Source organism: Corvus moneduloides, chromosome 16 (genome assembly GCF_009650955.1).
Source record: "Corvus moneduloides isolate bCorMon1 chromosome 16, bCorMon1.pri, whole genome shotgun sequence".
Taxonomy (NCBI): Eukaryota; Metazoa; Chordata; class Aves; order Passeriformes; family Corvidae; genus Corvus; species Corvus moneduloides.
In genome coordinates, this window is record NC_045491.1 from 16192732 (window position 1) to 16465920 (window position 273189).

Consider the following 273189-nt stretch of genomic DNA (forward strand, 5'->3'; position numbering starts at 1 on the left):
GAGGGGTTGCTTCTATTGTAGCTGCTGCTGCTGCAGGGCTGACTCGGTTCTACTGCTGGAATTGTCACTTCCACACCTGCCACAGTCCTGGGCTGTCCTTCTCCATTTGCAAGCCCTGACCCAGGCCCTGGAAGGGCAGGAAGGAAACTCCTGCAGCTCCAGCTGTCTCCTGCAGAAAGCTGGAGCAAGGCCTGAGGCTGGTGTGTGCCCAGACCCTGCAGCCCTTCCCTGGCATTAAGCTCTGGGCTTCTTCTAAAGCCTCTTTCTGCCAAGGGCTAATATTTTTTCCAGCTCAATCTTCTTTCCTTTCCTGGACATCTCCAGAGCACGGGGGTGAAAAGATTTTCCTAAGGTCATCTTGCCTCCTTCCCTAGTGCTGAGTCACCACTGCATTCACCACGAGAACAGATTTTCATCTGCAGAGACTCAAAAGGATCTTGAGACACACAAATAATCGGGGCCCTTCCACTGACAGCATCAAGGATAGGCTGGCAGCCACTGACAAATGTTCCTGTAACTTTCACGGAGGTTTCCCAAAGCTCTGGGCTTGGGATGTGAAGGAATGACTCACTTGTCCAGGTGTTTTGTTCTTGCCCTTGTCAGAGAGGTGCTGGCCAAATTCCTGCCACATGTCTAGGGAGAGCAGTGTGGTGGTCACCCCATGGCTGCAGCACTCACTCAGAGGAGAAGTGACAGAGTGCACCTCACGTGTAACACACCGACCAAAGCTCAGGTGAGCCAGGAGAGCCCGAGCTCCTCACCCTCTTCACCCCTTCTAGCGCCGGTGTCACCAAAGGCACTTGGTGAGAGCAGCAGGGCAGAGCTGGAGTCACCATCCCTGGGAGTGGTCAAAAAACCACACACAGTGGATATGGCACTTCCCTATATGGCTTAGTGGGCACGGGGGTGTTTGGACAAAGGTTGGACTTGATCTTGGAGGTTTTTTCCAACCTTAAAGATTCTCTGAAAGCACATGGGTTGGACACATCCCTGGGCGGGATGACGCCGGGCTGGGCCGGCAGGGGAGGGAGGCGGGATGGCAGCGGAGGGAGAGGGGCCGGCAGCGGAGGGAGAGGGGCCGGCAGGGGAGGGAGAGGGGCCGGCAGGGGAGGGACCTGGGCCGGCAGGGGAGGGACCTGGGCCGGCAGCGGAGGGAGAGGGGCCGGCAGCGGAGGGACCGGGGCCGGCAGCGGAGGGAGAGGGGCCGGCAGGGGAGGGAGAGGGGCCGGCAGCGGAGGGACCGGGGCCGGCAGCGGAGGGAGAGGGGCCGGCAGGGGAGGGACCTGGGCCGGCAGCGGAGGGAGAGGGGCCGGCAGGGGAGGGACCTGGGCCGGCAGCGGAGGGAGAGGGGCCGGCAGCGGAGGGAGAGGGGCCGGCAGCGGAGGGAGAGGGGCCGGCAGGGGAGGGACCTGGGCCGGCAGCGGAGGGAGAGGGGCCGGCAGCGGAGGGACCGGGGCCGGCAGCGGAGGGACCTGGGCCGGCAGGGGAGGGAAAGGGGCCGGCAGCGGAGGGAGAGGGGCCGGCAGCGGAGGGACCTGGGCCGGCAGCGGAGGGAGAGGGGCCGGCAGGGGAGGGACCGGGGCCGGCAGGGGAGGGAGAGGGGCCGGCAGCGGAGGGACCTGGGCCGGCAGCGGAGGGAGAGGGGCCGGCAGCGGAGGGACCTGGGCCGGCAGCGGAGGGACCTGGGCCGGCAGCGGAGGGAGCCGGGCTGCCCAGAGCTGCGGCTCTGTTTACTCAGCTCCACCAAAGCTGCTCATCCTTCTTAACTCCCCGTAAGCCACAAGTCCTAACCCCCTTTGGGGGCACATTCTGGCAGGGCAGGAATTTAGCTCAAGGGATATCAAGGCAGGGTTTAGATGGTGTTTGACCTACTTTGTGACTGCCGTGGCATCACAAGGAGCGCTGCTGGGGGGACACAGGCCCTGCATGGCAGGCAACTGAGGGAGAACCAACAGCCCCTTTCACAGCTGGGCAGCTGGTGGTGCAGTTGGGGAGGGGGGGTTGCATTCAGGCCCCTCCGAACCAGGGTCTTAAGAACAAGGGGCTCCAAATAGTGCCTCAAAGTTTGCAGTCCCTCCTCCATCCCACTGCCAGCCGGGGTGAAGGTGTAAACCTGATCCAAGCCAGCCACCACCTCCCTGGCAAAGCATTCCTTCACAGAACTCACACACATGGGACTTTGCCATCAGCTCAACTCAAGTGACAGAAAACTTCAAGGACTGTAAGTTTTACCTCCAGTGTCTCCTCGTGAGGCACAGGAAGCTTCCTGGGAGCTGGGGCTCTGCATTCCCAGGTTCAGGGGCTGCTCCCTGCCTTGCTCTGGGCACAGGGCTCATGCAGGAGCCCCACACACTCACACCCCAGGGCTCCTGTCCATAAAGAGGAAAGGTCAGGCTTAGTCCCACATCTGCCACCTCTGATCTGACTCAGAGCTGGAGATAAAGGTGTGCAGCAGCTCCCCTGTGAGTGAGAGGAGACCCCAAACCAGGGTGAGAGCCAATGGCTGCCTCTGCTGGCAGAACTCCACAGGCCGCAGCTGAGTTTTCATACAAAAAAATTTATCCTCACAGACTTAAGTGAGAAGGAGCTGAGGAGGTGGTAAGACAGGGGCTGTCCCCGAGAAGTCATCCCTGATGCTCCAAGGGCTGGAGCCCCTCTGCTCTGGAGCCAGGCTGGGAGAGCTGGGGGTGCTCACCTGGAGAACAGAAGGCTCCAGGGACACCTCAGAGCCCCTTGCAGGGCCTAAAGGGGCTCCAGGAGAGCTGCAGAGGGACTGGGGACAAGGGCTGGAGGGACAGGACACAGGGAATGGCTTCCCACTGCCAGGGGGCAGGGCTGGATGGGATATTGGGAAGGAATTGTTCCCTGGGAGGGTGGGCAGGCCCTGGCACAGGGTGCCCAGAGCAGCTGTGACTGCCCCTGGATCCCTGGAAGTGTCCAAGGCCAGGTTGGACATTGGGGCTTGGAGCAGGCTGGGACAGTGGAAGGTGTCCCTGCCATGGCAGGGGTGGAATGGGATGAGCTTTAAGGTTCCTTCCAACCCAAACCATTCTGGGATTCTGTGAAATACTCCAGACAGAACAGGACAGACCAAGCTACCATAGCTGCATCTGTGCAGGAATTTTGGACATGATCCCACCATCAGCACAGAGGAGACTCCTTTGCTGTGCACCTAGAAGGACAGGAAGGACCCAGGACTGGGAGCAGCACACGAGTGACACACTCAGGGCACAAGACAAGGGCTCCAGGCCCTGCACATCTCTCAGGGCACTGAACAGCAGCCAAAGCCCTCCTGGCTCACCTCCAGAGCATCAGCACCCATCTCACAGGCACTGCCAATTCCAGCCTGTCCTTCTCTGGTCTTGGATGGAACTGGATGGACTGGGATGGGCTCGGACCAGCGTTGCAGGAGCTGTTATTAGTTTATCAGTCTCACATCCAGAGTTGAGACAAAGTTGGTACAGAGCTCACGCTGCCACAGAGACATCCCCCAATTTCCTGGTTGCAAAGCATTCTTAAAAGCTTTTTGGCCAATAGTGTGCTTCTAAAAGTTACAGACATCTGTCTTAACCAATCCTTAATAAAGCACCTACATCTATTGTACACAATAGTCACTTGTTATGCCTTATATAATAACATACAACATCCCATTATTAAGCTTAAACTTATCTCTCTAACTAAATATACTTTTTGCAACTTCAACATCTATCTAGGTCAAGCCTAAGAACTAACCATTGTCTTTTAATGTCCTTGCTGCTTATAACTGTATCTTCTTCTAATTTTCCCAGGAAAAGCTGAATTCTAAATCCCTTGCTTTATTTCCTGAGGCCTGCTTCTATTTCTCACACCAAAAATCCTTTCCACTTTTTGTGATTCCCCACAGGGAATTTCTCAGGGAAGAAGCACAGGCTGCTCAGACAGGCATAAATAAAATGCTGTAGCACTGCACAGAAGTGAGAACTAACACAAACCTCTGCTTCAAAATGCAAGCGTTTCCCTGGGCTGTGTACTCAGAATGTTTCTTTCAAGGAAATCTTTTATGGACTCCATGAGAATGGAAAAGCCAAATGCAAGGAAAGGCAAGTCTGGCCTGGGCAGTTCCCTCTGAGGAAACAGCACCTGGCCTAGGGTTAAAGGGGTATCCCTGGAGACCTCCTGCTGTACTCATACAGCTACTCCCAGTTTCCAGAGCACCCCTCTCTGTATCAGAGCTTTGTTCCAGGATGGAGCAATGGCAGTTTTGAATGGATCCTCTCGTCCGTTCCATGTTCACTTGGAAAGTGACCCTGCTGTAGAGCACTTTGTGGAGCTCTGGCTCTGACATCTGTATCCCCTGGGTCCAGCAAAAGGTGCTTAAGGAAATCTTCTGGCTCTCCCAACCCCTCTTTATCCTAAAAGGTGAAATATTTGCAGCAGGATCAGTGGTGCAGTATGAAAGTAGACAGGTCTACACCTGTGCAGAGCCCACACTGTAAGAGGCACCAACACTCCAGGCTGTGTCAATGCTACGCTGGTGAAAGACCAGGGCTGAACTGAAAGGTGAAAATCCTCCCCAAACAAGCAAGAAGGTGCAAAAGGAGCCTGAGAAGGAAGGCAGTGCCAACCACAGGACTTACTAAGTGTGATGAAAGGAGACAAACAGCCTCTGTCTGCACTGCACAGTGCTGGATGGCCACGTTATCTGCACCTACATGCTCTGGAGTCTCTTACATAACCACAGTATCTGCAATGTTCTATCCAGCAAGAGCAGAAATAGAGTTCTGCCTCCGCCTGAAATTCCTGCAGTGGGGGCGAGCACGGGAACAGCCCCCCCCAGCCTCCCCTGCCACGCTGGGATCCTTCCACGCTGAACTTTCCACTGAAACGAGAAGATATTTGGGGCCAGAAGGTACCTGGCCTTTCAGGTTCCCAGTGAGGGGTTTAAAAAGCGATCACAGGGCTTTCCAAACGAGGCAGCAAATTTGTTCAGCCTCTTCCAGATGTGCAGCTGTTGCCTGTGGCACCATTCTGTGCACACATCTGGGCTGGGAATGCTGAGCACCCAAGTGACACCTCTGTAGGGAGGATTTGTGATCCCATTCTTGCTTGCTGCAGCTTCCTGGGCTCACCCTCAATACACATCTGCCTAAAACTGTGCATAAAAGACACTGGCTCAGGAACAATCTGCCTGGGAATCAGACCCAGCTCCATTTCCCAAGCTACCTGGTCACCAGCAATCTGCATTTCTGGGGCTCCTAGAGGGAAGTCAAAGCTCTCTCCCCACAGCACATCATGCCAGAGAAGATGAGAAGGACTCACCCAAGTGAAGAGTGTTTGGCATGTTTCTCCTCCAAGTTCTGCTGCAGGGAACTGCCTGAGGCTCAAAAGAACGTTTACAGTCCAAGGAAATGAAAACCTTCACCCAAGTGCCTGCATTGGGATCTTTGAGGAGACTTGTGGAGAACGACAGAATAACCCTGGTATGAGAAAAAGAGGTGTTTCATCAGCATTAATAAACAACAAAAATAAAACAAGTGTGAAATGAGGGATTCTGCCTGTGTGGAAGTCTGGTTGCCTGCAGCACACACAGGTGCTGGCTGGGTTGGGGACTGAGTTGTTGACTTCATTACTGACACCTCTGCAGGCAGCCTGAAAAGTGTCCTAGAATAAATCTTATGAAATTGACAGAAACATCATTATTTTTGAAATAGCTCTCCGTGAAGGAAGACTGAGATCAGCCATCAGGCTGGAGTTAGGAAGCTGGGTTTCACCACCTGCCACGCTCCCCTCAGCCCCACTCCCTTCACCCCTGTGCACACCAGGCTGGACACACACAGATGTCACCGGGAGCACATGGAGAATGCGCTCTTAATTAGCGGCTCTGTGAGTAGCTAATGAGAGCTGACACCATCTATTGGGCACCTTCCTCAGAGCACTCTGCAACCTTTCCAAACCGCGTGAGGGCTGTTTCCTTTCACAGACACCCGCTCCAGACGGGATTTGTTTGACATGTTCCAACAAAATCGCCCGGCTGTCCCTAAGAACACAAGGGAAGGGCTGACAACACGCTGCTTGTCCACCTTAAAATTCCAGCATTGTTTTAGGGAAGCGTCGCCCGCGGGAGTGCCCGGGACGGGATGGACTTTGGGATGCCGAGGGCTGGCTGAAGGCTGGGAGCTCCTCCGCGCTGCCTGCGCTCCCTCTGCCGGCACCGGCGCTCCCGGGAACAGCAGGGAAAAGCCTCTGGCACCGCCCTCAGCTCCCGAGCCGTGCCCACCACTCCACAACGGGCAGTGCTCATCCTACAAAGACTTTTCCGCCGGCGGAATAATAACCACCACAGCACGGCTGTGCTGGAGCAAACAGGGACAGCTTTCCTCAGGCAAAGCCATGCTCCGGACCTCCAGGATACAACCGCTGATTATTTACTCGTACAAACGCGGGAATAATTTACTCAAAACTATGTTGGATAAAGCAGCTGGGTCCCTGCTCTTTGGAGACAGATCCCTGCTTGTCCCAGCCAAGGTCTGAACAGAGGAAAGCGAGCAGAACACTGTCTCTGAACAGGAGAAGCAGGTTGGGAGCAGACCCAGCACTCCATGAGGCACCTGGAACAGCTCTGGCAGCAAATCCAGCCCTCCACAGGGCACCTGGAGAAGGTATTTCATGTGCTGGTATTTCCAGAGGCTAATCTTGAAGGGAGCTGAACCAAGAGGTGAGTTCTTGAGAGCAGGAAATGGAGCCCTGGAGTTCCAGAGCAGGTTAACAGCCGGGATCCTACACCCTAAAGTTAAATCAGCAACACGTGCTCTGTACAGAGGAGCTCCCTCAGCTCTGCGGGGCTGCAGCTCTGCCCTTCTGCTCCTGCAGCACGGCCCGGGGGCGCTCAGCTCTTCCAGAGGTGCCAGCCTGGGCCTGCCCGAGATAGAGAGGCTGCTCAGGTACCACCGGACTAGTCTAACCACGACTCGTGTGCGGTCACTGTTAAGAGTGCTTAACAAAAGGGCGATACACTCTTAGTTTAATAAATGAAATTTATTAATGATTAGGCAAGTAGAATGTGAGCAAAAGCAGCGCTGGGTGACAGGGGAGTCTCCGCTCCACCAACTGCCACGCTAATACTTCAAACCATTGTCCTTTTATACTCTCATACTTCCGCTTTCTTGTTCCTGTATTGCTCTTCTGCTTGTAGCTTGTGGTTCCCTCTGCGCATGTGCGTCTTGTTGCTAGGGGGTCTTTTTCTGCCTCCCGGTGGTCGTTGAGGCCGAAGTAAGAAGTCCTCCTCTTTTGTCCTTTTCATGACCCTCATCTTTTTCTTCCATATTTGGTATAATATCTTTTTACTTACATAACTCATAAGCGGAAGCGATACATATTTGGCAACACATATTTCACAAACTGCAAAGGCACATCTTTGGCAATTCATATGGTTCCGGTTATATGGGCGTGATTCTGCAAGCGTATTCTCCCTCAACCACAGAGGAGAACTCATCTACCTCCATAGTTTAATAAACAGTTGCAGCTTTTAACAACTCCCCCCTTTTTCTTCTGAACTTTTATTGTTTATTAAACTATGTCGGTTTCCTCCTCCTTTATCTTCTTCCAACACCACTCACATCTACTATAACAATCACAAAATCTTATTCCATTTTTTGCACAGCAACAATCGTATACTGGTGATTTGGAATCACATTCGCAGTACTCATTTTCACCTTTTTCAGACACAGCTTGGTGTCTCGCATTAGTTGTTAAAATTAGCAATTTGGTTATATCAAATCTTTCGTTTATGAACCTCAACACATACCGAATAATACATGGTCCAAACATAAGTCCTAAAATAATTATTATCAGGGGCCCCGCTAAGGCAGACAACAGAGTCGTTAACCAAGGGGTGGCACTAAACCATCCTTCATACCATGATTTATTCATTTCCCGATCTTTTTTCCGTTGGTCTAATCGTTTTCGGAGTTCGGCCATAGAGTCTTTTACGACTCCGGTATGGTCTGCGAAGGAACAACATTCTTCTCTCAGCGCAACACATAATCCTCCTTCCTTAAGGAATAATAAGTCTAATCCCCTTCGATTTTGTAACACTACTTCTGAAAGTGATTTAACTGAAGTAGCCAGGTTTTCAATGGACTGTTCTATTCGCCCCAGATCTTCGTCTACAGCTGTAATTTTTGAATTTCAGTACTTTTGACTATAGAGGCAACACCTGTGCCTGCCCCCACTCCTCCTGCGATCAGTAACGTCGCCAATGTTATCGCAGTCAGAGGTTCTCTCTTTTGTCTGCTTAGGTCCCCTTCAAAATGATACATTATCTCTTCATAGGTATGGTACATTAACCTCGGAACTATCATAACTTGCACACAAAATTGCTGTGATGCATTCAGTGCTCTGATTGATAAACAAGGTGTTACTCCTATGTCTGAGCACACCCACTTTGCCCCGGAAGTGGGTATTATCCACTTGTTAGATTCACTTTTCTTCGTTTCGATTTTATGTCTAGTAATGGTACTATTACACAAAAATTTGTATTGTTCGGGTACTGCTCCTAAGCATTTTCCTTTTCCAGTTATACTTTGTATTGTGATTCCTTGGGTGTAATTTTTCTGCTCATTCCAAGAGCACTCTCTTGGGTTTGTTCCATTGGACCACTGGACTTTATTAATTTTCCCTATAGCTTCATAATAGGGTGGCTTTACGCTAAAACATAACCAGCAATCTTCGGTTAAGTTTGGTCTGGATCTGTTTAAGGCCTGGTATGATGCCTGCATCAAATTCCAAAGGGGGTCTGAGTCCCCTTCCCTGGTCACACTAATTGTTGGGTTAGGTTCAATAATTTTTTTTTTAATTACTTGATGTGGGAGCAACGGTTGTAGTTTCCTTTTGTTTAGATGGTTTGATCTTTGGTGAGAGCTCGGTATTTGGGCCTATAGGGATTGGATCATGAGGTAGTTGTGTCTTTCGTATCAGGAATAGGCCTCCTCTATCTGTGCCAGATTCCCATAACCTAGCTCCCCAGATTTTTCCGACATCCCATCCATCTGCTAAGGGGTTTGTAACATTGATCTGTATTCCATCACAGTTCCCTGCGTTCGTTATTCCTGAGCTAAAGTCCATTTGTGGAGGTTGGCATCCACTGGGCCTCCATCCAACCTTAATGTTCGGATCTGCTCCTCCTCCAGGGGGGAATCCAAAGGCCACGGTTTCACAACCCCAATATGCACAATAATAGTGTCCGGGCCAATTACAATAAGCCTTCCCCGGGTTTGATGCTGGGCAAAAATAAAATCCCTTTTTATTTAAACAGGGTTGTACTACTATAAGATCACAAAGCTGGCAATTAAAGCTAGGAATTCCTGGCCCTATTGCTGTGGATATTTCTTTTTGATCTTCCCACCGTATCAAGGACCATTTGAATGGTTGGTGTGGATTTCCAGCATTTGTCAGCAATATTAGGTTTAACAGTGGAAACAGTGACCGAAACATAAGGCTACCTCCTCTGCCTCGCCCGTCAACTGGGTTGCTGCCAGTTACAGGGTGTTTCATCTTCTCAGCAGCAGGGGTTTGCCTATCGTTTTCGTGTCTTCCTGTTTATTGCCTATGCACTGAATGCTGACAATGTGGGATTCCAACTGAGCAGTTATTGCTTCGACCCACTCATTTAGGTCCCGATGAGGGGAACTTGTACCTTCAATTGCTCAAGGTCTGGTCTGATTTATTTCTTCCCTTTTCTGTATCCTCTGCACTGGCTTTTTATAATATGTGATTCTAGTTGGGCGGTGATAGCTGCTACCCACACTTCCAAATCCCAATGCAGGATTGCTAATTGAAATTGTTCAGCTGATTCAAAGAGTTTATGTTCTACTATTCGCCTCCCTTCTTCTTGATATATTATTTGCCGCCTGAATCTCCGTTCACAATAAAAACACCACCAATTATAAAGGGACGCCCTGCGGACCTTTATCACTTTTGAGCAGCCTCCACAATAAAAAATTATATAGGCTTTGCACTGATTTCGATAGCAAAATGGACAAGGCTCGTATGCTGGCCCTTGGTCGCGTGAGTGTCTCAATCTATTGATTAATGTTCGAACCTTAATAAAGGTGTATGGGGTGGAGGAATTTGGGATGTTATCTCTTTTGGCAGTCTCTCGATTATAGGTGTAAATATCAAACGTGTCTTTTGACTTAGCCTTCTAATATCTATTGGTAGGTTCCATATTTCGGTTTGTTCCCTATTATTCATACACACAGATTCCTTTTCCACATTTAACAATTTTCCATAAAAAGTATAAAATTATTGATAATGCTAAAGCAATCACAAATCCTATCACACACTGTACAGCAAACGGCAACTTGATAAATGGTTCAATTATAGTTTCTATCACTTGGTATTTGTACTTATCGTCCTTCTTAATACAAGCTTGTTCTCTCCCGGAGGGCTGGTGATCTTCCACTGCGGAGGTGGTACTGGTCCCTTGATTCTGCTTGCATGTGTCCAGCCGCGTTCAGCTGTTCTGACGGCAGTTTCTGTGGTCAGCAAAACAAGATAAGGACCCTCCCATTTGGGTTTCAAAGTCTCTTCCCTCCACACCCGGATTAATACCCATTCTCCAGGTTCAATTTTGTGAATTTTCAAGTCTAGTGGAGGTCTTTGTACCACTAGTCCTCGTTTCCACAATTCTTCTCGGTATTTCGCCAGTTGTGAAACATATTCGCTTATAGCATGGTCTCGAATTAAAAAGTTAGTCTGGGGTTTTTCGATACGATAAGGCATACCATACACCATTTCATAAGCATCAGATCCAAGATAATTTGGTTTCTATCATTAGTTTTGTCAAAATTATTTTGATTTCTCCATTTATTCTTTCAACCTTACCTGAACTCTGGGGATGCCATGGTGTATGGTAATCCCATCTGATTCCTATGTTTTCCACTATTTCTTTAATGATTTTAGATGTGAAATGAGGTCCGCGATCCGAGTCAATTACTTCAGTTACCCCGTATCGAGGTATTATTTGCTCGAGCAGCACTTTTGCTACCTGATTGGCAGTTGCCTTACCGGTAGGAAAAGCTTCAACATAGTGGGTCAGGTGATCTATTATTACAAGGAGGTATTTATATCTCCCCGTTTTTGGTAGTTCTGTAAAATCGACCTGTATATGCGAGAAGGGTCGATATGCTGGGGGTCGTCCTCCTGATTGTTTCTGCTTACTCCTACTTCGGTTTACCCTCTGGCAAATCTCACAAGACCAAGTTACTGATTTCGCAATGTTATAGACCCCTATACAGGCATATAGCTGTTCAAAATGATCTACTAAGGCTCGAGTACCCCAATGTGTTTTTTTTTTTTTTGGTGGATCTTCGTAATGATATCTATAGCTATTCCTTTGGGCAATATTTCACGACCATCTGGTAACATATATTTCTTATTTTGTTCTTTAGCTCCCAGGTCTCGCAATTTCTCTCTTTCTTTTTGGTCAAAACTAAGGTTTTCATCTTTTTGTGGTATCTCCTTCATTGTAAGAAGAATACTGAGATTCCCTGCAACCCGCTTGGCTTCTTCATCTGCTGCATTGTTTCCTCTAATTTGATAACTGGTACCACGCTGATGGCCTCTAATATGTACTACTGCTATCCTAGAAGGGCCTCTTAATGATTTTAAAACTCGTCGTATTAATTCTGGATGGATTAGTTTCTTCCCTTGGGAGTTTATAAATCCTCGTTCTTCCCAAATCTTTCCAAAGGTGTGCACTATACCATAGGCATACTTGGAGTCAGTATATATTGAACCTGTTTTCCCTTTCAGTAATTTCAAAGCTTTCCAAAGAGCATATAATTCACATGCTTGGGCGGACCAGGTTGCACTCAAAGGTCCAGATTCCATTATTTTAAACTCTCCTTTATCAAATTTCACAACAGCATACCCTGAGATGCGCCTTCCTTCTACTACTCTCGAGGATCCATCTATGAACAAGACCTCACCTTCCTCAAGTTCTTCTTCTTCTAAATCTGGTCTTATTCGACTTTGGTGTTCTATAGTCCGAAAGCAATCATGTATTATTTCACTACTTTCTCCTGAATATAAAAATTCTGCTGGATTCATGGCTCCGGTTGTTCTAAGTGATAGTTTAGGTGATTCAATTAATATTCCTTTGTATTTGAGCAATCGACTATCTGTGAGCCACTTCTCCGCCTTTTGCTGTAATACCCCTCTAATATTATGGGGTGCGTAGAGAATTATATCTCCATTAAAAGTGATTTTGTTCGTTTCTTCTACTAACAAGGCAGCCGCCACAATGATCTGGATACAAACTGGCCATCCCCTACTTACAGGGTCTAGTAATTTAGATAAATAAGCTACTGGTTTCTTCTTTCCTGCCCATTCTTGAGTTAATATTCCAAAGGTGCTTGGCTTAATTCTTTTTTTAACTTAACAAAATCTTCTTGACCTTGAGGGGTCCATTTGGGCAGCTTGTCTCTTGCTAGTTGTTCATATAAAAATTTAACTTTTGAGCTATAATTTTCTATCCATTGTCTACAGTATCCAAATAGACCTAACGCTTGTCTAATCTGTCTTTTGGTATTTGGTATAGGTAATTCTAGTATTCCTTTAATGCGTTCTGGGTCAATTATTTTCTGTCCTCCAAATAAATAATGTCCTAAATACTTGACTTTTTCTTCTACAAATTGTAATTTCTCTTCAGAAACCCGTAATCCTTTTAGTGCTAAAAAGTTTAGTAGTTTGATACTTTCTATCCTAACCTTTTCCCTCTCACTTCCTGCTATCAATAGGTCGTCTACATATTGCAAAAGTACGTTCCCTGATTGTACTTGGTACTCAGTTAATAATTCTTCTAAGGCTTGCCCGAATAGGTTCGGTGATTCGGTAAATCCTTGGGGAAGTACTGTCCACCTTAGTTGTTGTTTGCGTCCCGTTTCTGGGTCTTCCCATTCAAAGGCAAAATAATCCCTACACTCTTCTGCTAGTGGGCATGCCCAGAATGCATCTTTCAGATCTATTACACTATACCACGTCTTGTGTGGTCCTAACCGGCTTAATAATGTATATGGGTTAGCTACCACGGGAAATCGGGTGACTGTTCGTTTATTTATTTCACTTAAATCATGAACTAGTCGATATTTTCCATTAGGTTTCTTTACAGGCAAGATGGGAGTATTAAAGGAAGACATACAAGGTTCTAGGATTCCTTGTTTTAATTATCTGTCGATTTCTGGCTTTAGTCCTTTCCGTCCCTCCAAAGAAATAAGATATTGTTTTACCCTCACCGGTATCTGGGGGTCCGTTATTCGTATCTTGATTGGTGGGATATTTAGCTTGCCTATTGTATCTGGAGAGTACCATATGTTGGGATTAATATCTTTTCTGTCTGTCACTGTGAGGGGATATGCTCTGATGGCTAATTTTTCGTTTTCAACTTTGATTTCTAATTGTAACTCAATGATCAAGTCCCGTCCCAATAAATTGTAGTCCGCTTCTGGGACTAGTAGGAGTTCACCTATTCCATATTTATTTTCAGACTCGAATATGACATTTTTAATTTTGTTCACTTTCAATGGTTCTCCTTTTGCTCCTATAACTTGAACTTTTTCATGTGAAAGGGTGCATCCCTCTGGTAATTGTCTAATTGTGGATCGCTCTGCCCCTGTGTCTACTAAAAAGGTGAACTCCTGGTGTTGAGGACCTATTCTTAATTTTATCAAGGGCTCCTGATGACTCCGGTCCCCTAATATATAGAGCCCCTGACTATCCTATTCAGCCTTTAATATTCCCTCGTCTCTGATTCGTTCTCTGCAGTTCTTTTTTTTATATGCCCTCTCTTTCCACAATAAAAGCAGTTCCCTTGTTCCTTCTTTTCTACTACATTCGGCCTCCTCCGGAATCCATCGGGTCGTCCTTTTCTATCTTCCCTAACTGCTGCTACCATCATTCTTATCTGCCGTTTACTGCTCTCCTCCTCTCTCCGCACGTACACTTTCTGGGCTTCTCTCAATAGTTCTTCTAAGCCTCTATCCTGCCAATCTTCCAGCTTTTCAAGTTTTCTCCTAATATCATCCCAGGACTTCGCTACAAAGTGAGTTTTTAGGACAGATCACATTCTTTTGTATTTTCTTTCCTCCACATATTTTAGTACAGAATTCTATCATTTTGCCTTTGTGTTTCCTGGGTGAACTGGAAAGGTGTTTCCAATTATTCAACATAAATGCTAGGGGAGTGTTTTGGGGTACCACTGGGGCCCTCCCTACTGGGGCCCTCCCCATGGGGACCGAAGGCTTGCTGCCCTTCGCCCCCATCTTCTGAGATATCTGCACACACGCACACACTCGCTCCCCTTATTCCTAGCCCGGTCCCTCGCGGGAGTCGGGAAACGTAGTACTAAAGGGTCCGCACTTGCTTGGTTCAATATTTCGAACCTCTCAATCGTTATATCTCAGGAATCCAATCCCGCCCGAACGGTATCTCAATACTCACGCGTCCCTGCGTCTTCGTCCGGACTTTAGTGCACTAAACTTTATGGGATTTGACCGGTTCTCAGTTGCTCATCATTCTAGAATTTAGGTTCGTCGGCGTGGGGGTAAGCGCACCACCAGTCCCTGGGCCGAGGAATACCTCGGGGCGCCTCCCTGAGGGACGGTAGATCGCTATCTTCCCATCCGAGTCACGGCACCAAAATTGTTATAAGTGTGGCAGCTAAGAACACACTTTGATTTTCTTAGATGCAATTTATTAATAATTTAGCAAGTAGAATGTGAGCAAAAGCAGCGCTGGGTGACAGGGGAGTCTCCGCTCCACCAACTGCCACGCTTATACTTCAAACCATTGTCCTTTTATACTCTCATACTTCCGCTTTCTTGTTCCTGTATTGCTCTTCTGCTTGTAGCTTGTGGTTCCCTCTGCGCATGTGCGTCTTGTTGCTAGGGAGTCTTTTTCTGCCTCCTGGTGGTCGTCGAGGCTGAAGTAAGAAGTCCTCCTCTTTTGTCCTTTTGATGACCCTCATCTTTTTCTTCCATATTCGGTATAATATCTCTTTACTTACATAACTTATAAGCGGAAGCAGCACATATTTGGCAATACATATTTCACAAACTGCAAAGGCACATCTTTGGCAATTCATATGGTTCCGGTTATATGGGCGTAATTCTGCAAGCGTATTCTCCTTCAACCACAGAGGAGAACTCATCTACCTTCATAGTTTAATAAACATTTGCAGCTTTTAACACGGGGGTGTTTGGACAAAGGTTGGACTTGATCTTGGAGGTTTTTTCCAACCTTAAAGATTCTCTGAAAGCACATGGGTTGGACACATCCCTGGGCGGGATGACGCCGGGCTGGGCCGGCAGGGGAGGGAGGCGGGATGGCAGCGGAGGGAGAGGGGCCGGCAGCGGAGGGAGAGGGGCCGGCAGGGGAGGGACCTGGGCCGGCAGCGGAGGGAGAGGGGCCGGCAGGGGAGGGAGAGGGGCCGGCAGCGGAGGGACCGGGGCCGGCAGCGGAGGGAGAGGGGCCGGCAGGGGAGGGAGAGGGGCCGGCAGGGGAGGGACCGGGGCCGGCAGCGGAGGGACCGGGGCCGGCAGCGGAGGGAGAGGGGCCGGCAGGGGAGGGAGAGGGGCCGGCAGGGGAGGGACCGGGGCCGGCAGCGGAGGGAGAGGGGCCGGCAGGGGAGGGAGAGGGGCCGGCAGGGGAGGGACCGGGGCCGGCAGCGGAGGGACCGGGGCCGGCAGCGGAGGGAGAGGGGCCGGCAGCGGAGGGACCGGGGCCGGCAGCGGAGGGACCTGGGCCGGCAGCGGAGGGAGAGGGGCCGGCAGCGGAGGGAGAGGGGCCGGCAGGGGAGGGACCTGGGCCGGCAGCGGAGGGACCGGGGCCGGCAGCGGAGGGAGAGGGGCCGGCAGCGGAGGGACCGGGGCCGGCAGCGGAGGGAGCCGGGGCCGGCAGCGGAGGGAGCCGGGCTGCCCAGAGCTGCGGCTCTGTTTACTCAGCTCCACCAAAGCTGCTCATCCTTCTTAACTCCCCGTAAGCCACAAGTCCTAACCCCCTTTGGGGGCACATTCTGGCAGGGCAGGAATTTAGCTCAAGGGATATCAAGGCAGGGTTTAGATGGTGTTTGACCTACTTTGTGACTGCCGTGGCATCACAAGGAGCGCTGCTGGGGGGACACAGGCCCTGCATGGCAGGCAACTGAGGGAGAACCAACAGCCCCTTTCACAGCTGGGCAGCTGGTGGTGCAGTTGGGGAGGGGGGGTTGCATTCAGGCCCCTCCGAACCAGGGTCTTAAGAACAAGGGGCTCCAAATAGTGCCTCAAAGTTTGCAGTCCCTCCTCCATCCCACTGCCAGCCGGGGTGAAGGTGTAAACCTGATCCAAGCCAGCCACCACCTCCCTGGCAAAGCATTCCTTCACAGAACTCACCCACATGGGACTTTGCCATCAGCTCAACTCAAGTGACAGAAAACTTCAAGGACTGTAAGTTTTACCTCCAGTGTCTCCTCGTGAGGCACAGGAAGCTTCCTGGGAGCTGGGGCTCTGCATTCCCAGGTTCAGGGGCTGCTCCCTGCCCTGCTCTGGGCACAGGGCTCATGCAGGAGCCCCACACACTCACACCCCAGGGCTCCTGTCCATAAAGAGGAAAGGTCAGGCTTAGTCCCACATCTGCCACCTCTGATCTGACTCAGAGCTGGAGATAAAGGTGTGCAGCAGCTCCCCTGTGAGTGAGAGGAGACCCCAAACCAGGGTGAGAGCCAATGGCTGCCTCTGCTGGCAGAACTCCACAGGCCACAGCTGGGTTTTCATACAAAAAAATTTATCCTCACAGACTTAAGTGAGAAGGAGCTGAGGAGGTGGTAAGACAGGGGCTGTCCCCGAGAAGTCATCCCTGATGCTCCAAGGGCTGGAGCCCCTCTGCTCTGGAGCCAGGCTGGGAGAGCTGGGGGTGCTCACCTGGAGGAGGGAAGGCTCCAGGGACACCTCAGAGCCCCTTGCAGGGCCTAAAGGGGCTCCAGGAGAGCTGCAGAGGGACTGGGGACAAGGGCTGGAGGGACAGGACACAGGGAATGGCTTCCCAGTGCCAGAGGGCAGGGCTGGATGGGATATTGGGAAGGAATTGTTCCCTGGGAGGGTGGGCAGGCCCTGGCACAGGGTGCCCAGAGCAGCTGGGGCTGCCCCTGGATCCCTGGCAGTGTCCAAGGCCAGGTTGGACATTGGGGCTTGGAGCAGGCTGGGACAGTGGAAGGTGTCCCTGCCATGGCAGGGGTGGAATGGGATGAGCTTTAAGGTTCCTTCCAACCCAAACCATTCTGGGATTCTGTGAAATACTCCAGACAGAACAGGACAGACCAAGCTACCATAGCTGCATCTGTGCAGGAATTTTGGACATGATCCCACCATCAGCACAGAGGAGACTCCTTTGCTGTGCACCTAGAAGGACAGGAAGGACCCAGGACTGGGAGCAGCACACGAGTGACACACTCAGGGCACAAGACAAGGGCTCCAGGCCCTGCACATCTCTCAGGGCACTGAACAGCAGCCAAAGCCCTCCTGGCTCACCTCCAGAGCATCAGCACCCATCTCACAGGCACTGCCAATTCCAGCCTGTCCTTCTCTGGTCTTGGATGGAACTGGATGGACTGGGATGGGCTCGGACCAGCGTTGCAGGAGCTGTTATTAGTTTATCAGTCTCACATCCAGAGTTGAGACAAAGTTGGTACAGAGCTCACGCTGCCACAGAGACATCCCCCAATTTCCTGGTTGCAAAGCATTCTTAAAAGCTTTTTGGCCAATAGTGTGCTTCTAAAAGTTACAGACATCTGTCTTAACCAATCCTTAATAAAGCACCTACATCTATTGTACACAATAGTCACTTGTTATGCCTTATATAATAACATACAACATCCCATTATTAAGCTTAAACTTATCTCTCTAACTAAATATACTTTTTGCAACTTCAACATCTATCTAGGTCAAGCCTAAGAACTAACCATTGTCTTTTAATGTCCTTGCTGCTTATAACTGTATCTTCTTCTAATTTTCCCAGGAAAAGCTGAATTCTAAATCCCTTGCTTTATTTCCTGAGGCCTGCTTCTATTTCTCACACCAAAAATCCTTTCCACTTTTTGTGGTTCCCCACAGGGAATTTCTCAGGGAAGAAGCACAGGCTGCTCAGACAGGCATAAATAAAATGCTGTAGCACTGCACAGAAGTGAGAACTAACACAAACCTCTGCTTCAAAATGCAAGCGTTTCCCTGGGCTGTGTACTCAGAATGTTTCTTTCAAGGAAATCTTTTATGGACTCCATGAGAATGGAAAAGCCAAATGCAAGGAAAGGCAAGTCTGGCCTGGGCAGTTCCCTCTGAGGAAACAGCACCTGGCCTAGGGTTAAAGGGGTATCCCTGGAGACCTCCTGCTGTACTCATACAGCTACTCCCAGTTTCCAGAGCACCCCTCTCTGTATCAGAGCTTTGTTCCAGGATGGAGCAATGGCAGTTTTGAATGGATCCTCTCGTCCGTTCCATGTTCACTTGGAAAGTGACCCTGCTGTAGAGCACTTTGTGGAGCTCTGGCTCTGACATCTGTATCCCCTGGGTCCAGCAAAAGGTGCTTAAGGAAATCTTCTGGCTCTCCCAACCCCTCTTTATCCTAAAAGGTGAAATATTTGCAGCAGGATCAGTGGTGCAGTATGAAAGTAGACAGGTCTACACCTGTGCAGAGCCCACACTGTAAGAGGCACCAACACTCCAGGCTGTGTCAATGCTACGCTGGTGAAAGACCAGGGCTGAACTGAAAGGTGAAAATCCTCCCCAAACAAGCAAGAAGGTGCAAAAGGAGCCTGAGAAGGAAGGCAGTGCCAACCACAGGACTTACTAAGTGTGATGAAAGGAGACAAACAGCCTCTGTCTGCACTGCACAGTGCTGGATGGCCACGTTATCTGCACCTACATGCTCTGGAGTCTCTTACATAACCACAGTATCTGCAATGTTCTATCCAGCAAGAGCAGAAATAGAGTTCTGCCTCCGCCTGAAATTCCTGCAGTGGGGGCGAGCACGGGAACAGCCCCCCCCAGCCTCCCCTGCCACGCTGGGATCCTTCCACGCTGAACTTTCCACTGAAACGAGAAGATATTTGGGGCCAGAAGGTACCTGGCCTTTCAGGTTCCCAGTGAGGGGTTTAAAAAGCGATCACAGGGCTTTCCAAACGAGGCAGCAAATTTGTTCAGCCTCTTCCAGATGTGCAGCTGTTGCCTGTGGCACCATTCTGTGCACACATCTGGGCTGGGAATGCTGAGCACCCAAGTGACACCTCTGTAGGGAGGATTTGTGATCCCATTCTTGCTTGCTGCAGCTTCCTGGGCTCACCCTCAATACACATCTGCCTAAAACTGTGCATAAAAGACACTGGCTCAGGAACAATCTGCCTGGGAATCAGACCCAGCTCCATTTCCCAAGCTACCTGGTCACCAGCAATCTGCATTTCTGGGGCTCCTAGAGGGAAGTCAAAGCTCTCTCCCCACAGCACATCATGCCAGAGAAGATGAGAAGGACTCACCCAAGTGAAGAGTGTTTGGCATGTTTCTCCTCCAAGTTCTGCTGCAGGGAACTGCCTGAGGCTCAAAAGAACGTTTACAGTCCAAGGAAATGAAAACCTTCACCCAAGTGCCTGCATTGGGATCTTTGAGGAGACTTGTGGAGAACGACAGAATAACCCTGGTATGAGAAAAAGAGGTGTTTCATCAGCATTAATAAACAACAAAAATAAAACAAGTGTGAAATGAGGGATTCTGCCTGTGTGGAAGTCTGGTTGCCTGCAGCACACACAGGTGCTGGCTGGGTTGGGGACTGAGTTGTTGACTTCATTACTGACACCTCTGCAGGCAGCCTGAAAAGTGTCCTAGAATAAATCTTATGAAATTGACAGAAACATCATTATTTTTGAAATAGCTCTCCGTGAAGGAAGACTGAGATCAGCCATCAGGCTGGAGTTAGGAAGCTGGGTTTCACCACCTGCCACGCTCCCCTCAGCCCCACTCCCTTCACCCCTGTGCACACCAGGCTGGACACACACAGATGTCACCGGGAGCACATGGAGAATGCGCTCTTAATTAGCGGCTCTGTGAGTAGCTAATGAGAGCTGACACCATCTATTGGGCACCTTCCTCAGAGCACTCTGCAACCTTTCCAAACCGCGTGAGGGCTGTTTCCTTTCACAGACACCCGCTCCAGACGGGATTTGTTTGACATGTTCCAACAAAATCGCCCGGCTGTCCCTAAGAACACAAGGGAAGGGCCGACAACACGCTGCTTGTCCACCTTAAAATTCCAGCATTGTTTTAGGGAAGCGTCGCCCGCGGGAGTGCCCGGGACGGGATGGACTTTGGGGATGCCGAGGGCTGGCTGAAGGCTGGGAGCTCCTCCGCGCTGCCTGCGCTCCCTCTGCCGGCACCGGCGCTCCCGGGAACAGCAGGGAAAAGCCTCTGGCACCGCCCTCAGCTCCCGAGCCGTGCCCACCACTCCACAACGGGCAGTGCTCATCCTACAAAGACTTTTCCGCCGGCGGAATAATAACCACCACAGCACGGCTGTGCTGGAGCAAACAGGGACAGCTTTCCTCAGGCAAAGCCATGCTCCGGACCTCCAGGATACAACCGCTGATTATTTACTCGTACAAACGCGGGAATAATTTACTCAAAACTATGTTGGATAAAGCAGCTGGGTCCCTGCTCTTTGGAGACAGATCCCTGCTTGTCCCAGCCAAGGTCTGAACAGAGGAAAGCGAGCAGAACACTGTCTCTGAACAGGAGAAGCAGGTTGGGAGCAGACCCAGCACTCCATGAGGCACCTGGAACAGCTCTGGCAGCAAATCCAGCCCTCCACAGGGCACCTGGAGAAGGTATTTCATGTGCTGGTATTTCCAGAGGCTAATCTTGAAGGGAGCTGAACCAAGAGGTGAGTTCTTGAGAGCAGGAAATGGAGCCCTGGAGTTCCAGAGCAGGTTAACAGCCGGGATCCTACACCCCAAAATTAAATCAGCAACACGTGCTCTGTACAGAGGAGCTCCCTCAGCTCTGCGGGGCTGCAGCTCTGCCCTTCTGCTCCTGCAGCACGGCCCGGGGGCGCTCAGCTCTTCCAGAGGTGCCAGCCTGGGCCTGCCCGAGATAGAGAGGCTGCTCAGGTACCACCGGACTAGTCTAACCACGACTCGTGTGCGGTCACGACCGCAACGACAGAGACAGCCAAGGCAAAACAGTCTCATGAACACCCGGGACGCTGTGGCCGGGCCAGCGGCACAGGGGAGCTCAGGGGCGGCAGCAAGGACGCCGCGGCTGGGACAGCCCGCACAGGGGGAGCCTGGTCCCACCGCTCCCACCCCCGCCGCCATCGCTCCCCCGGGGCCCCCCGACCCCGGCGGGCACCAGGCCCCGCCCGTTGCCATGGGAACGTGCTGTTCCCGGTCTCTCGGCCCCGCCGCTCCGCGGCCCCGGCTCGATGGTTCCGCGGGGGGCGGTGACAGCGCGGGGGGAGCTCGGCCCCTTTAAGAGCGCTGCCGCCATGATCTGCCTGGTGCTGGGGCTCTTCGCCGGCCTCTTCCACAGTGGTACGGAACGGAACGGAACGGGACCCCCGGCCCTGTGCCTGAGGACCAGGGACCCCCATTCCCCTGGTGCCTGAGGGCCAGGGACCTCCCTTCCCCGGGAGAGGCTCCGCGGCTGAGGGCCCAGGCCAGGCCTCCCCCCATCTCCGTGCCCTCCGCGCCCTGCCCTCTGCGGGATCCTGGGAACCCCCCCCGTGTCCCCACGGCTGAGGGCCTGGGACGCCCCTGTGCCCGCTTGGCTGAAAGCCCGGAGGCGTCTCATCCCCCCCCCCCCCCCCTCAGACCTCTGCCCTCTCCCTGCAGCCTTCGGCGGGGTCAGTGAACGAACCTTCGTGGCCATCAAACCGGACGGGGTCCAGCGGCACCTGGTCGGGGAGATCATCCGGCGCTTCGAGAGGAAGGGGCTGCAGTTGGTGGGGATGAAGCTGCTGCAGGTGAGCGGCCGGGCCCACCCAGGCTGGGGGTCCCGGGAGCTGAGGAGCCCCTGCAGCTCCTCAGGCTGTGCTGGTAATTGCTGGGGGTTCTGCCTGTCCTCTGGCCTGTGCAGCCTGCCGGTGTCATTCCAGCTCCAAATCCTCACAGCTCAGAGGAGTGTTGGTACCAGGAGGGCTGATTCCAGCTTTGGGGAGCATGTGTGCCCTTGGCTGTGCCCGTGCTCCAGGGCTGTCACTGTAAGCTGGCAGGTGTTGCTGCTCTGACCTGGAAGCTCCAGTCTGTGTCAGGCTACTCCTGGAACTGAGCATCTGTGCAAGAGCTTAATTCTCTTAATTCCCTGCATCCCTGAGGTGCAGCCCTTGCCCAGATCGCCGTGTGTGGGAGCAGACTAAGCTCTGTGCTCTGTGCAGGCCTCGGAGGAGCTGCTGAAGGAACACTACATCGCCCTGCGGGACCGTCCCTTCTACGGCCGTCTGGTGAAGTACATGAGCTCCGGGCCCATCGTGGCCATGGTGAGTGCTGGCCAGGGCCCCTGGACCGAGGAACAGGGATGAAGTGCAAGGTCTGAGCAGCAGTGGCTGTTGGCACAGTGGAAGCAAGGTGGTGTCTCCCCTCAGAGGGTCTCTTGAAGCTGTACTGAACTTCAGGGATGTTTTCCATTGTAAATTAAATCATGGAATGGTTTGGGTTGGAAGGGACCTTGAAAGTCTTATTCCACCCCCTGCCATGGGCAGGGACACCTTCCACTACCCCAGGTTGCTCCAAGCCCCGTGCAGCCTGGCCTTGAGTGCTTCCAGGGATAGGGAGAAATCCACACACAATTTGGATTATTTTCCAAAATCAACTTCGGAGGAATAATTTGGAGAGACCTGTTCCTGTCTCTCTCCCAGGATCCAGTGGGGAATTCAGAGGACAGATGTGACCTGCTGGGGCAGTTGTGGAAGCTGATCCTGGTTTTGCTCTCCCGTAGGTCTGGCAGGGCCTGGATGTGGTGAAGACAGTTCGCACCATGATCGGGGAGACCAATCCAGCTGAATCCAGGCCTGGCACCATCCGAGGGGACTTCTGTGTTGAAGTCAGCAAGTGAGAGCTTTGACTTTTTCTTCCCTCAGTGCTTCAGGGCATCCTGTCCAGGCATTCCTGTGCCAGGCCTGCTTGAGCCATATGAGTCTGCATTCCCAGAGCAGAAGTTGTCCCTTCTATGCTCAGACCAGAGCTGAGCTCTGCTTCCCGGGGTTGGCTTTAGTAGGAGGAAGAGCCTGGGTTGTGTCTTTCCTTCCTCGTGAGTCCTCTGTTGAAAGCAGGTGGAGTTTGCCTGTTTTCCTGTGGTAATTGGGACTGTGAGGCTGTGAAGAGGGAGGTGCCCACTCAGTCCTTTCGTGAGAGTAGGTGAAGATCCATGGGTGGTGACCTTGGGTGGCCCCAGCCTGGCTTGTGGTAGACAAGGCTTTTACTGATCCTGCCTTAGATCTCTGTTCCCTGGTGTCTGATACCAAACCTGCTTTGCTGGAATGGGGAAAATCTGGAGGCACAGCTGGAATCACTGACATAAAAACTGCAAATCCCAGACCTACAGCCACTTGCAGCTCCTCCTGTAGCAAACAAATGGCTCCTCAGCATGGGAGGAAGGAGTGCTGGGAACTGGCACTTCTGGAAGGATGAGGGGTGTGTGACAGGAAGGGATGTCATGAGGTAGGACTGGCTCCATCAGTTTAAGTAAATTGGTCAAGGGGGAATTTTCCAGCATCCCTCTCCCACCTTTCTCAGCTTGGTGCCAGCTGCTCCCTTTCTCCTTGCCCACAGGAATGTGATCCACGGCAGTGACTCAGTGGAGAGCGCCCAGCAGGAGATCTCGCTCTGGTTCCGCCCGGAGGAGCTGCCGTGCTGGGAGGACACAGCTGCACACTGGATCTACGAGTGAGGAGGAATTCCAAGGGAAGTACATCTTCCTGCTGGGACACAGGACATGTCCATCCATTTCATGGCAGCTGCTGGGGCTGGCTGCAGATCCTGCTGTGGGATTCCTGTTCTGCCTGTGGGATCCTGGGAGCTGGGCTGTGTGTGGAACTCTGTGGGTCAGCTCCTGCCAAGGGGAGCTGTTTCTTTTTTTCTCTCTTTCTGTTCTAGTAAGTAGTTGGTATTGTTGCTCTGTTTGCTGCAGCATCTTAAATCCCAAGTAGCTCAAGCTGATTCACTGAAGTAAAACTTGGGCTCTTGGCCCATTCCTGGGTGTTCTCATCCCTGCCTGGAGCAGGAGAATGCATTTTCCCTGCTGCTGGGAGAGGTGCTGGTCACAAGGTGACAGGCTTGACAATTTACCTGCATTTCTAGAAGGCTTTTCACCAAAGGCTTTTAAAGAATTGGGCTGCTGTAGGATAAGGGGGCAAATTCTCATTTTAGAGCTCATTCCGAGACAAGGAATGAAGGATGGGACAATCCTCTCTCCCTTGGTGGGAGCTCGGCATGCTGGAGCTGGCACAAGCTCACCCAGTTTCAGACATGATGAGTGAGTCCATGGTAGGAAGATTCTCTGAATGCTGTTAAACGCACAATTCCTCGGGCTCTGGTTCCTGGGCTGTGGGAAGCAGCTCCTCCAGGTGTGCTCGGGTTCTCTGGGGCTGCACAGCCCTGACCCAGCCTGACACCACACTGTCCCTCCGTGGTGAGTGACGAGAAGCAGCAGCACTGGGGCAGCCACAGGAATAGAAGGGGGAGAGGGAGGCAGAGGATTTGTGGATCTGGGGCTCAGGAAGGATGAGTGAGGAGAGTGGCACTGAGCTCTGGGAGATCCCAAGATCTTCCTTGTCCCCCTCAGAGCTTGCAGTGGAGCTTTCCTGCTGGGAGGGTATCTAGAAACCAGTTTGTAATAGGCTGGACACTACCTGTGAGCTGTCCCTGGGCCACCCAGCTCCTCAGAGCTGTGTCCGAGCTCCCTGTGCAGCCTCACCAGAGCATAAGGACAGGGACAGTGACAGTGACATGGAATCCTGCCATGACAGGGACACGGTTAAACCGAGGGAACAAACCAGGGCTTTCCTGTGTGCAGGATGAGTTTGGCCTGTGCCCTAAAAGCCTGTCCCTCTGGGTCCTCAGCTTTGTGGGTGCTGGGGAATGAGGGCACCTCTTGGGGGGCAGAGTAAAGTCACCCCCAGTGCTGCTCTGTGCTGGCCCCAGGGTGGTGGGGCTGAGTGGGACAGGGCTGGGGGTCTCCCTTCAGTGAGTGCCAGCTGCCCAGCTGCCTCAGCCAAGGCTCCTCGTGCCTCAGGGCCTTCTCCAGGCACCTGTGTCCAGCTCTAAATACCTGACAGATCCCGTTTGTTCCTGGAACTTGTCCACTTGGCTGAACTCAGTCTGGCTGCAGCAAGGCTGCACAAGAAGACGCTGGTGAAGACCGAGGCGTGAAGCGAGTGGGAGGAAGGTCACATTTGTTGTTTAATAGATGCATTGAGAAGAGCTGTTGGTGCCAAAAAGCTGCCAGCTCTGACACAGGAAGCTCAGAAATACCTGAGCTTCATCTCCTGCCATTGCCTCTTCCTGAAGGGATTCCTCTTCTCCCTGTCTACCCAGACGAGATTTAATTTGCCCTCCCAGTTTCAAAGCTCAATGAACTCCAGTCAGACAACGGACCTGACTCATTGAGACACAATCCCAGGCCAGTCCTCTCCTCTCTGTGTGTGTAGGTTTGGTGTCTGCCATGACCTCGTCCCGCTCTGGGGCACAACAGAGCAGCAGCTGGAGGGAAAGGGCCCCCAGAGACACTGCTGGGAGCAGGTACAGGAGCTGAGCTGTGGGTGGTCTTCCTCGAGCCCCCGGGGACTTTGAATTGCTTTGCATGTTGGTTCCTGCTGCTTCTCCTCTGTCCACGACTGTGTTAAACTGTAATAATAAAAGTAGAAGCTGTCTGTTGTTCCTCTTGGGGCCCTTGAAGGCAGGAAGCTGCAGGTGCTTGTCAAAAACAGCTTGGGCAGCAGCATGGAGGGGAGGTTTTGGCTGCAGCAGTTGTGTGTCAGAGCTGGAGGAGGTGAAGGCAGCAGAGATGCCCTTGTCTCTGTGCAGGGCTCTTGTGCTTCCCACTGAACCAGAAGTCTGGCTGGGGTGATGTTCAGTGGAGTCAGGCTGCTGCTGTAGCCCCACACGCTCATGGCAGCAGAATGAGCAGGGTCTGTGCTCCTGCAGGACTCAAAAAATCCCAGAACAGCCAGGGTTGGAAAGGATCCCTGGAGATCATCCAGTTGCCTGTCACAGCACGGTCACCTGGAGCAGCTGTCACAGAAATGTGTCCAGGTGGGTTTGGAATGTCTCCAGAGCTCCATGCCCTCCCTGGGCACCTGCTCCCATGCTTTGCCACCCTTAGTGTAAAGAAATTCTTCCTCATGTTGAGGTGGGACTTCTTGTGTTTTAGTTTCTGGCTGTTGTTCCTCACCCTGTTGCTGGGCACCACTGGAAAGAGCCCTGCACCATCCTCTTGGCTGGATGCCAACCCCATGCCAGACCCTGGTTTCTGCTCCTGGGGCTTTGCCCTGGATTTTGAGCAGTGCATTTGCTGAGGAGTTAGGTCTGAGCTGGTAGTGTCAGCCAAACACAGAGTATTTGAAAATGGAAGAGGGTTAAAATTTTTATGGGGTGGGAAATGGCTTTTGGCCTGTTCTCTCCACAGTTTTGCTCCCAGCACTGTTAGTGGGAACACAGAGCTCCAGCCCCAGTGCAGAGCAGGACAATCCCCTCCCTCAGCCCAGCTGTACCCCAGCATACAGATGGCCCTTTTGGCCACCACTGATGGCTCCTATTGAACTTGCCATCAACCCCCAGGTCTGTTTGCTGCTCTCATCCCCCAAACTGTGCATCCAACCCCGTCCCAGGTGCAGAACCCAGCACTTGCTGCTGTTGAATTTCACACGGGTTGTGACTGCCCAGCTCCCTGTCAGGGCCCTCCAGGGACTCCACAGCCCCTCCCAGTTCACTGTTGTTGGCAAACCTACTTAATGCATGTTAAATTCCTGAATCTGGATGATTTATAAAAACACTAAGAGCACCAGCCCTTGAATAACCCCACTAGTGGCTGCCCTGATGTGGCCCCATTTACTGTAACCCTTTGAGCTTGACCTGTCACCAGCTGCTCACCATGTGCAGGGGTACTCGTGGAGCTGTGTGAGGGACAGTGTATCCAAGAGAGTGTGAGAGATGGTATCAAAAGCTGCTGAAACCCCAAACTACCACATCGGCTGTCCTCCCTTGGTCACACAAAGATGACTGACACAGAGCTGGGAAGAGCGGCTGATACTTCAGAGGGTTGTGTGGCCCTTCAGAGGAGCCTTGACAATGGGAGAGGGGCAGAGAGGAACCTTCTGAAATTCAACACAGGCCAGAGCAGGGTCCTGCATGTGGGGAGGAACAACCCCAGGCAGCAGCCCGGACTGGGGCTGCCCTGCTGGGCAGCGGCTCTGTGGAGAAGAGGGTGACACCAACTGTTCCTGACCAGCTGTACGCCCTGGGGCCAAGGTGGGGGTTCCTGGCGGGTGTGAGGGGAGGGGATCGTGCCCCTCTGCTCAGCTTGTGAGGCACATCTGGAATGCTGTGTCCAGTTCTGGGCTTCTCAGGACAGGAGGGATATGGAGCTCTTGGAGCAGGTCCAGTGGAGGCTGAAGGGCCTGGAGCATCTCCATGCCCAGGACAGGCTGAGGGAGCTGGGGCTGCTCAGCCTCGAGAGAAGCCCCAGCTGAGAGGAGCCCTCAGCCCTGGGTGTCCCTGGCTGCAGGGAGGGCTCAGGGCAGGGCCCAGGCTCTGCTCCGTGGGATTCAGCGATGGCACCAGAGCCACAGGCAGGGACTGAGCCCAGGGAGGTCCAAATGAACATGATGAAAAACTTTCTTGTGCACTGAACAGGCTGCCCAGAGAGGGAGTGGGGTGTCTGTTACTGGAGATATTCCAGAACTGTCTGGACACAGCCCTGTGCCCTGTGCTCTGGGATGACCCTGCCTGAGCAGGGAGGTGGCACCAGATGAGCCACTGTGGTCCCTTCCAGCCTGAACCATTCTGTGACTCTGTGGAATCGATGCCTGAGCTTGTCACAAATGGGGATTAAGCAGATTAAGCAGGACCTTCCCCCTGTGAACCCTCACTGGCTGTGACTGATGACTGCGTTGTCTCTCAAGGGTTTTTCAGCAACTCCCTAAATCACCTTCTCCAGGATTTTAACAGACACTGGAGTGGGACTGACAGGCCTGTAGGTTGCAGGGTCTTCCTCCTTAGTCTGCTTGAGAACTGGGACACTGATCACCTTCCACTCAACAGAGACCTCTCCAGACTCCCCAAACCGCTGAAAAATAATGGAGAGAGGTCCCACGATGACATCTGCCAGCTCTGTCAGTACCCTGGGATGGATCCCACCGTGTCCCATCCAGCTGCAGCAGCCAGTCCTGAACAGCTTCAGGGGCTGCTGGGAGTTTGTCATCTCCAGTCAAGGTCTTCCAGCACAGGCCTGCAGCCTCACCCACAACAGCCATTGTTTAGATATATTATAGTACTCCGTTGCCGCTTATCGTTACACATACATTATCTAAGTTGCATTTCATTCAATGGAAGAAACTTCAGCTTGTTTAAGGGACACGAGGGGCAGGACGAACGCAGCTTCCCGGAGGCTTCACGCCACTGATTCCTACGAGGCTCCACCAAACGCTGCTCGGTGAATGAAGAGTACGTGGGCAGCCTCTCCGAGAGCACCGACACCCGCCGCTGCCGCCGTCCCGCACGCGTCCCAGGCTATCTCCACAGCGCAGGCCGCGGCTCCCCGGCGGCGCCCCGCCGCTCCCTCAGGGGCCGCCGCCATCTTGCCACCCCTCCCGCCGCCGCGCGCGGGCCGCCGGGACGGGGCGGTGCCGGCGGCGGTGTTGGCCCGCCGCTGTCACGTGGTCAGATGCAGCCGTTCCCGAGGGGTGTGGCCGCGGCGGCGGCCGCTGATTGGCCGCGGTGCGAGGCGTGACCGTTGGGCCGGTCGCTGATTGGCTGCGGCGCGCGCGGCCCGGCGCGAGGGCAGCACCGCCCACGTGACGCGGGCGCGGGGCCGGAGCGGGCCCGGAGCGGCGGCGGCGGCCGCGTCCCGCCGGCGGTGAGTGAGGGCGGGCGGGGCCCGGCCGGCCCCGGCACCACGGCCTCGGCCCTCCCCTCAGCCCCGCGGGCCGCGCTCCCTCCGGAGGCGCTGCCACCCCGGGCCCCGCTCAGCCCTGGGCCCCGCTCAGCCCCCGAGTCCCGCTCGGCTCTGGGCCCCGCTCAGCCCCCGCCGGGGCCGCTGTTCCAGGGACGGTGGTGGCCGGGCCTCCGTGCAGCGGGACATCAGGCGGCCGGAGCGAAGCCCCGGCCCCGAGAGGTGCAGCCCCGGCCCGGGAGGTGCAGCCCAGCCCGGTGTTTGTGCCCAGGGCTCCTGGGTCGCGTCAAAGCGAGACTGGCGGGGTCGTTTTGTTTCCCCGGCAGCTGGATTTCCTTCAGCCCTTACAAATGGAGCGGTGTGATGTGAGGAGAGAGACCTGCGGTGGACTGGAGGGATAACGGGGAACTGCCAGTGTTGGAGGAAAGTCTGGTACAAGGATTGACTTCTTTCTTTCTTTCTCTCTAATGATTGCAGCAAGCGCTCACAGGACCGCCCTTTGTCATTTCCCGAGAAAACTCCAAAAGCAAAGCACTTGTTCTACTGCCAGCGTCCTCCATTATCATTGGTGAAATCCATCAGTGCAGCCCGACAGACCTTTCCTAATGCCATGGGAACGATGCCGTGAGGCCTGGTAAGACTTGGCCATAGCCATGACAGAGCCCCACAGGGTTTCGTTCACCACTCTGCATGGGCCACTGAGCAGCAGCTTCCTGAAAAGGTCTCGGAAGGACGATGGAGAGCAGCCCCCGGAGCCTGAGCCGGCAGCCACGGCCGTTCGGATCACTCTGACCCTCTTTGAGCCGGACCACAAACGCTGCCCAGAGTTCTTCTACCCAGATCTCCTCAAGAGCTGTCGAGGGAAAGTAAAAGGGGGTTCTTCAGGTGACAAGGTGAGTGTCCCTGGGGGCCTGTGGGAACCTGTGTTGTAGCTGAAGGTCTCAAAGGCTGTCTCAGCATTGCTGTTTTGAGAATTGGGTCTGTGTTTGCTGTGAGGTGCTGCAAGGTGGGAGGAGGGTGTTGAACATCCTGCAGGCAGGAGAACTGACCCTCAGGCTGGGGTTCTTGTTGTCAGGCCACGCTGTGTCACTCCTTTGCTTTGGCTGGAATGTCGTGTTGGGAAGGTGTTGTGCTGGTGGCAGGTGTGGGATGTGGTGCTCGTTTAGTTTGGAATGGCTGGATCTAAAGTGAGTTTTGGTACCTGGGCAGCTGGCAGTGATAAGGAGTTGTTTTCCAAAGAGCACCAAAGGAGACATGAATGAAAACTCCTGTAGCATCTAAACTTGGAGTAAGGAGGGTTTGTCTATGAAAAGAAACATACTGGATTCTATTCCTTTTACTGTTTGCCTTCAGAACTGTTGGTAGTCAGTTGATGTTTTATGCTGCTTAATTTTGGGGTTTTTTTTTTTTGAAAGTTGGGAGAGGCAGAGGCAGGTACAAAATTAGCTGGGAGGGCACCCAAACTGCAGTGACACTCTCAGAATCCCATCCAATTTGGCTTGGAAAGGGTCTTAAAGCTCATCCTGTTCACCCCCTGCCATGGGCAGGGACACCTTCCACTGTCCCAGGCTGCTCCAAGCCCCAATGTCCAACCTGGCCTTGGACACTGCCAGGGATCCAGGGGCAGCCACAGCTGCTCTGGGCACCCTGTGCCAGGGCCTGCCCACCCTCCCCGGGAACAATTCCTTCCCAATATCCCATCCATTCCCTGCCCTCTGGCAGTGGGAAGCCATTCCCTGTGTCCTGTCCCTCCATCCCTTGTCCCCAGTCCCTCTCCAGCTCTTCTGGAGCCCCTTTAGGCCCTGCAAGGGCCTCTGAGCTCTCCCTGGATCCTTGTCCAGGTGAACACCCCCAGCTCTCCCAGCCTGGCTCCAGAGCAGAGGGGCTCCAGCCCTTGGGACATCTCTGTGGCTTTCTCTGGATTCACTCCAGCAGCTCCACGTCCTTCCTGTGCTGGGCCCCAGGGCTGGGGCAGCTCTGCAGGTGGGGTCTCACCTGAGGGGGCAGAGGGGCAGAATCCCCCCCTCCCCTGCTGCCCACGCTGGGGCTCAGCCCAGGGCACAGAGGGGGTTTCTGGGTGCTCACAGCTGGGACAAGTCCAGCTGTCACCCACCAACACCCCGAATCCTCCCAGGGCAGCTCTCAATCCCTTCATCCCTCAGCCTGGATTGATCCCGTGGGTTCCCTGGCCCAGGTGCAGCACCAGCACTTGGCTTTGTTGAACCTCGTGAGGTTCCCATGGTCCCACCTCTCCAGCCTGTCCAGGTCCCTCTGGATTTGCTCCCATCCCTCAGATGTGTTAACCACACCACACAGCTGGGTGTCATCCCCAGACATGAGTCTGAGAGTGCCCTGATCCCACTGTCCATGTCACTGATGAAGATATTGATCAGCACTGTCCCAAAGGCTGAGTTATCTGATCTCCTGCCAGTCAGGATGGGTTTCATTCAGGGGGTTTTGGTGGCAGTGTGACAGGATTGACTGTCATGGTTTCACCCCTTCTGTTTCTACAGAAGAAAGACGTGGCTGATCCCTTCAATGATGAGGAAAAGGAAAGGCATAAAGTGGAGGCTCTTGCTAGGAAGTTTGAAGAAAAATATGTAAGTGTTTCTTCTTTAAGTGATGTTATTCCTTGGGCTGGGCAGTGCTGTTCAGCTCTCAGGCAGGGCTTTTAATGCTCTCTGGCTCTTGGGTTCCTGTTCTCCCCCAGTCCTTTATTCTGGCTGCCACATGCTGGTTTTTAATGTTCTTTTTCTGTCTCGGGGCTGCAAAAATAGTTCAGATTCATTCTTAAATCAGACGAGTCTGATTAAAGTGAATGACATGAACTAAAGTGAGCGGCAAATCACTTACTGTGATTGATAAAATTGAATTTCCTTAAGCAAAAATTAATTTCCAGGCCTTGTTGCTGCGGCAGGATGGAATCTGCCAAGTCTCTGAGCATGGGGCTGTGATGAGTCCCCTCCCCTCAGGACACTGCTGCATGGATCTGCCTTACCTGTTCCTTTCTGTTCTTCCTTTTGCATTATTTCTGTAGTTGGCAGTAAAACCACACTGTGTTTTATCTCTGGCACTTTGGGGTAGCAAGCTGTGTGTTGTTTTCTGATCCCGTGGGTCACCCTGACACAGTCTCTGTGTGTTCAATGTCTGTAGTGCTGAGTCTGTACCCACCGGAGTACTTAGGGAGGAGCAAGCCCTGTGGAAGAGATGTTGAAGGGGTGCAGACCCAGCTCAGTGTGGAGTCTGGCTGGCAGTTTTTCATTTGTCTGCAGTGTTTTGTTTCTGTATGACAAGGCTTAAAACTGGATTTACCACAGCCTGGGAGTACAGTGTGATGGGAGCCAACCCTGGTTTGGTTCTGCTGTAGTTCTTCTGTCCTGGAGCCACTGTTGCTCTCCTGTATCAGGGTATCTCTGTGGTGCTGGAAGAGAAAAGTGATCACAGTGTCCATGTTTCCTTGTTCAGGGTGGCAAGAGGCGCAGGAAGGACCGGATTCAGGATCTGATTGATATGGGGTATGGCTATGACGAGTCCGACTCCTTCATCGACAACTCGGAAGCTGTGAGTGCTGGGGGATCTGAGAGTGGCTGGGGGGCTGAACCTGGACTGGGGGGGCTGAACCTGGACTGGGAGTGAGCCAGGAGGGTACCAGGGCCAGGGAATGAGAGCTCCTGCAGCAGCTGCATGGCAGGAGATGCTGGTAGGCATTCCAGGCTGTTCTTGGGGGAGCACACTCTCCTCATTCTTGTGACCAGTGACAGGACTCGAGGCAATGGCTGGTGCTGAGTCAGGGAGGTTTAGGTGGGATATCAGGAAAAGGTTCTTCCCCAAGAGGGTTGTAAGGCACTGGAACAGCTTTCTCAGGGAAGTAGTCACAACACCAAGCCTGTGTGAGCTCCAGGAGCATTTGGACAACAGGCGCAGGTTGGGATTGTTGGGGTGTCTGTGCAGGGCCATGAGCTGGACTCAATCCTGATGGATCCCTTCCAACTCAGCATATTTTGTGATTCTGTGAACCCCACTGCATTTTCCAAGCAGCTGAGCTATGGGATGAAGTAACCAAGCTCCCAGTGCCAATAAACTCTTCTCTGTTACTTCCAGTACGATGAGCTGGTTCCTGCTTCTCTCACTACAAAGTACGGAGGGTTTTACATCAACTCGGGAACACTGCAGTTCCGGCAGGCCTCTGAGTCTGAGGATGATTATGTCAAAGAGAAGAAGAAGAAGTGTCCCAAGGTCAGCAAGGCAGCTTTCTCAATTATCCTGTCTGTTACAGCTCAGAGCTTGCCGCATGAAAGTGTGTTGGCATCCAGAGTGGGAGAGATTCGTGACTTGGTGTGGGCAGAACAGGGATGAGCACTTGAAATCCCATTGTGTCCTGAAATTTCTTAGTGAAATGAAGCCTGTCTGGCATGGATCAGACTCTGGCAGGGTTACTTGGTTCCTGGAGCAGAGGTGACAGCAGCTCCCTGTCACCCTGGAAGTCACAGCATTATGGGGGTGCTGTCAAATGCTGAAGGCAACACATGCCAGAACCGTGGTGAAGGATGTAGTGGGGCTGGGTTAATGAGTCCTGCATTTTCACAGTGTTGGGAGAGGTCCCAAAGTGGCTCTGGGAGTGCTGGTGATGTTGTGGGAAACTCTCTGATTGTGACTCGTTTTTAACCCTCTGCAGAAGCGGAAGTTGAAAGATGGGGGTGAAAAAATAAAGAAGAAGAAGAAGGATGATTCTTACGACAAGGAAAAGAAATCGAAGAAGTCCAAGTTTCCAAAAGCTGGGTAAGGAGGGGAGGAGGGAATTCTTGCTGCTCAGCACCTTGTTTCAGGGTTCCAGGTGGCTGCAGTAGGAACCTGTTGCAGTGTGAGGCGGCTCCAATGCACATTGCAAACACCAGCAGGAAAAGCCCCGTTGCTTCCAAAGTGGGACAGAAAGGCAGGGGATGATCAGGGAAGGAGCACAGCTCCCCAACAGCAGTGTCTGAGCAAAGGGGGGGCACAGCTGGCTGCAGGAGTGGTGTTTTTGGAGCTCTGTTTAGGCACTGAGTAGGAACAGATATGGGGAGTAGAGAGAAAGGTAACAACTGTTGAGACAAAGCTGTGGGAGGAAAGGCAGGTGGGAAGGGCTTGGACTCGGGGCTGTACGAGTGTCGGGCTGGCAGGGAGGGAGAGGTGACAAGGCAGGCTGTGTTACTGCTCTCTCTGGGCAATCCTTTGTACTCCTGCCCAAAGTATTTCTTGGATGAGTGCTCAGCTCTTTTGTAGCTTTTGGGCTGTAAAATGGAATGGTTTTTCTTTTTGTTCTGAGTCATCTTGTGCTGTAGCTCTGTCCTTGCTTTGGTCTGCATGGCCTGTCTCTTTCAGTATCTATATCTGTTGCTTTTCACTCTTTTCCTATATTTGCCTCCTAAGTTTTTTCCTTCTTCCTTTAACTATTCTTTGTAATTTATTTTTTCCTGTGTGGATCTGCTTTTGGGCAGCAGCAAACCATGTGTCTGACGTGGTATCATCAGTGTGTGATCCCTTCCAAGCGAGCAAGGAAAAGAATTTGCTCTCCTGGTTTCAACACAACAGAAAGCTTCACACTAACTCTGTCCTGCCTCAGTTCCTCTGTACTAATTGTGCATTTCCCATCCTTCCTTGCTGGAATAACAATAATATCATGAAGCTAAATGAAAGCAGAGCTCTGTGGAGGTGGTTTAAGCCCCGGCACCTCTCTGCAGTGAGTCAGGACAGCCTTCTCTGAGCTGAGAGGAACAGGCAGAACCTTAAGACTTTCAGAAGCTGTAAAATACTTTTTCTGGTGTACTTGGTTAAGGGGCTAAGGCTTGCCAGGGAATTGTGCCTGAAGTGAACTGGGGGGAAGGGACCCTCTTTGCCCCTTGATCTTGTATTCAGTTCCCTTTCCCCCTCCATGCTTTGTTTGCAGCTTCACAGCGTTAAATGCAAGTAAGGAGAAAAAGAAGAAGAAATACTCTGGAGCTCTCAGTGTCAAGGAGATGCTGAAGAAGTTTCAGAAGGAGAAGGATGCTCAGAAGAAAAAAGATGAAGAGCAGAAAGTGGTGACTCCTTCCCCAGCAGACCCTGCGGCCCCAAGGGAGGCAGAGGCCATGGCCGACCCTCTGCTCTCGCTTTTTGGCCACGCCAGTGACAGTGACCTGCTCCAGGCAGCCACAGCCATGGACTCCCTGAGTGACCTGGACCTGGAGCGGCTCCTCAGCGAGTCCCCGGAGGGCAGCCCCTTCCCTGAGGCCGAGGATGGCAGCGACCCTGGTGGCACGGGCTTGGAGCAGGAGTTCAAGCAGCCACCTTCCCTCCCAGAAGGGCTGCCAGCCCCCCTGGAGAAACGGATCAAGGAACTGGCTCAGGTACAGCAGCTGCTGGGTGCAGTGGGGCTGGTGGTCACTGGAGGGGGCACAGCTCTGCTGGGTGTGTGTGGCAGCACCCAGGCACAGAGCACATTCCGGTGGGGGAGTTCCTCAGTGCCACTGGGATCACACCTTGGTGTCACCTGGTTTCCTCTGAGTCATTTCCTTGAAGGCCCAGATGTCAAGTGATGTCCAAGTCCAGGACCTTGCTACCCACTGAATGTAACACTCAAGATCACACCTGATCAGGATTCCTCCTTTACCCCTCTTGGCAAAGTATGGAGCTGATGCAAGAAGTAATTTCCAATGTCAGCTTGACATGAATGAACTGAAATGTGAATTACTGAGGCTGATTTGGGCTGGGATGGAGTTAATTTTCCCCACAGTGGCTGGTATCAGGCTGTTTTGGGATTGTGCTGTAAAGGGAGCTCATAACCCAGGGATGTTTTTGTTATTGCTGAGCAGAGAGTGCTCACCCAGTGCCAAGGCCTTTGCTGCTCCTCACCCCATGCTGCCAGCAAGGGGCTGGGGGGCATGAGGAGCTGGGAGGGGACACAGCCAGCACAGCTGATCCCAACAGGGATATCCCAGACCATGGGGGGTGATGCTCAGTATATAAAGCTGGGGGAAGAAGAAGGAAGAGGGGGATGTTTGGAGTGATGGCTTTTGTCTTCCCAAGGAACTGTTACGTGTGATGGAGCCCTGGTGGTGTTCTGGGGATGTCTGAACACCTGCCTGTCCATGGGAAGTGGGGAATGAATTCCTTGTTTTGCTTTTCTTGTATGGCTTTTGCTTTCCCTGTTACACTGCGTTTATCTCAGCCCAGGAGTTTTCTCCCTTTCACCCTTGTGATTTCCTGCCCCATCCCACCTGGATGAGGGAGCAAGCAATTGTGTGGGGCTGAGTTGCAGGCTGGGGTTAAACCATGACAAGGACAAATCCCACCATAATACTTTTAACATGCTGTGCTGCTCAGGACAGGGAAGGGGTACACAGTGTTCTGTGTGTAAAATCAGAGGCTGCAGCTGGAAAGCATTGCCACAGTTCCACGGTGTGAGAAGGCCTGGAAAGCCCTGTAGATGGGGCTTGAGGATTTGCTAGAACCATTTCCATGTCATACACAGGCAGATCCTTCACTGAAGCTTGGGTACCACTCTGAAGCTGCACCAGTTGGAGTCCTTTCCCCATTTTTAACATCTCGTTGTCGGGGTACCATTTAGGGAGTGGAATAGATTAATGTCTAGAAGGATGGTCCTGTGTGTTTTCACCAGTAGCTCCTCCTGCAGCTGGACTCCTGCTGTGGGACTTGCCCATCTTCTCCAAAATGTGGTGTGTGTGGGAAGCTCCAGTCTGTTTTGGGAGAAGGAAAACATCGGGTGCTGGTCAGGGATGCCTTCCTGGCATGTCAAAGTGTGCTTTCAGCCTTGTGGTGTGAAGGCTGTCACCATCAGCCTGTCAACAAGTGCTGGGAGGTTTTGTTCCTGCTGCTGGTATGGTTTTAAACATTGATTTTAAGTCATAAACATGGCCTTGGAGCTCTGTGGTGGTTCTGCCTCCTGGGGCACTTCAGTTGAGAGCACCTCTTAGTTAAGTAAGAGATGCTGAGTAACTCCTGTTACTAAAGATAAGCTGCTCTTAGAGAGCTGTTCTGCTGAGTTGTGCAGTGGGGGTGAGCAGATGGGAGGGGAGGAGGAATTGAAGAAAGTATTGCCACAGCTGATAAAAATAATGGGCTCTTGGTGGATGTTCCTGCTTCAGAAAGCACCAAAATAGTTGTTTTTGACTCTATCTGAGTTAAAGGAGAATATTTTGGAAGTTCCACGATATCAGGTTAATTGTTATGGTGTTGTGAAGCAGTTAAATAGCAGAGTCCCCACTGATTTTGCTGCTTAGATCTTCCTGCTGCTGTGTCTCTTGTTGCTGGATTGTGGATGTTAAAGAAAGAAACAAACTGAAGCCTCTGGGTCAGTTAGGATTTTGGGACATGCACTCAGGTGGGAATGAAGAGGTGCTGTACCTCTGCCTGAGAGCCAAGTCTCTTCATCCCAGAGGTGGGAGCATCTCCTGAGTTAAATGGAGCCTCCAGGCATTTCCTCTTCTACTTGAACTGCTTTGACTTTAACCCTCTCCTTCCTAAATAATTTTCCCATTGAGGATTCTCCTTAGCATTGAGCCTTCTCCTTTGGTATCACCAGCTGCCTGTGACCTGCTGCTGGCAGGGAGGAATGTTCACCTTCTGAGCATAAATTAATTGCATGCCTGCCTCAACTTTGGAGTGGTAAATCATGGGATTTCAAAATCCTCTCCTGGTCTCCCTTCCTGTGCAAGGAATCACTAACTCACTGTGGTGCCTTGTGCCAAATCCCAATTTTGTTTATATCCCCACTCAGAAAAAACTGAAAGCTCTTGGCAGTTTGCTACTATCTCATTCATCTCTCGGAATTATTCTCTTGTTGGACATATTTTTCATGGGTGTGATGTTTTTGGGCAGCACTTTGTGAGCTGCAGTCATAGCTCAGGAAGCTTCCTGAACAGGACTTTTTTGTTGTTGTTTCCATGGTGTTGACTGGGAATAACGCATCCCCTGTGGCTGTGACTCTTCTCTGTTGGTTTCTTGGCTTAGTTTCCAGATTGATCTAGAAAACTTGGTGATAAGTCTCCTCAACCTTTCTTAGTTGGGATTAGGATGAGCTTTCCTGGTCCAGGGACAAGCTCTGTGCTCATATTCCTCAATGTATTGTGAAGTTAAAACCATGCCCTGAAGCTGTTGTTCTTCCCATGGCAAGTTTGCCAAAGAAGCCACCAAGCCATCTCCTTTGTCCCATTAAAGAGAGGAATCTTCACTCCAGAGTGGTCACTCCAGTGCATCTGGAGGGGAGAATCCAGACTGGGAAGGTCACAGGGTGTGCAGGACATGGTGTTACCAGGTCAGGCAGGGCTGGACTTGAACTGGGGAGGTGTGAGAGGACAGGGCACGATCTCACCTCTGCTGTGACAGAGTTTGTGTAATAAAACTGTGCCTTTTTTTGCAGTAATTCTGTGCTGGTTTAGAAGACACGTGGTTGCTTGTGCCAGCTGTGAACTGCTGCTGATGATCTGTGTTATTTCCTGACTTGCAGGCTGCCAGAGCTGCCGAGGGAGAAGGCAAGCAGAGGTTCTTCACTCAGGACATCAACAACATCATACTGGAGTAAGTGCTGCCAGCAGAGAGGTGTGGGAAAGGAGAGCATTAGGCAGAGCATTTTTGGTAAATTCAGGAGCAGGTTCAGCAGGAGTTGTGGGGTTGTCCTTGTGCAGGTCTTCCAGGCCAGAATAACATGAAAGTCTCCTAGAAATGGCTTTCAGTTGAAATATGATGTGGTAGGAGAACATTGGAGGGGATGTATCCAGGCCTCCTGTTCTCAAGATAATTATTTGCCTAAATTTGGTCACTTGACCTGTGAGTTCAGCTTGATGCAAGACCAGTCTCTCCCTGTGAGAGATGTCAGGCAGGTTTTTGCTATTTAACTTACATGCTATATAGAATTGTTTAGAACTGGGATAAGGCTGCTGTGTTCAACTGGTTCTCTGGGAAAACTGGAGGAATTCCATTCCTGCTCTGTGTTTTCGAGGCTGCAAATTACACAGTGCCAGTGTTGCTCAGGCAGCTGCAGATAATGGCTTCATTCTTCTGCCAGTGCCTGGAGAGGGCTGGTGAGTGCACAGGGCTTTGTGATCAGTGCAATAATATTGACACCCAGGCTTTAATTTCATTGAGGTTTATCCAGGCACTTGCAGGCAACTGCCAAGGGGAGGTTTGGGACTCTGTTTCCCTCTCATTTCCAGGGCTGATTACCACCTTCCAGCATTCCAGTGCTGGCTGCACAAACAGTCCTTGTCTGGTGTCACACTGATCACTTCAGCCTCATTCAGAGGAGATTTAGACAGATTTGTACGACTTTGCTGTACAGTTTGGATTGGGGCAATCCCAGACAAAAGGAACTCACTGAGAGCAGCCCTGGGAGAAAAGGACTTGGGGTGTTGGTGGGTGAGAGGCTGGACATGTCCCCTGTGAGCTCCCAGAGCCCCCCTGTGCCCTGGGCTGAGCCCCCAGCGTGGGCAGCAGGGGATGGGGGGATTCTGCCCCCTCAGGTGAGACCCCACCTGCAGAGCTGCCCCAGCCCTGGGGCCAACAGCAGAGGGACGTGGAGCTGCTGGAGAGAGTCCAGGGGAGGCCACGGAGATGCCCCAAGGGCTGGAGCCCCCTCTGCTCTGGAGCCAGGCTGGAAGAGCTGGGGGTGCTCACCTGGACAAGGGAAGGATCCCGGGAGAGCTCAGAGCCCCTTGCAGGGCCTAAAGGGGCTCCAGGAGAGCTGCAGAGGGACTGGGGACAAGGCATGGAGGGACAGGACACAGGGAATGGCTTCCCAGTGCCAGAGGGCAGGGCTGGATGGGATATTGGGAAGGAATTGTTCCCTGGGAGGGTGGGCAGGCCCTGGCACAGGGTGCCCAGAGCAGCTGTGGCTGCCCCTGGATCCCTGGCAGTGTCCAAGGCCAGGCTGGACAGGGCTTGGAGCAGGCTGGGACAGTGGAAGGTGTCCCTGCCCATGGCAGGGGGTGGAACAAGATGGTCCCTTCCAACCCAAAGCGTTCTGTGACTTTGATGATGGTGTTGATGAATCACTTGGCATTTTACACTTTTTGATACCAAGAGGTGGCTTAAAAAGCCAGGCTCCTAAGTTCTGTTTAACTGTGTAGATGGGTTTGGCACACTCTGATCTCTCTCATCTGCTCACTTGGAAGTTGAAACCCAAGGGATGAAGTTTGATTTTTTATTGTCCTGAATTCCTCTGCCATAACCACTGTGCACTTCCCATCTCAGTACCTGACCCTCCTGCATTCAGCTGCCAGGGAGAGCTGCAGAACAGATGAGACTGTTGACTTCCATTTGTTCCTTCTCCAGCTCCTCCCAGACCAGATTCAAAGCATAGCTTGGGATAAAATCCGTTGATCCTGGAACCCAAAGAACCTTCAACACAGCGTGCCTTGTCCTTTGTCCCTCTCTCCCTGCCTCCAGCTGCCCTCAGAGTTGCCCTGCTTGCTCAGAGGATCGCTGTCAGGCCCTGCTAACGCTGTGTTTGTGTCCCCAGCATCGAGCTGCAGACGCGGGAGCTGAGCAGCCAGGTGCGCTCGGGGGTCTACGCTCACCTGGCCGCCTTCTTCCCCTGCAGCAAGGACACCCTGCTCAAGCGAGCCCGCAGGCTCTACCTCTACGAGCAGGTGAGGGAGCTTGCCAGCACAGCCCCTTGTGTGTGTGGTGCCCCTGACGTGCCCAGCGTGGCTGGTGGCCCCAAACAGCCTCCATGGGGCACCGTCCTGGCACGGCGGCTTCTGAACTGGCTGGGTTTTGGTGTCCCAGCCACGTGGAGCTTCAGGGTGCTCTGTGCTTGCTCCAGGGTGGCCGACTGAAGGAGCCGCTGCAGAAGCTGAAGGAAGCCATTGGAAGGGCCATGCCAGAGCAGGTGGCCAAGTACCAGGAGGAATGCCAAGCCCATACTCAGGCCAAGTTCGCCAAGTAAGCTCCTCGTTTGCTGATTCCCCAGCAGGCTCTCTGTGGCCTGGAGGCTGCTCTCCTGAAGTTTACCACCTCTTTTTGTTCTGTAGGCCAAATTTACTGATGGGCATTGATTGGCCCAGTTGAGCTGTGTGTGTTCTTTGTGCTGTCTGTGGCAATGCCAGCTACAGCAGCACTGATGGCACCAGAGCTGGGCTGAGGGGTTTTGCCTGTGCAGGCGTGTCCTTAGGAACATGGCAGCCTGGGAACAGTCAGGCTGGCTTAGTCCCATGATCTCTTATTACAAAATATTGGGAGATTTCTTAACCTTGAGCCCATAGCTCAGCTTGCACCCTAAGCCAGAGATTGATTGCTGGTATTGAGACCTCTGACCAGTGCTGTTCAGAGATACTTAATCCTCCACTTGAACGTGCAGGACAATCACTTCCACATTTTCTGTCTCTGTTTTAGGATGCTGGAAGAGGAAAAGGACAAAGAGCAGCGAGTTTGTTCTGATGATGATGAGGATGAGGAAAAGGGAGGGAAGCGCGTCGCGGGCCCACGGAAGAAATTCCAGTGGAATGATGAAATCAGGTTTGAATAACTGAGATATTAACCAACCCACGACCTGTGTCATTCTTTGCCGTTGGCAGTGAAGCATTTTGGTGCCTGTGTCTTGTTTTCAGAGCAGTGCTGATCACCTGTAGGAACAGTCAGCTTGGAGGCTCGTGGCACATGGTGCTGTTTATGGAAGCCATTACTGCATTTATTACATCTCACCCTGAAGCTGCTTTCAGGCCCAGGCTAGCTCTGAGAGAAGTGCTGAGAAGCCTCTGTGCAGAGTCCAAAAGAGAGAGTCTGATCTTTGGGAACAGAAGGGATTCAGCTGAATTGCTGACATCCTACAGCCCAGACTCTTAACACACCCAGGCTCTGGTTGTGGAAGCAGTTGAAGCTGTTGGGTTTTGCTGCCCCTGGCACTTGGGGGATTGACGGAGAAGGGAGTGCTGAGAACAGGGGAGAGTGACAAAGGGTCAAAGGAAAATCAGTCTTGCTGTCTTTTTCTTCTTATTCTGGAACAAATCAATTTGTGCTGTTGATTCATTTAGGACACAGCCAGCTTTGCTTCCTGCCTTCTCCTTGCTGAGAGGTTCGGTTCTGTGGTTGTTACTAGTGCCTGTGGCTCTGGCACTGGTTTGCTACCTCAGCTGTTTCAGGAGATGACACTGGGAAGGGGTAACAAGACTTTTCTCCCTGGTGCATCCACGTGTGTGCACACACAGAGCACGGAATGTGCCTTTCCCTTCCCCATTCTTGGGGAGGCAGTGCAGGGTTGTATTAGCAAGGGCCAGGTGTGTCTTGCTGTGTTTATCCAGCCTGGATAAAGAGAATGATCTCCAAGTGGGAAAGGTCAATCTGCGTAACCGTATCTGAAATCTTCCTGTTCCTCAGGGAGCTGCTTTGCCACTTGGTGAAGATTAAGTTGGATGGTTATGACCTTGACAAGAATAAGGCTCAGTCTCTAGAGGATTATGTGAAGACCTTCCTAGAAGGAGAGGTGAAGCCCCTTTGGCCAAAAGGCTGGATGCAGGCCAGGTGAGCAAGAATCAAGGGATTCCTTGTCCCAAGGGACCTGGGAAGGTCGTTAGTCCTGCCCTTGCTCAGGGAATGGCTGGCTTCAGAGTTAGATCAGAGTGCTCAGGGCTTTGGCATGTGGAATTTTGGAAATTCCCAAGGATGGAGATTACCACAGCATCTCTGGGCTCCTGTTCTGGTACTTGATCACTCTTCATGAAATCTTTCCTCCTTATTTCCAGTAAGAATTCCCTTGCTGCACTGAACTGAATATTCCCTGCTTTTGTTTTTCACTGTGCGCCTTTGAGAAAGGTCTGGCTCCCATCTTGGTCATGTCTCCCTGTCCCCACCACTCTTTAGGTAGTGGAAAACTGCCATCAGACTCCTCCTGGGGCTTCTCCTTTTCCAGGCTGAGCAAACCCAGTTCCCTCCACCTCTCCTTGGCTGTCACATGTCCCTGTTCCTCGGGCTGTCTCCAGTTTGTTGGCATCTCTCTTGTATTGTGGGGACCCTGAAACTGGATCTGTGTCCAGATGTGCCCTCCCAGGTGCTGAACAGGGGATAGTTTGCTCTCAGCAGGACACCTTTGCAGCAGTGGCTCCCCTTCAGCTTGCCCCCCAGGACCCCCAGGTCCTTTCCTGCAGGGCAGCTGCCCAGGGTTTTTCCATCCCAGCTGCAGGACTTGGTGCTCTCGGATTTCATTGAGCTTCGCAAGGTTTGTGTTGGTCCCTTTCTCCAGCCTGGGAAGGGCCCTGTGAATGGCAGCCCTGCCCTCCAGCATATTCTCCCCACTCCCTCTGTCCCTTTTCACCTCACAAACGTCCTGAGTGCAGTCAGGACTGTAAATAGCAGTGCTGAGTAGCCTTGGTCCTGTGCTGATGTCAGGCGTGCCACTGGCAGGTAGAACTGGCACTGAGGTCAGGCCCACGGGCCAGTCTGTGCTTTCTTGGCTCTGTATTACAAAGGATCACTTTATAATCACAAAGGATACATTTTCCAGACACTTTGGGAAGTCTTCTCTGGAGTCTTCCCAAAAGAAAGCAAAGCAGAAAAGTTTTAGGGGCTTATTAGAGTCAGTAGAATTTGGTGTGGTTTCTGCACCCTCACTGCTGTTTCCTGCTCTTTCCTACTCTCCATCATCCCTGCCCTTGAGCTGGCAGTGGCAGAGAGCCACACAAATGGCAGAGTCCTCCTGCTGGGACTGTCATCATCTTCTGGCCTGCTTTGTTTTGCTCAGTACTTTTAAAGAAAGGACAACTCTGCAGTCTTCCTTCTGGAATCTTTAAGGTTCCTTCCAAGCCAAGCTGTTCCTGTCTCTTTGCATTTCACGAGCTGGGCAGTGCTGTCTTCTCTCTGCTGAATTTGCTTTCTGTGTGTTGGGGGGATAAAGGAAGATGCAGGTGGCAGTTCCTAAGAGCAGCACATCACAGACCCACTTGGAAAGGTCCATGGCTGTTTGTTGCAGTTGCATGTGCACAGGAAGCTCAGTGCTGAGCATGGTTGTAGCATGGTGGTGCAGGAGCTGAAAGATGGCATTAGGAGGTGGGGGAAGATTCCTCCTTAGTTAATGAAGATATACCCAGCCTGAGGATCTTGGCTTGCCAAGTTTTAAAAACTTTTATTTGAGTAAAAGGAAATTAAAATCTTTAACTCCGAGTTTGATGGTGAAACTGTTGTTGGGCATTCAGGTGCTCACCCAAGACTCAGTGTAGGAGGCACTTCCAGTGGAGTTAAGTACAGAATGACTCAATAAAAGTGGGTTTCCTGATTGCTTTCCAGGGGCTCAAGGATAATGGTTTCTCCTGCTGGGACTTGGAGTTGGGCTTGATCTTTCTGGGTCCCATCCAACTCAAGATATTCTCTGACTTGGTGGTTTAAAGGCAGAGGGTAGAGTGACAACCACAGGGAGGGATTGGTGGCTCTAGGGAAACTGTAACAATTTTATGGATAAGTCAGCTTGATTTGCTGTCATCATGATCTCAGAAGTTCATCTGTAAGAGGAACTTGAAGGTGGACAGAGCAGCAATTTCATGTATGAGTTGAGAGAGGCCCTCCCATGAGTCTGTTTCCTCCATTAACACTAAGAGATGATTAACAGACTATTGGGCTAACATCAGCTTGCTTTTTAAGAGAAAAAGGATAACAAAAGTCTGTTAACACCAGCCAGGAATCACATTCCATGTGCCAGTACTGAAGGAATGTTTCTGACTCCTCCCTGACATGTAAGAAGGCAGCTGAGTGGCAGCTGGTTTGGGTCAGAGAGTGTTTGTGGGAGACTCTGGTTTACCCTGAGTAGTGCAGGGCTTTGGATGAAGCTCAGTCTGTGCTTGGTCAGCCCTTCCAGAAAGGGTTGTGCTGTACAGAGTCACCTCAGCTCTTGGCTGGGGACACAAAGGCAACACAGACCCTTCTCTCCTTCATTGCTGTGTGAGAGGAAGGGAAGGGAACCTTTCTCCCTGGAAGCTGAAGAGCTCTTGGATGATCTCTGGCAGCAGGAACGCCCTGAGTGATGATCCTGCCTCTCCAGTCGGCTTTTTAAGCTGGCAGAGCTTTTTCCTTAGGTATTGTCCAACCACTGCCTTAATGGCTTTTCCAGTGCCTACCAGCATTGCTCCCCAGAGAGAGAATTGTGTGGGGCAGCTCAGGAGAATCTTCCTGGAAAAGGGCTGAATATTTGTTTGCTCTCTGTGGTTTCAATTTCACTGAGTCCCCTGCTGTACTGTGCAGCTCTGTCTCCAGTGATCCCAGCTGCTCTACTGGGTCTTGCTGGATATCACTTCTCATTGCTCTCTTCCCTTCTTAGGACACTGTTTAAGGAGAGCAGGCGTGTACACGGACACCTCACATCAGTCCTGTGAGTATCACAGCATTCCTTTGGAGTGAAAACTGGTGATCTCCATTCCCTGGGGCCTGGGGGGATCGTGCAGGAGCACCTGAGCTTGCTTGGCTCCCCCCGCATAGATCGGCGCTGCTTCCTTTGGGGAGGTCTAGGGAGAGCAGTTGTTTGTGTGTGACATCTCCCAACACTTTCCTGAGGTGCTTTAGCCTTCAGTAAGCTCAAAAAGAAGAACTTTGAAGCCAGGTTGCCCCCTGGTTCAACAGCCTGGAGCCAGGCCTGTGTGCTGGGCCTGGCAGGCACAGCGAGGTAAAGTGGAGTTGTGACTATTGCAGCCTGTTCAGTTGGTCCTTACTGGATTCTGGATTCCCTCTTTCTTGTTGCCTGGTTCAAGGAGGGGCACAACGAGCTCAGACTGGTGAAGGAGGGTGCAACAGGCTGGCGGGTGGCAAACCAAGAGCCATCAGAATCCAGCTGGGCAGGGGCTTTAATCCAAAGGCTCTCATGGATCTTGCTGGTGGTTGAGAATAGATGAGGACATGGATTCAGGCTGGTGTCTGTTTGGCAGACAGTCCTGTTCTTGGCACGGGATGAGTGAGGGGAAGTGTGAGAAACACTGTGGAGTAGGGTGTAGAGTCATCCTTCCTTCAGCCACACCACCCAGCAGCTCAGGGATGTCTTGTACCAGAGATTGCTTGCATCTGACCAGATCTATTCTCGGGGAATTTGGCAGATGCTTTTGCATCCTTGGCTTCTTCTGGGAACCCAAAAGGAAGGTGTAACTTCTGCAGAACAGTCTCTGTGCCAGTTTCTCTCTGGGCATTGCTGTAGGAGGGCAGCAGTGGGGTCCTGCAGTTGATGCAGGATGTTTGTGTGTGGGTGTTTGCTGCTCTGCTGCCATTCCAAGACTCTGCTCTGCTCCCTAATCCGCTCCCTGTGTGCGAGTTGGGGCTTTCAAGAGCAGCAACCAAATGTCATGTGGTTTTGAATCCTAGCAACCTGAGATGCTGCCTCTGTTCCCTGCAAAGACTCTCTGGATCATCTCTGACAGGGCCTGGGTGTGCTCCCTAACTGGCTCCTTCCCTGAGGGCATTCACTGAGCCACATTTCTCTTGTCTTCCTCCAAACAGGGCGAAGAAGAAAGTTATAGCTCCTACTAAGGTGAAAGTGAAGGTGAGTTCTGTTTTCTGGTTCTCATGGTTGGTATGTGCCAAAAGCCAAGTGACTGCCATCCTGAATCCCGTGTTTGAGTTTTGTGTCCGTACGTCAGCTACTGTGAAATGGCTCTGCTCAGTATTTGGCTTGGAAAAAACAACTGGAACAGCAGCTAAAATGGATGGCAGTGGCAGCTGGGAGGGAAGTGGGGGCTCACGGGCACAGAATGTGTGTAACCTGCCTTTTATCCCCAAACTGTGAACCCTGTCTCTCTTCTGACTGTGCCTTCTCCTGTGATGTTCCAGGACTCTTCCTGCAAGCCAGACAAGAAGCTGTCGGTGTCCGTCCCTTCCCTGCACTCGAGCACCACCTTGGCCATGTCCTCAGAGCCCCAGGGAGGAGCCCTGGGCATCAGTGCCCAAAACAGGGAATTCTTGTCCCTTGGCACGGCCCAAGCTGCCAGCAGCACCGCCACTCCTGCCACCTTCAAGGATGACTCCTTGGATGAGGACTTGATTCACAACCCCACCTCCTCCCTGGAAGCAGTGTCCAAGGAACTGGCTGTGCTGAACAGCAGGGCGGGAGGGAGCCCTGACTTTACTCTTCCTGCAGCTCCAAAAGCTCCACCAGAGAAGATCCCAACTCTTGCATCCTCAGAGGAGAAGAGGACATTTCCAAAGCCCAACCCTGCCCCTACATCATCCTCTGGTTCCCTCCAGTCTCCTCTAAACTTCCTAGCTGAACAGGCCCTGGCGTTGGGCCAGTCTTCTCAAGACAAGAAGACAGAGAACTCTAATTACAAAGAGCATTCCTGCCAAGCTTCCCCCAGCAAAATCCTTCCTGATGCCCACCAGGCTAAGCAGAAGCACCACAGCCTGGTCAGGCCAGGCCACGGACCCCCAGCCTCGGTGCCAGTGCCGGGCTCTCAGGTGAAGGTCTTCCACCCTGGTGCTCAGCTCCAGAAAACCTTCACCTCCCCAGCTCCCTTTGTCAAACTGCAGAACCCCAAGTCCTCCACCCCTCTGCCCCAACGCTCCCTCCTCCAGCAGGTCAAGTCATCAACCAAAGCTCAGAGCTTCCATTCCTCCACGTCCCCAAGCAGCGCCCAAAACTCCAGCAGCTCCCACAAGAGCCAAGGCTCGTCCTCATCGTCTCTCAGCTATGCCGGGAAGCATTCGAGCGGCTCCGGCTCTTCAGGACAATCTTACAAATCGCCTTTCGTCGCTGGGTCCCTCTCCAAGCACGGGGCCTCCTCCAGCAGCTCCTCCTCTGGAGCTTCTGCAAACCAGGGCAGCTCCTCTGTGACTTTGCTTCCCAGCGTTCCGGCCCCTTCCCCGGGCTCGGCCTCCAGCCGCCCGGCCTCCGGCTCCTCCGTGAAGAAAACTCCCGTTTCCCAGAAGCTGACCCTGGTGGCACCTCCCGGCGGCTCCAACGGAGATTCCAGCGGCGGCACGCAGGGCGTGGCCAAGTTGCTGACCTCGTCCCTAAAGCCAGCTGTGGTCAGCAGCACCGCAGCCTCTACCTCTGTGCCGGTAAGGGGGCAGTGCTGTGAGCTCCTGCCTTGTTCCCAGCTGCCCTAAAGGGGGCACTTCAAAAGCAGTTTCTGAAATTCTCAAATGACTCACTGAATTTTGGCTGCTTTAGGCTAGAAAGTTGTGGCCTTTGCCCTGGGCTTGTCCTCCAGAATTCCAGCTTTCATTTTCAGCTTAAAGTAGCCACTAAGCTGAATACTTTGCTGCCTTCCAAAGGGCAGTTTTTGCCCAGGCTGTGTCATGGTCCTGCCTTGGCTCTGTGAGTTATGGGGACAGTAGGGCTCCCATTTGGATTAAGAGAAAGTGCAGTAAGGTAATTCATCACAAGAGGTAAAATTAATTGCATAAACTAAAAGTATAATGATGAATTTGTTATTAATTGGATCTACAAACTTAGCCTTCTTTAAATTACTGCAAGTCATTTTAGTATTATTGCCACTTCTGTCACGACTGGCCCATAGAATAAATGAGCTGTGGTCATAGAACCATGGAATCATTCAGGTTGGAAAAGCCCTCTAAGATCATCGAGTCCAACCATTCCCCCAGCACTGCCAAGGCCACCTCTAACCCATGACCCAAGTGCCACATCCACGTGGCTTTTAAGTCTTCCAGATGTGGTGACTCCACCACAGACCTGGGCAGCTGTGCCAGTGCCGGACCACCCTTCCCATGAAGAAATTTTCCCAATATTTGTTGGGATAGAACATTTCAGGAAAGACTCCTGGGTTGTCAGAACAGACTTGTGTTGTTATAATATTGTATTACTTAATGATATAAGGGGCTTAATTTTTATCTATAGCAAAAAAGTAATGGCTCCTAATGTCGTTGTATTCATTTGGTTTTGGCTGCTTGTCCCTGCCTTCCTTTGTGGCCCATGGAAAGAGCTGGGAAATTCAATGAGTATATTCAAATGGAAACCATGTACTTCTCAGCTTATGTGCCTTGTCTTTTACTGAGCTAGAGAGCTGGGAAGCATTCCCCAGTGGTGCCATGAGAATGTCCATGAGAGGGATCCTAAATAACATCCCGGGGTGCCTTGGGTGCCAAACCTCGGTGCCTGGAGTTGTCAGCAGTGTGTGCTGCCAGAAGTGAGTAGGAAGCATCCCCCTTGGAACTCGCAGGCAGTATGGAAACTTTTCCTCTGCCTAATGGAGGCACAATTCCAGAGCAAGGGAGTCATGGAGGCAAATCCAGCGTGGCCACATTCAGAAGAGCTAGCTTGCCCATGTCCATCTGCAGATGGCCTCGAGTGTTGGCATCTCTTGGGCCCTGGCTGGGAGGGTGCTTTTTCCAAAGGGGAATTCTTGAGCATTCCATGTTTTGCAGATGTGTAAGTATGAATGATGCTGTGCCTTGGTTTTCCCTCTCCTGACTGACCTTTTCCGTTGCTTTGCAGAAAGGAACTAGTGGAGCTGTGCTGCTAACGAGTTCTTCCTCCTTAAGTGTACTGGCTCCATCCTACAAGTCCAACAACCCAAAGCTGCCAGCTGCCCTGAGCTCCACCCCGTTAGGTATTATCTCTCCTATTCATTCTTTCCCTCTCCATGTCATCTCCTTCAGTTCCGACTCCTCCCCAAAAGCAGGAGTTTCCAAGGATGCAATAGTTACGGGACCTGCTCCGGGGACTTTCCACCACGGCCTTGGGCACAGTGAGTATCCTGCTGGTCATGTGTGTGTCCCTTGTGCCTGTGCTGTCACATCAGTGCTCTGCTGGGCTGGCCCATTGCACACCAGCCCATCTCTCTGGCTGTTGCTTCATGCTGTGGTCCCTGCTTTTGTATCTCCAGCAGTTGCATTTGGAGAACCTTGGCCACATCCCTAGAGCTCACCCAGAAGTGCCAATAGCTGGAACCCGAGCTCTGAGCTAACTGCTGCAGCTCCTCTGCTCATTTCTGTCTTGGATGTGTATTTGTTCCTTTTTTCCCTCTCCTCTCTTTGTTTTTCTCTCTAGGTCTTCTGGCTGGTTTGCACTCCAGCCCCCACCATGCAGCGCCACTCCCACACTCTGCCCTGTCCACTCATTTACCACAGAGTTTGCCAGGTAACTTGTCAGACACTCGTGTTTGTCTTCCACCTCGTGAGTCTCCCTCTATCTCAGCAGATGCTTCCTTCAGGGCTGGAACCAAAGGGGTTGTCCATGTTTTCCAGCTGTGTGGTTGTCACTAAAGCCTCTCCAAGGTGCAGAATGAGGGGCTGGGAGCAACCTGGTCTGGTGGAAGGTGTCCCTGCCCATGGCAGGGGGTGGAATAGGCTTTAAGGTCCCTTCCAACTCAAACCATTCCATGATTAGGAAGGAATTCTTGGCTGTGAGGGTGGTGAGGCCCTGGCACAGGGTGCCCAGAGCAGCTGTGGCTGCCCCTGGATCCCTGGCAGTGCCCAAGGCCAGGTTGGATGGGGTTTGGAGCAAGCTGGGCTAGTGGAAGGTGTCCCTGCCCATGGCAGGGGGTGGAATGGGATGGGCTTTAGGGTCCTTTCCAATCAAACCATTCTGGGATTCTGTGAATACTGGAATGATGAATCCTCAGTGCTTACAGCAAGTGTTGGTTCCTGGAGATATTCAGAATTATGGTGCCAGGATGAAAGCTGTGCCTGTTAGTGCACAGCCTGCCAGGACTGCCCTGGAATGAATGTTCCAGCTCTGTGGAGTTTTGTTCCTGGTGACCTACATAAAATGTGTCAGACCAGACTGTCTTATGTCTGTGCACTGAGTTAATTGCCAGCATCTCCTTCACAACAAGTTTGTAGTGTAAATGCAGATTGCTCCACTTGCTGCTCACAACGTGAGCATTTGGCAGTTAAGCCTGTTCCTGCCCCAGTTTGATGCCTGCAGAAGTGATGCATAAAACAAGAGTTTTCCAAAGGAGGAGAGAAGTAAGGAAAATTGAAATTCAGCACCAGCAGATTGGGCTTACCTGTTTCAGGGAGCTGCTTATTCCCCTGGTAACTCGAATTTCTGCTTTCTCAGGAGTGTTCTTCAGCACTTGGGTGCAGTTCAGTGCCACTGTCTTAGTACCTGCTCCTGTTGGGATGGTCTTCCTGAGCAATATGAGCCTGATTTAGGAGTGCTAGCCCAATCCTGTGGCTGTGTGCATGGATAACCATGTAGCCTCCTGGAGGAGTCATGAAATAAAACGCCCTTGAGTGCTGAGCACGGTGCTTGCTTGCTGAAGAAAGAAGAGTGCGTTGTGCACTCGTGCAAATGCAAAGCATTGGTTGGCTTTGCTTCCTTTGCTGAAGAGTGAGGTGGGTTGTGCCACGCTGGTGGGGTAGAGCTGAAGGAGGTTCTAGCAGTGAGCCCTGCTGTGACAGACCCTTCCTTCCTGTTTGTGAGCCACCCTTCCTGGAGACTGAGATCAGGGATCGCACTTTGAACGTGGCTTGTGGAATGGATTCCACATCACTGAGGAGCAGCTCTTTGTGTCTTTAGTTGAGGGGATTCAGAGTGGTTGCTTCACTGTTGTTCATAGGGCTTATAACAGAAGAATTTTTTGATGGACTCTTCAGTGGGATGTAGTGCCAGAAGACAAAAGATCGCTGGGAATAAGTGAAGGAAAACTGACCATGGATACAGCTCCAGCAAGGACCTGCTTTCTCACTTGGTGTTTTCACTTAAAGATCCGAGATGGAGCCGAGTGCTGCCATCTCTTGGAACATTCCCACTTTTGGTGTTTTGTAGAAGAACACAGGGGACAGTTAAGTGACCCCCATTACCTGAAAGTGAATTCCTGTGTTCTGTGGCACAAGCTGTGTTTGGCTGTGCCAACATCTGCCCACAGCTGCACTGCTGTGTGAACGCTGCGAGGTGCGTGGGAGGTTGCTGCAAATGCAAGGGAATGTCGATGCCTTAAATAAAAGTGCTTTTGTATCCATGTTCATCCAAAAGCCTCTGAGCAAAGAGCATCCGGTGCTTGCCTGTGTGTGTGGTCGGTGCTGCCATTGCTGGTGGAGGTGCCTTGTGCTGGGGCTGGGAATGTGGTGCTGGTTCTGTGGAAATGGGATGTGCTGGGCTGGGCTCTTGCATGCAATGAGCTGTTCTTGGCCTGGAGGAGAAGCTGCTGCTGCTGCTGCACTGCTCGGTGCCACTGCTGCTTAGCTGCACATCTCAGGACTCCCATTTGTTCTTCACAGTCTGAAGTAGTTTTAATTGCTCCTGGAAAACTTTTGCTTCCTTAAACTTCCTTCCTTCTTCTCTCTTCAGTGTATTTTCTCTTTTCCTCCACATCCATTCCTTTCTGTTCCATCAGTGGTGAGATTCCTATAGTTCCTGTTGCTATCAGTGGGCACCTAAGGCCTTTGTTTAAAAAGCACCTAATGAAATAATTTAAAAAAATCAATAATAAAGCACCTAAAGCCCTACCTGAAAGGAGTTTGTAGGTGAGGGGTTGGCCTCTTCTCCCACACAACCAGTGACAGGACAAGAGGAAACAGCCTCAAGCTGTGCCAGGGGAGGTTCAGGTTGGACATCAGGAGGAATTTCTCCATGGAAAGGGTGCTCAGGCCTTGGCAGGGGCTGCCCAGGGAGGTTTAGAGTCCCCATCTCTAGAGGTGTCCAGGGAAGGGCTGGAGGTGGCACTCAGTGCTCTGGGCTGGGGACAAGGTGGGAATGGGGCACAAACTGGACTCCATGGTCTTGGAAGTCTTTTCCAACCTCCATGATTCTGTGATTACAACAGCAAAAATGTACAACAGGTTCCTTCCAACCACCTGTAGGTGCAAGGCAGCCATACCACGTGTTTCGGGTGTCCTGGAGGGGCAGATGTGGCAGGGTGGATTTAGAGAAGGGCACAGGCTGCGGTGTCCCCTGGCAGCTGGAATTGTGCCATGGGGTTCCTGCTGGGAGCCCACAGGGGACCCTCAGCGCTTCCCTTGTCCCTTCCTCAGAGGCTGGGCTGCTCCCTGTGGGGAGATGGCTCCAAGCACATCCTCTTCTTCCTGATTCCTTGGTGCTGGGAAGGAAAAGCAGGTCTTTCCCTCTGTGCTGAGAGGCCTGGCTCTCCCAGCTGCCCACCCTCCATGGGCTGGTGCTGAACCCCCTTCCCAGCTGGTTTTATTTTCTTTCAGATGCTTCTCAGCTTCATGGCAAAGGGTCCAATGCACAGCAGCGCAAGTTGTGACACCTGCGAGGAGGGGAGCTCCAGCACCCATAGGATAAAACCCAGAGGAACAGGACTTTGGATACCAGCTGTGTCTTTTGATTTCTTTTTTTTTCTTTTTTCTTTTTTTTTTTTTACGACAACTGGAGAGACTGAACTGCAACGAGGAACTCATTGGGGCGTCTGCTCAGAGGCTTTCAGAGCTGAGCCCCACACACGGGGCCACCTCGAGCCATGCCCTGATGAGAGGAGCCTTTTGTAGCACTGTTTTATTGCTGCTGCCCTTCCTGCATTCCCTGGCACTGGCAGGAGCTGGAACTGGCAGGGAGGCTCGGGTGGTCCTGCCGTGGATTCCCACCCACCCGTGTCTGTAGCTGCCAAGTACCTCCAAGTCCAGTTACCTCCTTGGTCTCCCCGTGGAGGGTATGCAAGGTGCTTCTTTCTTCTGCTTTGGATTTACTTGGATAATTCTAGCACTGCCAGTGCTTTCTTGAAGACATTTGAGTAACTTTCCAATTGTACTATAAAACTGTGCTACACTTAATTGGAGGATTTAACATTTCCTGTGTGGTGAATCTGAGGAACCACCTGATGCTCCCCTCTGGAGGAGAAGGAAGACTCTTTAGAGAGACGTTTTTAGATGCAGTCATCGACTTTTAGAATTCTACTTCTTTTGAGTTTTTGGATTTTTTTTCCCCTCCAAAGGGATGCTTTTTTCCTGCTCAGTTTTATCCTCATTGCCATTGAATGCATTGGATTGAATGGGACACTTCTTAGCATGTCACATGGATCAGAAGACATAATTCCAGTGCCTTTTATGGTGGAGCAAGAATGGACTAGTGACACACATTTCAGCCCTATTTTGTGTGCTCCTCAACCCTTTTTTAACCATTCTGTATTTAAAATGTATTCTGGTTTATTTAATAGAGCTTTTTATGGTTGCACATCACAAAAAAAAAAAAAAAAAGGAAAAGAAAAAAAAAAAAAAGCTGCACTGTCTGGACTTCAGTGGTGACCTGGTGACTGAGCACAGTCCCAAATCCAGCAGGAGCACCAGTTCTCGTCCCAGTATGTGCAGGCGGGTTCCAGGCCCTCCCCTAAAGCCATTCTTTCCTAGGGTTGTGAGTTAGGATCAATTTGGTGGGCAGAGGGAATGAGCGAGACGAACCAAGGTCACTACCTGTCGAATGAATTCCAGAGAGAAGCACTGCTCTCCTCAGTGATACCTGCACCAGGATCGTGTGCTCAGCACAGCTGCAGGAACAGGGACCATCCACCACTGGGGGCTGTCTTTTCTTGTTCGTTTTCCTAACTTTTACACCTAAATACTCTCCCTGAGCACCCCCTTTCAGGCTAAGGGCAGGCTGAGGCTCCACCTGAGCTTCCTGAGGTTTGGTTTCCTGCTCTGCCCAGTCTGTCTTCTCTCAGGCCCCCACAGCCACGTCCCAGTTGTGCAGTGGTAGCGCTGATCCATGTAGAATTTACTGGTATTCCAAGGAAAAGCTTGTAGCTTCCTCCTTGAGCTTTGGGGAAGGACGCTGACCGCAGGATAGCAGCAAATGTCTGCTTTAGTTTCCCCTGGTTTTTGTTAAGATCCGAAGAAGACTGTTTCCAATTGGAGCTGATACGTAACTGCCCGAGATCAGTGAGTTGATTGTATTTCAAATCAATGGATACAGCTCAGATTTCAAGTCTGTTTACAGAAAATACCTAGGTTGTAGCAAAAGAGCCAAAGACAGAACTCGCGTGGGTAAAATGAAGCACAGCATTTCTCGGTGGACTCTGAGCAGTGGATGTCGCGTGGTTCCTGTTGAAGGCCTCATCCTGAGGGGTGCTTGGCACCTTCACCTTCCCCGGGGAGCTGAAAGCTTGGGACACCTGGCAGGATAGGGGCTCTCAGCGAGTGACTCGAGGTACTGGTTCTCCTCCCTCTCTTTGCTTTCACTTGAATGCTTCTGCTGGGAAGCCCCCGTGTGCGCGGCCGGAGCAGAATGCCCTCCTTCTAGGAATTTAGCGAAGCCTCTTGCCTCAGGGAAATGTTTATGTGGTGGAAGTTCTGTGGGATATTTTTTCTTTACATGCGATAATGAATGAGTGAGTGGTGTGGAGCAGCGTGGCAGCAAGGCAGGCCCACGCAGAGCAGCTGATGGGGAGCCAGGCTGGCACCTCTGCCTTGGTGAGGCAACTTGCAGCGCTTCCAGGATGGAACGGGGAGGGAAGGCTCCCATGGCACTTGGGGATGGCAGTTCCTTTTGGGTGTAAGAGCTGCAGTTTACTATTCTATTTTTTTTCTGTGTGTGTTGGGACTGTCTTGCTGACGATGGTGGGGGTGGTATGAAAACTGTTAATCTTGTACAGAACAACTGAATAAATTGTTTCAAACTTTCCAAAACGCTTTTTTTTCCCCCCACCCATCTCCTTACCTCTAGTTCCCTGACTTTGATTCCATGAATTTCTGTTGCAGCTTGGATGCTCATCTGTGGCTTGAGTGAGTAATGAATTATTGACTGTTTTAAAGTCTCCTATGTGGTGAGTGAATGGCAGCTCTGTTACAGCTGCTGTAGGGGTAGGAATGTTTCTTCTCATTCCCTGTGCTCCTGCTGGTGCTTGAAGTTGGCCTCTGCTGGAAAGGACGTGTGGGGCTCAGATCCCAGAGCACCAGAGTGATTCTCCCTGACCCTTTCATTCGCAGAGGTAAAACAGTGCTGTTAATCCCCAGAGCCAGGAGGGATAAGCAGGGAATGCTTATGGCTGCTTTCATGGATATCAGAGCTCACTGGGGTTTGGGTATTAGCTGAAATTTGGGAAAAAGGAAGTGAATGGGCTCTGGTACCATCTCAGTGTAATCCACTGTTCTCCTGCACCTGCAGTCCCTCTCTTTCGTGCACTTCACTCCCATCTAATGCTGCTAATTAGTCCCAGCTCCAATGCTGCTCCAGGAAGTTCCCCCTTGGAAAAGAGCCAACAGCTAAGATGATAATCTTAGTGTTTTAATTCTGACTCCAAAATGGCAACTTCTTGTGCAGCCAAAGATCAAGAGGCTGCCGTAATTAATAAAGACCAGCCACTTTCTGATTGGAACCACTGCATTTTTATTTTGTACTATAAATAGAATTCCCCTCTATTCCCCATTCCCTTACACAAGTAAATGAAACGTAGCTGCATGTAACTCCATCCAGGAAAACACCAGCACAAACAGCTTTTAACCACGAGGGAAGGAGCTGTCTGTGGGAGGCCCTCTGCGTTGGGTTCCCTTGCATGCTGTGCACAACCCCTTGTGTCTGGTGGTTCTGCCATCCCTTCGTGCCCTTTTCCTTGACCTCTGTGGTGTGTGAGTGCTCCTCCTGGATCACTGGCTGGTGCCATCGAAGTACACCTTCACTCTTCCCCAGCAGCACAGGCACAGAGGTGAACAAAAGGTGGTGGTGGGTCTTGACGTGGTGATGCTGGACTGAAACCTTGGTTTCCACAGAGGCTGGTTTTCTCAGAGGACGAGCCCATCATTGAGTCAGTTGTCCACGGTGGGACTGTCTGGCTTATCAACATGCAGCTGATGTAACCAGCACCTGCTGGTCACCTCGGAGTCACCTGGACCTTCAGTCTCTCTCCTGACACGGCTTTGTACCCGACTATGTGAGTAGAAGTTGAGGAAACTGCAGGTTCTACCGAGTCTTTGGACTTGAGGCACTTCACTGTCCTAAGGCTTTCTGTTGTTTTCTGGTAGGCAGGAAGGAAGAGGGGGAGAAGGTTTGGCAGATGTTTTGCACTACTGGTGGTGTCTTCTGCAGTGTGTGACAGCAAGCGGCGTGGCTGCGTAGCATGGCCGGGGCAGAGGCTGTAGCAGTTTGGAAGACGCGAAGGAGGGCGAGGCTTTGCAGTGATCTGGGTGTCTACGAGGCGCTGCAGCTCTGACTGGCTGCTCTTGAAGTAAAGTTTCTAAAGTGGAGCGAGCGCTGTGTAATTGCTTCCGGACACCAAGACTGCCAGCTCCTGGATAGACATCTCCTTGTTGAGGTAACTGTTGTACTGGGCCATGGTGAGCCTGCCGCTCTTCAGGGCGTCCTCGATGGAGAACTCCCTGCCAGACTTCCTGTCGAGGATCACGGATGATTCCCCGTTGGGACCCTTTATTGAGATCTCCTCCCAGTCACATTCCTGGCTCTTCAGTTTGACAAACAGGCTCCATTCAATGAGGCCGAACACGTGAGCTTCCTCTGGAGACATCTCTTTTCCTGTGTCGGGGTCAATGACCACGATGGAGCGCCTCAGGTGGTTCTCTCTTTGCTCCCTCTTGATAGCCACCGTCTTGAGGCGGTTCTGGAGTTGCTCAATCTCTGCATCTTTTTCTCTGGACAACTGCTTCAGGTCCTCTAACTCTCTTTCCAAAGCTTGGAACCTGGAGTCCAGGTTTATTCCACTGTCCACGTGGGTCATGTTTCTCAAATCCTGAGCTTCTGTTGCGGTGAGTTCAATCTCTGACTGCAGTCTCCTTGTTTCCATCAGCAAATTCTGTTTCTCGAGGTGTAGCTTGTGGTTTTCCTCTCTTAACAAGTCTAGCTCCTTTGATGACTTGGAGTTGTTGAATTCCACCTCAGACAGCCTGGTTTCCAGGCGGTTGATATCTGCATCCAGCTCCCTCTTGCGCCTACTTTCTTCCTCCAGGTTGCTCTTCAGCTTTTGAATCTCGTACTCTGTGTCTCCTTTGTCCACTTGGACACTCTCTGAAAAGACCACTTTCTCCTTGACTTCCATCTTCTCCAAAGAAAAGAGCTTCTTTCTCAGGGCTTCCAGCTCGGTTTGTAGGACTTGTCTGCGGTGCTTCTCTTCTTCTAACTCCAGCTTGAGGAGGGAGTGCTCCTTCTCCTGCTGGGGATCTTGCTGAAGGATCACTTTCTGTTTCACAGTCACTCGTTCTGTCGTTTCTCTTTCCTGTTCTTCCAGCTCGTTCAGCCGGATCCTGAGCCTCTGCACCTCCAGCTCAGCCTCCCTGCGGGCCTGTCTCTCCTTCTCCAGCTCCTCAAGCTGCCGCTCCAGCTCGGAGCGTCTCCTCTGCAGCTTGCGCAGCTCCTCGCGGAGGCCGTCGATCTGCTTCAGCTCGCTCTCGATGCTCTGGGAGAAGGAGTTCACCTCAGCTTTCAAGGCAGGATCCTGCTCATACTTCACTACTTCCTGCTGGACCACTTTCTCCTTCACCTGAGAAAGTTCTTCCTCCTTCTGTCTTACTTTTTCTTCTTGGAGAAGCCGCTCCCTCTCCAGGTCAATGTGCTTCATCTGTTCGTCTGCCAGCTGCACTCGCAGCGACTCTACCTCCTCTCTAGTCTTGGGGTCTTCCCGAAACTGGAGGATTTCTTGAACAACTTCCTTCATTTGCACTTGAGGTTTGGTGTCTTTCAAAGCTTGTATCTCTTGTTTCAGCTGGTAGATCTCCAGGTCAGCTCTTTCGATGGCTCCGGTTCTCTCTATGATTTCCTCCCGGAGTCGCTGTAGCTCCTTTTCGGTTTCTGGATCATTCTTGTACTTAATGACCTCCTTAATGACTTCTTTGACTTCTACGAGGGGCCCTCTGTTCTTCAGAGCAGCCAGCTCATTCTGGCAGCTCTTCAGCTGTTCATCCCCACCACGGTACCTCCTCTCCTGCTCTACCAGCTCCAAGCGAAGGTTGGCAACTTCATTCTCAGCCTTGGGGTCTGGGCGCACAATCTCACGCACTTTCTCCTGAACAACCACCTTGGAGTTCTCCTCCTCCAGCAGCTGGATTTTCCTGAGCAGCTCAGCCTTTTCCCGCTCGTTGGAGCGGCCCTTGGACTTCTCATCTTCGTACTGGCGCCGGAGCTCGTTCACCTCCCTCTCAATGACCAAGTCCTTCTCCACCTTCAGCACCTCCTTGACGGTGATTTTGCCCTCAGCCATGGCCCGTTCCTTCTCCAGACGCTTGAGCTTGTCCTGGAGGAAGTTGAGCTCTTCCTCGTGCTTCTGCCGAAGGGCGCTCTCCCTCTCCTTGGTCTCCTGCAACATCCGGAATTCCATCTCCAGCTGGGGATCGTTCTGCAGCTTCAGCACCTCCTTCTCCGTTACCTTCTCCTGCTCTTTGTTCTTCTCGCTGGACAGCACAGCAATTTGTTGGCGTAAGAGGATGACTTCACTCTCCCTGGTCCCTTCCTGCCTCCTGAGCTCTTCCAGTTCCTCTTTGAGCTTCAGGATTTCATCAGCTTGAGCCTTATCTTGTTCAATCCTCAGCACCTCTTTCACTATGTACTCCTGCCCTCCTTCCCTCTTCTCATGCTCCAGGACATGCAGCCGGATTTTAAGAGCCTCCAGCTCATCCTGGAGCACCTGGTTCTTGCGCTGCTCCTCTGCCAGGTTTTGCTGCAGTCTTTGGAAGCTCTCCTCCAGCTGGGGGTCAGGCACCTTCTTCACCAGTTCTTTCTTCACCACGGTTTCTTGGGGCTTCTGGTTTTGCAGGTGGACAATGTTGTTCTGAATGGCTTTGATCTCCGCTTCCAGCTGTTGCCGACGCTGAGTCTCATCCTCGAGCTCTTTCTTCAACTTCCAAACTTCTTCCACAGGCCTTACAGACTTTTTGGTCTGGGCAAATTCTTGTGTCACCTGAATCTCTGGCTGCTGTTGTTGGAAAAAGGATCAAAAAAGATTAGTCCAAAAAATCCAGTTAATCACACTTTCGGTGCTTACCATCATAGAATCACAGAATCATTTAGGTTGGAAAAGCCCTCCAAGATCATCGAGTCCAACCTGTGACTGATCCCCACCTTGGCACCCAGCCCAGAGCACTGAGTGCCACATCCAGGAATGGTGGAACACATCCACCACCTCCCTGGGCAGCCCCTTCCAGGGCCTGAGCACCCTTTCCATTGGGAAATTCCTGCTGATGTCCAACCTAAACCTCCCCTGGCCCAGCCTGAGGCCATTCCCTCTCCTCCTGTCCCTGTTCCCTGGCAGCAGAGCCCGACCCCCCCGGCTGCCCCCTCCTGTCAGGGACTTGTGCAGAGCCACAAGGTCCCCCCTGAGCCTCCTTTGCTCCAGCCTGAGCCCCTTTCCCAGCTCCCTCAGCCACTCCTGGGGCTCCAGCCCCTTCCCAGCTCCGTTCCCTTCCCTGGACATGCTCCAGCCCTTCAATGTCTCGTCTTGAGGGACCCAGAACTGGACACAGCCCTCAGGGTGCCTCAGCAGTGCCAGCACAGAGGGACAATCACTGCCCTGGTCCTGCCACGCTGTTCCTGACCCAGGCCAGGATATCGGTGCCTCCAACAAAACAACAGGAGGGAGCTGAGCTATGGCAAGCTCTGAGCGGGGAGTACCTGCAAACAGACTTCTCTGTGGGTTCCCAGCCTAAGAAATCCTTTCTGCAATGCCTGCTGCTGTCAGAACAAAGCTTTAAGCCACAAGGGACACTAATTCTGCTGCAGAATGGCAAGAAGAGTGTTAAAAATTACATGGAGCTTCCTAGGATGAGTGGGAAATGAGACCGGGGGGTGGTCTGTCCCATTTAAGTGTCTGCTGATTAATGATTTAGGGGGACAAAACACCAGCTAGACTTGTCTCCAGTTCAGCTTGTATTGGCAGAGCCCCACGTGTGTGTCATTCACAGGTCCAACACGTGTGTCCCTCCATCACCACCTCGCTCCTGTGGTCACTCACCTGCCGCAGGAGGCTCTGGGCAAACTCCAGGTTCTGCAGCCTCTGCTTGTTCACAGCGTTCACTTCTGTGTATTTGGCTGCCAGAACAGCTTCCTGCCGAACAAAAACGTGTTGGGAAGAGCTCCAGAAGGCCAGAAACAACAGGCCCTAAAGACGTAGCTCTGGGTGCCCCTCTAAAAACCTACAGCGACGAACTGCTGAGTTTTCGGGGAGGGAGAGGGATTCTCATGCACAGACACACTCATGGTCATACTGTGGTTTTCCTACTCAGGAGAAGCAAAAAGAGGTGCAGGAAGAACCAGGTGAGGAAGCTGAGGAAGAACGAGGTGGACACTTCTGCCTGCCCCCGTAGGCAGGAGGAGTTTGAGGCAGGTAGCAAACAGATCCTGCATCAATAAATAGCTTGTGACCTCATCTCGCTGTAAGTATTTCTATCTTTGGTGGCGAAATCTCTCTGAAAGTCTAGAGAAGGGAAAAACTTCCAGGTTTTTGGCTTTTCTCCTCCTTTTTCCCTTCCACAAGTGTTAAATCCAGTATTTTCCCCCTCCCTCATTCTGGCCAGTCCAAAAAATGATAAAAAATCCCTTCCTCCTGATTCTCTGCCCTTCCCTGCCAAGGTCCCCCACAGCAAATGGAGGTGTTTGCAAACCCCCAGTGCTCCCGTGAGCTGCCCTCTGCTTTAGCTCTGCTCTGGCTGCCCCTTGCTTACCTCCTCTTTCACTTTGGCAGCTGGGGACTGCAGCCTGGGTTTCTTGCTCGTGTAGCCATTCCGGCCATTCTCCAGGTCCAGGATGGACCGCAGCTTCTCAGCTTCCAACTCGTAGTCCTGTGGGAGGACATTCCCAGGAGAAACAGGGAATTACTGGGTCCCCTTCGTGCACAGGGTCCTCCTAAGCTGCCCTGGCTTTAACAACTTCACCTGTTTTTTGGGAAGGCCACAAAACGCCCCCCTCTGCTCTGGAGCCAGGCTGGGAGAGCTGGGGGTGCTCACCTAGACAAGTGAAGGATCCCGGGAGAGCTCAGAGCCCCTTGCAGGGCCTAAAGGGGCTCCAGGAGAGCTGCAGAGGGACTGGGGACAAGGCATGGAGGGACAGGACACAGGGAATGGCTTCCCAGTGCCAGAGGGCAGGGCTGGATGGGATATGGGGAAGGAATTGTTCCCTGGGAGGGTGGGCAGGCCCTGGCACAGGGTGCCCAGAGCAGCTGGGGCTGCCCCTGGATCCCTGGCAGTGTCCAAGCCCAGGCTGGACAGGGCTTGGAGCAGGCTGGGACAGTGGAAGGTGTCCCTGCCATGGCAGGGGGTGGAATGAGGGTCCCTTCTAATCCAAATACTCGGTTTCTCTGTTCTCTCACAGGCAGAATTTCAGTCCTTACCTTCACTGCCTGCTGGTACTGCTGAGCTGTGGCAGAGACCTTCTGCACCTCCTGTTCCTTGCTTGCAATGTCACTGAGCAGGGCCTGGGTGCACAGAGATAGATACAGGTCAGAGGGAACACAACACCCAAATGCATCCTTCAGCCTTTCTGGGGGTTACCATTAAAATCACAACCCTGAGAATTCCAACCTCCTCGAGCAGCCCTGCTATGTGTAACCAAGGCACAGGGGGACAGCGGGACCTTAGAGCACAAGAATAAATCTAATAAATATTTAAATTTTGTTATTTGATGTTCAGGAGCTCTTGAAGTTCTGTTTCTTTTAGCATTGTTCCCTCTCCTCTCCCTGGGGAGCCCAGGCTGCTCTGGGAATTACCGCTTGGCTCTTCAGCTTCATCTCCACTTGCTGGATGTTGTCAGTCTCCTGGGGCTCGTAGCTGGGGATGCTGCACAGGAACTGGTTCACCTTGTCGTAGTTGGTGCGGTAGTTGGAGTAGGCACTTTTTGCTTTCTGCAGCGTCTGCGTTCTGTGGGGGAAATAATTGCCAGAGATCTGCCGGGATGAACCATGCTTCTCACAGAGATATGATGGAACTCTGTTTATTCTGTTGTCAGACCCATAGTTATGCCCTAATTCCCCAAGCACACCATAAGCAAGCTCCATACTATTGGGTTACAGCTACTGTTCACACGGCCTTTAATAGCAAGCGATTGGTTACAGATTAATATGCACACAACTAACTAACATAAGTCTTTCTATGGTCAGCATCCCCCTCCCCAACATCCTGTTGGCTTGCCACATCAGCATTGCTCCTCTCTTTTTTCCCTAGTCAAGGACAGCTCACTAATATAATTTGGATTGTGCACGTGTACATGTCCCTATTCACTCAGCCATTTCTCTACAGGAAATCAGCTCAGCTTCAGTCCCGTCACATCTCCTGTGCCTGCTGCAGACACCTCTTAACCCATCCCACTTCCCCTGCTCCCTAAAGACATGGATTTGAGCCAGAGTTGTTCTCTTGGTACTGCTGTTGCAAGAGAACTTCATCTGAAAGTTTTCCCAGCTCTACCTAGCCAGCACATGCCAGCAACCTCTCCCTCTTCCTCCTCAGACCTCCCTGGAAGCCCTTCTGCAACTCCTCCTTCCCAGGATGCTGTTGTGCCTCCTGCAATTCCAGCGTGCTTCCAACTCCACAGCCAATATCCTGGCTCTCCAGGCTGATCCTGCCCTGCAGTCTCACCTGTGGTCGATCTGCTTGCTGAGGTTGTTGAAGCGCTGGTTGAGCTTGTAGAGCTCTGCCTCCTGGCGCTCGATGTCGGGGCAGTGCTCCTGGAACTTGCTGGCCAGGGTGTTGGAGCACGTCTTGGTCCTCTGCAGGTTCTGCTCGGCTTCTCTCAGCAGGAACTTCTTGGACTGGAGCTCGGTGCCCATGGCCTGTGGAAAAAAAGCAGGAAATGGGAATTCTCCGGGGGTTCACACAAGCCAGGCTCTTGCCACTGTTGTCACCTGCATCAACTCCAGCAACTGCACTGGAGCTGGAGGGCTGAGCGGCAGCAGTGCCAGCAGCTGTGGAAAAAACCAAGTTCAAGGCTTGCATGCTAAGCAGAACCACCTGGTAAACCTGACAGGGACAAAAGCCACCTCTTGCTCCCTCCTCAACCTGCTGACCTTTAAAAGTAACCGTACGATGTGCAAAATAGCTGCTGCTCCTCATGCAAGGCTTGGATCCTGTTCTTGCCAGTGCAGCAACTCTGGAAGGAGCAGTGAAAGCTCTTCCATGTTAGTCTGAACCTGGGATTTCATGGAAAAGAGCACAGAAAATTCTGGCCTAGCCAGTTCTTGGTCTTTCTACAGCACAAGAATTGCCAGTTCGGGTAGTTTTCCTAGCAAGAACTGTTCTCAAAGCCCTGCCAGGTCCATCTTTCCAATATCAGGCCACTGTGTTGCATTTCCCAGACCCTTTTACCCTTCACTTCTCTAAGAATCACAGAAGGTTTTCATTTGGAAAAAGCTTAAAGCTCATCTCATCCCACCCCCTGCCATGGCAGGGACACCTTCCACTAGCCCAGCTTGCTCCAAGCCCCGTCCAACCTGGCCTTGGACACTTCCAGGGATCCAGGGGCAGCCACAGCTTCTCTGGGCACCCTGTGCCAGGGCCTCCCCACCCTCACAGAGCAGCATTTCTTCCTCATATCTCATTTAAATCTTTTCTCTTTTAGTTTAAAACCATTCCTCTTGTCCTGTCAGTATCTGCCTGTGTAAAAAGTCTCTCTCCCTCTTTTTTATAATATTCCTTTAGGCCCTGCAAGGGGCTCTGAGGTGTCCCTGGAGCCTTCACTTGTCCAGGTGAGCACCCCCAGCTCTCCCAGCCTGGCTCCAGAGCAGAGGGCGGCTCCAGCCCTTGGAGCATCTTCTCTGGACCTGCTCCAACAGGTCCATGTGTTCCTTGTGCTGAGGACTCCAGACCTGGACACAGCACTGCTGTGGGAGGGTCTCACAAGGGCAGAGTAGAGAGGGAATCGATCTGCATTAGTCCTTTTGTCAAATCACAGGACTTCAAGTGGGATTTGATTTGATTTGCTTTGATTTGCTTTGATTTGATTTGGGGATGGGAGGTGTTTGTGTTTGAAGCAGGTGGGGATCACTGAGGTCAAGGTGAGCTCTCACCCCCAGCTGGGGGAGGCCACCCTGTCACCAACAGACCCAAGCTTGTGAGTTGAGCAGGAGTCACCACAGTTTTTGGGAAGTGGTTTTGCACGTGCAGCATGCGAACAGGGCAGGAAACTCACCAGCAGCTCTTCCTTCTTCCTGTCCACCACTTTCAAGTCCTCTGGTACCGTGTCATCTATGACCAGCTTGTTCTCATAGGCTGACAGCAGGTCTCGGCCTTGCTGGAGGCTCCTCTCCAAGTTTGTGGCCACCTCAACCCTGGAGGGACACGAGAGGAAGGTGTTTAAGCACACCTGCACCCTCCTCCTGCAGGATCCTGTGTTAGGCCGGGCTCGAGCCAGGATTTAAGCCATGACTTACTTCTCCTGGGCAGCGCTGAGCAGCTGCACCACACGCTCGTACTTCTTGTTGGTGTTCTCCACCTTGTTCCTCACCAGGGTCGCGCTGCCCGTGTTGGGCACGGATTCGATGAAGGCCTCGCACTCCTGGATCTTCCTCATTTTCTCAGGCTCAATCCGACGGACCTCATTGGTGATGTTCTGCAGGAGGAACAAAGCCTTTAGAGCAGCTGAGCCACGACCTGGTGGCTACAAAGGAGGCACCCTTGGCTGTCCAGGGTGAGGAAGGGGGTCAGGTCTGAGGATTTGTGTTGGGTGGAAGGTGCCTTTCAGCCCTGCAGGGCACAGAGGGATATTTTTGGCTGATTTTCTTTTGACCTGTCCCTCCTTAGCAAGGAAACTCCAGCTGGGGAGTGGTTCCCAGCAGCTCTAGCTCTGTCAGGGACATGCTGGATTCATCTGGGCCGTTGGGCTCTGACGGATGAGTCCTTGCCTGGACATCAAAGCGCTGCAGGCAGTTGGGGCAATTTGCTTTCACTTGTGGTGGCACCTGGATTTTGACACAGCCCTGGGCAAGTGCTGTAACCAGGACCTCAACTTCCTCCTAAACCAAGGGAGGTTTGTGGCACGGAGCCTGGCTTAATTAGGGGTCTGAAGGAGAGGAAAGGAGCTGGATGCTACTGGCACTGGAGCCTGGAGGAGCAGGTCCACAAGGAGAAACTGCCTCGGACCACAAAGGTTTTCCTGTTCCTCTCTGAGCTGGTGAGAGTGGTGGCAAAGTTAACGTCCCTGCTGTGCTCAGATTACAGGCAGGATCAAAAGCTGAGGGCTCCCCTCTCATCCTCACAGCCACCACCTGCAGCCAGCACCTTTTTCCCATTCAACTGAGCGGGGCCAGAAGCAGGGCAAAGGTTTTGGGCTTCTGAGGCTGCTCATAGGGCTGCTCCCCATCTCTACTGGAGGAAGCTGTGAGCATCACTCCATCCCCCATCTCCCGGGCTCAGGGAGCACTTTAAGCACCCCTGGTTATTGAGAACCACACTGGAGACCCTTTGGGAGCACAGTCCCTGTAAGGCACCATCCCCCAGCTCCACAGCCCCTGCCTTGAGGTCCTTGGAGCGCTCGGTGCTGTCCTGCACTGCCCGGCTCTGCTCCAGCGGCGGCCGGAGGTTTGCTGTGATGGCTTTCTCCTGCTTGTCCAGGTCACTGTTGACTTTCTCCAGCCCTGCCAGGAGCTGGCGTCCCCGAACTGATGCAGCATCTGGAAAACAAGAGGAGACCAGATTAAAGCTGGATGGAACTGGGTGTGGGCTCAGTCCCACCAGTGAATGCCAAACCCTCATCCCGAGACCAGCCTGCTGTGACCACAGCCTGGCTGCTCTGCCCCTGCACCCGTCCAGCAGTGTTGTCCCCAGGACCCTCAGGAGATGGGAACATCTCCATAAGGTGCTCCACCACCTCAGTTCAAGCCTTTCTGTGCCCCAGGCTGCCCTCCCGCTGTCCCACACCTCCGATGCTGTCTGCCTTCAGCCCCTCATAGCGCTGCTGGAGGACGTTCTTGCAGTTGTTGGTCTTCTCCTTCACAGTCACATAGTGCTTGGCAATTCTGCAAAACGGGACAGCAGGAGGTCAGTCAGACCCTCAGCCTCTCCATCACCCCGTCACCATCCCTGCACTGCTCCAGGAAGCAGCTCCAGCTCGGGAGGGGTTGTGGGGGCTGCTCCCTCGAGGCAGCCATGAAGCAGGTGGGGGAAAAAGCACCTTCACCCCACGCTGGGGTAGAGCAGTGTCTTCATTAGAACAGGGGAGACGCAGCCAGGCAGGGACCTGCCTGCTGAGGGAGGGGTGGGCAGCTCCCCTGCCATAATGGCCCTCCAGAGCAGGGGGGACCTGGATGGCTCTGAGCTGGCCCCCCTTTGCTTGTGGGCAAGCAGGAAGGGGCAGGAATTCCTTCTGGAGGAAGCCTGAGGCTTCCAGAAAGCAGAGCTTCGCTGTGGGAAGCGGGGCAGGAGCCCTGGGGTGCCAGGCGGGGCTGCAGCGCTGGAGGCAGGGCCTGGGGCTGGGGAAGGCAAAGGCCGGAGGGGCAGTGGGATGGTCCTGCCCGAGGCTGGGGGCACGTACTGCTCTGCCAGGGCTATTGCTTCGGGGTCGGGCGGGGGGATCATGAAGCAGACCCCGGGGGCGCTGATCGTGTCTCCTGCGCTGTCGGCCACTTCCCAAACGTCTCCGCTGTTCCTCTGCAGGGTGTAGTGGGCTCCGCGGCTGATCTGGCCCTGGGGACACGAACCGGTCACAGCAGCACGGCAGGAACGGCGGGGAGGCAGCACCGGCACACCCCGATCCCTTCTGCCGGCTTCTCCGAGAGTCTGCCCCTTGCCAGAAACTCATGTGCCCGCTCCTCCCTGCCCGCAGCCTCCAGGCACCGAGCCCTGCCTCTTGCGACAGCCGCGGCGAGCGCATTCCCACTCGGGCAGAGAGGAGGAGGCGTTTCCAGGGCTGTGCTCCGGCTTTCCTTTTCGGAGAAGCCGGCAGCTGAGTCAGCTGGAGCTGCTGACTCCTGTCCCACCCCTGCCACCGGTGGCTGGCTGTCCCATCCCTTTGGCCAGCTACTCAGCCCTGCAAAGACTGGCACGGTGCTGGCGGGGATGAGGGGATGTGGCCTGGGAATGGCCGGTGGTGGGGCGGTGTTCCTTTGGTCAGGAACACGCCGGGACATCAGCACAGGGAGCGTGGGAATGTGACAGAGCTGTGCTGTCGCAACGTCCCGAGGGTGTGTCCGAGGCAGGGAGGCCGCGTTTCCCCCAGACCCCTCCTGCTCCTCCGCTGCAAAACCTGCTCTTCCCACTGGGGCGAGGGCGACCTTTGCCTCGCTCCCACTGCAGGAACCACCACGGCTTGGAAAAAACCTGCTCCTTCCCCCAGAGCCACTTCCACCCCCTGAGGAGGCGGTGCCGGCAGCAGCGCTGCTCGCCCCTGGGCCAGGGATGGTGGTACCTGCTCGCCCTCGTACTCGCAGAGAGCCTCCACGGGGATGGGCTGCGGCGGCGGCTCCCGGCGGTAGCGCAGGGGCAGGACCTGCTGGCTGCGCTCCTGCAGCGACTTCACCACGGCCTCGTACTTGTCCAAGGCCTTCTCCTGGTCCTGGCACGGGGCAACAACAAGAAACAGGGGAAGAACGAACTCCTGGGATCTCGCAGCCAGGGAGGAGCTGGGACACGCAGCCGGGACAGAGACTGCGGCTTCTCCTGTGTTTGTGCTACTGAAGGCACCTCCTGCAGCCCCGTGTCCCTGCTCCTGGTGCTTCTGCACTCTCCTCCCTCTTTCTGCAGCCAGGCTGAGGACCGGGACTGTGCCCAGGGGTTGCCGTGCCAGCGGGCAGTGCCAGGGTTCCCTGGTGCATGGCCTATACCTGCGTGGCTGTGTGTCACTGCACAGCCCCACTCCCAGCTCTGAGTCCAGCCCTGAGTCCAGCCCTGCCACAAGGCTCTCCAGCAGCTGCTCTATTTCTAGCCCTGAAGGTGGAGATCCCGAGATGTTGAGTGGGATGGAGCACGCAGGAGGAGAGGGGACAGCTCCTGGGAAGAGCTATCAGCTGTCCCGGGCCACCTGCATCAGCTGGGCCTGCTGCAGCATGCTTGGGCTTGAGCTTGGATTTAGGTTTAGGCTTAGGCTCGAGCTCCGGCTCAGCACGGCCCATTCCAAGTGGGCGATCTCCAGCCCAGCTCACTGCAGCTCAGCGAGTTCCACAACCTCCTCTGGCAGCAGGTCTAATTATGCTCCCACCCTTAACGAGCGCTAACTCAATGAGAGAACAAATAAAAACCAGCCCAGTGAGCAATTACGTTGCTAGGGGAGAGGCAATCTCTAGCCAGGGGGGAAGGAAGAGCGGGGAGAAGGCCGGGCACAGGGAGGCAGCAGCAGGAGAAAGCTGGGCCAGGTGCCCACATGGGTGGGGACGTCCCTCTGCCAGTGCCATGGGGACAGTGGTTCCTGCTGCTGCCTCCCCTGCAGTCCTGCCTGCAGACACTCACATCCAGCTCCCGGAGGAGAGACTCCAGCTGGTATCTGTCCTTGAACTCCGGGCTGAATTTTTGGTCCAGGTCTGTATCCACCTTCTTCAAAAGCTCCTGAGCATCCTTAGTGTCCTTCTGAAACTGCAGAAAGGGAAAGTCTCTTGTGAGAGAGGGTCCTGCTGAAACATGGAGCAGACCCTCCATGGTCTTCACACAGCCACCAGGACCTGCTCTGGACATGCAGAATATGTGGAGAAAGGCAAGGGATCACTATTTCCCTTGCTCAGGACATCAGATCGAAGGAAACAACAACCAGGAGCCACTTATTCCGTGCAGAGCTGTTAAGTCTCACCTTTCCCTGCCCTCAGTTCTGTTTCACTGGGACAGCATCACCACGGTGTGTGGTGCCTCCACTGCCAGCGCCAGGAGAAGGCAGAGCCAAGCCCTTCCACGCACAAACCATCCCCTGGGGCAGCTGTTCTGGCAGATCCCCACGACAGGCACCGCCTGGGCTGGGCACCACGGCTCAGCTTTGGCAAGAGACTCATCGGGTGGCGAACACGCCCAGGCTGTGGGAGAGGAATCCAGCCCGACCTGCTCCCCTGCAGAGCCTCCCTGGCTGTCGGATGCCATTTATCCAGCAGACATCTGTCTGCCCCGCTCCGCTCCGCTGGGACACTCAGCCCTTGTGCCGGGCTCCCCCGGGGGCAGCTCTGCTGGTGGCAGCTGGGATTTCCTACGTGGTCCTGTTCTGCTTCCCAGTGGAGCACTCAAGGTCTCCCCATGCCGTGTTTGGGGCTGAGGGATCTCTGCCGTCCTGGGGGCAAGGATGCTGACACCAACTGTGGCTCACGAAAGTCAGTGTGGGAGCAGAAGCTTTCTGCAAGTCACGCTTTGGCCAAGCACTCACTGACCTTTGGTGCCTGAGCAATTGTGACTCGTGTTCTATCAGCTCAAGGTGTTCTCCTAGCCATAAAAATCCTGGGTTTAGAGCACTCCAGTCCTGGTTTTAGGACCTCTTCTACCCAATTTCCAGAACAGCAGGAATTTTTGTATTCTAGGATCTCCTGCAACCCAGCACCTGCTCTCTAGGCTCCAACAACTCGCTGCCCCCGGGGATGTGGTACCTTGTGGAAGTCCTCCATGAACTTCAGGTGGCTCTCCTCGCAGATCAGCAGGTTCAGATACTCCTTCCAGTCGGCGTGCACGGCCTCGATGTGAGCCTGCAACGCAGGGGTGGGAGGGGGACATCAGCAGGACCCCCGTGGCAGGGGCAGTCCTGAACTGGTCACCAGGAAGTCCCAGTTGCCATCCTGAGTGAGCAGCTCTTTGGCTGCCTCTGGAGCCACCCAGATGCTCTCAAGGGGAATCTAGGATGGGAATACCCAAGGCTGGGATGATCCCATGGGAACATAGGCTGTGTGGAGGTGGCAAATCCTTGTGGCCATCCTCCCAACCAAACAGGGAAGGGTTCCACCATAATTCATCCTCTCTAGGTGGGCACAGGGTAATTGCCACAGGAATGAGGAAGATGGGAAGAGCTCCTTAGGTTTATCTTCGCTCCTCCAGTGGTGTTTACACATCTGCAGGTGAAGGAGGCTTTTTCCCCCTTGGCATCTCAGGAACTAAAGTCACGAGTGGTGTTGGCAGCGGGTCCCACTCTGGAGAATGGCTGGGTGAGTCCCCCAAGCTCCAGGATGGGTGGGGAGCTGGGACCCATCCCTGGTGCTCACCTCGATGGCGTTCTTCCCGGGGTGGTTCTGGGCCAGCAGCTGATCCCCATCGGCATGCAGCTTGTTGATCGCCTCCTCCTTCTCCTCCAGCTTCCGGTGGATGAAGTTCTGGATGGGGAGAGGTGAGATATTGATCCCCACGCAAAGGGAGGAGACCCTGGCTGCAGTCTGAGGCTGAGCAGCTCTACAAGACAAAGTGTGGTGCTCCCCCACTGCAGCTTTCACTTTTCCTTCCCTTGCAGATGTTGCTAAAGATGTGACTCCTGCTGAGCCAGCGCTGAGATAAGGGACAGGAGGCTGAGGGCGCCGTCACGCCTCGTTATCTTTGGCAGAAGTAAGAATTAACCTCACTATCCCTGTGCTATCAGCTGGACATCTCAAAGCCCTTCATGATGGGCTGGGAGAGACTGAGGCATGGGGGAAGGAACATTTCCTGCCCTCATCCAGCTCCCCTGGCCCCGTGCCCAGCTCCCTTTTGCCTGGCACCAGCCGGAGCGGGGCCAGGCTGCCAGGAGCGCACGGACCTCGTACTGGCGGCGCCGGCTGGGGTAGTCCAGGTTGTGGTCGCTCCAGTCATAATGGGTCCTGTCCTTGGCCTGCTGATCCAGCCAGTAGAGCTTGTTGGTGCAGCGCTGCATGTAGTCCTGCAGCGAGTTCAGGTCCTGCTGCCGCTGCTGGGAGCCGGCCTGCACAGGGGCACAGGGAGAGCTCAGCCCAAAGCTCCTCTCTGTGGGTCCCCCAGGGGTGCCCAGCCACCCAGGACCCCTCCAGGGAGGTTCTTCCCCCAGGACCCCAGAGGCTCTTACCAGCAGCTTCTGGTATCTGGCTTGGAAGTCGCTCATGGTTTCCTGGAGGAGAAGCAAGGCAAGGATTAGGAGCGGTGTCTGGAGAGCAGTGGTCTGACAGGGGCTTGAGGGTGCAGAGGGATGTGGGTTTAGGCTGGAAGGGGATGTGGGTTTATGGGATTTGCCTCATTGTAAAGCCAGAGCCGGTGTGCGATGGTGAGCTCTGAGGCTGGATCTGGGCACCCACCCAAACCTGCTCCGGGCTGCAGCAGCCTGGATGGTGTGACACCCTCCCCTTCATCCACAGCTCGGGGCAGGGCTGACCCTGCAGGGCAGCAGGAGCGGGGCAGGAGAGCTGACCTTGCTGCCTTCCTTGACGATGTGTGGCCCGATGGCCATGACCTCGTTGTGGAAGATGTTGTGCTCTTCTACTTGGCTGTTGACCAGCGGCAGGTCAGTCCCAAAGCCTTTGCTGCTCAACGCGTCCTGGGGCACACAGGAGTTGGGGTTAGCACTGGGGGAATGGGGGGGAGGCTGCTGACCCCTAGGAAACTCCTCTTGGAGGCGGCTGTGGAGCTGGGCTGGGATGGGCTCTGGGATCTGCGGTGTACGGATGCCCCAGGAGCACGTAGGTGAAATCGGCTGTGCTGGAGGGCAGCCATGGGAAAAACAGTTTGGGGGGTTTAACCCTTCTCTGGCTGGAAGTGGGAGTGGGATAAAATAAAAAATAAGGGCTGTGGAGTAGAGCCTAAAGCAGGTGGTGACTGGGGATGCTGAGGCCAGGACCGGTGCCACCTTGAGCACTGACTCCTGGTGCCACAGCCCCTGGCCTTGTCCCGTCACCTCTGCCCCTCCCCTGCCACGCCGCTGTTTGCTGCTCCCACCCAGTACGGAGCTGCCCAGAAGTTTCCCAAGAGCCAGTTTCTCCACAGGAGCTGCAGGAGTTCCCACCCAGCTGGTGCTACTGGCCAGGCAGTGACACTGGTGGCCCCCTTGGTACCTGTTTCTCCTCGATCACTGTTGACCAGTTGACCTGGGGCTCGATGTGCTGCAGGGGGAAGTTGTAGATCTGGTCGTGTTTCACACGCAGGTTTGCCACTCGCTCCTTCAGCTGCCGGATGCTGCAGGAAGGGAAAGGTGAGGGTGGGATGCAGGATGTGGGCATGGGCTGGCATTAGCGTTGGTGGGTGTAGGTGATCCTCTGCCAGGCCCCCATGGATGGTGGGCTGTCCTTAGGCTGGCAGCAGCTGGGCTGTGCAGTGGCTGGGCAGGGAGAGGGCAGAGGATCCTGTGCTCTGTCCTCTGCCAGGGGCTGTTCCATGGCTGTGAGCCCAGGGCAGGACCTGGGGCAGAGCGTGGGGCTCAGCGGGCAGGTGCCACCCTGCCACGCTGCCATCATCTCGCACTCTGTGTGCCCAGGACGGTGGGGGTCACACACCCTAATGGGAGTTGGGATGCAGAGGAGCCCGTGGTGACCCCCCCACTGCAGGCAGCAGCTGAGCAAGGCCCCTGGAGGGGCCTCCCCCTCGTCCAAGGGCTCTGGGGACAGGTGGGTGGCACTCACTCTTCTGTGATCATGTCCCCCTGGGGGTGCTTCATGTGCCGGGCCACGGCCGCGTCCCCATCCAGCACGTAGAGCAGCTTGTCGGACTCGGAGAGTTTCTGTGCCGTCAGCTCCTTGTACTGCGCCAGCTGGCACGCCTTGATCTTGTGCAGGTCCTGCGCCACGGGGACACGAGGAAGGGTCACACAAGTGGTGTCCAAGAGGTCATCCCACCCCGCTCTCCCTTGGCACTGCAGATGGGCAGGAGCTCTGCTGTCTCCCATCCCCCTGGGATGTATTTGGCTTTCCCCTCTCCTATCTCAGGATCCTGGAATGGCTTGGGTTGGAAGGGACCTTAAAGACCATCCAGCTCCAACTCCCTCGCCACAGGCAGGGACACCTTCCACTCGATGAGGTTGCTCCCAGTCCCATCCGAGCTGGCCTGCTGAGGAAGGGCTGGGGAGCTGCATCACCCTGGCATGCATCCTTTGGGAAGGGGAGATGGTTCAGGCCTCTCCTCCTCCATCCCAGCTCCCTTCTGGGATGCACATCCCCACTCTGCACAGTACTACCCCCCTGCGTAGGGGCGAGTTTTGCGGCCCTGTTACACCCTCCCACCCTCTTCCCACGAGCGGGGGGACCCCACCATCCCACCTTGCACCCATCACAGGGCTGGGCAGCCACCCACACGGGCATAGGAGAGGAGGGGAGGCCCGAGAAGTGCCAAGGGCTGCGGCAGGAGGCAGAGGGGAGACAGGGCTGCTGGGAGGAGCCTGCGAATGCAGGACCGTGCCTCGCTTACATTTTGCATTCGGGAGTCGGTCTCCACGATGTTTTTCTCCACCTGGTCAGCATTTTTCTGCAGGCGCTCGATGAGCTCGGTCAGCTCTTTGCTGGAGATGCTGGGGAGAGAAAGGGGGGCTCGTCACCCCCCAAAGCCGGCCACAGCTCCCGGGGTGCCCGCGGGGTGCCGTGACCCCGGGGGCGGCCGGGGGCCAGCCGAGCCTGCCAGGCACTGCAGCTGCGGGTGACTCACTGCTGCCTTCCCAACACTTTCCAAAATACTCGGCCGCTGGCCCAGGACGGGGTGGGGGGTGAGGGACGTGGTATCTCCCACGGGTGGAAATGGGAGTGATGCCCGAGCCTCCCTCGGCTTCGGAGCAAGGAAGAGAAGAGCTGTTTGCAGGGACAGGGAGAGAATCGCAGAATGTGCTCAGCTGGAAGGGACTCACAAGGATCAGCAACTCCTGGCCCTGCACAGACACCCCAACAACCCCACCCTGGGCCTGAGAAGGGGGGTCCAGTGTGGAAAGAGAGGAGCTGGAGCAGCAGAGAGGCCCTGGCCCCCCATGCCCACAGGGCAGGTGGCCCCTTTGAGGCTGTTGCCCGCGGGCAGCCCCTGCCTGCAGCCCTGCTGTGCCCCTCCGTGCCGTGCTCGGGGCTTCCTCCTCTGCAAGGACTTATTCACGCTTTAAACCCAGGACAGGGCTGGGATCACACACGTTGCATCTCTTTCAGTGCTTTCTCCCATGCTGGGCACTGGTTTTGCTCCCAGGCTGACACTGGCCAGGCTGGCAGGGTGCAGGGCCAACCCAAATATTCCCATCCAAGTGCAGGGACGACGGAGCTGGAGCAGAGGCAGAACAACCCGTGACACGGCTTCTGCATTGCTGGGCTTATTTTAAACATTTCATCTCCTTGCTGTCCCTTTGGCTGCAAGGAGAGGCTGCAGCATGCCAGGGCCAGCTCCAGGGGCCGTGTGCCAGGCAGTGCCCACAGCTCTCCCACCTCTGACCAGAGGCAGGAGCAGGGTGTGCTCCCCAAATCCCTGCAGCCGGAGGGAGCTGAGGCTGCTGGCGAGGCTGGGGTGTCCCAGCTGTGCTGCTTTGCCATCTGGGCTTAAACCAAGGGCTGGCTCAGTCCAGTCCCAACCACCTCAATATGAGCCTTAATGACCTCGTTATGTGGTGGCAGAATGAATCTTTATATAGCACTTGGAAGTGTCACCTGCTGCTGGAGCAGCTGGAGAGGAGGAGCGGGGCTGGCTGGGGACAGCAGGGCTGCCTGGGGGAGCACCAGCATCCCAGCAGTGCTGGCTCGTGGCACAGAGAGTTCCTGCACCCACAGGTGGAACCATGGAATTGTAAGGGTTGGAAAAGCCCTCTGAGTTTATCGAATCCAACCATTCCCCAGCACTGCCAAGGCCACCACTGACCCCAAGTGCCACATCCACACGGCTTTTAAATCCCCCCAGGGATGGTGACCCCAGCACTGCCCTGGGCAGCTGTGCCAGTGCCTGACCACCCTTCCCATGAAGGAATTTCCCCAATATCCAACCTAAACCTCCCCTGGCCCAGCCTGAGGCCGTTCCCTCTCCTCCTGTCCCTGTTCCCTGGCAGCAGAGCCCGACCCCCCCCGGCTGCCCCCTCCTGTCAGGGACTTGTGCAGAGCCACAAGGTCCCCCCTGAGCCTCCTTTGCTCCAGCCTGAGCCCCTTTCCCAGCTCCCTCAGCCGCTCCTGGGGCTCCAGCCCCTTCCCCAGCTCTGTTCCCTTCTCTGGACATGCTCCAGCCCCTCAGTGTTGTGAGTAGCCCAGAACTGACCCCAGGATTGGAGCTGCAGCTCCCCCAGGACTCTGGTGCTGAGTTTCAGGAGCTGTTCCTGCCTGTCCCATGTGCTGCCGCTTCAGTGCAGCAGAACAAACCAAACCCCAGCTCTGGGCTTGTTCCTCCCTACCTCAAACCTGCCCCAGGCTACAGGAGCCTTGTGGCATCCAACAGCTCCAGGAAAGTTCACACTTCCCTGGGAAGTTCTGGTATGAGCATGGTTTACACTGATTTTTTTCTTTTTATAGAAGCTGCATCATCAGGATGGTACTCGGAGGTTTGTGCCCGTCACTGTGCCTGCTGCTTGCCTGGCACCTCCTGCATCAGCAGCAATGAACCCGGTGGGCATTCCTGGGCAGAGGAGCCAAGGAAGGGGTCGTTGGGAGTCGTGGTTGCAAGAATTCCAAGGATGATTCTCATTCTGTGTTCAGTAATCACGGCTGGAGGGTGCAGGGTGCACCGGGAGATGGGATGTGGGTGGCTGGGTCCTGCTCCAACAGTAGAAGCAGCTCCTCAAAATCCACTTTGGGGTTTCTTCCAACCTTCATCATCCCACAGAAACCAGGGCAAATGTCAGATGGAATCAGTGGTTTGGAGCGGGTGACTGAAACGTGCTGCGCGTGTTTGGGTGGCTTCGGGTGATGGTTGCTCAGAGCTGGCATCTCCTGCATCCTGGCAGAGCTTGCAGCCACCAAGGAGCCTTCCTCGCCTCCCACCTGGGAACTGGAGGCCACCTGAGCTCCAGGAGGAGGGTGGGAGAGGCTCATTATCCAGGTGGGAGCTTGGGATGCTTCGCTGTGAGAGGTGGGAGCTGGACTGGCACCGAACTGGGCAAGAGCTGGAAGCTCTAGCTGGCTTCTCTCCTTGTGCCATACCTTGGTCTCAGTGACTCCAGCAAGTCCAAGAATGGATCTTCAGGGTTTCAGTGGATCTACAGCATGGATGGAAAACCCATCCCAAAACTCAGAAGAAGTCTGGGGTGTTTCTAGTTCTAGATTTGACTGAAACCTCTAAATTGTAGGGAGGAAATGAAGCTAAGCCAGGAATTTTTTAAATCTGTGGCTGTGGTTCAGCCATGGCTTCCTGAGCTGTTACTGGTGACCTGGTCTGGCAGAGCGGAGCCTGGAGCTTCGGCCGAGCCTTTGTGCTCACTTTGCATCAGCAGCACTGATCTCAGGTGCTGGGAGCAGCGAGTGCAACAGCCCAGCCCTGACCCCTCCCTCAGGTACCGGCTGTGCCGGGCCGCTGTGGGATGGGGATGTTGTGTCCAGGCAAGGAGGAGCCCCTCATGCCCTTCTCCCTGCTCCTCTCTGAGGCTGGAGCCACAAGCTCTCCTCAGCCCTGTCATCACCTGTGCCCTTCCCAAGGCGAGGATGCTGCCCCTGGACGCCCCTCCCCACCTCCCGCCCTCAATGACTCCGGGAACCCAGGGCCAGGGCAGAGCCACCCCCCAGCCCCGTGGCACCCAGAGACAGTGACATCCCTTCTCCATCACTGCAGGGGCTGGGAGCAGGTGAGGGGGATGGGAGGGCAGAGAATGGCAGTTCCCTGTGTTGGTTTGCCCGGTAAGCCAGAAACTGCTGCTCCCGTGTGCGGTATCTGGGTGACCAGGGAGAAGAAACGCAGCCTCGCTCAGAGCAAGCAAGGACATGCTGGGGTGTGATCTGGGCATGGCTCGGCCCTCCTGACGCACACCAGAGAAGCTGTTTGCTCTCTCCACCTCTGTGGTTTATGTGAGAGTCACCAGCCGAGGCTTTGGGACAGGGAACTCTCATAAAAACTCCCCATGGGAGCTGCATCTCAAACCTGCAGTGTCAGGGAGCTGCTCCCGTGCACCCCATCCTGCCCTGAGCAGGGAGCGTGGTGTGTGCTCTGCTCATCCCACTGCTGCTGGGAATGCAGGGATAACAGGTGTGCAGGAATAAAGAGACAAAGCAGAGAGAATGGGAACCTCTCGTGTGAGCTCTCTCTCATTTGTGTATCTATTTCTCCACACTCGTCACTTTGGTGCCACTTCATCAACCAGCTTGGACATCCCTGACGTGAGAACGTCAGCCCTGTTAATCACCCACCTGTCCCCTCCACAGCTGGGTCTGTGTGGATAAACCGGAGGAGGAGCACAGTCCCTGCATCCAGCTGGATGTCACACAGGGAACGCTGAAACCTGGCTGAAATCTCCATGCCAGGGGATGGAGGAGTTTGGCTTCCCTGTGCCCTTCATCTGTTGTGAGGGGGAAGATGCTGAGTGCCAGGCCAAGGGGGAATGGCTTCCCACTGCCAGAGGGCAGGGTTAGATGGGAGATTGGGAAGGAATTGTTCCCTGGGAGGGTGGGCAGGCCCTGGCACAGGGTGCCCAGAGCAGCTGTGGCTGCCCCTGGATCCCTGGCAGTGCCCAAGGCCAGGTTGGACATTGGGGCTTGGAGCAGCCTGGGACAGTGGAAGGTGTCCCTGCCATGGCAGGGGGTGGGATGAGATGAGCTTGAAGCTCCCTTCCAACCCAACCCATTCCATGACTCTGTGCAGGAGAAGCACAAATGGATGGGCAGAGCAGTCAGGAAGCCTTGGCTGTCCCAGGAAAGGCGTGTGGATGGGATTGATGGGACGTGGCTCTTTTGGGAAGCTGCTGGGAAGAGCCATGGATGCATCCAGGCTTTGGAGCAGAGCTGCTGGCAGGGTAAGACAAAGGGAAACCAGGGCCAAAAAACAGGCTGGGGGGGATGGCTGGAGCATGGAGCAGAGCCGGGGAGGGAGAAGGGCAGGATTTGGCCAGAGCCCAGCTGGGATGGGCAGCACACACGAGGCTGAGCAGAGCCAGGAGCGAAGGTGCCCAGGGCACGGCCCCTGCGAGGCTGCAGCAGAGGGGAGAAATGCAGAGCTGCTCTGCTGGAATAGATAAGGCTTTGTTTGAGAGATGAAAAAAAAAAAAAAAAATTAATAAAAGCCTGGAAAAACTGGCTTTGCCATTTCTGGAGAAGTTTAACATTCTCTGGTCAGGAAGGAAAAAATGATCTCTCTCATGGAAAGCCGTGCTCGGCAGATGAGTTGTTTTTTGTCAATGCCATTGCCTGGCTGGGGTGAAGGACCCCAGGTCATTCCCATGGGGAATGGGAGGGGTTTTTGGGGTTTCTCCCAGCTGGGGGGCCAGGAGGAAGCAGCTGCTCCGCGGCAGACAGCACTTCATCCATGTACCCCAATTCTGACCTCAGGACCTTTGTTTCAGAGGGGTTCGGGTATTTCTTAAGGCTTAGGGGGGTTTTTTAGGGTTCAGGTTTTTCTTTCTTAGGGTTTTGTTTTCTTAGGGTTTTGGTGATTTTTCTTAGTACTTTAGTTGTGATTTGTTGGGGTTTTTTTATTAAGAGAGGTTCTCAACAGGCAAATATGATGATAATTATTGTGACATGAAAACTTTGCTGCTGAAAACCAGATTTTTTTTCCTCTATTCCTTTCTCTTTTCCCATTAGGCTGCACCCTCACTGGTAAGAGCAGTTTTTGGAGCAAACCTCCCCAAGATCAGTATCTCCAGGATGTCCAAAGGTCTTGTGCTTGCTGGCAAGTGGTAGAAAATGCCTTTGATTTCTCAAGTTTCCTTTTTCCAGACCAGGAGGCTGTTTCCTTAATCCCTCCAAGGGAGGATGTTCAGACACTCCTGAAGTTTTGACTGCTCCAGCTGACCGAGGCCCCTGGGAAGGCTCCTGCTGGGAGCTTGTGCCATGAACCCAATCCTTGCTGGGAGGATAATGGCAAGGGCTCTGTCCTGCTCAGGGATGCTCCTCTCCTGTCAGGAAGCCTTCCCATCCCAGAGGCTTCTCCTGGTGGGATGGCTTGGCCAGGGACAGGGGAGTTGGTTGAGGATGGGATCTGAGCACGGATCCTGGTCCTGCTCACTGCATGCCACCACTGGGATGGACAATCAGCACACCAGGCAGTGGCCACCCACTGCTGCTCTCAATTCCATCCCCATTCAATGTCCATTTATACAGATTGCATTAAAAAACTCTCCCATGTCAACCCTGCTGCTGGAGGCCAGACTTTAGGAGGGATTAATCCTCCAGAAGGCCCCAGAAGAGAGCTATAAACATCCTTAAAGCTCCCCAAGCCACAGCTCCCCCTGCATGAAATTCTCTCATGCTGCTTTTCCACTGGAGTGGAACTGTGGCAGGATAGAGGGCACAAGGGCTGGGCTCTGGCTACAGTAATTCAGGTGTGGGAGAGATTAGGATCTGGCTGAAAACTCAGGGCAGAGTTCTGTCAGGCTGCCCACGTCAGGGTGTAGCTGGACAGCAGGCTTGCTGTGCTGAGCCCAGCCTGTTCCAGCTGCATTTATCTTCCCTCAGAGGGATGGTGATATTTTATTGTAATGTGCATGGAAATGAGAGCAGAAGTCGGGCGAGCGATGGGAGGCTCGCTCCGCCCTCAGCACAGAGCAGCTCCTGACTCACCTGCTGTCTGGGCCTCCTGCTGACTCCAGCCCTCTCAAACAGCCTCTGGAAATGGGTGCCAGCCCTGCAGGCAGAGCTGGCCCAGCTGCCTGCACCCCTCTTACATGGGCAGTGACACCGGTAAGGGTCTCTGGGGCTGGGAGCACTCCTGGGTGGGTGCTCTCACCCCGAGGACCCTGAGGATGAACAGCTTTCCTGCTGGCAGGAGGGAGAGTTTCAGCAGCAGCTGTGAAGGCTGGACTGGTTTTTATAATGAAATTATCAAATGGTTTGAATTAGATAGGCAGGGACACCTTCCACTGGCCCAGGCTGCTCCAAGCCCCGTCCAGCCTGGCCTTGGACACTGCCAGGGATCCAGGGGCAGCCACAGCTGCTCTGGGCACCCTGTGCCAGAGCCTTACCACCCTCACTGTTTTCTACCTGCCAAACCTGGACTATCCAAAGAAGAAGCCCACCTCCTGTTTTCTAAGCATGGCAAGTGTTTGAGGAAGATGATGTGGAAGGAGGCTGATGATTTTCCCCCACACTGTGGCTCTGTTCAAGGCTCGTGCCTTCCCTTGCAGGGACACACATCCATGTAACAGCTCCGTGGGCAGGGCTGAACTCCCAGGGCCTTATGGCACTGGGGTGAGAGCAGAATAAAGCAACCAAGTGCATGAGACAGAAGAAATGTCACCATCATCCTCCAGGATCCCCAGCCAAGGCAGGGAGTGCCCAGGGCTGGATGGGGATGGCTACTGAGCCTGAAGCCCACGAGCCCAGGCAGACCACAGAGCTGCAGCAGATACTCCTAAGGAGAGACTTGGAGCCTGGTGCTGCTGGATGGGAGGTTGAGGGTCCCTTTGGGTTGGGACAGGGTGGCTGTCACATCCAGGGGGACAAAGAGTTGTTCATGGGGAGATTGCAGCACCTGGCTTGGGTGCCAGTGCTGCTCATCGAGCTGTTCCCATCCTGGGCAGGCTTTGTCCGAGGCTGAGGAAGCCACCAAGGCTCCCATGGCTCCTTTCCAGGCACTGTCCTGCTGCCGGCTGATGTTCCCCGGGCAGCCCCTGCCTCACTCAGCTGAGCTCGTGGCCCTGGCTCCTGGGGCTGGCAGGACACGCTCCAGTGCCCCTCGCTCTTGCCAAACCAGTGCTGGGTTCTTGCCCTGTCCCTCGGTGCTCTGGAAGCTCCGTCACGGGCAGCGCCCTGGCACCGAGCCCTGCCCAAGGTGCAGCCCCTGCAGCCCCGCGGGGCGCAGGATGAGGCCGGGCTCACGCGGTGTCGAAATCTCGGTCCCTGCTGACGGCGGGGGCGGGAGGTTGATTTTAGGAGTGTTGCTCTGTTTTCCTGGTAGCAGAGCTGGGCGGGAGCCGCCTGGGAGCCTGGCAGTGCCTGGAGCAGGGGACGGGGCAGGAGCTCCTCGCTTCTTCGCAATCCTCCTCCGGCAAGTTGCTCAACCGGTCGGGCACCGGCTTCCCCATCTTGATGGTGGGGCTGTTTCCACACGGTGGGGGAGTGTTCCCTGGATTCACAGATGTTTGTAAACTCCAAGGCAGGAATTAACAAATTGGGGCTAATAAGCACAGCTCTCCCCGAGGTGTGCACGGACAGCCGGGGCGCGGGGAGGGAGGGAGGGAGGCCCCGGGCACAGCCCTGCGCGGCTTCCTCAGCCATCACCAGCCAGAAAAACAGAGGTTTCAGCCTGGCCCGCAGCCTCCGGAGGTGCTTTGGCACCTGCCCAGGGCCGCTGGGCTCCAGGCAGGGCGGCGGAGGGAAGCTTCTTCCTTCCTGAGCCCGTCCGCCGGCGGGTGGCGAGAGCACGGGGCACGCAGGGCTGGCAGCGCTCGGAGCGCAGCGTGGGGACCCCGGCCACAGCCCCAGGGTGGGCACCCCGCACACAGCAGGTCTGTCTCCTCCTGCTTCACAGCATCCTGATGCTCTCGGAGTCCTGCGCTGCCAGCCCAGGTGCGGGGTTTGTCACTTCGAGCCGCCCACCAACACCCCTGAAGCTCAGAAATGCGCCTGAGTATTGGCACCATCCTTCACCCAAGGGAACGCCGGGGCCATCAGGGAGGTGCGGAGCCTCAGAGGGCTCCGTGCCACCCCCGTCTCCTCCTGCCTGCCCTGCCCGGGGCAGGATCTGGCAGCAGAGCGTGCCCCGGGCTTTGGGAGCCGGAGCCTGGGCGGCCCTGCCGAGCCAGCCGGGCTGCCGGGGGAACCTTGCCCAGGGCTGGAGCTGGAGCCTCAGCCCCAACAGAGGGAGCTCAGCAAATCCCCTGTGCCAGGGCAGCAGCGGGCAGAGCCTCCCCTGGCGGGGAGCACCCTCCCACCGCCACAGCCCCGCTCCCGTGGGCAGGGAGCAGCCCCGGGCTCCCTGCTTCGAAAATGTCGGCGCCTTCTGGGCTGACCGGTCCCTTTCTGGGTCCTCGGAGGCGCCTCAGTCCCGCACCAGCTCCCCAGTTTCCTTCCCAAAGGAGCATTTTTGGGAGTAGGGCGGCTGCTCAGAGTGCACCAGCCAGGAGTGGTGCGATGGGGAGGAATGGAAGGGGATGAACAAGCCACATGCTTGGATCTTGAATCCTTGAATTACTCAGAATCCTGGAGCACTCCACATGCTCCAGAGCCCCTGCAGCTCCTCTGGGAAACACAGCACACGCTTCTGAATCCCAACAACCACCTCTTTGGAAAAACATCCCAGTGCAGGCAGGGGCTGAGGACTGTCCACCGTCCAGCCCCGAGAGGCTGAGCCTTCCTGGGGAGGGATTTTTACTTCGTTTCCCTTTTATCAGTGACCTTTCACGGGGCACATTCAACGCGCTGCTTCTTTTTTTTTTTTTTCCCCAACAACCAGTACAACCGAAACGCGTCCCCCCCCCCATCAGAGAGAGCCGAGGAAACGACGATGGACCAAATCCTTGGTCCTGAGGGAACAGGGGCGAAGGAGGAGAACAACCAGACTATTTTTCCCTAAGATCTAACCCAGCACACACCTGGGAAGCGAAGGAACCTGCTCGCTGGAGCTGCTGCTACTGCGATGGGAGGGGAACGGGGAGAAACAACCTCTGTGCCCGCACCCAGCGCAGGAGATGCGGACCCAGCTCGTGGAGGAGCTGACACTTCGGGTGGGCAAACATCCGAGTTCCCACATGTCAGGGGCTTTACCACCACTCAGAGGGTGCCCACACCTCGAGGATGTCACACGTCAGGGCTCCTCATCTCGGGAATGCCCACTCCTCGGGGGGGTGCCCACTCCTCGGGGGGTGCCCACGCCTCAGCTGATGCCCACACCTCCAGGGGTACCCACTCCTTGGGAGGCGCCGACAATTCGGGGTTCCACACCTCGGGGGGTTCTCACACTTCGAGGATTCCCACACCTCGGGAGATTCCCACTCCTCGGGCGGGATCAGCTCCGCCAAGCCCGGCGAGGAGTGAGGGGGATGCTGCGGGACGGGATCCCCGGGATGGCGGCTCCGCTCGTCCCGGGAGGATCGGGACTGCCCGGGGCCGGGTCACTCACCTCTTCTTCTGCACGGAGGGGCTGTATTTCCCTTTGTTGCGTTTCCTGAAGAGTGAGTGCATCGCGTCCCCGCACGGCGCCCGCCGCGCTCCTCCTGCCCGTCCCCGTCCCCGCCGCCGCCCGCAGCCTCTGCGCCGCCACCGGGCCGGGCCCCGCCGGGAGGCGGGACGGGGCTGCACCGCCTCTGCCTCCTCCTGCCTCCTCCTGCCTCCTCCTCCTGCCTCCTGCCCGCTGCTGCCCCGCCCGCCCCTCCCCACTCCGCAGCATCCTCCCCCGGCCTTGGTGCAGCCCCGCGCTCCCGGCTCCAGCCCTGCCTGAAAGGGGCCCCCGGCAGGGTTGGACCCCCCTCCCAGATGTGCAGGGTCAACCTGACACCCCCCAGGAGTCAGGGCACGGGTGGGGAGCGGCTCGAGGGGTCCCTGGGCTCAGCGGGGCTGCGCTGGGCACAGAGGGGCAATCACGGGGGTGGCTGCGGCTCCTCCCGGGTGGTCTCGGGTGAGCGGTGCTCGGCGCATCGCTGCTCCTTCCAGGTGCATCGGCACTGCTGGGACACCTCCAGTCCTTGGGACAGTTCTGGGCCCCTCACAAGACAGACCCTGAGGGGCTGGAGCATGTCCAGGGAAGGGAACAGAGCTGGGGAAGGGGCTGGAGCCCCAGGAGCGGCTGAGGGAGCTGGAAAAGGGGCTCAGGCTGGAGCAAAGGAGGCTCAGGGGGGACCTTGTGGCTCTGCACAAGTCCCTGACAGGAGGGGGCAGCCGGGGGGGGTCGGCCTCTGCTGCCAGGGAACAGGGACAGGAGGAGAGGGAACAGCCTCAGGCTGGGCCAGGGGAGGTTTAGGTTGGATATTGGGGAAATTCCTTCATGGGAAGGGTGGTCAGGCACTGGCACAGCTGCCCAGGGCAGTGCTGGGGTCACCATCCCTTGGGGGGATTCAAAAGCTGTGTGGATGTGGCACTTGGGGACAGGGGTCAGTGGCAAATATGATGGTGCTGAGGGAGTGGCTGGACTTGATCTTACAGACCTAAACCTAAATTTAGGTTGCAGATCTAAACCTAAGTTTAGATCTTACAGAACTAAACCTGACCTAAAGGACCCCATAAGGCACTGAGACGCCTCCCCCAGGCCCCCCGCAGCCTAAGAGGTTTTGCTCACACATGCACACAGCAGTCAGCAATTAGGACCAGCTCTGGCCTTTTTATCCTGGGATTTTGTGCCCATGCAGGATTAAAGCCCTGATTGTAGCTTCCCCACTAGCCCCAAATCCTCTGCTGATTTTCGTTCCGTGGGCAAGTCAGTGCAGGCTGTGACCTATTGATCCCGATCCCGTGCGTGTGCCGGATCTCCTGTGCGCTGGGGCGCCCTTAAAGAGCGCAGAGCCCTCCGGCCGGCCGGACACTCCTGCCTGGGTCCGGCTGCGCCTGCCTGGGGCACGGGGAGGCTGCGGGTCCCGGCAGCGACAGCGCAAGGCAAGTGTGTGTGTGTGTGTGTGTCTGTCTGTCTGTCTGTGTGCGTCTGTCTGCGTGTTCCTGTGTGTCTTTCTCTGTGTGTGTTTGTTGGGCCTCCTCCTCCATCCCGGTTGCCGTGGTTTGTCCTCCTGGCTACCTCCAGGGGGTGAGAGGCAGTTTCCCTGCAGGAGCTGAGCCTGCTGAAGGCTCTGTGGCACTGGCCACGCTGCCTGGCTTTGCCATTCCCTTCTGGGTGATCAGGAGCCAGCTGAGCCGTGAGGCTGGAACCCACAGGCAGTGCCCCACAGAGCCTTGAACCCACTCAGGGCCAGGCTGTCAACCCCCCAAAACAGCAGCACTTTGTGTGCCCATGGCCTCATCCAGCCAAGCACCTTGGAGCCTTTGGCGAGCGGGGATGGATTTAAAACACTCTCAGGAGGGCAAGGTTGTGCTGAAGGTGGATCTGGGCAGGGTCCTGCTGGGATTGAGTCCCATGGGGTGTAACTCGGACCCTGTTGGTGGCTGGGGCTGCTGGTGTGAGGCTGGAGCAGCCCATCAGTGGCAGAGCTCCCACAGCAGCCCCAAACAGCCAGAACCAGGGCTGGGGCCCGACCCCGCTCTGGCTGGGGCCGTTCCTGGGCTCTCCCTGTTACCAGCTGTGGTACCAGCTCCATTTTAGCTATAACTCAGGGTGTGGCTTTGTCTTCATGGTGCCCAGCTTCCATTCTTACTTCCAAATCGATTGTGAGAATCCCCAGGTAGGAACCGTTCTCCTGATCCCCAAGAGCCGTGGATCCCTGTGGGCTGGCAGTGCCTGCAGCCTGGCACGCTCCCTGCTGTGGCCACACATCAGTGCCAGGCTCCTGCCCATGCTGAGGAGCAGACCAACGCTCCCATACTTTTTTTGGGAGGAGGATTTTGCAGATGCTGTGGTTCCTTCGGAGGCTGGGAGCATCCCCATGCAACCTGCCCAGGCAGCACCTGCATCCCCATCCTCCCTCTGATCCTGGGGGGGTTGAGGAGGGAGAAACTCAGCCTGACTGCTTTTATTTCTTTATTCAGCACTAGAAGCACTTTCTGGTTTTTTGAATCCCCCCTAGTCTCTTGCAGCAACATGTTCTGGATGCTCAAAGGACCGGTTGCTCCTCTTCCAGCTTCCAGAACCATCCCAGAGCCGCCCTCCTTAAACCCTGTGTGGAGGTGAGCAGAGGTTTAGGGATGAAATGCCTCTGCCTACCAGAGGGGTTTGCTTTCCATCTCCTCCTGCGCCAGTTCTGCAGCCTTAATCCTCCTATCTCCCCGCATCTCTGGCGTGGCTCATTTTTGTGTGCAAATGCCCTTGAGAGCAGCAAAATTGCAGCTGCTGGGTGAAACACCAGGCGGAGAGAAACTGCGGCATAGTGGAAAACTCTGTCTTATGTAAACTGCCCAGGTATTCTGCCTTTACCTTGGCTCGGGATCAGAGGCACTGCACAAAGCCTCTGTACACAGGGTGCTTTTGGGGACCTGGGGGCCTGTGGTTTGGGGGTGCTGGCAGCTCTCGTTGAGGCTCTGGTGCCTGCCCAAAGCACCACACAACCCGTGCTGAGGTTCCCTCCTTGGCTGGGGTCTGCCAGGGTTGGGTTTGTGGCATTTATTTTGCAAATGAGCCTTTTGGTGGCTTTACTGATGCAGCTGGTCCCTGCTGTGCTCCGTGCCCTCCCATCTCCTGCTGCTGCCAGGCCTGGCGCACCCTGTGCCGGTATCCAGACCCGGTGCCACCAGCTCCTTGGAGCCTCTTGAGCGTGGAGCAGTAGAGCTGTGCTGCCAGCCAGGAGCCCCCCGTGCCCAGGGAGCTGCCAGGCAGGTGTGGGCCCCACTGCGGGGCAGCAGGGGGCTCGTGGGAGGATGCCGAGCCCCAGGGTGCTGCACTGCACCAGGACCCCCACCCAGATGTGTTCTCTTGGCTCCTTTCCAGCCCTCAAAACACCCACAGAGCTCCTTCCATGGGGCCGAGCACCTCGACAGAGGCAGCAATGTGGCAATATTGACTTAACCTGGGTGAGAATCTCTTGAGCTGCTGCTGCTGCAGGAGTGGAGCAGGAGAGGAGCACGTTTTATGCAACGAGATGACATTTTCCTGGCAAGCCCTTCTGTGGCATCCCACACCCTGCTCCACCCTGCGCCAGCCCCAGCACCCCGGCTGAGGCTGACCCTGCTGCTCCGGGGGTCTCGTTCCCTGCTGACACCTGTGCCGTGGGCTTGGCCATCCCCCTGTGTCCCACCATCCCACCCCACGCAGCCCATTCTGATTCGGGATGGCACCAGGGCTGGGTGGGTGAAGCCAGCAGTGGGGTGGTGGCATCTCCTTCCCCGCGAGCCCCAAAAGGCACCGTGGCAGTGCCGAGGGGTTGTGGGGACCCATTGGAACAGAGAAGCCAGGCATGGAGATGATCAGCCCTGGCAGCTGTTCAGCAATGTTCCTCAATGAAGAATTCTTGGATTTGACTTCTGATGGAGGGGGGTTGAGGCAAAACAACTCGAAAATCTCTTCCAAAAGCTCGATGGAACACAAACAGCAGCAGATGAGCCAAAACCTCATTTATTTTCTGGGTGGGACTTTCTGACAGCCCCTGGAGGGCCCAGCTGAGCTGCTCGCCCCCATGGCAGGGGTTTGGGGTGGGAAAGGGAGTTCCTGCTCGCAAGGCAGGAAAGCAGGGCACTGAAACACCTCCGTGCCGCCGCTTCCTCCCGGCGGCTCCCACGTGCGCAGGAATGCGGCCGTGCTCGTTCCTAACTGGTCCTGTGCCGGGCGAAACCTCCCCCAGCTCCGTTTAGGGCTCGTTTTGCTCTGAAATCAGCAGTCAGCCCACAGCCCCTGCCAGCCCCGATGGCTTTAGATGGGTCTGGTGGGATGTGGTGGCTCAAAGGACCGAGCTCAGGGTTCCTCGAACTGTAAGAAGTAAATAGAATAAAACAAGTGCATCGCTCCTGATGCTGAAGGATGGGAAAGCTCCTGTCCCAGCAGGGAAGTGGCTTTTTCTGCTGCACTTGCTGCTTTGAGCCCAAGTGCCATGAAGGGAGTTAATATTGAACAAACACCAAGCGAAAGCGGGTGCAGGCAGCCAAGCAAAACAAAGGCTGAGAGAGGCCGGTGCTCTGACTCATTTGGCATGAAAATGCAGCATGGAATAAATTGGGTTTGGCTCTTCCTCATCCTCCCGGCACAGTGCGGAGCAGAAGAGCTGTGGGTGGCTTTGGGGTGCTGGTGCACACAGCAGGCACTGGGGAGGCATGGGGACATCTGCACCAAGCTGAGGGGTGGCCAGGGGGGACACATCCATCCTGGCAGGTCCCTGTCCTGTGTCCCCAGTCATGACTCTTGGAATGGCACTGAACACCGTACAGCTGGGCTGGATTTTGAGATCATGATGTGCATCCGAGACAGCGGCATCTTCTCTTGGTCCTTATTCTCCTGTCTCATGAAGGGATGGGGTCCCAGATCCCCAGTGGGGACACACTGGTGTCATCATCATCATAGAATCATCACAGGGTGGTTTGGGTTGGAAGGGACTTAAAGTTCATCTAATTCCCCCCTGCCAAGGGCAGGGACATCTCCCACTAGACCAGGTTGCCCCAAGACCCGTCCAGCCTGGCCCTGGACATTTCCAGGGGTATCCAGCTCCTCTGGTGTCCCCTCTGCCCCTCAGCGGCATGATGCTGCAGCCCTGAGCACCCATGGTCCTGACTGGGACGTCCCACGGCTGGGACCTCTCTGTCACAGTCCCCCAGAACACATCGAGAGGAAGAAAAAGGTCAGGGCTTCACTGCAGGCTTTGGCCTGTGATGTAAAGACTGGGAATTTCCGGGGTGTAATGTTTGCATCTCTATAAATATGCAGCTGGAGCGCACCCAGGGGCAGCTGCCTGTGATGGGCGAGGGAGATAATGCCCCGCTTCCGCCAGCGCGGAAACTCGCGGGGGGAAAGGGCACGCCTGGCCCCGCAGCACGTCGCCGTGATTCACCGCAGAGCCCGCCTCGGGGGATGCTGTGACCCCCAGGGCTGTGGGCAAGAGCGGGACACATCCACGGGGTGAGCCGGCAGGCTCCCGGCAGCTGCAGGGAGGGCGGTGGAAATGATGCCCCGGTGCCCCGGCTGCCTCAGCAGAGCTGGACCAGGGGCACCGGGGCTGGCTCCGGGCGGCCCCGCCGTCCCCGCGGCTGCTGGGTGCTGTCCTGCCCCAGAGCGGGGTGACACTGCCTTAGACAATCCCGACTGGTGAGACTGGGAGAGGCCGGCCCAGCCCTGAGCCGGCCGCGGCTCCCGGCACCCCGCGCCCGCCCGCTCCCCGCGGTTTCGGCAAACCCAGCGCCCGTCCTCTCCCGGCGGCACAAACCAGTCCCGGGGCTCACACCCAGCACCGCCCGGGCCCGCGTTGCGACAGCCCTGGGAGCGGGCGGCTCTCCCCACACCAGCACCCCTCGGGATCGCTGGGCTGGGAAGGGCGTGCACCCCAAAAGCACCCCAAAAGCACATGGTGTGCCCCGATGGATGGGGGTCCTGGGCTGGGGTGCTTTGAAGGGCTGGCCCCTAAAGCAGAGCTGCACCCTAAAGGGGGATCGGGACAAGGTGCTGGCGGCTGTTCTGGGCGGAGGGCTGTGCCTCCTCAGGGGACCTGTCACCAGGCTGGGAGGCGACAGGTGAAAAGGGTTTTGGCACCGGCACATCCTGCACAGTCACTCGCAAAGGATGCCGAGAGGGACCAGCCTTAATTCCCCCCCTCCTCCCGGCAGCAGCGCCTTGGGGCAGCACCCCGGGCACGGCCCGGCCTCCGGGGCGGCTGCCCGGGCCCTCCCTGCTCTCCGTCACAGCGCGAGTGACAGGGGCTGGGGCGGCTGCGCTCACCCCAGGCATCGAGGTGTCCCGATTCCTGCCACATGGGTGCTCTGGCTGGACATGCCACCAGCCGCCACTGAGTTCCCAACCCTGCCAGGCCCAACACCCGTGGAGTGCCCCGGCTCAGGGCTGGGGAGCAGTGGCTGGACAGACAGGTCACCACCGCCTCTGCTGTTCAGTGTTTTCCTCAGCCGGTCCCCAAGTGTCCCATCCTGAAGGAATGACATGAAGCTGTGCCAGGGAAGGTTTAGGTTGGATATCAGGGAAAGGTTCTTCCCCCAGAGGGTGCTGGGCACTGCCCAGGCTCCCCAGGGAATGGGCACGGCCCCAAGGCTGCCAGAGCTCCAGGAGTGTTTGGACAGCGCTGCCAGGGATGCCCAGGGTGGGGTTGTTGGGGTGTCTGTGCAGGGCTGGGAGTTGGACTGGATAATCCCAATGGACCCTTCCCACTCAGGATATTCCATGATTTTATGTGCCAGCATTACCTGGGGCTGGGGGGAGCGATGAACACAGGAGCTGGCCCTGCTGAGGCTGGTGGCTTTCCCAGGCCATGCCGGACACAGACAGATGCATTTCATAATCCCCAGGTCTCACCTAATCCCCAGGTCCCGGCCAGCCCCGGCTGCTGCCCTGGGTTCATGGCTGATGGGGAGAGGGAGAAATCAAGCACACAAAATGCGGTGGGTTGGTGCTCATTTGGGACTTTTCCGTTGCCCCAAGTCAGGGACCTGTCTGTCCATCCTGCTGTCCGTCCATCCCACCGACAGCTGGATGTGGGCAAACATGACTGGGCCGGCTGTGGCCTCCTTGCTCTGGGATAATTCACATTCCAGGATAATACCCCACTCCAAACAGTTTCCATCGGCCCACCAGCGCTCACTCCCAGGGCTTTCCTAACAGACTAAAGGATAATTTGGTTGCTGGGGTAGGATCAGAAAACCTTAAAGAGGGGGGGAAAATACCCAAATGCAAGAATTGTGCCCCATATTAAATAATATATTTATCTATAATATAAATTATATATGTATATAAATAATATATATATATAGATATATAAATAATATTTTAAAAAATGATCCTGCAGTGGCCAGGAAAGAGAGGAGCTCTGAGTGCTGCCACAGCCCAGGCTTAGTGCAGGTCAGAGACGCCAACAATTGTCTTTAAAGTGGCAGGTTAACCATGGATTATAACCACCATTAGTGATTATAACCATCATTAGCAGCCACTGCAAGTGCAGGGTGAAGGGGGAGCTCTCTGGTAGGAGGGCGAAGGGGTCCTTATGCCAAAATAAATGCTCAGTTTACTGAATGGGGCCGTGGTGGATAGGGAGAGCGGTGGCACACGGCGATGGGACGCTTTGCTGGCTGCCGTGGGGGTCCCGTGGTGGCCGTGGCTCCCAGCCCAGGGGTGGCTCGGCCCCGCTGGTTGGAATCAGGCGCACCGCAGGGTCCGCGGCCCCTAAACCCGGCAGGGTTTAGCTGGGGGGCCGGCAGAGGGGCGATCACATGCTTGCCCGCCCGGGATTAGCTGCAGCCGCTGCGGCGGGGAGCCGTGCCAGGGAGCCGTGCAGGGCAGCCCTGCCAGCCGCTGGCACCCCGAGCCCATGGCCCCGGGCAGCAGGCAGCCCTGAGGGGGGACCGGCGGTCCCAGATGATGTCCTACCTGCAGCCCCCTGGCCGAGCCCTGGAGCGCTTCGATGGGCTTTCCCTCATTTACTGGTAAGCGGGCCGGGATGCCGCCGCACCGGGAGGGACACGGGCATCCCTCGGAGCCTGGGATCCGTTCTCCAGGGATGGATGGCGTTCGGGAGGATGCGCTCGATGACCCCGCGGCTTTTGGCGGGGTTTGATTCGGTTCATTTTGGGGCAGGGTCTGGTGGGGGTCCCACAGCACCTCCAGGAGCAGCGCATAGGTGAGGCCGGTATCGGCCAGGGGTGGGAAAGGGGATTTATTTTCCAGGCAGCAACTGGGGAAGCACCTACAGCCTCTGCGAGCAGTTGTGGGTGTTCCTGCTGCAGTTCTGGTGCTTTGTCTCCCCTTTGACAAAACCTCCCCGGAAGGCCCCGTCCCACCGTGCCGCTGCCCGGGGAGCGGGGCGGGTGCGGAGCAGGGCCCCGGTGGGTGCGGGGAGGGCGGCGGAGGGGACGGGAGGTGACGGCGGAGGGGACGGGAGGTGACGGCGGGCGCTGCAGATGTCTATGTAGGGCAGAGAGGGCCGGCGGGAGCGCGGCTCTGCCCGGGGCCAGGGTTCAGAGCGTGCGGCTTTAGCCGATTAACTGGGGGTCAGTGGGCCGGAGCCAGAGCCGGCGTGGGCCCCGGGGGGGTCTCCGGGCCACTTCGGGGTGTGGCGGAGGCTTTCTTGGGCTGGCAAGACCTGAGTTTCTCCGCAGCCGAGACCAAGAGCCCAGGGCACCCTGAAGCCAGCAGGGCCCGTGATCCTGCCGCTGCTGGGACATGATCCGTCTCCGGCTGAAGTAGGTCATTGGAGCGAGGGCTGGGGGTGTGCAGGCAGGGTGGCGAGGGCAGCACCCCGGGGTGACTGCGACCGAGAGGGTGCCTTGAGTTGCTGTGTTGATGCTGCCCTGCTGCTTTTGGGTGCAGAAAAGGCAGAATCAGTAGCCGGTCGGAAGGAGGTGGTGCAGGACAGGCGTGACCGCGTGGGGTGGGTGCTGCTGTTGTGGGGCCGTGGCGTGTGTGTGGGAGCAGCGCCGTGCCCTCACTGGGGTCCCCTGGGCATCCCTGGCTCCACGGGGCTGCTAAGCCCTGCTGCCCTGCCTCTGCGAGGCAAAAATGCTCAAACCCCGTTTTCTACCTCCCAAATGTGCTCATATGCTGGAATTCTGGGTCGAAGCCTCCCTCAGCTTTGTCCACGAGGCTGTGTTTGGTTGGGAAGGAGAGGAGTGGTCAGGGGGACTGTCCCCCACGTGTGACGGCTGCCAGATGTGCTGGCTGGTGTCCGGCTGTCTGCCGGCTCCGTCGGGACGCGGCGGAGAGTGGCGAGCAGATGGCGGGGAGATAACACCTCCCCGGCACTCCGATAAGGATGACCCCGCCCTGCCGCTGATTAAAAGATTAATTTTGGAGTTTGAAATAGGAATTTAATAAATAAACACGAGCCGTCAGCAGAGCCTCAGCCGGCAGCATCAGGGCGGGGGTGGTGACTGCCGCGGCTGGAGCAGCGGCTCATCCCTCATTCCCGGTTTCTCCCGATGGTGATGCCGGTGTGACCCCACGGGGCTCTCTCGGAGAGCGGCTGCTGGAAGCTCCAGGCAAGTTCTGCAGCGGTGGATTCTGCACAGGAGCTTTGCCAGAGCCAGCAGGAAATAAAACGGCACCGGTGGCACCTTCGTGCCAGGTCTCGTGGCTGGACCACGCTCTGTGTGCTCCGGGTGGGTTTGGATCCGCTGCCAGTGCCTCACCAGGCGTGGCCGCGTGCAAGACTGGCCTGGCACTTCCACCAATCCTCTTGGAATTGTTATTGCTGCCTGTTTGTGGCTTGTGCCAGGGTCTGGGTTGGAGTACGGGGATGTTCGCAGCTCAAAGCTCTTCCCAAGAGCTGCGCTCCTGGTTCAGCAGCATGTTCTGACATCTTTCCCAAAATATGTGGTTTTCCCATCTTTCCCTACCCAGCCATTTCCCTCACCTCTCTCTTTCCATCTCTGTTTTTATGGATTCACTTGGGCGAATTTCCTGCCATGGTTCTCAGGTTTTCTCCCGTCAGTGCGCGGTGGACAGAGGGTGGCCAGGCCGGCAGAGCAGGTCCTGCAGCCCCCACCAGCCCTTGTTAATAAGTTTATAACCAGCCCAATCCCACAGCCCAGGGGATTTAGGCAGGCAGGGAGATTTATAATCCTGTTAACCCTTCACAGTAGTTGACACCCAAACTGGGGCCACAGGACCAGGCCCCAAGCAGGCCTCACCCACCCTATGGGAAGGTGAGGAGGTGGAGGAAGGAGAAAGGCTTCCCTGTGGGACACGTGCTACCACACCTTGGAGCTGCTGGGGTGCAAATGAAGGTGCCTGTTTGAGCTTTCCCATGTGACTGTGTTTGTGTAAATCCCCATCTCAGTGGGTACATCCAAGGGTTGGGCTGGAGCAGATGTTGATGGATGTTCAGCTTGGCTGGGCTCTCACATAAACGCCTTTCCTAAAAACTTCTGGCAGACCAAGCCTAACCTCCCTTCTACCTTAAACAGTCTCTCCTAATTACTGCAAGACAGGCTAATTGAAGAGGTTCTTTCTGCCTTTTCCCCAATCAAAACCTTCTGGAACAGCATGGGAAGAGCTGTGTGTTGATGTCCGTGGGAAAAGGCCTGTAACCCCTTGTTGTGGTTTAACCTCTCCAAGCCCCAGCAGTCTCCAGGAGCAGCTCTTCCAGGCAGGTGCCCATGGACTGACCATCTTCTCCCTGAGCAAGAAGAACCTCCAGAAAATGCTCCACCATTGTTGACTTGATGCATAATTGTCAGGCGGCATCGGCTTCCTTCTGCCAGCCCCTCTCTGCCTGGGGGTGAAGGTGATGGGCAGCAGAAATCTGACTTTCAGAGACCAAAGGTTCATTGGGATGAATCCCTCATGCTGAAGAAATCCACTGGCTGAGAAGGATGTTGGAAAATAGGGATGAAGTTCAGAGGAGGGCAATAAAAGCGGTTGAAGAACAGAAAAGCCTGGCCAGCAGTGAGGGGTGGCACCTCCACCTGCCCGAGGTCTTGGTGGCAGATGTCCTGGGAGAAGGGACCTTCCTCCCTGAGGAGTGAGAATATGCATCAGCCTCAGGTGCACACACCTTCCTCCAGCAGAAGGAGGGAACAAGCATCAGAAAACTGCCCTGGCACCAAATACTCCTCACCTCTCCATCTGCAGCCTGGCTCAGGTGGGAGTGAGAGGTGACCCACCAGCAGAAGGAGTGGGGAGGGGGAAGCACTGCCCAGGAGCCACCCTGTGACCTCTGCAGCTGCAGGGGGTGAGAGGAAGGGATTGAAGGAGTACTGGGGTCCACATGGTCCTGGGGAGGAGGAAAGTGCCCGTAGGGTGTGGGCACAGGGATGTGGCATGGTTGGCAGCCCTGCTCATGGGGACGAGGACCATGGGCTTGGAGGAGCAGTGTCACCCAGCCAGGGCTGGCTTCACCTGCTGCCACCCTCTGCCCACCTGCAGGTGGGTTCCAGGGGAGATGCTGAGCCCAGGGCTGGGATGGCAGCGTGGGATTGCCCATCCCTGAGTGCTCCCTGTAGGACCTGCCTGCTTCCTTCACCAGGAATTTTGGCACTGTGGTTTCCTTTGGGTGCAAGTTACTCCTGGGGTGGTTCCAGCTGGACACAAGAGGAAAACTTTTCATAATGGGAGCAATCAGCCTTTGGAATCACCTCCACAGGGAAGTGGTGCATCCCCCAATGCTGGATACCCAGCTGGGCAGTGTGCTGGGCTGTCTCATCTAAGACCACGCTTCTGACAAGGAAGGTTGCACCAGGTGCTCCTTGAGGTCCCTTCCAACCTGGTATTCCATGATTGTTTGTTCCCTCTTCTGTTCAGACTTGTCTGTGAACATCTCTGATCTCCTGAGCTCATCTGAAGTGACTCCATGGGTGTTATTATGAGAACGCCGTGGGCAGCACTGGGACCGTGGGCAGCTTCTTCCCAGCTCCAGAGCAGCTGATTGATTTTTTTATTTATCCCCAACACTTTGTAGCTGATCCTGCAAGCAGCACAGTTGCATTTTTCCGTTTTCTAATCAGATGTAAAAGCCTCTGCAGCCTACGCTAATTTTGTTGTGTCATGAAATGAACTCACTCAATGATGATCCAATGTTCCTGCTGCTGCCTGGGCAGCCCGTGGCTCCCGCTGCTGCTCCCGGAGTCGGTGGGATGATGGCAGAGACCGTGACCCAGTGCCCTGCTCGGGTGAGCCCTGCCGCCTCCAACCTTCTTAATGCCACTTTCCGGGGCTGAAAGGCCTCAGACAGATCTCACTTCCATGGCAGGATCTTTCCACCTCTAATTCCCACCCACGCAAACCTACTTGGACCCTGTTCCTCCGCTCAGCCGTGCACAGAGGCTCCCTGCAGGCTCGGGGATGCTGCTGTCACCACAGCCTTCCCTTCCCTTCCCTTCCCTTCCCTTCCCTTCCCTTCCCTTCCCTTCCCTTCCCTTCCCTTCCCTTCCCTTCCCTTCCCTTCCCTTCCCTTCCCTTCCCTTCCCTTCCCTTCCCTTCCCTTCCCTTCCCTTCCCTTCCCTTCCCTTCCCTTCCCTTCCCTTCCCTTCCCTTCCCTTCCCTTCCCTTCCCTTCCCTTCCCTTCCCTTCCCTTCCCTTCCCTTCCTTCCCTTCCCTTCCCTTCCCTTCCCTTCCCTTCCCTTCCCTTCCCTTCCCTTCCCTTCCCTTCCCTTCCCTTCCCTTCCCTTCCCTTCCCTTCCCTTCCCTTCCCTTCCCTTCCCTTCCCTTCCCTTCCCTTCCCTTCCCTTCCCTTCCCTTCCCTTCCCTTCCCTTCCCTTCCCTTCCCTTCCCTTCCCTTCCCTTCGCCATGCCTGGCCTCAGCTGCTCCCCACTCCTGGTTCCTGGCTTTATCCTCGATGTTGGGGCTGGAATGACTGAGGAGACCGAGGGCTCCATTTCTTGTACAGCCTCACCATGACCTGGAGATGACCCCATGTCTTGGCTCAAGACAACAATTTTTGGGCACAGCTATGGAATACAGGAACATTTTGGGCTACCCAGGTCACCCCACCTGAGCAGCCAGGCTGGGAAGGGCTGTTTGGCTGGGGGAGCACTCACTGAGCCCTCAGTTTCAAATGGAAGCATGTTTCACAAGAGATGAGCCTTGACTGAGGTCTTCCCGTGGGATTTTTTGCATTTTCTGCTGGACATGTCAACCACGTGATGCCAACACTCCCAGTGACATTAAAGCCATCACTCCTCTCTTATCCCCAGCTCTGTTTGCTTGTTGTCCAGGTAGGAAGGACAAGGGCAGGCCTGAGTTATTTTTTCTCATAGCTTCACCATTGGTTGTACTCGTTTCAGCCATTGTCTTCCCCTCTTTTCCTTCTGAACCCCAAATCCATCACCACCACCTTCTCCACTGCTTCCTCTTGGCAGTGGTTTCTGTGCCTCTCCCCAGTGCTCCCAGTTTCACTCTCCCACACTTTCCTCTTCATGGTCTCTCAGAAAAATGTACTGGAAATGCACCTGACTTGTGCTGTCAGCATTTTGAACTCTGTGCCCCTGCTCCAAGAGTTATTTTGATTCCATTTACAGTTTCACCCATCCCTGCTTATAAATGGTAGTGTTAAGTAAAGCTGACTTACACAGTTTCACTCAACTTCTATTAAAAATATATTTTTCAAGCCAAAATAATTTTTCCATTGGAAAAAAAAATCATTTTTCAATGAGTTTTAAACTCATTTTTCTAGCAGTCGATGAAAAAGTGGACAAACAAGTGAAGCATGTGTTTATCTGCTTTCCAGCCCCGTGGGGTTACTTTGTTCTTGATTCATACTCCTTCTATTCTCTCATTTATTTAAAAATCTGAAGTCTCACCAGCAGTTCCCTGGGATAAGAATCCGGGATTAACTCGGAGTTGCTCAGCTGGGACCCAGCTCCGTGAGGATCTCGAGCACACAGCACAGGCCCTTTGCCAGTGGGATGTTTGCCTTCAACACTGGTTATACAAACTAGGCCTGGGACCCTCGGGCAGGTCCTAGGGGGCTTATAAATCCTTCCTGAATGCGATTCCAAGTTTTAAACCACTGGAAATCTTCTGAATTGTTTCTGTTGAAGCTTCCTCTGAGAAGAGAGGCGTTAATGAACAGGAGCAGCAGCAGTGTCTGATGCTTTTGCCAGGGTCGGTGTCTGTTTCAGAGGATGGAATTGAGGATCTGAGTGTTTGGAGAGAAGGTTGGAAGCTGAGTGCTGCTCCTCTTCCCTGAGGGCCTCTTGGATTTGGTTTTCATTTCTTTTACCAACTTGTGGACGAGCGTGTGGTTTATTGCAACATCCCACCCTGTGGGAAGGACCAGGAATCCCAGGGCTGGGCAGGTGAAGGACTTCATGTTGAAGGTGTTGAGCCCCAAACACATCTGTTTAACCCTTGATGCCTTTTCCTGGTCTTAAAATCAAGAGTCAAACACGGTTAGAAGGGAAAAAGGGATTTTACCTTGGTATTTAAGGATCTTTAGGTGCACACGTCCAGGTGGAATGCGCTGAAATGCACCCTGCCATGCACAGCCCCAAAAGATCTGGTATATTATTATAGGTCTCACTAATTAGCAGATCTATCAAAGATTCCCCAATGAGGAATGAGCCCCCCTCCCCAAGGAACCTCCTCCTGAATGGATCTATCTTAGTTTACAGAATGTGTTCTGGAGAGGACCTTGGGGTCTGGGGCACACTGATCCCTAACTACGAGGCTTCTAAGATGTTTACTCTCCTTAGGCTTGACAAAATAAGCCTAAGAATGTAGGCTAAAAACCACTAAGAGTACAAAAAGCTGTAAAAAGGTATATAAAAGGGGTATAAAAGAAAAGGCAAAAAATCATCATGGCATCACCCTGAGTGTGGAAATTGTTCCCTGACAGGCAGACATCAGGGTGGGTGAATTACTGAAGTGCCAGGCAGGAAAATTTCCCCATTTCCCTGCAAGTTTTGAGTTGGCCTGACTCCAGTGAGTTTTCCTGCAGCCCCTCTGAAACTGGTCAGAGAAGTGACCTTAAAGAGTCACAGAATGGCTTCGGTTGGAAGGGACCTTAAAGATCATCTCATTCCACTCCCTGTCATAGGGATGGACCCCGTCCAACCTGGCCTTGGAGATTTCCAGGGTTGGGGCAGCTACAGCTTCTCTGGAAAACCTGTGCCAGTGCTTCAGCTTTATCCCGTTGCTGTTGCCTCCGGTGCTTGTGCAATCCCTTCCCTTCAGCATCCCTGATTTATTCCAGCCAAGGCCCTGGCCCGTGAATCAAGGGGGTAATTGTGTGACAATGGATTAGCAGAGTCCCAAAGGATCTTGGAAGGTTGCACACGGTATTTTGGTGGTGGGATGGAAATGTCTCCTCCTCTGACCGGGATGGTTATTGGTGCATCAGAGGATGTGGAGTGTGATCCTGAGAGTGAGAGGCAGGAGGCTGCTGAGTGAGGGTGCCCAGAAAGGTCATCCCCAGCTGGGCGTGGTGCCAGGACTCTCCTGCCCCACGGGGAGCTGTGCCCTGGTGTGGAACAGCTCCTGCTGTAGAACAGGCACAGAGGGAGGGTTCCGCACCCCAGCATTGAATTTCTGTGCGTGTTCTGCCACAGAACCTCCTGGCTGGCCTTGAACAAGTCACTGAGAGCCAGAGCTGGTGGTCATCAGGTGTCGGAACCTCCTGCCTTAATTTTGGCTCTCCATGCCCTGGTCATTTTCTGTGGGATGGCAGGAGAAAGAGCATCTCCCTGCTGTTGGGTCGCTGAGGGGATGGGCTGATGTGAGGCTCTTGAAGGCTGCAGCATCCAACAGATTTGGAGATGGCCCCAGGTACCACCCCTCGTACTTAGACTGGTTTGGCCAAAGCCTTGACCAGGGCATGAACCAGGTGTGGGCACATCTTGCTGTGCTGGGGTGTGCACAATGTATCACCAGATGCATCTATGTTTGTCTAGCTGGCATTACTCATCCAAATTTTATTTTTTTTAGCTAGATAATTTAATTTTTAGGAAAGTTTTGGCCACCTGAAGGTGAAATTTACTCAGATTTTATATGTCATCTGAATGTCCCCAAATGAAAGCAATTAAAAAAAAAAAAAAAAAGACAAAATGCAGGAGAACTTCTCCAATCTGCCATTGTTTTGAAGCACCTTGCACTTGCCCAGCGAGGCTTCACACGCGGCCATGGGGAAAGCTCCTGCTGATAAAATCAGTTGTTCACACGTGGGAGCAGCGATATCCAACAGCACAGGGCTCAAGGAATGCTTTGGCAAGGAGCTGCAGTGCCAGGCAGGCACGTCCACAGCGGGTGCAGTCGGTGCTCCGCTAACGAGTTCAAGGGCCACTAATGGGGCCTGGCCAGGAGCCTGCGGAGATGCTGTGGGAACAGCACGAGGAGGACACCGGTGATGGAGTCAGGGCCAAGAGCTTCCCTGTGACCTTAGATGTCCCCCAGAGCTGGTTGGGATGCAGGACCCGTGTCTTCCTGCAGGTGCAGGGGAATATATTTCCCTCCTCAGAAAAGGTCACCAGATCTTTTCCCCCAAGATCGCAGCTCTGCTCCTGCCAAGCCCTGAGGTGGGTTGTTCCAGGTTCATTCCCATTCACTGGAAAACCTTGGATAATCTTTTTTCACCCCTCCATCCCCCATCCTACAAGACAGGGGTCCTGCTGCTTCTCCAGCTGGCTGATGTGCACCAAGACAGGGATGGAAGAGGCTGTTCAAAGGCAGTTCAGGCTTCTGACCTCCCAGCAGACAGGGGAACAACTAAACTCGCTCTGCACGAAGAAGGAAATACTGTGGGCTGGAAAAGATGCTAAAAGAAAACAAAAATCCACATCAGCCCTAAGCCCCCTGAGTGCTGCAGCCTGTTACTGCTTCCAAAGCTTCGCTACGGATTTTAATCCTTTAGGGACGGCGACAGCACACGTCCCACACCGAGCCCTGCCCTTCATCCCTGGAGGGGCCATTCCCAGCGATGCATCCCAGTAATTTCCGCGTTGTGCTGAGGGTGAGGGTGAGGGGCCAGCCCTGCTCGGGGCTGGCCGAGCTCCGGCCCCGCCGCTTTGGGAAGGCGCTGGGATGGGTCGCGCTGGCTCCGGCTTGCGTAAGCTTTAATCTAAAGTTGGAGCTGTTTTGAGCCGATCTGTGTTAATGTTGGGTGGAATTAACATGCATACGGGGACACCACGTGATGCCCTCCGACCTCCCCTTTTTTTTTTTCCCTTTTTTCCCCCCCCATCACTTTAACGGATTCCTGCCAAATCTGAGTGGCTGGTGCCTGGCAGGGCCGGGCTGCCAGCGCCGGCAGGATGCCCGTGGTCTCCGTCCTTTACAAGGGAGCCATCATCATCAGCAGGTAACCTCCCCCAGCTGGGGTGGGAATGGGGAGGGGGCCCTGGGGCTCCCGTGACTTCCACTTCCAGCCAGAGTCCTTCCACTGTTTTCTCCGGGAGTGGGGTTGAGAGGCAGGGGCTGCAGCAAGAGCCCAGGACGCCGTCGCTGGTTGGGTTTTCTGCGTTCGTGGCATTAGCAGAGCTCGGGGCTGCTGGGCAGCCGTGCCTCGGAGCGGGGGTGATGATAAGAGGTGATGGCAGGGGGATGATGATAAGAGTTGATCGTATCAAGGAGGCATCTGCTCCGCTGGAGCTGCATCCGTATGGCGCCTTCCAGCCTGCCCTGAGCGCCTGGGGCTCGCCCCGGGGAATTTCCTCAGTGATTTACTCAAAATACCCTGAAAATCCTGGGCGAGGGATGAAACCAGCCTGGGCCCAGGGCTGCTCTGCCTTCCTGGGATGGCTTGGAGCTCCATTTTTCAATAGCCAGATGTGGCCAGTTGTTTGTTCAGTCTTGAGTAGTGTGCAAGGATAGCGAGGAGGGACATTTTTTAACAAGGAGAAAACGCTTCAGGTCCGAATCTTAGAGGTGGAAGTTATTGGCTTTGCAGGATGGCTCGATATTTTGAGTTTCATTTTGGATTCCTGGGAAGTCCCTGTGGGTTATTCTTATCCTGCATCCTGCTGGATTTGGAGCAGCCTCTTGTTTCCCACGGTGCTGTTCCTCGTCATCTGTGTTCAGATCGGGGACCTGATATCAACTGGGAAACACCTTTTCTCTTGCAACTTAAATGCTGGGGAGTGTTTTGGGAGCTCCTCACCCCTGGTTTCCCACCTGGCACATCTGGGTTGGGGTTTCTCACGTCTGGGTTCATCCATCCTGAGGAGCCCAAGGAGAAGTGCTGGTGGTCCCAGGTTTGGAGTCTGGCATCTGTGGTTGGGGCAGGGTGTTTTTGGGGTCATTCATTTGGGACCTTGCCTAAGGGTGTTTAGGGGGAGGCTGTGGGATGTTTTGGGGAGTTACTTGGCTCGGGGGAATCTCAGCTGTGTGATGCTCTTCCACCTGCTCTGGCTTGTGATGAGAAGCTCCCACCAGACCAGGCAGGACTCAGAGCAGCTCAGCAGCTTTTGCATCCCCTTTTCCAGACCCTCTGCCTGCATTACAAACCTTGGGAGTGGATTGTGCCGGGCTGTCTTCCTTACAGGCTGCCTGTGTTTGTGAAACTGGTTTATTCCCAGAACACAGGTCCAAGCTCTGATCTCATTTCCCGGGAGCTGCACAGCTGTCCAGCCCTGATAATCTGGGGTAATGAATCACAGACAGGTCCAGCAGATTTGCTGGGTGGGGAGGACGATGTTGAGCCCTGCACATATTCTCTCATTTATCTGTGTGAACTTCGGGGGGGCTGGCTCGGGGCTGGTTTTTGCCCGCGTGGGTGCAGCAGTGGGGCTGTGCCTCAGCCTGGCTGTCTGCAGGGTCTGGTGGGCAGTGTCCGGGGTGGAGGGGACACTGTGCCTCTGTGTGTGCTGGCTGGGCACTTGTGCCTCTGTTCTTCTTTTGGCCGGTGACAGAAAGCTGCTCCTCTTGTCTCCCGCAGGACACTCATGGGACCGTACGGGATGGATCGAACCGTGCACTGCTTTGACTTCTACGACTGTGCAAACGGGCTGGGTGAGTACCAGGGACAGCAGGGTGGGCTGGGACACCTCAAAGGTCCCCTCAGTCCCCAGAGCCTGTGCCAGGATGTGCCTCCCTCTGTGAAGTCTGGTGTCTCACTGGTTCTTGTGTCTTGTACCTGCCTGTGTCAAGCGTCTTTGCACCTTTTGCAGCTGCGACATCAAAAGAATGTCAAAATCCCAACTAATTCCATGGTAATGGTGAGCAGCCAGTGCTGGGAGCTGTGCAGGAGCCCGGGGCCACAACCCCTGCCCTGAGCAGGATGAGGGGGAGGGGCCTTTCAGGGTTTTCTGAATTAAATCAACTAAAATGTTAAATAAATAAATGAATAGAATCCCCAGCACATCCCTGCCCCTCTGCAGACTTCTCCCCCGGAAAGCCATTCCAGTGGGTCAGGGAAGGTGCTTCCTGCAGCTCTCCTGGGGACTGGGCTGCATCAGCTGGGGTTTGGGAAGTTTGGCCCACGGGGAAGGGAATGAGCACTGTGTGAGTCAGGTGTCCTTCCACAGCGCTCTGAACTTCAAAGCACTGAAGAGAAGGGAAAAGACAAGGTCACATCCATCAGAACGTGAGAAATCCCAGGTTCATGACACTCAGCCCAGAGGGATCCAGCACAGCATTTCTTCTGACCTCTGTGTATCCAGTGGTGCTCTGGTGTGGACTTTATAAAAATCTGTGATCCTGCATCAGGGTTTCACAGTCTCTCCCTTAATTCCTAATTGTGAGTGCAGCCCACCCTCCCACAGGGCAGCTGGGGACCTCTTGGTGGGACCCCTGAATGACCATTTGGGACAACTCCTGAGGAGTCACCAGAGAAACAAGTTCAGGTTTCCTGAGAGCTGAGATTAATTATAGATTGATTATGGGCTGTTTCCAGCTCTGGGGTAACAGGACTTTCTGCCATGGGAGAATGGCTTTGCTGACTCTTCCTCTAGTCATGAGGTTCACGGGAGCTCAGAGAAATGTCTTTACGTGGTGAATATGATATTTTAATCTCCAGAGGTGGATTTGGTTGAGTTGATGGGATTTCAGCTGCTGGGTTAGGTTAGCTCATTAAAGGAGGAGACCCAGAAAAGCCTGATGGGGCCATCACTGATGTCTGGAAGAAGTGACAGATGTGGCAGCCCTTTGTGAGCCACTTCACTGGGTTCCAGTTCCTCTCCTTTCCCCCAGTCTGTGGCCAGAGGGCCTTTGCAGGGTCTAGCAGACCCTTTACAGTGAATTCTGATGCGCTGGAGGAAGCTACAATAATGTGGATGTTCTAATGCCATCATCAGCCTCCTTCATCCTCTCCTGTGAGGCTTGAAGCCCTCATGACAAGCAATCATCCTCCAGAAATCGTGGAATGGTTCAGGTTAGAAGGGACCTCAAAGCCCATCCCATCCCACCCCCTGCCATGGGCAGGGACACCTCCCACCATCCCAGGCTGCTCCAAGCCCCGTCCAACCTGGCCTTGGACACTGCCAGGGATCCAGGGGCAGCCACAGCTGCTCTGGGCACCCTGTGCCAGGGCCTGCCCACCCTCCCAGGGAACAATTCCTGCCCAATATCCCATCTAACCCTGCCCTCTGGCAGCTTAACCATCCCTCTCTGATGAGTGGTGCTTCCAGAAGCCCTGTGTCTGCCATAGGTGCAGCTGCTCAGAGGAGGTTTATTTGGGAAAAGAAAGTGACCTCATGAGTTTCTCAAGTTGAATTCAGGCATTATCCCAGCAGTTTCTGATGTTGGATGCAGGTGTTATCCCAGCAGTTTCTCGGGTTGGATGCAGGTGTTATCCCAGCAGTTTCCTGGGTAGGATGCAGGCGTTATCCCAGCAGTTTCTGAGGTTGGATGCAGGTGTTATCCCAGGAGTTTCTCGGGTTGGATGCAGGCGTTATCCCAGCAGTTTCCTGGGTAGGATGCAGGCGTTATCCCAGCGGTTTCTGAGGTTGGATGCAGGTGTTACCCCAGCAGTTTCCTGGGTAGGATGCAGGTGTTATCCCAGCGGTTTCCTGGGTTGGATGCAGGTGTTATCCCAGCAGTTTCTGAGGTAGGATGCAGGCGTTATCCCAGCAGTTTCTCGGGTTGGATGCAGGTGTTATCCCAGCAGTTTCTGAGGTTGGATGCAGGTGTTATCCCAGCGGTTTCCTGGGTAGGATGCAGGTGTTATCCCAGCGGTTTCTGAGGTTGGATGCAGGTGTTATCCCAGCGGTTTCCTGGGTAGGATGCAGGTGTTATCCCAGCAGTTTCCTGGGTAGGATGCAGGTGTTATCCCAGCAGTTTCTGAGGTTGGATGCAGGTGTTATCCCAGCGGTTTCCTGGGTAGGATGCAGGTGTTATCCCAGCAGTTTCCTGGGTAGGATGCAGGCGTTATCCCAGGAGTTCCTTTGGAGCAGCATCACTGCTCAGTGCCAGGTCAGCGTTTGGCCGCAGGTCTGTTGCTCTGTGGCTTTAGGTGGAAACCCACATGTGAACCTCAGCAGAAGTTCAAAGGGGTTACCTGGCAGCTCCTCACACCTGAACCTCGAATTAAAGAATAGCCATCAAAGGGAAGTGCTGATTAAGGAGCATTTCTCAGAAACACTGAGATCCCATTATCTTGACCTTCATCTGCTTAGGACAGGGCACTGAGTGATTCACCTCCAATCTGTCCCTTCCTCCAGACAGAAAAAGCTGGCAGGGGCTGCAAGATCAACAGAGGGATTAAGGGAAATGTAATTGAACATTGCCAGCTTAGGCACAGAGCAGGCGGCCCCTCTCCGTGCCCAGCATGGCAGGCGGTGGGGTCAGCATGCGCCCGGGATGATCCCAGTTGGACTAAACAACCAGATTAGCCAGGACACCCCCTGACCTGTGGAACACGGATCCAGGAGCAGGTGAGATTACAGCCTGGGAACTGCGACTCTGGCATTAGTGGGAGCGGGATTAGAGGCACCGGAGAAGTTTGAGGGTCTTGGAGAAATTTATAGGATCGCTAAGAACCTAAAGAAAACACAGACTTGATCAGTCTTACCTCTAAGTCCATCTGGAGTTTTCCTGGCAAACTTTGTTCTGCAAAAGAGAAAAAATCAGGGATATGGCCATCAGCTCCAGGACCTTTGCCAGAAAGGAAAGATTAAATAGAGGGATCCAAAATAGGCTAGATTATCTGGCCCTAAGTATGACTTAATAAGCATTATACTGGGACTTTGATGCTGTGATAATTAAAGATCCGTTATTTACCTACACTGGCTCCCAAATAGAAATTTGATTGAAGTTAATGTTTATAAAACATGTAATAAAATATCATCCCCGGAATGCTGCCACCACAGTCCTGGATGATTCAGGTTTGCTGCCATCAGTCACCTACTGTCCCCTGGCTTGGTCCAAGCCCTGGAAGGGGTGAGCCCTCCCTCCTCCTCCTCCCTGCCTCAGTGGGGACTCTCCAGTGGGTTTTGGGGGGCAGGACTGGCACCCTGAGCACCTTCTGGGTGAGGTGATGGGTGTGAGTAGTGGGCAGAGCTCAGCAGCATCCAGCTGCTTTCCCAACAAGGGAGTTAAAACTCAGGGGTTTTTCCTCCCCCCATCCAAGTTTGAGTGTGTCTGGAGCAATACTGTGAGTAATCAGCGATTTTAATAACGAGATCGGATTTTCTCATGACATCGTTGGGGATAAAGGAGGATTTGGAGATACTTCAGCTATATTAAGGCATTATTACAATTGATTTGCAGACACAAAAGGGAAATGAGTCATTATCGATTTGATACCTCGGCACAGGCGCCTGTGCCACGCTGGGCTGCTGGGGGATGCTGAGCCTCTGCAAGGTGCAGATTTTTATAGGATTTGTCTGATGTGCTTCATCATTCCTAATTCCTTTGTGTTCCAGAGTGAAGGAAGATGTGGGATGACTTCCTGAGTCATCCCCTAGGCCTGGGCTGGGCTTCCAGTCTCTCCCCCCTCCAGGGGAACCAATGGGGCTTTGCCTCTGCAGGACTCCCTCGTGCCAGGGTTTCTCAAGCCCATCCCGAGTGTGACCCTGTTCCCTGGGGTGTCTCTGCAGAGCCCAGCAGAGGGATCCCCTGGCTCCACAGGGAGCAGAGAAATTTCCAGCTGAGCATCCCTGGCCATGAGCAGGTTTTACCTTCTGCCCACGGCCACAGCATCTCCTCCCCACTTTGGTCCCCAGGTGCCTGACCTGACTCATGCCTTGGTGAGGCTCGTGCTGCTTCATAGATACCTTTTTCGGGGGCAGTATTTCCAATTTGAGCGAATTTCTTTTAAAATGCAACGGAGAGCAATATTAGTACCCATTCCTGAGGTGTTCTGCTGTGAGCTCCCTGTTCCAGCAGTAAAACAGCTCCTCACAAGTGCCTGGTTAATGCATTAAGCCCAGGGAATAAACTCCAGCACTCAGACGGGGCTGGGGTTTGGAGCTTGGGAAAAGCAGCAATTGGTGCATAGAGGAATGAACTGGAAAATTGCAAGAATCGAGTTTTAATCTAATTTAATAGAAAGGTGACCTGAGAGACAAAGTCTTTCCCTAGAGGCAAATGAAAACTGTGAGGGGCCTGAGAGCAGCACTTGGGTTACAAAGGAAGGGAAACAGGGATGGAAATAGTGCTGTGTCCTGAGTAATCCCAATCCAGGATCCGCTTCCCTCCCGCCTGTTTCAGAACTGGTTCCCAAGTTTTGGGGAAGGAGCTGTGCCCTGTTTCCCTGGAGGGAGGTGTTTCTTGCAGCCCAGGGCCTCTCCAGCGCTCAGAGCAGCCTCGCAGCAGCTGGAGGACAGAGCTGACCCCTCGGTGGCACTGCCCGTCCCCAGTGTGCCCTCCTGTCCAGAGCAGCAAAATGCCTGACCAGCGGCTCTCAGGGGAGATTTGTTAATTAAAGCCAAGCTTTTTAATCCTTCTGTCCACAGCCTGGATCTTCGAAGTAGGACTTAATGAGCCCTGGATAAATAAGTCTCTTGGACCTTTTCCTGCCAGCCAGCTTACGCTGGCCGGCAGGGCCAGGTCCCGTCGCCAGAGGGGTGGCTGTCAGGAGCAGGAGCCCTGTGCCAAGGTGCTGCAGGGCACCTGAGCCCTGCTGTGCTATGGGGGTGGTTTGGACATGAGACAGGGGTCACCTCTGTGCTCCTGCCTCAGCTGCTCCTCCCAGGCCAAACTCTGACAGAAGTGGCCACTCCTGGTGTGTGGCTGTGTCAAAGGCTGAGGTGCTGCTGGGGCCCGACAGCTGAGCGGAGACGTCCCCACCACTGTGGTGCCCCTGGGGTTTGTCCAGATGTGCACAGGGAAGGGGACCCTGGGGAAACACTTGTCACCAGGAATGTTTTGATCTGCAGCAGGAGCAGATCCCTTCCCATCAGTGATGAACTTGGACATGCTGGAGCAAGTCCAGAGGAGGCCACGGAGATGCTCCGAGGGCTGGAGCCCCTCTGCTCTGGAGCCAGGCTGGGAGAGCTGGGGGTGCTCACCTGGAGAGGAGAAGGCTCCAGGGAGAGCTCAGAGCCCCTTGCAGGGCCTAAAGGGGCTCCAGGAGAGCTGCAGAGGGACTGGGGACAAGGGATGGAGGGACAGGACACAGGGAATGGCTTCCCAGTGCCAGAGGGCAGGGCTGGATGGGATATTGGGAAGGAATTGTTCCCTGGGAGGGTGGGCAGGCCCTGGCACAGGGTGCCCAGAGCAGCTGGGGCTGCCCCTGGATCCCTGGCAGTGTCCAAGGCCAGGTTGGACACTGGGGCTTGGAGCAGCCTGGGACAGTGGAAGGTGTCCCTGCCCATGGCAGGGGGTGGGACTGGATGAGCTTTGAGGTCTTTTCCAACTCAAACCATTCCATGGTCCTGTGAATTTGTTTTGGGGCTGCATCCCTCAGAGGTGGCCTGTGCAAATGCTGACTCTCCTGCCTTTGTGTCATGGGCTGTACTTCTCCTCCAGGCATAAAGGTCATCGGTGGCATCAAGGAACTCACTGGAGAAGAATATGGAGTTTATGTCAAGAGGATCCTTCCAGGGGGTGTTGCTTATGCAGACGGTGAGTGAAACACAGGGCAGAGTGCCAGGAGGTCTGAGATCAGCCCACATCAAGGGTATTTGTTTCACACACTTGTTTCATACCTTATTAGATATTTTGGGTGGTTGCTCAGAGATTTTCCAGTGGTTGGGGGTATTTTTTGGCAGTTGTTCTGATACCTGTCAGCAGCCTTGGATCGGCTTCTCAGCATCTGTACAATTGCTTTGTGTGTGTAGAGCACGGCCCATCTCTGCCACACAAGAGCTTTCCTGTCCTTTCCCACCTCCCTGTGACCCCAAAACAACCAGAGATCCTTCTGCAAACTCAGCTCTGCTCTGGGTCACTGATTTCATTCTGAATATGTTCAGCTAAGTAGGTATTAGGGGAGCTGAGCTCACCTTTTACAGCTTCAGCTAAAAAGATGATTTTTTTCCCAGCTGTTACCTCATTTCTCCATCCAATAAAGGAAAATAAATCCAGAACAGGTGGAAGTGCCTCTCGTGGTTTTCAACCTGACCTCAAACTGAACTACTTGACCTCAAAGTGAATTAAGCAAAAGCTTTATTGCACTTTTCACTATTTACTTTTGCAACTTCCTAGAGCAGAGGAAGTGCTGGGACATTGGCACGGGGTTGTTCCGGGAGGTTGCAGAAACTTCATTTCTGGACATCTGGAAAAACAGGTCGGACGAGCATCTCCGGAACAACCAATGCATTTTTCATCCTGTTTCTGGGCACAGGGAGGAACTGCCCAGCCTCTCCCTTCAAGCTGTATTTTCCACAGTTTCTATCCATTAGTTTTCCTTTCTAGGGCGCCTGCAGCCAGGAGACCAGATCCTGGAGGTCAATGGAGATTCCCTAATTGGGGTTACAAGCGAGAGGTACCACATCCAAATGGAAATTTTCCATTCCTGTTGCTTTTGTGTGATTCTGTGAAGTGGCTTTGGCTGTGGGTTGTGTGGAGGACACCAGGGCATCACTCTGTGTGCTGTTCCCCAGAGCCAACTTGGAAATGATCAGACAGAAAGATTCAATATAACAATAGAGCAGTGAGCCCAAATTGTATCTGTGAGCTACTCAGACATTCCCCCACCCAAACGCTGGGTTTTAAACAGCTCCTGGCACCCCCACTCCATCTGCTGCAGCTTCCCAGCACGTCCTGCAGTTCCCAGCACAGGAGATCAGCTGGTGCCTGAGCCTGACAGTGCTGCTCTGTGCAGGGAATTCCTTCTGGAGCCACAATCCAGCCGCTCAGCTCCCCACCAGGAGAATAATTAACAGCTCCACAGGAGCACCAACACTTTGGGGCTCTCCTCCCCCATTGAACACGGTGCTATCCCACTGTCTGCCTTGCATTCCTGCACGGGGTGCCGAGGCTGCATGGGAAGCAGCACGAGGAGCTGGTCCTGGTCCCAAAGGCCCAGAGCAGCTGGGTTTGGTGATGTCCTTGAGAACACCTCTGTGGCTGTGGGAGGCTGTGCCTGGCTCCCAGGGGTACCTGTATTTGGCCATCCCTGAGATGGAAACTTCCCCAGGTGGGGAATTACAGATTCATGGAATGGTGGGTTGGAAGGGATGTTAAAGACCCCCTCGTTCCAGCCCCCTGCCACGGGTTGTGCAGGAGGATTTGCTCACCACCACGGGCATCTTCTGGGTTTTGTTAGCAGGGACTTCTCACCTATGGCAGAAGTGGGAAGATCAGGATATGGCTTGGCTGCCGCCGAGCCTCCCAGCCAGGGCAGGGAACAGGGCTGCTGCACTGGCATCCGGCCAAAGCCTCGGCTGCTGGCAGGGTTTGCCCAGGTCAGGGGTCTCTGCCCAGCTTTCAGGCGAGCAGGGTAAGACCAGTGGAGCACCACTGGGAGCTGGGATTGACGTGTCATGGGCCTTGTGTTCCAGGGCCGTGGACATCCTGAGGACGGCATCAGCCACCAGCCACATGCGCCTTCTGATAGCCCGCGATGACGATGCCAGGTAAGGGGGGCTGTGGCACACTGGGAAGGGGCGTTGTGGCACTCCTTGGCACCACAGCTGAAGAGTCGTGGAGCAAATCAGGCTCTAAGCCCATGGGGAAGGTGGAGTTGGCAAGGGGACTTTGATAACTGTGCACTGGTGGGAATTCAATGGAGCTGTAAGGGAAGGGAAGCAAAGCTGGGGGCTCCCAGTTCCAGCCCTGCCTGTGCTGGGTCTGTGGGACATCCCAAAGCTGGGGGCTCCCAGTTCCAGCCCTGCCTGTGCTGGGTCTGTGGGACATCCCAAAGCTGGGGGCTCCCAGTTCCAGCCCTGCCTGTGCTGGGTCTGTGGGATATCCCAAAGCTGAGGGCTCCCAGTTCCAGCCCTGCCTGTGCTGGGTCTGTGGGATATCCCAAAGCTGAGGGCTCCCAGTTCCAGCCCTGCCTGTGCTGGGTCTGTGGGATATCCCAAAGCTGGGGGCTCCCAGTTCCAGCCCTGCCTGTGCTGGGTCTGTGGGATATCCCAAAGCTGGGGGCTCCCAGTTCCAGCCCTGCCTGTGCTGGGTCTGTGGGACATTCCGGCACTGAGCAGATTTCCACAGGTGTTTCCCCAGGGAGCACCAGGGCTGCTCCAGTCCTGGCTGTAGGGTGGCACAGCTCCCTCAGCTGCACTGTGTGGTGGTTTATCACATCCTGCACAGGGCTCTGGAGGAAGATGTACGGGGACAGCAGGATCTTCCCTTTCCTTTCTGGTTGGACACATTGAGTTAAGGTCTTCCTTCCCCAGAGGTTTCCTCCGCCTCAGGGAGGATGAGAAGTTTCTCCCTGAAACCCATCCCTTTGTAGCTCCCTGGAAAACCTTGCTCTCTCTGGAGAGACTCAGAGGGTTTGGAAGGAGAAGGGAAGAGTTCAGTCTTGTCTTGACTGGATTTAAGCTGTGTGGGACAATGATGGTGCCATGAGAGAGCTGTGGGAACCAAGGTATGGATTAGTGGGGTCTTTGCTGACATCCCTTGGGAGATGCAGCACAATGTGCTGGCACATCCTCTCCCTTTTTCTCTCGGGAGAGCCGAGGTGTGGCAGGAAGCAGAGGAACGAGGGTGGGATTTGGCAGAGTGAGGCTGTGGGCAGGCAGGTTCCCGGCTCTGGGGCTCTGCTCTGCGTGTGGGTGGCTGAAGGCCAGAGTCACTTGCTCAATGCACCCACATCCCGTTAGTGTCAGAGATGATGGATTCGTTCCTGATCCATCAGCCGCTGCGCAGAGCTCCTGCCTTGGCAGAGCAGTGAGAGTGCTGTAATGACAGGGCTGAGGCTAATTCTGACACAGCAATACACTGGTGCAAGAATTATTTGCTATTAATGACGGGCTGCTTTTCAGCCACCCTCTGCCAGGGGAAGTAGCATCTCCTATTATTACATTAAGTGCAAGTCCTTCAGCAGCTGCTGAGGAAGTGCTGGGTGAAGCAAGTAGGTCACCAGAGATCCTTTGGTCCAAGTAGGGATGCTCAGGATGCAGTTGTGGATCACAGCAGTTCCCTTGGAGGGGCAAATCTCACACTCTGTCCCGGCAGGAGGGATGGGATCCCACAGCTCAGCAGCTCCCTGTGTCCGGCAGCAGCAGGACTTGCTCCGGGAAACACTTGATTTCTCAGCCAGAGCCCCCAGCGCAGGTTTTCTGCCTCCACGCTGATCTGTTTCAAGCTGTTCGTGCATGTCGATGTGGCTCCTAATATCCCAAATTGCAGCAGATGTTTCCTAAAGCACACGCACGCCCGGCTCCGCCGGCTGCGGCTCCCCCCTGCTGCCGGCAGTCCCCAGTCGCCCTGCAGGGACCTGGGGCAGGCCGGCAGGGCAATGAAACTTTAAGCAATTCATTTGGCGTCCGTTCACTGTTGGTTATCTGTTAAATCTGCAAAAGGTTAGCCAGAGGGAGAGAGGGGAAGTAATCAGTTTATTTATTATTTTTTTTTCCAAAAGATTTGCAGAGATTTCACTTACATAATCATCTCGCAAACTGTTTAATACATGAATACATATCTCCAGGATTAAGGGCTGTGGGAACAGGGGGATTTTCTGCTCTCTACTTTTTTTTCCCACTTCGTTTTATCTTTTAGGGATGCCCTGTTATCTTTTAAGTCTGTCCTTGAGCGTGGGTGAGCAGGCAGCCGGGGGGAAGCGGGGCATCATCTCTGGCGGTGATGCCTGTGAAGGTGCCATGCCATGAGCTGTGGGCAGCTTCCCACCTTCCCACTGCCCAGCAAAGCAGCTCACGAGACCTGAAAGCTGAGGAGGACACAGGGCAGAGAAAATGCAGTTTATTTTCAGATCCTTCCTCACCCCGAGCGCTCAAGGCACACTGGAGGAGGGAACGTCATGGCTCTGGGTTTGGATCCAACCCTCATGCCAATTTTCCCAATGACTCAGCTGAGTAGCATTTTGTTGTGGTTGCCCTCGGGTGAATTGGAGTCATAAACGCTATTATTTGTCCCTGGAGTTAATTATAGGCCCAAATTACCTGTGCTTTTCGTGGAACTCAGTCTCTGGCATGTATCAGATGCATGTTTTGGGCCTGTCGCATCAGCTGGGCTGCGGAGAGCAGCAGTAATGCCAGGGCTCAAAGCAGAGAATTCAGATTTAGAGCTGGACTCACCAGGTTTAGGTGATGCTTGAATCTGATTTTCGTCTGTGCTCACCTTCAGCTAATGAGGATAATTTTATTGCATAGTCATAATTATTGTTTATTCATTCTCAGCCTGAAAGTTACAATAGTTCCATGTTTCTCTGCATTGCACAGATATCAGCCTGGTCTGTCAGGTTTATCACTGGGAGAAGCCAGTTTGTGCTGCACCTCTCAGTCCTGGCAGGATAAAATACTGAATTCATTGTGTCTCCACACGGGATGCATCCCCTGCATCCCGGGAACAGGGGCTCTGGGATTAACAGGGCTCACACGGCCAGCAGGAAGGAAAGGCTGCTTCTCTGCAGCGCCCTGGCACTATGGAACAGAGTCACAGACTCACAGGATCACTGAGGTCGGAAAAGATCTTCAACATCGAGTCCCACCTCTGGCTGATCTCCCAGCCCAGAGCACTGAGTGCCACGTCCAGGCCTTCCTTGGACACCTCCAGGGGTGGGGACTCCATCACTGCCCTGGGCAGCCCACTCCAAGGCCTGACCACCCTTTAGAGGAAGAAATTCCTCCTGATGTCCAGCTTGACCCTCCCCTGGCCCAGCCTGAGGCCGTTCCCTCTCCTCCTGTCCCTGTTCCCTGGCAGCAGAGCCCGACCCCCCCCGGCTGCCCCCTCCTGTCAGGGACTTGTGCAGAGCCACAGGGTCCCCCCTGAGCCTCCTTTGCTCCAGGCTGAGCCCCTTTCCCAGCTCCCTCAGCTGCTCCTGGTGCTCCAGCCCCTTCCCCAGCTCTGTTCCCTTCCCTGGACACGCTCCAGCCCCTCAATGTCCTTCTTGTGAGGGGCCCAGAACTGGACACAGGTCCTGAGGTCCAGGGCCAAGTGAGGGGGCAGAATCACTTCCCAGCTCCTCTGCCTACGCTGTTTCTCCCAGCAGAGGGGCTGTGCCTGGAACTCACGCCTGGTCTGGAGTAGATGCAGGACAGTCCCTCCTGTCCTTCCAGCCCTGTGTGTGACAGTGACAGCTCAGCCCATGGCCTTGCTGTTCTGAGCACTTGGTGCTAAACTGGCAGGGAGGGCTGGGGCTGACTCCAGCAAGCCTGGGTGTGCCAAGGACATGGCCTTGCTCTGGTGCTTTGGGAAAAACACCCAGCATGTCACACAGCGGCTGAGATGCCCCTGTGCCAGGCACTGCTTCCATCCCACCAGGGAGAGGGGGAAAGGATGGAATGGTTGGGTTGGAGGGGACATCAACACTCACCTCATCCCACCCCCTGCCATGGGCAGGGACACCTTCCACTGTCCCAGGCTGCTCCAAGCCCCATCCAGCCTGGCCTGGGACACTGCCAGGGATCCAGGGGCAGCCACAGCTGCTCTGGGCACCCTGTGCCAGGGCCTGCCCACCCTCCCAGGGAACAATTCCTTCCCAATATCCCATCCAGCCCTGCCCTCTGGCACTGGGAAGCCATTCCCTGTGTCCTGTCTCTCCATCCCTTGTCCCCAGTCCCTCTGCAGCTCTCCTGGAGCCCCTTTAGGCCCTGCAAGGGGCTCTGAGGTGTCCCTGGAGCCTTCTGTTCTCCAGGTGAGCACCCCCAGCTCTCCCAGCCTGGCTCCAGAGCAGAGGGGCTCCAGCCCTTGGAGCACCTCCGTGGCCTCCCCTGGGCTCTCTCCAGCAGCTCCACATCCCTCTGCTGTTGGCCCCAGGGCTGGGGCAGCTCTGCAGGTGGGGTCTCACCTGAGGGGGCAGAGGGGCAGAATCCCCCCTCCCCTGCTGCCCACGCTGGGGCTCAGCCCAGGGCACAGAGGGGGTTTCTGGGTGCTCACAGCTGGGGCAAGTTCAGCCTCTCACCCACCAACACCCCAAATCCTTCCCTCAGGGCTGCTCTCGATTCCTTCTCCACCCAGTCTGGATTTGTGCTTGGAATTGCCCTGACCCAGGTGCAGCACCTGCACTTGGCCTTGGTGTGCTTTACGAATTCTGCACGGTTCCCCCTCTCCAGCCTGTCCAGGTCCCTCTGGATGCCCCATCCCTCCCCTCCAGGGTGTGACCTCTCCACACAGTTGGGTGTCAGCTCCAGCCTGGCTGTGGGTGCCCTGATTCCACTGGAGCTGTGTGTGAGAAAATCTGCCTTTGTGACGCTTTTGGAGTGCTCTGGGTTCATGGCTCCCACTCACCTGCACCTTTGTTTTTTTTTTTGAGACAAACCAGTAATTTCTGATGTCACAGGCTCCACTTTCTCTCCCAGCTGTGGTGCAGAGCTGAGGTTTCCAGACGCTGTGTAACCTTTGATGTAGGATTCACCCTTTGTTCTCCCAGGAACAAAAGGGCAGGACAAAAAGGCATTATAAGATAAAACAACAATATTCTGCAGGGAGATTGACCCCCTGCTGCAAAGTCATCCTGGAGCTGGCTGCTGCTGGCAGACCCCCCATCCCACTCTGGGGCTGGCTGAAGGCTGTCCAGGGCCAAGCTCTATTGCAAGCATCCTCCAGACCTCAAATGTTTGCATCCTAATGAAAAAAACTGGAGAAGGGCTTGTTAAAATGAACTTTCCACCTCATACAACGCCATGGTTGTTGTTTTTTAATAAAGCTGGGTATTTTAGTCCTGCAGGCACCTGACAATTCACAATGTTTTAGTAAGGGTCAAATTTTAAATATTAAAGGCATCTTCTGAAGCCTCTTGGTGTCTGAAAGCACAAAGCAGGGCCTGCTGGCATTCCTTCAGTGCACTCGTTCATTAATCTGCAATGTTTGGGCATCGTCTGCCCGCGTCAAACTCCTCCAAACACAGCACTGAGCACAAAATTAATTCCCAGGAGATTGGCACCAGAAAGTGCATTACTTTCTGCTGGGATAAGTGTGTGCCTCAAGTTAGTCATGTGTTTGTGTCCCTGGTGGAACTGGGGCTGGATTGACCAACAAAGCAGGAGCCGGGATGGTGGCGTTTGGTCACATTGTCCCTGGGCTGGATGCGGTCTCAGAGCTCATTCAGGCTCCTGAGCAAATAATGATAAACCTCCTTTGTGGATGCATTTCAGGACACTAAATAAACAACAACAAGGAATGCTGAGCCCATGCATGTCCTCCCTTATGACAGAGTTTGGCGGCCCAGATTGGTGATGGGGTTTGCAGGGTCACAGAGCTGCTGCACCAGTTGCATTTGCATTGACTAAGAGTATTTCAGCCATTGTTTGGTTTTTATAAGCTGCTCTGTGCTCTGCTGGATTATTATCTGAGGAAAATGGAACAATAGATGACCACAGAAATACCCAGCCCAAAACAAAACGCAGGTGCTGGTGGCCTGGTAACCACTGGGAATAATACGTGAGATTCCAGTGTGTGGGACCTGCCCCTGCACGGGGTCAGGGAGGGGTAAGGCTGTGGCTGTGTCAGCTGCCAGTGAAACTGGTGTGAATCAGCTGCAGAAACACAGAGGCTTTACTGGGAAATTGGAGAATTCTGCTGAGATCCACCCAAGGCTCAGCTTAGGGATCCACAGAGCAGCAAACCAGGGCCTGACTTGTCCCTTCTGCTTTCCCACTGCTTGTGGAATCATTTAGGTTGGAAAAGCCCTCTGAGACCCTCAAGTCCAACTCTTAACCCACCACTGCCAAGGCTACCACTCAAACCACATCCTCAAGTGTCACATCCACATGGTTTTTGAACACTTCTAGTGATTCCACCACTTCCCTGGGCAGCCTGTTCCAGTGCATGACATCCTTTCAGTGGAGGAATTTTCCTAATATTTTACATGATTTTGGTGCCTTACGTTATGAAACTGCCTCCCCCCTCCTTGCAGGTCACGCAGGGCTGGCCCCACACAGCCATCCCTTGGTGGGCCACCAAATGCCTGCCACTGTCTGAGGGGTAGATCCAATAAATAATTCCAGGGCTTGGAGAACGGCTTTGATGATCCTTATGTCCCCTCTACTCTTCTATCACCACAATGGCTGGGAGGCCACAGCATCTTCTGCATGTCCTGGTGGCATCTTGGCTGTTCCTGGGAAGTTTGTGCCCAAGAGTTGAAAGCCAAAAGAGCCTTGTGGGAGGTGGGGCTTCTGTGGGCTTTTTTTAAGGTCATGGGTTTGGTTGATAAAGACAATAGTATGGATGCAAATACTGGGATTCACCAAGGCATGTCACTGAGCATTGTGTGACACTTGGGGTTTAAATTAGCATTAAATGGAATGAATAAGGCATACATTTGATGGCAATATTAGATAAGGCATGCGCTGGTCTTTGAAGTTCGTTAATGAGCTGGTTGTGACTGGGAAGATGTAAATTACTGAGAGCATTTCCAGCAGGAACCTGAGGAGCTGATGATTCATTCATCAGTTAATATTGTTGACTCTAATCTAGCCAATAACACCCAACATCTGTGCTGGTGAGGAACGCAGATGACGCAGCGTCTGCGAGTGTGTCACTGCAGTCTCCTCGCTCAGAGAACTTTGCTGTGGCTGGGTTCCTACAGGTTCACCTCTTGAGCTTGTCTGACTGTCAAGCCTGAGAGGGAGCCACTCATAGCCAGGCTGTTCCTGGGGCTATGGCATCAGGAAGGCACCTTCCCATGGGGATTCCCTCCTGCCTTCAAAGAAGACATCTAATGGTGTTACTGTGGCCACTGAAACAACATTTTCAGGGTCTGTACCACTGCCTGGCTGCTTATTAATTGGCATGTGTAAGAAATTAGTCATCCTTGAGGATCTCTCTGCCAAAAGGTCAGATCCATCAAGTGGGGTTGGGTTATGAAGGGAGAGACCCCCCCCCCCCCATTGCAGAGCAAAGAGCCGACGTGGCAGGGGTGGATCAGAAGGCTGCTGAACGTGAGCATGAAGAAGAAGTCATCCCTTTCCATGCCTCCTCATCTGAAAGGAAAAGAGGGGCTCACAGCAGCTCAAAGAAAGGTTACAGAAAGGAGGCAGGAGCTGGTAAATGTGGACAGTGGTAGTTCTCAATGGAGTTCAAAAACTCAGGAGGTCACACTTGGCAAAAGGTCATGAAACAAATCACCTGTGGTGTACAGGGAGTTCCAGCTCATCAAGGGCTCAACACATGGTGGTCAAACTCAACCTGGAACAAAGCATTACTGAAGGTCCTTGGGCATGGAGATAATCTTCCAGGGGATTTTGGGGATGAGATTGCATGCAGGTCTTTGTTGAGGTGTTATGCTCCAAGAGTTTAGCTTGTGATGTTTGTGGAGAACATCATCATGGATGGATTGGGAGAGTGGGCTGCTGCTTCTGCAGGTGCTCTGAAAGCCATCTCCTTCTTTACTCCAGCGAGAGCTACAGGATCTACTTTCTGTCCAGGAAAAGAGGAGAAAAAACAGAAAATAACCTGTGTTTCACTATTCTAGAAGGAGTCACAAATAGGCTAAGAATTTCTGGGTTATGTTTGCACAGTTACAGCTCTTCTGGCAGGGTTTAATTCGTGTGGTGTGTTTGCAAAACTTTTGAGCCTTATAGCTGGGGGTGAAAACATTCCCAGGAGGGTCCATGAGGTGGGTGCAAGGCAGGATGCAAGCAGGGCTCCAGTGTTCATCTGCCCTCTCTCAGGAGTGACAATCCTCAGCACAGAGCCTGTCCATGGAATCATAGGGTCATAAAGATTGGAAAAGACCTTTAAGGATATGTCCCTTCCCAGCTCCTCTTGCCCTGAACACATTCCAGGGCAGGGAAGGAGCACTCTGGAGCTCCAGCCCATCACAGGAAAGCTGCACTGCCATGAGATTGATTATAGACCTGAAGCCTTGCACAAGCTCTTGAAACCAGGGTGCTCCCCTTGCGCATGAGGAAGCTCCGTCTGCTCCCCACAGCTGGAGGGCACCGGCCCTACAGCCTTGGTACCAAGTCCCTGCCATCAGAGGCACCACTGCCATATAATCATGTGGGGGGAGTTCTGAGCACCAGCTGACTATGCCATGGTTTTGTTTGCAGGAGAGAGTTCTCTGAGCTGCTGGAGAAGTTCGGCTCCCAGAGCAACACGGGCTCAGCACGGAGCTCGCCGATCCTGCATGGCAGCAGTGAGTAGCTCAGCAGTCTGTGTGGGGGGAACTGAAAGCCCCTCTCTCTGCAGAGAGAGTTTCCTTTATCCCAGAGTCATTCTGAAAGAGCTGTGGTTTGAGTAGGTGTTGGGGTGGAGGTTTGAAGAAAGCTCGTCCTTGTTGCAGGTCCTTGGGGCATGCCCAGCCCGTGGCCATTGGTGCCACGGGGTGATCAAGAGAGGCTTGAGTTGGGGTCGTAACCACTGCCCTGATCCCCAGACTCTGCCTAACTGATGTGCTGGCAGGTGACTCCATCGGGAGGTGCAGCTGTAGATTTTTGCTCTGGATTTCAATATGTTTCAGCAATACTTCATTCAAAGATTTTTCATTTGCAAATAGGCAATGTTTAATGAGATGCAACAAGGTTGACCTAAGCAAGGTGCCAGCACACAAAGCCATGTGTGCCTGGGGAAGGAAGCTGTCTCTCTGGCTTGGCATCCCACCAGACAGCTGCTGGCCCTTCCCCTGTGGCACAGGTGTGTAGGGTTGGCAGAGGGGTGACAGTCCCACGCTGGAATAGTGCCAAGGAGGCTGAAATGTTTCCTCTCCTTCAGCCCTATCCTGATGTCTTTATCTACCGTGTGGCTTTCCCCAAAAATCTAGGAATGTAGCATCAGCTATGAGTGGCAGAGCAGGGGGGAGGGTGATGCTGGAGTGTTTGTGTGCCCTGGACTGACTCTGACTTTGCTGTTGAGGTCGATACCTGGAGAGCACCTCCTCAGGCTCATCCTCACGCTCCCAGAGCCCACTGCTGCTGAGCCCTGCCAGCTCCCACAGCCCCTTCGTTGGGAACCCGGCGCACGCCCCTCACGCACAGTACGTACAGATCCCACCAGGGTCATCAGGAGACCACCAAATGTCACAGGGATACACCCAGTTAATAATTCCAGGGCTTGTTGAGCAGTTTTGTTCATCCTTATGTCCTCTCTACTCTTCTATTACCACAATGGCTGCGAGGCCACAGCATCTTCTGGATGTGGTGGTGGCATCTTGGCTGTTCCTGGGAAGTTTGTTCCCGAGGGGTGAAAAGCTTCCCAGTTGAGACAGTCAATAAGTCTGCACTATGGTTAACCATGCAGCAGCTCCTCTTCCTCCCCTCTGAATCCCAGGGAGAGGCCATGGTTTACAGCCAGCTGAGAGGAGCCTGCACATCACCTTAAAACCATGAGCAGAGCGTTCCTGCAAGGCTGGTGCTGCTTTCAGGAGGTGTTTTTGGAGCTTGTTTCCTATTGCCCTGCTCCTGGCATGTTGACCCCAAGCTCCAAGAGCACCAGCACCTCTCCATGTCCTTTGGTGGCCAGAGCATCTCCTGGAGTGTGTTTTCATGTGGTCATCTGCCCTTGCACATTCCGCAGGGTCAGAGGTCTGGACAGGCAGAGCTGGTTTTTCTGCAGAGTCTCATCTCCGGGGCCCTTCCCCAGAGGGACAGCTCGGAGGGTGTTCACAGTCATGGAATGGGGACCATTTGTCACCAGGGCTCACAGCTCCCCTCCTTTGCCAGTACAAACAAGACAAATCGCTGGTAAAGAGAATCAGCCCTCACTGCAGAACCAGTAAATCCTCTTGCTAAATACCAGCTTATTAGGGATTTGCAGAGGACAAATATTTGGCACCAGAGGTTTAAGCTGCTTGCATGGAGTGAGAGACCCACGCAGAGGAGAGACCAGATCATCTACTTGGCAGCTGGTTTGGAGAAGCCATCCTTACTGTGCTGTTAACTCACTCCAGGCTCATCCTTACTGTGCTGTTAACTCATTCCAGGCTGAGATGTAGAATCCAGAGTGAGTTGGGTTGGATGGGACCTCAGAGATCATCTAATTCCAACCCCCTGCTGTGGGCAGGGAAATGGGCATTTAGGCTAGAAAGGACTGTCTTGGTGGCCTCCTTGCCATGCTGTGCCTAGCTGTGCTTGTCTCCATGCTGGTGCCAGGCCCCAGTGGTCTTCCAGGCCCCTGGAATTACAGAGCACTGGTTTCAGCTGAGCACTGGTGGTCAGCTGAGAGATGTAATTTGGGCTAAGGGTCTTTTCATGCATGTGGCTGCAACCCCTTCTGCTCACCACAGGTTGTCCCTGGGCTATAACCTCTCACTGTGGCATCCCCCGAGGTCCTGCCACTCCACTGAGCAATGGGAGTTGGATACGATGCAATCTCACCACAGTCAGTGTCTGAGACTTTGGGTTGAGCAGAGAATTTAATGCTTTGTTTCATGACATCATTTCCCTAAGATCACTCACCTTAAAGCAATGTTTTTTCATAAGACTAAGGCACAGTGGGCTGTCTGACCACCAGGGATGGCACTGCTGGGAACATGTGCTGGTGGCACTGTGGGGCACAGGATGCACAGCTGCTGCTGTGTCTGAAGTTGTTACACAGGGAGCCATTGCAGACTCTCTGGGCTGCTGTGGAAATAAACTGAAAAGTGAAAAGCCAGCTGCACCCATCCCATTTGAGGAAAAGGCTTGCTAATCCTTAGACACCATCAAATCCTTCCCCAAATCCCCCCTGCTGCAGTGCTGCCCATGGGAGCTCAGTGAAATCTTGCTCCCACAGCTCTGCCACTGCCAAACCTCCCTCCTGGCACAGAGCCACCGCTGTGGCCGGGCCTTGGTGGCCCGCTGGGTCCTGTCCAGCAGCTCTTGGAGGGAAGGGTCCAGCCTGTTTGCTGCTCCTTTTCATCCTCGACTGGGCAACCCACCTGCCACAGCAGCAACTCACAGTGTGGTGGGTGCTGCTGTAAAGGATGCCCATTTCTTAGGGCATCTTGCAAGATTTTGGGTCCAAACCCCAGTTAAGACACACCCAGCTGTGTTCCCGAGCCTCACTCTGATGTTTGCTAAGAGCTGCTTGATAGCTGCTCCATCTGTAAATTGCTGTCTGGTGATTTAGCTGGATTTGAGCAACAACCGTGTTGATCCTTTGTGTGCTTTTGGCTATAAAACCAGGAATGCCAAAAATATTCTGTTAAATCTTTAGTTTCTTCTCTAAATGAGTATTCCCCTATTTGGGATTAGGGAAATCAGTCACCTTCATAACACTGAACAATGTCTGCCAGAAGAGGAGCCCTCACCTCCCCTTTCCAACAGTGGGTGGAAGAAAGGATGCAAAAAAAAAAGGTTGGGAGAAGGTAGAAGGATGCATGGAAAGAAATCCAAGCAGAGTTTGTTCAGCAATATGGGAAGATAACCCAGATGACCTTGAGTCACCTGTTGGCTTCTCTCCCTTGCAGCTACTCCATGGACTCAGGAATCCAGAGCATTTCTATAGCAAACTCCTCTGGCTTGGGGCTGACAATCAGTGGTGGATCCAACAGGCCTGATGGGCCCATGATTTATGTCCAAGAGCTTTTGCCAGACGGGGACTGTTACAAGGTAAGTCAGTGTGGAGACCCTCAGGAGCTCTGCCAAGGGGACCTTTCCTAGAGGCTGTGGCTGTTCTGAAGCAGTTTTTCTAAGAGTAGATGAATAATTGCATGGACTAATGAGGATTTGTGTTGCAAGAGAAGGCTTTGGGCAGAGATATCCCTTCCCAATGCTGTGTTTGTCTCCCTGTTTGTTTAGGATGGTCGGCTCCGACCTGGAGACCAACTCATTGCTATCAACAGAGATTCTCTGGTGGGCAGCACGCATGAAGAGGCCAGAAAAATAATTGAAAAAGCCAAATTCAGGTAGACATAGAAAGCATTTCCTGTCATCATCATGTGCTGTTGAGGCTTAGGCAGAACACTTCAGGTCATACCAAGGTTTGGCTTCAAGGGCACTGTTAGTCTTAAATGATGCTTTAAGGTGGTCACATAAGGAAATCTTGAAGGCATGGATCATCCTGAAGTGTGATCCAGACCATCCCGATGTTCTGGGTCTCATGACTATCTCCTATCACTACCCAGCAGAGCTTTGAAACAGAAGTGAAGTTTAAAAAAGGGAAAACAAGGAGACTCGGGAGAGACCTTATGGATCTGTACAGAAGGGTGGAGCCAGGTGGGGGTAGGGCTTTTCTGCCAATTAACAAGGGGCGAGACAAGAGGAAACAGCCTCAAGTAGTGCTAGGGGATGTTTAGATTGGATGTTAGGAAAAACTTCTACATGGAAAGAGTTGTAAAGCCCTTGGCACAGGCTGCCCAGGACAGTGGTGGAATCACCATTCCTTGAAGTGTTCAAAAACCATGGAGATGTGGCACTGGGGGACATGGGTCAGTGGTGGCCTTGGCAGTACCAGAGGAATGGTTGGACTCAGGGGTTTTTCCCAACCCTAATCATTCCACGATTCCATGGAACGCAGCTGGTGGAGACCCAGCTGCACTGGTGCAGGCTACTCAGGCTTAGGTGAGGTTATCCTGAAGGCAGAACCACAAGCATGGGAGCTCTGCAAATTTGTGCCTTTTGTTTTGTTAATAAGAGGTTCTGTGTTTGTTGTTTGTTGAAGACACGAGGCAAGCACAGAAGTGGCCTTTATTCCTGGGAGGGGACGGTTACATCCCGGACTGTCGGTTCACAACAACATCCCATCCCCGCCTCCGAAGGCTGTGGGAAACGGCCTGAGCTCCTGCAGGCTGAAAGTCCACGTGAGGTCCCCAGAGGTAGGTGGAAGTTCATCTCTAACAGACATCAATCCTGGGATCTTTTCTTGATCAGAGAACTCTTCTTTAGGGACTCCTTGGTAATATTTCTGGAAATCCAGTGGAAAGTCTGTACTGTTGATGTATTTACCTGCAGGCAGGTGTTTTAAATCTGAAATAATTTCTTCTCTCTTGGGTTTGAGACAGAGATGGATCTGTGGAGATAATGACAGCAGTTTCATCTCCAGGGCCTGCATTCAGACCAGTTTCAGGAGTCTCAGGTTTCAAAAAAAACAAAGCCCTTCTGTGGATAGCAACCTGCATCTGATTCAGCACCAGTCATAGGGCTGGAAGGGATCTCTGGAGTCAGTTTGATCTAGGCTCCTACCCAAAGGCAGGAGCAACTCTTTATTCTTCAAGCCCTCTGATGAGGATGAATCCCCAGCATTCCTGCACAGCCCATTCCTGCTCCTGACTACTCTAATGATAAGCCAGGCTCATTCCTCCTGCAAAGCCAAGCTCCACATTGCATTTGCAGAGAAGTGCTCGAGCTGTGAATGGCTGGACAGGGTTTATCCACACAACCCTCAGGGTCTGCGGCTCCATTCTGTGCATTTGTCACCCCCTCCTGGACTGGTGCCATGCTGGGTGTCCTTTCTGCCCCCTTCCATACAAATTCCCTCCAAGAAGGGCTGGCTGGATGTTCCTTTCACACAAGAACATTCACAAAACATCTTGCTTTCCAGCCCTGTGGGGACACAGACTTGCATGGATGTCACGTATGTGTTGCCTTTGGGTGGACCAGGCTGGAGATGTGCCCTAGAATGGCACCAGAGCCCCTGGAGCTGTGGCTGAGTGGTGTGGTTGGACCCGCAGCTCGTGTGATGCTGTGCACTTGTATGAAATCACACCATTGGCTGGACTGAAATGGCTCCTGTCCTCACTTTGCTGCTGAAAGATGGAACTTCTAATGAGATCGGGGTTTCCACACCAGGGGAAGAGTGCCCAGGCACCCATGCTGCCTGTCTGTGTGTCCTCACACCAGTCCTGTGCCCCTCTTGGCATCCAAGTCCCCAGTTGCCAGAGCTGTCTCGGTGGTGCTCACCCTCAGATTGTTTCTCCCTCTTCCTTGTGCTTTCAGCCGTGACGTAGCACATAAGACAAGGTGGGAACTGAACTCGGCTTCCTGCCCTGCTCACTGGGATAATTATGTGTTTGGGGTAAATATTACACCTGGCTGTGGTCAGACTCGGGACCTCCCCGCTGGGTTGGATGCAGAGCTTCAGGGAGAACCTCTGTGGAGAAACCAGGCAAGGTCAAATCCAGCCTCAGTGCTCAAGCACAGTCACAGTAAGGACAGAGTCGTTTGTGTGTGACCCAAGGTTTTGGGGCGGCTCAGCCTGTGCCAGGTGCTCCCAGAGAAACCCCTGGACTCTCTTTAGGCCCATCTGCACAAGAGGAGTATGTGGTGCCCTCATGACTCTTGAACTCCTCTTATCTTCTGCTCATTATTTACACCAACAGATTCTTCTTAGCGACTGTCTGTGCCATTTTGTCTTGTTTTTCTAGAATAGACGTGAAAATCCTTTTCCTGTGCCTTCTTTGTCACCAGACATTTGCCCACCAGAGCTTACGGTCTCAGGTGAGTCCTGCTCAACCATTCTCCTTGTGGGGGTTCCTTGGAGCTGAGGATCATGAAATTATAGAATCACAGAATCATGGAATGGTTTGGGTTGGAAGGGACCTTAAAGCCCATCTCATTCCACCCACTGCCATGGGCAGGGACACCTTCCACTGTCCCAGGCTGCTCCAAGCCCCGTCCAACCTGGGCTTGGACACTTCCAGGGATCCAGGGGCAGCCACAGCTGCTCTGGGCACCCTGTGCCAGGGCCTCCCCACCCTCCCAGGGAACAATTCCTTCTCAATATCCCATCTAACCCTGCCCTCTGGCAGTGTAAAGCCATTCCCCTTGTCCTATCACTACATTTTTTTATCAGTGTTTATACTGCTGGAGTGGAATTTAATGGGGTGATAATGACACTCAGCCTGCTCAGAGAGAGGGCAAAGCAGCAGCTTGGTTTACTCAACGAGTAGTAATTATGTCCATGTTTGCCCACAGCAGCAAAACTCTTTACTAAGGCATTCGAGGACTGAGCTATTCACAGGAGACAAATTCCTCCACTCTCAGCCTGTGGTTCATTTGCAGCAGGGCTTTGCCCACCTTAGACATGCAGCAGGTTCTCCACAGGCTACATTCCCTTCTGGTGGGAATGGGGGGCTCTTGGACACACAGCATAAAAGCAGGCAGGTAATGATAATTGGGATGTACACAGCAACCCTGGGCTCTGAACGGGCTTTGAGGATGCCCTCAATTGGCCAGATTGGGAAATTGCTTAGAGATGTGATTAAAACAGATTTCTCTCTACGTCCGAGCTTCAATTTTTGCTTATTTTTTCCATGCTGTGTTTCATCTCCATGCTCTGGGTCTCCTGAGCTCTTACCTGTTGTGGAGAGACCCACTCTGTTCATCCAACAGTGTGGCAGCAATGGGGGGTGAACCTGAATCACCCTGCAGCTTCCCAAATCCCTTAATAATATTGAGGAAACCTCAATAATCCCCAGAGCCCACGGAGACAACCTCCACCAAGGTACCCCATATCCCTGTGATATGAGGGTTACTCCTGCCCCAAGGGAAAGATGGACTTCCCCAACAAATCCTGAGCAAGTGCTGCCCACCATTCTTGCGGCCTCAAATCCAACAGCCCTTCCTTCCCTGGGACATTGGCTCTGCTTACAAATCCCTGTGCTTTGCTGTAATTCCCCTCTGGAAGGCTAAGAGCAAGCACTGGAGGTAAATGATGCTTAGTCCATCCCTGGGATCAGCAGGAGATGGAGCAGCTGCTCCCAGGGATGCCTGGCTCACCTTGGGCAAGCTCAGCAGCTTCAGCTCTGCCATCCATGCTCCGCTGGAAAGGCCCTGGGACAGGGACATGCTCTGTCCTCCCTGCCCTGAGCACCCTGCAGATGCCATGGAGACTCTCAGGTGGCCACCATGGACAGCCAGTCCTGGTGATGGGGACAGAGATTGCAGATTGTTGCTGCAATCCAGCAACAGCAGTGACCTGACCATGGCCTGACTTAGCTGGGGGATTTTATCCCTGCAGGATTTGAACGTGGAATGCCGAGGAGGCTTTGTGTCAGTGTTGTCACCCATACAAACAGACAACTGGCTTTGAAAGAACAGCCAGGCTGGGAGCCTGGGCCAGTCAGTGCCCCTCTCTGGGTGCCTGATGGATGCCCTGGATATGGCTGTGTCCAGAGCTGACAGCAAAGCCACATGGAGCTAATCCTGATTAGCCACGGCTCGAAGGGTAACAGCTCTGCCCTTGAACTTGGAGAGGAAAGTGGTGGTGGCCGATCCAGCAAACCCATTTGTTACCTCTTGCTGCTTCCCAGCTGCTGGCCTCAGCAGAGCAGATGGATGCTGGGATTAGGAGGATTATGCAGCACCTCTGCTGCTCCTCACTGTCTTCTCCTGGCACCTGGGCTCTGGCCCGATGGACAGGAGGGTGTGGGGAGAAGTGCTCCGGGATTCCAGAGGAGCTGTGTTACTTTGCAAAACAGGGTTTCCTGTGATGTTAACCAGATCCCAAGCAGGCAAAAGGAATTGCTCCCTGGGCGAATCCTGTGTCACTGGCATGAGAAGGAATTTTGTCACCTGGGCTGATGGTTTGAGGGTGGGCAGGGGCAGGCACAGCAACCCTGCACCCTTCTGGAGTCTGCTGGGGTTGTTCAGGAGCAGGTAATGCCTCCTGCAGCCCTTTTTCCAGGGAATATCATGGCTCCTTACAGACAAGGGTTAATCATAATGGAAAAGGTGGGGTTCCCTCCAGGGATGGAGGGGCAGGCCTTGTGCAGCAGTGCTGGCAATGCTGAGCCAGCTGTTAGCAGCTGGATCCTCCATGACAGCTTTTTACCAGCACAGCAGCTGCTGCCTCTGCCTCTCTCTGCCTCTGTGGCCGCCTCACAATACATGTGGCTCCTTCTACCCAAAAAACCTGCCTGCCCAGCTGAGGGGAAAAGGGCTCAAGGCTTTTTGCAGTCTTGGGGAGGGGAAAAAACCTTACAGTGGTGCTTTTCCACATCACTTCTAGTCTGTTTGTTCCCATGGGTGCCAGGAATTCTTTCAGTTTTGCTTAATCAGAGTAGACAAGAACCAGGCAGATTTTAATTCCTTTTTCTCACAGTTCACCATAACTCCAAGACTCCATAAAACTCTGTGATTGGAAATTTCCAAAGTGCTATTTTTGCAGTCCTTTGTCCCTGGTTGAAACATCTCATTTTAAACCGTGCAGAAGCCCAGTTTCAGAAGGATTTGCCCCAGTATCCAGTCTTTCCAAGAGTGGCCTAGCTCAGCCTTCCAGAGTTGGTTTTAGTAAATCCTGGACTTGGATTTTTGCCCTGCTGCACACACTTTATATTTCATGCAACAAGAGATCTGAATTTTGCTTTGCAGACACCTCTTCCTCTACCCAAATGCTTCTCCATTAATATTTATTTTTGATTTTTCAGCACCTGCTTCAGTTTCTAACTACAAAGCAGCTTCAGGCACCAAACCCAAAGTAGCACTGGATCCCCACATCCGGCTCAAGGATGGAAAACTCGAACTGGTAACTGCCGGGGTCCCTCTCCCCAAAGCAAGGTCTCCTCCTTGTGCACTATGCAGGAAATAGTCCATTCTCCAGCTGAGTTTGCTGGAGGCCGAGTCCAGCCTCTGAAAGTAAAGAGGGTGAAACATCCTGACTGTGTCCAAAGGGGCATTTAAATATCCCTTGGCTCAGCTTGGCTGTTCCTCAGTGCTCCATGAAGCTCCAGAAGTCTTCTCCTGGCAGCTGCACCTCCTCTGGACATCATGCCATTGGCTAAGGTTGTGCCCTCCAAACTTTTTGGTGCTGCTGTCACTGCTAGGGTGACCTCAGGCAGCCTGGCGCGGGCGAGGGAAGGCTGAGATAGGAGATAATCGCACCGAAGAGCCATCCAGAACCGCTGATTCTTCCATCATTTTATGGAAAACGCATTCTATGGGCATGGAGCATTCGCTCACCAAGACCCTGGTGAGGGGCAGGGTGCCCTGGGGGGGCCATGTCCCAGTCTGGCACCTTGGGTGGTTGTGGCGTTTGAGGGGGGGATGTGGGGACAGAGCCCTTTGTGCGGGGCCGGGGACACCCCGATGTGACGAACATCTGCTGCCACCCGACGGCAGCGCAGGGCGCCCGGGAGCTGCTCTCCTGAGCCTGCGTAATCCTCCCAAAGCGGCATCCAGGATGGAATGTGCACAGCGACCTCTGCTCCTCACGGGGACAAAGCAGCTCCTCTCGGCTGGCAGGAGCGGAACGCTTGGCTCCCCTTTTAAAAGCTGTGTTAGGCGCGGGCGGCTGCAGCCGTGACAGGGTGGGGGTGACACCGAGCGGCACAACCTGAGGTGGCTTTGGGGTGGCCAACCACGCCAACATCCTGAAGTCTGGGAGCCTGCAGCACTGCCTTGCACGGGGTGGTGGGCAGAGGAGCAGGAGGTGGGACTTGAACGGACAGCAGATGGATCCCAGGGACTTGCTGGTGCTGGAGCGGTGAGCGAGGATCCCTCCGCAGCGCCTTCCCAGGGAATTGACGGGAGGTGCTGTGAGCAGGAGCTGTGCGTGCAGCCCGGCACGGGGCAACGTTTCACTCGGGCTCTTCCCCAGAGTCCGCTGAGCTCGACTTTGTCTTTTGAAAGCTTTCAGGTGCTGCTGCCAGCAGGGAAGTGAGGCTTGCACAGGTTTATCTGCTCCTGTGTGCTGTGCTGCCCTGGGGTTGAACTGATAAGTATCAGTAGAAGTTAGGGCAGCAGCAATAATGAGAGAGTAAAACATGCAGTGGAGGAGCAAAATGTTTGAATGTCTCCTCTCTCCATGGGAAACACTCTGTCAACAGCTTTTATCTTCCTGGTCCCAAACAATTTCTGGGCAGTAAGAGAAAGGAGAGGCTGAGCTCTTGCCAGCTGAGTCTTGCTAAAACTCCTCTGGCTTTTGATAAAAGTCCTGAAAGCTCATCAGAGCTGCAAATCTGACTGCAGATAAAATGTTCTTGGAGGGATGTGAACCTGTGTTCAGGAGCAGACATTTCTGTACATGTGCAGGAAAGGACAGACTGGAAATCCAGTCCAAGCCTGCTCCTTTGGGAGATGCTGCCTGCAGAAACCACAGTGTCTTCCCAGCGCTTACCCCAAAGAGGTGCTTTTCCAGTATTTTCCTTTTTAAAGGCTCCTTGTTTCTGCTCAAGGTTCTGCAGTATCTTGGTCTGGATGTGACCGAGGAGAAGAAGAGGCAGCTCCGGCAAAACCTGACCACGGACTCGCAGGGGACGGTGGCCTACGGAGGTGAGCAGGAGCTCTGTCCATGGGGGATCTGTCATTTCTGTGAGGCTTCACTGGCAGCTAAAAAGGGAAAGCAGTGGCAGGTGAGACACCTGCCTGGCTAGTGATGGAGCCTATAAAGAGGGAAAGTCACAAGCACAAAAGAAGGCATTCTGTAGAATCGTGGAATCCTGGAATGGTTTGCATTGGAAGGGACCTCAAAATTCATCTCATTCCACTGAACACCTTCCACTACCCTGGGCTGCTCCAAGCCCTGTCCAACCTGGCCTTGGACACTTCCAGGGATGGGACAGCCACAGCTTCACTGTGAAACCTGTGCCAGGGCCTCGCTGCCCTCACAGGGAAGAATTACTTCCTAACATCTAATCTAAACCTACTCTCTGTCAGTTTAAAGCCATTCCCATTGTCCTATCACAGGTAAAATCAGATTGGTGCAAGGGCTTACTTCCCTTAAAATCCCAGCTTTCCTAGCAGGAACTGGCCAGAGGAGACACAGAAAATAAACATCAGTTCTGCTTTCTGTGGCCTTCCAGAGCATGTCCAGCCCACAGGGTCTGCTCCCCAGAAGGCTTTCAGCAAAAATCCCAAACCATCAGCAATGTCCCCACCAGAGAGAACAGTCACAAGGTATCTGGATCAATGTTTTGTGCAGAGTGAGGGATGGGAACCACGGCCCTCTCTTACGAGTGACTGGTGCTGAATTTTGTGGCGACAGAAATAAGGATGATTGGAGGTATTTAGCAAATATGCTGGCAGCAAAGATGCTGCTCCTGCTGCAGCCCAGAGACTGAGCACCATCCAGAGGGACTGGGACAGGCTTCAAGGTGGGAGCACGTGAACCTCATGAAGTTCAACAAGGCCAAGTGCATGTCCTGCTCCTGGGTCAGGGCAATCTCAAGCACAAATCCAAGCTGGGTGGAGAAGGGAAGGAGAGCAGCCCTGGGGGAAGGATTTGGGGTGTTGGAGGATGAGAGCTGGCCATGTCTCGGCTGTGAGCACCCAGAAACCCCCTCTGTGCTGGGCTGAGCCCCAGAGTGGGCAGCAGGGGAGGGGGGAGATTCTGCCCCTCTGCCCCCTCAGGTGAGACCCCACCTCCAGAGCTGCCTCCAGCTTGGGACCCCCTTCCAGTGCCTAAAGGGGCTCCAAGAGAGCTGGACTGGGACTTGGGACAAGGGCCTGGAGGGACAAGACAAGGAGGAATGGCTTCCCACAGCCAGAGGGCAGGGCTGGATGGGATATTGGGAAGGAATTGTTCCCTGGGAGGGTGGGAAGGCCCTGGCACAGGGTGCCCAGAGCAGCTGTGGCTGCCCCTGGATCCCTGGCAGTGTCCAAGGCCAGGTTGGATGGGGCTTGGAGCAGCCTGGGACAGTGGAAGGTGTCCTTGACCATGGCAGGGGACGGAATGAGATCATCTTTATGGTCTCTTTATGCCCAAATCATTCCACGTTTCTGTGATTCTGCGACTGGAAGCTCTGGGACCCTGGTGCCTCCTCCCTGATGGCTCCCACCTGTCCCACACAGCCCCTTCTGCTGTGCTTTCCTTCATGTCTGAAAGCAAAATGAATGTGGATTTCAGACTTGTCAGTTTAACACCTTTTTTAAGTGCTGAACTCACTGAGTTGTCTTTTTGTTTAAATCAGCAACATGAGAAATGGCAGCAGGTGCCTTTTGTCAGGGAGATGTGGGTTTAGCTTAAAATTTTAAAACTTGCGGAAGCACAGTCGTGAAAACTCCCCTGTGAAAATATCTGGGGTTTTCTGGGTTTTAAAAGTGTAGGTTTTTTCAGCTGGATAAGAAACAAGAGTCTGATAAAGACTGCCAACAACTCATTTAAGCTTGATGGGATTGCTGAGGAAGCCAGGATTATTAGAGAAAGCTGTCTGGCATCTCTAAACCCTACTTGGCACCAGTGGATGGCCCCAAAATCAGTGGAATTTTCTCCTAACACACAGCAATTTTCTCTTTTAGCCTGGTAAAAACTGATTGTTTCTCACAGATGTTCTCCAAGCACTCAGGGATCTATTGCAGGAGGAGCTGGACGAGGCTGGTCTGGATTCCAGCTCCGTACTCTTCACTCAGCACGAAGTGGCCAATTTGCTGGATACATCGGCTTTTCACTCCCTGGTCAGTCACCCCAAAGCTCTTCTACATTGAATCCATGGATCTTCTACATGAAATCCATGGAATTCTGAGATGGGAAAAGCTAAATTACCATTTTCTGGTTGTTCTAAAGACAAGGCAGAACTATTCATTAATCATTTTGTTTATAGGAAGTTCTATAAAAGACCTCCAACTTCTCTTTTTTAATAAGGAAATGACAGTATCGACGGGATAATATGAGGAAGCAGCCTGGCAGTTTTGCAGAAGGAAAAATAGCCATAATTAATCAATTCTAAGTAATTTCATCTGGTTCATGAAGTGAAAATTCACCATGGCTCAGCTATTTCGGCAATGATGGGGATCAGAGAGTGAAATTCTGTGGGGCAAAAAGAACCATCCTGGAGCTGAATTATTTAATGTACCTTTTGATCTGTTGCATAAAAATGCTGACTCCTTTTTGAGGCGATTTTGATTCAATGTGTGATGAGTCCATCCCTCTCCTTGCAGACCTTTGACTCTGTCAACTGCAATGGCAACGAGGACCTGGAGCAGCTGCAGCTGGAGATGACAGATCTGCGGCACGAAGTCCGAAGGCTGAAGGTGGAGCCTCCCCTTGGAGCAGATTTCTTGGCTGGGGCCTTCTGCTGTAGCTCTCCACAGGGGGAATGGAGCGGCCTGTCCCTCTGGAGAAGTCACCAGTTTGCATTCTGTGCATTCCTCATCACACAGGAGCCTCTCACCCTCCACTCTCCTTAATTGCCTCTTTCTCACTCTCAGCCTCAAAGGAAAACTTATTTGTACTCAAAGCATGCAGTCCCTTCTCAGCAGGGAGTTAATATATTTAAAGCAGGTCTCATTAAGAATTCCAGTCCGTGATTAACAGAAGCAGCACCTGTCCTCTCACCCTCACCTGGCTGTCAGCACTTCGGCTGTGTCCAGGCAGAATTCTGCAGGTCACAGCCCTAAAAGCTCTCCCTGTGGGGGGCAAAGTGCACAGAACTTCTGTAAAATAATATTCTGGTGGCTAGGGGCATTCTAGAGAATGTCCTGACATTTGTTGCTTCTAATCTGCTGAAAATGTTTCCCACAGTCTCTCCTGAAAGAAGTGGAGAACAGCAAGAAGTCAATGGAGGATGAGCTTCAGAGGCTGAACCAAGTTAGTGAAGGGATTTCAGGGGTGCTTGGGGTGGGTTTGGGGGTTGGCAGCCGAGGGGGACGTGGTGTGTTCATCAGAAGTTCTGGGTGCTTGCAGAAAGCGCTGGGGTTCCTGTCGGAGAACCGGACACTGCACAGCAAACTGCAGATGGCCGAGGTGGTGCAGAGACAGGCTCACAGCGCCGAGCAGGACTACGAGGAAGTGATCCACCTGCTGGAGGCTGAAATTGCAGAACTGAAGATGCAGCTGGCGGGGAAAAAAGCAAAACATGTCTCTGAAATAGAGGTAATGCAACCCCTCAGTCTGGGGAAAACCCACAACCCCTCAGACTTTTCTGTGGGTTCATAGAGCCATGGAATGATTTGGGCCAGAAGGGACCAGAAAGCCCATCTCATTCCAACCCCCTGCCATGGGCAGGGACACCTTCCACAATCCCAGGTTGTTCCAAGCCTCATCCAACCTGGCCTTGGACACTGCCAGGGATCCAGGGGCAGCCACAACCAAGGTTACCCTCCTTCTGTTTACACAGGAGAAAATGAAATAGCTCATAGATCACTTGCTGAGTGGGACCATCAGGCCAGCACAGTCTCTGGGTCCGTGTTATAATCTGCATGACTTCTACCATCCCTTCCCAAAGGACACTGCTCTTGCTTGTAGCAAATGTCACAAACTGTTGTTTCCAAAAGCCAAAGCTGGAGCATCACTACCACCTTTCTCCTCCTCCTGTGTCCCTGCCTCAGGAGGACATCCTGGAGCTGAAGAGGCAGCTGTCCCTGGCTGATGGCCAGCTACGAAAATCCGAAGTCTCACGGAAGCGCCTGGAGATCAGCAACAGGAAACTGCTCCTGTTTGTGCAGGTGAGGTGTGGAACTGCCCCGCTGCTGCAGCATCACCACGGCCTCTTTCCCGCAGGTTTTGCAAGTCCAATCAACTTCCTGCTCCATAAGCAAAAGGGTTTTTTTCCCTGTCTCACCCTAAAAAGTCACTCTCTTGGTTAGGAGGAAGCAGGGAATGAACTCACATCTCCTCATGTCCCTGGGAGCGATGCAAACTCCGTGGTGCAGGTTTTGCTGGTGGCTCTGCTCTCCCTGGCTCCCTTTGCTGAGGCTGCTCCAGGAGCTGTGCTGTCAAAATCATCTGTGCTCACCTTCCCTTGGTATAGCTGAGGGTTGCTTCTCTATAAATAGGAGCCTAGAGAGTGGGTTTGCTCTTCCAGTGCTTTTTCCTGCCTAGATTTCCTGCAAAATCTCACAGTTTATTCTTTCAGTTGTCTGGTTTTCCACTTCATTCCCTATATTTGGAATACCAGTATGTGTAATTAGTAAACTGGCCAGCATGGGAAGCATTAGTACTGAGTGTATCTGCTATGGCTACTGGTGGCCTGTCCCAAGAACTCTTGAAATCAAGCAGAAACAGAGGAGCAAAAGGAAACGTAGATGCTGTGTTCTCTGCTCCAGAGAAAGAAGAATTAAATGCCTCCAGAGCTTCAGCAATATGTGCTGGAGCCTGTGCAGTTTGGGGTCAGACTTTGGAAATGGATCTCACTTGACCCCAGGGTCAAACATCACAGATTTTGAGCACTGGAGCAAAATATCTTCCTTTTTTCTCCACCCCTCAGTAGTGTTGGAGAAGTCATGAACCGTGCATGGTAATGAGAGCTTACACATGCAGGTCCAACCCAGGAGCCAGGGGTTGCTGGCAGCAATGATCACTGAAATGCAGCCTGCAAAATTATTCCTTGGAAGAGGATTTTTGTGTTGCATTTCATATATTTTAGCAGTGGTATTAAAATGCAGAATTCAGTGTCTGTAGATTCACAAATGCTGCCTGAGCTGCAAAAGGCCTTGAGATATTCGCTTCAAGGGCAATGAATAAGCAGAAGCTGATTACTGTCATATTAAATCTGATCATCAGGAAAAACCCATGGGGTTTGTTCTCAGGAATTATTCATTCCTACAAGTTTGAATTTTTTTTTTTTTCTGTTGTTGCATGACAGAACGTTCACAAGGTCCTGAGCACACACAGTCATTTACCAGATGAGAAAAGGTAGGAGATGGCTTCTGGGAATGGTGAACAGCAACATGAAATGTCCTTTTCTGACCTTTCCCAGGGGAAAGTGCTTCACACGTAACCTATCCAGAGTTTCTAAACTTACTTTCACTTTGGAAGTGAAACCATGGGAGAAAGATGATCTGGAGACTGCTGGTGGGTTGGTGCTGGGGGGATTTGGTCTCTGTCCAGGCTTTTTTGGGGAGTGAGCAGCTGAAACTCTGCTCTGGTTAAATTGCTCTTGTTAGCAGAGACCCCAAGCAGGTTGCTTCAGAGCAGCAGAATTTTGACCCACCTGCTTTTCCAAACATAAACCAGGTTTTGGCTGCAGGACCACATCCTTTTTCATCAGCAGTTAGAGTAGATAGAGTGTAAGCAAAGAGCTCACAAGACTCTCAGCTGCATGAATGGCTGCAGAAATAGAGCTCAGGCTTCTGGACTCCCCTCAAACCAGAGCCTATCTCCTATCACTTGAGCATAAATGTATCACAACTCTGTGTGTGTTTTTAACTGAAAAGTCACTGTCCCATCGATAATGACCAGTCCCTTAAAAAAGTTAGTTTTTAAGAGGGATGGAAATCAGTTTTTAAGTTTCCAAGTTGGTTATTTCTAATATAATGAGGGGGAAATGCTTTTGACAAATTCTCAAGAATACTTTGCTATTTGTCTGTAACAAAGCGATGCAAGTGTGTCTAACAGATACTTGAATGCTGAGGGATGGAGATGCAACCCCTTAAACACACAGAATTTCTGTAGCACATCCTTCCTGAGAGGCTGGCCAGGATTGTCAATGACCATTCTCTGACAGAAGTATTGATGGCACTTTCCGTATTTATAAGCGTCAACCACGAAACAGAAGAGGATAAAACAGACGCAGTCTCAGACACATCTCTTCCATCTTCAGATCTTGTTGACCTTTTGCTATCAGAAGCTAAAGAACTGTTAGCGCCAATCCTCTTCAACAAGGACGGTAAGCACTAAATTAACCAGAGACACCTAAATCCCAGCAAGTCTCAGGGACCTCTGTGAGTGTTATTGACAGTTTCCAGCACCTTCCGTATTTTTCCATACCAGTTGAGTCTGCCTGATTCTCTCACGCTCACTGAGATGTAATTGCCCTCCATATCCATGTGACTCATCTTTGAATCTGCAATGCAGACTCGCAGGGTATGGAGTCAAAGACTTGTGCCCAGGGCCAGAGGAAAGGTGTTTATCCCGGCAAAAAAACCCCAACAGGCAGGAGGATGGTTTCACAGAATCATTGAAATGCTGGTTGAAAGGGACTGCTGGAGATCAGATCTTCTGCTCCAGGTGGGACCATGCCAGTAGAGGGGATCTGCAGTGGGTTTTGCCTGCCAGGATGGAGATCTGCAGCCTTTCTGGATGGTGTTCCCTCACTGCTCTGTGACAAAGATCTTCCCAGCACCCAGCCTGAGCTCCCCCAGGGGCACAGCCTGTGGCCACTGCCCCCAGTTACACTGGCTGCACTGCCAAGAACAGCTCGGCTCCAGCATCCCTTAATTGCCCCTGACGTAGCAGCGGGGGCTGTGAAGTTGCCTCTCGGCCTCCTCTTTGCAAGGCTAAACAAGTCCAGCTCCCTCAGGCCTCCCCAGCCTCTCCCTGCAGGCCTGGGGCTTCCTTTGCTGGACCCTGTCCAGTTTCCCAACAGCTTTAAACACAGGATCCAAACTTTCCTTTCACCATCCAGGTACAACTACAGCAATGCTGAGCAGAAGGGAACAGTCACCTCCCCGTTTCCTTGAAGTACAAACCAGCCATGCTCCCTTTTCCTCACATGTCTGTGAGAAAACCAGGGAACAGGCATTCAGCTCCATGGGAGTCTGGATTAACTTTCCCAGTCTGGGACTCTGAGCTGGTCCATGAGCCATAAACTTTTCTTGGCAGCAATAATATGACCCTGCTTGTCTGTTCACACACAAAATGAGTGTCTGACCTCCTCAGTGTCACGTCCAGGTGAATGCACAGCCCCAAACAGGTGCCCAGTCCTTGCTCTTCGATGCTATTCACCAACTCAGCGTGGCCACGGCCCAGCACTGGCTTTGTCTCAAAGCACAAGACACAAAGGAAATAATTGCAGCCTTTCAGGAGCACCTCTGGTTTACGAGCACTGTCAGCATACTCTGAGTTCCTGCCCCATTTAAATGTGCATTATCATAATGCAGCAGCACGGCTCGCATTGGGCACGTTCTCTTCACTAACACTTGGCTCTGTGCTTCCATCTGCAGCTCTGCCATGGGACAGGGACCAGTGCCTGCCTGCTGAAGGAATCCCAAATTACAACGAGTAGGTGTCAAAACTGCCATGGTCTGTAATTTGGACAACACACATACTAAAAATTCCTGTTTGCTTTGTTGGGGTTTTTTAACCAAAACTGTTGCTTGACAACTTTTGATCAGACAGTCTAGGAGAGGCCTCCAGATGGCCATGACAGAGAAATACTGTGAAATTCCTAGACAGCAAGAGACTTCCTGCCCTGCACGGTGTGGATTCCTGGATTTCTCTTTTGCTTTATAAAATGCTGGTTTTCCTTCAGGCCAGATGGGAATTTGTGGTTCTGTAGCTTGTCTAGCTGGCATTTTTATAGTGAGTTCTGTGTAAGGGAAAAAGCATCACTGGGTATGTTAATCTTTTATGTTGTGGTATCGAGATGCTGTGAAGCTCCAGACAAGGAGAGCAGGATGACATGGTTTTGTTTGGACCTTAAATTGTTAAATTTCTCTGAAACCTCTTAAATGGCTTTTATTTAACAGAGCCATTTCCTGAAGTTATCTGAAAGGGCACTTTGAGACCTACATGTCTCCTACCGCTTTCTTAGCTTAACTCAACCTGAAGATCTGCCAGCACAGTTTTTGTTTAGGTACAAAGTACCCATCTGCAAATGATAATTTCAAGGTTATGAAAAGCATTTTCAGACAAAACAGGCAGCCTGCACAGTCTAACCAGGCAAGATCTGTGGCTTCCTCTTCTTTCCTACATAACTGGTGCTGTCTTCACATTATCCTCCGTGTCCTTTTCCCAAACTACCTAAGGTATATTTCTCCTTTTCAGCCACCTTCATCAGAAGACCACGTGGCCCCCTCCTGCAGGCCAGACCAAGAGTGACCAACCACAGCCACCAAGCCCAACGGAACTGCCTAAGAAGCCAACATAAATATCCCCTGGCTTGGTGGTGCTCCGAACCATGGCCATCCATCCCATGGGAGATGGGAAAGACACCCCCCAGGCACCTCAGCTTCCAGGCAAAGCAGACTGAGAACAAGCTTTCTAACACAAGACTAATTCTTCCTAACCATCCAAGACTTTTTCAGCAACCTCCCCTGCGTGTCTACCTCCGAGTTATCATACAAGGCTTTTTGCTCACGGTTTTGCAGCTTTATAGGAAAAATACTCTCAAGAGGCTACAGAGGCCTGGATTTCAGTGGCAGCCTTTTAGAGCTTGTATTCTGGGTAGTATGAGTGTACCTGAGGGACTCAGGGGTCTCCAACAGACCCCTTTTGGTATTTCAGATGAAAAACCAAAGTCTATTTAGTGACTGTAATCAAAGCAGCTTAATCCGTAGTGTCCTAGCTGTCTTGGGATAGGTACTTCTCTTTTTATTCTTTTTGTATAGCTTATCCCAGCTGCAGTGCTTGAAGTGGGAAGCAGCACCTGAGGCAGTTGTTGGCCAGAGTGCAGGACAGCCAGCAGGATGCTCCAGTCACAACATGGTGCTGGACACCGAGCCCTCCCCGGAGCACGGGGCGGGACATAGTGGGCATAGTGAACATAGCTCAGTAAAGGTCCCTGGTGTCACTGGGAAAGGAGATCCACATGATGCAACACTGAGACAGCAATGAATGGGGAGCAGATCTGAGACGGGCAGAGGTCTGGAAAATAAAATGGAAACACTCCTCGCAAGGAGTTTTTGCTCTCTGGGTTCTGATTGCAGCTGCTGCGTTCAGCATCTCACAGACAAAGACACAGCCTGAGACCATTTTTCTTCCCTCTTATTTTGGCAGCTCCTAGGGAAATGCATTGAGAAGTTGCAGGGAAATGGGGTACAATCTGGCTTTTACAAATAATTTTTTAAGATTACTTCAAATCTTCTTTGTGGGGGTTCAAAGCATGTGGATCCTTTATAATCTAAATTAAAGGCTTAGGAAAAATCATGACCCTCACCAGTGTCTCCTGCACTCGAGGTATCACTGCACTGCTAAACCAGCAACTGTGTGGTGCAATATATCATATAAATAACCAGTCTGAAATTTTGGGTAGACTTAATTTCATAGCTCGGGGTAAATTAAATCTTGGGAGTGCATACCTCAGAATATAAATTAAAGGACTTCTTTTAAAAGGGAACATAATCCTTTGGACCGGACACAAGGAATATTCCCAGGAAGGAGAAAATATTCATCTTGGGATACCCTGTGTTTAATAGCTCATTCCCCAATGCTCTCTGCTGTGATGGAATGATAGCAAATCCTGGTGTTACCTGTGGGTTTGGCCCTATGGCTTTGTTCTCATCGCCTGTGTTACACAGACAGGTAAGAGGTGCACACAGCAAAATCCAGTCTCACCAGTCTGGTGTACCCTGACTCTGGAAGAACACCTCCAGTTCCTCTGGGGTTACCCAGCAGATCCCAATCTGCTCCTGGCAGGGTCTCTTCAAAAGCATTTGGCTGGAAGTGGCATCCTAGGGAGGTGTCTCCAGCCACTGCTTGTCACACTCGTCAGGAAACATCACTAACAGGATTTTGGGAAGGAGCAGGTCTTGGGCTGTGCTGTATCATTTCATATACCCAATGGCACTTGAGACACCTGGGAGAAAAAGGGCAAGTTATGGGGAAAACACTACTGCTTAGGCTGCACTTAATCAGTTGGAAAATCAACAATCTGTTGTGGAAATCAACAGAAGCTTCAATACCACCTCTGACAATCACGGAATACTTTTCTCAAAACACGAGTATTGAACTCCACCTCCTTGAGTGCTGGAAAGGCACAGACCAGTACTGTCCCAGCAGGGACCAGACACATGGTCTGAAAGAGAAATCCTTGATGCTGCTTCCATAGTCTGTATTATTCCATAGATCTGTATTTTAAGGTCCCAAGAGAGAAGATTTTGTATAAAAGCATCACAGTGGGCTTGGATGAGACAAGCATTGTGCAGTTGGTGCTAGCACCTGGCAAGGGGTGGAAATGAGGTGATGCTGCCCCAAGGCCACTGTATTTGGGGTCTCCCGAGCTGTCTGTTACCATGAGAGCTGTAAAGTTCTTAACCTTTCCAACAGTCCCAACAGCTCTGTGCTCTCAGCTTACCGGCAGCCCCTCTAGAAAGGAAATCTTCCACGTTCTCATCAGCCACTGGAGATCCTCACATCAAACAAGGATCAAGCATTGCGTGCTTCCTAAAGCTCTCATATTTCTCAGCTGGTTTCCAATATTTCCTTTGAATTTACCATATTCCTTTTGCCTTTGCTTCAAGCCCAGCAGGCTTCCCTCTCTCTATTAATCCCGTTGCTCCTAACGCCACCTCTGCAGAGCAGTGCTCAGAGCTAAGCTCTGACGAGAGCTGTGCTCCTGGAGGTGATGCTGATTTCAGTGACCCAGAATAACAAACCTGTGTCAAGCTTTACTCCCAGGCAAGGGGAATTAGGCAGAACTCAGCCAGTCACAGGGTGACATCTCACAGAACTACCAAGAGGCAAAAGGGAAAATGCACAAAGGAACAAACAGCACAGAAAGAGAAGTTATTTAAATATGTTCTTCATTCACGCAGGACCTGTCTAGCGCTCTACAAGAGAGCTGAATTCTGGATCAATTTGCAATACTTTTGGCTTGCTTCTAAGGTTGTGGAGATGTGCTGCTGTAGCAATGTGCTGTGTTTGTCTCAGAGAATCTGCCTCAGAGGGTCCCAGCATGACTGCACAGAAATGAGAAGGAGTATTTGTGATAAAAATGAGACCTGAACGGTATTAGATCTTCCCGAGTGGGCTTCCAGATCCTGAAGGGATCCTATAAGAAAGATGGAGGGGGATTTTTTACAAGAGCATATAGTGACAGGACAAAGGAGAACGGCTTCACACTGACAGAGAGTAGGTTTAGATATCAGGAAAAACTTCCCTGTGAGGGTGGGGAGGCTCTGGCACAGGGTGCCCAGAGCAGATGTGGCTGCCCCTGGATCCCTGGGACTGCCCAAAGCCAGGTTGGATGAGGCTTGGAGCAGCCCGGGACAGTGGAAGGTGTCCCTGCCCATGGCAGGGGGTGGAACTGGATGGGCTTTAAGGTCCCTTCCAACCCCAACCATTCTGTGTTTCCATGATTCTATGATAGGCTGGAAAATGGCAAATATTTTATGAGCCAAAATGCAGAGAGACCCCCATAAAGAGAACATGTCAACACACTGCAGGTGATCAACTCAAAAAGATACATTTAAAGAGCATCAGCAGGATCAGCTGTTGAGCTGGAAGCTTTGGGAGTTAAACATCACTGATGGGATTGGGTTTATTTTGTATTTCTCTTATGCAAAGCAGAAATTCAGTTCTTAGCTGCTGGTGGGTCGGGAGGGTGGGAGACCCCTCTGCCTCACAAAATAAACCAAACCAGCACTGGAGTATCTATTTTAACAGCTGCAGAAGCAGGGAAGGCAGGGCAGGGAGCCACCTCGGCATTATCTTGGAAGGTGCATGCAGCAGAGCCATTAGCACACAGTTTATCTGCAGTCCCACGGGGAAAGGAACCCAATCTAGGTCTGCTGGACTCGAGCTCATTTAGGTCTCCAGTTTCATCCCTGCCAGTGATCTCTGTCAACTTGCTGTGTGACCTTGGGCAGCACATTTCATCTCAGTTTTGCACCAAAAAACAAACAGGACTGAGAGTGGTATGGGGAAGGGAAAGCCCTAGAGATCCAAGGAATATGGTGGCAACCTCCTGGCACAAGAGGGTCTGTGAGGGCTGTGGGATTGGGTACTGCTGGTCTGTTTTCAGTGAAGAAAGCCTCAATATTTCAACTTTTCCTGGCTCTCAGAACAGCAGACCCAGCTTTTGCTCAGCTTTGGTGAAACAGAGCGAGGTGAAGTGTTTAAAAGGTGTCTTTGCAGAGGCGTAGAGGCAGCAGAGGTGAACTCCAGCCCAGAACAGTGCAGTGGAGTAGGCTGGTGTGTTTATCCCAGTGCTGGAGGCTGTGTGTGGAGCCTCTTTTCTCTCTCAGCTCCACTCAGTGACACCTGGACTGAAGCCCAGGTTTAGAGAGTGGAATACACCTCCACGCTGCTTTAAATGTGGCTCTGAAAGGCAGGTGAATTTTACTGGTGAATTTTTAAAGCAGGCCTTGAATGTTTAAACAGTGCTGAATTTCTAAGGGTTGTTGAACACGTGTGGAAGAGGGCTGGACAGCACCTCCTCAGCATGACACTGCAGAAAGGGCTGGGCTGGCGGTGTGAAGCTGCCCTTCCTTTCCTGCTTTTCCTCAGGGATCCAGGGGGATCCTTCTCCTGCTCAGGGCTGAGTCTACCCCAGCAGCTCCATGACAGACCACTGAATTTTCTGGCCTCGCTGATTGCAGCTTTGCCACAAACCTCCTTGGCAGCTCCCTTCAGCTGCTTTCATAATAAGGCAAATAGGAGTAACAATACCATGAACAATCCCTACAAGCTTTTTCCTGCACGTGATGCGCCAATGCACTTGAATTGCTGTTGAGTATTTTTAATTTAGGCCACTAGGTGAGGCATAGAAGTTGAGACAAAAGCAGAGTTTGAAGTGAAATGCCCTTGGAATGGGGGAAGTGGAGGTTGAATGATATCTCCAGTCCAAATGTCCTTCCCGGAAGACATTCTCCTTTCGAACTGCAGGAGTTCCTGGGCTGGGCTGCTGAGGGGTGAGAACTTCTTTCTGAGCAGCTCCCATGAGGAAAAACTGAGGGTCAGTGCCAGCCCTTGAGGCAAACACCCAGTCCTGGCAGGGATTGGACAGTCAGGGCCCTTGGGGATGCCCTGGGGAGTTGGCCCTGTGTCAGGGGAAAAGGCAGCCCACTGACACTGGAAAATGCCAAGGTGACCTTAGGGCAGCAGGAGAAAACAAACGTTGGAAAATGAGAATTACAGTCAGGGCTGCACAGCAGAGAAAAGGATGGGCTGGGACTCACCAAAATCTCTTCCAGCTTTTATGACCTGAACAAAAGGGAAACCACCACAGCTAGGGCACAAAGTAGTTGCAGGCTGGTGTAAATTCTGTAGCAAGAAGAGGGAAATAGTGCTTTTTTTTTCTTCTCTTTTCTCTGAGGAAATTTAATAGTAAATGAGGAACAGGAGAGAAACACAACTTCTTTGAAAAAGAAAGTTGCATTGTGATGGGAAATTCAGAATATTTATCTATAAATAAATACATTTTGGTTTTATTCTGAATATATATTTATAAAGTAGATGTTGCAGGCCTTGAATAACTTTGTGGCTTTTGATGCCAAGTTGTGCTGTAAAGGTCTTTAGGAAAAGTGCTCTGACTCTGCGGGCTGCAGCCTTGGTAGCTCTGACATTCGATGGTCTGTGGGTTGGTTGTTTTTGAGCAATGTCAGGCTAGTCTCCTCAGTCTGAGATAGCAGAACATTTCAGGAAATATTGCTGATCAGAAATAGCACTGCAGCTTCCTGAAATGCCTGCCCAGATAAGGGGACACTCCACAGCTGGAAGTGATAAGGAGGCAGGAAAAGACAAAGCAGCAGTAAATGTGATGTTACTTCAGTACCAGCAGGCAAAGGGGTAGCTGGGCCTCAGGAAGAACGTGAAAGGAGGCTGTGAAGGTGCAAAACATTCCCCAGCTGGTCTCCCATATCCCTCTCCTCCACCACTCCTTGACACCCCAAAGTCGGGCAGTGCTGGCATCATTTCCTCCACAGAGCCACGGCCTCAAGGACTGTCACTGGCTGGTGACAACTCCTCAGCACACAGCCTGACAAACAGGGGCCACTCACCCTGAGCTCCAAAGCTCCCCAAGATTCACCAAACACTGCACAGATTTTCAGAGCTAGGAGGAGAGGGGGAAGCTGAGAGGTGAGGATGCATCCCAGTGTCCTTCTCAGTGTCGCTTGGCTGGGTTATCCCCTTGTACCTCATTGGAGAGTACAGTTTGGGGAATATTTGCTCAAGGTGTGGGTTCACAGGTGTGTAATAAGCCACGTAATAAATCAAACAATACAGTGCAGTGATAGAGTTAAGGGCTGAGGTGAGCAGGTCCCTCTGCTCATGAAGGGCTGATCCACTCTGGGATGAACAGAATTAGGTTCTGTTTGGGACCTGTGGCTCTGCCTCCTCCAGCCCTGACCCGAGCAGGTTCCTCCTCCTCAAGGGCAGGTGCCAGTTTGGGGAGAATCGTAGAAACATAGAATATCCTGAGCTGAAAGGGTCCCATCAGGATCATCGGGTCCAACTCCTGGCCCTGCACAGACACCCCAACAATCCCACCCTGTGCATCCCTGAGAGCATTGTCCAAGCACTCCCTGAGCTCTGGCAGGGTTGTTGCTGTGACCACTCTGTGGGATGGGGTGAGCTCATCTCCGCAGACATCCCTCGTTATTCTCCCTTTCTGCCCTCATGAGACCCCACCTGGAGACGTGCCCGGGTCTGGAGTCCTCAGCACAGGAAGGACATGGAGCTGCTGGAGCGAGTCCAGAGAAGGCAGCAAGATGATCAGAGGCATGAAGCAGCTCTGCTGTAGGAAAAGCCTGAGAGAGCTGGGGGTCTTCACCTGGAGAGAGCTCCGCGGAGACTTTAGAGCCCCTTCCAATGCCTAAAGGGGCTTAGGAGAGCTAGAGAGGAACTTACGACAAGGGATGAAATGCCAGGCCAAGGGGGAACGGCTTCCCACTGCCAGAGGGCAGGTTTAGGTGAGATATTGGGCATGAATCTCGCGCCTCACGGCCGGGACCCACCCTCCCCTCAGCGAGATGGCGGCGGGGGGGCCGCACGTGCGCGGGGGCGGGGCCTGCCCGCGCCCCCCTCAGCACAATGGACAGCGCCCCGCGGGGGGCGGGGCCGGGGCGGGGCCGGCCGAGGGGCGGGGCCGCGGCAGCCGCGGGAGCCGCCGAGGGCGGGATGGGTCCGGCCGGGCTGCGCCGCGCCCGCGGTGAGAGGGAGCGGGACGGGCGGGAGGGGAGGAGGGAGCTGGGATATGGGATCGGGAATATGGGATCGGGAATATGGGTGTGGGATACGGGAGGCGGCCGCGGTGGACAGCTCTCTCCCGGGGTCCCTCGGGACCGCCGTGTGAGAGAGGGGCGGGGGGGGGGGCGTGAGGGGCGTGAGGATTTTCCCGCCCGGTGTGCCCGGGCCCGTCGTGAGGGGACCCAGCAGGGGCGGTGGTGGGTGTGGGGGCGCCGGCAGCCGCTATCCTTCAGCCACGGGAAGCCGAGAGGGGAATTTCAGTCATAATCCTGTGGGATCAGGGAGGGAGCCGGTGAAGACCCGGGCGGTGGGCTCGGGCTGGCCGGGGATCTCTTCAGGTCAAGGACAAAAGACAGCGGTTTTAAAGTTGTCAGGTTTGTGTCGTGCCTGGGGGGAGTAGGACGGACGCGGCCGAGGGGCGGGTGGGGCTCGTCCATGTGGGCTGAGCCGTGGAGGGGGCTGCGAGTGGGACCCCAGCATCAGCCCCAGCGGCTCCGGGAGCCGCGCACGCCGAGCTGCCCGGGGGCTTGGGGTTCAACAAATCTACCCTGAAAGCAGCCCTGAAGTATTCGAAAAACTTAAAGGATGACCTCGCTCAATGGCTGTTAAATGCATTGATGGATTTAACAGGTTGCCCAGAGAAGCTGGAAATGTACGAGGCCAGGTTGGACGGGGCTTGGAGCAAGCTGGGATTGTGGAAGGTGTCCCTTCCCATGGCAGGGGGTGGAACTGGATGGGCTTTAAGGTCCCTTCCAAACCATTCTGTAATTCCATGTTTTCAAGTCAGCTTCTAGGTGAACCAAGTATGTTGTCTGGGTCACTTGGCTTAACTCCTCCAAGCAGTAAAATTGGTCTGTAGATGGTGAGAAGGCGCTTGAGTTGATGGCACTACTTACCTGGTGGGGCTGATGACAGCCAGCCTCTGTTCAAAGAAAATACAGCTGCAAACTTCACTCAAGGCAGACTGAAACAGTTTGCTGGTGCTTTGTTGTGCTGTCGAGTGAGCTGCTGCCTGGGTGTACTCTTGATTTGCACGTTAAACTGAAGCATGGGGTCCTTGGCACAAGAAGGATATAGACTTGTTGAAGTGAGTCCAGAGGAGGCCATGGAGATGCCCCAAGGGCTGGAGCCCCTCTGCTCTGGAGCCAGGCTGGGAGAGCTGGGGGTGCTCACCTGGAGAGGAGAAGGCTCCAGGGACACCTCAGAGCCCCTTGCAGGGCCTAAAGGGGCTCCAGGAGAGCTGGAGAGGGACTGGGAACAAGGATTGTGAGTTTGATGAGGCCCTGGCACAGGGTGCCCAGAGAAGCTGTGGCTGTCCCTGGATCCATGGAAATGTTCAAGGCCAGGTTGGACATTGGGGCCAGTGGAAGGTGTCCCTGCCCATGGCAGGGGGTGAAAGAAGATAGGCTTTAAGGTCCCTTCCAATGCAAACCATTCCAGGATTCTGTGTCTCCGTTCTTAGATTGTATTTGAGAATTGAACTATTTCCTATACTGTGGATGGATAAATCGATGTGCTATGACTTCCTGTGGAGTAGGCAGGTGAGGAATGAGGGGCTTTCCTTCAGGAATGCTTATCTCCTGCTGCAGGCTGGCAAATAGCAGGGAGTTAATGTGTTGCTGTGCATAAAAGTTCCATGGTGGTTTTTTGGTGAGAAAATTACCTTATAAGATAGATGTGTGGAAATATTGTGCCTGGAGCTTGTTGTGATACACACATGGAAGAGAAACAGCTCTGAGGGCAGAGTGCTGGACACTGTTCCGTTTCCTTCTTCCCCTCAGCCAAAAAGACTCTTGTTTATTGTGTGGTCAGGAATGTGTAAATGTTGTTTGGGTGTTTGTGTTGCTTGCCTTTGGTTTTGATCCATACCAGGACTCCAGGTACCTCTGCCAGGTGTAGGAGCAGTGCCCAGGCTCCACCTCAGCACAGTGACCTGCACCCTCTGTGCTGCTTCACCTCCTCCAGAGGTGTTTCTCTGGGGGCAAGATCAAGCCCTGCCTGAGCAGGTGTCTGCTTCTAAAAGATGGTAAAGGTTTATTGTGGTGCCGTTCCACCTTGAGGCTTCCTTATATCAAGCTTCAAAAGACTTGTTCTTAAGTTCTTAGGTGAAAAAGCTCTAATAAATATCCTACAGCTTGGTACCATGTTATTAATCTGTGTGTAAAGCATCAATTACAATATCTCCTTAAGAGAAAGGCACTCCAGGCAGAGGAAATGTTGCACACCTTTCTCTCCACCTTTCTCTAGAAGGGAGGAGGAAAGAATACAGCCCCGTGGAGTCCCCCTTTTCTAACTGGAAATGTCAGCTTAGCTGGGTGCCACAGCTGGCTTTCACGTGGTGTAATGGTATTTGAGGAAGTCAAGAATCCTGCTATTTTCAGCAGTTCTGTGTCAAAAACAAACAAAAAAAAAACCTGCTCAGTTCTCTTCAAGATGAAAAGCAGCCACCACAGGTGGGAGAAGTTAATAAAGTCACTTGCTGCCAGTTCCACATCCAACAGGCAGCTCCAGTGTGGTAGGAGCTGACTGTGTTCTGTGCCTGGATGAGAAGCGGGGGGGGGGGGGGGGGTTGATTCAGGGCTTTCTGTGTATTTTATCTATACTCTCAGTTTCTGATTTCCAGCCATTTGGCTGTATTCTGTCAAGTAAGCTGCTCCTACAAATAGCAGAATAGAAGTCAAGCATGTGGAAAATCCCTCAGGTGCACTGTGGCTGATTCTAGAGGAGAAGGAAACACACAGTTAATGTCACTGCCTGTCCCTGTGCTGTGTGTAGCGATGTGTGTTCCTCACGGGAGCCCTCACAGGTCTGGCTCATGTGCTGGGGGAGCTTTGCACACTGGGGGTGCACCACTGCTTCTTCAGAATCCATTTCTCTGGAATGCTCCCAGAGTTACAGCAAGTGCTATCAGGGGTCCATATCCCTCCTCTTCCCACCTCCTTCCCTGGTACACCCAGCAGGTGGATCTTGAGCTTGTAATGAACTCTCTCTACTTGGTTCTCGGAGGAGTTGATGTGTGGGCTGGAGCAAAAGGGGTGCCCAGGGAACTGAGGCTCTCAGGGCTCTGTGCTGTTGGCACAGTGTGTCACAGGATGCTTTGAGAAATGTGGTGGCTGCTGCTGTTTTCTGTGTTCAGGTGGGTAAGAACTGAAATACTTTTAGTATCTACTTAGGATGGTTAGGGTTGTTATTCCTGGGATAGTTGTTAGTAGCCAGATGTATTGCTTCAATGCATTGGCAACTCCAACCTCTGAGCTTTTATCAACTATTCTGGGCTTGGCCAGCTGGAATTGAGCCTCTTTCCTGGTGTTTCCCCATGGTACTCCAGGTGTGCTCCACCTGTGGATTGGGGTTTCTATGTGGTCATGCTCTTCACCTGAGTTGTCTTTCCTCATATGTTTTTTTAGCCAGATGCAAATAGGAAGTCGAGCAGGGAGCCTGGGCCACTCTGGAGCTGAATGGATGTTTGAGGAGCAGAGATACTCTTTGGTTGGGTGGTTTCTTTCTGGTGGTTGAATATACCTGTTTATAATTTGAGTGGAACACGAGATGGCTTTAAAAACACATCTGTCCGTGGTGCTAAAGCCCTGGGAAGATGCACGTCTTGAGCTAATGTGGCCCAGGTGCTCCATGGTAACACCTGAGACTCTTTGTCTTTACCAGTGCTAATCATCATCTGCCGCTGGGTGGGCAAAGCAGCCACCTTTCACTGCTTTTTCTGATGTTTTTTTTCCTTTTTTTTTCACAGGAATTATAGCAGGAGTCTCTGTTGCTTTGAGAAGCACAATGACGGTCTCACAGCTCTATTTGGAGAAGAGGGTGTAGAAGGTCTGCTGCCACTGCACTCTCCCGAGGTATGAAAGGTTTCTAGGGCAGGTGTGAGTTATCAGCTGTCATTTTTCCACAGCTTCCTGTGGGTGTAATAGTCACTGGCTCTTTTTTCCAGCCTTCCCTCAGCTGGCGAAGCACAGAGGCAATAAGCCTGTGGCAGTCGGTCCAGCAGCTGCCAGTGAGCAGTGTGTCTGTCCAAGCAGCAGAGTTCAGGCTGCTAAGCTACAGCTTGTGCCATCCCACTGTTCTGTGGCTGATGACTTAATTTCTGGGCTGTGGGTGATTCTAGACTGGTCTGTCCTGAGCCTTCCTGCTGTGGAGGTTTGTGACCTCCTGCAGAGGTGCAGGAATTCCTGGTGTAGGAGGTGAGGTCAGAATAAGCAAGATCCCAGCTAAATGTGCTTGACAAGGCTTCTCCCGCTCTATTTGCGCTCACGGGGAGGGTCCCCGCCCAGCCTAATCATGTTACAGGTCGTGTTCCAAGGTGCCCTGTGCCTCTTGGCTCGGGTATCTGATACCTGATAGCAGCCCGGGCTTCCTGGGGTGTGCTTGTCCTGCTCCTTTCACTGCACTCTGGGTTGGATGCTCTGCTGGTAGGTTCTCTCTGCATTGACTGGCTTGGCGTGGACTGGCTTTTAGCACCAGTGAGACTGAGAGATCCAGCGAGTCCTGACCTTTGCTCCTGGGGTAATGTGATCCTCTGCAGAGGAACTGTCTGATCGCTGGACCCTATTTCTCCAAAAATCCCCCATTCTCAGGTACTCAAACTTTTAAAGTCCTTTTCCCCTCGCCCTTGCTTAGATTTTACAGTGTGATGGCATTTTGCAGTAATTTTTGAGGGAGAATCTATTGCCTATTCATGTTTCACCTCTGGTTTTGGGCTGAAAATGTCAGGGATAAGTTGTCTGAGTGCTCTGACTGTTGAGTTCAGCGCTACACTGCGTCATGTTGCCGAGGGCTGTGTCTGCTCAGCAGTGGAATTTGAGTGGGGTGGAATGAGCACAGTGCCTCCAACCAGCCGTCCAGCCTTTTGTGTTCCTGATATTCGTGGATGGTATTAGTAGGAGCAGTGCAAAGGAATTCCTAAAGGAATTGCAGAAAGCAACCTAATAATGCTTTTTAAAATGATTTGTGTACTTCCCTTGAGATGCTGGTTACTGATGCATGTTTGAGGGTTAAAACCCGGGTAGGAGAGTCTGAGGGAGGAATCCTGATGAGAACAGTGAGAGGTGGCTGGGAGCAGGGAAATGCTGAGGACGGGATTGTTCCTGTTGCCTGTAGTTCTTGCCTCAGTTCAGCTGGAACAGTGGGCATCCTAGCAGTGGGATGTGATTGCCAGCTTAACATCAGGCATGTTCTTTCAGCATGGTGGTTCCTTTTCCTTCCTTTCAGTGAGCTAAAACAACTGAATCCTACTTTGTGCACAAAAGCATTTAAAACACCGCGATATGGGAAGCTGTGGAAGCTTTCAATGAGAAAAATTTTGCCTAATGATTACAGATATAAGGTAAGGAAGGGGCATAGGGGGAAGAATTGCCGTGGAGCTCTGTAAGGCTCCTAAGACAGGCTCCTTCTCCAGAGTACGTTTCATTCTGGCTTTGCATCTCTGTACTGCGCTTTAATTAGCGTGAGTTTTGTTGGAGCTGCAGGTTGAATTTACTGCAGTAGTGTTGGGAAGCAGCACAGGATGCTGGACACAGCCCCGGACTGGGACTGCAGAGACTTGCCTCTGTCTCTGCCACTTACTGGGCAAGATATTCTACCTAATAAATCTCCTTCTCTCTGTTTGTAAGAAAGCTTCTAGTAAGGTCTGTAAAAATTGCCTGGAATGTATTGCGCTGCTTGGCATGGGGGATCTAAAATGTTCCAATTTCTCTCTATTACAGGTGTGTGGTAAAAATGGTGCAGAAATACCAGTCCCCAGTTCGAGTCTACAAATACCCTTTTGAGCTCGTCATGGCAGTGAGTAACACGCAGCACTTTTCCTGCTCCAGCTGCTGAGGGCCAGTGGGAGGTGGGGGACTGGGGGTTTGGCTGGATGTCTGTGACAGACCTACTGCAGGAGCAGAGCATCAGCTCTCCTCCTTCAATTTTCCAAGAAAAATAAGGATCAGTATCCCAGCATTAAGAATGGCAGTTTAGTTGTTAGAAGGGGAAAAAAACCCAAGAAAATCCAACCTTCTGTATTTATTCTTTGATGAGGAAGGAAAAAAAAAATTGACATTGTTAGGCAGGGTCAGTTTGTGGCCAGACACCTTCTTTGCCATATCACCAAATGCCACTCAGTTCACAATCTGTCCAGATGTGATCCCAATCAGCACTGTAGTATGGATATATCTACAACTGGGTTCTGAATAATACTGAGCTTTTTGATTTGGTTAGAAGCTGGAAATCTTTGGGAAAAATCTTCTGTATTGTTCTTCCCTGTCCACTCTGTGATTGAACTGTCAGGAGATCTCTCTCCAAATCTTGTGATTTCCACAAGGGGCTTGAGGGCTGTCATTGAGCTTCATTCACTGGTGATGCAGAAAGCTGCTGTTGACCATGGGAGCTGCTTTAGGCAGAGTTTCTTTGTGATATTGTGGCCTTTGTCACAATTAGGTGTGAGTCCAATACCCTTCTCAAAGGTTTGCTGTTGCATTTCAAGGGCAGCCCTGAGCATTTGGGCATTGTTAGAGGAGCTTGTTTATGAAGTCTTGCAAGATTTGTTTTGTAATCTACTGGGCATTTCAGTCAGCTGTAGGGATCCCCAGGCTTGGTATTTGCCACTTTTATCCTGCTGCTTCCTCCGTTGCCTGTTCCCAGTTTCTTTAGTTTGTGGGAGCCCAGGAGAGAAGATGGAAAGCTGCAGCCGCTGCAGGCAGCTGACATGAAACCCGTGAATGGAAGGAACTCTACTGACTTCCTCTTGACAATGTGGCCTCTTCAAGATTCCTGAGAAATACACGCCTTAAGATTTGTTTTATCCAAAAGAGTCTCCAGTCTTTTATTTTGTTAAAACTGGGGGAATCGGTTTGTGAATAAGGAACCCCAAAGGTAGCAGCAGCTTAGAGTGGTTGCTGTTCACTTTGCTCTCTGATCATCCAGATGAACACTGCTTTTGCTGACAGTTGAGCTCCCTCCCAAATCCACCCCTTTTTCTCCCAGTCTTACCCAGATTTGCCATGTTTGTTCACAGCTAAACCAGTAACGTGCCACGGAATTGCCCTGACCAGTCTGGGGCTGATATTTGTGGCAGTGAAGCTTTCCTGGCTGTGCTCGTTGCTCTCTCAGTGCATCCTGTGTGAGAATAAGACACCAGTATCTGTGATGAAGATCCCGGGAGCCTTTGCTCCATGCACACCTCTCCACGTTCCTGTTGTCTCTATTAGCAGGATAAAGCTGCCACCAGATGCTCCTCAGTCGATTCGCTGCTAATAGAGGAGGGTGGCCTTGAGACAAATCCTTTGTAAGCTTGTTAGCACATGCCTAAAGGACAGGGGCTGGTGAGCTTAATTTTGAAGTGGTTTAGTTTTATTTGCTTTCAGTTTTTCAGCATAACAGAACTTAAAATTCCCTGGGAATTGAGGGCTGGGGTTGTAAATGTCATCCTTTAGTTGTTCAGCAAATCTTAGCAAAGTTGTTAGTCCTCTTTCTTATGAACAAGTTCCTTTTCCAGGGTCACACAGCAGACTGTGCTGCAGATTAGGGAGCTGAATACAGACCCCTTACACCCCCACCCCGCCCCCCCTTGATGTCCTGTGAAAATCCTGTGTTCCCAGCAGGATCTGCCATTCCAAAGCAGCATTTCAATCTTGTGGTGGTCCATGCAGGCTGAGCTGGATGAAGACTTGGTTACCACTGTTGCTGTGTTCAGATGGAAGCTCCCATTTGTGTGGAGGCAGCGAGGATCTCATGGATCTCACAGAGCTGTCAGGTACCAGCTGTCAGTTGCTGGAAGTTTTGCAGGGAAGAGTGGGTGTGCAGTGAAGCTGTTTTGCTCCTCAGCACGTGGCATTGCTGTTAATCTCCTTCACCATAAATCTGACAGCAGCTTCCTCAGCACTGATACTCAGCTGCTTTCATCTTTTCCCCTCTAATGCTGTGTGGGAACCTTTGGAGTGCCGAGGTCTCAGGCTGTGGTAGGAAAGCAGAGGTCGCAGGGGTGACCCCAAGACACCTCCATGTTTTACAGATCCCTGCGCACCCTTCAGCCTGGTACACTTGTGTTTAATTCCTCATTGGGGAGGGTCATCCCTCACAACACAGCCTGAACAGAACACAGGAAGTAAGTTGGGAAAAGCATTTTTCCCTCAGAACCTCCAGCATTTGGACCCTACTGTAGAAAGCAGTGGGTGTGCTTTGCTCACATAGGAGAGTCTGAGAAATAGGGCTGTCACAGCCAAGTTTGGCAAGCAATTCCTTGCTTCCTGACCTGGCTCACACACATGGTGTTTCCCACCCTCAGGAGCAGGAGTTGTCCTCCCTGGACTTGTGCAGAGCCCATGTGTGTGCCTGGGACTGCGCTCCAGGGATGAGCCAGGGCTTTTCCTGGTGGTACCTTTGTTACTGTGTGTCAGGGTAATTGTCTCTGGATTTACACTCTGCCGTTTGCTAATGCTTCTGCAGCTGGGGTTGGAGCATTTGCAGGCAGGAGATTTGACGTGTGTTCCAAGTCCTTGGAAGAACATTCCCCTCCTTGCTCTCTTTGCCAGTCCTCTGCATCTGAGGAAGTAAAAAGGAATCAGCTTAACAAGTCTTTTCTTGTCATTTGGGAGTTCTGAATTTTCTTCTTTTTTCTTGTCCTTCCTTCTAAAAAAGATTTAAGGAAAGGGTGGTTTTTCCGCACCTGCCCAAGGTCACTGTAGTCATTTCCACCTGCTTTGTTCCTAACTTGGATTCACATTAATGGATCAAAAGTATTTCAAACACATATTCAGTGCCTGACACCTTTATCCCTTATACTTGAAAAGAACCTTGACTTCTGTAATGCTTTGTTATCTTGTCATGTTTTTCCTTTCTATTTTATCTTTTTTGTGTGTGTCCTCTTTTAAATGGAGCTGTTCCTCCAGTGGATTGTCCATGCCTCTCTGGGCCTCATCTTGTCTTCCCTTCAGTTAGATCAGCAGATCTGACATTGCATGTCTTCTAATTTTATCTTACAGCCAAGAAAATTCCCAAGTATAAACTTGCTTTTCATTTTCTTTCTGTTGTAGTTGTAGTTGGAAAGCTAAAAGGGATTTTTAAAAAATGTTATAATGAATGAAAAATCCAGAAGGAGAGGTACCTCTGCCACATATGAGTGATGTAAATATTTGTGAGCCTTCTCTGATGTATTGGGGGACGAGAATTTGGTTAGGGTGAGCGAGTCCAACATGCAGGAAACAGAGCTGAGAGAGATTGCATGTTTAATGTTATTTGCAATGAATTATTAGGTTAGATGAGATAGCTGTAGCTGGAGGGTTTCAGCTTTGAACGTGGTAGGGAGTTGAGTCCCTGTTATTTTTAGTAGTGCCTCAGCCCTTCACGGTCACCGTTGACACCGGCCATTTTCACACATTTTAGAGGATTTATAGGATTAGGTCCCTAAAGCTACAGGTTGGGAATAACCCCCCAGAGACCTTACAGGGTCTTCTGTATGTGATGGATAATTTCAGTTGCTGCATTAGTGGTGCAAATGAGAAATCCCTGACGACACTTGTCAATGGTTTCCTCCTCTTGCCACAGTGCACTTCATGTTCAGCTCTCCCTGCTAAGAGCAGTTTATGGTTTCTGCTGCAAGAGAGGGATCTTTCTGCACTGCTGTATAAAAATAAGTCGTGATTTTGGAAAAAAAGCACAAAGATCAGGTGTTGGGGGGTTTGCAGAAGCATCAGCTCCCATTGCCTTTGCAGCTGTATTTTGTGCTTGAGACAAAACTGCCGTGGAGCCCCACATGTGCCTGATGTGAGTCAGTGCTGCTTTCTGCTTGACCTCATTTCTTGGTGCTGCCCACGGCATGTGCTGACACCTATCTGAGCAGCTGGGAGCCCGAGCTCTTGGACACACACACACACACACACAAAGAGCCTTGGTGTGTGTTTCTGTGCTGGCTGAGTGCTGCTCATCAGGCCAGGGCAATTCTGCTCCTGCAGCGAGAATTTGGGTGGGGGTGGCTCCTCTGGCGGTGCCTGTTTGGTGTGGGAGTGTTTCTCATCTCCAGCTTCACTCAGAGTCTCTGATAGACCTGTGGGAGCTCCTGAGTTCCCTGCCTGGGTCTGCAAGTGAAAGCTGCACCATCTGAGCTCCTGGCCTGCACTTCCAAGCAGCTCCCTCACTTCTGGTTTTAGTGGCAATTCAGTGTTCATTGAATCACGGAATGGCTTGCGTTGAAGGGACCTTAAAGCCCATCCCATCCCACCCCTGCCATGGGCAGGGACACCTCCCACTAGCCCAGGCTGCTCCAAGCCCCAGTGTCCAACCTGGCCTTGGACACTGCCAGGGATCCAGGGGCAGCCACAGCTTCTCTGGGCACCCTGTGCCAGGGCCTCCCCACCCTCCCAGGGAACAATTTTTCCCCAATATCCCATCTAACTGTGCCCTATGGCAGGGTGAAATCATTCCTGTTTGTCCTGTCACTCCATGCCCAAATCCAAAGTCTGTCTCCAGATTTCTTGTAGGCCTCCAAGGTTCTTTACATTTGGTTGATCTGCAGTTTTTTATTTCATAGATAAGATAAAGTAGGAAATTAACAGTGGATGATTCTGTTTCAGCTCAGTACAGTTTGAGTGTCAGAGGTTCTAATGAGCTGAGTGACAAATTTAATTCAGGCTGCAAATGCTGCAAGTTTATTTAAAGTCATAACTTACTTCTCATGGAGCAAGCAGCAGAAATATTCCTTCTCCATCATCTTTACTCTCTCATCCTGTACACAGGGTCATACCCATGAAAAGCAAACATCTGTGGTCCCAATGTGAGATGTCTTTTTCTTGTGCCTGACCCTCAGGAGCAGTCCTGATGATTGTCACTGGATTTGGCAGTGGTCCTCACTGCTGCCCCTCAGTCGTCAGCCTTCTCTGCACTGTTTGCGCACTGGCAAAGCTTTTGCTCCTTTCCAGCAGTTGAGGATCTGGCCCAGGGTGACATGCAAGAGTCAACCATCCAGGACAACCTAAATCAAAATGCATCACTCATTTCACAGCCATCCCAACGTTCTTTTGTGTCACCAGTGTTAGGAGGTTTGTAGATGCAGGCTAATTGAAAACAGCTCATTGCTGTTTTGGCTGTTAGGCTTAGCTGCAGGAGAAGAAACTGAATGCTGGAGGCCAGGTCCTGACAGCCAGAACTGCTTTTCATACTCTTTTTTCAAACTTACTTTTCTTTTCAGCTTCAACATGCATTGTGTTCAAGTTTTTAGATTTTAAGTAGCTTTATTTAATGACTTCTTCCTGTTGCCTTTAGGAGATTGAGTGTATAAAGAGACTGCTTAAATCCTGGTATGCTGGATGTGCTCTCCTCCCTAATGCTGTGGTGTCTTAAAGGGTTTGATATTTCACTGGCTGATGCAGTGGTGCTCTTGCAACAGAACCTCTGAGCCTCCTTTTGCTACTTAACACCCAAACAGCTTGGGGTGTGCCTGTAACAGATCAATGGTGTGAGAGCTGTACCATGCACGAGCAGGCTGATGTCTAGCAAGGATCACGTCAGCTCTGTGGGTTTGTTCAGAGTGACAGTTCAATGTGTGTTCACAGCCCAGCCAGGTCTCAAAGGCTGCTGCTGTCTTGCTTCCTGAGTGCTGCAGGTTGTTTATCAGGTCACTTGTAGTGCCATGGCACTGATGCACCACAGAGGACACTTGGGGGGGGGGTTCCTGCATGCTGAGTTGTAATTACAGGCTGGAATAGCCCCATCTGGAGCTCCAAGGTGTTGTCGCTATTCTGGTATCATCACAGCCTGGATTTAGATAAAGAAAAGTAGAATCTTAACTAAAATATTTGATGCTGGCTCATAGCCTCTACTTTCAAGTGTGAGCTCTGGAGCCAGGAGAGCATTTGGTGCAGGGAAGCAGAGCAGTTCCTGGCAGCTGGAATCCTCAGAAGCAGAAGTGAAGGCACAGAGGGCTGTGTGAAGTAGCCAGAGAGGTTGGAGTGGAGCTCTCAGTGCAGCAGCTGCAGGAGTGCCAGGGGAGAGGATCCTGCTGCCCTCTGTGTCCCTGGGTAGCTGCAGGTGACACAGGGAAGCTCTGCAGTGTGTCCAGTGCTTGGAAGTTCCTTTGGAGCTGCTGGGATGCAGGTAATGGCACAGCTTTTAGGTACTGCCTGAAATGGTATTGCTGGGTGGCAGGACCCTGGAGATGGAGAGAGAACCAATGTGCAGGGGAGGAAAATGCTTCAAAACAGGTGTTCTTTGGTGATCAGTCCATGCCACACATGACATGAAATGCCTTGATAATAACCTAAGCAATAGTTAAGAAATCCCTGCAAAACAGCATCTGCTTTGTCTGTTATTGATTGTTACAGATTATAGATATCTGTTATAGATTTGCTTTTAACATATAGATTGTTGGGGATATTGAACTTGCCTCTTGACAAGTCCTCCTTGGATGTGGATGGTCTGCCTGCAGCCATGGGCTGTGCCAGGTATTTTAAAGAAGGCAGCTTCCCTTGTCCCTGCTTTTTGCCATGCTTGGAAGGTGAGTTTGCTGTGACTGCCAGAAGCTACTGGGTTAACATTTTATGCACTTAAGAGATAATCTAGTGTTGACTCAAGACATGATGCTTCAGTGTGACTTGAAGGCTTGAAACCCTGCTGTCAAGATACACTAAAAATACTCCCTCATCTTCCTGCTGAGCAGCATTTGGCACCAGGAGCCTGGGAGTGATGCTCTGTGTGTCAGCTGGGCTGGCTCTGCCCTGGGGTGCTCAGCCCCGGGCCCTGCCACCTCCTCCCTTGGCATTAAGCAGGTTGAGAGTGAGCAGTAGCTGGGAAAGAGCTGACATTTCTCCTGGGGTTGTGGTGTGGGATGTTTCCCCTCAAGCGAGTAGAAAGTGAGTGCTGTTTGTCACAGCTGCTGGATGATGGAAGAGCTGCTTTCTGGAAGGAGCTGGTGGAAGAACTGCTTATTCATTGGGAGTTCTGGAGAACTGCTGGCAACATCTGCACGTCATGCTCAGTGTGTTTTGTGGGGGTGACAAAGGTCTCTGAGAGCTTTGCTTTGCTGCTGCTGGGCAGGATGGTGCTGGCACCATGTGTGGACTGGAGAAGATTTACACTAATTCCAAGAGTCTCTACAGGTTTAATCACCTTCTCCAGCTGCAGCATGGAGGTTATTTCCTTGAAGGATGAATTGTGTCTCAAGCTAAATCTGGTGGGTGCTGGCTGGTGCAGGGATGGCTGAGCTCTGAAGGCAGCTCCAGTTCAGAGGCACAGCCCAAGAAGACACATCCAGCTCTGTTGTATCACCTTTATCTCATGTTCCAGTAGTGACTAAAAGACCCTTCTCTACTGAATGTGTAGGTGCAGAAGACAAATTATAAACTCTTCAGCAGGGACTAAAAGAGGTGGTAAAATTTAGAATCATAATTAATTCTTACATCTCAACCAGTATGGGCTTGTTTTAACTGCTAAGCACAGTGACCTGCCCAAGTCTGATCCTGAATCATGGCCAATTTGTATAAATTCTCACTTCTGGCTTCTGGCAATGACAGAGTGTCCTTCCAAGTAGCCATTAGTTTGTGAGCCAGCCTGTTTGATTTTGGGGTGAATCATCAAGCAGTAAATGTGTGATGTGACATTTGACTGCCGTGTTTTGCTCTTTCAAGCGTTAGTCACACGAGAGCTCTGCTTCCTTGCCTTCCCATTTTGGTTTCTCTCTCTCCACACTGGGCTGTGGCACACAGTGGTTCCTGGATAAGGTGTCACCTCGATAGTTTTTGGTAAAGGCCAAAGCTTTGTGCTGTTTGTGACCTCAACTGCTCCACACAGAGTTCCTTCTCCCAGCAGAGGAGAAGGCTGCAGCAGGGTAGCTTGAATGGGATATTGTTCCTCCTCAGACAGGAGGTCAGGCACGTTGGTGGCTTCCTGGGATGCCTTTGTGCAGCTGCAGTGCAAGGGCCTGGGTTTAGGAGGTTTGCTGTGGCCCTCAGTTGTGCCTGTATTGCAATAGATGCTGCTGCTCCCTGAATTGTTTCTTTCACCAAAATCTGAAGGAATGAGGCAAATTATTGGCTGTAGTCCAGGCAGAGATAACACTGGGTCAATGTTTGTAGCCAGGCTACTGTTGTCCCATGCACTTCTCGTTGGCAGATCTTTTTCCTCTTGCCAACAGAAGTGTTTCTTTTTTTCCCTTGCACCCCAAAGACTTTTACTGTGCATACTCTGCACCTCCTTGAAATGAAGTTCCCTTTTCCCTGAATCAGTGCCTTTCTGTACCCTAAATATGCATTTGGTCCCTCCCACATTGTTCCTTGTATATTTTATCTTGCTTTGTGGTTAGTGGGAAGCTGGTATCTGATCTGTTCAAAGCACGTGGATTATTGTGTCTGGTGTGTGCAGACTCTGCGGTTCCCTTCAGCACTGAGACCAAGCAGTGGGAGGGACTGCAGGATGAAATTACTTTTTCCTAGAAGGCCTGAATCTGCAGAGGAATATTTATGTATCATTAGAACTGCTCAAAAGCTGCTCCAAATGCTTCCACTTCTTACATAAAAGTGATGAGGTGTCTTTATCTTGCTTCTCATCATCTCTTTTCAAAGGGATAATGATCTGGGCATCTTCAGCTCAAAACCTGGTATTGTATCTCCTCCTCACTTCCTTTCCTCTGAACACAGAGGTTCCTTTTTCCTGGCAACCTGCACATGGCTGTAACATGACCTTGAAGAATCTCATTAATTAATACAGATTTAAACATTGTCTGATCAAGAAAACTTGAAGCGTTTTAGCACAAGGATGAAGTCTTACCCTTGTCACTTATTCAGGTAATATTGGCTATAAATTCTGTCTACATCAGGTGCATCACAATTAAGTTTCTTTGTGCTCTACACGATGTTGTTCCCCCCCCCCCCCCAGCTTTTGCACTCCTGAAGTCCCATCTAACAGAAGCTGCCTCTGGAAGCACATGGAAGCCGCTCAGGACCCAGCAGGCTGGAGGGAGCTGCCTCGAGGTGTGCAGGGGGTCTGGCTGCTGAGGTGTTTTGTTTCCTGCAGTAATTCAGTGGTTACACATCCCTGTTGTTGTGCATTCCTGAGGCCTCTGTGGTGTAATTGATTTCAAGGTCACTTCCTAGAAAACCCTGCCAAGGAGAAACAGGAGGAGCTGTTATAAAGATCCTGCCTGCTGGCCATGTCCTGTGGGTCCTGTAGGAACCAGCAGTGACACAGCTCTTAAAGTGGAGGGGCAGGAGCACTCTGGCACTGTCAGGATCTCTGACACCCTGGAACTGGGAATGTGCAGGACTTGCAGAGGGCTCCTGCTCTGCAGGGGAAGGGGCTGAGTGGGTGGAGTAGGGGGGGTGTAGAGGAGGGTAATTTCCTCTTTTCTCTGTGGCTGTGAGGCTTTAGAATGTCACTTTTGGGGTTTGACACTTGTGGTTTTGTATAATTTGTTCTTGTTTGGCATCTGGCTGACCTTTGGAGTAATCTCTTCTCACAGATGTGGCGTTTGTGTTGGTTATTGTGTATTTAACCAACAGTTTAGAACAATTTCAAGCATGGCTTCTTGTACTGTTCTCAAACTCTCTTCTCACAAGCTGATTTTCACTTACCAGTGTTGGTCCCATAATCCATTTGGGATGGATATTTACCAGATCAGGTAAAACCACTTGGACACATTTCCCAGGAGATCATGGGGCAAAACCTTGGTCAGAGCATTCTGCTGATTTCACAGTCAGCCATATCACTATTAATGATTGCTCCCTGTAATTAATCATTTGTCAGCTTCAGTGACACTAAGGGGTCTTTGCTGGGATGCAGAGGTCACTGTAACCAGTTGGAAATATCCTTATCCTAGTTTGGGCTCCCTTCAGTGTGAATGGAGAATCTGACACTACTGAACCTCTGAGATCTTTGACTTTCCTGCATGTTTTAACTTTTCAGCTAGAAATTGTTTCACTTGTAATTTTTTTTCATTTAATTTCTTCTTTGTTGAATTTTTTCATTCCAATGAACTATATCTAAATGCTTATTTCTTCTTTATATTCAGATGCACCCAAAAATAATTGGTTATAGTTCTAAGCAAAATATCTTGATGAGTTCAAACAGATTCCAAATCCCTCTGTCTTCACTCTTGTGAAATTTAATGTTTAATTTCAGTTTCAGGACTGCAGAGATTTAAATGACACTTTGAACTATTGGTCACAGTCCACTATAACAAAAGCACTGATTTTTGCCATAATTCTTTTGTCAGAAATCTGACAAATTGGATTTCGGGAAGGACACTGGTGGGCCTGAGCCAGCACCTCTTGTGAAATGGTTGGTTTGGGTGTGAGGTGTTAATCCCAGTGGGATTTAGAGGAAGGGAGGGAGTGGCTTCATGGCACCATTAATTTTATATTTTTTATATATATATATTTGATCCTGTTGGAGACTTCAGTCATCACAGTGTCTGCCTGAACTGCAGACCCACAATAGACCCACTTGAGCACCCAGTGGTGGCACAACACTGCTGTTGTTCCTTCTGGGAAGGGAGAGGCACAGAAGGGAGAGACAAATCCTAGTTGCTGTATCCTGCTCAGGGCAGAATTCCTGCAGCAAGGAGCTGAAAGAGCAAGTGCAGGCAGCCAAAGCATTAAAACAATTAATACAAAATACTCTGTGCCTTTTATTTCTCTGGGGTGTTCTGTTGTCCACCTTGGACTCTGCAAAAGCCCAGAGGAGGAGACATAACTGATGATGGCTTGAAAAAACTTAAGTATTTCTGTGTCTTTATAAGCTCCCTCAGTTTCCCTGTTGGAGCAGCAATGGACTGTTGCACAGTGATTTTGAGAAGAGGATGCTGGGCACAGAAATGGGCTGCTCTCCTGCTCAGCTCAGAGTCTGCAGGGATGGGAAGTCTGGGTGCTCCGGGAACAGCTTTGCTGTGACTGCAGCGTGGGGCTTCAGCTGTCCTTCATGTGATCTCAGGCATCTTCCCTGCTGTATTTTTAGAGCTGTTGTGCAAAGAAGATTAGCAAAGGACTTAATATCGATGTGGATATGGATTCTTTCTCAAATATGGCAATGTTCCCCCTATTTAGGCGATGTGTTTGGGCTGGTGTCACAGTTATATCACCAGGCTGTGCACTGCCATGTGCTTCTGCCCTGGCCTCTCTTCCTACTCCAGATGCTGTTTAGCTGACTGAAATAGTGGCTGCACTCTTTGTCCTGGTCTTAGTTTTGCTGGATCTAATGACAGTTTATTAGGGAGCCTGTCTCCAGCTGGATCAGGTCCATATTTAGTGGAGAAAGAAACAGCTGGGAGTTGAGATCCAGTGGTTTATCTTCAGATGGGAGCCACAGACACCTGGATTCAGTGGTGGTTTCAGACTGGCTCTTGTGGTCTCTCTGTGGTGAGGGGGCACCTACAGGTAAAGCTGTTCAAGTGAAGCCTTTGGAGGGTCCACTGGAACAGCTCTTGTTTGTTTGGAAACTCCCTCAAATGTTCCTGGCACAGCTGCACCCCTGAAAGAGCAGAATCCCAGAATGGTTTGAGTGGGAAGGGACCTTAAAGCCCATCCCATCCCACCCCCTGCCATGGGCAGGGACACCTTCCACTGGCCCAGGCTGCTCCAAGCCCCATCCAGCCTGGCCTTGGACACTTCCAGGGATCCAGGGGCAGCCCCAGCTTCTCTGGGCACCCTGTGCCAGGGCCTCCCCACCCTCACAGGGAGGAATTTCTTCCTAACATCTGATTTAAACGTGTCCTCTTTTAGTTTAAGACTCTTTCCCATTGTCCTATCAAACTGCCCACCCTTGCTGTGCAGTTAATTGGGGCAGCCTTCTCTCAGGGAAGGGCTTTCAGTGACCCTTTTTGCAGGTGTGTTAAGGGGGCGTGTATGGAGTGACATGGGACAAACAGCTCAAAAATAGTTGCTAAATATTCTGGTATCCCTGTGGCCTCAGCATGCACTGTCTGACCACTGGGACTCCAGTAACAGAGTGGGTGGCCTGGAGGGACACCTTTTGTATGGGCTGGAGCACAAGAGACCAGCAAGGTGAAGGCTTTGGCCTCAGGATAGCCCTGGATGGTGGTTTGGAGTCTGGAGGGTTGGGAGAGGACAGGTGGAAGCACAGATAGGAAGTGTTGACTCTGCCTGAGGAGATGAATGTGCTGGCAAGTGCAGGGAAGAGAGCAGGTACTGAGGGGTGCAGCCCTCCTGCCATGTGGCCCTGGAGCAAAGGGCAGGGTACCAGGAGAGGAGAGCTGGGAGTGTCCTGTGGCACTGCCTGACACAGATCCATGAACTACCATCCTAACAGATTAAGCTGCTTAAAGCAGTGAGTGTGCTCCTCTTGGCTGGAGCCAGGTGGATCTGTGCTAGAAACAGTCACTTAACAGGGGAATTTTGGATTTATCTAATCTGGTTTTGTTATTCCTGTGATGAGGAGTGAAAAGCACGGGTAGAAGAATATGGGAAGAGTTCTCTGGGAAGTGTGGCAAAGCAAGCAGAACGTTGCTGAGGGACTGGGAGAGCAGGGTTTCAAACCTGCATGCTTTGTTCTGGCCGGGACTCCAGCTGGCAGCTGCCTGCACTTCCCTCCTGATACTGGAGCAACACAATAATCTGAAATAACTTCTTTCCCGTCCAGAGGTCCGGGAGCAGGAGATATGGAATGTGTCCTTAAGTGCCTGGGCTATTTTGGGAGCAGGGGACATGAACCCGTGCAGGGGCATCCAGGCTTTGAATTGCTGTGGTAACGGGGAGCGTGGCACTGGCAGCCTGGCCCAGCTCCAGCATCAGCACATCAATGTTTGCTTTTGGGGCAGAGAACTCATGAATATTTTTATTTTTCTGTGCTTTATAAAATGGTGGTGTCTTCTGGAAGATGGGAAGATGACAGCAGTTCCTAGAGAAATTGCCTTGGAATGATGGCAGAAACACCTTATGATGAAAATGTGGAGCTCTGAGAGTGCAGTGGAGGGAGAGCACAGGTTCTCCTCCTGCAACAGCTGCAGTGGAAGTCTGGGCAGCTTGTGCAGCGGCCACATATTTACAACAGCAACACAACATGCAAGAGGTTTTTCAGAAATCCAAGGAAAAACATTGCATCCTGCAAACATCTTGGGATATAATAAGAGATGGAGAAGTTAGGCAAGGAGCAGCAACAGTAGGTTGTAAGTTACTTGTAAGTAACTTGTTGATGCAAGTTAACTTTGCTGCAAGTGCCAGGGAAGACTGGAATTCTGCTAGAGCTGATAAAGAAGCTTTGGAGAAAGGAAGGATGTGCTAATTAGAACAGGGAAGATTTCAGAGCCAGGACAGAATTGTTATAGAAATGGATAAATTGAGGCAAAGTGAGTAGCTAATAATTGGTGGTCTTACCCTTGATAGTTTAGGGCAACCAGAACTGTTTGGCACATCACGTTTTAAGGCTCAGGAATATTAAATAGTTTTTAGTATCTTCTTCAAACAGACAGTATTGACCCAGAGATTATAAAATTCAAGTCTTCAGCCAGCAGAAGTTAGCAGAGCTGTGTTTGCTTTTGCTGGTTAGGAACTTCCTGATGTTGAAGTGATGATTCCCTTCCTAGTATTCTTCAACAACGGGATTCTGTTTCTACTTCGTGTGAGAAGGAAATGTTATGTTAGGACATGCTTGGCTTGTGACTGACACAGTGCTGTCCCTGCTTGTAACTACTCTGCTTTAACTTCACCTCTGAGAAAACTGGAGCCAACTCAGGGCTTCAGGGGCCTCTTTTTTGTTGGATTTTCACTGTAAGGGAATTAATTAATTCAGAAAGAGTTAAAATTGATTTACCCAGAAGTAAATTTACTTTATTTTCACTTTTAGGCCTATGAGAAGCGCTTTCCAACGTGCCCAGAGATCCCAGTCTTCCTGGGGAGTGAAATCCTGCACGAATCCAGGAGTGAGGACGGAGCCATCCATGTCATTGAGCGGAGCTGCAAGCTGAATGTGGATGCTCCCCGGCTGCTGAAGAAGGCAGGTGGAACCTTGGGAGCAGAGAGGCCTGGATTTTGTTGGCTGGCTCAGATAGTTAAATGCTCCTCAAGTTAACTCTTTTCTCTCTGTATTTCCGTGCTCCTCTTCAGATTGCAGGGGTAGAGTATGTCTTCTTCATCCAGAAGAACACTGTGAACTGGAGAGAGAGAACGCTCCGCATCGAAGCCCACAACGAGACCTTTGCCAACCGTGTCGTGGTCAGGGAGACCTGCAGCTACTCAGTGAGAGCTCTGCTTTGGCTGTCTGTGCTGGGAGGGGTGGGAATTGTGCACTTACACACAGGGTGAAGGTGCCTGAATGGGTTTGAGCACCTCTGCAACACTGGACTGTGGCTGGAGACTCTCAGGCTGGAAAGGCTCTTGGGTCCTGGGTGTGGGCTTGTTCAGTTGCTTTGGAGAGGAACAGGAAGGGCCTGGAAGGACAGGACAAGGAGGAATGGCTTCCCAGTGGCAAACTGGATATTGGGACAGAATTGTTCCCTGGGAGGGTGGGCAGGCCCTGGCACAGGGTGCCCAGAGCAGCTGTGGCTGCCCCTGGATCCCTGGCAGTGCCCAAGGCCAGGTTGGACATTGGGGCTTGGAGCAGCCTGGGCCAGTGGAAGGTGTCCCTGCCTATGGCAGGGGGTGGAACAAGATGGGCTTTAAGGTCTTCCAAACCATTCTGTGATTTCATAGGGCTTGAGAAACTCCTTTAGATTGGTTGTGATTCTCTGCTTGGAGTGAAAGTGGAAAACAGAGTTGGTGCTCCAGAACTGCTGGTATTCTCTCAGTTTCTTTTTGATTGGCATTCAGGCTAACAAAAACATCTAGAGCTTGGGCATGTATATAAATCTGGGTATCTAGAATTAAACCCTTACTATTCATTACTATAAGGGCCTGAGTGAAGTCTGGCAATTAATTTTGCCCACAAATAAGTGAAAGTTTTAGCACCTTGTTTGTCATTATTTTCATGCTCTAAAGATTTGGAGAAAGGACTTGAGCCTGATCTGTGGCCTGGGCTGTCTCCATTTGAGGCTGTTTCTGTGCTGTTTCACTGTAATGGTGCTCTTAGGGCCCAGTCACCATGAAATAGCCTCAGCTGTTTCTGGAAGCAGTCAGATCCTGCCTGTTGTTCCTCACACAAATGTCCAGATCCTGTTACTTACCTGCCCTCTTGGCCACTGGACAGCAGCTTGGCTTCTCGGGACTAAGCAGGCTGTAAGGAGCTTCAGGCAAGAGGAGGAATGGAAAAGCTGTGAACATTTTGGATGGTGACGGTGTTCCTGAGCCAGAGATCCCTTGGTGGCTGCATGAGGCTTCCTAAAAACTGCAGTAAATCAAACTTCCATCGTCACCAAAGGCACTGACAGGTCTGAAATGCTCCCAGGTCAACTAGGAGCTTGTTACACTTGCTGATTTTGGCTGTGTTCTTAGGAAGGAAACGTCAGCATCTGGGCTTTGAGGGGAACAGGGTAGGAGCTGCTGGCTGCATCCTCAAGATGGTTCCCTGCTCTATTTTTACCAGTTCCCTTTTCCCTGCCAGAGTGCACCGGAAGCAGGTTTATTCTCATCTTTCCTTTTCTGCAGTGTTCTCTGAGGCAACTTGGAGAAATATGATCCTGCTCCTGCAGTTACTTAATATCTCCCCAAGGAATTTGTCCTTTATGGTATCCTTGTGTGGGGGCTGGAGTTGTTTTTCTTTCATGTCAGTTTATGAACAGCAGCACCTACAGAGAGAAGGCAGAGTCCCCTCAGGAAAGGGTTAAGTTTAAAGGAGGAAAAGATTTTACCATATACAGAGTAACAGAGGGGAAATAAGGGAAAGGTGTGTGCTGAGCTGACAGTGGGAAAACTCCCTGCTCTGCCATGTCCCCAGTGTTTTGGGGAGAAGGCTGATGTTAGTGGCTGAGTCTCCCATCCAAAACTAAAACGAACCCTGGTTTGCATCTTTCTTCCTTGCAGGTGTAGGAGTTTTAATTGCATGTTCCACAAGGCCATCCCTTTCCATAAAGAGACCTTGACATGATGGTTTGAAGTGGGCAGTTCCACTGCTGTTTTAGTGCAGCTTTTGCTACTACAGTTCAGGTCTGCTGGGGCAGAGATGGGTTTAAATCTTGATTTCCTTGTGCATGTGAAGAATGTTGGGTTAGCAAAAGTCTGGATGTTCAGTTCTCCATGAATTCTCACGATGGGAATGAACCTGGCTGGTCAATCCAGGTCTGGCAGTGCCTCCTCTGCCCCCTCACTCTGTAGCTGTGGAGGTTAAGCAGCCAGTGTGGTGCCAGGGCCATGAGCCACTTGGCACCATCCCAGCTGTGTGTTTCCCTGGCTGTAGGTTCACCCTGAGAACGAGGAGTGGACGTGCTTTGAGCAGTCGGCCTCTCTCGACATCAAGTCCTTTTTTGGCTTTGAAAGCACAGTGGAAAAGATTGCCATGAAGCAGTACACTTCCAACATCAAACGGGTAAGGTGGGCTTCCCTGGCTGCCAGAACACCCCAAATCCTCTATTTGCCTTTCTGTAAACAGACCCAGTGTAGTTTTGTGCCCTTGCTTATGGCTCTGAAATGCCCCAGTTGGGCAAAGGAAGAAAAAGCCGGTGTGCAAAGAGCACAGAAAGATCTGCTGGCTGGAATGTGTCTGTGCAGGGATGGAGCAGGCTGTACCAGAGGAGGGTGGCAGTGGATGCTGTGGGTGCCAGGCTCCTCGGACACTGAGGACACTGTTCTTGTGCAGGAAGGGGAAGTTCTGGGTGAAAATCAGCGCCCTGTGTCTCCAGAGCTCGGGCTTGGGTTAGTGGCCCATTCCTCTGGGCTGCAGAGGAGCAGGGCAGCTAACTGGGTTTGGGAGCAGGGGGATGGGGTAAAAGTGCTCTAAAGGCAGCTGCATCCATAGACTGGGATTTGCCTGGCCATTATTGTAATTCATCATTCATAGGGGCCTTCCACACTGGATGTTTTTTGACAGGATCGTGGGGTTTGGAAGGAGAGCTTTCCCCTGTTTATCCCTAGCAGCATTAGTCATCTCTCCTGAGGAAACTCCTGCACCTTGCTGGCTCTGGAGGAGGCTTTTTCCTAATGAGAGTTCTCCCCTTCAGGGCAAGGAGGTGATTGAGCACTACCTGAAGGAGCTGATCTCCCAAGGGATCACGTTCATCCCTCGCTGGAGCCCTCCGGCGGCGAAGGATGAGCGAGCCCCGGCTGTGGGACCGGACCCTGGTGACATCCTGCTGGATTCTGGGGCTGCTGGCACCAGCAGGGAGCAGGCTGGGAGCCCCTGCCCTCCCTCAGAGGCTGCCAGCCCTGACGGTAGGCACTGCCCAGGCAGCAGCTCTCAGTCAGTAGCACTGACCAAGGAGCTTATTTTCATTTCTCTTGGCATCAGGTTTTTCATCTGGAGTGTGGGGGAGGAGGAGGGAAAGCTATTTTCTTTTTTCAAGAAAAACAAACAATGGAACTGTTTTTTCCCTAAAACAAAAAAGCCATGCAGGCAGTATGTTTTGGTGCTTAGAAAAAAAAAATCAAGCTTGATCAGCTCTTTAAGGTATTTTATACTTTAAACTGGAGAAGGTGTCTTCATTATGGAATTAAATATTTTATCTCTTCTAAAATTAATAGTCTTGGGGACAGGTTTGGATGGCTTTTGGCCCTGTATCCGGCCAAGACAAGCTTTGTGGAATGTCTCCTCATGCCTTTTTCCCACAAAATGCCTGAATCAAACTTCATCTTTCTGTGTGTTGGTCTGATGATATCTTCTAGACTAAATAAAATACTTCTCTGGCAAAAAGAAATAGCAGGCACCTTTGAATCCAGAGCTGTTGTAATAGAAACAGTTGTTGTCATTCCTGAGAAGGAAAGGCAGCACTTGTTTTGCTGAGTGTAACTAGGGAAAAAGCTTGGAATTTGGAAATATCAGTAGTTCTGCTCTCACCTGATCTCTGGGAGTTTTCCTGGAAGAAGATGGGAATCCACAGAGAAGCTGATTAGGAGAAATGTTTGAGATTAAAGTTAACCTCAGAGTGGTGGGTCCCATCTAGCAGAAGAGGAGAGTAGCCCTTATTTTTCTGCCCATACTCCTGTTCAGGAAGGGATCGCCTTCCCTGGGCGTGCTCCCCACCTTGCTAGCTCTGGGGGTTCCATGGAGTGTCTCACTTCCAAATGCAGTTTCTGTATTCTCCTGCTCATCCTGTGGGTGTCCAGGCCTCTTTTCGCAGGTGATGGCATCTACTGAAAACCTTGTGCCTGACAAAGAGCCAGCTCTGAGGTGTCCCCAGCCCTGCTCCCTGTGTCTTCCAGCCCAGCTGCTGCCTGGGCTGCTCCCCCCAGCTGCCCTGTTCTGCTGGCTGGCAGCTGCCAGCCCTGGGTGGCACATCCCTCTGTCCCTCAGGGCTGGCACATCCCTCTGTCCCTCAGGGCTGGCAGTCGCCAACCCCTTGTCTTTTGTCTCTGAGCTGGAGGGGCCTGGAGCTGCTGGTGTGCACAGGACTTGTCCCCCTGCCAAAAGCCTCCCTTGCTGTCAGAAATGTGTTGTTGTTCTCGCTTTGTCTCTGGTGTCCCTGGGCAGAATAATGGCTTGGTGTTCCAGCGAGCCTCTTGTCACTGCAGTTGTGCATGAAATTTGGGACACATGGAGATGGAAGTGCCCTGGAAGTGGAGTGGTTGGTGAGCTGAGTGCCAGAGCTCATGATAGATCTTTTAAAGCTCCTGCTGGAGCAGTTCAGGCCTGAATGGAATACTGGTGTTCTCAGAGACAGGTGGAGTGATCCAGTTGTGATACAGCAGGTGCTGCCTGTGGCCTCGTGCCCCAATCACCGGGAGAGTGTCCCCCAATCTCTCCCTCCCTCCTTCCAGCTGCTGGAATGAGGCTTCTGAGCAATTCCCATGTAAATCATAAGGAACTTGATGTGTAGAAACAACTGCCCATCTCCCTCCTGGCTGTACCAGTCTCCTCTGAGTTGTTGTTTCCTCCCTCCAGCTGACAAACTGGACGCTGATTACATCGAGCGCTACCTGGGCCAGCTCACCCCGATGCAGGAGAGCTGCCTGATCCGCCTGCGCCAGTGGCTCCAGGAGACTCACAAGGGAAAGGTGGGTAGGGCGGGCACAGAGGGGCACCCAGGGGGGTCCCACCTGGGATGGGGCACCCTGGATGCACAAATACACTGGGGAATGAGAGGCTGGAGTGTGACACCACAGGAAGGGACCTGGGGGTCCTGGTCCATGCTGAGCTGAATGTGACTCAGCCCTGGCAGCCCAAAGGGTCACCGTGTCCTGGGAGCATTGTCCTGCTCTGCTCTGTGCCAGAGTGGCCTCACCTCAAGTCCTGGACACCACAATATCAGAAGGATCTAAAGCTGTCAGAAAGTGTCCAAAGGAGGGACATGAGGATGGGGAAGGGTCTCAAGGGGAAGCCATAGGAGGAGCAGCTGAGAGCACTTGGCTTGTTCAGCTGGAGAAGAGGAGATGAAGCACAGAGCCCACCGGAGCAGCTCTGGTCTCTGCTCTCTGTGACCAGGGACAGGACCCAGGGAATGGCTGGAGCTGTGCCAGGGCAGGGTCAGGCTGGAGATCAGGGAAAGGCTCTTCCCCAGAGGCTGCTGGGCACTGCCCAGGCTCCCCAGGGAATGGGCACGGCCCCGAGGCTGCCAGAGCTCCAGGAGCGTTTGGACAGCGCTGCCAGGGATGCCCAGGGTGGGGTTGTTGGGGGGTCTGTGCAGGGCCAGGGGCTGGATCCATGATCCTTGTGGGTCCCTTCCCACTCAGGAAATTCTGTGGTTCTCTGATTTTTCCCTGAAAAGCAGCGCAGGCACTGAGGGACAGTGAGGCACTGAGGCACTGCTGGAATGTCCAGAAGCTGCTCGAGCTCCTTTTGGTTAAAGGAAAGTCTCTGTCAGACTGACAGGGTAACTGGTATGTGGCTGGGAAAAGAAAGGGTTTAGAGCAGCTTGAATGCCTCAAGAGGGGTTTAACTCCAGATTTCCTGATGGAGAGGGGATTAGGAGGGAAGGAAAGAAGGACCAAGGATAGCACCAGAGAGAGAAGTTGGGTGGGCTGAATAGATAAAGGGTTCTTAGGAAGAGGAGCAAGTGATCCCCCTTGGAAGCAGGTAACAGCTGGGTGAGGTTTCAGCAGTAGAAGCTCCCTGGCTTAGAAGGAAACAGCTCAGTCAGTCAGGATGGGTCAGGTGAGGTACTCTGCATTCCTGGGTTTGGGAAGATTTTAATTCTTTTTCCTTTACCTGGCCTTTCCAAAAGAGACTGCTGCTTACAAGGGGCTTTGGCAGTCCTTTCTGCATGCTGTGCTGTATGTCTCAGAGCTGAGCATGTCTCATCTGAGTACAGAGAGTCTGAACATGATTTAGAATGCTGTATTTTCTTGGAAAAGTGAATGTGAATCACCCGCGTAGAAACAAAATGTAGCAAAGATTCAGTGCTATAGTTCTGCTGCTGTTGAACTCCTGAAGTTCCCCTGTGTGTGAGCAGGCAGGTGGGTTTTGTTGGTACCCAGGAATGTGGATGGAGAAACAGCTACCAGAAAACCTCAGGCTGAAGAGAACAGGAGGTGTTGGGGCAGTGTGAGAGGCTCCCAGCAGCTGATATGCACCAGACACCAACAGTGCTGAATGTTGAATTGTAAGAGCTGATAAATTCCCACCACCAAATATCTGCCAAAGCTGGCCAAGGCCACTGGTGTACAGTGGCATCAACAGCAGGTTGGATAACTTGGACCATGTCCAGAAGGGTGGTGGCTGCTGGATGCAGGTAGAAACTACAGGAATATCTGTATGATGTATAATATATATACTGAATATATATGTATATATACTGTGTATATATACACACCTGATGGAGCAAAGGGCTGTGACACCTCCCTGCCAGCTGCTCTCGTGTCACTGTGATGCTCTGCCTGTGAGTAGGGAGCTGGGGCTGGGCTCCCAGCCAGCCAGGGGGTGGTGAGTGAGCTGTGTGAGCAGCTCCCTGCTCACAGGAACAGCTTCACCAAGAAAAGGGGCTCTGCTAAACACTGCTTTTGATCTGTGTCTGCCTATGATCCAGCCTCCTGTCAGACAGGAGGCACCAGACAGGTGGGCAGGCAGGGGTCAGTCCCCAGGTGTAACTGTGCTCTGAGACAGAGGACAGGAGGCTTTTCATGGAGACCTGTCCAGTGAAATGGTGTGGGCTCTCTTGGGGTAGGAGATACCTCACCCAGTGGGTCCTGGATGGGAGCAAGACAGGGAGGCTTTATCCCTGGTGTGACCTGCAAGGATCCTGCTTTCAGCTGGAACAGGCACCACCTAAACCTTTCTTCTGTGGGTTGGTTTTCCCCCCTCCATATCAGAGGTTGAGGAATGGAAGCTGGAGAAGGAAAACGTGAGAGCACACGAGCAAAATGTGGAACAACTGCCCCTTGGGTGCTTGGAGCTGGGCAGGGAGTGGCAGCCCTTGTTCCCTGTGCTGTGCTGGGAGCCTTGGGAAGGTGCAGCTGAATCCTGAGCTCTGGGGACACTGGCAGCTGCCTCAGGCCTTTGGGTGGCCTTTGTGGGCCTTGTCCCGAGGGGAACCTGGGCACACAGGAAGGGTGGTGCTGGCTATTGAAACTTCATCCTGAACCTCCTGACTGCTCAGCTGCTTGCTTCTCCTGATTCCCTGATAGCCTGACAGAGCAGGTCAAACTCAGGAGCTTATCCTGCAAGGCTGGGGTTTTCCCTGGAGAGGCTCTTGCCTTCCTGTGGCAATCAGTTCTTTTAATTCGGAGCAGGGGTGGCCTTATTCCTCTGTCAGAAATTATCAAAAAATAGATCTGTGTCTTGGAAAATGGCCCTTCTTATTTTTGTCTTCTGTCCTGTTTCACTATCCCTTCCCTGTTCCTTCCAAAGCAGACATTACCTTTACAGTCAGATACATTGCTGCTTAAAAAATCTGAAGAGTTTAAGGAACAAATTGCAAATGGTGTTAAAATTGCAGCAGCTCAAAGCTCTGTTCATGGCTTTGCACTGTGCAGGAGAGTGCAGCACTTTCACCAGTGAATACAAAAGCAGGCTGAAATTAAACCTTCGTTTGCTTGCACGTGGGAGTTACTGCTTTGGTTGGACAAGGATAAAAGACTAATTCCACTGTGGAGTTGTGTCTCCTTGGAGCTTCCTGCCTTTGGTCCAAACAGAAGTGCTGGATTTGCCTCTTGCCTGGAGCTGTGTACAGGGGAGGCTTGGAACATGAAAAGTAGCAAACCTTCCACCAGCCATCCCCTTTCCTGCAGAGATCCTGGGGCTGCTGTGGGTGTCTGGGCTGGGTCTGATGAGTGACAGCTGCCTCTGAGCAGCAGGAACACAAACCTGAATTATCTGATGAAAACTCTGCTGGCTTTTAAACTTGCTGTGATACAGAGTTCCTCTAAATACTCCTGGGATCCTCTTTGGGATGGCTACCCTCTCCTTTCCAGGATGTACAGATGCAGTGTTAGAACCAGTATCAATCTCCCCCCTGCTCCTCAGGTGCTTTAGGCTTGGTTTAGGCTGCCTGAACTCTGCCCCTTCTTTAGGTGAGTCAGTTCTGACCATCTCTTGCTTGTGAATCCGAGATTGCTCCCTCCTGACATAGCTGCCAGCCTTGCTTTCTTCCCAGCTTTCTGATTCCCTGAGCATGGCTTTGGACAAACAAAGGAGCTTTGACTCCTGGACATGGGGGTTTGTGTCCCAGCAGGGCTGGGAGTGCTCGGGTTGTGCTAGCAGAGTATGGATGCTCTGGAGGAGAGAATCCCTGCTCCACAGAGCTGGAATTTTTAATGGAAACTTGTAGAGAATGAGGCCAAGCACTTTTGGGGAAATTAGAGTGAGGGGCTGGGAATCCAGCAGCACATGCAGCTTTAATCCAGTTGGATTTGCAGCTGACAGGCTCTTAGGCAGATTTGGCACTTCTGTGGAATCTGCCAGGGTCATTGTTAATTCCTGCTGCTTGGCATTCCTGGCAAGTTTTCTTTGATTCCTCAGCTAAAGAGGACAGGGCAGATGTGGAAGGAGGTTGGAAGAAGCCATTCTGCAGACTTGCTTTGGAAAGCTTTTGTGCCTGTGATGTTAGAATTACTGACAGTGCTGGCATGGGTGATCGGGAGAGAGTGTGTTGTAGTTTTGGTTGATTTGGACCAAGAGTTACTGTGGTGTGGTGGAGCAGGGAAGCCTTTGGAAGCACTCAGCAGCTTTCCTGTTCAAACCAGCAGCAGCAGGGCCTGCACAAGAGCTGGAATTGGTCCTGGTGGCATCATTCAGGCTGCAGAGCTGTGATTCCCCTCCAATGCCTGGTGTGGTTCACGTGTTACCTGTGTTTGTTACCTGTTGCCATCCCGTGCTGCTTTGCCCTGGGCAGGTGAACTTGCAGCTCCCTGACTTTCACACGGTATTTTGGTGCTCCTTGTGGATCACCAGCCAAGGGAAACGTCAGCCAGCCCGGGGTTTGCTGGGGCTCCTGGGAATTGCACTGGGGAAGGGCTTCCCACAGGCAGTGACTCGGTCACTTCTTTTGTGCTCCTGGCACCCTCTGCTGCTTCCAGCTGGGTTAGCGAGGGAGGCAGAGTGGGAGTTTAATGTTTGCTGTCTTAGTTTTAAGGGATTAAAAAATGGTGTAGAGTGTGCAGCCTCGTCTGCAGGCCAAATGGAACATTCCAGTCCTGATGCTGGGACTTTCTCTTCTTGCAGATCCCCAAGGATGAGCACATCCTGCGGTTCCTGCGCGCCCGTGACTTCAACATCGACAAGGCACGGGAGATGCTGTGCCAGTCGCTGTCCTGGCGCAAGCAGTACCAGGTGGATTTCATCCTGCAGTCCTGGAGACCCCCGGCCCTGCTGGAGGAGTACTACACCGGGGGGTGGCACTACCAGGACAAAGGTGAGGAGCTGCCCCTGGCACAGGCTGGTTCTGGCACCACACCAGTGAGCCGGGATGTTGAAGAGAGCTGTATGGACATTTGAAAAGTTAACAAAGCAGTTCAATGCCTGTGAGCAGCCACTCTGCTTCCCTGTAATTGTATTTCCTCTGCACACATCTGGCAGATCAGTCAGTGCAAAGCAATTTCTCTGAAAAGGTTGCTTTTGGCAGTGATTTTTATCCTTTCAAATATTTAATGTGGCTTTTGAATATGGTATGAGAGTGATGCCTGGGGGACTAAAGTGCTCCCCTCTCGAAACCCTTTGTTTTGAAGATGGGCGGCCGCTCTACATCCTCCGCCTTGGCCAGATGGACACCAAGGGTTTGGTGAAGGCCCTGGGAGAGGAGTCCCTGCTGCGACACGTGAGCTGTGCCTTCGTGTGCCACCTGTTCCCCTCGGGGTGTTTGGAAGTCTTGTCATGGGGCATCAGGAATCCTGGAATGGTTTGGGTTGGAAGAAACCTTAAAAGTAACCAAGTCCCACCCCCTGCCATGGCAGGGACACCTCCCACTGTCCCAGGCTGCTCCAAGCCCCAATGTCCAGCCTGGCCTTGGACACTGCCAGGGATCCAGGGGCAGCCCCAGCTGCTCTGGGCACCCTGTGCCAGGGCCTGCCCACCCTCCCCGGGAACAATTCCTTCCCAATATCCCATCCAGCCCTGCCCTCTGCTATCTGTATTTTTTTAAAATAAGATCTCCAGGCCATCGTGGTTCCTTGGCCATGCTCAGGCTAATCCCTGTCTGTGCTGGCTTTGATTCCAGGTTCTGTCCATTAACGAGGAAGGACAGAAGAGATGTGAGGAAAACACCAACATCTTTGGCCGCCCCATCACGTCAGTATAATTGGTTTTCCTGAATGCTTGCAGACTTTCCCTGCCACGGTGAAGGATGCTGCTGTGGTTTGGGGTGATGTCCTTGGGGTTACAGTGCAGACAGCAGTGTGTGTTACGGGCTCTGTGGGGACCACAGACATATATAAATTTATTTGTTAGACTGAAATGCAGACAAATCCTGCAGTTTCATTGGAAAGCAAGCATTGATCCTTCCTTACATCATTTTCATATCCCATCTCAGATTAATTTCATCTTCCTGTCTTGGTGATTTTAATCCACATCTTTGAAATTCAGGGTTTTTATTTAAATACAGGAGCCTGTCTGCCAGATTCCACCTTCATTTAAAATGCATTTTTACATTATTTTTAGCAATAGGCCTGCATACCTTCACCCTCTTCCAGAGTTACAGATGTTCTTGCCCTTGGGGTTGGGTGTCTGTGTTACCTGGAGCTCACCTGGATTTGGGTGTCTGCTGCCTGAGTGGAGATGTGCTTTTTATTGGAACTGCTGGTGTCCCTTGTTGGCTTCCCTGGATCCCCCCCCGACTGTGGGGTTACTGTGGATCCTAAACTGAGCAGCCACCACATTCCAAAGTTCTGACAGCTCTTTTCCTGCCTGTTTATTTTAGATCCTGGACTTGCCTGGTTGACTTGGAAGGGCTCAATATGAGGCACCTCTGGCGGCCTGGGGTGAAGGCCTTGCTCAGGATCATTGAGGTGGTGGAGGACAACTACCCCGAGACCCTGGGAAGGCTCCTGATCGTGAGAGCACCACGGGTCTTTCCTGTGCTCTGGACCCTGGTGGGTGAAACCTGGGCTCTGCAGGATCACTGGCACTTGTGCAGGTTCACAAAGAGCTACCTCAGCAGAGGCAGGGAGGGAAAAACTCCAGGCAGCTTGTGGTGAGCTCCTGAAGAGGCCAGAGCAGAGCCAGGCCATGGGGTTCCTGTAGCTCACTGGGTTCTGGTGACTGCCATCCACCAGGACAGGATGAGAAACCTGAATCCCACCCCATTCCACCCAAACTTGGTGGGTTTTCGTATAGATGGGAAAGGACAGGTATCTTTTAGTCTCAGGCTGTAGGGCACTGAAGGGTAGTAAGTAGTAAATAATAAATCTGGTTCTGCCTGGTGCCTGCTGGCTGCTCTGGCAATATGAGAAAGTGGTTGTTACATTTCTTGTGAGGTTTATAGGTGAGGCAGTGACTGTAGGCTTTCCTGTACATGAAGCAGAAAGTGCTGTGAGATGATGATACAGAGAGAGAGAACACTTTCCATTTGTTATCCCTTTCTTTGGGAAATGCCTCAGAGCTGTGAAGCTCTGCACTCTGCTGAGACCTTCCAGGCTAGAGCCCAAAGCATCGTGGTGAGATGGCTCAGACAGTGTCTCCAGCTGCCCTCAGTGACAGCCGTGTCTTCTGTGCCCTTTGTCTTTCAGGTCAGTCCCTTTATCAATGAGAACACACGGCAGAAGTTCCTCATCTACAGTGGCAATAACTACCAGGGCTCAGGAGGGCTGGTGGACTACGTGGACAAGGACGTGATCCCAGACTTCCTGGGAGGAGACTGCATGGTGAGTTTTCTTTCCTCTTGTGCAGGTGGAATCTGGAAGTGATTCCCTCTTCCTCACCACCTTGGCCTTCCACTGCCTTCTGAGAGGTGTTGAGCCTCTGTGCTGGCCAGGATCCCCCTGCTCTGGGCACGGGGCAGTTCATTTGGGCACAGGAGGCTGCCCTGCAGTGGTGGTGCTGCCCTGGCGATCCTGGAGCAGGGGCAGAGGGCAGCTCTCTACAGGGAGCTCAGACAAACCCTGGTAGTTCCAGTGAACTCAGAGCCACTGTGCAATCCTGGCTCAGCTGAGGGCTCAGCCCGTGTCTGACAGCCAGCAAGTGTTCCTGGTTCACTGCTGGGACGTCCTGACCCCTCCTGTTTGTCTGTGTGACCATTGCAGTGCACTGTCCCAGAAGGGGGGCTCGTCCCCAAGTCCCTTTATCAAACCGAGGACGAACCGGAGAACTCGGATCACATCCGGCTGTGGACAGAAACCATCTACCACTCTGCAAGTGTCCTCAAAGGAGCCCCCCACGAGGTACAGAGCAGAGCTTCCCTGGGCTGCAGGAGCTGCTGGGCTGGGACAGTGACATGTCCCCTCTGCTGGGGCTCACTGGAGCAGCCAAGGGTTCCCACAGAGGGAGCAGGAGAGGGCTCGGCAGCAGCTGCTGTTCCTGGACAGGATCAGCTGGAAGTGTGGGAGTTAAGAACAGCAGTTTGAGCAGCAGTGTCTCTTATCTCTACTATGGCCTGATCTTCTGTAAGGTCCAGTCTCTTCCTCCTCCTCCTGGGGGAAATAAAGGCCCCTCAGTTTCCCCTCTGACAGTTCAGCTCCCATTCGTAGCTGGGACAGTGATGGGGTTGATAAAGGAAGGTGTGTGCTGGGAACTGCCAGATGGGAGTCACCAGGAAACAGAATGTCCCAAAGAGGAGCAATTAAGTTGCCAGATCAGCCCTCTGGCCTCTCTGATGGGGAGTGACTGATTTAGCTCTTTGCTGTGTCCTGCTTTGTGCCTCAGTTCCACTGAGGTTTTCCTAGAACAAGTAACTCATTTACGAACAACTCTGATATGGGGAGAGAAGGTGAAAACACCTGAGTGGGTGTGGTAGGGCTGGGAATGGGAGTTGGTGTGTGTCCCCCTCAGGAATCAAGACCATCAGCCAGCTGAAGGATTGAGGGGCCAAGTGTGTTTGCCCCAGAGTGGGGAGGAACACGCTGCTGCCATCTGAGCACCTGACCCTGCAAGGGCCTTGTTCTGGTCCCTTCTTAGATACTTGTGGAGATCCTGGAAGGGGAATCTGTCATCACCTGGGACTTTGACATCCTGAAGGGAGACGTGGTTTTCAGCCTCTTTCACTCCAAACGAGCTCCTGAGCCAAGTCACAAAGAAGCTGCATCACCAAGCCCGTCTGCTGCAGGGGACAATGTGCAGCTCATCGACAAGACCTGGGTGCTGGGGGTGGATTACAGCCGGGTGGAGTCCCCTCTGGTCTGCAGGGAAGGAGAGAGCATCCAGGTCAGAGGGGTTTGGGTTCTGGCATGGGTTTAGAGTCCTGCAAACTCCAAAGTAATCGGGTGGTAGGGAGGGAACTGATGGCGTGGGAAATGAGGTACTGCTGGAAATGGGGGCTGTGCCCATTCCCAGCAGCTGGGGAGGAGGGTTCTGCCCCCTCAGGTGAGACCCCACCTACAGAGCTGCCTCCAGCCCTGGGATCCAACAGCAGAGGGACGTGGAGCTGCTGGAGAGAGTCCAGGGGAGGCCACGGAGGTGCCCCAAGGGCTGGAGCCCCTCTGCTCTGGAGCCAGGCTGGGAGAGCTGGGGGTGCTCACCTGGAGAGGAGAAGGCTCCAGGGACACCTCAGAGCCCCTTGCAGGGCCTAAAGGGGCTCCAGGAGAGCTGCAGAGGGACTGGGGACAAGGGATGGAGGGACAGGACACAGGGAATGGCTTCCCAGTGCCAGAGGGCAGGGTTAGATGGGATATTGGGAAGGAATTGTTCCCTGGGAGGGTGGGGAGGCCCTGGCACAGGGTGCCCAGAGCAGCTGTGGCTGCCCCTGGATCCCTGGCAGTGTCCAAGGCCAGGTTGGACATTGGGGCTTGGAGCAGCCTGGGACAGTGGAAGGGGGTGGGAATGGGCTGAGCTTTAAGGTCCATTCCCACCCAAACCATTCTGTGATCATTTTCTGGTTTCCCTGCGAAAGTGGGGAATCCTAATTTAGAGGGAGTCATTGGAAAGAGACTCCAAGCTAAAAATCTAATGGAAAATAAGCTAAACAAGCTTTTCTTTCCCCCCCTACTGGTACTACAGGGCTGTGTCTCAGGCAGGTGGAACAGGTGAATGACACCTGTGCTGGGCCATGCAGCCATTCCCCAAGACACCCGTGGTCACCTGCTGTCCCTCCCTCTCTGCAGGGGTCCCATGTCACACGCTGGCCTGGTTTTTACATCCTGCAGTGGAGGATGCACGGGCCCCTGCCCTGCTCCAGCTCCAGCCTCCCCCGTGTGGACGATGTCCTGGCCTCCCTGCAGGGCTCCAGCCACAGGTGCAAGCTCATCTACTACTACGAGGTGCTGGCCTCCAAGGACTTCAGGTAGGGCATTTACAAGGGGTTCACTACGAGTTGCACTGAGTGTGAGTTAAACATCTGGGTATCAGAGACCCCACAGGGGCTGTGTTTCACTGACAAGTGGATGGACACAAAACTGGTGGCATTGGTGGCATTTTTGTGCAGCCAATCTCCCCTGGTGGTGTAGATACTTAAAAGTTCCCTTGACTCTGTGTCCACCAGTGGCCTTTGTGCTTTGGGTCTTGCTTGCAGCTGCCTGAAGAGCAGGAGGTTTTTGACTCAGGAGGGTTTTTATCTTAGTTGGGAATATTTTGAGAAGCTGCTTTTGGAGTAATTTATATACCAGCTGGGCTATTTCCCAGATAATTTTGTTTGGCACTTGAGAAGGACGAGCACTTCTGAACAGGTGAAGAGTCAGGGTGTGCCTGGCCTCCTCCTTCAGTGCTGAAAGCACTTCCCAAACTCCTGTTAATCTGAACTCTCTGCAAGTCCTTGACCTTTCCCTAGAGCTGGAGGAAGCATTGGGCAGAACAGACCTGAAGGTGCTGAGCTTGAGGTGTGACCTGGCCAGGTCCTGTGGGGTCAGAGCAGCAGAAATGCCTCACTCCAGTCATGCAGATGTGTTCCTTGGGGCTCTTCCTGAGCCCAGCCTGCTTTTGGCAGGAGGAGCTGGAGCTGCTGGAGTTGGGACTGGTGTTCAGCAGCCTGGAGTCCTTGGGTTCACAAGGCTGCATTTGGAGAGCTGTGAGCTTTCCTTTCTCCTCAGGGGCAGCTCCCAGAGGCTCCAGCTGTGTCCCCTTCCCCAGAACAGTAGTCAGAGGCAAGGAATAATATCTGTAACTGGGAAAAAATGACTGATGAATATTTCATCATGACACAGAGATTCTTAGAGAGCAAGTGGGAAATGAGACAAAAATTACTCTGCAAGTGTTAGAGAGCTGATCTGTGAGAGGAACAGTTATCCCTTAATTGCTGCCTTCCTAACAGCACATCTGCTCTGTCCCATCCTAGGGGATCCATGTCGAGCCTGGAATCTTGCAACAGCGGCTTTTCCCAGCTGAGTGGAGTCACCACATCTTCCAGCCAGTCCCAGAGCAGCTCCCACCTTTCCAGATAGCAGAGCCAAGGCTACAGCAGCAGGGGGAGACCCCCCGGGGCTGCTGCAGCCCCAAACCAAAGAGCTCCAGGGCTGAGCCGTGGGGCAGTCAGTTGGACACACAGAGGCCTCTGGGAGCTGCTTCAGCCACAAAAACTGAAATTCCAAGGGCAGGTTTAGGAGGTTTGGGCCAGCTGCCTGCCTCTCAGTAGTCTCCTTCACCACCTGTGGATTTTGGGTGCCTGTGAGTTTGCAGGAATCCGTTCCACTCCGCTCCAAAGGGCTCTTCCCATCGGTCCTTTTCCCGCAGAGGAGGCTGATGTTGCCTTACCTGTTGGACCTTTAGATAATTCCTGGGTAGCAAAAGGAAGGGAATTTCCTGGGTGCCCACGGGGTACTGGTTCCACACTGGACAGTCAAGTGGGCATTCCAGGGGCAGGGAAGGAACTGCCAACACCTGGGTATGGGTAGGACGGTTCAGAAATCACTTCCAGGTCAAACCAAAAACCTCTTCTGGTCTGGCAGGATGCTCTGGGAAATGTGTTGGATTTTTTTAACCCTGCTGAGAAACAAAGTCAAAATGGTTTTTTTAGAAATTCCAGGCGTTGAATCTGCCTGCAGCAAGTGGCATCTTCCAAACTATTGTTTCTTTTTACTCAGGTTTACAGCAATAATGAGTAGGTCTGTCCCATTCCTGAGTGAATGGGAACTGAGTCCAGTTCTAAAGGGCTAAGAAAAGCAATATTTGATTTCCTGAAGGCACAAGATTTTCTGGCAGTATTACAGACTTGCTTCTTTTAAACATGAGCTCACTTGAAACCTTTCAGAGAGGCATGTATGTATGTAAGCACTTACTGAAGCCTATTTATTCTATACTAGCTTATTTTAAATTGTTTTTTAACTTATTTATAATGTCAGAAATGACTATTTATTAAAAGTCACCTTTTTTTAATGGGATGAATTTTGTTTAAGAAAGGAATAACTGCTTGTCTTCAATCCCAAGCAATCTTTCTGCTTGGGTGCCGATCTTTGGGATCGCTGATGTTCCTGCAAAAGGGCTGCACTGGGGTAAGGGCTGTGTCACCTTCCTTGCAAGGAAAGGTGACAGTCCAATGCTTTTTTTGGACTGTTTTTTAGGATTAAGAAACAGGGATTGAGTTCAGGAGTTGTCATGAAGATGCACTGTCTTCCTACACACCAAAAATGCCATGTTTGTCCCTAATCTGATTGTTCCTCTAGTCAGGTTGGGGAGCAAAGTTATCCATGTTCTTGTCCAGGTGGCAACAGAATGAGAACAGGTGTCAAATACTCACCAGGTTTTTATTCAGGAATCTGTGAAGTTGTTCCTTCCCACCCTGCTTTTTTTATCACTGGTTTTGAAGCACCAGGCTCTGCCAAAGGAGGAAAGAGCCAAAATATTTGGGACAATGGGAGGCAAAACTTGATACGGTTTTGAGTTGTTTGGTGGGGTTTTTTAAGGACTGGAGCCAAGGGAATCACTCTCCACCTTGCATCTCTCCCTGTGAACAGGTAACTTGGTTATGTAGAGCTCAGGGAAGTTCTGATTCCCAGTTCTCAGTTGTTCCATAGACTTGAATGTTTCTCCCAGACAAATGAAACTTCTGTCTCTGGCATTTCAGCGTAACTGGAGTCTGATAAAGAGGGACAAATACCACCTTTCCTCTGGAAGGTCAGGAATTCTGGAAGCAAAAGTGCATGTGTGTATCCCTCATGGAAAATCCTTGACCCAGAATAAAATCTGATTCTAGAAACAGTTTCAGACTCCCAAAGCCCCAGGAGTAAACCCAGCCCTGTCCCCCCTGTGCTGTTTCAGGATTTTACCTTCCTTTCTCTCGTGGTTGCTCACGTCCTACAGTGGCAACATTCCTGTTCCCTGGGTTTGCTCTGGGTAAGAATCTCTTCCTTTGCCTTGGACTTTTTTTTAGATTTTATTTTAAAATGTGGGACATGCTTTTTTCTGCCCATCAGAAGTTTTGGGTGTTTAACTTTTGTCAGGGAAGCACCTGGAATTTGGCCTCTGGCAGGTCTCTGAAGGGTGAGGTGAAGGGCTGCTTCCACAGAGTGTTCCTGGCTCTGGGAATATGCCAATCCCAGTTTTTCCCCTTGTTCCCTGGCAGTACCACTCCTCTGCCCATAAGAGATTGTGGCACAAGTCTGTGAAGCAGCTTGTGACCTCTCCTTGGCAGGGCTGCCTGGGTTATTCCACCTGACAATTTACTTTGAAACCAATTTAAATAATCCAATCTTTTTTCCCTTTTTCTCCTGAATGTTAACAGGAGAAAGGGAGCAACACCTTTTTAAACCTGGCCTTGTGAACTGCAGAGACCAGAGACACAGAATTCTTCTACATCACCTTTTTCCCCCTCAAATGACATCAGTGTGCTTTAGAAAACAAACCCACAGTTTTCTTCACAGTGAGCTGAGTCTGGGAGGGGTTCTGGATCCTCCAAAATCTAAGCCAGAGCCTTGGGAAATGGCCTCATTTTGGGTGCTGACAGTGATGCAGCAAAGCCCTCCCTGCTCCCTCCCCGGCAGCTGCTCTGCAGCAAGGCCAAGGAGCTCGGGCTGTGCGCAGGGAACGAGCTGCTCCTGAAGAACCGGCTCCCAGGAGCTCGGGGCTCTCCCCGTTCCAGATACTCCGTATGCAAACACAACACCTACCTCAGAGCCGGTGCCACGTCTCACGGCTGGGAGGGGAGTGCTGTGCCACAGTTCAGTTAAATGTGGCCAGACGGGAAACCTTCATTCTCAGCAAGCTCTCCAGGTTTGCCCCAGTCCCTGAGGCCCGTCCCAGGGCTGGGAAGGGCAAACACGGGGCGTGAGGATGGATGTCGGATGGCCTCAGCCGTGGTTCAGGGCACAGTCCTGAGCCATTTTTTGCTGCCTCTCCGGTGTGAAAAGGGCTTTTCCCCGCTGAAGGAGAGAGAAGGGCTGAGCCCCCGGGGCACCGGGCCGGCTGCAGCTCGGCAGGAGCAGCAGCAGCGGGGCCGGGGCCGCGCCGTGAGCCGGCACCGGGGGCTCTCCCACGAGGCTCCTCAGCAGCTCTGCCGTTCCTCAGCTCCTGGACTCGCTGTTGGGAAGAGAATTCCCGACTGGCACCAGGGAATCCTGAGTGACTGAGCTGCGGCCGTGTTCCTCTGCTCAGCCAGCTCGGTTCTGGCCGCTTCCTTTCAGGAACTTCGAGTAACAATTTCTAATTCCAGTTTGGTTTATTATCTAAAGATTTTGAAAATGCCATAATCCACTTGCAATTCCCAGGAGGAATTGGTGAGCCCAGCTCTCCACCACACTGGGCTGAGAAGCTGCTGGGGCTGAGGCCAGCCCTGCTCCATGCAGGGAATCCCTCATCTCAAAAGGCATTTTACGAGCTCACACTGCTTTAATATCCCAAATGTTTGTACTGTGAGCAATTAATGCAAGGTAGAGACTTAACTGACAGCAGCTGTCAAAGATTCCTGCATGCAATTAGCTTTAATATTCCTCCAACACCTTTGTGATGCTCCTTACATCTGATTATTTCTCTCTTGGAAGGTGAAATTGGAGTCAAGTCACGTTTGCTGGCTTTTAGTGACACCAACACCCACTTCCAAGCTTTCAGTTACACGTAAGTTAAATGGGCATTAATTAATTTTTTTAGCAAGCACTTACATTCTCTCCCTTGCAGCTGGCTTTGGTTTTACACACTGAGATCCTCATTTTTCTCAGCCAAAACCCCCAAACCTCCTGTAAGAGCCCACCACAGAGCGCTGTAACAACAACTGTCCTCCAGTGACCGTGTCTGTGGGTCCTGGTAGAGCTGTACTTTTGGGTATGTTGGAAATAAAACATCTCTGAGAACACGTGGAATTGTTTGATTCAACTGTTGAAACTGCAGGGCAATGAAAATTTAAGCCTGTGTGTTGCTCTCTTTGCCCCCAGAAGCAGAGGTAAGGCTTGTATTCACTTTTTCCTGCTTTTTAACTAAAATGTTTGAGCTGTTTTCTAGAGAACCAGCGTTTTTTGTTTACTTTCCTAGCACAGAGTGGGCTGGAACAGCACAGCCTGCAGTGTGACTGTTATAAAAAATAAAGGAGCCCCTGGGTTCCACTGGGTGGCTGAGGTTAACTGGGAAAGGATCACAGCTCCTGCTGCAGCTGGACATCAGGAATTTCAAGGTTCAGGCAGGTAGCACTAATAGACTTTATTCAAGTTTCAAATAATCTTCTGTAAATCATAGAAAAAATAGAGTCTCTTGGTTACAGGCTGATTGGATGCCAACACTGGCACAGAAATTACACATCCTTTACTTGGAGAGGTAAAAAAGGGAGTGCATAAAGATGTGTGAGGCTCAGACAGGCTCTCACCCCTCTGCAGCATCCAAGGGGCTCATGCAAGGCTCGGTTTCCCTCACAGGGAAGCAATCTCAAACACTGTTTAATGGAACTGCAAGGATGTGCTCCACGTTTCCAGACGAGCTGTTCGGGATCCTGGCTTGGCTGGGGCCCTTGCTGGTCCCTCTGAGGAGTGCCCAGCTGGGCCAGGGCAGCCCAGTCTGTGTCATGCCAGCCGTGCCAGGCTCTCCCTGTCCGTGCCCCTCCCCACAGGGAGAGCTCCGGGCTGTGTCAGGGCCGGGGTCCCTCAGCTGATGGAGCCGGGCAGGGCCCTTCAGCTCCGGGGAGCTGGAGCGATGCACAAATGGAACCTGTGACCTGACAGGGCTTTCTGTGGTGCTGTGCTGTAGGAGCTGCCCCAAAACACAGCACTCATCACCCTCTGGGGCTGCTCTGGGCTGAAGATTGGTCAGAAAACATTCCAGCCCTGCACGGGGCTGTCACAACCCTGGGTGTCACCCCTGAGCCACCACCGTGGCCAGGGGAGGAGGGCTCTGCTTGCCTGCTTCAACATTTTAGAACAAACGTTTTGTCACTTTTCTGATTAAAATCTGAGCTTAGCAAGGAAGGGCAGACATTGACTGTAATACCCTTAAGCCCAGCTTTGTACTAGAGGTGATTTATCTTGCATCTTAAAAATACTCAGCACTGCTCAGGTGAACAGGGACCTTTCTGAGGTACCGTAGCTTGCATCCTTCACCTGTTTCCCTCAAGTTTTGGAAGGAACCAGGCCTTCTCCTGCTGCAGCTGTGGAATTCCCTCACCCAGGGGATGTCCTGCATCCCCTAATGTTGCAGTCCTGAGTGCTGGAGCAGCAGGGAAAAGAAAACCATGGCCTCACAAGCAGGGGAGTTCTTGGGCTGAGGTTCCTCAGGCAGCAGTTTGAGACTCCCAGTGGGAAGAACCCCAGTCCCAGTTGGTGCTGAGGGGCTGTGCAGGGGTGCACAGTGAAATACCTCATCTCTTCCCATCCACGACTCTAAAGGAGCTCTTGGTTTGGGTCCTGAGTGTCCTCGGGTTCCCGAGTGTCCTCCGGCTCCTGAATATCCTCCCGGTCCCAGGCAGCAGAGGGCGGTCTGTGCGAGGTGTCCCCGTTGATGTCCCTCAGGGGGTGGTAGCGATAGTCCCAGTCCCGGTGCTGCCGCTGTGCCCGCACCTGCAGCACCAGCCCCACGTTCCCCAGGGCACTCAGCAGAAGCACCAGGGCCAAGGCAGAGCTCAGGGAGAGCCACGAGCCTCTGTGGGACACACAAATCACATCACCAACAGCTCACCTGTGTCACCTGTGCCCAGTGTGCAGAGGATTGTCCTCCCTTCTCTGCGTTCCCGAGCTTGTGGGCCTGCTCTCAGGCAGGACAGAATCACGGAATCTTTTAGGTTGGGAAAGCCTCTGAGGTCATCGAGTCCAACCATTCCCCAGCACTGCCAAGGCCACCACTGACCTGTGTCCCCAAGTGCCACACCCACACGGCTTTTCAATCCCTCCAGGGATGGTGACCCCAGCCCTGGGCAGCTGTGCCAGTGCCTGACCACCCTTCCCATGAAGGAAATTCCCAAATATCCAACCTAAGCCTCCCCTGGCACTACTTGAGGCCATTTCCCCTTGTCCTGTCCCTGTTCCCTGGGAGCAGAGCCCAACCACCCCCCCCCGTCAGGGAGTTGTGCAGAGCCACAAGGTCCCCCCTGATCCCCCTTTTCTGCAGACTGAACACTCCCCATGCTCTGTGACAGCCTCTGAGATGCACAGTGAGCACCACACACTTACTCTGACAGAGAGAATTTTTCTTTGCTCTTTTCCTTATTCTGGGAAGCCAAACACTGCCCAGCTGGAAAACAAAGAGGGAAGAAAGGTGGGGAAGGGTGTAAAATTCCACTAAAAAAGAGCAAGCTTAAGCAGAGCTGGTGACTAAGCAAACACCATTATGCACTAAAGCTGCTCTTCCAACTCTTTTTTAGACCCCACCCCCCTGCAGTCGGGTACCTCTGTGTAAGTGGTCCTGCAGTGCCCCGTGGTGGGTGATGTTGCAGCTGCCCGTCTCGGGGTCACAGGGACACGAGTGGTCACATGCACAGCGGCTCTGGCAGCTCGGCCCAAACCAGCCCAGGGGACACTCTGGGGATGGGATCACAAAGGGATTGGTCATTGCCAAAGCTCCAACTGCTCTGAGACCACCCAGGCTGTGGCTGCAGCTCCCCCAGCTCAGCTGAGCCTGCAGCAGCCTGGGAGCACCGTGCTGGGAGTCCCAGGCTGCTCTCTGGTGTGCCTCAGAGGGAAGTTTGTGAGGAGCTGGGATCACAGAATCATGCAATGGTTTGAGCTGGAAGGGACTTCAAAGCTCATCTTGCTCCAACCGCCTGCCACGGGCAGGGACAGCTTCCACTGTCCCAGCCTGCTCCAAGCCCCATCCAGCCTGGCCCTGGACACTGCCAGGGATCCAGGGGCAGCCACAGCTGCTCTGGGCAACATCTCTGGGATGGGATTGGCTGAGTGTTCCCAGACTGGAACAGAGCATCACTGACAGAATCAGGCACCCAGGAAGTTCACTCAGATACAGGGGGGCCTGGAGTGGTTACAGGACGGAGAACAGGGCCAGCTCCGTTAGCACTGGCACAAGGAGTGTGACGGTGGGATGGCAGTGCAGCCCTCTGGAGCATTCCACAGGCACTGACCTGGATCACCTGAGGCCTGGGCTCCAGCAGGGCCTGGTGCAACACCCTGGAGCAGAGGATGTTTTGTATTCACTCAGGGGCTCTGGGAAATGAATGCAGTTCTTTGGGGCTGAGACTAAACAGGAATCCACAATTTTCTGTTGATGAAGCAAACTCCTCTTTCCTCTCTGCTCCTTCCTCTCCTTTCTAGCCCCTTTGGGTAGGATAGGCAGGCCCCAAAGAGCTGGGAGCCACCTGGTGATGTTCAGGCCTGAGCTGCCCTGGCAGAACTGCCCCTTGCTTTGCCTACAACAGGTGGCTCAGAGGTGACACAAAACGCTGTCCCCAGCCCCGGTGGTCACTGAGAGCAGCCCTTACTGTGCTCACAGCCGGCGGGGCAGGAACAGGCTCCGTGCATGGGGTCACAGGAGCTGCCGTGCTGGCACCGGCATTTCTGGCTGCAGGACTCCCTGTAGGAACCAGGGGCACAAGCAGAGATGTCACCAGGGCCCTGGCTGCAGAGGTGAGCAATCCCAGCTCACAGCCACAGCTCAGGGTGTGGAGGGATGCCCAGCAACAAGCTGAGTGTGTGCCCTGAACAAGGAGCAAGGGCTTGAGTGTCTCACACCAAGCCAATTGTGGATGTTCCAGCTTCAACTGAACTCTAACTGCCAAAACAGAGCAGCCCACGGGGTGGCCTTTCCCTTCCCTGCTCCCTCTCAGGCAGGCAGCTGTTGGGAAGGGGTTCCCACTCCCCTCTCCCTGGCTGTGAAGAGGCAGTGGAGTAGCAGTCAGTATTTACCTTCAGTACAGTTGCTGCCAGTCCAGCCGGCGTCACACAGGCATCCAGCTATGCAAACACACAGAACAGGCATTACTGACAACAAAAAACACTTGGAAGCAGCAAGGACTCGAAATTAGGAGCCTCTGCCTCTTGAGGTGTCCTCTTACCCCTGCTAGGGAACCCCCAGAAGAGGAATCCTGTGCTCACACAAAGGGTGGGTTCACACACACCCCCTCCCCAGCTGCAGAGCAGAATCCCTGCTGATGGCATTCCCGAGGATCAGCTCTGGGTCAGCTACTGGCAACACCTGCACCCACCAAGCTCTGCTCAGCCACTGGGGCACACTTGAATGAAAGCTGAGTCAGGAGGACAGGAAGAGAGTAACGGGATTGGGCACAGAGGGGCAGAAGCTGGGGTCAGACATTCCAGCAATCCCTAGGTTCAGATTCATGGAAGAGTAGCAACTGCACACTTGTAAAAATTACGAAGTAGGAGAGGCAAGTAAAGAAGGAACAGTAAGGGGAGGGGACAGAAGCAGCTGCTGTCACACAGCGTAATACACAGCCCTGCCCATCAGCAGCCTCACAAAACACCCAGAGCACAAGCCTGGGGCAGAAAGGGAAACTGAGGCACGGAGCTGGAAGTTTCGAGCCCCGAGCCCCAGCCCAGCCCTGCTGCTGGCTCCCAAAGGCAACGTGCTCTGACCATCTGTGCCTCAGACGCCGCAGGAGAGGGGAAGCAGCCCCACCCACCCAGCTGGTGGCTGGCAGGCAGGCAGAGATTCCCCAGGGACATTCCCAGGGATGCAAGGCCAGGTCCTGCCTCCCCTGCAGCCCCTCCGTGGGCACAGCGCAGGACTCACAGGCGCTGCAGACGCCGTGCAGGCTGCAGTTGGCAGGGCCGCAGTCCAAGGTGTCACAGGCGGGACCTGCCCAGAAGTGGCCGTCGCAGTGGCAGTGCCCGGCCACGCAGAGCCCGTGGCCACTGCAGTCAGGAGGGTCGCAGCCCGGCTCGTGCACACACACCACGGTGGAGATGCTCCGGGGACACCGCCACATGCTGTCAAAGGAGCTGGGGACAGCAGAGGGGACAGCGTGAGCTGGGACAGCACTGTGCTGCCCAGCCCGACCCAACATCAGTTATGGAATCCACAGATTCCCTCCTGATCCACACTGCAAACGTGAACATTAATACTGGGAAAATATAAACATAAAACTACATTGCAGTCAATGTTTTAACTGTGTGATCAATCCCATCTGATAGGTATCATTTCAAACATGGAATTACAGAAGCAACACAGTCTCCCTTTAAGCAATCCTAGCTTCCCTAATTTTGGCACCCAATGCACCTTTTCTTGAATGTTACTTGCTTTGGTATAAATGATATCATTGCAGTTATGGCAACTGAATGTTAAATCCCTTCATGTTTATAGTCAGAACTGACTAAAAAGTTGAATTTGAAGTAAAATATTCTTTAGATTCCCTCCAATGAGGCAGGGCAGGGTCTCCCAGTCAGTGTTTCTCTTCCATTAATAATAAGCTGCTGACAGATCTCTGCTAATTCCCATGAATGTACAGCTCTGAGCCTCCCAGACTAAGAGCTGCTGCCTTATCCAATTCCCACATCAGCCACTCAGTCACAGGCACAGCTTTGCTGCCTGTCTGGAACCAGCTCAGCTTTAATCCTGGATGACTAAGTGGAAAAAACATGGAGTCACTCAATGGCTTTAAATTTGAGAGCTGCTCTCTCCCGTGGATCCTGTCACCTGCCTTTGCTGTGCCCTCCCAGCCAGGCCAGCGGGTGGGACTGGGCTCTGCACCCTGACAGGAGCAGCCCTGGGCACGAGCCAGCAGCACCTACCAGTGCTCAGAGGGGTAGTTGGCGAGGGTCCCGTTCAGGACCAGCGTGGCAGAGCCTCCACCATCCAGGTTGATAGCATTGATGACTCCCTGCTGCTTCAGGAATTCTGCCATTTCCCACAGGTTGACCCTGCAAAGCAGAGGTTGTTTGTTGATTTGCCTTCAGTGAAGCTGTTAGATCAGGAATGTGTTGCTCTCTGTGGTGGAAGGGGAAGCTCTCCCACCCCGGGCACCCTGAGGAGGGCTGTGTAAGCCTTTTCTGGCCCTCCTGAGTTCTGCAAGTCTCTGCCTTAAAACATATCCCTGGCAGCTGCAACGTCCCTCCAGTCCCAGGAGTTTAAGACCTTATCCAAGCCCTTACCCTCTGGATTCTGTCTGTCCATCCACGTGAACCAAGACCAGCCGGCCCTGACTGTCATGTCCCACGGCAGTCCTGGCTGAGATCACATTGATGAACCTGTCAAAGGTTCCTGCAGGACAGGGAACAGTTCACACTCAGCTGGGGGACACAATGGGATGTTAAGACACATCTGGTCTGCAAAACAGCTCCCAGCAAGGGGTTCATCTGAACTGAAACACAGTGAGAACACAGCCCAGGCTCCTCTTGTTCATCCAAGCCCTACAGAAGTGCTCTTGGTTAGGCTTTTGTCTGGCACAGGGACAAAGCAGGGGATTCACAAGCCCTTGGCTTTAAACTCGTGTAAGAGGCACCTGCTTCGAGTTTCTCTGGACAGGTTAGATGAGACAGGAATTCTTGGCTGTGAGGGTGGGGAGACCCTGGCACAGGGTGCCCAGAGAAGCTGGGGCTGCCCCTGGATCCCTGGCAGTGTCCAAGGTCAGGCTGGACGGAGCTTGGAGCAACCTGGGCTAGTGGAAGGTGTCCCTGCCCATGGCAGGGGGTGGAATGAGATGGTCTTTAAGGTCCTTCCATTCCAAACTACTGTAGGATTCTATGAAAGCTGACTTCTTAAGTGCCCCTCCTCCCAAGAGCCCCATGGCAAGAACAATCATGGCCAGCCTGAAGCCAGGCCCCACAGTCTTTACCTGTGGTCTGAGTGTCACCACACTCGGCCGCCCGACTCTGGTTGATGTACACCTCTCCGTTTCTCAGGAGCCAAACCACCCCACTCACAAGCTGCACAAAAGGGTTGGATTGATCCAGGACATCTTCCTCAGACAGGTAACTAGGAACAGAGCGCAGGAGGGTTACCCACAGTCACAGCATGTCATGTTAAAGCCTCTCCTGCTGCCAGCAGGCTCCTGAAGCAGGGAGAAGGGGAGAAGAAGGTGGAATGAAGGTTAGCTACATCTAAAATGAGGGGTCAAGCAGTGTGAAACATCACCTTAGCAGTCAGAGCAGCCCGTTCTCTGCTCCTCTGCACAAACCCACAGCTAATGATGGTCCCAGGCCACTGTGCCTGAAACAACTCCTGCCAGCAATGTGGCCAGTGGATCCGAGCCAGGGTAACAAGGGCAGAAAGCATCTGGCAGAACACAAGCACAGAGCCACTGCCAAACACTCAGGGATCTGTGGAAGCAGCTGGAACATCTTGCTGCCTGTCAGCTTCTATTCTCCAAAAATGTGACACCAAACAGCTTTGGAGAGCACTTGGAGCTACAGCATCCAGCCTGCCTGCAGCTGCACTGGATGCTACCTGCTCCTTCCATCTGGGAAGGCAGCTCCTCTGCTCCTGCAGAAGGACTGTTCAGCTGCCACCTCCATGCTCGGGTGTTGTGTGTCACCACAGGGTGCTTCCCAAGGGATGCTGCTCTCTCCTGAATTAGGGTGATGAGTAACACCTGCCTCATTGGAGCCTGGTGCTGGGGGATGTTTGCAACCGGGAGGAGAGGATGGGAGCAGGGGCTGGAGCAGGACGGCCATGCTCTGCCAGAGGCTTTGGGTTTAAAGGTGATTTTTTAAATGTCTTGTGGGAGCTGGATGCTCAACTTGTACTTGTTTGGTATCTGTGACTGTAGGCAAACAAAGCTTTGTGTTTCGTAGAAAAGTGTAATTGCAAATACCTGAATGGAAAACATGCAAGAAGAATTCCCTTTTCCCATGGGAAATGAACACAAAGACAACATGAACATGGCTGAAAATAGTTCAAACTACACAACAGTTTGGGGCAAGGACTGACAGCTTTTAAAGCCTGGATTCACCCACTGTCAGCCCAGGGAGAGGCAGGAGCTTTGCAGGGTGGGGCTAACTGCGCCCTGTGCTGTGTCCTGCTGGCCATGATGCAGCGTGAAAGAGTGAAGTTGTGAACGACTTTCCCCACTGTCCTGACAGCCTAAATTATTTACACCCAAACTATTTTTCTGGTCATGGTTTGGAAGGCACAAAGCCACCAAGCACCACGATAACTCCATTTGATAGGGACATCCTGCCAGAGCTGGGGAGCAGCAGGGCAGAGCTGAGGTTAAGGGCTCAACAGTGACCCTGAAATTGCTGTTGGTCCCCTCTGCAGAAGCCCCCTCACTGAAGGGACATGTCACTGACCCACCCAGCCCCTCTCTCACATAAATCAAGGCCATGGTACTCATGGCTGTCAGAATGGCTGCAGGATAAAGCCCTGGCTTGGCACACTCCGTGTGGCTTTGCAGGGACACAAAGCTCACTAAGGCCTGGGAGTGAGCTACCATAAGGGTGGAGAATGCAGCTTCCAGGCTGCTGCTGTGTCTTCTGAGACCATCAAAAGGATCCTGGGAACCCTTCTGGGACCTTTATGATCCTGCTGCTGCTGGGGAAGGACAACTCCTGGAGGCTTTTCAGTCCAAGGAGCACTACAGTCCCTCAGTCAGAGGGTGCTCAGAGCTTCTGTCTCCAGACAGAAGTCACATGGGGAGTGTCACATGGCCAGGTGGGCAAGAAGGCCAGTGACACCTGGCCTGGACCAGCCACAGTGTGGCCAGCAGGCCCAGGGCAGTGACCATCCCCTGTGCTGGGCACTGCTGAGGCACCTCCAGTCCTGGGGTCAGTTCTGGGGTTCTCACAACAAGACAGACACTGAGGGGATGGAGCCTCTCCAGAGAAGGGAACAGAGCTGGGGAAGGGGCTGGAGCACCAGGAGCAGCTGAGGGAGCTGGGAAAGGGGCTCAGCCTGGAGCAAAGGAGGCTCAGGGGGGACCCTGTGGCTCTGCACAAGTCCCTGACAGGAGGGGGCAGCCGGGGGGGTCGGGCTCTGCTGGCAGGGAACAGGGACAGGAGGAGAGGGAACGGCCTCAGGCTGGGCCAGGGGAGGTTTAGGTTGGATATTGGGGAAATTCCTTCATGGAAAGGGTGGTCAGGCACAGGCAGAACTACCCAGAGCAGTGGCGGAGTCACCATCCGTAAAGTGTTCCAAAAAAGTGTTGATATGTTCAGTCACAGGTTTGCCCAGAGAGGATAAGGAGTCTCCATCCTTGGAGATGTTCAAAATTCAACCAGATATGGCCCTGAGCAGCCTGCTCCATCCAACCTGTGCTGAGCAGGGTGCTGGATAAGGCACCTCCTGAGGTCCCTTCCAAGCCCAGCCTTTCTGTACTGCAGCCAGAGCACACGCGCTCCACTCTGCATCTCCTCTGCAGTGAACACAGAGCCCTCTCCCACTTCTACCCCTGCCCAGCGTCCCTACTGCAAGGTGGGAGAGGAGACACTGGAACCTGAGCAGCTAGAGATCATAACTTACTCAGCTTCTCTTCATCCTAGGACATGAGCCAAGGGCTACAGAGACAGCTGCACGAGGTACAGCTAAAACGTCCCTAGCTTCAGCATTTAAAGTGAGCTTCTACTCTAACTGGGGAGGCCAAAGAGGCAGTGCTGGGATGAGCTTCCTACCCAGTGATGCCTAAAAGTCTTCAGGGCAGAGAGCGCTCTCCAAACAGCCCCCAGCTCTTACCCGAACACCATGGTGCCATCTTTCCGGATGCCAAACTGAGCGTTTTGTAGGCCTCCAGAGTCTCTCACCAGCCTTCCATCACTCACAACATTCCCAAGGCACTCCCCAGTTTCCATGTTAAAGTACCCGCCGTTCTGGGCCACCAGACACTTCCTGAGCTTTGCAGTCTCCTCCACGGGGGCTCTGCGCTGAGCCAGGCAGCCGCCGGCACCGCCCGGCTCCAGCACGGAGAAGGTCCTCAGGGGGTTCCTCACGAAAGTGAAGTGGCCATAGATCACCTTGCGGTCGCTGCCCTCCGGGGGGATGTACGAGACAAACGTTCTGGTGACAGCCACCGGGCCGGCCGTGCTGTTGTCGCCGGGCCACGCTTCGTGCGTGACGTTGCCGTACTTGAGGGGCTGGCAGTCCCTGACGTGCCGGTGGCTGTGCCGAGGGCCGTGCTGCCAGGGGGGGTACGGCTGCAGCGGAGGCTCGCTGGGGGGGCTCCTGCAACGACAACACCCGGTTGCCCCAAGGCCGCAAACGCGGGGTGACGAGAGCGGCGCAGCTCGGGGTGGGCAGGGCCTCGCTGACACGCCGGGCCCGCTTCTCCCGCGTCCCCGGTGTGACCCACCGCGGCTCAAGGGCGGCTGTCCCGCTTAGCACCCGCTGCACCAGCCCGACCTCAGGGCACCGGGAGCCCCGGGAGCCGGGCATAGCCCCGCTCCGGGACACGCGGTGTCCAGACACTCACCCGGCGCCGCGGGCCACCTGCAGCGAGCCGACCACCGCCAGCGCGGCCGCCACGACCGTCCCGACCCCCGCTCGCCCCGATCCCCGTCCCGGAGCCGGGCCCGCCCCGACCCCCGCCCGGCCGGGACCCCCGCCCGCCCCACACGCCGCCATCTTGGCGGGCGCTCGGCGCGCGGGCGGCGGCAGCGCCCTCTGGCGGTTGGCGGCGCCGGGCGGGGGCCGGAGCGGGGACCGGGACAGCTCCGGCCGGGACACGGGCCGGGAATCCGGGATAGCGTTCCGGCCGGGACACGGGCCGGGAATCCGGGATAGCGTTCCGGCAGGGACACGGGCCGGGAGTGCGGGATAGCGTTCCGGCCGGGACACGGGCCGGGAATCCGGGATAGTGCTCCGGCAGAGACACGGGCCGGGAATCCGGGATAGCGTTCCGGCAGAGACACGGGCCGGGAGTGCGGGATAGCGTTCCGGCAGGGACACGGGCCGGGAGTGCGGGATAGTGCTCCGGCAGGGACACGGGCCAGGAATCCGGGATAGTGCTCCGGCCGGGACACGGGCCGGGAATCCGGGATAGCGTTCCGGCAGAGACACGGGCCGGGAGTGCGGGATAGTGCTCCGGCAGGGACACGGGCCGGGAGTGCGGGATAGCGTTCCGGCAGGGACACGGGCCGGGAGTGCGGGATAGTGCTCCGGCAGGGACACGGGCCAGGAATCCGGGATAGTGCTCCGGCCGGGACACGGGCCGGGAATCCGGGATAGCGTTCCGGCAGAGACACGGGCCGGGAGTGCGGGATAGTGCTCCGGCAGGGACACGGGCCGGGAATCCGGGATAGCGCTCCGGCAGAGACACGGGCCGGGAGTGCGGGATAGCGCTCCGGCAGGGACACGGGCCGGGAATCCGGGATAGTGCTCCGGCAGAGACACGGGCCGGGAATCGGGGATAGCGTTCCGGCCGGGACACGGGCCGGGAATCCGGGATAGTGCTCCCGCAGAGACACGGGCCGGGAATCCGGGATAGTGCTCCCGCAGGGACACGGGCCGGGAGTGCGGGATAGCGCTCAGGCAGGGACACGGGCCGGGAGTGCGGGATAGCGCTCCGGCCGGGACACGGGCCGGGAATCCGGGATAGCGCTCAGGCAGGGACACGGGCCGGGAATCCGGGATAGTGCTCCGGCAGAGACACGGGCCGGGAGTGCGGGATAGTGCTCCGGCAGGGACACGGGCCGGGAATCCGGGATAGTGCTCCGGCAGAGACACGGGCCGGGAGTGCGGGATAGCGCTCCCGCAGGGACACGGGCCAGGAATCCGGGATAGTGCTCCGGCCGGGACACGGGCCGGGAGTGCGGGATAGTGCTCCGGCAGAGACACGGGCCGGGAGTGCGGGATAGCGTTCCGGCCGGGACACGGGCCGGGAATCCGGGATAGCGCTCAGGCAGGGACACGGGCCGGGAATCCGGGATAGCGTTCCGGCCGGGACACGGGCCGGGAATCCGGGATAGTGCTCCGGCAGGGACACGGGCCGGGAATCCGGGATAGCGCTCAGGCAGGGACACGGGCCGGGAGTGCGGGATAGTGCTCCGGCAGAGACACGGGCCGGGAGTGCGGGATAGCGCTCCGGCAGGGACACGGGCCGGGAATCCGGGATAGTGCTCCGGCAGAGACACGGGCCGGGAGTGCGGGATAGCGCTCCGGCCGGGACACGGGCCGGGAATCCGGGATAGTGCTCCGGCAGAGACACGGGCCGGGAGTGCGGGATAGCGCTCCCGCAGGGACACGGGCCGGGAATCCGGGATAGCGCTCCGGCAGGGACACGGGCCGGGAGTGCGGGATAGCGCTCCCGCAGGGACACGGGCCGGGAATCCGGGATAGCGCTCCGGCAGGGACACGGGCCGGGAATCCGGGATAGTGCTCCGGCAGGGACACGGGCCGGGAGTGCGGGATAGCGCTCCCGCAGGGATACGGGCCGGGAATCCGGGATAGCGCTCCGGCAGGGACACGGGCCGGGAATCCGGGATAGCGCTCCCGCAGGGACTCTCTCCGAGGATCCGGCTGTTTCTCCACAGCACGTCTGGCACTCACGCGTGTCCCGGACAGCACAGTACATACGGCCCTACAGCCACTGCAGATCCATCATCCCCTTTCGGAGGATTAAGATTGTGTCCATTTTCCAGAAGGGAAAAATAACTACACTGAGGGAATGATGGTACATTCAGGCAACTCTGGGTTTTCCTAAATTTAACTTCAGTTGCTGGATCCTGTGGTATGCCATGGCTAACGGAGTTAGGAAGAAAATGAGCTGTAGTTTATAAATCAGTGAATTTTCTCTTTCAAGAAATGTCTAAGTCAAATACATGATTAAAAGAACTAAATCATAGAATCATGGAATGGTTTAGGTTGGAAGGGATCTTAAGAGTAACCCAGTTCCACCCCCTGCCATGGCAGGGACACCTTCCACTGTCCCAGGATTCTCCAAGCCTGGCCTTGGACACTGTCCAACCTGGCCTTGGACACTGCCAGGGATCCAGGGGCAGCCACAGCTTCTCTGGGCACCCTGTGCCAGGGCCTCCCTACCCTCGCAGGGAACAATTCCTTCCCAATACCCCATCCAGCCCTGCCCTCTGGCAGTGGGAAGCCATTCCCCTTGTCCTATGACGTTGTCAAAGTCCCTCCTCAGCTCTCTTCAGGCCTTGATTCCATAAATGATGCGGTACAAGGGCAGGTATCTCCCCTGTGCCTTGGGCAGTGGGGCTGTGGAGCCACAAACTTGAGGCTGTGTTGCAGGAGGAGAACCCCGAGTTTCCATAGCCAGTGGATTATACCTTAGCTTTCCCAGGATAAGCACACCTGGTACAGGTAAATGTGCTGCTGTACCAGGTATCTTGCAGGTGGGAAAATGCAGTTTTATGTCACAAATGAACCAGAAAACTGCCTTAGGACAAGCCAGTGCATTAAAGGATCTTAGTTAATGGCTTGTTATGCCTCCAGTTTCATTCAGCCATGGAGAACTGAAGGTGTCCTGCTTGTGTTTCCAGCTAGGAAACAAGCTGTCCAGTGGAACTCCAGGGTGGTCTAAATGTGGTTTTCATGGTCTAAACTCAGCATGAATAGAGTGCTCTGGGAGCTCACTCAGGATTGTGCTTGGTCTTTCGCTCAAACACCGTCACCTTTTCACAGGGATCATCATGTACCAAGGGTTCCACTGGGAAGATTCCATCCAGTTCCCAAACTCACCATGTCTTTTCTAAAGCCTACAAGAGAGTCTGGAATCACAACATGCAGTGTAGAATCCCTGGGCCAAAAGTCACCTTTGGAAATCCACAGGGAACAGAAACCTCTCCCAAACGGGAATGAAAAACAAAGCAGTGTTTGAAAACAGAATAGTCTGTCCTTTCCATACAGTGCATTTGCTTTGCAGTTTGCTTTCCTCTCTAAAGCAGCTCCTTCCACCTCACTAACACTGAGGATAAGTGGAGTACAAGGGACTTGTTTTTCCAGAACTGTTCAAAGAGGAAAGGGTGGCCAGAATTCCAGTGTTTGTTTTGCATCGACACATGATTTCCCCACTAATGGAGATAACTACCTGCTGTTAAAGATAACCAGTCTCCATTCCAGGCGTGTCACAAACACATTCCTGTCCCCAAAATGCAGGGTCTAAAGTACGGGTGTGTGCAGGGGCTGGGAAAACACCTTGTGACCACACTGGGCCGAATGAATCTCAGCAGCTGAGCTTTGGTATGAAGACACAACCCCAACTCTAACTTAAGTCTAAGTCAGGCTCTAAGTCAGAATATCTCTGTTTTTCCCACTCAGTGGAGGTCAGCCAGTGCGTATTTTTTTCTGTTATCATGAGAGGAATGTGCATGCTGATGTCTAGATCTAATACCAATTCCAATTATATACTGGAATATAAGACAAATATTCTTCTGTCTTGAGCCTGAAGTTCAGCCCAGCTCTAAAATTCGGGCATGAACACAATTAGGAAATATTTTATTATTTTCCTGCCATTTGCAAATTTTTTGTTGTGAAAAAAACTTGTCTAACAATTACTAATTTGAATTTGGCTGTGGTTATCAGCCATATACACTGGCTTTGCTTTTCCTGATTATCTCCCTCCTTCCTCTTCTATGCCTTGGAAGGAAATAGAAAATGTATTTCTGTAACCTAAACCTGTACCTGCCTGAAAAGTTGTCTAAGCCAATACAAACCATTCAGGAGAAATTGTCTTTGGGAAGTTGTGTAAAAATTTCCTAGGTCGCTTATTTTTCCTTCGCTCCTTCCTTAGGGATTTTTTGGGTTGGGAGAAAATGAATAAAGCAGATAAAAAGCAGCTGGTGAGGTTAAAAGGCAGCAGCTGCAAGAAGGGTGCAGAGTTTGGAGTGGTTGAGGAGAAAGGAGTATTAAAAGGGTCTTTTCATTCCGTGAGTTGGAACGAGATTATCTTTAAGGTTCTTTCCAACCCAAACTATTCCTTGATTCTGTGATCCTGTGGCATTTTCCCTTCAGAGAAGAAGGTTGGAAGACTTGGTGAAATGTTTATGGGAAACAGCTGACATTAGATGAGGTAGAGCAGGTGTACAGTTCATGCCACTGCAGGTACTAAATAACATTAAGTTCATATTTTGGAGCATGGGGGTTGTTAGAGGAACATTAGGGCCAGTCCTACCTTCAAACACCACAGGCTTTTCATCTTCAGGGCAAAGCCCAGGGGCATCCCAGCAGCACCAGACCAGGCCATGGGCTCAGTGCTGGGCCACCTGCAGTGGACTTTCAGACCACCTGGAATTGTTTCCAAATTGAGGTTATTCTGCAGCCAGCTCCTTTCATCTCTGCTGTGGCAGGGGTTGTGCTTTAGAAACTGAGCAAACAGGAGAACAAACACAAGAAGCAGGTTGCCTTGCTGTTAAAAATGGCCCTGGTTTATCCCATGATGATATAGCACAGCGCCAGTGCTCTGAGCCCTTTGGAGTCATATTGAGTTTGTGAGTGCTGTTAGCCTGTACCCCACAGTGCAGGTGTGATTGGTGCAAATACTTGTCACTGGGATATTCCATGTTATTTTTTCAGTGCAAATGCAAGTTTTAAAAGGTTTTTACTACTTCTATCATGTGATAATAAGAGGAACCAGGGTAGCAGCAGGTTGTCATGAGATTTGCTCGAGACATTTGAATTGGAGACTTCTGGGATGAGTGAAGTTCCGTTTGTGAGAGGGATTTTGGCTGCTCTGTCTCTGTTTATTGCGCTCACAGCAGTCCATCGAGGGCAGGAGGACTGGGGATGGAGCTCAGATAGACTGTTTCTAGAGTAAATGCAAACAGCATTTCCCAACTTTCTGAAATGCTCAGGAAGAAGAGACAGGAAAAGCCTTTTGTAAAACAGAACTGCTATTCAATAAATATGAAAAATTATACAGGCAGAGATCAGTAGTCTCTGAAAATGCATTTCTCTCAAGTGCATCCCTGTTTTCAGAGCCTCAGCCAGAAGTGATGACTGCACCTTATTTATCCTTCTCCAGCTAAGTGCTCTGAAGGTCAAAAGGACTTTTATTGCAACTCTGCCTTCATAAACAAAAAGTCACTGCATCCATAAAGCTGATACACTTGTAATTTTACATAGTTTGATAACCTGCCAGAAAGCACAGCTGTGAGGAGTTGGGGCGTTACGCCTGAGAGCCTGCAAGAATCCAGCAGTCCCTCATTCCACTGCAGCCAGGATATTTGCACTTTATTCAAGGAAGTAAACAGAGAAGCAATTTGCATTTTGCATTAAAATGATACACAGCAAGGAGCTGTCAGGTGAGGTAGGAGGGACTGAAATGAGGGATTCCCAAAAGATCAGACCTCCTACAGGTTGGAATGGATGCGTGTCTGCCATGGCGGGGGTGGATGTGTAAAAGCAGGACAGGGGTGTGGGACAGTGGGGCTTTTCTTGAGGAAACCTTGGCTCCCCAGGGAATGGGCACGGCCCCGAGGCTGCCAGAGCTCCAGAATTGTTTGGACACCGCTCTCAGGGATGCCCAGGGTGGGATTGTTGGGGTGTCTGTGCAGGGCCTGAAGTTGGACTGGATGATCCCTGTGGGTCACTTCCCACTCAGAATATCCTATGCTTCTATGCTTTCTCAGTAGAAAAAGATGCATTCTGAGCAGAATCTTTGAGCAAACATTCCAGGCTTTATTTTGTTGCGGAACCAGTCTGCCCACACTTGTAATTAGTTACATGTTTTAAAAGGAAACAATTGTTTCATTGTTACCACATACTTGCTGTTTGGCAGTGTGGAGAGTTAACACTGGAAATGCAACGTCTGACATCTGGCTTTGTCATAGGGGGCAAAGAAACATAACTGGAATATCAGGATACCATTCAGATGGGTGGCCACAAGGGTCTGCAGAGAGAATCATGGAATTGTGAAATGTCCTGAGTGGGAAGAGTCCCACAGGGATCATCCAGTCCCACCCTGGCCCTGCACAGACACCCCAACAACCCCACCCTGGGCATCCCTGGCAGCGCTGTCCAAACGCTCCTGGAGCTCTGGCAGCCTCGGGGCCGTGCCCATTCCCTGGGGAGCCTGGGCAGTGCCCAGCACCCTCTGGGGAAGAACCTTTCCCTGATATCCAACCTGACCCTGCCCTGGCCCAGCTCCAGCTGTTCCCTGGGTCCTGTCCCTGGTCACCAACATCCTTCATTTGTGTCTTCATCCCTGTTTGTAGTGAAGAAATACCATTTGTTTTCTGCATTGTTTGATACCACCTATTGGATTCTTGGCCAGTACAACTGACTTAGTTTTAATCTTTTGTACAACTTAATGATTTTTTTCAACGTGGTGTTCAGTCACTTCCGTGGTGCCAAGATAACGTGGCAAACGTTTCTGTCAGGAGGCTTCTGTTTGCTCCGTATTTCCACCAGAAAACAGGGATCAGCAAGCTGGAAACAGGTGGAAATTTTTTATTATGTACATGTATGAGAACCCAGTGGGATGGAAATGTTGAAGGGATTTAGTACCTGGTAGGATCGGGGATTGAGACAACAAACTGAGGGATATCACAGGAATATGTAGAGTATTAACTCAGATACAGAGAAGATCTAGTTGGGATTTAGCTGAATTCAAAATAAAGACAAGCACATGCATTGATGGTAATGGGGCTGCCCTGAAATCACCCCTGACTTCGAGATACGCTAAAATTTAGCAGGAAACACTACGGACGAGTGTCCGGTACCGCTGTAATTAATTAACCCCTCTCTAGTGCTGTAATTAACTAACCGCTTTCTCTGTAATTGCCCCGGTCCCGCCGCCTCTCCGGGGTCCCCTCAGAGCGAGGCACCTCCGCGCCGCCAGGGGGCGCGCTCTGCACGCCTTTCCCGCCTCGCCGGCGCTCAAAGATGGCGGCACCGAGGCCGTGGCCGGGGCTGTGGCCGGCGGTGACGGGCGCGGTGCTGGGCCTGCTGTTTCTGCTGCTGTGGCGGCGGCGGCGGCGGGCGGGCGGCGCGGGCCGGGTGTGCGTGGCCGTGCTGGGGGACCTGGGCCGCAGCCCGCGGATGCAGTACCACGCGTTGGCGCTGGCCCGGCACGGGCGCGAGGTCGCTCTGCTGGGCTACCTCCGTGAGTGAGGGGCGGCCGGGGGGCCGCGGGGCCGGGCGGGGCGGCCGCGCCGCTGACCGGGCTCTCCCCTCGTAGAGAACCGGCCGCACCGGGACGTGCTGCGCAGCGAGAACATCCGGCTGGTGCCCGTGGCGGAGCTGCGCGGGCTGCGAGGTGCGTGAGGGCCGCGCCGGGGAGCGGAGGGAACGGGGAGCGAGGGGTGCGTGGGACGATGAACAGCCCGCAGCGTGTGCGGGCCCAGCCCCGCCGCACGCAGAGCTCCACGCTCTTGGCTCCCTTTCTCTATTAAAAACAGGAGTCGCTGGATTAAACAGCTGCCGGTACATTGGTGCTGTTCACATGCAGAGTGAAATGTGGAAATTATTTTCATTCTGCCTCTTCCTCCCTCACCTTGTGTTTGCCCCTGTTGCCCAGAGCAGCTGTGGCTGCCCCTGGATCCCTGGCAGTGTCCAAGGCCAGGGCTCGGCAGGGCTTGGAGCAACCTGGGATAGTGGAAGGTGTCCCTGCCCATGGCAGGGGATGAAGTGAGATGAGCCTTAAGGTCCCTTCCAGCCCAAACCATTTCATGATTTTATGATTTCTTTCTGTACAAAATACAGAATGAGAATTTGTAGGGATCACAAGATGTTTATGTAGCTTTTTAGTGATCATAGAGTAGAATCACAGAATCATAAAGGTTGGAAAAGCCCTCTAAGAATTTTGAGTTCAGCCAATTCCCCAGCACTGCCAAGGCCACCACTGACCCATATCCCCAAGTGCCACATCCACTTTTAAATCCCTTCAGGGACGGTGACCCCAGCACTGCCCTGGGCAGCTGTGCCAGTGCCTGACCACCCTTCCCATGAAGGAATTTCTCCAATATCCAACCTAAACCTCCCCTGGCCCAGCCTGAGGCCGTTCCCTCTCCTCCTGTCCCTGTTTCCTGCGAGCAGAGCCCGACCCCCCCCGGCTGCCCCCTCCTGTCAGGGACTTGTGCAGAGCCACAAGGTCCCCCCTGAGCCTCCTTTGCTCCAGGCTGAGCCCCTTTCCCAGCTCCCTCAGCTGCTCCTGGTGCTCCAGACCTTTCCCAGCTTCGTTGCCTTCCCTGGACATGTTCCAGCCCCTCAAGGTCTGCCTTGGACTGATCCAGCCTGTCCAGATCCCTCTGCAGAGCCTTCCTACCCTCAAGCAGATTGTCACTCTCACCCAACTTGGTGCCATCTCCAAACTTGCTGAGGGTGCACTCAGTCACTTACCCAGGTCGTGGGTAAAGTTATTAAACAGGTTTCCATTTTCATGTTATTTTGACCCTGTCTCTGCAGAGCTGCCTGCTTCTGTTACGATGCTCACATTTCTGTGGGGAGAGCTCTAATGTTCTTACCTGCTTTTCTGTCACTTTGCAGTGGGTCCAAAGCTTTTCCAGTACGTCCTAAAGGTTCTCGTGCAGTCAGTGCAGTTACTGTACACATTGCTGAGGATAGAACAGCCATCCTATATTCTTCTTCAGGTATGTTTTGTGTTGGGACTAATTTCAATAAAAATAAGTAGTGCTACATTACAGGGCATTTTAAGCTGTTTCAGACATTGTTCTAATTATTTCAGAGCTGAACTGGCCTCATCAGTGGTGTAAACCTGTATCCAGGTATTTTTTGGCTCTAAACTTTGTCTATTAACAAGTCACGTTTTCTCTTCCCGTTAATTGTGCTTTCAAACTTCATTGGCATGGGTAGTAGTAAAGATTAAATCTTACTAGTAAAGTTGGTGTGTTTATTGGAGGGGAGTTTTGATCTTGATCCCAGGGTTAAATTTGAAGTACCTGCCAGTGTTCATAGGTGAATACAAAGTCTCTGTTTATGAAGCTCCTTTAAAGTGCTGCAATTTCAATTTGATTTTTTGTTTCTGGTAGCTGCTTTGTGCTTGTCACTTGGTTACAGTCTTATGCTATTTTTGTTTTGGTTTTTGAGCAGAATCCCCCAGGCTTACCCAGTATAGCTGTTGCCTGGGTGGCAGGACTGTTCTGGGGGAGCAAACTCATCATTGATTGGCACAACTATGGATACACCATCATGAGCCTGAGTCATGGGAGGAACCACCCGCTAGTCCTGATTGCAAAATGGTTTGTACAGTCATTCCTGCTCTTTATAAAGCACATGCCTTGGTGGAATGCAGAATGGAAACCAGTGGGGAGAATATAATTGGCACAGGGAGGGATTTCTGGGCTTTGCTGTGTAAAACTGGTTTCTTTTCTGCAGCTGCTTTTGTTGAACATGTGGGAGGGGGGTTGCAGGAAGTAGGCAGGTTGCTTTTATGTGCATATGCAAATGTTGATCTTGTTACTGGAATTTCTTTATATGTGCTGGGTTTTTTTGTTATTCTCTAATGCTGCTTTATACTCCAGCTCTTCTTTGAACAGCTCCTTGCTGAATATAATTGGTTATGTGTAGTTAAAGGCTTTAAAGGCTTTGGAGAGTAGGAGTTCATCAAAAATTGGCAATCAGATTTCAGTTCTGGGAGCAGTTGGGTTTCTTTGGGTGTTGTTTGGCTTTTATCAAGCATGGGCACTGGGGACAGTTGCTGCAATTGCCTGCCTGTGGTTTCTGACTGACATTTAATTTCTGTCAGGTATGAAAAGCTTTTTGGGCGCTTGTCTGACTATAACCTGTGTGTCACTGATGCCATGAAAAAAGATCTCTGGGTGAATTTCAAGATCAAGTAAGTCACAGATCTCAGACAATTCAGCGTGTGTGTGCTGAGTAAATGAAAGAACAGATCCCTGAGGATTCAGGATTCAGAGTAATGACAAAAGCAGCTCTCCTGAGCCCATCCATCACCGATGAAACACATCAGCTCAGTTTTGTGATGAGCCAGTGGAGTGTGAGCATTCAGGAATCTTCATTATCCTTCTAAACTAACACCCCATTGACTGGGGTGCCAACCCAGGAGCCGTGGAAGTTTGCTGCAGGCTGCCCGTGGAGTCAGAATGGGACAGATATCACTGGGATTTGAACAATTAGTCTGGCCTGCCAGCTTGTCTTTTCCAGTCAGAGGGCTTCATGATCAGAGTTGCTCAGGGCCAGTTATGGAGTAAGTTTGAAAATCAGGACAGTGATGTCTGCAGTTTTTACAGGTGCAGTTCACCCCTAGAATATGCACAGAAGAAAGGGGTTCTTTGTTACTCGTGTCCACCTTGCTGTGTTCCAGCAAATTTCAGGAGTAAGGGAAGTTGTAAGAGTCAAAAAATGAATTACTTTGCTGTATTGATTTAGTTAATTTCTTTCTGATTACACTGCTGCAGCCTGCCACTGTACCGTGTGCATGTTGTTACATCTGTATCTTATTTAAGCCACACATTTATTTCCTTGCAGGGCTGTAACTTTGTATGACAAACCAGCATCTTATTTTAAGGAAACACCACTAGACCTCCAACACAATTTGTACATGAAACTTGCCAAGGACTATGAGCCTTTCAAACCACGGTATGTGCAAGAGCAGCTGCCCTTACAGTCCTAAACCAAGGGACATGGAGTTGTGGCACTCAAGTGACCAGAAATACTTGTGGGGGAGAGGGTCACAAGTTCTGACCCCCAGCAGGCACAGGGGGCTTTGAGTTGCCTTAATTGTCACTAGGACAGGCCAGAAAAAGTGAAATGATTGAACTGTGGTGACACAAGAGGTAGAAGTGTTTTGTTTTTAAAGAAGTTGGCATAAGCAGCGAGGCAATCTGTGATGAGTATCTAGGGTGGAGCTCTGCAGCTGTCTGCTTCCCACTGACCCACACTGCAGTGGTTGGATGTTTCCTTAATAGCATCCCTTCCTTAATTCCTGTGGAGAGCCTTCAGGATCTTGGTCCAAGGGTTAAACACTCCTCTCTGGCTGTGTGCAGGATCTCACCTGTAAGAGATGTACCAGGGAGTTAACTTCACCAAATTAATGCTTGAAAATGAAGTGAAATCTGTAGTGTGTGGTGGGGGTTTTTTGGAAATGCCCAGCTCAGAATGTGTAGGTTCTGAGTTCAATTGAATAAATGTGCTGTTGGCCTCCATGCTGTGCTAAGTGTGAGACAGACTGTGGAAAGGGAGGCTGACTCTGCTCAACTTGTGAAGGAAAACATTTGGTTGGAAAGTGGAATTGTGCCTGTAGCAGCAGGAAAGAGGGAAAAATGGCCTGCCCTGTCCTGGTTTTTCTGTAATGTAATGACTGTTCCTAGACAAGTTGAGCAGCAAATCTGAAGCCAAGTGTCTGGGAATTCATGCCAGTTAAGCAGAGTGTTCCCTGCTGTTGCTGGCTGTGGATGTAGCTCATCCTCAGGAAGTTGTGTTTCCATAGTACAGAGCTGTCAATCCCAGTGCCGAGGGATCGGCCTTCACCGAGAGGGATGGGAAAAGTGGGAATGTGGTGAAGACCAGGGGCCGGCCAGCCCTTCTCATCAGCAGCACCAGCTGGACAGGTTGGGAATCAGTTTTATTTTTCATATAAAATTGGTACTTTCTCACACTTGAAGTTGTGTTTTTCCTTTGTTTTCCTGGAAGGATTTGAAGACCAGGTGTGTATGATACAACTAAACATTGTATAACTTATGTAATGCTACAAATGATTTTTTAGAAGTTACATTTTAATTATAGAGCACAGCTTTAAGAATGATTAAAAGAAGTTTACTACTTGTTTTTTTTAGCTTTCATTCTATACATACTATCTTGCATGCTGGTGTAAAACAGATTAAGAAACTCAAATATTTTCTCCTTACTGAGCACCCTGCTCTAGTGGAAGGTGTCTCTGCCCATGGAGGGGGCTGGGATGAAATGAGCTTTAAGGTCCCATCAAACCCAAACTAATTTGTGATTCCATGGTTTCTGATAATGTTTATTACATAATTATGTACATTTTTTTCCCTCTGTATGAAGAAGGGAACAGAGAGTGGAAACAAATCCATTTCTAGTGACCATGGGCAGGATTGTCTTTATCTTTGAATAATCAGGACAGTTTTTATATTTAATTCTCAGTCCTAGAAACTAGAAAATTTTAACTTGCTGACTTCGAAGATGTGCAGTTTTTGTAGCTGGTTTGTCTGTCATGTTGCCAGCAAGGGAAATAAATAAACACTGTGCGTGGTTATGGACTTTTATTTCTGAAAATAAACTAGGGGATTTTTAATAGTACATTGTAGTAAATAGTAATCTTTAAATACAGACTATATACTTAACTTTTGAGTACATGGTCTGTATTGAAATTGTGTAGGTGAAGATGAGGAAAATCTCAATTGTTATTTAAAGACAAAAATTAAATATTATAGAAATATGAATGTCACTAATAAAGCCTTCTCTTTCAGAGGATGAAGACTTCTCAGTCCTTTTGAGAGCTTTAGAAGGTTGGTATGAAGGAATTGATCTCACTTTTTCAGAGAGGTCTTCTGGACACTTAAGAAGGGTTTTGCTAAAGAGCAGTGCTTCTATATTCAGATGAAAATGCAGTTGTATTTGATTAATTAGCAGTAATTTCAGATTAGTAATTGAAATACAGCAGTGCAACATCTGAATTCAATTAGAGGAGATGTCAGGGAGAATTTAATCTCTAAGTGGCTCCTAAACTGCAGTTTTATTTTCTGAGCTATTAGACCTACTCTCCACAGGCATCTGCTAATAGGAAGGGAGGGAATACTTTGTCTTATCTTGTGGACTTTGCAGCTGCAATTCTAAATTGATCTGCTGGAGCAACTGATTGGGGAGCAGTTGCAGAAATGCTTTATGCATAGTGCATAAACAGCCTGATTTATTTCTGTAGAAGTCTGTAACTGTTAACATTGCTGAATTTACTGCTGTGTTACAGATACATGCTTGTAAGGAGATTGCTTGTAGTGGGAAGCTCAATAATTAAAGCACTGTCAGCACTCTTAAACCAAGCACCCTCATGTTCGTCAGCTCTGACCAGTGTTTTACCTTCTCCAGATTATGAGAGGTTTATCAAGGAGGGAGCCAAGCTTCCAGCTTTAGTGTGTGTGATAACAGGTAAGAATATTTGTGTTACAATTCTTTCGGTGCTAACAGAAGGTTTCATTGTCACTTTTGTTCTGTGCTGACTCTTTTGTTGCTGGTGGGGAGAGAGGAGGGACTCTCTCCTTTGTGTCTGGTTATAAGAACAGTGATTTATAGCTGAATTATTGCACCATCTACTAATGGCACATCTTTAAAAAGCCTCCGTGTCTGCTCCAGCTCTGCATGAAAAACAATTTAAGGTCAATGTTGAGATGATGCTGCAAAAGCAATGTCAGAGGAAGCAGCCTCAAGCTGTGCCAGGGGAGATTTAGATTGGACATTGGGAGAATTCCTTCATGGAAAGGGTGGTCATGGACACAGCTGCCCAGGGCAGTGGTGGAATCCCCATCCCTGGGGGAATTTAAAGCCATGTGGATGTGGCACTTGGGGCATGGGTCAGTGCTGGCCTTGGCAGTGCTGGGGAGCAGCTGGACTTGATCTGAGAGGGCTTTGCCAACCTTAAGAACTCCACAATTCTACATTGATGGAAAACTCATTGTATTACTGAGTAAGAGAAGTCCAGGTGCACATTGCTTTCAAGGGAACTTAGATTTTTCATGTCTTTTTATGGATACCACAAGTGTTGTATCCTGTTTGTGCACCTGATCCAACAGGAGCTTGTATTTCACAGACCTCACTGTTTTCAGTCATCTTGATAAAACAGTTTCTTCTGTTTTAAACAGGCAAAGGACCTCTAAAAGATTACTACAATGGACTGATCCAAAAACTGCACTTTAAGCATATCCAGATCTGTACACCATGGCTGGAAGCTGAGGATTACCCTCTTCTGCTTGGTAAACAGTGGGTGATGGAATAGGCTAGAGGATGTGTGGGAAACAACTTGGCACAGTGGCAGGGGGCTGATGCAGACTGTGCACAGAAGCTGGGAGAATATAGTCAGGAATGTTACTGGTTAGTGACAGGATATTCATGGATTTGATTCATTCCAGCAAAGTTGCTAAATTCCTCTGGCTAGCTTTTCCCTGTTTTCCCAAGAAGTAGCTGTGTTGCTGTTTCAGCCTGTTCTTTGCACTCTTTGTTTCTTCCAACTGTGCTGAAATACAGGTGTCTGTGCATGTTCTACTTTAATTTCAGGGTCACTCCAGTAAATGAAATGAAAAAGTTGTTGGCTGAGCAACCAAAAGCAGCTGAAATTCTAAATTAACGTGTCATTGGAATGTTATTCCCTCAGCATCTTCATTGTAACAGCATGAAGTGGGAGTAATAAAGTAATAAAATACATATTCAATGTGATCTTCCTTCTGCAGAGTTAGAGCCTGACAATTTATGTGGCTGTAAAACACTGTTTATTTGGTCCTTTTCAAGTAATGAACATAATGTCTGTAAAATCACACTGTAATTCCTCTGTTTTGAGCTGACCTCAACTGGGAGAGGTCAATAGTGAGCCATGCAGTGTATCCTGATTGGAGTGTGATGGGGTTTTCCTTTACTTACCCATTTTTAGCAGATTAAGAGGCAGAAAGGCTGTTTTAAGATACATAAAACTTCGAAATCCCTTTAATTTAACATGCACTCACTTATCACTTTTCTAAAACATGACTCATGTGAGTCACAAAACATCCTGTGCTTTATTTTTTCCCCTGATGGCTTGAAACTGTGTCAGTCTGCATAGTTGAAGGTTTCACTTGCACCATCCAGAGCAGCACAGAAATAAAGGTTTGCAGGGGGACAGAGGAGCTGCTTTCAGAGAGTTCAGACTCTGCTGTGTTTGTTTTTCAGGCTCAGCAGACCTGGGGGTGTGTCTCCATCAATCCTCCAGTGGTTTGGATTTGCCCATGAAAGTGGTGGATATGTTTGGCTGCTGTTTACCTGTGTGTGCAATACATTTTGAATGGTAAGAGCTTATTCTGTTACAGCTCAAGGGAATCACCTAGAGCAATATTCTTACAAAGCCAAAGTTCAGCAACTACTGCAGGAATTTAATGAGATTCCTGTATTATACCATTTTTAAAATTCAGTAAGATAGAAATCAAGGTTGTTTTAAGTTTAAAAATTAATACTAGTTTCTACAAAATTGGGAGCATTTAATGTGACCACTTGCCTTAAAAAAATCTCTGTATTCCACTGTTTCCATATATTTAATTTTTAAAAAGGCTTTCTTCTGCATAGACACATCTGTTCAGTGAAAGGCTGAGTATATGCACAGGCATTCTTGGAATTTATGGTCCTTTGAGAAAACAGTAGCTTTATAAAAGGAGATAAATTCTCTGTGAAGATTTCATGATGGATCATGGACAGATTTTCCTTGTGGGTTAGTTTTAAAGTAGATGATTGCCCTGGTTTTTAATGGATGTCCAGATGAGTGGCACAAAGACAGAATGAGGGCCCTTTGGTACAGTTGTAGATTTAATCTGACACAGAAAGGAGAAGAAGCCTTTAACTGTTTAAAACTGCCTGTTTAATTCCATTCTGTCAGGTGTGGAGCTTGTGACATCTGGAATCATAATCAGATATCCTGGTTTGGTCTCTTTGGGTGTCACTGTGCAACATTTTAAATAAAACTCGCTGCCTTTTGCCTCAGTTTTCCTTCTGTGACTTTTTTTCACAGTTTACACGAGCTGGTGAAACACAATGAGAACGGTCTGATATTCAGGGACTCGAAGGAACTTGCAGAACAACTGAAGGTAAAGGGCTCTGACTGATTTCTTTCCCCCCAGAAATAACCCCAGAGGTGCCACTGTGTGAGCAGCCTTTTCAGATCTGAGCATCACCTGTGTGTTTTGCATTCTCACAAGGTACTGCTTGGCCTGCTGAGCATTGTTTGCCTCACTTCTGTTTCAATGTGAATCTGAAGCTGGCAAAAGCATTTCAGATACTGTCCTTGGTCTCTCTTTGTGGGGCCAGACCCCAGAACTGCAGTTGTAGTTGAGGGTTAACACTGGGGAGGCTGGAATGAGCCTGAAATGGAACATGATGGTTATTTTTCTGTGGTTTTGCTTTTTAAATTACAGATGCTTTTCTTGGAATTCCCTAACCTGGAAGGGAAACTTCACAGCTTCCGAGAGAACCTGCGAGTGTCGCGGCAGCTGCGCTGGGACGAGAGCTGGGACCAGATCGTCCTTCCCTTGCTGGGGAACAAGGAATGACTGGGGGGAAGGAGGCTGTCAAATACATTCCTGCAGCTGCAGAGATTTGGGAGACAGTGAATAAACGCTTTGTATTGTCTGCACTTCCAGTTTCTAACTCTTTCATCTTGGCATGGGGTTCTCACACTCTTCCTTTACAATTTCAGCTTCCTGGGTGAGTAGGAGGTGCTGAAGGTGCTGAGGCTGTTTGTTGTGTGGGAACCTGTGCTGCTTGAAGGTCCCTTTTTGGTGAAGATCCTTGAATACAGATAGAAACTCTTACCAGCTTTACCTCCTGTACAGTCAGCACAGTAGTAGGTGATTTGGGTTATGGGTTTTTCAGCATATGGCAGATGCTTTTCATTTGAGTTGGTTCATTTCAGCGGGTCAACTCGATGGTCTTGGAGGTCTTTTCCAACCTAAATGATTCTGTGATTTACCAGTTAATTGCCCAAGCACTGAATATCCTCCTGTGTGGTTTTATTGAGACAGAACCATTTTGTTTCCAAGTTGTTTTTCCTTCTGACAGTGCATGCAGGAGTGTGGAAGCACAGCACTGGCTGTGACAGCTTTACTGGGCACTTAGAGGAAAGCAGAGCTTGCAGTGAGTGTTCTCCTTGTACTCTGAAATGAATGTGCCCATTTACCTTGGGAAAGAACATAAAATTGATCTCTTTTTGAACAGATGAACAGAAAAGGGAAAAATAAACCCAAAATATATGAGTAAAGTATGTATAACTTAATCCAAAGGCACTTTGCTTTGTGAGTGCTTGCTCGGGTACAGCCTTCAGCTTTTTATTAAGCTCAGTACCCACATGCAAGCCTAAGGCTTAGAAGATTTTTTTCATCACCTTTTTGGTGATAAAAAAGATGTCAGTCACTGAAGGAGTAAATGTGCTTGGTTTGGACTGTGTTTAGTGCTCCTCAGAGCTCCTGCTTCAGGGTGGGAGGTGAGGACAGTGGGTTCTGCACCAGCAGTTTTAAACTCTGCCTGAGCAACCATTGAATATCTGCTTTTGTCAGAAGGGAAAGGGTGAAAATAAAGAGCTAAGTTGCTTTACTGCAGGAATTTGGCAAAACCTCCAGCTTATTGATGGAAGAATGATCCACAAAGATTTATTTACCAAATTTTTTGTGGGTTTTTTTTCCTGTTTTCAGTCAAAATCCTCTCTGGGGGTTTGGCCATTCCTGTGCTCAGGGAGGTAAATCAGGCACTTCTCTAATTAAACAGTAATGCTAAAAGCTTTAGAGAGGTTTCATCTTCCTATAATAGAACTTTTTAGATCCAAAATGAGCTCTGTACAGAACCTTTGATTTGAGTTTTGTGTAAGGGGAGATAAAGGAGCTCCTGTGTGGGCTTTCAGTTTGTGTTTCCTCTAGAAATAACACCTTTGAGTTCATTCTTTTTGGGGACAGGGAGCCAAAAACCTGGGCTGGGGTTCTTCTTGCTTGATCCCAGCGGTTGTGGTCTCCTTTAGCTTGAATAAGAAGATAAGGTATCATCCATTGCTACAGAAGGAGGAGGTTGAAGGTTTTTTTCATTTCCTTTTAAGTAGCTTTTAATAGAGAAAATGAAGTCAAAAGAGGAGCATGAGCAGCACTTTGATTTTTCTGCTTCAGGACCAATGCTGCCCAAGAGGAGAATGATTAATGGATGATGGAAAGTTTCAGAGCAGGTGTTGAGCTCAGTCCTTCCTCCTTGCAGGATACCTGGAGCACTGCTGTGGAGTGTGATTCCTTTTTCACTCCCAGCAGCCACTGTGGAAGTGGCAATCCTTATGTGAGAGAAAGGGACATCAATTCTGAATTGTCACCACTGCAGAGTAAAGATGCACCTGATTTACAGCAGAGTTCTCCTGGACACAACTGCAGGTATTGGTCACTGTTTATTGGGGATTTTTAAGATAACCCAAACTGCAAGTATGTACAGACAAGTATAAAAGACCAGAGCAGACAATTAGAGCTGGTTTTAATATCAAAACCCATCGATTACTCTGAACCATTGTTTTGCTCCCTTGTCTGTGGGAGATCCTCATCCTGCAGGTTGCCCCCAACACTTAAAAATCACAACACAGCTGGGAAAAAACCCCCACTTGAATTCTGTTGTCTTCTACAGAGTCCAAGTGTGATTGGGGCTTTTTGGTTTCTGTTGCTTGGGGTTCACTCACTTCCCAGGGGCAGCAGCAGGCTTGGATCCACGCGGGGAATTACAGGAAGGAAGAACTCCACATGTCCACGTGTACAGTTGTATCCTCAGAATCTCTTGTTTCCAGAATTCAGGATAATCTTGTTACAAGGCTGACACAGCTCCTGTTGGTCTCAAAATTCCAGTTCTATTTGCCAAGCTTATATAAATAACTGTAGAATAGTTACATCTGGCTGCACATCATAGAGAAAATTACAGCTGCTGTGGGCTGCAATCATCTGCCACCTGATCCCAACTTTATCTGTGAAGAGAAACACTGGGAATCATATTTATGCTTAATAAAATGAAGAGCAAAAGTTGCATGACCAGTTCTGTAAGAAGAGATCTTTAGCATGCTGTGATCTACAGGCAAATGCTTATGAGTGTTTTTTTAAAATCCCATTAATGCCTCTGCTGAACACTCAGTGTCACTTTGTGAATTACCCAGAATTTCACAGAATACCCTGAGTTGAAGGAACCCACAAGGATCATCAGATCCAGTTGCTGAACACCAGCTGAGCAGCAAAGAGACTGCAAAAGAGGCTTTAGAAGTGTATATGAAGAAAAACCCCCAAATCCCTATTTTGTTTAATCTCTAGCTGGGGCTTTTAACCCTCAAAGAACAGGTAAGATAAGATAAAGGGTTCAGGCTGCATCTGAGGTGTTATCACTGTGACAGTGCAGCACAGATGGCTCCCTCCTTTAAGCTTAAACCTTTTTTTACTTTCCTATTGGCACCAGATTTACAAATCATCCCTCACAGATGTGAGCTGTGATAGCCAGGATCTACCTAAAGGTGAATTCCAAGCTCCTGCTCAGATCCACGTGGAAAAGCTACTGCTCTTAAATGCAGCTCTAGGATAAGATCCTCCTCTTGGACAATGCTCCTCACCAACAAATGCTCCTGCTCCTCTCTACCACAGAACAGGTAATGGCCAAAGAGGCAAAAAGGCAAAACTATTGAACACTGGATGGAACAGGCACCCACCCAGCTCAGCCTGGAAGAGCTGATACGTGGCTGGATTTCGGATTGTGAAGGCAATGAACACCTCAGGAGCTTTTGTGTCTGCTCTGGAGGTGGAGAGTTTCTGTAGCATCCCAATGAGGACTAAAATTATCTCAGGATCATACACCACATCTACAAAAAACCAAAAGAGAAACATACAATATTTATTGAGAATTGAGCAAAAACCAGAATAAAAACTGCAAAGCAGAAATACAACCTTCACAGTGCAGGAGAATATTGATGTTTTATGTGCTATGCCTTCATCACTGAAAATCAGTGCTCCTTTTTGTAAGTGGATTGGCAGATGTTTTATTTAAGCCCATCCTAAGGGAGGCAGCAGAACCACTGAGTGTTGGTGCTCCCTGTTCCCACTGCCCTTGGCAAAACAAACCTGCCCTGTTAGCAATGAGTGGTTTAGAGGCTGATGCCAAGGACTTGCAGCAGTTCTCATCTGGAGGCATTCCCTGGAGAGCAGAAACGGTGGTGAGAGGTCTGAGGGAGCACCAAGGTGGGGGAATGCTGACACTCAGAGGGGATGTTTACTACACAGCGGTGTCCAGGTGTGTGTGCCACTGCAGGTACTCGTGCTGCAACGTGGCAAGGGCACATCCTGCTGTAATGAGTAACAGCAAACAGCAGAGAGATGTCAGTCCCCCTCAGTTGTTGCCTTCAGAGTGCAGCTGGGGCTGGGCTGGGCTCTGAGCAGCGTCACTGGCATTAGGTACCCCACAGTGACCTCATTTTATACAATTCCCAGTCACTGCATCCTGTGATACCTCGGATGACAAAGTCATTTTTCCACTTGGATTCTCAGGTTTTTCTTTGCAAAGCTCCAAATCAGGGTGTAAGACCTACAGCTGAGACATTCTGGTCTCACCAGGTACCACTGCTATCATTCTACTGTCACTACATTTTCCATTATTAGAAATGGAAAACTCCCTCCAAATTTATACACAAAAAAGGTCTGTAGGTAGTTGGGGGTTTTTTATTGTTATTCCTCAAGAGGCTGCCAGGGTTGCTGAGCCCTGCCCATCCCTGCTCCCCCTGAGAGTGTGCAGTACCTGCTGCAATGACAACGTCAGCTCTGAGACCCAGCAGTTGTTTTTCTGTCACTGAGCCCCAGTCAAGCTCAGCAACAATCACTTTTGGGTTTTGGCAGTTCTCTCCTTCCACCTCCTGTCCTTGGGACTCTGTTTGGATGCTCCAGGTCCCGGCAGGCTCCGGGATGAAGCCGTTCAGCCGGATGTTTTCTCCCAGCTGTCTGAGAACACGGGGGTGGCAGTCACTAAATATGAATGTCCTGGGCTGGCAGGTCTTGCAGATGGCAATTCCAGTGAAACCAATCCCACTCCCTAATTCCAGGACTGTCCTGAAGGGTAACGGAGTAAAAAGTACTATCAGGACTCTGCATTGAGTTGGAAATCAAAGCATTCTAAATATAATTAAAGGTAAAATCAGTTCCAGATAATTACAATAATTTTTGAGTGAACCATCCACAACCTAACCTTTGTCCCAAGCAACTGGAGAGTTGGGAATAACTGAGGGTGGAATTGTCAGCACAAAATTAATTAGCTGAAATGCTGATTTCTGTAAGGCACAAAGCATTCCCACCACAGGGATGAGAGATGTTACCCCCTGGCTTTAGCCATCTGCAGCACAGTTGTTTCACCTGAGCTGGCTCTCCAGTTTTCAGTCAGTGGGGAGAAACACACTGAGCAGCACAGTTCCTTCCCCTGTAAGCTTAATTATTATTAAATTATCTTTCCTCAAAAGTCCTGTTCCTCTTGACTGCTTATAAATAAAGTGGAGATGATGTGATCAGAGCTGCACACTGATCATCTAGTGTAGATAATCCTTGGTGAATCCCAGCGTGGAGTGAAGGTCATTAGTTAAATTACTGAAAACTGAACAGGTGCCCTCACAGAGCAGGTCAGACTGCACAGTGCAAAGGTTTCATTCTAAACCATGTCTTGACAGGTCCTCTCCTGGCTTAAAGTTTGACTGCTGCAGAACAGACAAGAGCAGCAATTGCTCAGCAGCAAAAGGGTGTAATTTCAGTTATTTTGGGTGTACAGTCTGTCATTAAATATTTCTGTTATTAAATTACAGTTGTGTAGCTCACAGTATGAGAGGGCTGGAGCCCCTCTGCTCTGGAGCCAGGCTGGGAGAGCTGGGGGTGCTCACCTGGAGAGGAGAAGGCTCCAGGGACACCTCAGAGCCCCTTGCAGGGCCTAAAGGGGCTCCAGGAGAGCTGGAAAGGGACTGGGGACAAGGCATGGAGGGCCAGGACCCAGGGAATGGCTTCCCACTGCCAGAGGAAAAGACTAGATAGAATATTGGGAAAGGAATTGTTCCCTGGGAGGGTGGGCAGGCCCTGGCACAGGGTGCCCAGAGCAGCTGTGGCTGCCCCTGGATCCCTGGCAGTGTCCAAGGCCAGGTTGGACACTGGGGCTTGGAGCAGCCTGGGACAGTAGAAGGTGTCCCTGCCATGGCAGGGGTGGAATGATGTCCCTTCCAACCCAAACCATTCAGTGATCCTACATGAATGACCACATCTTTCCTCATGACTCCAGCCCTGCTGCTGCCATACCTGTCCCTGAACACGCTGGGGTTCTCCAGTGCCCACTGGGCCAGGTGCAGAGCAGCTTCCCACGTGACGAGCCCCGTGGTGCCCCCGGAGATCAGTGCTGTGCTCTCACAGAGGCTCACACAGTCCCCCGTGGGCTGCAGGACACGAGAAGGCAAAGGTGGATCAGCACAGACCATGGGTTTAGAGTTTACAATCAACAGCAGCACCTGAAAAAAGGCAGGAAGCACTCCAGGCTTCAGGGTGGGTGTTTTTAAAGCCAATTATTGCTTAGTTTTTAAAGCCAATTATTGCTTAGTTTTTAAAGCCAATTATTGCTTAGTTTGGGTGAGTAAATACGGTTTAGAACAGTGTCAGTGTTTACCAGTAAGTAGTTTTTGTAACAGTGAGTAGATTCTCCTTCTTTTAGAACATCTGCCAGTGCATCGTAGAGTTCATCCAGGGGTTCAGCTGCTGTGGATTCGTGCTGTGGGGGGGAGAACAGGGCAGCTCTGGGCATCACATTGTCAGGAATCAGAAAACAGTTGCACTCTAAGCCCCATTTTAATACATTGCATTTACACTGAATGCTGTGGTTGGTTATCACATGAGGTATTTTCAAAGGAAAAAAAGAGAAAAATTAGTGAAAAATAAGCTGAAAAGCAAGAGGTACCTTTTTGATGAGCTCGGTCAGGAAGCACCTCCTGTACTTGGCTGAAGGGGGATATTTCACACACAGAGGGTGAAGAATTGTCTAAAATGAGAACAGCCATGGAAACCAATTACCCAGGGGAAGGTTCAGGAAAGGCACTGAGGGCCAGAGAACGACCATTAATTGGCTCTGGGTGCCATGAAACGCACTGGGATTTAGTCTGTACAAGAGATGCTAAGCCAGAAATTGAAATTGGATGATTTCTGACTGGTTTGTGAGTTTACAGATCTGGGGCCACGAATTTCTTACTTTTTGTGGCAACAAAAATCTCCCTTTTCAAAAGAATAAAGAGGAAAATGGAGTGCAAATAATCCAATTTACTCTCCCTCTTCTTTTGCTCCTCTCTTCCTTCTTTCCTTGTTGCTTTGCTGCCTGATCTGTGATCTCCCATCCCCAGGGACAAGTTTAGGCACCACCATTCCCTGTATCCCCGAATATCCAGGGGCGGCTGCGCTGACTGTGCCATTCAGTGCTCTAGCACGCGGGTCTCAATTTTGATCGAAGAACACCCAAATACCAGGCAGAGAAGGAAATCGGCAGCTCTGCAGGGGCCAAGGAAACACTGCGACGCCGGGTCACCGATCCCTGTATTTGTGAGCAATCCCGGCGGTTTTTGGGACACGCGGGGGTGACTCCGAGCTGTCCCTCACCTTGTGCAGAATATCCGCGAGCAGCGCGGAGTCCGGCGCAGTCCGCAGGCTTTGTTCGAGTTCCTAAAACAAGATAAATAAATAAACAACGCCGCGGTGCCGCTTCCCCCCCGCCCGGCCCCCCCGTACCGGCCAGGGCAGCGAGCGGAGCGGCCGCGCCGCCAGGAACAGGCGCTGGAAGCGAAGCGCCAGCCCCGGCCGCGGCTCCGCCATGGCCCCGCAGCGCACGGCCGGGCAGGCCGCGAGTCCCCGGGCTCGCCTGGCGCAGTCCCCGGAGGAGGAGCCGCCCAGAAGGCGGAGCGGGAGCGCCCGACGGGGGCCCGAACCAGGGAACGTCCGAGCGGGGGCTCGAACCCGCGATCCCCGGGGACGCGCCCGGTGCTCCCCCCGAGCTGCCCTGGCCGGCAGGGGGCGCCACGGCCCCCATCGGCTGGGCCCGGGCTGGGCCTGACCCGGGCAGGGAGACGGTGGGAACATCGGGATCAGGGGACACGGGGACCACGGAATCACTGGGAGCAGGGAAACACTGGGATCACGGAACACTGGGATCGTGGAAACATGGAATCATTGCATCATGGGATCACTGGGATCATAAGAGTCATGGAATCATGGAACTATGAAATAATGGTATCATGGAAACAGTGGAATCGTGGAATCGTGGAATCATGGAATCACAGAACCACAGAATATGGGAATAATGGAATAATTGGGATCGTGGAATGGTTGGTCCGGGAGGGGTCATTACAGACCATCCCATTCCACCCCTGCCATGGCAGGGACACCTTCCACTGGCCCAGGCTGCTCCAAGCCCCAATGTCCAACCTGGCCTTGGACACTGCCAGGGATCCAGGGATCCACAGCTGCTCTGGGCACCCTGTGCCAGGGCCTGCCCACCCTCCCAGGGAACAATTCCTTCCCAATATCCCATCCAGCCCTGCCCTCTGGCACTGGGAAGCCATTCCCTGTGTCCTGACCCTCCATGCTGTTGCAAATAGACCTGCCCCATCTTTCCCGTCAGTTCCCTTCAGGCACTGGAGGAAGCCACAGTTAAGTCACCCCTGAGCTGTTTCTCCCCAGGCCGGACACTCCCGGCTCCCTCACGGCGGAGCCGCCACAGCCCCGCCACCACCTTGGCGGCCTTTGCTGGACGCGTCACAGCTGCGCGCCATGTGACGTCACTGCCGCGCGCCGCGGCGAAGGACACGGCGCCCGAGCGGGGCCGAACCGGACCGGACCGGACCGGACCGAGCGGGGCCGAACGGGACCGGACCGGACCGAGCGGGGCCGAACGGGACCGGACCGGACCGAGCGGGCCGGCGGCGCCATGAGCGGCTCCGCGGAGGATGAGAGGCTGCGGGTGCAGCAGCTCCGCGCCCTGCGGCGCCGCTGGCTGCGGGACCAGGAGCTGAGCCCGCGGGAGCCCGTCCTGCCGCCGCGGCAGCTCGGGACTGTGGGCGCTTTCTGGGAGCGCTTCCTGCAGCCCGGCGGGCTCTGGCGGCAGCAGGTGAGCGGCGGGACGCGGGCACCGTGCGGCCTTTCCTGGGCCGCTGCCCGTGCCTGACTGTCGCTGTGCCCGCAGGTGCACAAGGCCTACCAGACCGGCAGCTTCGTCATGCTGCGGGTGCTGCTCCCCGCCTGGGCCATCACCTACTTCCTGAAGTACCATCTCCAGGTGCGTGCGGGGCCCCGGGGGTTACAGGGAATGCCCGGGAAGGGGCGGGGAAACGCTGGAAAAAGCCCAAGGCCCGGTGGGGGGGATGATGCGAGGAGTGATCCCACCCCGGAGGTGTGAACGTGCTGCTTACATTCGTTGCAGATGAAGGTCATTCCCCATGGCCTGTTCACCACTTGTGTTTCCTTGCTGGGGTAGCACTTCTGTATAAATTTTTTGTGATATTTTATCACAAAGAATCACCCTTGTGAGACCCCACCTGCAGAGGTGCCTCCAGATCTGGGGTCCCACAGCAGAACGATGTGGATCTACTGGAGCAAGTCCAGAGGAGGCCATGGAGGTGCTCTGAGGGCTGGAGCCCCTCTGCTCTGGAGCCAGGCTGGGAGAGCTGGGGGTGCTCACCTGGAGAGGAGAAGGCTCCAGGGACACCTCAGAGCCCCTTGCAGGGCCTAAAGGGGCTCCAGGAGAGCTGGAGAGGGACTGGGGACAAGGGCTGGAGGGACAGGACACAGGGAATGGCTTCCCAGTGCCAGAGGGCAGGGCTGGATGGGATATTGGGAAGGAATTGTTCCCTGGGAGGGTGGGCAGGCCCTGGCACAGGGTGCCCAGAGCAGCTGTGGCTGCCCCTGGATCCCTGGCAGTGTCCAAGGCCAGGCTGGACATTGGGGCTTGGAGCAGCCTGGGCTAGTGGAAGGTGTCCCTGCCCATGGCAGGGGTGGAAGGTTTAAGGTCCCTTCCAACCAAAACCATTCCACGATTATGGCAGTGCCCAGCTTTGCCTGTGCTGTGAGCAGAAAAGTTGTGTCTGAATTGTTCCTGTCCTTCAGGAACAGCCCTGGGAATAACCAGGGCAGCTGCTGGTGTGGGGAAGGAAAAGGGCCAGCCCTGCCCTCCCAGCAGGTGTGACTGTTGTAGCCTCAGGTATTTCTCTAAGCAGTGGAAGGTTTAACAAGCCCTGTGCTTAGCACAGTTTGTATTCTGGAAGGATCAGGGTGCCCATTTTGGAAATGCTTTGTGCTTCCTCCAAGTAACACTGTTTTCTTTACCCTTTCCCTCTCTTCTCCCCCACTTGCAGAAAACACCGCACGGTGTGGTTGTGACAAATCCACGGATATTCCCTGTAAGTTTCTTAACACTTATCACAGATGGGAAGGGGTTTCTGGGGAGGTCTGTGCAGCACCTGAGGAATGTCTAGTGACAGCTTTCCTGGGTTCTGTTGGCAGCCTGGTCCTGGAGCAGCACAGGGACAGTGGGTTTGGGCACTTTCATCTTGTCCTCAGTCCCTGTTTCAGTGTTACCTCCTCTGTAGCACCTGGCTGACAGAACCTGGCTGATGCTGCTCATCCTGGGTGGAAAATACAAACATTCCCTTTGGGCATGGGCCTTCAAAGCCCCAGTGATATTACACCTGAACTCACACAGGAGTGGCTCTGCTTCTCCTCATTGTCAGCACTGAAATGTTGGTTCTGGCTTGGTCCCAGGTGGCCCTGAAGGTCCCCCACACTCAGGTATCCCCGAAGAGTTGTGTTACCTCAGCTTGGGACAAGTTTCGTGAAGCAGAGAGCATCACAATGTTTGGTCTTTTCTGTTTTCAGGCTGCTCTGAGCTGTTACTGATTGGTGCAACAAGTCAGAGGGCAAATATTCCCACAGAAGATCAGCTCTGCCCTTTCTGACTGCTGCCCATTTTTGGCATAACACCTCCTAATTGTGCTCTATCTAAAATAAAATTATAAAACAAAAGTTATAAAACATCCTGAACAACCACAAAAGCAACATGCTGAAGGTCAACCTTCAGCCTCTCTCTTCAGCCTAATTTTTCAGTTGAGTTAGGTCAGCTCAGCAGGCCAAGACTGTGCCTGGAGCTGGAACAAGCAGCACTGGGGCAGCAGGTTGATTTTTGAGGGCTCTCCATGGGCTCTGGGCTGTGGGTTTGGACTCACTGATTGCTGCTGGAGGGGGCTATGCAGTGCTATAAGGAATTTTTAAAACAAGGCAGGCTCAAAATGTGTGGCTGCTGTTCTGTAGTGAAAACAAAGGATAAAGCAAGTACAGACTTCAGGTAATTTTGCTGTGATGTTATTGCAGTGTTCTGGGAATGTTGGGTGAATGTCCTGGGTGAGCTGTGGTGAGATTCTTGCCTGGGAGTGAGGACAGCTGCAGGTTCCCTGAAGGACTGGGATGTGCAGGGGGAGGCTGGATGCCACAGGGAATGCTCACCGTGCTCTCATCCCGCAGGGGGACAGGATTTTAGAGACTGGAGAGATCATGCCACCCCTGAAAGAAGATCCCCACGGGCACCACTGATGGCCAGGAGCCGATTTCCTCCTTGGGTGAACACGGCGAGAGCTGCACCTGCCTTGTCTCTTCTATAAAAGAGTTTATTCTGTGTTGTCTCAGCTCCTCTGTCCCCTTAGTCCGTGTCATTCCGGGTGCTCCTCATGTGGGAGTTTGTTATTGCTGGATCCTGGGGATCTCCAACCCCCTTACTCGCTTAATGAGACCTGGCAGCAGGACAGTGTGGGCCTTGGGGTGACAAGAGAGACACTCTGGATCCCACGGATTTTGGAGCAGGCTGCTCCAAGGAGCAGTGGCAGGCTGAGCTCCTCACACACACACACACACACGGTTCTCCTCTCCCACTCTACCAAACCCTTTCTACCAACCAGTTCTGGCAGACTTCAGTTAAAACTTGGCTTCCACCTGTGTCACCCCACCTCTCTGCCTAGGGAGGGTGGCAGAAGAGGCACTGCTGCCAAAAATCCTTTTTACCACCCTTTCCTCTGCCTTCAGCCCTTTCTGAGGAGGAGTCTTCCAGCCCCCACATACCTGGGGCACTTTGTACTGGGAAGACTGGTCTCTTGAAGAGCAGGGAGCTGGAGGCAGTGATCCCTGTGGATCCCTTCCAACTCAACATCTTCTATGATTTGAAGTGTTTTAGTAGCTACTTTGGGGATAGGAATGGTTAAACCAGCACTCCAAAGGGTAACCTGGGGGGCTGGGACAGAATCCCCTCAGGGAGCCATGAGAGACCAGCCCAGCCCGTGTTCATGAGGAGCAGGTGACAGGGCAGAGCCCCTGTACTGTGTTTGGGGGCAGCCAGACCCCTCATAACAGCTCTGGGAGGGACTTGAACCGTCAGGGCCACGGCAAACATGGGGAAAACTGTCCAGCAGTCGAAGGAGATCAGGGAGGCCGTGGACTCCAAGCCCTTGCCAAACCCATATCCCTTTCCTTCCTTGGGTAAACTGCCTTATGGTGGGACAGCAAGTGGGGAATGAAGTGGTGGGGCAGTGGGATCCTCTGGGTCATCACTGGGGAACGTTGGGGGTCACTGGGGGGGCTGGAGAGTGAGCAGGGGCTGTTGGGAAGCACTGTGAAAGGAGAGTCAAGGGGGAGACTGGGTGTTGATGGGGCTGTTGAGGGGTGTCAGGGGCAATAGGAGTGGTGGGGTTGGTAGAGGGGCTGCAGGGGGATGAGACCTGTCCTTCCCAAGGCTCTGGGGGTCCCTGTCACTACCCCTGCCCCAAGGTGTGCCCAAGGGCCACAGTGAGCCCATCCCCCCCAGCCAGTGACCAGGGGAGGCCTCCCCTGGTGTCCCTGACACCTCCACCCCACTGATGACAGCTGGGGTACCCCAAATCTCCGAGGTCCCCCTGCACTTGTGCAGTGCTTGTGAGGAACTGGGGACTGTGACATCTCCTGGGGACACCACACACCCAGGGGGATGCCTGATATTCCCAAAGCTCCCAGATTCCCCCAAGAAGGCCCTGATACTCCCAGGACTGTCAGATTCCCCTAAGGAAATGCTGACAACTCTACTCCTCTAGTGAGAATTCCCCCAGGACTACAGGGAATTCCTAGTACCCCAGAGTGCCATGGACATTCCCACAGCTCCAGCACCCCAAGAGACACCCCAATCCCCCAAGTCCCTATGATGTGGGGCACAGGGGGCCATTCTAGGCCACAGACTCAGTCCCAAGGACAGGTGTGGGGCGCTGGCATCACCTGGGGGTTTCAGAACAGATAATCCTCCCTGAGTAGAGGGGATGGATGCCTCTCCCTCAAGCAGGGAGAGGTTTGAGTGTCACAACCACACCACAAAAGACAACAGAGCACACTGAAGACGTCCTGGCACAGCTGCAGCAGGACCATTCATCATCCCCTCGGCTGTCCCACTGCAGGTGACAGCACATGGTGCTGGGCGGGCAGGAGGAGCCACGTGCCTGGTGTCAGACTGAACTCTACAATGACCATGTGCCTCCACAAATACAGTCTGGATCTTCCCTGGGGGATTCCTGTGCCTCTCGAGTCCAATTTCCTTCATACCAAAAACGTGGGTGGTGCATTATCTTGACAATGAAAGCAAAACTCTTCTGGGTTTGTACAATATTGTTCCCTCAAGTCCCCTCAGTGTTGCACACACAGATATTAGACACAGAACTACATCATCTGCACTACCCTGAGACCCCTACCAGCTAAAAACATATCACTGATCAGTGACAGATACACACAGAGATAATCACAGAGTCATGGAATGGTTTGGGTTGAAGGGACATTAAAGCTCAGCTCATCCCACCCCCTGCCATGGGCAGGGACACCTTCCACTGTCCCAGGCTGCTCCAAGCCCCAACCTGGCCTTGGACACTTCCAGGGATCCAGGGGCAGCCACAGCTGCTCTGGGCACCCTGTGCCAGGGCCTGCCCACCCCTATACAATATATATACATTATATATTTAGTCAAGGGTTGCATTTCCTTGCACCTGCCTTGCTGCAAAAAGCCTTCTGTTGCAACAGCTCAAGGAGGATCTCCCAAATCAATGCTGGATCCTAGGACTTTCTGTCCTGCCCTCTGACAGCCATCAGGACCTCATCATTCCTCAGGCTGCAGTTGGGAGGGTTGAGGGCAGTACCAGGAAAGAGCCACTTGCCAGGGTGAAGTGGAGGTCACAGCAGAGATGAGGACAGAGGGAAGGCTCATTCAAGCTTGGTGTCCTGGGAAACGAGGACTGGAAGATCCTGGGATGTGGAACATGGAAACCTTTCCTCCCTCTCACCTGCTGTGCCTCAGGCAGGAGCTGCTGGTTCCAGCACTGCCAGAACACAACGGGAAGTCTCCCTGTGTATCCTCCAGTCCCTGCCAACCCTGGGCGTGTATCCCTGTGCTTGGCCAGCTGGGTCTGCTCCAGGCCACCTCCCATCCTCCAGGGTATCCCATGGCACAGCAGCTCGGGATCGGTGCCCAGGGGAGCTCACGGAAAGATCCAGAGCCGTGCCTGGGCTGACACACATTGATCCACGGCTGGTTGGATCCCAGCTGTGGGGAGAGCTGCCTGACGCTCTTCTCTGTCAGATTTGGGAAGTGGTGCTGGGTGGGGAAGAATCTTTGCAGCCAGAGGAAAGCAAGGTTTGTATGGTCAAAAAAAGCTCGGGATGGCCCAGGCAGCTCAGCCAGCTCCAGGAAAAACCATGGAATGGTCATTTTAGGAGGCATGGCAGGTGGAGGAGAAGCTGGGGAACAGTCAGTGTGGAGCTAGAGTGCTTGAAAATTGTTTTCTGTGATGAGGCTTGCTCAGGACACAGCAGCAGGTGACATTCTCCTCACCTTCAGCCAGGCTTTCAGCCACGGCATTCCCTCGTTCCCAGGAACTCACTGCAATATTGATGCCTCTGTTGCGCCAGCTGAATGTCTGATCCACTTTATCATCAATGACAGGAACAGGAACTTGTGTGGAGTAACTGGAGGTCTCCATCTTTCTCCACTGCTCATAGATGTGATGGCCACTGCCAGTCAAGGGCCTCAGTTTATCCAGCTAAAATTAGGGAGTGTGGATTCCAGTTCACTGAATTTCTGACAGGCTGGGAGAGCTGGGGGTGTTCACCTGGAGAAGGATCCAGGGAGGCCTCAGAGCCCCTTGCAGGGCCTAAAGGGGCTCCAGGAGAGCTGGAGAGGGACTGGGGACAAGGCATGGAGGGACAGGACATGGGGGAATGGCTTCCCAGTGCCAGAGGAAAAGACTAGATGGGATATTGGGAAGGAATTGTTCCCTGGGAGGGTGGGCAGGCCCTGGCACAGGGTGCCCAGAGCAGCTGTGGCTGCCCCTGGATCCCTGGCAGTGTCCAAGGCCAGGTTGGACATTGGGGCTTGGAGCAGCCTGGGACAGTGGAAGGTGTCCCTGCCCATGGCAGGGGGTGGAACGAGAAGAGCTTTAATGTTCCTTCCAACCCAAACCATTCCATGATTGTAATTCCTAACTGAACACACTGAAATCATCCACTGCTTGGAATCGCTTTCTGACTGGGCAAAGTGTGCTTCATACATTTATTCTCCAAATAATGAGGGCCAGCCTGGTGACATAAGTCCAGCCAGGAACTCCCTGTCACACCAGAGCTGTGCTCTCACACTGCTCACACTCATTAATAATCCTGAGCGTAACAAAAGGAGCTGAACCCAACTCCCCCACATGGGTGTGTTTCGGGTGCTTTGGGGAGCTGACTGTTATTCCATAAGGCTGAAGAGATCAGGGATGAAGGCATCCAGCAGGTCTCATGTGACCTGTGGGGCCAGGACCTGGACAGCTGAGGGTACGTCATGCTGCACCAGAGTGCAGCCACTGAATGGTGTCCAGATACGTCCCTGAGCGCCCAAACCCCCACTCCAGCTAACATTCCACAGCTGGTGACAGATCCTACAGGAAACGCCCATCATGATGGAGCCAGCGGATTCTTCTAAGCCCAAATTCCCCCTTTCACCAGTGGATCCTGAGAGGTTTTGCCCTACAATGGGCAGGGCATCCCCACTGGCCATGGCGGGATTCCTGGGGATATCCTGTGCAGAGCCAGCGGTTGGACTTGATGATCCTGGTGGGTTCCTTCCAGCTCAGGATATTCCACGATCCTGTGATTTTGGGGATACCTGCTCTGTGCTTTCCTCAGGCACTGTGGGAGCACTGAGCCCTCAATTTTCCCAGGCCAGGAATCCCATCTGTGAGTGAGGGCAGCATGGGGCCGCTTCTCCCCGGCCCACCCCACAGAACAGAGGGAGAACTGTGTTTGCAGCCTCTAGAAAAGATCTGTCTGCAAATAAATGTGTTGATATGACTGGCAGTCATCTTACAGAGAGACAAAGGGAAGCCCAAGCTCTCCACCAGCTTTTGGTCCCTGCATCATCCTACAGAAGGCCTTATGAACATCTGCCATCTCAGTACCCCTCAACTGCCCACACAGAAAGCCTGGGGTGCCCTTTGGAGACACTCCAACAGCCTAAAGAGAACATTTTCCCTGTTTAGCAACTGTCATGTTTCACTTAGCAGCCAGTAATCTCCCTCCAAGACTGGTGGCTTAAAATGATGCTGCTTTTGCTGGAACAACGACCACTGATTTCCCATAAGCGTGTGTTGGACCAGCTGGGCTGGGTCATATCTGGGACCCCCTCCCCGTTTTCACTCGTGGCTCCGGGAGGGAGCAGCCCGGTGAGTGCGGCAGGTCCTGCACGAACTGCTCCCAGCTCTCATCTCCGTGGAGTGGGAGGGCTTGAAGGTGCTTCTTAACCTGGCGAGTCCGGCCTTGGGCTGGGTCGGGACGTGGGTCTGGGCTCCGAGGCTGGGTGGGGGTGCAGGCCCCCTCTGCAGCTGCCCGAGGGCCGCGGCCCGGCCCCGCTCCCGCCGTCCCAGGACATCGCCCGCAGCGCCGAGCAGGTCCCTGCCGGCTCCACCTTCGCTTCATGTGCCGCCAGGTCATTAAGAGCTGTAATTACGAGTGGCTTCTGCTCAGGTTGGCTCAGCCGCGGGCTCCAATCCTCGCAGGGAACGCCCGGATCCTCCATCCCCTCACGGCGGCGCCTTCCAGGGGAGCGGGCGGGGACGCTCGGGGCGCACGGAGCCTCCGTGTGAGGGCTCAGGGCCACGCACCCGCCTTTCCCAAACCGCGCCGCCGGACGACGGGAGCCACGGGATCCCTGGAACACAGCGGGACTCCCCGGGACCCTCCGGGACCCTCAGCCCGGGGAGGTCCCGCCGCCCCCGAGGGCACCGCCGCCTGCGCTGCGACCCCCGCCCGAGGGGCGGCGCTCTCCCCACGGGCCGCAAGGCACGCTGGGAGTCGTAGTCCTCTCCCGCCGCACAGCGCCCGCCGTCCCTCACCGGCCCCTCCGGCCCCCGCCCTCCGCGCGCTCGCAGCTCCGCCGGCCCCTCGGTCCCGAACCACCGCCCCTGCCCGGGGCTCCGCCGGGCCTGCCCCGAACCGCCGCTGCCGGTGCCCCGCTCGGCCGCCGCCTTCCGCTTCCTGCGCGCGGCGCCCCTCGGGGCTCGTAGTCCCGCCGCGCTATTCACGACGGTCCCTGCGCTGTCTCCGCGCCGCACGCCCGCGGCCGGGACGGGGCGCTGCGCACGGCGGCGGCGTAGGGCGGGCGCGGGGCTCGGGCGGGCGGGAGGAAGGGCCGGCGGGGCGGCCGGGGCGGGTGCGAGCTGCTCCGCCCGGGGGAACGCGCGGGGCCGGGGGGACAGCGGCAGCGCGGCGCCTCTACCCCCAGGTGAGCGGCGGCGGGGGCGCGGGGGAGGGAGCGGGGACGGGCCTCCCGCCGCAGCCCCGCGGGCCGCGGCTCCCGCCCGCGCCGGGGGTCGCCTGGGGCTCTCCCGGCCGGAGGCGCCGGTTGGGCCCGGCCGCCCCCGGGCCGCCCCGCACCACCTGTTGCCGGTGGGCCCGAGTGGGGGCTGGAGGCCGGGGCGGCCCGGGGGCGGCGGGCGGTGCCGGGGTCCCGACTCCCGGCTGTACGGCGGCCGGGGTGCCTTGCCCCGGGCTTCGGGAGGACCTGGGGGCTGCGGGGGCCCCGCTCGCACCCCAGCCCGGCCGCACAGCCCGGAGGGGTTTTAATGGGCTTGAGGGTCGTGCAGCAGTCGGGGGGGACGGGGAGGCTTCGTGATTGCCCGCCTTAGGCTGCAGTGCCTGAGCCGCCTTCGTCCTGCGCCCCGTGCGGGCAGATCGCAGCTCCCGAATCCTCCCGCGGGCAGCGGAGCCCCGCTTTTGGCACCGCCGAGTGCCGGTTCCGGGCTGGAGCACGGCAGAGCCCCCAGCAGCCCGGGCTGCCTGTCCTTCAGGTCTGCACTCTCACCTCCAGCTTAGACACCCGTGGTGGGGCTGAGCAGGGTTGTGTGCGGAGTTTCTCAAGCCTCTGCGAGTTTGCCCTTTAGAATCACTTGGCTGGCTCTTATCCTTGAGTCTTGAACATCCTAAGGCTGTTGGGGTCCCAGTGTCTCATCAAGACCCCTGGATTTTGCTGCATGTCAGCTCAGCTGCAGTTGAAGCATCTCAGCCTCTGGGTCCTGGATGCAGGAGTCTTAGAGCATGGAAAAAGCTCTGTACTTGCCAGCCTCTCCATTTGCTGAGCTCTCTCTGCTCCTGGGGTACATCCCCCCAGGCACCAGAAAGCGACTGTTTTGGGCGATCATCCGTGGGCCTGCTAGAGGAGATGGGATAATGTGAACGTTGTGTTTGAAATGTCATACTGTTTCCTCCAAGCGTTTTTTCAGCTGGGAATCTCACTGAAGCTTGGCGCTCTGTAGGCCTGCAGGCCCGGGATGCGGCTGGGTGGGTTCTCATGGTCGGACAGAAGGTTATCTGGGAATTGCTCACTGCACGTGGCCTGGGGTACTGGTGCAGGACAGTGCTGCACTGCTGTGGGTCGGTCAGGAGCTGATGGAGACCAGGAGATGTGTTTGGAGGGAGCCAAGGTGGAGGCGAGGGGTGCAGATCCCAGAGTGTGGCGCTTTGTGGCTCTGAACACAGGGATCTTGCCACACTTTGTGCGTTTTCACCCGGGACTCAGAGGGACTTGTGTGCTCTTCCCTAAACTGGAGCAGACCTGCTGTGACAGACTGGCTGCCTGTGACACTGAGATTCTGCTGGTGGCTTTTGTCTGGCCATTTTTTGAGATCCTGCTGAGCAGTCTGGCTTGTGCCCCTGAGTGAACCAGAGCGGGGCTGAGCTCTGCCTGAACATAACATGTCCGAGGCATGATTCAAATTACCCTGATTTTATGTATGTGGGGATATTAACTCGTTTCAAGTTGCATCAGCTTCTATTTGTGTCCAAGGCTTTAGCAGTTGAAGGCAGAAGGCAAGACCCAACATTGCTCCCTTCCCTGGGAGGGGCTGAATGGCTGGAGAGGCCTTTGAAGGTTTGATGTGACTGGCTGGGTTTGCTGAGCCCTGTTGCTTTGGCAGGAGGGAGAGCAGCCTCCTCCAGCCTGATGACTTGGTGCATAAGGGAACTGGAGGCGTGGGCCAGGCACGGTGTCTCCTGAATCGGAATAAATCTTGGAAAACAACTCAAAAGTGCTAAAGTTGCACGTAAAAAAGGTCAGGCGTCGTGCCCAGACTCGGAGCTGTCTCATGGTGGCGGAAGGGCTGGATGACCCCATGGAGGAGCCTGCATGCCCTTGGCAGATGCACTGATTACCCCCCACTCTCCTGGCTTGCTCCCCCCTTATCTTTGCTCTGGGCTCCCTTTATCTTTACTCGGAATTCCGCTGGCTTTGCAGAGGGAAGTGGCCACGGGCCTGGTCTTCCCTCAGCCAGCTGAGTGCAGTTGGCTTTAACTTGTGGAAAACATGCTGCTCTCCTCTGTCCCAGAGGTTTTGTGGGAGCTTTCCAAGTTTGCACTGCTGGCACGTGAGATCTAGAGAGAGACTCAGCCTGTGTTGTGTGTCCATGGTCGTGCTGATCCCTGCTGGCAGGAACATCATCTGCTCCCAGGTGGAGAAATGCTTTTTTCCTCCCATCTTCCTGCTTCATCTGAATCCAGGCTTAGTTGTTTCTGGTTTCGTTCTGATCCTTGCTATGAGCAGAGGGGTCTGGGAAGGACCAGACCCCTGTGGCAGTTCTCCAAGTGAGGGTTTTTATGAAGCAAAGGGAAGCTGGAGTGAGGGCCTGTGGCTGCCTGCGGTCAGAGGAGGTGGATTTGGAAAGTGTGTGTCAGCCCAGTGTCCTGCCACCATGGCTCTCTCCCAGTGCCCAGAGCTGGGGGGAACCTTGTGAGCCCCCAGTTTGCTGGAACCTGGGGTTTTGAGCAAGGTCACAGTGCAGCTTTCAGTGGGAAAGCTGCTTATGCGGGTGGGACAGGTGAGTCAGTGGCTTCCTCCTCATTTTCCGTCATAATCCCACTCTCTGGAGCGAAGCGAGCTCCCTCCCTGCTCCCTGGAAGCCTCTGGATCTGCCTGTGTTTGCCTCAACCTTGCTGGTTGCTGTTGGAGCCTTCCTGAGAGACTCCCTCCTCTCCAGGCCGCAGTCACCGAGCTGGGCAGGGAGGAGCAGGCTGCTCCGAATTTCTGTCACATTTGCTGTTTGGAGTGTTGACACTTGCCTTGCATTTAGCAATGGCAGCTGAGGAAGCCAAGAGAGGCAGAAGAGCTGCTGCCTGCTCACAAGAGACATTTAACTCTTGCCCTCACAGCTCCCTTCCCCGTGTGCTGACAGCTCTCGGGTTGGCTGATAGGAAATGCCAGTGGTGTTCCCAAAAATTCGTTGGTGTTCTGTTGCTTAAAAGATGAGGAGGGTTTTTGTGTGCCATTTCCTCTCGCTCTGGAAGAAAAAAACGCTGGTACCCTGGTGCCCGGGCAGAAGGGAGAAGGGGGAGCCCTGGCAAGGAAATAGGATCCAGAGAAATGTGTCACCAGCAGAAAGAGCAATTGTTTTCCTGCATTTCCATGGCAGAGCCTTGTCCTGTTCAGGCAGCCCGTGTTTGACAGCCAAGATAATACATTTATATTGATGTAATTAGTGGGACGTGGAGTTTGCTGAATGGCTCGGGGGCAGCCTGCTTTTCAGGCTAACTCCAGCAAATAGATCAGGGAGGATTGGAAAACTGCCATGGGTTGCTGGAATTGGCCTGTTGGGTTTCTGGAGGTTGAATACATAACTGCTGATATTTCCTATTGTGCTGTACCCTGCCTATTTGAAAAGAAAATAACTCAAGGGAACATGGGGCTATTTTTGCCAGCTTGAGATGATCAAGTTTGATTTCTAAAAACTGAAGCCGAGTCTTTAGGCTTGCACATTAAAACCAGTGTTGGAACCATATCTCTGTTCCTCCAGAAATGCGTGCCTCCACACTTTGCCAGCAGTGTAAACTCTAATGAGTGTTCATAAAAAAAGAAAGAGCTTTTCTGTTCCTGCAGTGCAGCCCCTTTTGTAGGGAGTACAGTGGGCCTGAGCAGGCTCAGCATCAGGGACGGTGACAGTGACACCGTGTCAGGGCACTGAGCTGGTGTCCTGCCCCTTGCCAAACCTCAGGGTTATCAATGCATTCTCAATTTGGTGAAATAGAGACCAAGACCTTACAAAAAGCTGTTGTCCCCTCCAGTGATGCTGCCCAGCTGCATTTCTAATGTGGTGCTTCCTGTGACACCAACGTTTCCCCTTCAGCATCTTGTTCCCAGTCTCAGCCCAGGTGATTTCAGTTTACTGAGGGTATCACAGGCAGCTTCCCAACTTGTGTCCTTCTGCTCCTGTGACGAAAAGGTTTGCAGAGAAAGTTACTCACGGACAACTTTGCTGGGCAGCAGATCCCCTGTGTTTGTGCTGGTCCGTGGAAGTGGAAGCACAGCACCAGGGTCCGTGTGTGCTGAGCTCTGTGCTCTCCTGTGGCAGCTCTACAATCCACAGAGGCTGCAGCACTGATGTGGTCAAGGTCTTGCTCTCCAGCTCGCCCTTGTCAGTCTCCTTCCTGCAGACTCTGGCCGGCAGGCAGAGCTCGGGAAGTCCTTGGAATTCCAGCCCAGCCCAGCAGATTTTGCTGAGCTGCTGGATGCTGAGTGCTTTCCCTTCCTATCCCATGGCATGTGAACACATCTCCTGCAAGGAAAATGATGTGATGTGGCACTTGGGGGTTGCTCTGTCTGCTGGTATTGGTCTCTACTCCCTCGTTGGCTCTCCTGAATCTCCCGCCTTTCCAGTGTGGGAGCAGCTCAGTGAGTGCCTTGGAGGTGCTGTGGGCCTGGAATTCCCTGTGTAGTTGCACAGATCCTTGGTCTAAAAGGATCAGGGTGGTCCTTTTGAACCTGAAGGGTTCCTGAATCCTTATCTACTCATTACTGGTCCCCCAGTGGTGTCCCTTACCCATTCCGTACACCCTCCCTTTGCTGCTCTGGTTCCATTAGCAGCACCTGTCCAGGTGTTCACCACAGGGCGTCTTTTCCCTGCAGCCTGGAATTGTCAGTGGTGGGGAGTGCTGGAAGAGAAAAGCTCTTTGTGAGTTCACCATCACCTACCCCAAGGGTACCATGCTGCATCTGATGGTGTGGCTGTGGGGATGATGAGCAAGGTGAGGGGGCAGAATGGGGTCTCTTGCTCTGCCATGCTCCTAAAGAGGCTCAGTGATCACATGGTGCCAGCTGAATCCTTATTTTTGTGCTCCCTCCCCAACCTAAAATAGAGGAAGTAAGAACGTACTGGAGAGCCAGACACTTATGGACAAGGGTTCATATTGCCTCCATCTGCTAAAAGCCCATCCCAAAGGAGGCAGCAGTTTCCCAAAGTAGGAATTTCATTAGAACAGGTTGTTTTGAGAGTAGAGAATATGAAGGAGGAAGGGGAAGTATCTCGGAGGAGGGAGGTTTGCCGAGGCAACTACTCAAACGTCATGGCTTCTGGGGGTGGGATGGGCACGTTTGGCATAATCAGAGGAATTTGTACTTCAGAATCTCCAGGAGATGTAACTGCTAATGGTGTCCTGGCTATGCAGAGTAATTAACATCTGTTTCTGTATTTGAACATTCAGGCAGCGTGCCCCGCCAGACATCGCTGCGTTCCCATCCGGCCCCTCGGGACATCCTGGCCTGTTGCTAATTGTTGAGAGCTGTCCGGAGTCCTTCTCCACACGATCCTGCTGTGCTCCATCCCGCTGTGCTCCCGAGGTGTGGCGTTCCCTGCTCCGATGACAGCTCGCACCAGGATGCTGAGCAGCGGCCGCCGGCAGGGAGTGAGGCCTGTGGTGGGCATGGAACCATAAAGGCACGGCCAAGGGTTCTGAGAGCACGAGTGAAGAGTCTGAGCTGACCCAAAAGCTGTCTCCAGGGGGGACCAAGCCCCAGCTGGATGTCATAGGAAGTGCAGAGCCCTCCGCGAACTGGAGTTCAAGGGGATGCTGATTGAGGGACCAAAAATGTGAGGTTGGTTATCTCTGCTGGTGCCATGCTGATGGGCCTGGAGTCTCAGCAGTCATTTATTCTTATGTGCCTTTTTTCACTCTCTGTCCAGCAGCTTGGGACGGCAGCCTCTCCTTCCTGGCTTGGTGTGCTCCCAGTGCTTGGTGCAGGGACCTTCTAGCATGCTCCTCCAGCCAGGCCACTCAGTGGGTGCCAGTAGCGGCTGCTCGGGTCCAGGGACACCAGGCTGACTCTACACCGACTGGCACTGGACCTGCCAAGCAGGAATTGTGTTGGGTGAGAGGCTTTTCTGACTCAGCTGGCTCTGGGCTGGGCTGGGAGGGGCTGGAAGGAAGGAGACCTTCTCTCCTCTGGTTTGTGAGCACAGTTACCTCGCTTCGTGTCTCTCATGCCTCTCGTTCTTGTCTTTCTTCCTTGTTTGAATTCCTTCTCTGAGTGTTTCCATGCCGTCTGTGTGAAGGCTGTGTGCTCAAATGCGTGGGGATACTGATGTCCTCTGGTTTTCTTATGGTGAAGAAGAAACTGTGAGAGTGGAAGAGAAATTGTGGGGTCTTCCAGCACCTCGCAATCTTAAGTAGTGGAAACTGCATGACTGTCCCAGGGTGTGTTTGAGGCAGTGCAAGGGCAGGGCAATAAATTAAGGAACTCTGCATAGCTTTGCCTGCAGTAACCACAGAGCCGTGGCAGTTCCCAGCCCACTGGGACAGAGAGGTGACTGTGTTGTGCCTCATGTGGCTGAGCTGTGGAGGCAGAACGAGGTGGTGGGAAGCCAGTCTGAGCTTGGACCTTCAGGATACGCTTGCAGCGTGTGATGGTGTTGTCCTTGGATTCAAATGTTCCAGGTTGACGTGGCCTCATCCAGGTTGGGGCTTTGGATTAATCAGATGGACACTAGTGCTTGCTGTATGTTGGCCCATCTGGTCTGTCTGGATGTTTATGGACTAGCTGGAGTCTCTGTGTGATGTTCATGTCCAGCCACAGCAGAAGGTCTGCAGGAACCTCTCATAGCTTTGGTCAGTGAGGCTGGGCCATGAGCACTGTGGTGTTTGAGTGGTGACTGTCACCAGGCAGGTGTTGGTCAGATCTGCACCATGGCTTGTTCTCAGGGGTGAGAGGGATGAGCTGGCATTCCTGCTCTTGGATCTGTTTTGATGCAGCCTTGGAACGTCTTCCAAAAGCTACTGCCCTTGTTCCTGTTGCCTGACCTTGCCATGTCTTAGTGAGCAGATCCTGCTGGAGGGGAGGCTGGGGGTCTGCAGCACCACACAAGGCTCAGGCAGCTGGATGTGTCTTGCAAGGCATTTGGGAGTGACTCCAGTAACATGATCTCCTCTCCATCTGCCCTTTTGGTTCAGGATGCAGCCAGCAGCCCTTGGTTAAAGCCCAGCTCCCTCCCTGTGCTGGAGGTACCACAGGTGGCCTGGCTGCCTTTGCTCTACCATTACTCAAACCATCTGCATTGTGTTTCAGCCCTCTCAGAGTACAGCCTTTTCCTCATATGACCATTGTGTTTGTTCAAATGACTGTTCCCAGAAAATATTGCTTAAGGTGTGTGTAATTGAACACATCCTACAATTCCAGCTGTACTGGTGTAGCTGTAGAGGAGCCGGTTGTGATGGAGACAGTGAGCCAGTAAAACCACTCTGGTGAGGAGAGGGGAGAGTTGTGGTGGTGTCAGGCACTGTTTTGGTTGTATCACTTCATTGTACCAGGTGTTACTCCACACCTATCATTTCAATACAGTGTAGCCTCCAAACAGAAGCACTGGCAGGGCTGCCACATCAGTGTGCAGAAGGATTCATGTGTTTTTCAGGGGTCACCTGGAGGTGGAGAGGGGTAAGCAGTAATGCAGTGCTTTTGCATTAAATGATTGTGCTGAACTGTGCTTCCCTGTTGCTCTGAGAAGCTGTGGATGCCTCGTCCCTGGAAGTGTTCAAGGCCAGGTTGGATGGGACTTGGAGCAACCTGGGACAGTGGAAGGTGGCAGGGGGTGGAAGGAGATGGGCTTTAAGGTTCCTTCCAACCCAAACCACTGTGATTCTGTGATTGTAGAAGAGGAACTTCTCTCTTCCCCCCGAGTCTGTCCCACTTCCCTGTTCTCCCCTGGTTCCCTGTGCTCCTGGGGAAGGCAGGAGCCTCTTGTGCAGCTCTCAGCAATTCTTGTGCTTTTATCCCTTGGTTGTTTGTGATGGAAATGCCAAATGACACCGTTGTCTGTCAGGCTTCTCCCACCTCTGCGCTTGCCTGAGGCACAGCCAGAGATGTGTTGGCTTAAATCTAGGCCAGTTGGTTGGAAATTGGGACGTGGTGCCTGATGAAAGCCAGGGAAGGCCAAATTGCATGAAAATGGCAGAAGGAGACACCCAGGTGCTGCTGCTTGTGTGGCTTGGGTAGGGCACTGCAGTGGGGACTGGAGCTATCTCTAGGAAGGGATGTGATTGGATGTGGCTTGGGCAAATTATATATTTACTGTCTGTCTAATCTGTGTTAGCATTAAAGCTGTGGCTGGAGTGTCTGGGGACAGTGTGCTCAGGGGACATCTCCACCTCCTGCCCCTCAGACTTTGCTTTCCAAGTTTGTGCCCTGAGTTTTCACTGGCTGTGAGACCGTTTCTTGCTGCAATTCTCTTGCCCTCCCTTCTGCAGTGGCCAGCTCTTCATCTGCTTATCTGTCAGCTTAGCATGATCTGAGGATACAATCCCTGCTGTCCTTTTGGGAATGACCTCGTGTTTGTGCTGTGTCTGAGCTTCTATGAATTTGGGGTGCTGAGTGATTGGGGGGGGAAGGAACTTCATGGGTCACCAGGTCCAGTTCCGTGCTGCTGAAGATGGGCAGTCATCTCTTGCAGGTCATGAACTTGTCCAGGAACTAATTGTTGGAACTCTTGCTGTGCTTTTTTCCTCAGTGCTTCTGGAGCAGCTGGTCCAGAGATCTGCTCTTGGAAAGGTTAGAAACCCTCCTCACACTTCCAGTGTTCACTTTTCCTGGGTTGGTTTGTTGTGCCTGTGTCATTGCAGAGTGTCAGCTTGCAGATGAGATGATGACTTGCACATTTTTTTCCTTCCCTGGTTCTCTGTAACCTTTATGTCCTGCAGCAGTTGTGGCCCTGGGTGGAGATTTGTCCTGAGAAATGTGCTGAAGGCTGCTTTGTTTTCCCATTTGGGCAGGTTGGGTTGGCTGGGCCCGTTTGTTTCCTTGTTGTGCTTTTGAGTGTTTCATGTGCAGGTGGAGCTGTGAGCTGCACAGTTTGTGAATATTGGCGAGTACAGAAGAGCACTTTTTGTGCTGCTGTCATTTCTGTCTTCTTTTTTAATGTTTGTCCTTGCTACTTGTGCCATCTTGCCCCTTCAGGAGGGAGGGATGTCAGAAACGTTTGAATCAAGGGGAACCTGATAAAGCAGTGTACTGAAGAACCAGTGCCTGGCTCTTACTCGTGGCTCTTATTCATGTTTATCTCTAGCTGTGAATGTGCAATAACAACAGTTCTGTTCAGCACAGGCTGGCACAGCCTCAGACAGGAAGATCTGCTGTTTACCAAGCAACACTCTGCTATAAGTGAGAAAGAGGGGAAAAAAGTGGTTTATTGCTGCTGGGTAGCTCAGAGTGTAGTTAAACCTTTCTGAAAAAAGAGGAAACTAAGAGCACATGTGTTACTCAAGATGCATTTTTCCTGGCAAGAGTCCCATGTGTGTGCTCTTCCTGCAAAGCATCCCTGCGTATGCTCCTTCCCATTAAATCCATAGCATATTGGGAGCAGGCAGGCAAGAGCTTCCTGTTTTTATAATGCAACTGGTCTCAGCAGGCAGTCTGTCGAGGTGATTTTTCAGCCTGACATCTTTTGTAGCTGGGGCAGCCTGTGAGCTGAGTAGGATGACAGAACTCTGCTGCAAGGATTATGAACACGGGGAGGAAAAGATCTGGAAATGAGATCTGCTGGTAAAGCTTCCCGAGATTGGATGCTGTGGCTTGTGTTGTTTTGTTCCTTCTCCTGTGAGTCTCTCTGTGGCATTTCCTCGCTGCTGGTGCTGGGAGGGCCCTGCCAGCCCACCCACGCCGTGGTGACGCTCCGGAGTCACCCACAATTGGCCGGGAGTTGCGGGACGAACGCGGCTCGTTGCACTTCACTGGAGCAGAGTTAATTGACATAATAGAGCACTGGGGTTGGAGGGATTTCGTTGTGTGGGTTTTCTTAAACGTGTGTGCACTCAGACCCTTCTGCAGCAGTGCCCTGGTTGCCATTTTCATGCTTGTTCAGAAACTGCTTCGCAGTTGTCAATGGAGATGAGGTTTGAACTTAACCCTTATTTTGAAAAAACCTTCCTGCTTTTCCTCTCTTTCTCCCTGCAGCTTATGATTAAGATGTTGATTGCCCTTTCAGATCTGTGTAATCCCCTCTCTCAAAGTGACTGGGATAGATTTCCAGTAGCTCCCTGGATTATCTGTCACTGGTTTACAGCGTCCAGTGCAAGGGAGAAGAGGAAACTTTGTTCAGACTTTGATGGTAGTTGCTCTGTGGCTAAGCTGGCTCTGCAATACGTCTACTTTTCCTGTCAATCTATCACTTCAGGCTTTGGACACCTCTTCCTCTGCCTGCATACTTCTGAAGAGTCAGTGCTGGGCATTAAATGCAGCTTAGCCCAACTCAGCTGCTGTGTGTGAGTTTCTTCTGGGCTAAAGTTGGGCCAGAACCAGTTTCAAGGCAGCTGAAAGAAGGTAAAGACCCTCAAGCTTGCCTTTGCATGTTGGTGTCTGAAGCCAGAGACATGTGCTGCTGTTCTGGACTTTGTAGCATAGAGCGTGAGATCCTGTTCTGTGCTGGTCTAGGACTCCAGGTTCAATTATCTTGTTACCTCATTAAGAGCCCATCTGGAAATCTGCTTCCAGACAGTTCACTTCAGCTAATGATATCTCTGCAAGTGGTGTATCAGCCTTATTTCTCACCAGGATCTGGAAAACAGTTCACTTATAGCTTCCTGTCCCCTCAATTTCCTCCAAGGCCAGAATATCTGACTCTCTTCCCTCAGCCCTCTGCCCCAGAACAAACATTTGGGTGGGTGAGTTTCCCCCTTCTCCCTTTTGTGTGTCCTTCCATCTGCAGTGCTTGCACACTGCCTGTCACACCTGAGGACTCCTTGGCCCTGGCAGGTAAGGCAGAGGTTTCTGAGTCACAGAACCACGGGGAGCTCTGTGGTGGAGCACGTGGGCTGAAAAAGCCTCCTCCATCCCAGCTGAATGTGCCAACCACTGTCCCATCCCTCCTGTTACACCTCTGCCTCAGTCTGTCCTTGGAGGTGCCTTCCCACCCCTCCCTGCCAGAAGCTTTGCAAGGAATTGGAACTTGCTGACAAGACTGCAGCATTTGGGCTGGCTTGGCAGGTGAGGGCAGGGAGAAGGAGCAGCAAAACTTTGTCTTGTCCCCAGCTGTGTGCACGACACCTGCTCAGCACAGAGTGTTCCAGCTCGCTTGCTCTTGCTGCTCTTGAGCCGTGGAGCTCTCGTTGTGTCGGCGTTTGCAGCTTGGATTTCAGTGCTGTGTCTGCCTGATGTGGGTGTCTTGTTGCTTGTCTGCTCTTCCCCTGCTGCCTTGTGGAAAAAGAGAGGATTTTGCCCTTCCTCTCTTGGGGTTACATCTTTTCCCAGGGTCATCTCAGCCTGCTGAATTCCAGCCATGCTCTTCTTGGTGCTGGTGCCTGGTTTTGCGCATCCTCAGGTCCTGCCGCCCTGCCTGGAGCTGGGGCTGGCTGCATCACACAAATGCTTGCGCTCCTTTCCCTTCCTTGGCTGGCCTGACACCGTCAGACACTCCACTCTGCATCCTTAGCTATGCCATGCCTAACCTGCTCTGTGACTTTATAACCTTCTTAGGCTGCCATGTCTCGTGCTGTGTACCTTCCCAGCCCTGCACACCATTCCCTGCTTACCCTGGCCCCCCTGAGCACGTGCCTCCTTCAGGGAAGATCTGCTGTGCATGGAGGCAGGATTGGTGAGGGGCCAAGGGTTGGCCATTCCTTCAGGATGTCTGAAGTGGTTGTCTCCAGCTCGATGTCCCCACTCAGCCCCAGCTTCTCCAGCTGCCTCTGAGCTCCTTGGAGTTGAAGGGTGTGAGTCGCATCCTGCAGTCCCCAGAGAGGAGGTTGCTCCTCCAGGGCTGGGTGTGGGCACTGGACAATGAGAGCTCCTCAGGAGTCCTGGTTTCTCCCTGCCAGCAGCAGGTTACATGGGACTGAAGGCAGAGAGCTCCTCCTTGGCTGGTGAGGGTGGTACCAGGTCCTAGCACATCTGGCTCCCTGGGGAATGGTCATGGCCTCAAGCCAGGAGCGTTTGGACAACTCTCTCAGACATGGGGTGGGATTGTTGAGGAGTCCTGTGCAGGGCCAGGAGTTGGACTCATGATCCTTATGGGTCCCTTCCAAGTCAGGACATTCTGTGGATCTTAGTCAGCCCACAGGCAGAGGAGCTCCCACAGCAGAGGGAGGAGAAGGGCTGGTACTTCTCCTTCAATCTTAGAAGAAAGTCTCCTGCAGCTTCCTCTGGGCACAGCTTTGAGGGATGTATTTCCCTCAGGTACATGGCGTGCCTTCTCCTGGGCCAGCTGCTGGCCCACACATCAGACCAGAGCTGCCTGGAGTTCAGTACATCTGATGGTATTTTCATTCCTGGATCTTCCCTGGAGCAAGGGAGTAGCTCAGAATTGACTTGATTTATAGGTTGGGGAGTGGAGGAATTAATGAAGTGGCAAAGTCTTGTCCCTGAGTTTGCAAGGCTGAGAACCAAGAGAGGCTGGAAAATTCAAGCAGGAGCAAAGCTGGCTCGTGCCACAGGGATCAATAAATTACTAGGAAAAGGAGTGTGGGGGTATCCCATCACAAGGAGGGGCACGTGGGACCAGCTGGGGTGAGTTTGCCTCACTGTTTCCTCAGTGACTGCAGCAGCTCAAGGGACCTCTGTCTCTTCTTCCTGCTGCATGCCAAGGGCAGAGCTTGGGGCTGATGCTAGGAAAAGTTGATCCTGCAACTTCCTAGATGCATTGAAACACGTGGGCTAGTTCCCTTTTCTTTTCTTTCCTTTTTTTTCCTTTTTTTGCTCTCTTCAGAGCCAAAACCTACTTTGAAACTGGAGGGAAGGAAGGGGGGTTGGGTAGATCCCCACCCTTCCTGCCTGCTCTGCTGTGACATGAGAGCTGGGGCCTGAAGGGTCAGCACTGCTCGCTGATGTGGAGGAATAAGGTTATCTGGAAGCATCCAGGCAGCTGCTTTGCTGTCCTGGCAGCAGGAAGAGCTCCCTGGGACAGCTTTTCTGTCCTGCACACGCTGTACATGCCTGCTGCTCAGGGTCTGGTGGGGAATTTGAGGAAGGGTCTGCATCACGTACCACAGATCAGGGCAAGTGGCTGTGAGGGGCTTGGGGGTGGTGAGATCAAACCTGGATTTATTTTGGAAGCAATGTTTTGGGAGCAGTTATACAGCATCAGTTCAAACCTGGTAATTATTGCAGCTGTGAGGGGCAGAAAACCAAAATCCAACTCATCATCTTGCTACGGTGCTTAACTGGTAATTTCCATGAGTGAGATCCACCCTTCTCAAGACACTTCAATCTGTTCACATTGTTGCTTCCTCTCCAGATTAGATAGGTGGAAGCAGTGCTTTTTTAATTAGAGGAAAAATCCTGCTGCCTCCTGCCAAGACAGAGGAACTCTTGGCAGCTCCCTTTTAGTGATTGAAGCCTCCCCTGTTCAGCCAGGTGCCTGCAGGTCATCTCCTGGGGCATCTCCCTGCCCAGTGGCAGAAATTCCTCAACAGTAAGGACGAGTGCTTCCAGAGAGGCTTTCTTCTTCTTTAATTGCCCCCTTCCCTTGCTGGGGTGTAGTTGCCATTCTCACCTTGACTTCTTGGAGGCTCCTCATTTGCTTAGTGTTGGCCAAAGGCGTTTTGGGGCTCAGCATGGTGAGCACGTACGTGCTTTGCATTGGGCTGCCGCCACTCCTGTTCTCAAACTGGTTCTCCCTCTCCCCACCTTTGGTCAACGCTCCCCCTTCAATAGCATTCATTGGCTGCTCTCACCTGGCATGAGGGTGACCCTGAGGAGAAGGATTTACTGCTTTGCCTGGAGAAATCCGATTTCACGCAGCACTCACAGCCAAGCAGCCCAGTTAGACCAGACAGTCTCGGAGATCACTCCGACTTAGCTAGGTTATCCTCCACCTATTTATAGCTCCCTTCCTCTCCCAACTCCACCCACCATGGGGTTTTACTGCAGGTTTTAAAGCAGAGCTCCCAGCCTTTCCCCTCCCTGTGGAGTGGAGCTGCCTGTTTGGCTCCCTGGTGTGGAGCTGGCGGAGGAGACGGGCCGGGAGAGCAGCACCACGTTGGGAGCCGGCAGCGATGCGGGCAGCAGGCATGTCTGTCTCCTCTTGGGATGAGCTAAAACTGGCGTTCCCATGGGCAGGAGGAGGAAGCAAAGGGTTCTGCTTTACCAGCTTGAGGAAGTGGTCTTGAACCAGGCTGTGGAAGTGCTTTATGTGGCAGTTTAAGCCAGCTCAAGGGGGAAAAAGGCTGCTGACGCCTGGGCATCCTTCCTCTGTTTGGCTTAGCCTGCAGTGAGAGGCTGTTCTACCCATCTTGCCTTTATTTATCTACTTTATCATGATAGAACCCGAGTTTTGAGGTAAGACACAGTTTGTTCTTCTAGTAGGTGTCAGAGTTGCATCCCCTGTGCCTTTGCTGCTGGAGCACGTAGGGGCCCCGGGATGGGGCGGAAGAGCCAGAGACAGCACAGGTGTGGGATGACTGATGTCTCCAGATAGACTGAGATGATGATACTGGGAAGTGCTCTTCCGCTCACATCTCGTGGCTTTCGTTTAGCCAGAAAATCAGATTTGTTACAAATTAACTGCTTGAATAGCAGGAAATGAGAGGGGAAGCGCCAGGGATCCACTTTGGTTGGATCTGGGAAATCAGTGAAACCTTGCTGTTGGATAATGGGGGTGTGAGGCTGATGTACAGTAGTGAGGCAGACCAATTACAGCAAGGAGGAGGTAGGGAAGACTGTGTTCTTGTGCTTTTTTCAGATTTATTTGGTTAGTCCAGGCTTTGTAGGCTGCAGAGACTGTGACAGAGCAGTTAACATTCTCCAGTTAATGACCTAATGCAGGCACATTCTGGTATTGAGCTTGTAGCAAAATTGCACCTGCTTCTTGAGCTGCTGCTTTTGAGAGTCTATTATCTATCAAGGCCTTTCTTGATCCCTTAGATCAATCCTGGGATTGAAAAACTGTATTTTAGAACTCCTCATCTCAGCCTTTTTATGGCAAAAGTGGTTTCTTCGCAAAGGTCTTTCTGTGGTTCATTCATCTCCTTCAATCCTGGTGGGTAGTTGAATAAGCTCAGCTGTGCTAATTTTTCCATCTTCCTTGCTTCTTCTTTTTTGCTCTGTTAAATGTTACCTTGATCCATTGCTCCTGACATGCATCGAGATTGTCCTGCCTTTTCACTTGAAGGAGAGACGTGTGTGTTTAAACTTCTTTGAATACCAGAGGACATGAAATGTTTCTGGAGTTTAATTGTGGGGATGCTTGAGGAATAAATTCCAAAAAGTAGGAAAGAGAGAGGAAGAAACGGATGAGCAAAGTCCCAGACCTGCTTCTGTGGGTAAGGGCATGCTCAGGATCAGCTGAAACTTGGCTTGAGCTGAAAATAAATAGTCATAGAAAATACTTGTGCAGATCCCCAGTCTGTCCAGTTCCAGCCTTACTGGGGTGTTAGAAGGAAACAGGAAAAGAGGGATATTTTATTTTACATGTAAGCACACAAGCCATCCAGTCCTTGTAGCAGAGGTAACTAAAACTGGTGTGCCAGTCAGAGTCCAGACTAAGCTGGTGTGTGTGGTCCCCAAGGGCTGCTGGTTTGGGCTCCACGTGGGCCTGCTTGTCCCGTTTTCTGCTTCTTTCCCGTGTTGTGAAGGGCTTTGTGCTGGGCTCTGCTGTGCTTCCCTCCATCAGCTGGTGCTTCCCTGTGCCTGGGAACTCCTGGTGCTCACCTTGGGGGGAGCTTCTTCTAGAGCCCCCACACTCCCCATCTCCAGCAGCAAAAGCTGGATTCAGTGACACAGCCCTTCCCATCCCAGTGAGCTCTGGGATGGGGACCCTGATCAGAGCATGCATTGTTAGGCTTTAAAACTGGAGGGTTGTTGCTGAAATCGTACCTTATCTTTCTCTCTTTTTCTTTCCTTTTTTTTCCCCTTTCTCTGTGTTTGTTTGTTGTTTTTTTTTCCAACTCTGATCAGAACCGACCTTCCTTTCTCCAGCGTGCTGGGATCTTTGCAGCAGCCCATGCCGCAGCGCCTCGCCTGTTCCACCCGAGCTGCCCATGCCACTGGCTTGGACCTAACCTAGGCTAAATCTCAGCGTGGCCTGGGTAGGGGGGAACCATGGGGAGCTCTGCCTCATCGCTGGCCGCAGAGACGGAGTCGGACCATGGCTTCAGTAGCTCGCCCTACCCGGGGCACCCGGCCGTGGGCTGGTATAGGAGCAGTCCCGGTGGCCCCGTGTGGGAAAGTGCCCTTATAACGCGGCAGCACCAGCACTTACAGCACCGGCTGCGAAGGTAAGGAGGAGGGGAAGGAGCCTGCTCACCTGCTCACCCGCTCGCCTGCTCACCTCTCAGCTTCAGTCCGGGCGCTGCCTTTGGGACACGAGTTGCTTTGCATCCTACTGAGTGTTGGGTCCCTTCATTCAGAGGCTCAGTTCCTTGGGAAGCCAGAGCCAAATTCCCACTGATCTGAGTGATGCCAAACCCTGGCTTTACACAGGGTGGCTGATGTTTCCTGCAGAATGGACTGCAGGACTTATCCCAGCTCTTCCTCACTCACCTAAATTGTCAAGGTGGCTGCCTGGGAATGGGATCTCAGTTCCTTGTTTGCCATGTTCTTGTGGCTCCTCTTCTTTCTGGCCTCCCAACCCCACTGTAGTGTCACAGGTGGAGGATTGTGTCTCCAGGTTGGGTGGCAATAAGTTGCTGGAGTTTCTGGACTCAGAAGAGCCAGAGAAGCTGTTTTCATGCAAAAGCAGTGAAATGCTTTTGAATAACAGATCCACAAGAATGAAACACACCAAAACAGAATTACTCTTAAACAGATTAGTGTTTCCAGCCCTCAATTCCTTTCCCACCTCGATGAAATCAGCACCTCAGATGTGTCCCTGAGCTGTTACCTCTGCCCCTTCCACATCAGCCACTTGCAGTGAGGAGTTTGTCTTGTTGTTGGAGGGCTGGCTTCCTGCATTCATCCTCTGACAGGTTGAGAGATTTGTCAAAAAGCATCTAAAACCCCTCTGCCTGGGGGCTTGGCTACAGAGGCTGCCGTGTTTTGTGCTGATAACGTTTGAGCCGTTGCCTAATGCCTGCTTTGTGTGGACTCCAGCCTGGATGGGTGTCCATACCTGCTTGAGTCTGTTTGGAACTGCTGGTCATTTAGGAATAGCTGCTTGCTCTGAGTGTCCCTGAGCTGTCCTGGCTTTCCCCTGGAGGTGTTTGCTGTGATGATGGTGCAGTATCTGTGGTGCAGTCCTCGTTTTCCTGCCTTCCTGCTGCTGCAAGGCCTGGGATGTGCTTCCCAAGCTCTGTGCATGATTCTGAGAGCCTCCCAGCTATGTCAGGCTTTGCTCCCTTCTGGCCCTGTCTTGGGTCTCCTTGTTGAGCTGGGAACAGTGTGAAACCAAGAAGTTGTTTCACTAGCATAGACTTGAGTACCTTTAAAAAAGATATTTTGTGCAGTTCCCAAATTCTGTTGCTGTGTGTGCCAACCTGTGTGGCTGGTGCATGGCTCTGGTCGGTGATCTGTGCTGTGGGGTTTGTCCCCTCTAGTTTAGACAGATCCTGCAAACAGAGCTGGGTCCTTCCTGCAGGATTAGCCCTTCTGGACTGCTGGTTTTCCCTCTGCTGCCTTGAGGAGTTGGGGAAGGTGTCTCAGCTCACAGATGAACTCCCTGGTATGGCCATGCACAGCCAGAACTGAAATTTAGGAACTTCCAGTGCACACCTGGCCCTGGGCACTAAAAAAGGCGGTGTCACTGCAGCCTCGTGTGTGGCAGCTGGGGCTGCTCACAGCTCCAAGTCTGTCGCTTGGAGGAGCTTGAGGAACTAAGTGATATCTTGACATGTGGAAATAAATTTCCTGAAGAACCAGCCTTGGTGGTGGAGCGGATGTCGGGGCAAGAACAGGAACTGCCGGTCTTGGCGCAGATAACACCGGTGTCCTGTGGGGACAGGAGTGGCTTTTGTGATAATTCCTTATTTCCCCTGCTAAAGGGAGAGCAGAACTCATCCCGACTCAGTGTTGCGTGGTTCCTGGAGACAGGAAAATCACCGGCCGTGATTCACTGAGCAGCGAGTTGCGTGGGAAGAACTCGCTCCAGGCGGTGATTATGGAAGTGGGTTCAAAAGACCTGCTAAGATCAGCCAGGCTGCCAGGCATCAAAGGGCCGCCGCTCCCAGGGAATAGCAGGGCCAAGGAGCAGTGGATGATTGGTTTTCAGAGAGGAACAGATAAATATGTTCTTTTAAAAAATTAAGTAAGTCAATAGAACAAGTCAGGGTAGGTATCCTGCCTGTGCATGTCCTCGTCCCCGGAGTCATGGAGTGTAGGAAGGAAGTGGAGTATTGGGGAGCCAATTTGAGGCCGGGCAGCAGTTCTGGGATAGACTTTGCTTTTCCTGCTGATTTTCTGTCCCTGTCTGCAGCCGCCTTCAAAGCTGATAATGCTTTGGCTGCTGTGGAGCAGCACAGAGCCAAGCTGCTCCAGTCTCAGGGATGAACACAAACCTTCCTTGGCAGGAAAACAGGGACACAAATACTTAGCGAGTGACTTTGGTCCGTACTTGATGGGGGAGTTGGGGGAGTCACCCCTCGTGGTGGGGGGCGGGAATATGGGGAGAAATCAGTGCTGTTTGGCTTTCAAGATTTTAGAGGCTGGGAGGCGGCTTCACTGTCTCCTGTTGCCTGGGTGAGGCTGATGGTGTGGAATTCCCTGTCTGCTGAAGACAGGGAGACAGGAGGGAGTAGAAAAAGGGCCTTAGTGGTAGAAGCAGCAGACTTGTGACAACCAGATTTGAGTCCCTGGTCTTTTCTGGACAGGGCTGCACAGTCTTTTTCTGTGTGTCAGCCTTTAACCAGGAGCCCGTCCCTTTCCCAGCATGCCAGGAGGACACAGCTGCTGTAAGATGGGAGGTACCAGGTGTTAGGTGCATGTTACAGGGATCTGACTGCAGAAACCTCTGCTTAGGGCAAAGATGCTGGGTTTAAATTCAGCCCTGATACCTGTGTGCAGCCAGACAAATTCTGGCTCAGCTACAAGTCCCCTTGGGCTCCATCTTGCTCATGTGCTTGATAGTGCTTGGCCTGGGCTGTTGTTGGGTTGGAGCATTCAGCTGAGCTTGGGGATCCATCATGGCCAAGCTTCCCGACGTGCCAAACCCTTCCTGGAGCTGGGAGCAGGAAGGGGCAGTGCCACAAGCCTGGTGCTGGCAGCAGGACACGGCTCCATTGCTGTGGCTGCCACAGTGGAACAGTTTGGGAGCTGTGGGATCGTGGTGGTTTCTCCTGCTGCTGCTGGAAGTGGTGGTGGCACCTCTCCAGGGTGTATCCTTCCACATTGTAAGGGGTTAGGAGGGAATTGGGGCTCTGTTTCCTGAACTGTTTCCTGGTGAGATTTAAGGGAATGTTCCTGTTCACCTACTCCTCACTCCCAGCATTCATGAACAGGCTCCTGTTGAGTACTGAGAACTTCCGGATTTCACTCTGTTTAGGAGGGGCTTTCTGGAGAAAGGGTTGCAAGGTCTGTGCAGCTGATCTAAGTGTCTCTGCCCACTACTGGCTTTGGCTGAAGCTCTCTGAACTCCTTCCTCTTCCAGAGGATATTCATTTTCTGGGCTTTCCCACAGCATTCCCCAAAGGCTTTATATTTTTCTGTAAAAGCCTTTGCAGAATGAAATACTTCTGGGTTTCAATGACGGTGGAGGGAGGAACACACTCTTTTATTGTTCTTTTATTTTATTATTAGGGTATGCTAAAAATATGTAAATCTCCCTGCTTTTAGAGGGAAGTGAGGGGACCTGCTTTTGTTGTTGGCAGGTGGTGGGAGGGCACTTGCTGTGTCACCCCCTGCTCCTCAGAAGCACCACTTACTTCTGGGGAGAAACTCCAGGCAAGCCTGAGTGTCCTGGGTGTTTGTGAGCCCTTGATTTATATACATGAACAGCAGCAAGTCACAACTGCTGGGCAGCATCACACAGGCCTTTTCTGGGGGCTCTGAGTTGTTTTGAGGCTGGTGGAGATTTTAGTGACGGGACTCTGGCTTATGGAAGTGTGGCAGGGAGCTGTGTGGAGAGAGAATGTGGCTCTGTGCTGCTCCTTCCCACCCTCCTGTGCTGTGGCACTTCAGCTCTGAGTGCAGCACAAGCTGAAGTGTCTGGAGGACACCAGGACAGTGTTCAGTCTGCAGAAAAGGAGGTTCAGAGGGGACCTGCTTGCTCTCTACAACTCCCTGACAGGATGGTTCAGCTGGGTGAGGGTCAGGGTCAGCTCCCAGGGAACAAGGGACCGGACAGGGGGAAAGGGCCTCCAGTTGTGCCAGGGGAGGTTCAGGTTGGATATTGGGGAAAAATTTCCTCACAGAAAAGATGGTCAGGCTGCCCAGGGCAGTGGTGGAGTCACCATCACTGGAAGCATTCAAAAAGCATGTGGATGTGGCACTTGGGGACATGGGTCACTGGTGGTCTTGGCAGTGCTGGGGGAACAGTTGGACTCCATCTACTTGGAGGACTTTTCCCAACTAAATGATTCTGTGTGTTTCTTGTTGGGGAAACCAGGGCCCAGAGAAATGAGATTCTGGGAAGAAAAGCTCCTGGTAAAGCATCAGGTGACTGCAGGGAATCACCTGGGGATCTCCTGCTTCTGTTTGCTGTCATCAGATCTCAGGTCGGGCACTGGCCTTGGGAGGTCTGGCAGTCTCAGCAGGTACAGGTGCCCCAACAGACCTGGGATGGGGCAGGCACAGATCCCTGGGTTTTATCAGCAACCTGCATGGATTTGGATGTGCTCAGAGAGTTTATTTTGCACCTTTCGCGAATCACTGACCGGTTGAGGTTGGAAGGGATCTCTGGGGTCCAGCTGGTCCATCTCCCTTCCTAGGCCCCCATGCAGAGAACAGAGACATGGCTGTGGTGTGGCTGTGGAGCAGCTGGGGGTCACCAACACGTGCTCTGTGTATCCACAGAGGAGGGATGAGGAGGGAAAAAGGAGCCACTCTTCCAAACCACGAGGGCACCATCAGCTCTCACATTCAGGACAGGCCTGCTCATCACACGGGAGTGGAGCTTGTGTTCCCCAGGTGCTTCATTCAGTGAGGTGGATGCATCCCTGTGCGGGTTGTGCTCCCTCTGGAAGCTGCTGTGGAGTTCAGCTGGGATTTGGTTGAGTAAAGATGCTGCAGGTTGTTGTGCATACTTGTTTGATGGGAATCAAACTTGGAGCTGTTTGCTCACCAGTTCTCACCAGAGCCCGCAGTGTCTGGAGCAGTGTCTTGCTCAAGGAGGTGTTGCAGTGCCAAGGAGTTGGCAGCATGGAATGCTGTTTCATCTGCCTGAGGCTCCCAGCCCTGCCCATCCACTCTCCAGGCTGGCTGCTCCAGCGGTCACAAAGCCTATTAGTTGTTTAAATTGGGGCTATTTGTAGCTCTGGAGCCATGGATAACTTGGAGGGTGGTGCAGAGCAGCGGAGACAGGAGTTCTCCACAGATCCCCAAACAAAACCTCCCTTTGCTCCCTGTGTGCCCTCCAACCTTCCTCATTTCCATGTCCCACAAGAGCCATCCTGCCTCAAAGGAGGTCAAATCCAGGGCAGAGGCAGCTGGAGCATATCCTCGTCTTAGGCAGCAGGCTTGGCCAAATCCGAGCAGAAATGCCTGACCCTCTTGCCTCAATGTTGCTGTCACAGCATGGAGAGCACAGCAGAGCTGTCCATTCAACAGTGCCAGCCTGGAGAAGGGAAAAACCAGCACCTTTACCTGGTTTGGGGATGCTCCTGTCGGCAGGAGCTGAGCACTTTTGCTCCAGGAGCATGGGTTCAGGTCCTTCTCCAAGTGCAGGTGTTAGGGAGTTTTGCTTTGGATGCTGCATTGCATGAAGGAGTTTAGCATCCAGCTTTGGCTGTGCATGGATCCAGTCTTCATCTCTTTCAGGAAGAGACCCTGGAGATGCAGTTGTGCTGTGAAGGAAGCTGGTCTCTGGTAATCAGTGCTGTGGGAATGTGTGGGTGGAGGGCCTGGGAGAGCCCTTTGGGATTCGGTGTTTTTCCAGGTGTGTTGGGGGTGGGGAGGGAGAGGAATTGGTAGGTGGTGAATTTTTTGAGTTTGTTATATGTTTTAAGAGCAGGGAACAGTAAGAGGAGCCAGAGCAGGGATATATTTTTTTTCAGAGTAACCCTTCTGCATTGCTCCTTTGGCTTTCTTTGGCTGCCTAGGGAGGAACGTGGTCTCATGTCTCATGGCAAATCGCTTGTCCCTCTGAGAGGTGTCACACACGTAGCTTGGAGTTGTGAAATGGTCTCAGTCCTCTGGCAGGAGCTGGTGGAGGGATGTAACGACAGTGGGAAGCTTGGGAAGCTGGCGGAGCTGCTGTGAGGATCGAGGAAATGCAGGAAAATGTGTGTTTGGAGGGTTATTTCTTCTCTCGGGATCAGGATGGAAGCCGCAAACACATCCCCCTAACAGTGTGCAGCGTCTGTCCTGGAGGGAGATGGGCCTGCACTGACCTCAGGCTGTGGGCTTGTGAGAGGAGGGGTGAAGGCAGGAATATCCTCCTGCTCTCTGGGTGGGCAGGGAGCTCCCTTCCCTCTCCGCAGCCAGTGTTCCCTGGGATCACTGCAGAGCCCATTGCTTCCCTCTCAGATTACCGGCTACTGGTTGCTGTGAAAGGCACGTGCTGGATTTCTCCAACCAGTAACTTAATCCAGTTTGACACTGGTGGCTCTGGGCTGGCATCTCTGACTTAACATGAGTCAGAAACAGTGAGGTGGGGGGGGGGTATGCTCAGAGCTGCACCCACCTCCCTGCAGCCTCTTCCCCCATGATCCCTGGCCCCATGTCCCTGAAAGGCCGCCTTGATCCCAGCGCGGCTGGAGCCTGGTGCTGTGTGTGGAGGGGAGGCTGTGCTGAATGAACCCTCTGCAGGCCTTTGTTCCCTGGGATGAAACAACCCTCTGCACGGGGCTACTGCCAACAGAAGGGCACAGAGGGGAAGGGGGAGCCCTGCTTGGGTGCTGTTTGCATTTGCCAAGCTGTGCTGCATCTCTCTGTTCCTGCCCAGGGACCCACAACCCATCCAGGTGGCCGTGCCTTTTCAGCCACTCTTCTTCAAACAAACTGCCCTGGGCTTTTCTGTGACTTGGGCACCTTCCCATGTTTCTCACCCTGCCAGCATTCCCGCTCTGCCTGGCAAGGCACCAGGATCTCAGCCAGCACCCCTTGCCAGCCAGTGCAGCTCACAGCACCCCCGGGCATCACCGAGTCCCTGCGAGGGGCGGGTGCTCCAGGTCACCGTGAGGAGGTGTGGAGAACTGATCCGAAGAGAAGGAAGCTGCTCCTGCGTTACAGATGGCATTTCTGAGGCTGCAGCAGGACATCCAAAGCAGAAGGAAGCTGGAAGTGGAGTGTGAAGGCAGCCTGAAGCCCTTCTGGATGGCGGCAGGACTGGCAGCAGGAGAGCCGGAGCGGTGTGGGGGGTGAGGAGAGTTTGGGCTGCAGGTGCTTGGAGGCTGCCAAGTCAGCAGCTTGCAGGGAGCTGGAGGGGCCTCGCCTGCCCTTGCCCAGAGCAGTGCAGAGCTCAGCTGGCTCTGCAGACACTCAGGTTCCAGCCCTGCTGCTCCCAGTGCTCCCTGTGCATCGCACACTGGGGCTTGTGGTTACACAGAGCTGGGCTCTGGCATTTGGAGCGTGGCAGGTTGGTTACGGCAAAAGAGGATTTTGGGAGGCTGGCTCTTGCTGGCGTTTGGTGGGAGAGGACGGTGTCCATGCTCCTTGGCCTTCAGCAACATTCCCCAGTTGTGGAATGGGGACAAGGCAGACACAAGCAGGATATTTTGTCTTCCTTAAAACCTGATTTTAATCTCCCTACCTTGGAAAAGTGAAGCTGTAGGTAGGTAGATGGACAGATGTGTGTGTGTGTATACATACCAGTATTTTTTTCCCTTGCTTCCTTGGTACACCAAGGAGAGGGCACCTTTCATTCAGAGCCCTGGTGTTGGCTGGCATGTGCCCCATGCAGCACTGGGACATTCCATCAGACCCATGCCACCAACTGTACCTTCCCTGCCCGGGAGCTGAGGCTTCTCCTGCTGCCTTACCCACAGCTGTTGTGTCCATCTGTGGGGAGGGACAAACATGGAAACACTTGGTGCTTCTGAAATGTGGAAAGACTTTGGTTTTGCAGGAGCTTCAGGCTGCAGCCCATGGCACAGAATGAACTGATCAGTGGTGTTGCTGCTGTCTTGCCCAGCAGCCCCTGTGGCATGTGCAGTGACTGGCACTGAGCACTTTACACACGCCCTAGAGAATCTCCAGCAGAGCTTCACCCAGTGATCTGTTTTCCCTGGGTTATGTTTTCCTACAGCAAATATGTCTTCTGGGCACACTGGTGCGGGCACTGCAGCCCTGGCTTGCTCAGGGGCTGCTCTTGGTGGCAGTATGATGGGGAGGGCACAGCAGCTGACAGGGCCCCTGTGTCTGGTGCAGCATTTCAGTCTCCAGGGCACGTGTGCTCCTTCCTCCTCTGTCCCGTGCAGATAGGCAGTGATGCCCTTCAGGGTGTCCTTGAGGAGTACATGTGCTGAGCTTACCCAGGGCTGTCTCTGAGCGTGTGTGTGACTTGATGAGGTTCAGGAGCTTTAAACCACAGCAGGAGCTGCTCTCCGTGGTAGAAAACTCAGTGTTGTGCTGCAGGGAAGGGACACTGAGCTGTTGGAGCAGCCCAAGCCTGGCCTCTCTGGGGTTGCTGTGCTGGCAGGATGCTTCCCTCTGGCACTTGGGCTCAGGAGGGTTAATGGCACGTGCTCCAGCCAGGAGCATCCTCGAGATTCCAGCTGTCAAAACACTTAAGTGTGTGTCATCTTTACAAGGCAGTAAGCAGTGCTACGGTCTGAATTACCCAGCCTGGAGGCCTCCAGGGTACAGTATAACTTGGAGGGGTTTCCCTGCTAATTCCAGCCTGTCTGCCTGCTCCAGGAGTCAGCCAGATGTGTTGCTGGCTCAGTTAAGGTGGCAATAGCTCTAGAGCTTGGGGCATGAGCAGAAGGAGCAGGTTGGGGTGCTGGGTGGTCGTGTGGCTCAGTCTGCCCCAGCACAGCACTGTTCTGCTCTGTTCCTGGCCCTTCCATATAACTCACCAAATCCTCCCCTCTGTGTCCAAGAGGCTGGAGAACCCAAACAGCCCCCGTTTTGAAAGGGCACAGTGACACCAAACTGAATCTGAGGCCAAGCATGGATTCATGTGTTGAACCTGTGTTTGCTGGGGCATTGGGACCATGGTGGGCTTCTAGTGTCCTGCAGTGCTCCTGTGCCCTCCTGTAGCCTGGTATTTGCTGATGGGATCCTGGAGGGTGATCTGTGACTGGCAACTGCCCGGGGTGGCCTTGAGGCACCATTGACTTGGTGCTTGATGGGGCTGGAGGTGCACAGAAGGGTTTTAAGCTGGGGTATCACGTGCTGAGGGAGCCCCTGTCACTGCCTACACAGGATGCTGTGCCAGAGGATACAGGCCAGGATCAACTCTGCACACCCAGAGCTATTTCACCTGCACACTGGCACTGAAGGTTGGCACAGGACTGTCCTAGAAGCCACCAGTGCCAGGAAATGAAAATGCCAAGTAGGCTGTGCATGATGAAGCATTCCCAGCCAAACCACAGGAAGGTCAGTGTGTTTTATCCCACTGAGCCTCTAGGGAGCTGTGGCTAGTTGTCCCCTCTAAAGTTCAGGCACATGAGAAGGAAAAGTGACCTTTATAGGTCAGGAGCACACACACAAACAGATCCATTGCTGTTGGTGGGACTCGTGCACAGGAGCCCATCCTCTCCCATCCCTTGCAAGAAGGAACTGCACTCAATTGCTGGCTGGGGCACCTCAAGGAGGTCCTTCAGGGCTTGAGAGCTCCCCAGGGCCTGGGGGGTCAGTTTGGATCCATAGTTTGACCTCTCAGTAAACTGAAACCCCCAGCCCTAGGGTGGTTTCTGGAATGAGGAATGAGCCTGGCCTGGCTCTTTCTGCGGGGATGCCCAGGGGCTGAAAGGGCAAAGTTTCCTTGGCTGTCATTCTGAAATTCCTCCATGGCTTTGGCAGTACAGGACAGAGGGCTGGCTCAGGGCATGGGGAGTTACCCTGATGTCAAAGGAAAGCTGTTCTGTTGAAGTTCACTAAAGAGGTTTTGCTTTTGATTTTTTGGAGACTGTGTGTCAGCACCCAGTGGTGCAGAGCAGAACCAGGATTCCCTGGGAGCTGCAGGGCACTCTGACCTTTCCTTGGCTTCTCCTCAGAGGAGGGGGCAGTGGGGGCCTCGGTGGGGGAGTCCCATGGCTCTGTGCACATGCAGGGATATCAATCCATGACTTGACAGCCCTTTTCCACCAGATCTGGTGTGCAGAGCTGGCAAGTTCCTGGAGGTGCAGGGCATAATTTAGCTCAGCAGGTAGGAATGGTGTTTAACCAGTGCCAGAATGAGAAGGCAGTGGGTGACATTTGGCATGGGGGTATCCCTTCTCCTGTCCTTGGTGGCTGCAGTGTGGAAGTCATGTGAGCAGCCACCAGCCTGCAGATGCCCTGTCCCTTTTGTGCCATTCTCTGCCGGCTGTATTTATTGAGCCTGACAGTTCAGGTGCTGTGGAGATGGACGGATTTCTATTAACTGTACCCTGCGTGTGCCCCGCTGCGAAGCGAGCCCAGGCATTGGCATTGCAGGGTCTGAAGGCTGGAGCACAGCAGCTGGAAATGCAGAGTGTTTAGTTCAATGGAGATGTGAGAGATGGAGCAGACAGCTTTGGAGCTGTGGTGTTGCTCCTGATCCATTTCCCCTCCCCTCTCTTTCATTCTCTCTTCCTCTTCCCCCACCACTCTTCCTATTCTATTTTAACAGCACTACAAATTGCAGCATAAATCTTCAGCTGAGCAGCAATTTGGCTTGGCAGCCACCAGTAAATCTCCTCTTGCAGCCTCCCCATGTGCGGGAAGTTGCAGTGGGAGTAAGGGGATGTGTGTGAGTCCTGAGTTTACAGTCCCATCAGGTTTTCCTGGCTCTTTCCAGCTATGGGCCCATAGCCTTAGTCCCACATCTCTCTAGTCCTGGGAAACAGGAAAACTCTCCCACACCAGCCTTCAGTTCAAACACCAGCTGTGTTGGCAAGTGGTGTGAAACAGCCTCAAACATGGAATAGGAGGGCTGCCAGCACAAGTTCCAAATGCTGTTGTTGAGGTGTGTGACCCTAAAGTTGTTCCCTGTTCTTAAAGACAGTACAAGGTGGTCTTCATCTGAGCAAATGGACCTGTCCCTCCAAACTACCCTGCACATGCAGGTGCTTTTGTTACCTGGTGCAGAATGTGTGTATCCTCTGTGGGCTGTGGTAGGAGGAGTGATGGAAAACAGCTCTTGAGTGGTGTGTGAAAGGCAAAACTTTTGCCATTTAGTCCATGCAAGGGATCTGTCTGCACAATCCCACACCAGGAGCTGTTTGTCCCAGCAAACCTTTTCCAGCTGCCCGTTCTGTGGCCTTGGGTGTGTTTGTAGCCCCCTTCCATCATGTTTGAGCTTGACCACCCTGGTGTTAGGAAGAAATTGTTCCCTGTGAGAGTGGTGAGCCCCTGGCACAGGTTGCCCTGAGAAGCTGTGGCTGCCCCTGGATACCTGGAAGTGTCCCAGAACAGGTTGGATGGGGCTTGGAGCAGCCTGGGATAGTGGAAGGTGTCCCATGGAATGAGATGGACTTTGAGGTCCCTTCCAGCCCGTTCTGTGGTTCCATGATTATGTGACCAGGATAAAGTATAGACCATGCCTTTGTCTTGGCCTCTTCTTGGCTGGATGTGAAGCTTCAAAGGCATTTTCCATGCTGGATTCTTCAAACACTGGGCAAGTGTTGAAAGGCACAAGGATAGCTCTGCCTGATGTCAACACCCCTTGCTTTTTGTGTGATGTACCAGTGAGAAAACCGAGGTGCAAAGGGGGGAGAGGCACCTGCTGCAGCAGTGTCTCAGAAAACAGAGAGATTCTGGCGGTTTGGAGCAGGGTTTCTTTTTTTGTAGAGAAGCACAAGGCCACAAGTCCCTGCAGTGCTGGCTCCAGATGGCCACCTCACCCCGCTCTGGGCTCTGGGGAGTGCAGGCTCTTTGAGGCAGACCACAGACCCTCACTTAAAAAGAAATTCCGTAAGTGGCTTAAAGACAGAGAAATGAAAACAACAAGTAGAGGTTCCTCTTCATCCAGCCTGATTTCCTCGGGGGTTGCTTTTGAAGTGACTGTTCAAACATACCTCAGGTGTGGGGAGCTAAATGGATGGAAACAAGTGTCCTTTGGTCCCACGAGTCCACCCTCCTTGCTGAAGCTGTCCCAGCTCCTGAGATGAGAGAGAAGCTTAATGAGTTCAACTTCTTGCTCCTTTCCTTGCCTCCTCCCCTCCCTGCTGAGAGCAGGGTAAGGCTGTGTTGTGAGACATAACTGTGGATATCAGTCCTGTCAGTACTTTCCCTCCTTCCCACTTTCTCAGCTGAAGGGCCTCCCTCCCTACATCCTGCATCCTACATCCCTGGGCTTCCTTCAAAGAGCAGCTTGTGCTGCTCTCAAGCCCGTTTCAAATGGAACCTGGAGAGAGTTGATCAAAAGTTACTCCAAGGATCTCCTTGCCCAGATCTGTGAGCTCCTCCTGTGGTACCGTGGCGGCTGGGATGAGGAACATATCAGCAGGTTTCCCTTGGGATCCTTTTCTCTCCCAAGAGAAGCTGGGCTGGCGTGTTGTGGGATCTTTTTTCAGCTGTGCTAACCCAACTCATGCACGGAGCTGTTGTTAGTGGAACTGGGGTGATGGAAGCCCTTATAAGCTCCTGGTTGGATCCTGGTGCTGGTCTTGTCCTGGAGATTTGGCCTGTTCAGGGGGTGGCAGCTGTCCTGAATCTCTCCTGGGCTGGTATAAACCTCCTCACGAGCACTGAAGGACCTGATGTGATGTAGATGAGCTGGAAACTCGTTCACAGCCCTCGGGTGATGTTTGCAGGCAGAGCTGGCTCTGCTCCTCTGGGGCCAGGAACCAATGCCTGGGTGCTCAGAGGTCCTGGGGGCCTTCTGGATCTCAGCATCAGATTCCCCCCCCATCCATGCACACACCCTTTAATAGCTGTAATAAACCATATGCCCCTGTTATTTAAATAGAATAAATTTAAAAATGGAAAAGCCTCCAGGAGCATCTGGAAGTTCAGCACCTGTGGAAAATCGGCAGCTGAAGGAGCTGTATGTGACGTGAGAGAGGGGAGAAGAGCCCATAATGGGCTCAGTGGAAAAAGAGGAGTGTCTGGGAATCTTTCATGTTCCCATTGCAGTGTTCAGATGCAACTCCAGCTGCTTTCTATTCTGGGCTTCAGGGAAGTGTGTGTTCCCACATGTGGCTGTTGCAGCTCGGAAGGAGCGGCTCGGGATTGACCCAAAGGTTTGGAAATGATTCTGCCGTGCAGTAAGAGGAGTTTGGAGGAGGGTGAAGGTGCATTGCCAGGACTGGAGAGATTCACATTTCATTTCTGGATTTGTCTTAGACCTAGTGGTCTGTCAGTGCTTTGGCTGCTGTCTAGTCCCCATGGAAGGAGAATCCAAGGCTCTCCAAAACACCACTATTTGCTGCAGGCACAGAGCTGCACAGGTGCGTACAGGAAGCCTGTACAGGTGTGAAGCCGCATTCTTTTTGGGTGCTGATGGTGTTTCTTAGGTTGCAGCGGGAAAATCAGTCCCAGTTCTGTCTGGAACCCCACCAGATACTTTGTGGAAAAAGGGAATGTGGCAGCCAGGCAGGTGTTGCAAGCTGAGGAGGACACAGCCATCTCTCTGTATTCGCTACAGACCAAATGGACCCTGGAATTCCTTTGCTTCAGGAGGGGCTTCTGCCTGTTCTCACTTGGCTAATCCAGACAACTGGCATCTCAGATTTTCCTTGTTTCAGGTCCCTTAAAAGTTAAAAATTTTATTTCCTGTCCTTTGGGAGTGTGAACTCTCCACAGCCAACAAGAACTTCACTTACGAGCTCAAGCTGCAGATATGAACATCCCACTTGTGCTACATTGCCAGATGCTCCCGAACCCTGTGTCCCATCCCAGCCACTTCTGCCCAAACCTTTAACCCCTTTTTGAGGCTGAAGGGCTGAGGCATGACCCCTCTGGAGCAGGGGACACTGAGAGGTGGCAGTTAGCAGCCCCAGGAGTGGGGGACCAGCAGTGGGGGCTGGCTGGCTCACACAGTGCTCGCCAGCATCCCAGGTGGGCAGGCAGGGATCTCTTGCAGCCTGGTTCTCCTGAGCTGCTGATGGTTTCCCCCCCGGGAGTGATGCATATCCCACTTGACTGCCAGGCCCTCCCCTCTCTTGGTGTGGTTCACCAGCTTTGACAGGAAGGGCCAACCCCGCTGCAGGCTTTCACCGTTTGTCACAATAAATTGCTTCTTCCTCCTGCTGCGTGGGGGAGATGCTGGTTCCTTTGCCCTGAGTCCCAACAGCACCTGAGGCCGCTTCTCCCCCTCCTTGCTCTTCCTCCCCCCAAGCCTGCAAGGGGAGCAGAGCCTGCTGCAGCTGGCAACAGGCTCCCCAAAGCTTGCCTGATGCAGCAACAAATTTTGTGTGCTCTTGCATTCAGCTGCTTGACCTGACATGACCTGGGAAGGGGAACAGAGCTGGAGAAGGTGTGGATGCTCTGGGAGCAGGAAAGGTGGGAGCCATCTGCGAGGCTGGTGGGGTTTGCTGCTGTCCAGAGCCCCTGCTGTCCGTGGTAGCCCCTCTCCAGCCCAGGTCAGCACAGTGGGAGGTCCATGGCTCCAGCACAGCAGCTGCACCAGGCCTTGGTGTGCCTTTTGCAGCACCTAGCAGGGAGTGGGAAGTTGTGTGGGGAGCCAAGGGCTCAGTGGAGAGTGTGTGTGTGTGTGTACAAGCTGCAGTACCCAGTTCAGCTGGGACTCTGCTCTGTGCACCGAAATCTGCTGGGATTGGTGTTCTTTGGCCAGGCTTCCTGATGTAGGAGAGGGGGTGTTCAGGTTTGCCCTCTGCCTTCTGACCTTCTGTCACCAAAGGAGATGTGACATGGCCAGGCATGTGGAGAGGCAGCAGGGTGTGCTGTTGGTGGCAGTGGCTCTGAGGAGAACCTCTGTCCTTGCCTTTCCCTTGCTGCCAGGGGATATTTGTAGAGTAGCTGCAGTGGTTTCATTCCTGTGCCTTGACCACACACTGAACTCCAGGGATGCCAGGAGCTGCCAGAGTTCCTCTCTTTCTCTGTCCCCTGGTGGTCTTTCTTTCTCTCTGCAGATCAGTGCAAAGCTTGTTGGCTGAGATATTAAGCATGAGCTGCTTTCCTGAGGTCCAGGACTGGCTTAGCTCTTCATTAAGGCCTGTTAATCATCCTGAGGAGCCTGACAGCTGCTGGCCATGGAGCACAGTGCCCTGCTGCCTTCCAGCTCTCCAGGATGGTCCTACCCGAGGTGCCCCAGTGTCGCTGGCAGCCACGGGAAGGGCTCTGCCTGCTCTGGCATGGGACAGTGCCACTGCAGGGCTTGGCTTGAGAGCTTTCCTCGTTTGCAGGAAGAGCTCCTGGCACCAGCTCTGCTGGGAGCTGGGATGGTGGCCAAGTTAAAGCTGTAGGAGGGGAGGAAGAGGAGGCTGAGGGCTCTGCTTCCCCCTGCCAGGCTGCAGCCCCGCTCTCCTTAGTCTCAGACCTCATGGAAACACAAGTCTTGCTCTCCCCCTCCATCCCAAATGGTACCAAGCTCTTACTACTGTTGGTTTTTGTCTTAATTGCACCTTGGAGCTATGCCTTGATTTATTTAATCAGGGAGAATTTAGGGCAAAAGATGGTTGTTCCTGAAGCAAATAGCAGCCTGCCTCATGTAGGGCTGGGAACTGGCGGGACAAAAGGAGAGAGGGGCTTGGCAGTGTCCTCCCACCTCCTTCCCTGTGGCTGGGCCTGTGCCACGATAGCTCCCAGCACCCCAGAACCCCTGCGGGGCCACATGAGGGGCAGGCAGCCACCTCCACACTCGTGTAGCATCCCCCAGCAGCACAGGCCTCAAAGACAGCGAGTGGCTTTGAATTTCCTTCTCATGCTGGGAAGAAGGGATTTAATTGACTCTCTGAAGGTACAGGGTGGTGTTTTGGAGCTGAGCTGGTGATGCTGGCTGTGAGAGTGAGGTGGAAGTGTGGAGCTGCTCTCAGAGCATCACCTGCAGCTCCTCAAACCTGTCCCATGCCTCGCTCTCCAGACATGAGACATCCAAAGAGATGTCCTCTATTCCATTCCCTCTCGCCTTTCATCTGAAATCCTTCCATTTTGAGCTCTTCTGGCCATCCCTCCCCCTTTTCCTACTCCAGATTCTGTTGGGTTTTTAAATTAAAACCTGCCATGATTTGAAATGAATTAGTGTAGCAGTAGTATTAAAGAGCATCATCTTCCCAGCTGTTCCTCCCCAGCATCTTGCTAGTCCTCGAGCTGGTGCATTGCTCATAAATCCTCTCCCTGCTGTTCTTGATATTCCCTGATTTCTGTACATCTTACGCTGTCCTGATGTCAGGGGAGGCTTGGAGATCTGTGTTCCCATCCCTGTGTGATGTGACCTGCTCACATGTTCAGTGCTTCCTCTGTTTTAGGTGCTCATGAATTTTGCTGGACAACTTTATTTTATGTGGGAAACTTTCTGCTCGGACCACAGACGGAGTGTAATTATAAAAACCATACAGGGTAGCTGATCCAATTTTTACCAGGCTTTCTAAAGTGCAAAACTACATTTCTCAAAGTGTTTTCTTGCCCCAAGTGTGCAAGAAGCTGAAGCTACAAGCATCCAACAGAACTTGGGGCCATCAGTCTTTTAGAATTCAGGCCTTTTATTGACAAAAACCCATAAAATTCTTGAATTCTTGTGTTGCATTTGCTGGAGGACTGTGGACTTTTTTCCTCTGGAAAAGCAGCTTTTCTGGGAGCTGCAGGCACGCTGAAGCACTCACTGATGTTTTGGCAGAACCAGAGGTCCTTTGTGCTTTCTACACCCAAGTTACACCGATTTCACGCCACTGTGACAAACCCCTGTAAAACTGCTGTACCTCCTTTCTGTATTTGCTCTTGAGAGGGTTCAAATATCCAATATATGTAGATTTTGGTCAAAGTCAGTGTTGTGTAGTCAAAGCAGGGCTGTTCAGTTCATCACCTCCTCGAGCCAAATCAATGTGTTAATGGCCACGGTACAGCGCTGGCCCGAGTTAAGGACATAAATTTCCTCCCCCTGCTGTAATATTTGGGTGCAAATGGAGCTCGGTATTTTTTGCTTTTAATTTCCCCAGGCACACAAAGGACTGGGGAAATTAGGTACAGAAAAGGTAAATAAAGTCATTGAGTAAGAGGAATGATGGCAGCAGTAGCGCTGTGCTAAATTGGATTCTTTGAAGTAAAGTGTGATTGCAACTGCAGAAATTTCCCCTGCTTGTATGCAGGGAGGCAAGATGAGGTTATTAATTATAACAACAGGCTGGAATTGATCTTAATGAGAAATAGTGCAGCTTGGGAGGAGCTGAGGCTGTGCTGGTGGCTGTCTCCAGGGCTGAGGCTCCAGAGGGACCTTCCTGGGCTGTTCTCCTGCCAGCCTTGCTGCTCCAAAGCCTGTCCCATGATGATCCTGAGCTACAGAGTGCCTCCATCCTGGGTTTTGAAGAAGTCACATTGCTGTTGGCTATCTCATCTGTGCCCTGCATCTCGATAACCTTGGACAGGTGCAGGAGGTGCTGCTTTAGGGTGAGAGGCCTCATCAAAAGCTCGTGAATCCAGAGCTTGCAAAACTTCTGAGCAAAGCTAGAACCTGGACTTTGCTGACCTCCTTGAAATACTCAGTCTGTCTCCTCCTTTTGTATCCCCAGGGATTGTTATTGTTGCCCTGGCAGACATATGGGAAACCTGGTCATTAGCCAAGGAGCCTTTGAGAATGGTCTTGTCCCAGCGTGCCTGTGCTCTGCCAGCCAAACTGGTTTTCTTCTGAGAGCTCATTTCTTACAACACTGCAGCAATTAAGGTGTATTAAAGGCTAATCATGCACAGCCTGTTTTTCTCACAAGACAAGCCTTCCAGATTCTGATTCTGCTTTGATGAAGAATGATGAAAGTCTTTTGTCTCCTGTCCATCAGTTTAGGGTAAGGCTCCCCGTGTGTCCCCAGGCTCGGAGGGCAGCCAGCATGAGGCACGCTCCTTCCAGGTGTGTGTCACTTGGCATTCCTGCAGCAACTCCAGGAACTTCACATGGGCAGATCCCTTCAAAGACTCTGCCCCTTCCCTCCCTTTTCCTGAACAAAACCCAGGCATTTCAGCCAGGAAGAGGACTGCAAGCAATGACAGTCTCCTCAACTTCCCTTCTCCATCAGAGCCAGACTTTGGTGTGTGTCACAGGAGCTTTCAGGGTGCTCCTGTCCCAGCTGAGCTTCTGCCCTACTCCTGTTTCCCACCACACTCTGAACACATTCCTTGGTGTCTCTTCATGGCTGGTGGGAGCATAGAGGAGTGTGTTCTCTGTCCCACTTGCATCCCTTGCAAGCACTTGTATTTACAGAGTATTGCCTTGGAATTGCCCAACGCTCTCAGGGATGCACAGAGTGGGGTTTTGGAGTGTCCTGTGCAAGCTCAGGAGTTGGACTGGATGATCCTTGTGGATCCCTTCCAGCTCAGGACATTCTGTGATTCTCTGAAGTCTTTTCTTGCCTGTCCCCCAGCAAGATATCCCCTCTCACCCTTGACATCTGACAGGAAATCCCTGTTTTTGGGGAGGTGACAAGAGAGTAAATTGCAGGGACAGCTGCAGTTTGAGAGCGTGTTCTGTGGCTTTGCTGGCTGCCAGAAAACTCCTGTGCTGAGTGCACTCTGTACAGCTGGGCCAGTGTTTTTTCTCTCAGACCTCTCATTAGCAGAGTTCAGCTTTCCCCTGGGAACTTCTCATTAAAACTCCCAGCCTCTTCTCTACATCTGAGCTGCTGGAGCTGTGTCCAGTGTGGGAAAAGAAGAAACTAAATAGAAACTGTGCAAGAACCCTCTGGAGGTTTGGTGCAATGGGACCAAGAAATTCCCAGGAACTGGAGTGCGTCATCAGCTTGGGAAACTCCTCGTGTCTGTCTGAGCCTCTTGGCACCTTCTAGGGAGGGTTGTGTGGTGTTGCTGGGTCTTTAATGGCCCCATTCAAGTGCTTGAAACCTCGCATGGTTTCCTGCTGCAGTATTAGACCTTTTTTTTTCCCTCCCTTCTGCTCTGATGAGGGATTTTCGCCTGCCCCCATTGCTTTATTATTAAACAGGACAAATAGAGCTGTCCTGTTTCAATTCATTGCAGGTTATTACTTCTAGAAAATGGTCATTTTCTGCATAAATGTGATTGTCCTGCCCCAGTGAATGGTCAGGAGCGCTGATACTGGGCTGGGAGAAGGGAACCTCCAGAAAGAAGGGATGTCCTGGCCACAGGAGAATTTGTCATGGAAGGGGACCAGGCTGGTCCCTTGGCCGATTTTCCATCCCCAACCTAAGCTGTGTTTCTGAGAACTCCTTGACAGATTGTCCTGGATTGGCACTAAAGAGTGAGAGCAGATATAAATACATGATAAAGCTCCAGAGCGCTCAAAAATTAATATTTCAGGATCAAGAAATCTTTATTTCCTCAAGGGCTTCAACAAAAGGAGGGATTTGTGTAGTTGTAGTTGTTGTGGTTCCCTTCCACCAACTGAAGGAGCAAAGGGAGCTCAGAGCAGGGCCCCAGCTCTGGTCCTGGCTGAAGGAGATACCTGGTGTCAGAGGTTGCATGAAGAAAGTGGTGACCTTTTTGCAGCTGTTTTTGGTGTTGGGGCTCTGAGATGGTCAGGGAGCTGGAGTGTGAGTCCTGCAAGGAGAGGGTGTGGGAGCTGGGCTCAGTCAAGAATTCAACACAAGAAAGATGTTGCCTTGCTGGGGTGAGTCCAGAGGAGCCCACTGAGTTGATCACCTGGGGCTGGGGCCCCTCTGCTCTGGAGCCAGGCTGGGAGAGCTGGGGGTGTTCACCTGGAGAGGAGAAGGCTCCAGGAACACCTCAGAGCCCCTTGCAGGGCCTAAAGGGGCTCCAGGAGAGCTGGAGAGGGACTGGGGACAAGGGATGGAGGGACAGGACACAGGGAATGGCTTCCCAGTGCCAGAGGGCAGGGCTGGATGGGATATTGGGAAGGAATTGTTCCCTGGGAGGGTGGGCAGGCCCTGGCACAGGGTGCCCAGAGCAGCTGTGGCTGCCCCTGGATCCCTGGCAGTGTCCAAGGCCAGGCTGGACATTGGGGCTTGGAGCAGCCTGGGCTAGTGGAAGGTGTCCCTGCCCATGGCAGGGGGTGGAATGGGATGGACTTTAAGGTCCTTTCCAACTCAAACTATTCCGTGATTAGTTGCAGCTGGAGAGAAAGCATTGAAGGAGCTCTACCAATACCTACAGACACATCATGCAGAGGTCAGAGCCAGGCTCTTCACAGCAGCACATGGTGGGAGGGCAGGAAGCAACACAGGATGAAACAGGAGACTAAGACTGGATATAAGGAGAAGCATTTCAGCACAAGGACAGCCAGTCAGGTGAGGTCGCTGCCCAGAGAGGTTGTGTAGTCTCCATGCTTGGAGGTCTTCAAGACCAGACTGTCTAAAGCTGCTGTAATCTCTTTAAGAGATTCAGCTTGAAGCAGGAGTTTGGTCTGGAGACCCCCTGTGAGGTCTCTTCTGACCGGAGTTATCCTGGGATCCTCCACGCTCGCTCTTGTGGGAGTGGAGTGCTGCTTTTGCACACCCGTGGAGAGGTGCAGCCCCTGGTTTTTGGGAATGTTGGTGCCATTGCAGTGGCACCACCTGGCACTGCCTGACTTGGTCACTTTGATGTGGTGTTCCAGGAGAGCGTGGCTGAGTTAGGGGAGGGTCTCTTTGCTGTCTCTGCCCTTGCTCAGCAGATCTGGGAGAAAAGGGCAAAGAGACAGGTCCCTTCTGGTGCTTTATTTTTCTCTGTGTCTCTCTAGGACAGAATATCCTGAGTTGGAAGGGTCCTGGAAGGATGGGGTGAAGGTCACTGATATTAAAACCTGTTTTATTTTCTTGTTTCACTTTGGAGGCAGGATTTGGGAGTACTTATGCAACCTGCCCTGTTTGGATGATGCTAGCACAGAGCTGGTGACACTTTACTTTATAGCCTCGGGGGTTCAGAAGGGTGAATCAGAGACTGTTTGTCTCCACTGATGCTCCTACAGAAACTTGTACCAAGTGGAAAGTCCCAGCTCCCAGTGTTTCTGTGTTGCTCTGCCAGTATATCTGCTGCAACCTTCCAGGTCCAGCCTCCCAGCCCTTGCCTGGCTCTGCAAGAGTGAGTCAGCTCAGCCAACAGCATCTCCTCGCCCGGGCTTCATGCTCCCAACCCACGTGTGCTCCTAACAGTGCACTGCCAGAGGGATTCCGAGTGGTTCCTGACCTCCTGCAGCCCTTCCTGGTGGGCACAGGTGCCTTCTGCTCCTGCTGGCTCTGGAGATGTGGTAGGTCCGTGTAGGAGAAGGCTCAGCAGTCCTCTCTTAGGTCAGGATCCGCAGTGCTACTGAAAGAAAATTAAATGGGAAATATTAAATAGAAAGCATGGGGTTGAGGGGAAGGGATTCACAGCTCACAGACATTGAGGCAGGGTTTGTTTAGAGTTTTTTGGTAATTGTTCTTTTCTTCCACAAAATTCTAGTGCTTTTTCTTGTATTTGTCAGTGAGCATTTTGCTGGGATGCATTGTGTGTCAGAGAGCTCGGGGTTTGTGTTGCTGACTAGAACAATTGATTTTTATTTATTTGTTTATTTATTGCGGGAGAGAAACGAAGCCGTGAGTTTTAAGGTTTTAGCTGCTCTGGAGGAGTTTTATTTAGAGAAACAGCCTGATTGTGTTGCTGTGTGTGATTGACACAAGCTCCTCTAATCCTGTTGCCAGTGTGGGCTCTGCAGCAGAGCCCTGGGATCTCTCACTCGGGTGCCCAGGTCACCTCAAGCCATTCTCTGGCAGTCCAGGGTGCTTCTGCCCAGGGCTGGGTGCCATCTCCTGCCCTGGAGCTCAGCTGCACATTACACAGCCCTGGCACACCACCAGCTCCCTGCCAGTGGGAAAGACACAAACTGCTGGTTACAGGCACTTCCCGATTTCCTACCCTGCCTTGTTCCTTCCTGTTTTGCCCTGCTTCAGAGAAGTCTTGAGTCCCAGATGGTGCCCAAAGGTGGTGGCCACCCCTGGCCAGTTCAATGGCTGTGTAGGAGCCAGGGCTCTGCAGCAGCTGGACACGCAGGGCTCAGCAAACTCATCGCTCAGCAGAGCCCGGGGATATCACTGTCCTAAAGTGGTTTTGGAAGGTGACCAGCTGGAACCTTCTTAATCCCTGGAGCAGTGAGGTTCCCTGGGACCTGATCAATGTGCTGAAAGCTGCCTGCTTGTTTGAGTACCTTCTATATTATTTTTTAAGCATGATAATTACGCTGCTGCGATTGCCAAGGTAGGGGCACTCCTGCCAACGCGGTGGTGCCTCCTGCCGGCTGATGTCTCCTCCTTGGTTGGGGAGAGCTGCTGTGGTGGGAAGCACAGCCATGCGGATCCAGCCCCTTCCATGCTGCTGGAGGTGTGGGGTTGTACCCTGTTACCCTTTCCTTGCACCCCGAGCTGCCCTTGTTGTGTGCAACCCCCAAAAGAGCCTCCAGCAGCTCCCTGCTGCCAGGCTGCGGAGCGGAGCACCTGCGTCACCGTGCTCCCTGTGAAGTGTCCCCCAGGAAGGCCCTTCCGTGGGTGGGTGGCTGCCAGGTCCCTGGTTTCGGAGGAGCTCCTCTCCCGAGGGAAGGTGGCAGGAGATGTTTATCTCAGTTGTGTTTGCTGGGGCTGGAGAGTGACTGTGTTAACACACAGCAGATGGGCCTGGTGAATAGGTGCTGGAGATAACCCTATTTCCTCACGCAGCTTCGTTGCCTGCTGGGAAAGGAGCCAGCCAGGCTGTTTAAGGAGAAGTGTGGAGCTTGGACAGGCTGAGGATGGATTTCTCCTTCAGCTGGTTCTGTTTTGGGAGGAAGTTGTTGCTGTGGGGCAGAGGCTGCTGCCACAACCCACCATGTTCTGGTGTGGCTCGGACCATGTAAAGGCAGGTTCCAGCCTAGTGCCCTGTGGGATCTTTGCATCTAAATTTAATTCCATTCCAGGCAGGGACTGGAATTGTCCATCAGTCCTAGGCAGGGGTGTGGGGAAGGCAGGCTGGTGTCCTGCCAGTCACCAAGGCTGGGGGATTGGTGGCTGGGAACCCAGCACTGTGGGGTACAGCTGAAGGTTCGTGTCCCATGTCCTCTCCCATTTCTGAGCATCTCCCACTTGCTTCCAGGGAAAACCGTGTGCAACAGCAGGCAGAGAAGTCTCCTGTCAAAGCTTGTCACACTGGTGGCCCAGCCACTGCAGGACCTTTGAGGGAAGAGCTGATGGCCCTTCTGGAAGGCTTTTTGGTTTTCCCGAGAAGGTCAAGTAGGTGGAAATTCTAGCAGCACTTGGACAGTGTTAGGGGCCAACTCCTGTGGCATGGGGCGAGAAGATGGGACCAGGAGTGGGACAGTGTGACCAGAGGATGTCACAGCTTCCCAGGGCCATTCCAGCACACTGCAGTGTCCTGGCTTCCACCTCCCTTCCAGCTCCCTGGAGCCTGGATCTCCCACCCAGCCAAGTGAAACGGTGCTGCCTTCCCTGAGCCTGCAGCTTGTTGCTGATGCCACATCGAGCAGGTCTGGTGATGCGGCACATCCCAATGTCGCCTCGTGTGGTACTTCTGTCTGTTAGGTTACCCTGCGTTTCTCTTCTCTGTGGGAAGGGACAGGGTGATTCCTTCCACAGTCCCATGGTGGCATTGCTAGAAGCCTTTTCCCGCTGGGCAGGACCATGGGGGTGTGAGGGATGTGCAGCAGGAAGGTTGGTGGCTGGATGTCCCCATCCACAGCAAGCACTGCGGCATCTGCACTTCGGAGTGGATTTTTTGGAGCCAGTGCACGGTGTGCACTGAGTAACAACAGCATGGAACGCTGCAGGAGGATGGAGCTGGATGGCACGGGCTGCTGACAGCCTTCCCCTGCCTTTTGCTGATGCCTGTGGTTTGATGAACCTTACCCAGTAAGACAAATGGATGTGACAGGATCGCGGTGCCCTTCATGGCCCCATTTGCTGCCAGAGTCGGGCAGCAACTCCTTCTCCTCCTCTGCTCGAGGAGTGATCTCCCTTTCAGATGTTGTGGACATGGTGCTGCTGCAGGGGAGAGGGATGCACAGTGGCTCCCAGCTGTAGGACTTGAGGCAGAAAAATCAATGTTTATATTTCTCTTAGCTGGGAATAACTCCTGTAAATAAACACCTTGCAGAGTTCAAACGATGCAGGTGCTGTATATGAACCAGAATGAATTTTCAAGCTCTCTCTTGCAATAAAATGGATTTCTTGATTTCAGGCTTTATTTAGAGAAATGTTTGATTTAAAAAGGGAGTTGAAGGTTACATCTGATCTCTGTAAGGTGGAGCTGCTCTTCCAGTGGCTGTGGAGCATGCTGTGGAAATGTGGTAGGATTGCTGCTGCTGCTGGAGTGTTCCCAGGAGAGTTTCTCATGTACCAGCCAAAGGGAGGGTTACTTCTCTCCTCCTCAGGGGGGTTCTGGCTGCATCCTCTTCCCCTCCAGACCCCGCTGCTGCATTGCAGTCTGCTCAGAGCCTTGGGAAGCTGCGTGTGCAGGTGCTGCTGCTTGGGATTCTGGAGACCAGCCAGGACCCAGTTCCTTCCACAGGCTGCACCGGCATCTCGGAGCTGTCTGTGCCTGCCCTTTATGGGATTAAACACCCTCCTTCCCTTTGTTCCAGCCGGTGTGGTGGCTGAACTTGGTTGTTGAAGGGACACTGGAGAGGCAGCCAGTGGTGAGCCCACTGAGGTGCAGCTCCCATGACTTAGGCTGCTCGTGGTCTCTGGAGGTCTGACTTTGCTGTTCTTGGGAAGAGCTGAGGGCATGGCATGGACTTGGAGGCTTCTTCTGCACAGTTAACCCTGTCTGTGGTCTCAGGCAAGCAGAGCAGGGTAGAAGGGCTTGGAAGGGGCCTGCTCTGCTGGTGAGAGGCACAGCTGACCTGGAGCTTGGGTTCAAGATTGGGTTTAAGACTTGGCCATCTTATCTGGGAGCAGGAGTGTGTGGAGAGAGGGCTCCGGGCTCCTGGTGCGTGTTTACCTGAGGGAGAGCTGGTTTGTCCTTGTGTGAAGGAGGAGGAAGCAGAAAACTCTGCTTTAGCCCCACCTTTGTTCCAAGCTGCAGGAAATGACCCTGACCAGGGGACAAAGGGCACCATGCAGGCCTGGGATTTGTTCTCAGTGTGAGTGCACACATGGCATCCTGAAAGCACCAGGAGGGCTACACTGGGGGAAGGCTGCTCCCTGCAACCATGGGCCGTGGAGCTGCTGCTGCTGCTGCACTTTCTGGAAATTGAACCTGCCTAGAAAACGTAATTGTGACCTCCTGCCCTGGGACGAGGTGATTCTGGCGCGTGTTGGACCCATTCTCCCATCAGGGTTTCAGGCATTCCCAGGCAGCATTGGAGATTGAAACCAAGGGCTGGTGCAGCCAGAAGGGCATCATGGCCTCTCTGCTTCACAGATAAGTGGGGAAGCAGCTGGAGCTTGGACATGGTACCCCCCTTTGCTGAGCTGGGAAGCTGCTGGTGAGCTGTCCTGGCACTGGTGCACCACGGAGCTACTGCTCCCAGGCTGGCTGGGCCAGGCTTCTGGCCCCAAAATCTACAGCCAGACAGAAACACCTCTGCACACCAAAACCTGCCTTCCTTGGCTTGGTGGTGTCTGGCATGGGGTAATAGAGTTATCCCAGTGTGGGTAAGTGGTATGGAGCTGAAAGGAGAGGAGGGAGACAGGAACAGGAAGTGAGACAGAGATGGTGGGGTGGAGTAAAGAAGGAGGAAAGAATTGATGTTGGAACAGCAAGAAGGCAGAGCAGGGTGTCAGCTCCTCCAGAGAGCTCCAAACAAGCTGCAAACACAGAGTTGCCAGGGTTGGGCACAGAGGTGGTGTGTTTGCTCACCAGGGCATAACCCCACTGTGAGAATGGGGTCAGTGGGTGCTGGGGCTGCTTCTTTTGCCCTTCCTGGAGCATTTTAGATGGGAGCCAATGCATTGCCATGCACTTGGACAATTTATCAGTGCCAGAGGAGCACGTGCCTGGAGACCAGTGACTGGATTGATGGCTGTGCCCTTCCTGGAAGCAAGGTCCTGACCATGCCAGCCCAGGAAACACATGGTACCCCTGCGTACCCGGTGGCCTTGGCCTCATGCTGTGTCTTCTCTCTTGCAGCCACTCCCACTCTCCCGGCTCCATGGCTGCCGTCCGCGAGTGGTCCTGCACCCGCTGCACCTTCCTGAACCCCGTGGGCCAGCGCCAGTGCTCCATCTGCGAGGCCCCCCGGCAGAAGCCCGACCTCAACCACATCCTGCGGCTCAGCGTGGAGGAACAGAAGTGGGCCTGTGCCCGCTGCACCTTCAGGAACTTTCTGGGCAAGGAAACCTGTGAGGTGTGTGGCTTCACTCCGGAGCCGGGACCCAGTGGCTCCCCTTTGCCCGTCATCAACGGCATCTTGCCCAAGCCTGCCGTGCTGGTGGAGCCCAAGGGCACGTCCAAGGAGGAGGCTGCCAAAGCGGAAAGCAGCAGCGAGGACTCGGAGGGAAAGAGCCCCGATGAAGCGGAGCTGGAGAGCGGCTGGGCTTGCCAGCGCTGCACCCTGCACAACACGCCCGTGGCCAACTCCTGCTCTGCCTGTGGTGGCCCACGCAAGCTCTCCCTGCCCAAGATCCCACCAGAGGCGCTGGTCGTCCCTGAAGTCATCACCCCGGCCGGATTCCACATGGCCCCCTCCACCCCGCAGCCTTTAGTCTCTGCAGAGATCTCTGATGGTGATGCCGTGGCCACCCAGGGCCCAGTGGCTATGGAACAAGAGGCCCAGAAGATACCAGCCTTCAGCCCCTTCTCCCCAGGGCTCCAGAACAACCCTGTGCCCCGAAGCCGGCGGGAGGTGCCCCCACAGCTGCAGATGCCGGGCCCCGAAGGCTCCCAGCCTGCGGCTGCGGGCGCCGCGGGGCAGAAGGGCTCTCCCCAAGGCCAGGC

At 52.8% G+C, this 273189-nt stretch overlaps 12 protein-coding genes and 2 long non-coding RNA genes across 44 annotated transcripts in view; 8 read left to right on the forward strand and 6 right to left on the reverse strand.

The window, feature by feature from the left end:
* The first annotated feature begins 661 nt into the window (after positions 1 to 661).
* Positions 662 to 1766, forward strand: LOC116452172 (octapeptide-repeat protein T2-like). The gene is made up of 2 exons (XM_032126366.1): positions 662 to 733; positions 1128 to 1766. The coding sequence occupies exons 1-2, from the start codon at positions 662 to 664 to the stop codon at positions 1764 to 1766; spliced, it is 711 nt and encodes a 236-aa protein (XP_031982257.1).
* A 2077-nt stretch (positions 1767 to 3843) lies between these two features.
* On the reverse strand, positions 3844 to 6754 carry LOC116451951. Its single transcript, XR_004243369.1, has 2 exons — positions 5299 to 6754; positions 3844 to 4391 (listed from the first exon to the last, which is right to left on the reverse strand). It is a non-coding gene; the product is annotated as an uncharacterized LOC116451951 (long non-coding RNA).
* Positions 6755 to 10220: 3466 nt separating this feature from the next.
* Positions 10221 to 28615, reverse strand: LOC116451950. Its single transcript, XR_004243368.1, has 4 exons — positions 28605 to 28615; positions 27883 to 27885; positions 14479 to 14810; positions 10221 to 10514 (listed from the first exon to the last, which is right to left on the reverse strand). It is a non-coding gene; the product is annotated as an uncharacterized LOC116451950 (long non-coding RNA).
* On the forward strand, positions 20529 to 25925 carry NME3 (NME/NM23 nucleoside diphosphate kinase 3). Of its 2 annotated transcripts, none has more exons than XM_032125964.1 (5): positions 20529 to 20937; positions 21887 to 22017; positions 22429 to 22530; positions 22989 to 23101; positions 23822 to 25925. In XM_032125964.1, exons 1-5 carry the CDS (start codon positions 20889 to 20891, stop codon positions 23937 to 23939), a joined length of 513 nt encoding a protein of 170 aa, XP_031981855.1. In that variant the 5' UTR covers positions 20529 to 20888; the 3' UTR covers positions 23940 to 25925. The 2 variants fall into 2 exon arrangements, with proteins under 2 accessions (XP_031981855.1, XP_031981854.1); XM_032125963.1 differs by lacking the exon at positions 20529 to 20937 and adding an exon at positions 21476 to 21586.
* A 477-nt stretch (positions 28616 to 29092) lies between the features above and the next one.
* Positions 29093 to 56657, forward strand: UBN1 (ubinuclein 1). 5 transcript variants are annotated; one of them, XM_032126419.1, is made up of 18 exons: positions 29093 to 29123; positions 29637 to 30052; positions 31673 to 31759; positions 32625 to 32720; positions 33261 to 33395; positions 33835 to 33938; positions 35086 to 35524; positions 38644 to 38714; positions 40654 to 40783; positions 40960 to 41078; positions 41529 to 41651; positions 42510 to 42653; positions 45436 to 45486; positions 46599 to 46641; positions 46929 to 48155; positions 49552 to 49804; positions 50107 to 50196; positions 55713 to 56657. In XM_032126419.1, the coding sequence occupies exons 2-18, from the start codon at positions 29813 to 29815 to the stop codon at positions 55742 to 55744; spliced, it is 3384 nt and encodes a 1127-aa protein (XP_031982310.1). In that variant the 5' UTR covers positions 29093 to 29123; positions 29637 to 29812; the 3' UTR covers positions 55745 to 56657. The 5 variants fall into 5 exon arrangements, with proteins under 5 accessions (XP_031982310.1, XP_031982308.1, XP_031982309.1 ...); XM_032126417.1 differs by lacking the exon at positions 55713 to 56657 and adding an exon at positions 53217 to 55635; XM_032126418.1 differs by lacking the exon at positions 55713 to 56657 and adding an exon at positions 51623 to 52609.
* PPL (periplakin) lies at positions 56321 to 84027 on the reverse strand. The gene is made up of 22 exons (XM_032126414.1): positions 83904 to 84027; positions 74163 to 74262; positions 73382 to 73536; positions 72818 to 72938; positions 72178 to 72303; positions 71839 to 71880; positions 71557 to 71718; positions 71033 to 71140; positions 70427 to 70522; positions 69318 to 69440; positions 68281 to 68427; positions 67408 to 67559; positions 66795 to 66892; positions 66390 to 66547; positions 65309 to 65487; positions 65068 to 65206; positions 63519 to 63712; positions 62654 to 62804; positions 62279 to 62362; positions 61614 to 61730; positions 60905 to 60997; positions 56321 to 59869 (listed from the first exon to the last, which is right to left on the reverse strand). Exons 1-22 carry the CDS (start codon positions 83963 to 83965, stop codon positions 57185 to 57187), a joined length of 5292 nt encoding a protein of 1763 aa, XP_031982305.1. The 5' UTR covers positions 83966 to 84027; the 3' UTR covers positions 56321 to 57184.
* Positions 84028 to 85277: 1250 nt separating this feature from the next.
* Positions 85278 to 139935, forward strand: LOC116452088 (syntaxin-binding protein 4-like). Of its 6 annotated transcripts, none has more exons than XM_032126227.1 (22): positions 85278 to 85369; positions 102824 to 102897; positions 108796 to 108891; positions 109681 to 109750; positions 110769 to 110843; positions 119388 to 119473; positions 120190 to 120310; positions 122723 to 122864; positions 123054 to 123160; positions 123916 to 124069; positions 125618 to 125690; positions 128621 to 128718; positions 130367 to 130463; positions 132457 to 132584; positions 133068 to 133160; positions 133651 to 133716; positions 133813 to 134001; positions 134457 to 134573; positions 135713 to 135762; positions 136605 to 136735; positions 138012 to 138069; positions 138835 to 139935. In XM_032126227.1, the coding sequence occupies exons 2-22, from the start codon at positions 102831 to 102833 to the stop codon at positions 138935 to 138937; spliced, it is 2121 nt and encodes a 706-aa protein (XP_031982118.1). In that variant the 5' UTR covers positions 85278 to 85369; positions 102824 to 102830; the 3' UTR covers positions 138938 to 139935. The 6 variants fall into 6 exon arrangements, with proteins under 6 accessions (XP_031982118.1, XP_031982119.1, XP_031982115.1 ...); XM_032126224.1 differs by lacking the exon at positions 85278 to 85369 and adding an exon at positions 91773 to 91942; XM_032126226.1 differs by lacking the exon at positions 85278 to 85369 and adding an exon at positions 92562 to 92698.
* A 5869-nt stretch (positions 139936 to 145804) lies between these two features.
* Positions 145805 to 185669, forward strand: SEC14L5 (SEC14 like lipid binding 5). 6 transcript variants are annotated; one of them, XM_032125690.1, is made up of 19 exons: positions 145805 to 145879; positions 149666 to 149771; positions 150346 to 150506; positions 151141 to 151255; positions 151635 to 151710; positions 165694 to 165843; positions 165954 to 166085; positions 168178 to 168306; positions 168938 to 169148; positions 170815 to 170927; positions 175528 to 175717; positions 176031 to 176119; positions 176519 to 176589; positions 177218 to 177389; positions 178026 to 178160; positions 178539 to 178676; positions 179410 to 179655; positions 180552 to 180730; positions 181718 to 185669. In XM_032125690.1, exons 4-19 carry the CDS (start codon positions 151239 to 151241, stop codon positions 181821 to 181823), a joined length of 2154 nt encoding a protein of 717 aa, XP_031981581.1. In that variant the 5' UTR covers positions 145805 to 145879; positions 149666 to 149771; positions 150346 to 150506; positions 151141 to 151238; the 3' UTR covers positions 181824 to 185669. The 6 variants fall into 6 exon arrangements, with proteins under 6 accessions (XP_031981581.1, XP_031981582.1, XP_031981585.1 ...); XM_032125691.1 differs by having other exon boundaries at positions 150388 to 150506; XM_032125692.1 differs by lacking the exon at positions 145805 to 145879 and adding an exon at positions 146164 to 146291.
* Positions 185670 to 185983: 314 nt separating this feature from the next.
* NAGPA (N-acetylglucosamine-1-phosphodiester alpha-N-acetylglucosaminidase) lies at positions 185984 to 196248 on the reverse strand. Its single transcript, XM_032126367.1, has 10 exons — positions 196097 to 196248; positions 195364 to 195849; positions 192530 to 192669; positions 191847 to 191955; positions 191487 to 191615; positions 190489 to 190697; positions 189645 to 189692; positions 188175 to 188306; positions 187959 to 188019; positions 185984 to 187431 (listed from the first exon to the last, which is right to left on the reverse strand). The coding sequence occupies exons 1-10, from the start codon at positions 196246 to 196248 to the stop codon at positions 187173 to 187175; spliced, it is 1725 nt and encodes a 574-aa protein (XP_031982258.1). The 3' UTR covers positions 185984 to 187172.
* Positions 196249 to 197224: 976 nt separating this feature from the next.
* LOC116452174 (keratinocyte proline-rich protein-like) lies at positions 197225 to 198196 on the reverse strand. Its single transcript, XM_032126368.1, has one exon. It carries the CDS (start codon positions 198194 to 198196, stop codon positions 197225 to 197227), a length of 972 nt encoding a protein of 323 aa, XP_031982259.1.
* Positions 198197 to 203427: 5231 nt separating this feature from the next.
* ALG1 (ALG1 chitobiosyldiphosphodolichol beta-mannosyltransferase) lies at positions 203428 to 216105 on the forward strand. 3 transcript variants are annotated; one of them, XM_032125997.1, is made up of 15 exons: positions 203428 to 203686; positions 203762 to 203839; positions 205069 to 205172; positions 205633 to 205781; positions 206288 to 206377; positions 207031 to 207141; positions 207997 to 208112; positions 208992 to 209030; positions 209608 to 209667; positions 210378 to 210488; positions 211435 to 211549; positions 212264 to 212339; positions 212667 to 214652; positions 215414 to 215591; positions 215707 to 216105. In XM_032125997.1, the coding sequence occupies exons 1-13, from the start codon at positions 203467 to 203469 to the stop codon at positions 212799 to 212801; spliced, it is 1404 nt and encodes a 467-aa protein (XP_031981888.1). In that variant the 5' UTR covers positions 203428 to 203466; the 3' UTR covers positions 212802 to 214652; positions 215414 to 215591; positions 215707 to 216105. The 3 variants fall into 3 exon arrangements, with proteins under 3 accessions (XP_031981888.1, XP_031981887.1, XP_031981886.1); XM_032125996.1 differs by having other exon boundaries at positions 212667 to 213384; positions 214486 to 214652; positions 215414 to 216105; XM_032125995.1 differs by having other exon boundaries at positions 215414 to 216105.
* On the reverse strand, positions 214648 to 220578 carry EEF2KMT (eukaryotic elongation factor 2 lysine methyltransferase). Of its 3 annotated transcripts, none has more exons than XM_032125998.1 (8): positions 220029 to 220578; positions 219900 to 219962; positions 219211 to 219291; positions 218923 to 219024; positions 218562 to 218767; positions 217033 to 217340; positions 215954 to 216103; positions 214648 to 215227 (listed from the first exon to the last, which is right to left on the reverse strand). In XM_032125998.1, the coding sequence occupies exons 1-8, from the start codon at positions 220374 to 220376 to the stop codon at positions 215127 to 215129; spliced, it is 1359 nt and encodes a 452-aa protein (XP_031981889.1). In that variant the 5' UTR covers positions 220377 to 220578; the 3' UTR covers positions 214648 to 215126. The 3 variants fall into 3 exon arrangements, with proteins under 3 accessions (XP_031981889.1, XP_031981890.1, XP_031981891.1); XM_032125999.1 differs by having other exon boundaries at positions 218562 to 218695; positions 220029 to 220391; XM_032126000.1 differs by lacking the exon at positions 218923 to 219024 and having other exon boundaries at positions 218562 to 218695; positions 220029 to 220573.
* A 487-nt stretch (positions 220579 to 221065) lies between these two features.
* Positions 221066 to 223970, forward strand: NDUFB6 (NADH:ubiquinone oxidoreductase subunit B6). Its single transcript, XM_032126002.1, has 4 exons — positions 221066 to 221403; positions 221479 to 221571; positions 222647 to 222691; positions 223809 to 223970. The coding sequence occupies exons 1-4, from the start codon at positions 221224 to 221226 to the stop codon at positions 223875 to 223877; spliced, it is 387 nt and encodes a 128-aa protein (XP_031981893.1). The 5' UTR covers positions 221066 to 221223; the 3' UTR covers positions 223878 to 223970.
* A 6044-nt stretch (positions 223971 to 230014) lies between these two features.
* CAPN15 (calpain 15) overlaps positions 230015 to 273189 on the forward strand; it is a 56853-nt gene continuing 13678 nt past the window's right edge. For 2 of the 12 annotated variants that reach the window (XM_032125792.1, XM_032125800.1), the window contains exons 1-6: positions 230015 to 230100; positions 235344 to 235734; positions 235826 to 236007; positions 238637 to 238677; positions 246013 to 246332; positions 272383 to 273189. The exon at positions 272383 to 273189 is cut by the window's right edge and continues 688 nt beyond it. In XM_032125792.1, coding sequence (XP_031981683.1) covers positions 246157 to 246332; positions 272383 to 273189 — 983 coding nt within the window. In that variant the 5' untranslated portion in view covers positions 230015 to 230100; positions 235344 to 235734; positions 235826 to 236007; positions 238637 to 238677; positions 246013 to 246156. Of the gene's footprint in view, positions 230101 to 235343; positions 235735 to 235822; positions 236008 to 238636; positions 238678 to 240298; positions 240445 to 243992; positions 244396 to 246012; positions 246333 to 272382 lie in introns of those variants that run through there. The other 10 variants (XM_032125795.1, XM_032125794.1, XM_032125797.1 and 7 more) reach the window with 10 other exon arrangements.

Bases quoted from the DNA above. Each gene is read 5' to 3' on its own strand.
- LOC116452174 (XM_032126368.1), bottom strand. From the start codon at position 198,196: ATGTACTGTGCTGTCCGGGACACGCGTGAGTGCCAGACGTGCTGTGGA.
- EEF2KMT (XM_032125998.1), bottom strand. From the start codon at position 220,376: ATGTTCCCACCGTCTCCCTGCCCGGGTCAGGCCCAGCCCGGGCCCAGC. The intron at 219,963-220,028 runs GTACGGGGGGGC...ATCTTGTTTTAG, and splicing joins TCCGCTCGCTGCCCTGGCCG to GAACTCGAACAAAGCCTGCG. The intron at 219,025-219,210 runs GTACCTCTTGCT...TCCCCCCCACAG, and splicing joins TGACCGAGCTCATCAAAAAG to CACGAATCCACAGCAGCTGA.
- SEC14L5 (XM_032125690.1), top strand. The intron at 165,844-165,953 runs GCAGGTGGAACC...GCTCCTCTTCAG, and splicing joins CTCCCCGGCTGCTGAAGAAG to ATTGCAGGGGTAGAGTATGT. The intron at 169,149-170,814 runs GTAGGCACTGCC...TCCTCCCTCCAG, and splicing joins AGAGGCTGCCAGCCCTGACG to CTGACAAACTGGACGCTGAT.
- NME3 (XM_032125963.1), top strand. From the start codon at position 21,478: ATGGTTCCGCGGGGGGCGGTGACAGCGCGGGGGGAGCTCGGCCCCTTT. The intron at 22,018-22,428 runs GTGAGCGGCCGG...TGCTCTGTGCAG, and splicing joins TGGGGATGAAGCTGCTGCAG to GCCTCGGAGGAGCTGCTGAA. The intron at 22,531-22,988 runs GTGAGTGCTGGC...GCTCTCCCGTAG, and splicing joins CCGGGCCCATCGTGGCCATG to GTCTGGCAGGGCCTGGATGT.
- LOC116452088 (XM_032126224.1), top strand. From the start codon at position 91,875: ATGATGTCCTACCTGCAGCCCCCTGGCCGAGCCCTGGAGCGCTTCGAT. The intron at 128,719-130,366 runs GTAACTGCCGGG...TTTCTGCTCAAG, and splicing joins AGGATGGAAAACTCGAACTG to GTTCTGCAGTATCTTGGTCT. The intron at 136,736-138,011 runs GTAAGCACTAAA...TTCCATCTGCAG, and splicing joins AATCCTCTTCAACAAGGACG to CTCTGCCATGGGACAGGGAC.
- ALG1 (XM_032125995.1), top strand. From the start codon at position 203,467: ATGGCGGCACCGAGGCCGTGGCCGGGGCTGTGGCCGGCGGTGACGGGC. The intron at 209,668-210,377 runs GTAAGAATATTT...TGTTTTAAACAG, and splicing joins TTTAGTGTGTGTGATAACAG to GCAAAGGACCTCTAAAAGAT. The intron at 210,489-211,434 runs GTAAACAGTGGG...TTTGTTTTTCAG, and splicing joins GGATTACCCTCTTCTGCTTG to GCTCAGCAGACCTGGGGGTG.
- PPL (XM_032126414.1), bottom strand. From the start codon at position 83,965: ATGCACTCACTCTTCAGGAAACGCAACAAAGGGAAATACAGCCCCTCC. The intron at 74,263-83,903 runs GTGAGTGACCCG...TTCTCTCCCCAG, and splicing joins CCCTCCGTGCAGAAGAAGAG to CATCTCCAGCAAAGAGCTGA. The intron at 66,893-67,407 runs GTACGTGCCCCC...CCCGTTTTGCAG, and splicing joins GCAATAGCCCTGGCAGAGCA to AATTGCCAAGCACTATGTGA.
- UBN1 (XM_032126415.1), top strand. From the start codon at position 29,813: ATGACAGAGCCCCACAGGGTTTCGTTCACCACTCTGCATGGGCCACTG. The intron at 38,715-40,653 runs GTAAGTGCTGCC...TTGTGTCCCCAG, and splicing joins ATCAACAACATCATACTGGA to CATCGAGCTGCAGACGCGGG. The intron at 48,156-49,551 runs GTAAGGGGGCAG...GTTGCTTTGCAG, and splicing joins CAGCCTCTACCTCTGTGCCG to AAAGGAACTAGTGGAGCTGT.
- NDUFB6 (XM_032126002.1), top strand. From the start codon at position 221,224: ATGAGCGGCTCCGCGGAGGATGAGAGGCTGCGGGTGCAGCAGCTCCGC. The intron at 221,404-221,478 runs GTGAGCGGCGGG...CTGTGCCCGCAG, and splicing joins GCGGGCTCTGGCGGCAGCAG to GTGCACAAGGCCTACCAGAC. The intron at 222,692-223,808 runs GTAAGTTTCTTA...CTCATCCCGCAG, and splicing joins CAAATCCACGGATATTCCCT to GGGGACAGGATTTTAGAGAC.
- LOC116452172 (XM_032126366.1), top strand. From the start codon at position 662: ATGGCTGCAGCACTCACTCAGAGGAGAAGTGACAGAGTGCACCTCACG. The intron at 734-1,127 runs GTGAGCCAGGAG...CTGGGCCGGCAG, and splicing joins ACACACCGACCAAAGCTCAG to GGGAGGGACCTGGGCCGGCA.
- NAGPA (XM_032126367.1), bottom strand. From the start codon at position 196,248: ATGGCGGCGTGTGGGGCGGGCGGGGGTCCCGGCCGGGCGGGGGTCGGG. The intron at 191,616-191,846 runs GTAAGGGCTTGG...TCTGCTTTGCAG, and splicing joins GGACAGACAGAATCCAGAGG to GGTCAACCTGTGGGAAATGG. The intron at 189,693-190,488 runs GTGAGTCCTGCG...GTGTTTGCATAG, and splicing joins GCACGGCGTCTGCAGCGCCT to CTGGATGCCTGTGTGACGCC.